The sequence below is a fragment of the Vitis riparia genome, chromosome 9 (assembly GCF_004353265.1).
Source record: "Vitis riparia cultivar Riparia Gloire de Montpellier isolate 1030 chromosome 9, EGFV_Vit.rip_1.0, whole genome shotgun sequence".
Taxonomy (NCBI): domain Eukaryota; kingdom Viridiplantae; phylum Streptophyta; class Magnoliopsida; order Vitales; family Vitaceae; genus Vitis; species Vitis riparia.
The window spans coordinates 4,933,515-5,221,872 of NC_048439.1; the positions used below are offsets into that span (position 1 = coordinate 4,933,515).

Here is a 288,358-nt window from a genome sequence, read left to right on the forward strand (position 1 = left end):
TGGCTAAATGAAGTCATCTTCTATTCAGACACACCCAAAGAACCCTCTAAAATGGTCAAGGTTCCTACTACTCTATAACTCCCTAGAATAACCTAAACACATCCTATGTACAAAGTATATACAAAATATCTTTAGAACTCTCTAGATTTCTCCACACATTTCGCTTATCTTCCATCCCTTGTGTTTAAAATTATATTACCCTTTTAATTTATATTATTCTTTTATTTTTCTCATTAATCCCATTTTAAAAATTACTATCACTTCACTTTAATTTTTTTTTTAGATTTATCTTTTTAATTTTATTTAATTTTAAATATTTTTATTTTAAAATATTAAATATGTAAATTTATTCAAAATTGATAAAATATAAAAAAAATTAATGAAGTTCTAATATTTTATAAATTAAAATTAATTTGATAAATAAATTTAATTATTTAAATAAATGAATGTTAATAGAAAAAAGTTGTCATCACAAGTTATTAATAAAATTTTAGAAATTAAATCTCAAATAAAATATTTTATATAAATCCATTAATTTTAAAATTTTAAAATAAATGAATATAAATATATTAAAAGAATTTAAGCTAATTTTTATCTAAAAATTTTTTATAAACATTATTTTTAATCATACCTATGTCAATTACACTTACAAAATAACTTTAATATGTGTATTCTTGCTTATTCTATCTTTTTATTTATTTATTATTTTTATAAGTATTTCCATAAATTTTGAACAATTTTCATTCTATCGATATTTTTTTCAAATTATCTACTGATATTTTACCAATATATATCATATATCCATAAAATTCGAGTATCAATATATCCACTAATATTTTCATCCTTGCTTGTAACAAACTATGGTAGTACATGTAATTTTTATGTATTAATTTGAGGTTCCATAGAAAATTTTGTTTTAAAAGTATTAGAGAAACATGTAACATTACTCCCCTTAAATGTAGTAGACAATAATGGGCCCGAGAATTGATGTATATTTGAATCATATCGGAATTAGTAATTGTTCAGACATTCATAGAGGTGACATTATTGTTGTTGTGATCAAAGAAACAATACCAAATATTCCTCTAGAAACATCAGGAGTAATTGAAAATGTAATTGTACATACCTATAAAGACGTCAAACGTACGTAACAACAATATGTTAATACGATATATTGGTAATATTGTAATTATCATTAATGAAGAAGGAAACCCTAAGAGGACTAGAATTTTTTATACGATTTCCTGGGAATTGAGGTAGTTAAATTTGATTAAGATAGTTTTATTAGTCCTAAGGTATTATAAGATAAGACTGATAAAGTTATAACAAGTGAATCAAATAGATTAATTAGTAGAATGTGTTTCATAAAAAGAAGCCCAACAACTACGATTTGATAAAATTAAATTTAAAAAAAAAAATTCCTCCACACACCAATTTTAATAGATATTTACAATCATGGAGTCTAATCCATTTGGATTTTGTAATAGATAAGTTTTTAGGGCATGACAATAGTATCGAATTGATACATTCCAAAAAGAAGAATCAATTACAATACATCACGGGTATAATTAGGTTTCAATGTTTTGTACTCAAGCCTGTCCCATTATTTTGTAGTTTGGTCTCATTGTTTTTACCCGATCTTATCTTTTTGGTACCTTGATTCTATTATTTGTATCCTTATCCAATAGCTTAGAGTTTACCTTATATTTTTTACAATTCAAATGATAAGTTTGATGATAGGTACCCATTAGGGAGCCTAGCATTTTCCAATCCTTTAAGCTCTGGTATTGTTTGGGGATGGAATGATTGTTATATTAAAAGTTACATAGTTTGATTCAATTGCAATATGATGTTTGCAGTAAAAATTTGTAGGGCCGGGCCGAGTGGATAAGAACTGAAATGACGTTGGGCCCATAACTTACATCAGATCAAAACGTGTCGTTTAATGGGCCTCTCATGTAATATCTAAATCAATGAACCCTCTTGAAACACATCATTGGGCTCTTGTCCACAACCAAATGTATCTTCTCCCTTCGCTCTTGTGGGCCTTGCATTGAATCTCATTGCTTTGCCCACCTCTAAGGGAACATGAGCTGGGGACAGACTTCTCCTGGGTCCTAATGGGCCCAGGCCCATCATATGCTGGCCCATCATCTTGTCCCTCTTAATCTCCCCCATCAATATCATTCTCAACAAAAAAATTAGCATGGCTAAACTAAATTTGCAATAAAATAAATAAATAAAAACACTATTTGGATGGGCAAAAGGCATTGAAAATGACTACAAGACCTTGTTTAAACCTAGAAATAATCGAGGTAAAAATAGAACAATTCTATACAGATAGAAAATTCATATAAATCAACCTCATCGTTTCATAATTCAATACAAAATTATTAATTTTCACATCTCGCAAATTTTGATGGTTTAAAGTTATAACCCACGATAATTAGTTTAACTGTCTCGATAGAAAACGATAAGAGAGTTTTGATATTGGACAAATTCAGCGAACAAACATAAACAATAATTGGGCTAATGGTCACCTTCGACTCGTTTTGATGCCTTTAAAAATGGGTACAATTGTAGGATTAGGGTTTACTAGTAATGTTTGTGGAGAAAGCAACATAAGTATACAAAAGGCCAACACACTCCAACCTGTTGCCACCCCTAATGTTGCAATAAGTACTAATAATAATGTGATATGAAGCCCACAGGATTATGATCGTCAAATTTATGGGAAGATTGCCACTTGGATGTTGAATATGAGTATGAACCCTAGAGCCTCTAGGAAATGGCCATCTGACACGTCAAGTTGTGCCCTACATGGACTTGACTCCAAAGTCTAACCTAATTAAAAGGTGTTTATTGTTTTCATTAGGCAAAGAAAACTCAAATCATGATACATTTTCTAGGCATTTCTTTTTCTTTTTCCCATACGATCAATATTAAGTCCATGTACAAGTTTAGAAATTATGGTCTTTTTTTACTATATTCATTCTAAGGAGAAACATCTTCATTACCAAAATTTTCTATTTAAAAATTAGTTTAAAAATCAATATACTTGACATATTATTCAAAAAAAATTATAGAAAATTTCATAATATCGAGCATTTACTATCTCAAAACTTTGTATTCAACTCGGTGATATTGAATCAACCCTAATTACAAAGGCGGAGTTAGAAATAGGAGGCAAAAATAAAACAAAAAGTAAGATTTCGCTCATTAGTAATATTTTATTTTTATTTTTTAGGGTTCTCTCAAATCCTCACTTGAATCCGCCGGTGACCCTGATGATGTTGTTTAAATCAGATTCTTTTTTTTCTTATTTAAAAATATTTGAAATATTAAAAATTGAAATGTTGTGAACCAGTCGAGGGTGTGGTGACCTGGCTGGAAGAAAAGAAGAGGGAGGTGCAACCCCATGAACATTTTCCTATCAGACAAGTGACTATGTTTTTCCATGTCTAATGTTTGTTTCATGGTTGTACTCTGAAAAAACCTGGAACTTTCCTGCATGTCACTTCTCCCACAATGTTCCACTGTTTGGAAAATTCTCAAACCAAGTAAAGAAAGAAAGGTTTGTATTTTCTTTGCAGTTTCCTTCTTCATTTCTAGGAAAATGATTCATGTGATTGGCTTGGCCTGGTATAGGGAATAGCTTCATGGAGATGATTTCTCTAAATTTGTGGAGTTGCTTTTTTTTTCTTTTTTTTTTTCATCCCTTCAAGTCCCTCTCTCATCAATTTTACCACCAATTTTCCAAGAAATTAAAAATAAATAAATAAATAAATAAAATATTTTGTCTCATATTTCCCTTTATTTTATTCTCATCATATGAAGTGAAGTGAAGTGAAGTGAATGGGACAAAAAGTAAAAGTGATAAAGATATATATCCAAATTTTGTTGATTGATATGTTGGGGAACATGTTACCTTTTTCTTTCCTATTTAAAATTTAAAGAAAAAAACAAAAATAATAAACCTATTTATTTTTTAATAATTTTTTATGGTTATCAAAATGATTGTATTTTATAAAAAAAAGAAAAAAAAAAGAAAAAAAGAAAAAAAAAAAAAGAGAGAGAGATATTTAGTTTAAAAAAAAAACCCAAAATACTCTTAAAATTAACTTGAAATTAACCTTAGCAAAAAAATAAATTGAAAAAATAAATATATTAATTGAAAAAAAAAGTGGTATAATGATATTTTTAAAGACAAATAAAATAAAAAGGGTAAAAAAAGTACAAATAAAGTCAGTTTCTCAACAAAATTAAAGGGAGAGGCCATCTTTATAATTTCATAACTATTTCGGGTGGTCTGCATCCAAATAACCCAAAATCTAATAATAATAATAATAATATTTTGAACCTTTTCAAAATGATCTACATTCTAAGCAATGCTTCAAAATGATGTCTTATCAATAAATTCTCATCTATGATCAATCCAAGTTACCAACCACAAATTTCACTTGGACCGACCATGAATACACACACCTCCCTCTCAACCACTAAAATTTTTCCAAGTATTTCTGAGCATTTCTTCCATTCCAAAAAGCCCCAAGAAAAGACCTCCCCTGCAAAGTTTGCAACCGAGCTTACAAGCACCCCATGAAAAGACTCCTCCCTCAATCCAGATTGTGAATTCATGGCAATACTGCACTTCCATGATCCACCCACGTGACATTCACATGCCCATAGGGTCACCAAAATCCCCACGTGTCACAACACCACCCACCCACTTCATATCTCAACTGACCCCTCAAGGTAAGCCACATGGAGATCCACATTACATGAAACCCTACTGCAGATTAACCCTTCTTCCCCAACACATTTCCATGGTGGAATTCATTTTAAAACTATGTAGTACACATGATACAATGTAACTTAGTAATTTAGTAACATGTCATGGGACAAGTCCATCACGTGTGGCTTAATGTTGGACCTTTGGTTTATGTCTCGTCGCCTTGTCCAACCCAAAGGAAACATATGCTCGGTTGGGAAGAAACATCGCCTTTAATTAACAACCATTGAATAGGTCTCCACCCTGCAGGCGCCCTGTGTATAAACATTATACATTTCATTGATGTCCATCTTTGAAATACTTAATATGGTTGTGGCCCATTTGAAGTTGTTTCTTTGACTATTATCCCCCATGGACCTACCAATATATTGAGCTTGATCGCGCAATACTTGCTCACTAATTGAGTGCCATTTGTAGGGGTCATCTCCTCATTGGCAGTCCGGTAGGGATCATCGATTGTTTGTTTGATTAGTCGCATTGGTTGAAAACCGAGCATTCTTGAATCAAAGTAATTATGTTATTTGGGGTTGATCTTCTTGAAGGATCACTATCATGGAGGAAGATTAAATTTCTTTTGAAAAACGTAACCAAATATATAAAGATAAATGATGGTTCAAGGAATAATTAGTACAAAAACCTTGAAATTTAGCTTCTTTAGACTTAAATGTTTGTTAACTCAATTTTGATTAAAGTTCAACTAAATCGAATCATTTGAAGTTTGAACTTTATTTAAATAGATTTGATTGAAATAGACATTTTTACTCGTCCTTAATTACATCTCAATTATTTAAATTTTACCATGACGTAGATATCATATTTGCCTATATATTCAAAATATTAATTGCATTTGAAATTTTAGAAGAGTCTAATTTGACTTGATCGTATTCATATTTTGAAATTTAGCTTCTTTAGACTTAAATGTTTGTTAACCCAATTTTGATTAAAGTTCAACTAAATCGAATCATTTGAAGTTTGAACTTTATTTAAATAGATTTGATTAAAATAGACTTTTTTATTAGTCCTTAATTACATCTCAATTATTTAAATTTTACAGTGACGTAGATGTCATATTCGTCTATATATTCAAAAAATTAATTGCATTTGAAATTTTAGAGGAGTCTAATTTGACTTGATCGCATTCATACTTTGAAATTTAGCTTCTTAAGACTTAAATGTTTGTTAATCCAATTTTAATTCAAGTTCAATTAGATCAAATTATTTGAAGTTTGAATTTTATTCAAATAGATTTGATTGAAATGAACATTTTTACTAGTCCTTAATTACATCTCGATTATTTAAATTTTACGAGGACGTAGATATCATATTTGTCTACTCAAAATATTAATTGCATTTAAAATTTTAGAGGAATCTAATTTGACTTGATCTCATTCGGACATTATATGTCAAAGAACACCTAAAAGAAACCATTGGGTCATACCCAACAGTAGAATGTGGGCATACAAACAATAGATGGCCCCCATGTCTTGGTACCAACTCCTTGGACACACCCCTAAGCTTGGTGTGAGGTTGTGAACCAACTCAAATTGGATCTTAAGCTTATCTTGGTGGTCATTTGTCATAAAGTTCTTCTATGATTGACCTAGTAACAATCGGGGAAAGAAAAAAAAAAGATTTGTAGTGTTTACCCATTAAAAATCTAGGGTTTATGATGAGGGCAGAACCCAATTAGGAAGCCCAATGAAATTGATGGAGCATGTGCTCAAATCCCGTGCCCTCAAATGGCATGTTCTCTTGTAGTAGACTTAGCCCCAAGACATCATTAATTTACTAATTTTTAGGTTTTTATGTCTTTGATGATTCGATTTGTACTAACTCAAAACAAACAATTCATGTTGAAGATGCACAAGCACATGCACATGAACCGAAATAAGCATCATGTGTTGCGTACTAGAATTGTTTGTGTTTTACTTTTTTAATTTTTGACCTAATCAATTGACAAATATGCATGCATCCACTACTCCTTTTAGTTAGCAATGAGCTAGCAACCTTATTCTTTACAATGACAAATATAGAAAGTTTTTATCTCTTTCTTGAATCATTGATGTGCATAAATTAGGTCGAGCTACGCTAATCATTCATCCAATTTCCGGTTAAGTTGATTAGTTGATTAAGAAATTTTTGTCGAACTTATTAATCTAACTCGTTGTAATAAGTCGGAAAAATTTACTCTTTTCATCCTATTACATTTTTAACAACTATGGTACCCTCTTACTCTCTTATGCAATCTAGCTTTAATTATACTTATCATTTTACCAATGTAGGTGCAGTCTCAAACTAGCTACAATCTTTCTCCAAGGAAGATAAAAATGGTGGAAATTGAAATGGTCCTTGATTTCAAGGGTGTGGTGGTCCTTAATGAATTGGGGCATTTGAACATGAAATTGATAGCTGAAACGCGGCTTCAACTATAGTTTGACTCTACCAAAACTACGAGTCCCGACACAAAGGTTCACCTGCAGGTCCAGTTCTCTGATTTTGGTTAGCCATGGATGTTTATATAACCATATATATGGTTATATTTCATGTTGTATTTCCAGCAACTCCATGAAAATGATGCATTATTATAAGTGGTTTAGCCTTCTCTTATATAAATTTCAACATGGTTAATAAGCTTTGCCTCTTTACATTTAAAATCCAATAATTTAGTAATAGTTTCCAAAGTGCTCTCAATTCATTTTGGTTATGTTTGGTTACCAAAGGCTACGATTGGTTTTCAAAAAATATGAGAAAAAAATACTAGGGAAAGAAAATAAAGAAGAAAAGTTGAAGGAAAGAAAAAGTAAAAAATAAAAAATAAAAAATTGGATATAAAATCAATAAATTATTTTATATACCATTTCAAATTTATTTTACTTGTTTTTCTTCTTTTATATAAAGATTAAATAATTTTAAAATATATAAATTTCTAACCGATTTTAATTATATTTTATTTTCTTTCGTATTTTCATGTTAAAACCAAACGTGATAAAATCGTTTTCTTTTTTTTAAAAAAAAAAATTCTTGATACTTTTTAGAAACCAAAAATAGCCAAAAAGTACTAAAAAAAATAGAGAATAAAAGTAGAATGAAAGAAAATAAATTTAAAATCAATAAATTATTTTATATACTACTTCAAATTCATTTAACTTATTTTTTCTCTTCTATATAAAGATTAAATAATTTTAAAATGTATAAATTTCTATCTAATTTTAATTATATTTAATTTTCTTTCTTATTTTCCATGTTGAAATCAAATATAAGAATATCATTTTCATTAACATTTTTTTTTCTTTTCTTTATATTTTTCAGAAACCAAACATAACCTTAGAAAAATGATTCTCGCCTATTTGGTTATACTTTGACAAATATAAAAGAAAATCAAATATAATTAAAATTAGTTAAAAATTTATATTTTTCAAATAATTTAATCTTTTCATTAAAGAGTTAAAATAAATTAAATGAATTTGAAGTAATACGTAAAAAATAATATATTTACCTTAAATTTAATTTCTGTTTTCCTTTCCCTTTTTCCTTTTTTTCATATTTCTTCTTGCTTTCTTTTCTTTGGATTTTTCTTCAAATTTTTTGAGAGTCAACATAACCTAAGGATTACTCTTGATGGTAAAGGAAGAAAAAAAAAAGTGTGGGAAAAACATGCATGGATGGATGAAGCATGGATGACATGAAACATGATGCCAAACACATGTACTTTCCATTCATCATAGTGCTCCATGTCCTCCATCTATAATTTAGTGTAGACACACCCCTTCAATAAGGCAAATCACATGCCGTGTTCCCATTCCCCTCATCAAACGGCCATCATTGAAACCCACCAAATCATCATATATCAACAACCCTACGATCTGTCCTTTAACCAACTTATGATGCCGCCCTTTATTACTCTTTCTATGCCCACTCATGCCCCACCTCTGCCTCTCATGTGACCGACCATTTCCTCCTATTTGACCTGTCATTGTTCCCACCATTTCCCCCTCCATCTTCCCCTTCTATATATACTTTACCCCAATAATAAAAATTCCTCCAACTCCATACCATCACATTCAAATTTCACAGTCAACCACAGAACCCTAGCTCTACCTCCCACAACCTACCTCAACCCTCCTCCAAGAAATGGCCCTAGGACTCGAGATCACTGAGCTGAGGCTGGGTCTGCCCGGTCATGCCGACTCAAACCACTCTGCTGGTGTTAATGCAGTGGAAAGAAACGAGAAGAAGAGGGTGTTTTCTGAGATGTCCGGGGATAGCAGCGCCACCACGTGTGAACGGAAAGCCCAGAACAAGAACCAGGTTGTGGGGTGGCCGCCGGTCTGCTCATATCGGAGGAAGAACAGTTTTAACGACAAGGATCGAACAGAAGCTACCAAAATGTACGTGAAAGTGAGCATGGACGGCGCACCTTTTCTTCGTAAGATCGATTTGAGTTCCCACCAAGGCTACTCCAATCTTGTCACCGCTTTTGAGGAGCTTTTCGGGTGTTTCGGCATCGGTGAGTTGCTCTATGCCTTCATTTCTATTCTTCTGCTTCATCCTTCTAGCTAGGGTTTATGTTACGTAACCTACTAATTACTATATAAATAGTTATTTATTTAATTTTCAGTTTATCTAATCTAGCCATGCAAAATATTGGATTATAACTTTAAAGTACCAAAAAGAATTCCTTTTTCCATATAGTTTCCGGTTCAAAACCCGATAAATATGTAGTAAAATGATTTAAAAAACGTTTTTAACCTTGAAAACAATTATCTTAATCAAAAATTTTAAATCTTAAAAAAAATTAGAAACGTTTCTTAAAATCATTATTAAACCGATTATGTAATTCAATACACCCATCAAATATCAACGAGAGTAGCATATGATGAGCGTATTTTTCAGGGTTTATGATAATCAAAATCTATGGCTCCACCACAAAACCCTTGAAGAAGAACTAATTCTTTTGTTAAATATGTGTTGACAGGTGAAGCATTGAAAGATGCAGATAGTTCAGAGTATATTCCCATATATGAGGACAAAGATGGGGACTGGATGCTTGTAGGAGATGTTCCTTGGGAGTAAGTCACCAAACCCCCCATCCCTTCTTTTAAATTTCTATATTTATATCATTCATTCTGTCTATAACATGCACACCAAACTTTGGTATATATTACCACTCACTGGGCTCCTCTCAACCCTTGGATCAGACTTCTTTCCAAATAACCTCATCAAAACAAACATATCTACCTACCTGAATGGTTATAAGTTTGCGGTAACTCATTTATTTCCAATGGAAAGTGGGTCATATGAGAATTGAGTTATTCTTCCAACCAAACATGCCTCTGTATTAAATTTTATGTACATATTTTAATCTTGGGGAACATGTTGTCATTTTGGGTAAAGACAATGGCAAATTAGTCATTTCAAAAGTCTCCCCCCACATGGGGTTCCATGACTGGGACCCACCACATTGCCGACATACGCCAATTCCTCATCATAGTGTCTGCTAAATGACGAAATTGTCCTCGAGTGCAATACTTGGGTCAAGTCAAGAATCATTGCAATATATATATCACATTTAATAAAAGGACATATTTTCTAATTTAATATTATTATTTGACAATAAATTCTCTATCTCGAGTCGTGAAAGAAACCATAAATTTCATAACATAAATATCATGATGAAATTGGAGAAAACTTTCTTATTTAGTATATTTTTTTATTTTTTGTCAACTTCTAGAAACTATTTCTCTTTTTAACTCTCCATTTATTGGATCGGGTTGGATCAACTTTACTTGGGCACCCATACCCGACTCCAACAAGCCCATTAATCTTATTTCACACATTCAACTTCACACTTAGTATAAATTATCTCTATATTTTTAATTAAATAAAATCTCTAATAAATTTTTAATTTTTACTTTCAGGATGTTCATTGAATCTTGCAAGAGGCTGAGGATCAAGAAAAAATCCGAAACCAAGAATTTCGGCCTGCAGTTAAATTCTCTGAAGGAACTCCAGAAGATAAATGATTAGAAGTTTGTGATTGTAATGCAGAAATTAATCTTATTGTCTTTTTCCTTGAACAAATTTTATGTTTACCCTAGTTATGATGTTCTTTTTTAATTTAGAAGACAATTTTTATTTAAATTATGCATGTAAGACTTAATTAATGTTAAGTTGGATCTAGGATCCTAGACAGACAACATAATCTAGTTGTGTTTCTTTATATTTTAATTAAAAATTTTGTAGTTGTTTAATTAAGATAATACTTTATCCAATTTTAATTTTTGTTAAATATTTAATTTTTTGTTTTTTATTTTATGAAATTGTACTACATTTAGACAATTCAAGACTCATTTACCTTCTTTTTTGGGAAAAATGTATTTTCATATACTCACGTGAGAGAAATAATTCAAGTTTATAAAATATAATTTCCGAGCAGCTATCTAAAAATAATTAACATTTCATACATTTTTCGATTAAAGATATTACCATTACCCATTCAGGTACTACTTTTTAATGATATATGTACGATATTTGATCATCCTAGGTATTACCTTTAACTGCTAAGTGTATGAAATTTGAATTATTTTTAGAAGGTTTTTATTTTGTAACCTGAAAACTCACTTTTTTCTTTTTTAATGTTATAGAATTGTGCAATATTTAGACAATTCAAAACTCGTTTACATGTAACATGATAATAATGAAATCATGTTATTCAAACAAAATTGAAATTAAAAAAAATGATAAGGAGAAATAAAATATGTTACTAGTACAATGTTTGGATTATTTAAAGGAAAATTAATAAAATATAAAATTTAATACTTTACAAGTTGTCTCCAAAATTGTCAACAGGCAAAACTCCATTAACCTCATCCCTATGCCCATGTTCAGTCTTGTGCAACTCCACTTTTCCTCATTAGGTAATATTGTTCTTAGATATTATAAAAATATAACTATAGAATTATTATCATGCCATGACAAGCATATTTCTCCTATCATCACTCAAGTAATAAATTAATCCTTGTACCTAAACTTGTCGCAAAAGACTTTGTTATTTGGGATTGGTTCCTAATTGCATTGGAATCTACAAAATTGTCAACTTAATCTAAGACAGGATCGAACTCGAGGTCTAAACTATGATCTAATAAACTATAAAATAATGTTACTTTAAAAAAATTAGAGAATCTTTAGAATAAAGCCCATGTTCTAGCTCCATGTTCCCATATTCTCAATGTTTACATTAATGATATTTTTAGTATAAGAGATTCATATGATTAACACTTCGATGATGAACCCTAACTTAATTTTAGGTACCGAATCTAATCTGTATTCTCACATAACTAGATATTCCAATCCCAACTAACTAACCTAACATCTATAATTAATTTCAAATCATAGTTTAGTTATATATTTACTAATATGGTTTCCAATTTCAACCCTGCTTGAAGCATCTAATTAACTATATTTTTCTCCATTTTCAAGTAAAACCCTAATTTGTAGCCATGGATGTTGTTAGTCATCCTTTGACCGTTTGTCTCCAATGAACTTAAAACTTGGGTAATTAAAAAATGACAACATTTTTGGAAGCTCGAAAATTTGTTACATGCATGATTAAGTTGTATTCCTATATCATATAAAAATCAATTAGTATATGATTTTATTGACTAACTGATAAAAATTTATCACTACCCATCTCAATTTGCGTTTATACTTCTATATACATATATAAATATAACTGATAAGACAAATTAACCAGCATGATTTTATATTGTTCATATTATATAAATTAGATAAATCGTCTCTCATATAGGTTAAAACCCGTCTTTCAAACAACATAGAATTCTTTTAAAAGCAATGTGGGAGACAATACATTGAACTTTAGTGTTTATCATTTTTTTCTATAATTGATGATTGTGAGTTACTTCTAACCTAATGGAAATTTTTAACAAGGGTAATATGGTCAAATCTCATATACGAAGAAGTCTCTAGACTTACTTGCACCAAAATGAACAAAACTACCACCCAAATCATACCCTAGAGCTCACCCAAGGAAAAAGCAAAGGAAGGGAAGAGATCCATTCATCTAGTTGCAATCTAGAAACAAAAAAGAAAGACCCTCATTCATAGGAAAGTGATATATGCCATGCCAAAATGAGAAAAAAGACAGTAAATATGAGTCGACATATGGAATCGTGGGAGGCTAAGTACCATTGTCCCATCCAAAATGTCTTCTAGGAGTTATTTGGCAATGAAAAAAAAGCTTATATTATTGGACTTTAATATCATGTTTACATATTTTAGGCTAATGAGATAGTGACCTTCTAAGGAGTTGGGAAGTGACCCATGTGTTTTGGCATGTTCTCCTTAGCCAATTTGGGCAGTGCAACACACTACTCCCTTAAAGTTTCTTTCAACAAAACAAGGATAAAGACTTATTACCCATTTCATGCTTTCCCCATGCATGCACCTAGGGAAAGAGAGTCAAATGCAAATTCAAATGCAAATGAAATGTATATTTCAAGGAGATGCAAATAAACAAATCACACTTAGGTGGTGTTTGTTTTTTTTATTTAATTCTAAATAGAACATTAATGCTTAATAGTGTTAAATATTAGGTTGTTTGTTTTTGTAGTATTTTATTTTTATTAAGTATTAAAAAGTAAAAAAAATCAATGTGTTATTTTTTCTATTTAGAAAAAGCTACATATTTTGACTTTTTCTATTTAGTAAAAAGTTTATAATAAGTCATGAAAAAATAGGAAAACAAACAACCTAAATTCTAAAACTAAATTGCTTTCAGTAAAAAGCCAAAAAAACAAATACCACCTTAGTTACTTTCTCTTGCTATGTTTGGTTATTGGAAAATTTCAAGCAAAATGCGAAAGAAAGAAGATGAGAAAGAGAATAAATTAAAAATGAATAAATTGTTTACATAAATTATTCAAACTCATTTAACTTATTTTAACTTTTTTATATAAATATTAAATAATTTAAAAATAAATAAGTTTTTAATTAATTTTAATTATGTATCATTTTCTTTTGTATTTTTCTTATATTAGGGAAAAGTGTAATTTTGCATCATGATTTGAAGCAAATTGGGAAATAGAAACTCATTTATTTAAAATCAAATTTATCTTTATAAATTCTGAAATATTTAGAAGTTTATTTATTCTTACGCTACTATTTCAAAATAAAAAATTAAATTTAAAAAATGAAGCCATTATTTACTTTACTTGATTTGAATGTTTTGTTTTCATTTGTGTTCATACTAAAAAAAAAATCATGTGAAATAAAAATAAAGTGGTAATTACTTTAACTTGAATCAACAAATATGAATTTGACTGCATAAAAATGTCTATTTAAATAAACTTTAAAATGAAAAAAGAAAAAGTAAAAGTAAAATGCTTTTTTTTTTCTTTGAATATTTTACATTAATTTTATTAAATAAACTCCAAAATAAAAAATATGTATTTATTCTTTATCTTAAAATAAAAAATAATATTTATTTTTATCAATTTGAAAAAAAAAATCTTTATAAAAAATAAAAAATTAATTTTCAAGATAAAATTTATATTTAAGAGAAATATAATATCTTTAATGTTTACTCGATTCATATAAAATAATATTTATTATCATACTAAAATTCAAGTTATTATTCATATTATAAATAGAAAAAGATAATATGATTTTCTAAAAAATAAAAATAAAAATAATAATAATTTGTCACATTTCATGATCTTAAAAGAAAAATATGATCAATTCTTCTCTACAAGTGAGGATCTCAACTACATTCACTTTCTCCATCGATTTATAACTCTTAAATGGGTTCGATTTAGACATATTGGTTGATATCAACAAGTTACTTTTAGCTTAATAGAAAACGTCAAATATTTTGATTTTTTTTATATTCAATCAAAAAACAAATACCACCTCTAAAAACTAACATTTATTAGACCCGATTTTCTTAATTTGAGATTACTTTTTTTTTTCCCCTTTTTAGCCTCACCGTCCACATTTAGAAAAGGGATAAAACTTAATCATTAAAAGAATAAATCAAACCACTTGAGGGCCACCAAATAAACATACAATGAAGAGAGGCCAACCTAATTGCAATGGAGCAATAGAAACAGCAGAAAAACAGAGTGTGAGGCAGTTCATGATGTGTACATGACAATGTGTACATCAAAATGTTCATGGTTGTGGCTCATTTTTTTCCAAAAATTTGAAATTGAGTCACAATTTGTTTTGATTCTGTGTTCAATCTGATTTGGAAAACATGCAACAACTTATGTCTTTATAAAATGTTGCTAAACAAACATGGCATGCATGTGTTTTCTCAAATTTGGGGATGCAGAGTACCATTCACTCATCCACTTGTAAGATGGTGGATGGCATTGCATGTGCCTTTGTTTCTTTCCTATCTTGGCCTTCAACTCTGTTCTTATGGAACCACCATAAATAGCTAATTAACTAATTATTTATATCAAAACTAAATATTTTTTTTAGTTTAAAAAAAATAATATGAAAAATGCAAAATTGGACTTTTTGGGTATTCATAAAATTAAATAAAAGTAGTAAAATACTTTGCTGCTTTTCTATATTTAATAAGCATTTGTCAATACAAGAAAATGAGTTAGTTGTAAGGTTTTGTTTGTTTGATAATGTTTTCGAAAATAGTTTTTCCAAAGTAGTTCTCATGAATGGTTCTGGATTATTTTCAAAAATAAAATTTTATTTCAAAAAACATTGTGTAGAAATTATTAAAAACATCTCAATTTTTTTAAAACAAATTTTAAAAAAAGTAATTTTCATTCAAACATATACTATTAATTAAAAAATTATTTTCTATTTTGAAAGATAAATACTTTTTTTCAAGAATGATTTTCAAATTATCTTAAATAACTCTTTTTCGATGTTCGTTTTACATATTTTCTCTCTCATTCAAAATGCTTAAAATAAAAGAATTATTTAATAAAAATTCAAATCAATAAGAATGATATGTATTGAGCTAAAAACCCAAGACTCATAAATGAAATTAACTCTTGTGTATAAAAATATCATTTTAAAAAGTGTAATAGGTAAAGAACCTTTTATTAAAATTATTTTCTCTCAAGGAGAGAGATATCAAATAACTAAATGGGGAGAGGAGAGAGATACCAAATAACTAAACGGGGAGAGGAAAGAATCGCGATGTTCCACCAAACCAAGTTAATACCATATTAAACTTTTCCTAAAAGTTTAAACCCCCACTTGAACGACACGCTTGGGGTTCGAATCCATGACCTTGACTTTAATGATCTTAACTTTAATATTACTTGTAAGATCTAAGGTATTACCAATCTTCCCAAAAATAATTATTATCAGGAAATGTGCATACCTTAATCTTATACTACATTCATCAAAGCATCCGGGGTATTCAAATACAAGACTATATTCATCAAAGCGTTCGGAGTATTCAAATACAAGAAGAGATGATGTACGTGTTCAACCCTTAAATTTATCAATAATTATAAATTAAAATTTTCAATAAACCATTTTAAAAAAAAAATATTTTTACGCATTTAAGCCCAAAAAAAGGTTGAAAAGGATGGAGCTTTCAATTGTGTTAAATTTGTAATAAAGGACGAGTACGATTTCAGGTGACACACTGACACGAACCCAAAGTCTAAAAAGACATTATGACCGGAAACTCCGGTAGAAATATGCCACGTGTCATGAAAGTGGGTTTAATTTCATGAAAGAGAGTGACTGGGGACAAAGAAACATGTTCACATGGGTGGGGGTGGGGGTGGCGAACTGGGACCCACACCGGACTCATGAAAAGTTGACTTGTTTCTTAAGAACCCAAACACCTGGGCCCCACTCTTGCTTTTCCCTCACCTTCCTCACACGAGCGCCCTCTCTTTTCGGTTTTCCCTTTTCTCTCACCCCTCTCCCATTATTTTATCCCGCTTCTTTCACTTGTACCTTCTCCTTAATTTTCTCTTTATTTTTTAATTTTGCCTTTGTATTTAAAATTTTGGATTTGTCATTACTCATTAACCAAAAAAAATTAATAATAAAAATGAAAATTTAAAATTAGCTCATTTAGGTTATGTTTGTTCAGGAAAATACTAAGAAAATAATATATATATATATATATATATATATATATATATATATATATATATATATAATTATTTTTTATGTTTGATTTCATTATAAAAAAAAATCAAATATAATTAAAATTAATTAAAAATTTATGTATTTTAAATTTATTTAATTTTTATATAATCAAAGAAAATAAATGAAATGGAAGAAATATATAATTTAATTTTTTACTTTTTTTTCTTCTATTTTTTTCCTTACATTATCCCTTAAAAAACTTCGAATTATCTTTTTGAAGTACCTAAAATAATATAAAAAAACATTAAAAAAAAATTATTATTATTTTACCATTCAATTCTTCATACCAAGTCATGAATGGAACCACACTAAAATCGAGAACCATTTCATTTGGTAACACCCAAAAAAAAGTAAAAGTAAGAGAAATTTCACTATACAAGTCTTTCATTTTTACTTTCAAATAACTTTTTTTCTCGAGTTCTCTCGAGCTTTCTTTTTCAACAAAAAAATAAAAATAAGAGAGATCTTTTTCTTTCTTTTTTTCAAATAAGGTGGTTTCTGGTCTGTTTCTAGTTGTTCCAACTTGTAGACTACTCTCGTTGATCTCTTATTTAATTAGGTCGGTATGACTTGGGCATCCACCCAACTCCAATAAAAGGTGTTTCTAATTATTAAAATTTTGAAAATGAATTTTTCGTATGTTTTTCCACATATGGTAATTGTTGGCTTGAAAATATAAAATAGTTTTTCTTTTTATCACAAGTGGAAAGGAAGTTTCTAAGTTTAGAAGCTTCTCTTTGAAGATGGGGTGAAAGTTGTCCAGAATTTCAAAGATAAAATGTTGTAGAAACTTTGAACAGCCATAATTACCTTTTTTTACTTTTTCTTGTGTCGAAATGCTTTAAAAAGCATAAACAAACTCCACGAGAAAGTGTCTTGGTTGATTTTTAGGTTTATAAAAATTCCTTTCCCATTGGATCATGAAATGCCTCCAACTTTGTAAAATTTGACACGGAAAATTCCAAAAAAAGGAAAATGGAAAAAAAAGAGTAAAATATAAGAAAAAGAAAAGAAAAAGGAACAAATGGTTCATAATAATTTTTTTTTAAAAAAAATGAATATATAAATATAAAAAATAAAATTTTAGATGTATTGTTTATTTTTCTATTTTTAAAATAAAAAATAATAAATTTTACATAAGACCATAAGAGTTTCCTTTCCCTTTATCCTACTAAGACATAATTCACCATATTTCAAATCCAGAGACATGCTCTCGTTCGAACCCTTCTCATAAGATTAAAGTCGATTTTTTATGCATTCAGCAAAAGAAATCTTATTGATCAACTTCTTTGTATCTTACATATTTATTATCTCATTAATTAACACACATATCAGATTTTTTTTGTTAATATTTCAAAACAAACCGAATAGGGGATCATGGACTGAGGCCAATTATTTTTATATATTACTTTAAAACTTATTTAATTTATTTTAACTCTTTTATATAATATTTTAATAATTTTAAAATACATAAATTTTAACAATTATATTTATTTTTTATTTTTTATAATAAAACCAAATTAGAAAAATTATTTTTATTAACATTTTTTATTGGTATTTTCTTATAACTTTTCTTTTCCTTATTATGCAAATTCATCTAATAATTGTTTGAAAAAATTGTAAGTGTGTAATAAATATTTTTTATAAAATTAAATATTATTATTAAACAGTTATGATTATGAATCTAGAAGGTATCACATCTAATAAAACCCACAATTAAATATTTGGACCAAAATGAATGAAAGGGAGTGGGTGCGAACCGACATGGTGGCCCAAACATTCAAGCACTTGAAATCACACACACGCTTTCTCATAATCAACCTTCTATTCCACCTGGACCAATCCCACCCGCTCTTTTCTCTACACGTGTCCTTCTGTCACTGGCTCCCACTACTCCCTTCGCCATATATAAATACAAACCCTGCCAAACGCTTCCCCTCACTTTCCAACAACTTTCACACAATTTTTACGAGAAGAATATGTCACCGCAGCTCCCCAAACCCTCGCCGGAATCTTCCTCCGCCGGCCTCTATTTCAATGATACCGAGCTCACCTTAGGCCTCCCCGGCGCTACCAAGTCCGGCACCAAGCGCGGGTTCTCCGACATCGTCGACTTGAACCTCCGTGGCCCCTGCAATACGGATCACGCTAGCAATCCATCTGAAAAAGATGTTTCCGGCGACTCCAAGCCTCCGCCGGCAAAGTAAGAGTTCAGTTATATTAATTTGGCCGATAAACTAACGATTTTGGCCGCTAGAGTTTTGACATCTTACATTTGTGTTACAGGACACAAATTGTGGGGTGGCCGCCGGTGAAGGCGAGTCGGAAGAATGTTGCGAAGATCAGCAAATATGTGAAGGTGGCGGTCGACGGAGCTCCGTATTTAAGAAAAGTTGATCTGGAGATGTACGGCAGCTATCAGCAGCTGTTGGGATCTCTCGAGGACATGTTCTCCTGCTTCCCTATTCGTACGTATTTCATCCGTATTTCTCTGATTTATACAAATTCTTTTCGTATTTCAGGGGTAATTTAGTCCTTTTTGGTAATTGTTATGCAGGTAATTATCTTAATGAGAGGAAGCTTATGGATCCTGTGAAGGGATCCGACTACATGCCTACCTATGAGGACAGGGATGGAGATTGGATGCTGGTCGGCGACGTACCATGGAAGTAAGTTTCCCGGACTGCCCCTGAATAACCCTAATTAACCTAATTAATTTTTATTTAGTCAATTAATCATTCCAAATTTTATTTTTCAGAATGTTTGTGGAATCATGCAAGCGACTACGGCTGATGAAAAGCATTGAAGCAATTGGACTAGGTAAAGAGGTTTTTTTTTTTTTTTTTCCTCTTTTTTTCTTTCATATTAAATTATATTTTACTGATTTTTTTTTTCTTTTGAAATTTGTGGTGCAGCTCCAAGGGAATCTCAAAAATGCACAAGCACAAGTGGATCAAAAAGCCTTTAGTTTGATAGCATCCTTGGATGATAATTTGATGTAAAAAGGCTTCTTCTTCTATTTTTTTTTCCCCTAATTTTGATTGGTTTTAGGTGACAAAAAAAAAGAGAAAATATATGTAAAAGAGACTTTTAGAGTAGAGAAATAGACGTTAGTTACATGATGTTGTACTAATGCTACTTCGAAATTAACATTCACGCCTATATTTGTCAAGCTTTATAAGATCTGGTAATATGTTTCATCAATTGTTTTCTACTTATTAATCAAAATTTACATATATTGTAAGGATGCGGGAAGTTAGGCTATGTTTGGTTTTTGGAAATCTGAAGGAAAGAACATAAGGAAAAAAAAATAGAAGAAAAGAAAAAACAAAAAAAAATAAAAAACAAATTTAAAGTTAGTAAATTATTTTTATATATTTCTTCAAACTTATTTAACTTATTTCCTTATCAAAATTAAATAATTTTAAAATGTATAAATTTTTTTTTAATTTAATCATATTAGATTTTTTTTATCTTCTATAATAAAATCAAACATGAATAAATAAATTTTCTTAATATTTTTTAGAACATACAAAAGATTTTAAGGATTTTTAAATTTAGACAAGCAATGATAAAGGAGAAAATTCTATTGATTTTTTTTTCTTTTCCTTTTGAAAAATCAATACTTGTAATAATTTGTTTTTTTTCCATCACATAGTTGAGTGTGAACAAGTTGGTAAAGATTAATTAAAGACAAGTCAATAGGACTAGTGCCAATGGGTACATAAATAAGACATATCACATGGTTTTAAAAGTATAAATAAGGCATATCACATGGTTTTGTATAGCTCAACTTTGGGCCATGGAGTGACACTTGCCCTTTCTCTTAGAGAGTGTTTGAAATACTCAATGCCCGTATTATTATTACAAAGAAAATATCTTTTGATAAAATTAACATTTCACTTATGCATTATATTATTCCTCCTATTCCTAAATGAGTTATACTAAGAAATAGTATTTGGATTGACAAAGATAAGTGGCTTGAGAAGGGAAGAATGACAAATCGTCATTGACGAATTCTTTGTTGGTAAAATGTAAGGCTAAATAATATCATTGATTATCTAATCCGATGTAAATTTCCAACGTCTTAGAAAGTCGATTAAGATACATAACAACGTTTTTTCTTCTTTTCCTTATATAAGGATAATATTTTCTTATGATATTCACTTTCAACCCAACTTAAGCAGAAGGGGACTTATTTGGTAAAATCAACCTTTGTAATGAATTTCTTATAAAATTATATGACAACCATATTTTAAAGAAATAATTCATAAAATTTATTAAGATAAATGTCTATCTTGGATTTTGACCTAGACTCATATTTATTAAGAGTATCATTTAAATTAATTCCCTAATAATTACCCATATAGGGTAGTTTGTGATTATTTCTTCCATTTCTACTTCTAAGGTTATGTACAAATTGTCTTTTTCTAACACCGTGTTCAATACGATAACATTTATGTTTATCACCTTCAAAGAACTAGAATAAGAGACACCATTTTTGGTTATTTGTTTTTTCCTTTCCCTCTTTCTTAGGAAACAAACAAGCTAGTAAAAAAGGACATACATAAAATGACAACAAAGTCTTTCCTTTTCTTTTTTAGAAAACAAACAAAATAAGAAAACAAAAACGATCATACAAGAACAACAATAAGGTATGGGTGTGGCAAAATAAAATATTGCTTTCAAACATTCATTTCAGCATACATTTAATCTCATTTTACCTCAAATTTTAATGTCCATTAAACTAAATTTTTAAGAGTTAATTTCTACCTCATAATTTTGTTTTTTTGTTTTTTGGAATATATGCACACATAAAAGTTTATTCATGGGTCGGTATGAACAATCTATTTTCTTCAAGTTTATAAATATCTCCTCAAATACCATTTGGTCAGAATTGGGTTTATCATTAGGCCCAAGCCCATACAAAAGAGATCCAAACTAGTCTTAAGGCCCATGAGTTTTTTTTTTTTCTTTTTTTTGGGCTATGACTCGATGAGTCTCAATTTGGAAAAGAAAAGAAAAGAAAAGAAAAGAAAGAGAAAGAAAATAGCGAGAGGTTTCCAAGATCCGGGGCATTTGCTGGTGTAGATGGAAGCTAAATCTCAGGAGAAGACGTCGACAACTGTTTGGTAATCTTCATTTTACATCAAGGTAGTGGTGCTTTTCTCTCATTCTCCTCTATCAGGCTTTTTATTTATTTCCTTACTTATTATTTGTGTTTATTATTTATTTTTTCAATTGCTTTCTCTAGATTCAGGTACATTTTCTGCGAACCCTAGATCTCTCAATCTTTTTAACCATTTGGGGTTTTTATTTATTTTTATTTTTATTTTTATTTTTATTTTTATTTTTATTTTTTTAGCTGTTGTTGTTGCTATTTAATTTTGGGCGATTCCTTGTTGAATGATCGGGACTTTGGATTTTTATTCTGGATTTTGGGAATGTGGTTTTGACATAATTCAACCCCCGCTTGGTTGCCTGGAAAATGGGGGAAAGAAAAGGAAAATACTGAGAAATTATCGGATTGGCAGTAAGAAACGAAAGTGTTTCAATGCTTGCTTGCCGGGAAACGGGCAATTTTAAAAAAATTGTTTTAAGCATTCTCCATCTTTTCCCCTCTTCTTTTTGTGATTCATGGAATGTATAATCTGAACCAATTTTTGTGTCTTTCTATCACTAATTTAGCTCAAACAAATGCTTCTGAATTGTCTTCAGCGTTTTCAGCTGCCAATCTGAATTTCAAAGATACAAATCTGAAGATTGAATTCCAGAACCTCCAATGGAATCACCCACTGGAATGAATTTGACTAATGGCAAGATTCATTCATTCAATGATAAAACTTCCAAGCCCTTTAAGATCTTTGTGGGTTACGATCCTCGGGAAGATATTGCTTATGAGGTTTGTCGCTATTCAATTCTAAAACGAGCTTCAATTCCTGTTGAGGTCATACCGATAAAACAGTCCGAGTTGAGAAAAAAGGGATTGTATTGGCGTGAAAGAGGGAAGCTGGAGAGCACCGAGTTTTCATTTTCTCGGTTCTTGACTCCATACTTGGCTAATTATGATGGTTGGGCAATGTTTGTGGATTGTGATTTTCTTTATTTGGCAGACATTAAGGAATTGAGAGATTTGGTTGATGATAATTACGCAATAATGTGTGTGCAACATGATTATGCGCCCAAGGAGACTACAAAAATGGATGGGGCAGTGCAAACGGTGTATCCGAGGAAGAATTGGTCTTCAATGGTTTTGTATAATTGTGGGCATCCCAAGAACAGGGTGTTGACGCCTGACGTGGTGAATTCTCAAACAGGTGCTTATCTTCATAGATTTATGTGGTTAGATGATCATGAGATTGGGTCAGTTCCATTTGTTTGGAATTTTCTTGTGGGTCATAACAAGGTTATTGAGGATGATCCAAGTACGCTCCCCAAGGCCATACACTATACTCTAGGAGGACCATGGTTCGAGAGTTGGAAAAACTGTGAGTTTGCAGACTTGTGGGTGAATGAAATGGAAGAATGTCAGAAGGAAATGAAGACCAAAACAGAATAGGTGGCATCAATCAACAGCACAATTTCTGCTGCTGTAATTAGTCATGGTAATGGCTTTTCATCAGTTTTTTTGAATTCTGTGTTTGTATGTTAGATCTGCTCCTTTGATAAAGTTGGTGGTGTTGGAAGCTAAATATATGTTGCAAGCATTTGCTTTAAGTGTGTTCTTTTGTACCATTCATTTGTAACACCATTTGTGTCAAGATCCAAGCATAATATCAAATATGTTAAATCAGAATTCATCAGTATGAGAACTGTTTTTGCCCAATGCCTTGTTTACTATTGAGATGATTTTGACATATAAGTATATAATTAATAAATCTCCATGTAAATGCTTTTTCTGCATGCCATTTGGGTTGTTTGGCAAGATTGTTCTCTAAATCTCCTCATAGGTGAGTTACAAGATTGTTTTCATTCTTTTGATTTTTTACATTTATGGTGCTACATATTACTTTATCAGCTAATCCTATTAAGCTTCTCTTCTTAATCATCAAAAACCAACTTACATGATTTTGACAATTTGATCATGTTAATTATAATCTGGGGCACCACTCAGTCCTTTTTTACCACTGCAAATATCTGTGTATTTGAAAAGTTTCGATGATTAAAGTGATAGTTGAATTCCCACATACATGCATATGCCAAATATACCCGATATTCGAAGCAACACAATTGTTTGCCAGTCTCTTGCTGTGTGTGGATTTTACATGTCAGTGATCTTAAATATGTCACATCCGTGGAGCCTCAGAAAGCTTTACTTATTTTCAAAGGAATGTCATCCATACTTTTGGAGTGTTATTCTACCTAGATATATGTTACAGCACCTATTATGTAAATACATTTTACCTTCAATTTTTGTTTTTAATTTAATTGAAAAATAAATATTCTTTCTTAAACTTGAAATTTTCGACTGAGTCATCATGAAAAATTAACTGGGACATTTCTCTAGTCTTTTCCTTCTTTTCTGGCGTTTCTTAATTCATGCCTTTGTCTATCAAAAAAATTTATTGAAAAAAAAAAATAACTGGGACATAAACTTCCAGAATATGAGATTAGGGATTGAAACTACAATTTAGTTGGTTTGTGGACCAACTTGCAAATAATAACAAAGCCCTAAACATGCCTATGAGAGAGTTTCTGACAGCTATGTGAAGTCAGAAAACTGATGGAGAGGGTGGGAGGAGAAAGAGGAAGTGGACAAGAATGGAGTTTGGATGCTTGAAATAAATCCACCAACTTTACAAAGTCTTCATCATGCTCTGGTTGATCTCAGCAGTGAAATCATCTTCATAATTGTCATCATAAGCAGCTTTCCATTAATCATTTCACTAGAATTACTTTCCTCACTTCCTACTCAATTGATTTATCTGAATTTCTTAGTTGAGATCCCAAGCTTAGTTCTTAAATATGTAGGTTGTTATACATACCCATTTTCATTGAAATAGTACTTGGTAAAATTTCTCTCTCTTGTTTAGTTGAGGTTCTTATTGAAATATTGAGAATTTCTGTAAGATGCATTTTATCTGTACTGGACTGCTAGGTTTGATCAATGCATCTGGAAAATTAAGTGGCAGTTAAGGAGAAAGGGTAGCTTTTGGAAAGGGCTGTCAAGGATGGGGATGGTACTGTTAGCATGGACAAGTTGGCTATTCTTTGAATTGAAAAAGAAAAGGAACCTCTTATTAATTGTTGCACTGTTTATTGTTACATTGAGGTGGATTTTTTAACTAGGTGAAAGGACCCATTTTTTCATCCTATGAAATTGTTGGCGCTGTGAGTTTTAAGTGCTTGAGATATTCTATTTTCTTTTAAATATTCGAAGGCACAAGTTTTTGGAAGAATTAATAATAGGAGACCTATAAAATGTGAAATGATATTTACAAATCAAGGAGTCATTGGACCTAGGTAGAGCGGATCATTTGTAAATGGGTGTTGATGTTATTTTGAGGATGCCGTTGATGTGAGTATGCATATGTTGTATTTTCTATGCTTTGTTAACATGGCACACATGCATTATTATTTTTCTTAAATTCATGATATTTTAAAATAAAAGTAAGCATGTAATTCATTTAAAATTAATGAAGTAAATACTATTAATAAATGCAAATCTCTCCTTGATATTTGATTTTGTGTTACAAAAAAATATTTTTGAAAGTATGTTTTGGAGATGAAATTAGTACTCAATTTACAATTTCTGTGCAACTGCGGATTGGAATTATGGTTATTAATGTTAAATTGTTAGCAGTCAAGGTCTTCGTGGGAGTCAATGCACCCTTACACACCATGAGTTGTGTGATCCTGATTAGTAAGGGGTAAGGTGTTAGTTTTCATGCCTTTGGCCTCAACCAGGAGGAAGTTATTTGCATTTCATGCCTATGCACCATTAAGTCCTCTACTACCCATGAGTTGGAAGGACCATTTATTAAGGCTAGCCACCATATTTGATGAGGTGGTTTTGCTGCATGATGGATATCTCCAAAATCGTCTGTATATTTATGAGGCATGAAGATGATTATTGATATGATATTTTACATTCATTAACTTCTTGACAAATTTTATGAGCACTTTATTTCGTGAAAAACTGTGTTTCAGATGCATAAACACACATATATACTTGTTGTAGATTTTACTTATTGAGTTATAGAGCTGACTCATTATTAATATTTTCAGATGAGCCAACTGATGAGGAGTAAGTGGGGCATTCTTGGGTAAGAGAGCTAGCTGAGGAGCTCAACTCTTAGGGAGGATATTAGGATGGATTTTCCTTGCTTGACTAGTATTTTATTAAATACCTTGTGGATTTTGGGAATAGTATTGATCATTTATTTGTAGGTCTACTACTGTTCTTGATGTCAAATTCATTAAGGCAACAGATTGCTTTGATTTATGATTCAAAGAAAAAAGATGATGATGACTGGACAGTTGTTTTTTTGTACTGAGCTAGGGTTGGTATGGAACACGTGAGTCAGACCATCGGTACTTCTGAATCTCAAAGTTGTGCATTTAAGAGTGTAGTATGTTATTGACTGGAAAGGCATGTAAGGTTTACACCAAGGCAATTCACTAGAAAAACTACCTGAGGCAGTCTTGCTTCATCATGATGTTGCTTACTCGATCTAAATATCTCATAGCTTGTGGTTTCCATTATGTTTGGAGTTCACATCTTCTTTTGAAGTAAATGGTCCTCACTAAAGTGGAGTATTTTGGGAATCTGTGGTCCTATGTAGAGCTGGCATTGGTTGGATGCTGTTGTCCTCTTCTCCCATCAGATTAGATGCTGACACAGCACTACATCCTGGGTCCTCAAGTTCTTATCTTGATTTTTTATGCTCATGTTGACACTTTGATGTGCTTTGTTGTTAGGTTTTTCCTTATGATCCATATTCTTATATACTCTTTTCAACCTCATATACTGGGATGAAGCATTTGTCAACTTTAGGCACATATTTCATCTCAGCTTCCCTCCTTCCCCATTCTCATCATTGTAACCATGTCAGATGCTAGGTGGATGGTTCCTACAAACAACATACGATTCTCTAGATGTTGCATGGGTTTGGGTATGAGTGTTGAGCATCGGATATGAGTATGTGTCTAGGTGTTTGATCCTACACAACTTAGATATTGGGACTCAGCTAATAATGATCCAGAAAAGGGGACATAGGTACTAGGAAAAAGAAAAGTGAATTGGAAATAAATTGTAAGTGAAGATATCTTTTTAAAAAACTCTATTTTTTTTACTAGATCCTTGTTTTCCTTGTATTCCTAGATCTTCTTACAAAAATTCATTTTTCTGTCTACTCTTCCTTTTTCCTAATGTCATGAGTATCCGAGGAGGATCCAAGCTTACCCATGTCATGAGTTGTCTACTTACGTAGGTTGGTGAAATTGAAGCATCCCAAACTTACCCATGTCATGAGTTGTCCACATAGGTAGGTTGGTGAAATTAAAGGATTCAGATATCACAACTCTTAGGTTCATTTTTCACATGGTACCACAAAACAACTTTCTCAAAGCACAATCCTGTCCATATTCTTTATCAGATCTGCTTATTTGTAATGCTTGACCTCGGATTATATACTGTTCTTGTGCTTGCTTTATTGATAGGCACCCTTTTATGTAGTTCAACTGAGATCACCCATTGTTTGGTTGCCTTATTTTCTTGCTAAACATGCATTGGGTAGAACTAGATTTTCTGTCTGCGAACATAGCTGTTTAATGTGAGGGGGATAGGGTTGAAGCAACATGATACAACTCACTTCATAGGTCATGTCCATTTCTGCAACAAACTTCAAATTCACTGTTTTACTGCAAATGTGAAAGCCAAAAAAGTAGTTGACAATGTGGAAGAAATGGATATCGAAAGTTTGGTGTAGCATTGGATTCTGAGTTGTAGCATGTGGGTGTGTGACCCAAGCTCCCCCACACGTTATTTTCAGGTCATGTTAATAATTAGCATAACCCCATATGTCTGTTGGTACATGACATTAATCTAGGCTACGTGTCAGCTTATGGTTCACAAGCTTATGGGCCTTTGTCTTCCCTAATCACCTCGATCACATGTGTAAAATCATAGTTGGAAAGATTGAAGGAGAGGCTCTTATCTGTACTAGTAAATATGATATTGATGGGTCAGAGGTGGGTGGGTGTCTTGGGGGGAAGGTGTTTACTGGGAGGTAATCATTTCAAAGCCTCTTTCCAGCCTGCCCCAGCTTTATAAATTCTACATGAGGTATGACTTATAGAGGATAAGATAAGGAGGGATTCTTCTAGTTTTCATAAATATTTTCACTTGCTTTCTGTAGACTAGTTTGAGAAACAAGAAAAATGGATAGCGCTCCAGATGCTCAAGAGATGTCCTATTTTGATCATGTCCAAAAACGCAAGGACGAGAAGGGATGCCTCTATGCTTGGTCTGTATTCCTTTTCCTTCCTCTTTCTTTTTGAATTTGTTTTCCAAAGCTCCAACAGAAAGCAAAAACCCTATGCTTGTTTTCAGTTTTGTATATAAAAGAGAGATGAAGTCATTCTAATCATTACCCCATACCTCAAGCCAAGAGTAAAGGGATTAACTGGTTTTTTTTTTTTTTTTTTTTTAAGTTTTTCTGTTCTTGTTTGCTGTTTGGATATTAGGAAAGGCAAAATTTTCCCAAGTCTCTAAATTTTCATATGGCAGAGAGATTCTTACCTTCGAATCTTTTATAAATAGTCCGAACATGGAATCAAAAAAGTTACCACCCTATGATGAATTATGATGTTAGTAATATTTAATTTATATTTATTAAAATTATTATATCATTAAATTATATGTTCCTTTTTTATGGGTTCTACTATAAATAAATTAAAAGAAAATATTGAAGTATCGGAGTCCAAATCCCGATTATTAAATATGTATGATGAGATTATTTGTTACAAACAAATAACAAAATAGAATTAGGGTTCAAAACATTGCTTAAATTTGAAATTTATTGGGAAAAAAAGAAAAAAAAAAGATTTAAAAGGTGATGTGTTGAGTAATGATGAGAGTGAACTGTGAACACAGCGTGTTTGGGGCGTTGTGCTGCTGTTGCTGCTATGAAACGTGCGAGTGCTGCTTGGACTGTCTCTGCTGCTGTCTCTAATCTTCTGTCCATGTCTTTATTTCTTTTGTAAAAATTTGTAATAATCATGTTGGAATTTCTTGTATTTTTGGCATTCTCCTCCTTTGCCTGATGTATGCGTGCCTTTTAATTCAGAAGTGATTTAAGCTTTCTCTTGGATGAGAAAGCTATGAAAATGACTCCACTCCATTGTTGATTCCTGTGCTTGGACCGAATTTTCTTTTCTTAGTTCTAATTTTTTTTCCCGAGAAAAAGAAAAGAAAAAAATGGAAGCAATTAAACAATATTCTGAAACATGGTCTTCGAGTTTCTTCTCATCCAGAGACAAGTTTGTATAGATTATGTTGGTGTACAACCTTTCCGAATACGAGGATCCGATGACTATTCGGAGTACTAGACCGCTTCTAAGTACGACCTTCTCTTCTGATATGTGCCTTCGTTGCACAATATGGGGAGCCAGGGGGTGTTGACAGCATATCATCAAGAAGGCGTGTGGTGGTTCCAAGCGGTGCTTTCTCGATGGCATCGCACGGAAGAACCATTTGCTCAGTCCATGGTCAATTGGTGTCTTCCGGTCGATACCTTTTGGTCCGGCCCTGGGCGGGGCTGGTTGCTTCGCTCAGGACGTTCTCTTCCCAGGGTTTGGTGGTCGCATATCCCCTCTTGGGGATTTGTGGTCCTGGGTGGATCGGCCCATTTGGCAGACCCGAGAGGTTCTTTTTCGAAGGGCTGGCCAAGGCCTCATCATCTGTCGACGGTCCTTGGGTAGCTACGGTGAGTTGGGCTACCGGTATCTCATTCTGTTTCCTCAATCAATCAGCAGTTCTTAGCTCATCCAGCGGCATCTGATACTCCACTGGCTGGGGCTCGGGTGTCGGTTGTTGCTCCTCGGCTGGCGGGGCGGCACACGTATCGTCGACGTGGCTAGCTGCCCTGACAGTGCCAATTATTGGTGGACAACATTTTGGAATACGAGAATCCAGTGACTATTCAGAGCACTGACCACTTGGAAGTACAACCTTCTAAAGCAAAGACACATATCAGAAGAGAAGGTGGTACTTAGAAGTGATCTAGTGCTCCAAATAGTCACCGATTACATGAGAGAATTCTTGCACAACCAACCTCCTCAAGCCTTGAAGAATGAATTTCATGTTTGGAACACATTTAGGGTCTCTTGGTTTTATCATTAATATATATATGATTAAAATTAGACAAAAATTTACATAATTTTAAAATTATTTAATTTTTATTAAAAAAAAAGTTATATATATATATATAAAAGTTTTAAAGTAGTATATAAAAATAATTTATTAATTTTAAATATATTTTTTAAAACTATATTGGATTCTGAAAAATTAAAAGAAATGTGATGGAAAAAATAATAAGAAAAGTAAGAAGGTAGAAAATGTGAAAAATAAGAAGATATTTATGTTATATTTGGTTCAAAGTAATTAAAAAAGAAAAAAGTATTAAGAAAATAATTGTTTTATGTTTAGTTTTACTATCCAAAATATGCAATATATATATATAATTAAAATTAATTTAAAACTAATGTAATTTCAAATTATTTAATGTTTATGTAGAAAGTTTTTTTTTAAAAAAAATAAATGAACTTAAAGTGACATAAAAATAATTTATTAATTTTTAGTTACATAGAGTTTGAAGATAAATATAAGGAAAAAAAACGAAAAAAAAAAATCATAAATAATTTTTATGTGGCATTTCAAACTCATTTAATTTATTTTAACTCTATTATATAAATATTAAGTAATTTAAAATTTTATAAATTTTTAATTAATTTTAATTACATATTATACTGTTTAGCGAATTTTATAGTGGAACCCAACATAAAGAAAACAATTTTTCTAAATATTTTTCTCTTTCCTCATCATTATTTTTCCTTTCCTAATGTCTTTTTCCTCTCTATTTTTTTCCGCCCGTATCTTCCAAGAACCAACCAAACACAGCCTTAGGATCTTCATCTTTTTATTCATCATTTGGGTTGAGAAAACTAAATCACACAATCATATACACGAGTGAAATATAATTAACTTATAAATTGTAGTAAAAGAATTGAATCTACTTCCCTATACAAACAGAGAGGAAAATTGGACTTCCTACCAATTATTAGCATTCCTCTACTATCACATTATTCATGATTTATCCATAACAGAAGCCAGTGCAGATTACATCTACAAGAGACCAAAACTGGGCTTCATACTAATTCTTCAAAAGAAAATGTGGTTGCCAACTTAACTAAAAAGGATTCCTCCCCTCATCGATTTCGATGACAAGGAGTCGCTTCGGGTCCGACCCGTTTGGTCCTTCAGAGTAGAGTGTGGGAAGGTAAGCATTGTATGCTGGTAGATAGCGCGAAACGAAGTCTTGTACCTGCAAGAAACCCCAAAAACCAGAACCTGAGTTTTGACAGTTCTTCCAACAATCAAAAATGGTTGATGGTAGGAAACATGAAGGATGTTCTTGAATCACATGGATACGGTATGGTATACACACCTCCTCATCAGACATTCCGGGTTTGCCTTCTGCCCTCATAGCAATCTCTGCCTGCAAATTTTTTGCATGGATGGTTAATGAAGTAGGTGATATGGAATAAGAGTTCTTAGAGAGGAATAGAACATATAGCTGTTGTGAGAGTATGCCAATGCGGTAGCTAACCTGCAATCGCCATTCATAGACACAGCTCGGGTCCTTGATCTTGATAACAATCCACACCTTTATGAACTTGTCCCATGCATCATAATAAGCTTCCAGATTTTTATTTACTGTCTCCAGCTGAAAAATTAAGAATTAACTTGAACTTGAGCCCCAAAAACTCCTACTACAAGGATGCCATAAGGGTAGAATGATTCTGCTAAAGTGGAAAATGTTGGAACTCTGTTCTCTTGGTTCTAACCTGGGGATCAACGCTTTTGACAAATTCTGCTGGAAGGGGTTTGAAACCAAGCATCCAACCTTCAAAGAGAACCGCCTAAACAACCACCCGAATATAAATTGTTGGCAGCAACAAAATTTTCAAAATTTTCCAACATAGGGAATTGAAGTAGAGCAGGAAACCAAACACCCAATCTTCACATACAAACCAATTATTTTTTAAAATAGTAAATTGAATATCCTCTCACCGTTAATGGCCCTTCAACCTCTGGCCATGTTGAAGGATCGGCCCTGTCACCCTTCCCTTTGTAGGCAGACTATATAAGAGAACAAATTTGCATAAGCAACCTTGATATCTCAAAGGAATTGAGAAACAAGTGGAATTGATAATTTTGTGGCACACATACCTTGTCATACCGAGGAAGCTTCATCTTCATTCCTGGATTGTTTTAACACAATTCATGTTATACCTCAGATGAAAATGGACTAAAAAGAATGGGGAATTGTAAAATGCTTCAGAAATGAGTGAGGGGGAATCTCACCTTCTTTAGTCAATTTACTTATAGCTGTCAGTGTTTCAATAGAGAGGGAAAGATCATGGCTACCAGCATTTCCACGTAGCTAAAACAAGGAAAAGAGAAAAGGAAAAGATGATTTAAATTATCTGGTTAAGTTACAAATGGCCCACCATCTCTATTGAATTGATAAATATCTCAAGACTATGTGCATTGCTACCTCCAGAAGTGCATTCCCAGGATTCTCTTCTCTTAGTTTAGCCTACACTTAACAAAAATTTGTATCAAGAAATGGCAACACAAACAAGAAAAATGAATCAAGAAATGGCAACACAAACAAGAAAAACAGGCAAGTGCCAAAACTCCCTACAACATACCTGACCCTCTGCTGTCAAATAGAAATCATCTATGGAAATTGTTGCAGTCTTCCTGAGATTTGAATGTGTCAGAAGTTCCAAATTTTCTTTCTTTTTTCTTGGATTGTCACAAAAAACTTAAAAATCAATTGCTTGCATTCATAAATTTCATTGGTCTGCAACATACCTGCCCGTCACGTTGAAAAGATGATTTAGAGCAAAGACAAGGGTAGTCTTCCCACAACCTTGTGGTGCACTAAAACCAATCTGCATCACAAAAAATATGTCAGCACAATAATGCAGAAACTGCAGGTTGATAGATAGCTATGCTTGTCAAGAAATTTTCTGAACATCAAAAAAAGGAGTGAAAGGGGATTTAAAATTTAAACATTATGGGTGTACCACTAAAGGAGGGATTTCGTCCCCATCTTTGTACATGGATCTGTGTTGAGAAATCTGATCTTCACACCAAAAGAAGACTGGTATGTAGTAGTGATAGAACCTAGCCTTCTGAGGAATTGTGAGGTACAATTCATTGAGCTGAAACAATCTAGAGAGGTACGAGCCATATGCCAACCACTTGTCTATGGATTCAGCTACCATTTCTTTGGACAGACCTAATTTGTCCATAAGGGGACCTGAGCATATAAATTCAAAAAGGTCCTGCACAGAGGAAACTTCTGCAGGCGTTTTGGGTAAAGCTGAATACAATGGACCCTGCTTCCTCCCATTGTTTGCATTGGTGTCACAACACATTGACTTTTCTTGCATCCACGAGGAGCCATGGCACATAGGAAAAATCCCTGAGCATAGAAAAAGAAAAGAGCAAATGCATTAGCTCAGTGTTGAACAGAACCACAAAGTGCAACTGCAATCAATAACTCCCCAAAATGTGGATATTGATCAAATGTAAATCAATCTGATTTCATACCATTACAAATATTGTTATCATTCTAGGTGATGCACCAACAAATCTGTACCATGGCCAATTTTTTAGCATAACAGTAAGAGCTTGTTCGATAGTGCTTTTAGAAAACACTTCTAGCATAAAAAGCGTTTTTGAAAAATAATCAAATGTATGATAAAATTCAGAAAGCACTTTTAAAAAGTTAAAAAATCATTTATACAGCTTTCCCCAAAACACTTCTACAGAAAACACTTCAACTAAAAATATTTCAAATAGAAACACTCCCAAATGCACTCTAAATAGCCCCAAGAATTCCACACATTACATATTCAAACTCAATCACCTTATGCAAGCTTTTCGACTTCTATATGCTATTCCTATTTTTGTAATCTAAGAAAAAGACGGCCTTAAAAATCTGATAAAATAGAAAAATAATTACGAGTGTCAATTACATAAGATACAGAGCACAATGTTAAACATCAAAGACGACAAAATAAAGAAAGTGATAAAACCCATGTTGATTCTTTGGCAAATCAAGCCATTATCTAAGTCTATGTGGGTCTTAGAAAAAGCTGCATCAGGAAAAAGGGATTGAATTGGCGGACCCAATTAGAAGGAGATAAGGTTTTGTTGAGTTGAATATTTTAGCAGTATGACTGAATGAGCAACCCCCTTTAAACTGCCTCAAATTCCACAAAATGAAAGCAATTTACAAATCTTTTATGCCGACAAAATATTAAAAAAGGGCCCAGTAATCGAAGCATTGAAAAATATAAAAGAAACGTGAATACTCGAATACCCATCAATCTTCCATTGCAATCCCAAAACAGAAATACATTAACCCTCCGTTTGCAGAGGAAATGAAAAAAAAAAATTCTAATCCCCTATTCATGTTGCTTTGGATTTCATGAAAAAGCCAATTCAACCAGCTCAAGTTTACTCTCATTAATCTCAGTCAGTTGGAGCCTTCGGTGTTCCTAGGTCCCAAACAATGAAAAAACCAAGTCTCGAAGTGAAAATTTCTATCCCTGTCCCTACACTTTCCCAGCAACCAAACAAAACGTGAAGGCCTAACACCTAAGGAAAATCAAATTACAGACAAATATCATAATTTTACAAAAAAAAAAAAAAAACCCCATAACCCACGAAACCAAAACAAGCATTTGCATAAACCCACCACTTGGTTCTCAAAAAATTACAGAAAAAAAAAAAATCAACACTTAGTAATTATCGACTTTCCTCCATTTTCCCACAAACCAAACAGAGGATAAGGCAAAGAAAAACCAAAAAAAAAAAAGAGGGAGAGAGAGAGATGTACCTGGGTTAGAGGAGTAGGTAGGCATGTGCGAGAGCTTGGAAGAAGCATTAGATTTGGAGAGTGAAGAGAGAGAGGAGAAGACGGAAACATCATATTTAGAAATAAATTTATATTTGCAAAGTGTATTGTTGTTATAGAAAGTGTTTAAAGGAGTCATCCATGGAGGTGTCGTCGTGGGGTTTGATAATATATTCAATATCTCCATTCTCATCTCTTTGCTTTCTCTCTCTAGTTTCTCTCTCTAAAAAACTTTTTGTCTCTCGTGTCTCTCTTCCACAAAATGGGGCTAGACCTTGTTCACAGTTGAGCCACCCGAACAGTCCCTTCGGCATCTTTGGCTCCCCTCTACAAAATCTTATACGCTATTATATTTATATTTTATATATATATATATATATATATATATATATATATATATATATGTATAATTGATTATGTAACCACAAAAATAATAAATATGTTCCAAAACAAAAAAATTGAACAAGAAAGATACATAAGGCATATTTGATAACGTTTTGAAAAATAAGGTTTTATTTGATAATTATTTTCAAAAACAATTTTTGAGAATAATTTTGATATTTGTAGAATAAAAATTTGCTTTGAAAATTGAAATGATTTTAACATATCTTTAATATTTTTAAATATGTTTTAAAATGTAAATTTCATATCATTTTATTTTTAATTATTTTATATGTTTATATAATTATTTTTTAAAATAACATTCAAAAAAACAATTGAAAATAATTAAAGGATATGATTTAAAAACATCATTTTTTTCTATTCAAAAACATAAAATAATTTTTTTGTTGTGTTTTCCTGTTTTTTTATTTTGAAAAATAGAAAACATTTTTCAAAAATAATTGCAAACAAACCCTAATTCTTATAAATAAAATGGTTTTTGAAAATAATTTTAAACAATAATTATCTAATAGTCTCTATAATAAAAAATTTGTTCATGAACTTAATAGTATTTTTTTGAGTAAATATTTTTTTTAAATAACTTTTATCTCTAATGTTTTTTTTTTTTTTTTGTCTTTTGTCATTATCTATTTTTGTATAATTATTTTTTAAAAATAATTAAAATATGTTTTCATAAGTCAAAAATTTATTAAACAAAAAATAATTACCAAACATATTCGTAATTTCAATTAAAACAAATAAAATAAAAAATAGGTTATAAACCCTAAAAATTAAGGAAAAGCAAATGAAATGAAAAGTAAAGAAATTACAATTTGGGTGCTTTTAATTATTTTTAAGGAATAAAATAATTTTAAATTAAAATCCCTCTTTAATTACAAATTTACAACTACCTTTAATACTTTTTAGTGTAAATACAATTAAAAAGACATTTTTTTAATTTTTAATCTCCATTATTTAAATTCATTTTCCTTATATTAACCCTTATATAAAGATTAAATAATTTAAAAATATTTTTAATTAATTTTAATTGTATTGGACATTTTTTTCGTATTTCATAAAGTAAAATTCTCCCAAAGCTGGCTCCACGCCTAAGTAATACAATTGGTTACAAGGGCAACGCCATGACCACCACCCACCACCCACCTTTGCATTCGGAAGTGACAACTGACGAGTGACAGATCCTTTAACTTTTTAACGACCACCCATCTTTCCATTTGGAAGTGACAACCGACGAGTTGTTTTAGCAAAGACAATTTTGATCCAGGATGGATGATGCCCGTCATCAAGCCTATCGAAGATGTAAAATTCAGTGGGAAGGTTAGAGTTAATTAGATTTCTTTCCCTCCCTCAGGTCATTGTCAACTTGAAAACTCTAACCTTTGAAACAATGGGGAGAATGTGTGGTAGCGGATAATCTTGATCAATGGGCCCCCCCACTGCCTGACATGGCAAGGGAGCGCGATGAATGCAAAGGAGTATTCCACCGTGGTAAGTTTCATGTCATCGGCAGGTAGGTTCGAGAGGAGCGCGGAAGCCTTCGATTTTGCCAACTGGGAGTGGGACAAGGCAGAGGAGGATTTCCTGGAAGACGGCACGTGCCCGAGGACCTGCGTGGACCGTGGTGACATGGGGATGTACATGTGTCATGCGGGTGAGGCGGTGGCACTGCAGGACTCCAGATGGCAGACAGTAGACAAATTGCTAGCTGAGATTCGCCACACGGCTTACATGACGACATGGGAGGGGAAGCTGTTAGTGATTGGGTGCAGAAGCTTTGGTGAAGCCCATGTGGCGTACATGTTGGATTTGAAGAGTCGTAGGTGGAGGAAATTGGTGGCGCCGGAGGAGTTTTGTGGTCATGTTCAGTCAGGTTGCTGTTTGGAGATCTAAATGCTCCGGAAAGAAAAATGAGAAATTCTTGTCTATGTTCCTGTTGTTTGAGTCCTCAGAACTCTGCTTATACTTCCACCTTGTTCATCAACTTTCTTTTCAATCACAATCATAATAAGAAAAATCACCATTAACAACCTCAAATGTTAAAATCAACCAGTTTTTCTAACAAAACATTTCAATCCACATACACACACACACCATAACATTATGGACAATACACTTGACAGTGGGATATCAAACTCAAGGAAGTAAGCGGTGCTCTGGTATATGAACCAAAGCATGTGGCTATGTTCATAGGATTATATCACATACACACACCATCACTATTACAACAATCCATCCCATCTCCATATAGGATCTGGTGATAAAACATTTGTAAGCAGAGGAAACATAATCAACCTGCTGAAGCCCAAAGATCCAAAAGCATTCCCATATCACATCCCCATTGACCCAGCAGCAGCTTCAGACCCACCACACTGCACCGGCCTCAACAAATTAACAAAACAAAACCCACCCAACATCAAAAGCCAAAGGCTGCCCACAGAATCCAATTCCTGAGATCCAGAAACAAAGAGGGTGCTGCAACCATCATAAGTACACCAACCTTTGCAGCAGTCTCAGCACCATGAAATATCAATGCTCTGAGAATCAGCATTTGCGCCTCCCTGATGAAACATACCAGAGACCTCAGACCAAACCCAGATTCCAAGTAGAAGGAAAAAGAGCAGGACATCTCCAATCAGCAAAAACAAAAACGGCAGCAACACAGTCTATATAAAGAAGATGAAAACCCGGCTGTTGCCAGAACTGCTAGAACCAGCCCCAACCCTGAATGCAACAAAAAGAGAAATGAAAAAAAGAAAATAGAAAAGCAAAAAGTGATCAGAGCCAACCAGATAGAGGTAACTTAACAATAGAAGAGATATTACCCTTAACAAGGCAATAATTCTTTAATTGAATATCTATAGCTATAGTAGTTGTGAAACCTTGTTGTTCAGCTTGAAATATATGGAACTAAGATGAAAAGAAGTTGATCTGTTTCTGTTTATAGATTGAAATTGATCAAAAAAATTAAGACAAATAAATAATATAGTTTAAAACTCTGCATTATTTTCAAGTTCTTAAGTAACCAACAGACCACCTTCAAAGTGCCATCTGGGCGAACCTTTTATAACAATTATTTCACAAGGGACAACTAGAATTGAATTTCCCATCCAAGATCTTGGAAGGGGAGGACCATGATATAGAAAGGGGTGTAGATTTGGCTTTGTTTGGATCTCGAAAGATTCAAAGCAACATAGAAGAGAAAGAAATTAAAAGGGAAAAAAATAGATTGAAAGTTATTAGGACTAGGCTGAAAATTATGGAAGTAATATATACAGATCAAACATTGAAAGTTATTATGATGTTTGAAACTTTGATGCACTTAATTTTGACATAGGTAAAGTAAAAATTTCCACAAAAGAATGAGTAAGGAAAGAAAAGTATTTTTCAAATATAACATAAAAGCTAATTAATACCTGAAAGATGGATAGAAATTAATTTGATACCAACTGTTCCTGCATATCATCATCTATGCTGCTAGTTTCGGACTCCTCTGCAAAATATGCTTCAGCTTTGTCAACTTGGAAATATGGAGTAAAAGAGTCCTTGATAGTTTCATCTTTCCACTTCAACCGATTCCACCAATTTGTCTCTCCTTTAATTTTCTTAAGATTGTGGTTCAAAGTGTTGGAATCGAATGGGAGGCTCCTTAAGCTTTTGCAATCATACACCTTGATGATTTCAAGCGAGGGAAAGAGCAGAGGATGCTGGTAGATGCTCTTCAATCTTGGCAGTCTATTGAGCTTGAGGTATTTGAGCCTTGAAAATATGTCCAATTTTTCCACAATTTCATAAGCTCCATGATCATCATGTAGTACTAGTTCTATTGATTCACAATCTTCAACATAAAGTGCTTCTAGACATGAAGCATAAACAACCCATGTTAAGTCTAACAATTTTGAACAATTTCCTATTACTATGAAATGAAGGCTATAAAAGTATTGCTCCCTTGCAACGTTGTAGTTCGAGAGACCAATAACATCATTTTGTGTCATTTCTCTTTCCATACTTATTTTCACATCATCACAATCGTGTACTTGAAGCGCTCCTAAATGCTCCATTCTTTTTAAAAATGAAGATGATAGTTCAAGTGTGATTACATCCCCCCAATTATGTAACCCTAGATCGCTTATACACCTCTGTAATTTGTGGCTTCTCTTTAATTTGTTCAATGAAAGAGCACTAGATATGCTGATTCGTATCTGATTGATGTCATTCAAGGACTCCAACTCCTCAAGCAAGGTTTCAACTCCACTTAAAATATTGGTATTCCACAGGCTGAACAACTTTAAAGATATGAGATTTGATATCAAGTCTTTTGGGATAGTTACAGGGGATTGCATAGAATTCAGATGCAAAATCATCAAATTTTTCAAATTTTTTAGCTCAATGGGCAACTCTCTTATTCTTGTGGATGACAAATTAAGATATCTCAAGCCATTCAATTCACCAATCCCAGTAGGTAACTCACTTAAATTATCATTACATGCCAAATTCAAAACTCTAATTAGAGGCATAAATTGAAAGAATCCACTCGAAAATTTCGTCAACTGATGACATCTCCTCACAAATAAAGTCTTGAGATTGGGACACATCAATGTTTCAGGGAACTTCTCAAGATCCTGATCCCACAATGACATCTTCTCCGTCTCTTTAAGTTTTGAAATTTCTGCAGCTTCCTTCAGCCTAAAAACATCATTGTATACTAAAATTTTGTTCTTTTCCTTCCCACATTCACCATATAACCATAAAGCCATGTCGTGGATCACATCATGCATCACAACCCATTTTTCTCTTAAACCGTAACTCTCCACTAAACATGCATGCTTTAGCTTTTTAACAACTTTATGCCCTTGATTGCGTGCTTCATATATGTCATGAACTTCACCCAAAAGTCCCTCTCCAATCCACTGCTCTATTAGGGTTTCAATACGAATCACCACATCTTCAGAGAATAAGGAACAATGTATAAAACAAGATTTGATGGCATTGTCAGACAATCTATCATAACTGACTTTTAATCTATTAAACAATTCATCTTCCATACCTGAAATTTCAGCTGGAAATTTGCTCAAATCTTGTATTACCTTGTCCCAATTTGAGGGATCTTTCTCACCCACCATGGCTCGCCCAACAGTAACCAAAGCGAGAGGTAGACCTTTGCACTCTTCAGCAACAATCTTTGCAAGCCTCGGTATATGTGGATGAGACTTTAATGTTTCTTCTCCTACCTTCTTCTGAAACAAAGTCCAAGCCGCTTCTGATGACAAACACTCCACTTTTATACTCTCCTGAGCTTGCATTTGACGGCACACATCCTGTGAGCGGGTTGTGAAAACTATCTTGGACTTATTTTGAGCATCGGGATGGGGGACCCCCATTTCTAGGAGATCGAGTCGCTCCCAGATGTCATCCAACAGCAACACGAACTTCTTTGTTTTCAAAACTCTCAATATTTCGGCAGCCTTCTCCTCCTTAGTGCTTCTACTTTCCCATCCATCACGTGAGAGTTGTAATTTATTCCAAAGAACTTTCTGAATTTTTTCAACGTTGGACGGTTTTGACACCACATCCCAAATCACAACATCAAAATCGCTGGATGTAGGGAGGAAGTTATTGTGGATTTTCTTCAAGAGGGTGGTTTTGCCCACACCGCCCATTCCATATAATCCCATAATTCCCACTTGTGGATCTTTGAGAAACCCACAGATTCTGCCATACGCCAATTCTGAGCCCACAGTCTCCTCCATGGGCAGTTCATCTACTAGAGGACGAGGCAGCATCTCGGCTACAACATCGAAATGTCCTTTGCCGATTTGACGAGATACAGCAACCAGCTTTTCGCTTACTGCCTTCCCAATCTTGTAGCTAGACCAACAATTCCTGGGACAGCATCCGAGACATCTCTTCTGGATTTCTTGATCACCCTTTTGCAGAATTTCTTGAACTTCTGTCACCATGACTTCTACTTCACAGATCCAGCCACCCACTTCCTTTGTGCGCATCATCTGTCGTTGCTCTGCACGTTCAACCCTTGTCTTCACATCTTCAGACAAGTTGTTGAGCTCCGCCATTTCCTTGCTCAAGGCTTGGAGATTTTTTTTCAGATCACGAATGTAGACCGTATGCTTGGAGGTGTGATCATAGAAGCAGGGGATCAGACCGACGATTGAGCTCAGGAACTCCATGGCTTTCCGGAAGTAACAGAAAAAAGGATTAGAATTCAGCCAAAGATGGAACAAAGAAGAAAGATGAATCACTGCACTGCACTTTGTAAATTTGAAAAGTCCAGAGTTGAAACTTGAATAAGATGGGAGACAGGCCATCACCAACAAAATAAAATAATTTTCCTAAATTAACATCAAGTGGATTTTTAATATTGTATAGATTAATCGATTGACAGATGGAGACCACCTGCAAAAATATTTTTCTAAGCATCAAGTGGGCTCTAATTATAACCCATCAAGCGATGAGACACGCACATGATAATGCCATTGTTAATTTTATTTTACCAACTTCCCACTCTCTTCCCTCTTCATTCCACAATTGCTATTGTATATGATGTTTAGTTTTTAAGTATTATTTGTCCCTTTCTACATGTGAACATGAGATAAAGTCGCATTGATAGGTTTCATTTGTCTTTAAAATGTTGTTTAAATGTCCCTACCGACGGTTTGCTTTTGTATTATATTGGGGGTGGGTATTCCAAGGATGCCCCGGCCCAATAGGATGGATTCAAAACGTGTAGTCTAGTCAGAAGTAGGTTTGGGATTTTATTTTAAGACTTAAATCGTCTTCTTATGTATGTTTGGGATTGATTCACATTGATGTCACTCCTTATTTTTTTCTTTTATTTTTTTAATACACATAAAATAAAATTAAAAATAAATTACCTTAAAACAGAATAGTAAATTATTGGATTTCGGATAAAGATGAGAAATAAAAATGAGAATACATTTAAGCTAAGGTTACATTTTATTGACAGGATAGAATTTAATAAGATATATGTATCTTGAGATATCATATTTCATTGGATATCAAAACCTAAAATATAGATCCTTGTTCTAATAGTATGTTTGAAATTTTATTTATGGTTATAGAGACTTATAAGTTAATAAATGGTGATCAAATTAAGTTTGTGAGCATAGAAGAGTATTAACACCTTGGAGAATGTGGCACCAAGGTCTCATGAGGTTGCACGTTGTACCCATAAGTGCCTATTGACCACGGTAATGTGATAATCAAGGATTACAAGGGCATCATGTGGAGACTTGGTGGTGGCTTGAGGTGGTACTCAGTGGCGAAGCCAACACTTTACATTAGGCAGTGCAACTTTAGTACACATACAAATTTTACCGATTAAAAGCAATTGTTGCCCTCAGCCCAATGGTTCAACCTTGTAATTGTTCATGGGGTATAGAAATAGACTTGGGTTTGAGTCTCTTGTGGTAAAAAAAAAATGATATCTTAAAACATGATTTCTAACATGATATGATATCTTTAAATATATATATCCTATGAATATGATATTCTAATGTGACATATTTAATGAGATATATTATATTATATTTATAAAATGAATAAAAATAATATGATATATATTATTTTCAATGTTTAAAATAAAAACTATATTATATTCCAATATTTTTTATTTAAAAAAATGAAATTTCTTTTATGTTTAAAAATAGTCATGATGAAAATATTTAAATTTTACAAATAAAAACTGTTTATGTTATGTTATTTAATATATAAAATTAATCTATATATCATATATTAATATTATTTATAAATATTTTTTTAGTTTTTCTTTTTTAACTATAAATTTAATTTTATAATAAAAAATTATTTTACAAAATAAATATATAAAAAATAGATAAAAAATAAATTTATAATATATGAAATATTCATTTCTCGTATCTTAACATGAGATTAACATATTTTATGTATAAGAGATAAAAATAAAAAATAAATAAATATATAAAAAAAAAGGGTAATATATCTCATCATTTATCATATCACATATTTGATTAAACATAAGATATAATAAGCAATGGAATAATTTATCATATCTCATCATCAACTAAAGATGGGACATGATATAATATATTTTCTCTTATTCTATTATATATTATATTCGGTCAACCAAACATAACCTAAAAGAATAAGTTTAGTAAAGAGTGATCGATTATAACCTCGAATCATTAGCATTCTCAATTAATAAACATCATGTTTGAAAACAATATAAAAATCGAACTTACAATAAAAACTAATGCAACTAGCTAGTATTCAAAGACAGCTACTAAGAATTTGAATTCAACAACAAATCAAACTAAAAACTTCCAATATAAACAAGTACATTGTCAATAAATACTTCTTCATTTACCCAAGAATTGTGGTTCAACTTAGATAAAATTATAATTAATAACTTTAGGATAACATATGAATGCTAGCGACTTAAAGTTTATAAAAAAATGTTGGGCAATTAAAAGTTTTTGTCATTAGTCAAATAGAATTAATGTTTTGTAACCTTTTCTAACATCTAAATCAATGTACAAGAGCACTTGATTATATATTTTTATCCTACAAAATATATTAAATAAGATAAAATAACATGTCAACAACAAATTATGTTACCAAAATTGAAAATGGAGCCAACTATTCCCTTATTCCATTTCCCAACATAATAATTAATTTAAAGTTAAAAAATATAAAATATATATACATAGGTAGTTCAATCAATTAACCGCAAAGTTAAATTATTTTATTCTGATTCAATTATGATTAATATGTTATCAATCTCATGCACGATATTTCTAATTATACAATTAGATATAGAATTTAATGTGGAACCCACCTAGAAATCCTTAGGCATAAAAAACCACAATTGGTCTCTTGACCATTGAATAATTCACTAACTATGAAAAAAAGTTAACACAATTTTACTTGATCAAATGCTTCCACTTCCTAAAGTTTTATATAAATAGTATTTATACTCTTCTTTCGCTTCCTCAATGCAACACTCACATGCTCCTTAGTTAGGGGTGACAATACGTGATATCGGATGTGTTGGATTTGTATAATGTTGAGATAAAAAATAATGAAAATTTACTCAATAGGAATACAATTTATTTAAGAATTGTGTTAAAATGACCTAATTCAAACAAAACTAATTTAATAGACAGGTTAAATTAACCTTTGTATAAATTGATGTAAATAACCTGTTATTACAATTCTAATATATGAAACCTATTAATAGTCGTTGAACCCATTAATATGATTCTAATCCGTTTAATATGTTAACACGAATAGAACTTGTGTAACATACTAATACAATTCTAACTCGTTTAACATGTTTAACCTATTTAAAATTTTAATTTTATAAATGTGTTATTCGAAATACATTTTAAGTTTTTCAAATTTTAACTAATTTAATTATAAAATTTAAATTAGAAAATGTTTATAATATAAAAATATATTAGAATTTTAATTTTACACTTGTTTATAATTCTATCTAATGTTCTAATGATAAAATAATTTTAATCTTTAAAATGAAATGTATAAAATTTTACTTAGTTACTTCATTTTTTAACTATATCATATTTATAACTAATAAGCATTTTCTTATTTTTTATAATTTTGAAATATATAATATTAATAATTTTATATGAGTTAGACATCATTTTGATACAATTAAATAAATTAGTTTGTTTGGCATGAATAAGTAAACAGACTATATGGGGTTGGATAATCGTACATTTTTATTAAACGGGTCATATGAGTTGATATGATTACAACATGAATATGTTACACATAATCTGAATCGATTAAAACTTATATCATTTTCAAGTCATGTTATTGTATCATATCAAAATTGTCACCTATATCTTTAGTGAGTCCCTCAAAGCCCTTATTAAAGCATATACAATGTGAGTCTCAAATATTCGTTTTAACCAAGAGAGACTTTCAAGAAGGATTTTGAAAGTTCTGAGAGATAGAGGTTTAAGCTTATTGAAAGGTTATGTTCCCTATGAGCTTTTTTAAATTCAACAAAATAGGACTTTTTATACTCAAAAAAATCCAGGGCCAAGTTTGAAAATTAAATAGTACCATAGGACCAGGGTAGGGGAGAACGGGAAGCTCATGCTAGAAATCAAGCCCATGAAAGAATGTGAGAGATCAGAACTGGGAAAGGCAGTCCACCAACTCAAGTTTTAGAGGTGTATGACCCCATGACGTCTAAGATAAATCACTCAATTGGGTAAGAAGTAGGATAGAAGGTATCGCACCTGAAGTACCCAACAGCCAAGTTGGCTTGACCACACGGATCAAAAGTATACAAATGGACAAGGGATGAACCCACCTACACAGAGAACGAGCCATGACCTCACACTCAGGCAGTGACAGGACCTGGACATCTAGAATGAAGGCCGGAGCAATAATATTAGGTCCATTGACATGTACAATCAATTATTAGGCCTGAGCAATAATAAACCACCATATACTTTCATTTATTTTGATTTTTTTTTTTTTTTGGGCTTCAAAATCCTTTTTATATTCTCTACACCTGTATGCTTCCATCCATTTCTATTAACATTTGTAGTTATTTTGCTTGTGTTCAGTATGATGCCTTTTTGAATAATTGTATTTGTGAATAAATTTAAATTGTTCCTAAGATTAAATAATTTAAAAATATTTTTAATTAGTTTTAATTGAATTGGACATTTTTTTTTTTCGTATTTCATATAGTAAAATTCTCCCAAAGCTGGCTCCACGCCTAGGTAATACAATTGGTTACAACTTACAAGGGTGACGCCATGACCACCACCCACCTTTGCACTCGGAAGTGACAACTGACGAGTGTTTCATAGGACAGAAGTTGTTTTAACAAAGACAATTATGATTCAGGATAGATGATGCCTGTCATAAAGCCTATCAAAGATGTAAAATTCAGTGGAAAGGTTAATAAACATTACAAATCAAAATCAGTAACACCATGATACTACCTACTACTGCAACAATTCAGATTCCCCTGTGTTAATTAGATTTTTTTCCCTCTCTCAGGTCATTGTCAGAACTTGAAAACTCTAACCTTTGATACAATGGGGAGAATGTGTGGTAGCGGATAATCTTGATCAGGACAAAAGTATTAGCAGCCAAGAACAATATGCTAGCAATCCAAAGCTCCAAGAACACATTCTTGCCCTTGAATTCAAGCAGGTAACCCCACATCAACCAATGGGTTTGAGCTCCCATCCAGAACAAGATGCAACTCAACCCTGTCCATTTAAGTTTCATGTTGCTCCATGGTAGTATCAAAGGCAACAGGCAGAAGAACCATACGAAGTACTGTGCTGTGATCACCTGTAAATGGAGTTCGCCAATGACCCATAAGAAAAGAAAATCAACGATATGGTATGTGATATATATATAGATAATGTATGGTAGGATGGAATTATTTTTAGCTGTGTTCAGAGGATTTAGAGTGCCATTTTATCTTCAAATGGAATCCAAAAGAAAAGGTAAATATGTAGTGCCCACTGTGGCTCATTTTGATTCCGATGTGCCATGAAATAGAAAAAATCAGAAGAAAGCAGTTATCAACTGACAAACCTTATTGAATGCCACAAATGCCACTGTCTGGGCAAAGAAACAGAATGGGAGATCCTGTGCAAAGCAGACAATGAGAACTAGCTGAACGAGAAATTGAGGTAAAAATGAGATGAGCCTTTCGACCACCGAAAACTCATGTTCATAGTGGAGATAGATGTGATAGAAATATATGGAAAAATTATGTCTGGGGTCAGTGCGAGTAAGATGGTAGAGCAGCGCTTCATGCAAGAATTCCCATCTATACAGATAGAAGAAAAGGCCAGTAAAAGCGAAGAAGACAGCCCCAGAGATCAGCCCAAACATAATTCTTGCTCTTGTAAACATGCTAGTCAAAGCAATCCATATACCACAAGAATCAGGCACTGCTGTACTAGGTATACTTTGGGTTGAGTTCCCTTGGCCAACCCAACTTGAAAGGGCAGGTTTCAATCCATACTGGAAGCAATGTGGATCAAGGACTAGGATTATAGGAATTGAATATATAATAGGATAGATTCTAAAGTGGACAACAAGCCCATACCAAAATGCAGCTTGTAACACCTTGCCTGCAAGACCACAAACAGCACAACAAAGAGAGTTAAAATAGGCAGAAAAAAGAAGATATTGTAATCATGTAAATACAAGTGTTGGCCATCATTTGGTGGATGAACCAAAAGATGAATCCTAAAATCTATTTTTCATGTCCCAGTAACAGAATAAGTCAAGGAAAGCACCCCACCCCCCCCCCCCCCCCCCCCCCCCCCCCCCCCCCCAGCATGGGGGAGGCAGGAGAACAGCCAAGTTCATTTTTTTGGCTCTGTTGCACAGGTTGTAAAGCACAGAAGGTTTAGAGGAGGAAAAGATTGCTGCTTTCCCAACAGAAAGGGAGGCCTTCACCCTTCCTGCATCTCAAAAATTCGAAAGCCTATTCCCCCTGAACATTTAGAGGTTTCCACACCCTAGGTAGGGAATAAAGGAAGTCCTTTAAAGGGAAGTTACAAGTTTCCATATTATGCTACACTCCACCACAACATAATTTACATGTTATAACTAAAAATCGAGATAAAGGAATTGAGATTCCTCTCCCTGAAAAATAGTTTGCCATTTAAACAAACTATTGGGTTTAAATACAAAACTTTCCTTCAGGAAATTTTAAGTGGATTCCTCTCGTAGGACTGATCATTTTCCCTTTTCTTTCACAAATGTTTTGGTCACAAACAGGTTAGTAGACAAAGATGGCCTGCAAGCCCAATTATAAAATATCAATACAAACAATTGAGCAAGTTAACAAGACAGCATTTTAAGATATTCATCATTACACTAATTAGCCTTAAAAGCTAGGCAGAAAGAAATTATACCATTCATTAGACAGATAATGATCCACAAAATCATGGCACAAACAATGGGCTCACAGTTCCCACGAGTTCCAATGCTGAAGGTAAATGGATTGAAGAGCCATACCATTAAAGCACAAGTGCACAGGTTCTCAGGCACCTTACGTAGCTCCAAAATGGTGTGGATGAATAAACCCACAAGTAAATCTGCAAGATGAATATAATATCAGGTTTATAAGGTTTGAAACAAATAATTCATAGGGTACTCTACCACATCATTAATGCTTTAGTTTTCAAACCTAGACCAGTGGAACTATACAAAAATCATGAAGAAAACAGAACGATCGACAAATTTGAACAGACAGCACAAAAATAACAAAGTCTATGAAATTTAGGGAATAAGAAAAACCATCCATCTGTACTACATCATAAAATAGGGGACACAAAAAGCCCAACAACTTATGCATATCAAGCAATGAAGTAAACATAGAATTAACAATCCAAACCTAGATTTCCACTTAATCTATCATTCATCTTAACAAAGCCTTTATCCAATTAGAGTTAGCTGCATGTCCATTGTATGTACCACCACATAATTCGTTAATAAACTGTCAATACATAAACCCCTCAAAACCCCACAAATCTATGTCTTAACGGTACAAATCAATGAAGTGAAACACTGAGACAACATAATCTAGTTCCCACAGAAACCAATCCTCCAATAAATCAACCAATCAAAGAAAACCCCATAAATTAAAGTCTTCGGTCCTCTACCTGAAGCAGAGAATAGAAATTTTCCCCATGAAGGATGAATAATTGAGTTGGGCACCAGCAAAAATGCAAGCAAAGGTGAGTAGCGATAGGTAGACCTTTGGTAAGGGGACTTTCCGTATGCCACTAAAGAAGCAGCATCAGAAAAGACAAGGTAATCGACATCTGTATATCTAACCTCCATATGGGCATCTTGCCATTCTCCGTATATAATTAAAAGGACTCGAAGAAGTGCAGAGAATAGAAGCAGTGATCGAACATCCATTGATCTCCTTGCCTTCTTCGTTCATTCACTACGTCGACTGAATACAAAAATTAACCAAAATAGATAAATGCAATCAAGTCCGCAGATTCAAAACACAAAATTCCAAAACCCTAGATCTAGGTTCAGGTTTAGCTATAAGTTTGGTGTAGCCTTGGAGGCGCCAGGTTGGGGTTCGACATTGGAGAGGAAATAGGGGCAGGAGGACGTGAGACGGTCCTTGGCGGCGATGATTTTTTGGGAGGACAATGATGATTGGACAGAGATGGGGATTCGTTTTCTTCGTCGTTCGTCGTCGGAGAAGCTGAGGAAATTCCGAGGCTTCTTTGGCTTGGTGGCGGAGGTGGTAGAGGGTTTCGAGGGAGGTGGCGTCGTCGTGTGGGCGGTAGCGGGAGTATCCGGCTCTGCTGCCCATGGTGGGTAGCGGATTGTGATTACAGCGGCTTCCCAGACTGGGCCTGTATTGCTATTTTTAGTTGGGCTTTTCTCCTAAGCTAGTGATTGGGCTTCAGCTCATGTGTTGGTCATCCATTTTAGTTCCATGTAGATATTTCAAATAATTAATAATAATTGTTCGTTCAATTTTTTAACTAAATGAGATTCTTAACTATTTTCTCGTAATGAATTTATTTATTTTTGTAATTAAATTTATTTATTAGTTTGATTTAACCTTGTATGATTAATGTTAAAATTCTTTGTATTCACAATTGAAATATAGTTAAAATAGTAAAACAAATTATTTATTTTGCATCTTTTAATGGAAATAAGGTTTCAGATTACCAATTGAAATGCCAAAAATCTCGATTGGTTGTTTCACCGATGAATTCTTATATAGTTAAAATAGTGAAACAAATTATTCATTTTGCATCTTTTAATGGAAATAAGGTTTGGATTACCTACTGAAACGCCCAAAATCTAGATTGGTTGTTTCACTGATGAATTCTTTGCCCCAAGTCGTAAATGAAATTACAAAAATTCAAGAACTACTTTATTTATGAATATCTTAACTTTTTTTTTCTCATGAAGAAAAAATGGATAGTATTTAAGAGAAAAAAACCTTTCTTGTAGATGCATGTTTCTAGGCACTTTTAACTCCCAAAAACTGTTCCCCATTTCTCTTTTTGTTGGATCAAGTCAAAGTCAGCCTACTTGAATACCCAAACCCGACTCCAACACCTTTGTTATAATACTAAATAAGAAAAAGAACAATTATTTTTATTTCAATTCCCTCTCATAAATATGATAGAAATAAAAGTGAATCATAGTATCATGTACAAGATAGGAATGAAACCCTAGTAAAATTGAGATTTAATTTTCATAATAATAAGTTTTTCTTATTTCTACCCTTAAGTCATAATGTAATAGACCTGATAAAGAATTGATAAAAATTTAAAAATCTATATGATAGTGATTCATAGAAACGTATCTAACTTTTCGAACACTGGAAAAATTTTTAAAATAATTATTTTTAAGTATTAAAAAAGTTACAAACATCTCCTAGAATCACGGTCAAACAAGTTTTAAATTATCCCAACTTTTTCTCCCCAAACTTTGGAGGGGAATAATAAAGAGGCGGCTATGACTCAATCACAACCATGACACAAACTGCATGATTTCAAAAAATGAAAAAAGGAAATTACAACATTGTAAAGAAAATTTTGGCACAAATGGAATAAGCACTTACAATACAGAAACCGTTCATTTGATTGAAGATTTGGCTAGTGAAGTTACATTACATTCTCTTACAGAAACTTACAACTGGACAAGTTAATTCTCAGCTCTCAAATAACTTGTTGATTCAGATTGAAAATTTAAAAAGAAAAAACCCCCTTAAAACACTTAAATTCAACCATCAGTGTAGTATTTCAAGTTCTTGATACAATGTTACAAAGGCACAGGATTGGCAGGAACCAAGACCTTTTTTAGAACTTGAACAGAACTTATAAACAGAGATTGGAAAAGTAAAGAGAAAGAGAGAAAATGGGTTAAGATTAGACATCAGTATTACTCCATGCACACAATGCCGCTGGGTAGAAACTTCCCATCTGTTTAGTGTATGTATCTGTTAGCAGTCCCTTGAGAAAATGATGAATAAGCCATCTTATCTTTAGAAGAGAGTTTGGAGCAGTTTTGGGGAAGACAAACTGGCTACAGATTTGAACTGCTACCACAACAAACACATTATTAGATTAACTAGTAGAAAATGCTCAAACTATGGCCATGCAAATTGCAAGTGACATGATTTTATATAGCTGTAACACAATAATCCTTCATTTTTAAGGTGAGAAAGGAAATGTAAGTAAATGAAAGTGATAACGTCCATGGCATTCTATACTAATTTTTACCTTATTCTGCCTGTATTTGCCACGTATGGCATTCAGAGGGCAGCCACTAGTGTTCAGTTGCAAATCTTGTAATGCAAAAACTGCAGTCTTGAGATCTGATGCCTTGTACCTGGTGTAGTGTTCTAGAGTGGGATTCTGCCACATGCATGGATGAAGTCATAACCCCAATCCCATTTACATGGAATAAAATCAAGTGGAAAGGAAATATGTAGGGAGATGATGCAAACCCAAGGGTGGCCTGATTGATCTAGTGTCCATCTTGCAAGAAATACAGCTGATGCAGCAATGATGGAAGGAAGGTATTTCAGACAGCCATAGTCAATCAGTGTCAGCTCTGCTAGATAATTACCCAAATACTCCAATTCAAGACTAGGATTCTGCGAGTTTGAAGAAGTTAAAAATGGGAAGTTTTAGTCTCAGAGCAAAAATTAAATTAAAGAAAGCATCTCCTGAGCAAACCAGGTTATGTTTTACCTTGTAAGATGCTTGTGCCGCTCGTAGGAATCTCCTGGAAACCAAGAAATTTGCTAGAGTTAATAGGAATTTCAGTAGGGTATACAGAAGCCTTTAGTCATGAAAATACTAGATGTTGGATAATAAGCTGAAGTACCTGAGAAAAGTTTTTGCAGTTGGTGCAAAAATCTTAAAGCCAAAATAGTTCAGTACTTGACTCTCCATTTTCACCACCTGCCAGTTCAACGACAAGCTTTTATAAATCCAAATAACCAAGCAGAAGAATTCTGAAGAAAAAGTAAAATAAAACTAGAACATAAATATATAAAATAAGAAAAGGGCTCTAACTCGGTGTTCAATATGTTGAAATTTTCTACATTAAAGATATGTTGTTGAGTTGGTTATTAACTTATTAACTGTTTGTTTAAGGTACTCTGCAAGAGTCTTTCCTTAACTTCCATAACTTCATATATTCCGTACTCTGAATGACCATTACCATGCTAATTGTTGTTCCAAAATGGGTCCAGCAAGACATGACACAAATCCACTCTAATTTCACAGGTCAGATACCATTTAAACCAAATTTATGTATATTTTATTGCCTTCTGTGAAGAAATACAATTAACTCAACTAATAACAATTTTGTTGCAAGTTGAGTTACATAACTTACATTTACATATCAAATTTATGCATCTGAGTTTTTTGATGCAAAATTGAGGGCACTAATAAAAGCTGATGCCAAACTAAGGGCACTAATAAATGTTTAGATAGATACAACTAAATAAATGATGAAAATGTGGTTCAAAATATTTTGTTTACATCTACAGTTTCTTATCATTATATTTTCAAGTTTATGAAACCCCAAGCATCCTAATTGGTCAAAACAAGAAAGTAGCAGAGACTAACCTCTCCTCTTGAGTAAGTGTTGTCTGTGATGCAGCAAAATTCTTCCACTCGTGGGGCACAAATTTCTTCATACTTCCTTAAATCCATAAAGAATAAAACTACATTAAACATCATGTCAAATAAAGCAGATTCAATGTCTAAGTTTTTATTGCCCCAACTACCATGTATGTTCATGAATGTTGGAAATATGAGAGAGTTATGTGAGCAATAATATATGACCACTAACATCCAATGTAATTTTTTTCATTGAATATCACATCACAGGAGAGCAGGAAAACTTTTCAACATCAGTAACCATAATAATTTGTCCTCTCATCCTCACTAGTGATGCATAAAACTTTTGGGTCTCATTCTATTTGAGCAATACATGCAGAACCACAAAGGTTGCTGAAATTCTCAACCCCGTAGTTTTAAAAGGCACAAGGTGCACCTAAGGCACAAAAGTCTCAAATAGCTTAGGCACAACACAAGGCAAGCACTTGAGTAAAGTGGAATGTGACCTGGGATGCATATCAATTTTATAATATATGACTTGAAATCTAATCCAATTAATAAAAAAAATTAAAATTCTAGACATTTAAAAGAAACATTCAATAAAAAAATTAATGAAATTATATAAATTTCAATATACAATTAAAATTTCAAGAATAAAAGTGTTTAAAAAGGAAGAGTAAAGTCAACAAGGCATGCCTCTTTGATGAGGCACATGTCTTGGTAAGTAAGGTGCTATAACTAGCGAGTGGTTGTGCCTTGAGCCTAGGTGCAATTTAAGCACACCTTTTAAAACTATGTTCAACCCCTATATGTACGGAAGAGGGTTAAACAGATGTTCTAACAGAACATCATATGTTATTTGTGTTCTCTTATTTCCTATGGTGATTGTTTCTTCTTTGGGGTTAGGCTCTCAATAGACTATCTACTTAAACAAAACTATCTTGTTTTTCTCCTCTATTAGATCTTTCACTTCTGTAGGTTTTTGGCAGTGAAAACTTCTGTCTATCTAATAGAAATGACATCACCACACCCAAACATGGGAATAAGTTTCAATTCCCTATTGAGTTTTTCCACAAAACTCGACAAAAACAACTATCTCTAAAAAAAACTCACATGGTTTCTTTTATGCACAACTATGACTTCTGCAAGCCGGTTGATGATCCCTTTCCTCCTTTATGGATCTCGATAGAAAGGAGCAGATAAATCCAGAACCTGACCTAACGTCAACTCGTATAATTATCATGTTAACCAAGTTGGAATGGAAAAATCTTCATCTCAGGATGCACATTGCCCTTGAAAAAAGTGAACAACAGATTCAAAACCTCAAGACACATTTCCTGTCTATGGTATTATATAAATAGATAATGAATGTTGTGGGTGCACTTGCTGCCTCCAAACAGCCAGTGTCAGACAATGATTTGGTGTGGTGCACTCTTGAAGGCTCTAAAGTGATTCTGAAAGTTCTGATATATTTAGCAACAACAAGGTCAGTTGAACTGTTTTAGTCAAAACCAATGGAAGATATTGCAGCATTATTTTAGATTTGATGCTGTTCATCGTCATAACATCAGCCTTATATGCAATAATGACTATTACGAAAATGCCCTAGATAACACTCCCTCCCAAAACTCAGAATGAACAGAAATCATGTAATGAAATATATCATAGATAAGGCAGCTTCTTACGAGGCAATTAGCATGCAGGTGATGCCAAGAAGTTGAAGTTTTTGTCTTTCAATGTAGTTTTGAGAGAGAAACCAATCAATGAGATGTACAGTGAGGTAAAGTGTATCTGGCACCAACTTGTATTCCTCAGATACCTGAAACAAAGATCAAAATCATAAGTGATATTTCCTTAGGCATAATCATGAGATAATACATCTTCAGACCACCATTTTAAAAATGCCATAAAGTCAATTATCCTCAATTTAGTTTCTTGGCTTGACAAGGATATTGAATTCTGGAGATAAACCTATTTCCAGAGCCTCATGTGTTTTTCTTTTAATTGGATGATGGACCATGTTGTAGTAGCACTAACAACAGAAGCATTTGTTAAAAACAGAAAGGTCCAAAGCAAGGGTGCAATATAAATATTTAAGTTTGGAGCCAAAGAAAACAGAAAAGGCATATTCTTTAATAGACACTATTATACCCCTGACAAAGCACTGTTCTAGCAGAAAAAGAACTAATAAATTCAAATTTTTAATGTTTTTTTTTTTTTTTTTTTTTTTGGAGAAACCTCAACAACCTTCTTGGAGAAACAAACTGAGGCATCCTAGAAGCATTGTCCTAGAAATTCATGCATGGATATCTGCAAAAGGCAATTATGTACTAAAATGGAACAACATTTTTAAGAAAGAAGGTAAAATTGTAAAGCCACCTACAAAACACACCTAGGAAAGAGAAAAAAGTACAAAGAAGGAAAGAAAAATTATAAGGTTTCAAAAAACAAAATATAGAACAGTTTCCACAAACTTTGACATGCAGCTTGGTCCTGCCGTATAGGGCGGAAATTATAGTATAGAATGTTTCTAAGGAGAGAGGATACATTACAAGTAAAAACTAGAAGTTTTCAAGTTTTAGGCATATAATCTTTATCATTAGCTTAGTACTCTAAAATATATCACTATTAGAACATTCAAATCAGTGGCATTGAGGAAAACTACAGAAACCTCTACAAGCCAGTCAACCAGAATCCCCCGCATACTCTGAGTGATATCTCGCTGCACTGTTTCCATAAAATTAGAACACGGCCTTCGGTTGAGCTGAAGAAATGAAAGATTAAATTATAAGTAAGCACAACTGTCTTGCGAGAAATGAGGTAAAAAGAGAGTGAAAGTTATCCATCTCTAGTCCTGGTAAAAACATAAATCCAGCTATAAAGCTACTGTAAACACACACTCACACATCGATATACACATGCAAGCACATAAGCTTTTAAAGAGTTTTGAAATACACTACAAGTTGCACAAGGATCTTATAGGATCAAGACATGCATGATAACTTGCTCATACGATCATAAGTTACAACCAGATATGAAAATCTGGTGACCAAATCAGAACAGGAGACCAGATCATAAAAAGAGAATGGTAGATCATATTCGTCAAACCAAACCATGGAAGTTCTCAGTTTTCTCTTTGGTATTCCCTCTTTTTAAGGTGTCCTATTTTCTGCATAAATAAATATATGGATCCTACAAATATTCAGTTCATGGTATTTTTGGCAGTCCTTGAAGCATTTTTAAAGTTGAACAGTCGTGAAGAAGGCAACAAACTTTGAGGAAAGGCGAACATTTTATTTCTTTCTTTTTTACCTTCCCTTATTGTTTTATTTGGTTATGTACAATTCTTGAAGGCTGTAGTACTAATGCTAATGGAGCAGCAATAAAGGAATTAACAAAGCTGAATTATGAAATTAGTAGGAAAATCTATTTATGTTGTGCACCCTAAATTGAATTGTTTATATTGATTTGAGGTAGTTAGTCTTTCTACGCTAAGTGTCTGCTTGTTTATTTGAAAGCACATTGTTCCTCTCCTTTTTTCTCCATTTTTTTTGGAGGGCCAACCCCTCCAAGTTCATTCCAAAATAAAAAGAAAAGAGGAACAAACCTAGAAAAACCAAAAAGGAAAATGGTGGATGAGGAAAAGGAAAAATGAGAGTTCATACAAGTCAAAGACCAGAATCTACAGCACAAACCTCTGCAACATGCAAATTGTTATAGATTTCAGGGGCATAGAGGCTACACAATTGAGGATCCTTGTCATCAGAATCAATATCCTTAACATCTGGATTGCTTGATGTTGTCAGCTTTCCATCAAAGCTACCCTTTTCTGCTGTACCAATTGAAACAATGTCACTGTTGTTTACACATGATCTTATACAGTACAATGAAAACGGCCAAAAAGAACCCCCTGCCACGCACACACAAAAACCACACCCATGCTACCAATTTGATCTAACAAAAAGCATCAATCAGATACACAAACTTCACTAACATTATAAATAAAACTAAAAAAACAAAACCAATTGACCCAACCTTATTTTCATGACCTTTATATAACTTGACAAATACATATTGGCTGAAGAATGACATAATAAACATGAGTATGCTGCATCAAGAAAGCTCCATGCAAATAATACCTTGTTAATCATAATGTGTTCTATGCATGTGGCAGGACAATGTGAAACAAAATATTAGGAGACTAAAGAACTGAAAAAAGCTTATTGGGAAATTGGATTCACAGCCCGATTGAGGTTCATGTCATTTGCCCAAATCATTTCATCTATTTGTCAAACTCTAGTCCAAAAGGCACCTCTTACTTGGAACCCCGCCACCTAAGTCAACCAGCCATCACGCTGGTGAGATTAGCGCAATACAACTGCAAAGTGTTAAGTTTTGCATATTTAAGTTTCCATATTTTGGATTTTGAGCGAGGAATTTGTTTTTAAATTATTATACCACTTTCACATTGTAAGAAATTTTAATATATTCATTTAAAACTTGACTTACCATTTATCAATTCATCATTTAAAAGTGACTAATTACCACTAGCCACTAGCCCTTGTTGGATTTCCCATATAATTTCTTGTAGGCCTTAAATTAGGATTTTTTTTTTTTTTTTGCTAATTTTTTCCACACTTAATTGCTAATGTTGAATATCCAGCAATGCATAAACATAATATCTAGAATTATGCCCATAGAGATCTCCATGGAACTCTCAAATTTGACGGATGCTAGAAAAGCAAGAAACTGCCACAAAGATGACACATTTTTCTTCTAAACTACCAAGTTCATAACCTAGTCAAGCAATCATTCATATCATTAATACATAAAAGTTAACAAGTTTGTAGGTGAATTGAAAGACAATGCAAACCTTCATTTGAAGAGCTGTGGAGTTGTGAAGCAATTTCAGAACAGTGTTTTTCAACCTGATTATCAGCTATGCCACATTTCCTTAAGGTAGTTCCTGAAGTTAACTGGGAAGGTAAATTCCCATCTATAGTCAGACATATAACTTCAGGTTCAATTTCCTGTTTTTCTACTTCTTGAGCCACTGTTGCCTTCGGATCAGCTGAATGAAGTGATATTTCTACAGTAACAGAAGGAGCCACCTTGGGTAACATCACCCAACCTTTCCTAGCCTGCTTGCTGTTCCTTTTCTGGCAATCAAAAAATTGTGATTCTTGAGTAAAGAAAAATGGAAGCCTGTTTGTCTGAGACAAATTAAACAATAAATCTTTGCACTAACAAGAAATTGTTTTTAGAAAATAAATCATATGATTAAAAATGAACTTTCCATTCAGTTCTATTTTTACATGATCAATAACAAAAAGAATTTATTTAAGATCAATATATTCTAAACGCTGCTCAAAATCCAATCAAATAATTGAATCTAATCTTTAACTTTTTGTGGTGTCTTTTTATCTGCTCATGCAATGTAAGTGTCTACCAAAATTTGAACTCTATGAAAACAACCAACTTGACAGTATTAGTGAATCAAATATGCCTATTGACATTGAGAATTGCACACTAAAACAAAGACAACAGACATATTAGAAGAATAGCAACCTGAATTTTAGTAGCATCAATGCAGTTCATGTACAAATTTTCACAGCAAATATTTGCGACATCCTTAAGCACTGCCCTCTTCTTACACTGAGGAGCTGTGGTAGCAGAAGCTGCATTGTTCTTCTCCTCCAAGGCTGGCCTTTTTAAATTTGATTGTGAAGTCCGCTTCTGTTCTTGTGGCATGGAAGCATTTTTAGGAAGCATCTGCTTAGATGCACGGTATGTAGCAGCTCGAGATCGTGTTACTCGAGTGGTCAGTTCTTCAGCATTAGCAGTAGCCCAATTTTCTTTCTCCATATTTACAGGCCTTAGAGAAGAACAGTAGAATTTACACAGAAAGATGGATCATCAAAACTGCAACCAAGAGACCAGTGCAGGACCAAGTAAATAGAAGAGCCAATACAGGAAAAGGAGGGTATAGCAATCCAAAGTGCAGAAGCAATAAGATGCTTATACAATGGACCAGGATAAAAAATAAGCATGAAAAACAGAAGAACGGAACAAAAACTCTTTTCTCATAAGGCAATTTTTTCAGAAGCTACAAAAGAAGGATCAATCCATAAAGCCATGATGATTGAAGCAGATAACTATCATATCCTGCTCACAAAACTACATAGGTTGGCATTAGCCCTTTGATTTCAAAAAGATAAGGTGATCTACCAGTCTACATTGCTACAATGCAAGGAAATCTAATGCTATTTCAATGCTTCGCTAGTTCATATTTTTTTAAAGACAGATTTCCATCTAAAATATTTCATTACTTTTTCTTCTTTTTTTTGTCAGAATTGCACCCAGTTCGAAATTTACCCCAAGATTCCAAATTAATCAGATTAACAATGCTAGGCTAATTTACCAATTCGACAAGAAAACCAAAACAACTCAATAGACATGTCACCATACACTTCCCTGGTTTAGTTGATTAGATATTGCCCAACTCCCATCAAGCATGTTGCCACATTACATGAAACCTTAAGCAAAGAAGAGAAGGAAATGGATATGCAAATTAAACCAAGCAATTTCTAGGTGTAAGAACTATTTAAGAGGACAACTAAACTCAAAAGAGCCTTAAATCCTGACAACTTGGCATTGGATACTTTACAACCTTCTTAACTCACATTCTTTTTCACCATCCTCTGGTGCTCACAGCATCTTCAGAATGAATCAAGTCACTCTTTACTGGCGCAGATGTTCACTTATACCAAAACAATCTAGAAACTCCCTCATCTTATGGCAATGCCCTTGTACCATAAGACTTAGCTAGCCTTATAGCCATCTTTTCTTGCATATTCGTTCACTTTCCTAACATTACTAAGTAATGAAACATTAAAAATTGACCAAGGAAAACTTACATTTGACCATATAAATCTTTGACTAAGCAAGGTATATGGGTATTTTACCATTCTCATCTCCCTTATTTACAACACGTTGATGAGGCAGGTTTTAGTTTCTTGACACTATAAGTTGCATCTACGAGTTACTGGGTACTTGTTTTATCCAACAGAGAAGACAAAACTTTGGTGTAGCTAGATCAAGGGACCTAGCATCAGAGCCTAATCTGATTAGCATGATATATCATAAACAAACATGACATGTTGAACTATATAACCATTTCAGAAAAGAGGAATGTGATCATACTCTCCCTCTTGATTTTATTTTCATTTAACATTTAACATTCTCATCAGCTCTAAGTCTAACTTACAAACATTGTATATAATTAGGTGTGGCAGTTTTTTAAATTGTCTTTGTATTTTTTCCATTCCATACCCAAATTTACCCTCTTATCTTTTGTCTCTTAATTGGTGATGCCGACTTCTCCACAGCTGACAAACTTTTGGTTCAATAACAGAGACAATTTAGTGTGCCCTTGTGTACAAAACAATAGAACAAAGCAAACAAATATAAGACGAAGAAAATTATGGGTCCTCCCAGTTGAATTATAGATTTTAAGCATTTTCGAAACAGGCTTGTTAGCATGAAAATCAAATTTGAAACAAAAGATTTCAAAACTGAAACGTGAGCTGTGTACACCGAAAAATATTTGGGTAATGATAGTTTGAATTAAAACTTGCGCCGACGAGGTTCCAGGTTTCCAAAATTACAGCAAGTCTCAAAAAGAAGGTATGAAAATGACAAATTATACATATAGATCAATACATCGTCAAACTAAAACTGTAACCATCCATGGTATTGTAGATCAACTGGGAAATCCGGTCAAATGGGAATAAGTTCAGGGAATAATTCTCCAGAAAAGAACTTTTTCAGGCTGCATTCATCTTGACCGACATCTATCATGTTTCCCTGATTTGCATTGAGAAAAAACAATCACATTGCCACGAAAAAATTCTTTTTCTCCAGAAAAGCTTTCCATCAAAAGAACAAAACCCAGGAGAAGACCAAGAAGACAAAAGATCAAGAATGTACGACAAAGAAAGGAGAAGATAAGATCAAATACAAACATAAACCAAACTCATCGCTCCCCTTGGATAAGACATCAGAACACAGAGTAAATTAAGCTCGTAAAATGCGAGAAAATCTCAGACACAATCAAGAAAACAGAGAGTTCAAAAATATATATGAATTATAAATTTAAAAAAATTTACACATCCCCCACTTGGTTGCCGAGAAAACGAAGGAAACAAAAAGAAAATTTCGAGTCATATCCTTTCTGTTATTCCTGTTTCCAAAAAGAAGAAAAAAGTCAACTCAAATATGCTCAACGGTACCACCACACTCACTACAGTGGAGCTCTTTTTTTCTTGGGTCCCAACCGATCTCCCATTCCCAGATTTCAAAAAACTCCAGATTCTTTTCCCTTTCCCCCACACTTTCTCGTCAACCAAACAAAGAAACAAACAAACAACAAACCCTAATCGATCTACAAATCCACCACCTCAAAAGGTTGAAATTTGAGATTACAAAAGCATAAAAGCGTTTATTACTTTGACCAATGTTGACCTGAGCCTATCTTCTGAGCTCCAAGACCTCTCTCCAACGGTGACAAGAAGAGAGAGTAGAGAAACAGAGAGAGTGTGAGTGCGATTGTCCGAAGAGAAGCGCCAGAAAAAGAGATGTTTCTGGAGAGAGAACGTGTGAGAGATGCGTGAGCGGGACGGTGGTGAAGTTTGAAACTCAGAGAAACGTAGAAATAAAATAATAATAATAAATGATATTTACCATTTTCTTTTATTAATTTATTATTCTAATCATTAACGTAGTGCTGCTCTATTTTATTTTTTTCAAATTATTTTTGGGTAGTTGAATTGACTTTTTGCCTGCAATCAAACCGTTATTAATATTCTTTAATAAAAAAGATTATATATGTTTTAAATTTATTAAAATTTTCTCAATAAATGTTTCTTAAAATTATTTTTTTCAAAATATTTGAAATATTGTTAATGATTTCGTTCGGAATTTAACGTTATAAGATTTTTTACATATAAAATTGAAAAAATAAAATTATCAATTTTGATATATACTGAATTAGTCAATAGTTAGAATATTAATAGTCTATTTGAATAAAGTTAATTTCTAATTTTTAGCAATAAAAATTAGGGAAATAAATAATTTAAAATATAATGTTTAAAAAAAAACTTTTCTTACAATACAGATAAATCGATTTCAAAATGTAGAACTTTTGGTTCCTAAAAATTTTAAGAGAAAATACGAGGGAATTAAAATAAAGAGGTAAAATAAAAGAAAATAAAAAATAATTTTAAATTTAATAAATTATTTTTAAATTTATTTTAGCTATTGTCCTCTATTATAAATATTAAATAATTTAAAAATATATAAATTATTAATAATTTAATTATATTTGTTTTTTTTATGTATTTTTCATTACGAAATCAAATATGAAAAAAAACCATTATTAAATGATCAAATACAAACTTAGAAAAAGTCTAAATCCGTAATATTGTGATATTATGGTTGCTTCTTATATATATATATATATATATATATATATATATATATATATATATATAATAATTTTTCAAAATATTTTAAATTTTTTTAAAAATGAAATACAATAAATTTTCATAATTGCCCTTAAATGTAAATGCAATCCAATAGTTATTAATATTATTCAATAAAAAGATTATATATGTTTTAAATTTACTAAGATTTTCAAATGGTTATTAAAATGATTTTTTTTTTTAATATTGAAATAATGTTAATGATTACGTTTGGAATTGAACGTTATAAGATCATTTTATAAATAAATTTGAAAAGCTAAAATTAGGAATTAGTCAATAGTACAAGATAATTGTGTTATACTCAAGATATTAATAGTCTATTTGGATAATTTTTAATTTTTAATTTTTAGCAATAAAAAATTAGGGAAATAAATAAATTCAAGTTGAAAATATAGAATATAAAGATTATGTTTGGTTCCAAAAAATATGAGAGAAAAAAAATAAAAAATAGATTCAAAGTCAATAAAATATTTTTATATACTTTTTCAAATTCATTTTACTTATTTTATAAAAAGATTAAAGTTATTTTTGGTTCTCGTAAAATTTAAAGGAAAATGCATGGGAAATAAAATAAAAAGGTAAAGTAAAAAATGAAATAAAATAAAAAATAAATTTAAAGTTCATAAATTATTTTTGCTTGCTATTTCAAATTCATTTCATTTATCTTAACTCGTTGATATAAAAATTAAATAAATTTAAAATGTATAAATTTTTAATTAATTTTAATTATATTTAATTTTTTTTTAACATTTTTCATAAGACAAGCAAATACGAGAAAACCATTCCTCTTAATATCTTTTTTCTTTCTTTAATACTTTCAAGAACCAAACATTGCTTAAATAATTTTAACGTACATAAACTTTAAAATAGTTTTTAATTATATTTAATTTTATTTTATATTTTTTATTATAAAACCAAATATGAAAAAATCATTTTCTTTTAACATTTTATTAAATAATCATATTTAATAAGTTAAGAGCAGGGTTAGGTTGCAAGTGCCGCTCGCAGACAATATGATTGTTTGTTAAAAAAAATCAAATTATAATTTTCCTAAATGTTTTTAATTTTTTTTTTCAAAAAGTGAAATGTGATGAATTTACAGAATTAGCCCTCTTGTGTAAATTTATTTATGTGTGACTGAGACAGGTCATGGAGTGGGCTTTGATTATTGTTTAAATTTAGGATGATGAGGGCTTTTTTAACTTTTGCGGCAATTTTAAAAAATTATAATTAAAAAATGGTAGTTTTGAAAATATTGACAGATTTACGGCAGTTTTGGCCACGTGGAAGGTGTCTTTTGAAGAGACACCTTCCACAATTTTCAAAATCATGAAAGAATTGAATTTAAGCTAAAGGTGTCTCTTGAAGAGACACCTTCTACAATTCCAGAAAATTTGATTTATACTAAAGGTGTCTCTTGAAAAAACATTTTCGACGTGACAAAAAATCCAATATGCATTAAAGAGGTGTCTCTTGAAAAGACACTTTCCACGTGGCAAAAAATTCAATATTCATTAAAGGTGTCTCTTGAAGAGACACTTTCCACAATTTGAAAATTTTGAATGTCTTATAAATTTGATTTTAAAGCTAAAGATGTCTCTTGAAGAGACACCTTCTACAATTCCTAAAAATTTTAATTTATACCAAAGGTGTCTCTTGAAGAGACACCTTCTAGAATTCCAAAAAATTATATTTATACTAAATATGTCTCTTGGAAAGACACTTTACACAATTCCACAAAATCCAATATGTATTTTATTTGTGAAAATGATTTTAAAGCTAAAGATGTCTCTCTTTAATGTATGAAAATTGTGGAAAGTGTCTCTTGACACTTTCAGTATAAACCCAATTTTTTTAAAATAATAGAAGGTGTCTCTTGAAGAGACACCTTCAATATAATTCCATTTTTTGGGAATTGTGAAATGTGTCTCTTGATACCTTCCGCAATTTTAAAAATATTGAGTTTATACTGAAAGTGCTTGTTCAAAAGACACTTTCCACAATTTCCATTCAAACAGTGGAAATTTTTGAATTTATGCTGAAGAGACACCTTCCATAATCACAAAAAACTGAAATTATATTCAGAAGCCTTTCATCATTTTTAAAAAATTGGGTTTATACTGAAAGTGTCTCTTCAAGAGACACTTTCAACAATTTTTCAGTGAAAAAAAAGATAGTATTTTTTATTTTTTATTTTAACAAATAAAAAGTGAAGAATCTCCTTGAATTTAAATTTGAATTTGAATTTCAATTTTAATTATTGCAGGTACTAATCTAATCAGGTTATTAATTTTTTATTTTGTTGCAACCCCCATTTCATTCCCAAGTTTTTGCAATCCCCGTTTGATTCCTAAGAAAATCCATCCCCCATTTGCTTTCTGGGAAAGTCCATGCAAAACCCCCTAAAAAAACAAACAAAAAAATGTTTTTTTTTTGCTCCATGCTTTTTGGATCTGTCCAGGGGTCTCTTTGTTTTTGTGCCATTGGATTTAAATTTCACAAACCCTCCACGATTTTTGAGCCACGCTGAAAAACACAACATTTCCCCTCAAATCATGATCACAAAGCTTTTCCCTCAAATCATGATCAGATTACGCTGAAAAAATTGGACAGATACCCTGTGCGCGGGCTGGACTGGTAGGAAATATTGGACAGATACCCTGTGCGCAGGCTGGACTGGTAGGAAATATTGGGAAAATTTTTTTTTTCAACTTTCCCACACTTTCTTGGCAACCAAACAGAATCACAACAAGCCGAACCACAAAAAAATTAAAACTTTCTCCATTATTTTTAGTCTACTCGGTTTCATTGTAAAAAAAATCAAAAACTTTATTTTTTTTACAACTTTCCCACACTTTCTCGGTGACCAAACACAACCACACCACCAAATATAACCACAAAACTTACAGAAAACACCGGGGGCAATGGTTTCTCAGATCTGCACTTCACTTCCCTCCTATTGGTGTTGAGGCAAGGATCTCCACCTTATGATCAACGTGCGGGATAGTGGGTTTTCGGGCAGAAGAGGTTTGATGCAGAGAAGAAAAATGGGAAGGGAAGAGAAGAAAAACGGGAAGGGAAATGAAAAGGGGGGAATGGGTTTTTATATCTCATCCGACGTGTTATCCTACGTGTTCAAAAGTGCCGTAGAATTGGAATTATTTTCCAAACTATGGTATTTTAAATATTATTTTTTTTAAAAGCAGTATATTTATCAAGAATCCGGATGATGATAACATCACCCAGAAGTGGGGAAGGACAACACAGTTTTTGGTTTTGTAACGGAGGGATTGGACTTTGACGGAACTTTTAAAAGTTGGGATAAAAATATATTAAAACACTCGCTATGAAAATATATGTAAAAAAATCTCTAATTTTTTAAATAAGTATTATTTTCATTTATTTAAAAATAATTTAAAATACATATATTTTTTTAATGTGTCATCAAATTATTCCCTAAAATGTCCATTTTTTTACTTATCATGTCATCAACATGAATCGATAAATAAAGTCTTTTATGTAAATGTTCATTTCTTTTTACATTTATTATTATTATTATTATATTTATTTTTTATTTTTTTCTCCTTTTAAAAAAAATATAAATTATTTTTTTCTCCATGAACATCTCATAGCAAATTAAGATATTTTGAAGAGTGTGTGCATTAAAAATAATAAAAAAATCACAAATAATATAATAATAAATCTAAAAGAAAACGAAACACTTGCAGTTTAGTTATCAATTGATGTTGATGACATAACAAATAAATTAGTATTTTACAGAATAATTAGATGACTGATTAAAATATATATATATTTCAAATTATCTTTATATAGATGAAGATGATGCTATTTTAAAATTTTTGAGGTTCCTTTTTCCATGTATTTCTATTTATATTCACTATGTCCATCACAAAATCAATGATATAATTTGTGGTTGTTAATGACAATCAAATGGAAAACTAAATCAACAAAAATCTCAAAATATTATGAGTCAGATTTCTGAACCTATTTAGGAAAGTCTAGCATTATTCCTAAAATTAATGAAAGATTATGGGCTAGATTTTTGACCTGTTTAGAAAAATCTAACATTCTCCCCGACTCGCACCCAACCATGTAGATATTGTCCGCTTTGGGCCCAAGGGGGCTCTCACGGTTTTAAAACGCGTCTACTTGGTTAAGAGAAGCTTCTACGTATATAGCGCCAGGAACATTCTCCCTTATCCGATGTGGGACATCACAAACACTCCTCCATGCAAACACAACGTCCTCGCTGTGTTCCATGGGATTGCGGGGCCAAACAGACAAAGCCAAACAAACCCCCACACGAGGGTCGAGGATCGGCTCTGATACCATTTGTAACGACCCGCATCCAACCATGTAGATATTGTCTGCTTTGGGCCCAAGGGGGTCCTCACGGCTTTAAAACGCGTCTATTTGGTTAAGAGGAGCCTCTACATATATAGCGCCAGAAACATTTTCCCTTATCCGATGTGGGACATCACACGAATAATGGTGATATATTCTCTAAAACGAGTATTATCTTCCATATATCACAATGCATTAGGTCTCTAAACACTTGCCTCCATTAATGAATAAAACCTATATCTATTCTAGGTCGAAATATTAGCAATATTTTTCAAATGAATGAATGTGTACACAAATTAGAAACAAATACGAGAAAACATTATCACATTAATAGAGTTTCATCACAAATAACATTCGTCATTACTACAAAAATCATACAAAGGAACCAAGTCCCATTCTATCAACATGATCTTGAATTTTGATAGTGACATGTCTTTTATCTAGGATCAACTATCACCAATTTAGTGTTGATGTATTCAATAGCCACTATTTTTTCCTTAACATGTTCGCTTATAGTTAAATACTTGATGTCAATGTGTTTACTTCAACTATCACTTTTGTTGTTTTCAACCATAAAAAATGTCGTTAAATTGTCAGAATATATTTTCAATAGCCTAACATATCATATGTAATGTTTTTAATGAGAAGTCAAGAAAATTGTTTATAAAAATTGTTTTAGTTATTAAATTTTTAAACAAAATTTTGTTGTTGAAAACAAATTAAAACTATTTTTAAGAATTATTCTTAAAAACTATTTTTTGTTATTATTATTATTATTTCGAAATTTTTGTTATACATGTGTCATAGGTTAATTCACAGTGTAAAATAATTTTTTCTCAATAGCCTAACATATCATATGTAATGTTTTTAATGAGAAGTCAAGAAAATTGTTTATAAAAATTGTTTTAGTTATTAAATTTTTAAACAAAATTTTGTTGTTGAAAACAAATTAAAACTATTTTTAAGAATTTTTCTTAAAAACTATTTTTCATTATTATTATTATTATTTCGAAATTTTTGTTATACATGTATCATAGGTTAATTCACAGTGTAAAATAATTTTTCGTTGCTTGATTTTAATCATAAAATTAAGATTACATTTAAATTACTTTTAAGAAGAAAAAAATAGAAAAACATATTTGACAACAAGAAAGTAAAATACAATTTTTTTTTCTTCTTAAAAACAAAAAAATAAAGTGTTTGAAAACATATTTTAAATGTTTTCACTTGTCTTCTAATACTTGTTTTAGAAAATAATAAGATAAATATGAAAAATAATTGAAAATAAAACATTGCATAAAAATATATTTTTAAAAAAATTAGAAATATAAAAAATAAGTTTTCAAGCATACTTTTATTCTTAAAAAAAAGTCATAAAATTATTTTTAAAAACTATTATATGTCATACTTACATGTCATGTGAGAGAGTTTCTTAACCACTAAAAAAAAGGTGAAGATTAAATATAATTTTCAAAATATTATGAATCTTAGACTTTAAATTAGCTATTTCCGAAATTATGTAACTTTCTTAAAAATAATTTATAACAAATGTTAGTAGGTGTTTGGTAATCCAACCTGATAACTCAAAGTAACTTAACAACTTCATTTAAGTTATTATATAAATTAAGTATGTTTGGTAAAATAACTTAATAATATGACTCAAAGTAAAAAAAATAACTTCTAAGTAATAAATAAAAATAATTAACTTACTCTTTTAGTTCATGTCTTTATTTTATTTTTTTTACTCTTATTTGTTTTAATTATCTCAACGATCTTTTTTATTACTCTACCTTTACTCAATCTTCTTTGCTCTAATTATAATTTATAATAATAAATATTTCAATTTGATGATTGAGAATAAGTTTTAAATTAATTTTTTCAAACAATGATAATATTTAAAGTAAAAAATTAAGTAAGAAGTTTTAAGTTAGTAACTAAGTATAATTTAATTTAAAATCAACTTAAATCATTAAATAATAAGTATTAAGTTTTTTCAAACACCTTCTTAAGCTCTTACTATATATATATATATATATATATATATATATATATATATATATATATATATATATATATATATAATAAATTGCATTTGCAACTCAAATTCAAATAATAGAGAAATAATTGGATCATTGCATACACACAAATGATGGAAAACAAATAGAGAGATTGAAAAAGGTGATAGTAGAATACAACATTAGTGAGATTGAGTGGGTCACATTTTTGTTCAATAATGAGGTGATTGCTCCAAAAAAATATAATTTTAAAGCGATAATACCATTAGAGACAAGAAAGGAATTTTCTCTACCTTATTGGGTGGGCAAATTTTGTTTCAATGAAATAGTTTAAAATTTAGTATCCTATTCCTAATTGACTAAGCCCATCTCTTAGACCATTGACCACAAATTTGGAACCAACCCTATTCAAATTTAGATTCTTTCATTTTCTCTAAGAATATGATACATCCAATTATTTGCTTCTATAAATTTTGGACTTGGTCCATGGAAATGACAAGGACAATAAATCATAATTCCATTTAAAAATCAAGGAAGTAAAGTATTGATTAAAGGGTTTTTTTTTTAAATACTTATTTTTAATTAAAAATTCAAAATATGGTTCAAAAAAGTAAAAAAAGAGAGTAGAGTTTTGGAGTCATTATAATCAATTTTAATTAAAAACATCCACAAATAAACCTTTTAAATCATAGTGATCGATATAGGTTTAAAGTTAAGATTAAATCATAATTATTAACTATAGATTTGAATTTTTTTTTAAATGATGAACCATAGTGACACAATGATTTTAAGTTTGAACCCAAAATTTCATTAAAAAAAAAATCAAAATCATAGTTATCAACTATAATTTTATTATATTATTAATTATAATAATAAAAATCTTCGATCCTATTCCCAGATTCACAACCTGAAAAAGTAAAAGATATTCATTTTTCCATAATTGAGAAAACGAATTCCATTGTACACCATATTGCATGCATTCAAATTTGGATTATGGCATGTGATCATAAATTCTAGTTTGTCACAATACCAAAATAATTTAAAATAATGGGTTACTTGGAATGTATGCCCTAAAAAAAAACTTAGGATTGAACACTATTTTGGACATTGGTTGAACTATTCTTTGTCCTATTGCATAATTTTAGCTTAATTTAAGGTTTATTAACATTTGCAGTCTCTAACTATATTGAAGAGACAAGAAAAATGTAGAGATTTTTAGAGAGTAACAAATAACTTTTGTATATGTTTTGTACATAAAATTTGTATAATTTATTTTATAAAATTTCTAAGATGCAAGTAATTTCAAGCACACATTGCAAGTTAACAGCAGGGTTGGGTTGCGAGTGCCGCTCGCAAGATCAAAAATCTGCGACATTATGATTGTTGTTAAAAAAATCATATTATAATTCTCATAAATGTTTTTGATTTTTTTTTTTTCAAAAAGTGAAATGTGATGAATTTACAGAATTAGCCCTCTTGTGTAAATTTATTTACGTGTGACTAAGACAGGTCATGGAGTGGGCTTTGATTATTGTTTAAATTTAGGATGATGATAACATCACCCAGAAGTGGGGAAGGACAACACAGTTTTTGGGTTTGTAATAGAGGGATTGGACTTTGACGGAACTTTTAAAAGTTGGGATAAAAAGCGGTGAAAATATATGAAAAAAAATCTCAAAATTTTTAAATAAAAGTATTACCTTCGTTTAAAAAAAAAAAAATTTAAAAATATATATTTTTTTTAATGTCTCATTAAAATATTTTCTAAAATATCCATTTTTTTACTTATGATGTCATAACATCAATCTAACAACCAAAGTCTTTTATGTAAATATTTTATTTATTTTTAGATTTATTATTATTATTTTTTTATTTCTTTCCTTTTAGAAATAAACACGAGTTATTTTTTCTTCATGAGCAAGCATCTCATAGCAAATTAAGATATTTTGAAGAGTCTGGATATTAAAAGTAAGAAAAAAAGTCACAAATAATAATAATAATAAATCTAGAAGAAAACAAAATATTTACGTGAAGGAGTTTAATTGTCAATTGATGTTGATGACATAACAAATAAATTAGTATTTTAGGAAATAATTATAACTGATTAAAAAATACATATATTTCAAATTATCTTTATATAGATGAAGATAATACTGATGTAAAATTTTTTGGGTTCATTTTTCCATGTATTTTCATCTTAGTGAATCAAAACCCATTTTTTTCAGTAAAATAAGCAAACTAATTACGTTGTAGACTAATTACGTTAAAGTAATATCTCAATTAATGTTCTTTTATTTATAAATTTTAAAAATCCTGTGATAGCTTATATAATTTCAATTTTAAAAAATTATTAAAGTAACAAAAATAGTCTAATATTTTCATAATGAAAAAGGAAAAATAATAATAATATTCTTTTAAAATCTATAAATTTAAATTTTTTTATCTTTTATCTAGAAAAAGTAACAAGATTGTAAAAGGAAAAAAAAAAATCATTGTTTACTCCCGGTTTTTCTATTTTCTTTTTGTTAAATTTGATTTCATTATAATAATGTTTTAAAATGGATAATTTTTTTTTTATGGAGATTAAGTCAAAGAGAACTGTTTTTTATGATTAATTCTATATAAAAATAAGTGAAGAAAATTATTTTTGGTTTAAATTTAAACAAAATTTTGTGGTTGAAAACAAATGAAAATTTTTAAAAACTATTCTCAAAACTTATTTATAAAAACTATATAAATACTAAAAAGATGGAGAATATTTTAAAATTTCTGCATCATTTTAGTGCTAAAACCAATTTAAACATATTGAAACCTTAATAGCATATATCAAATGTGGAAATAAATGAAGAATCAAAACATACATTTGGCAATTGATGGTTTGAGAATCCAGAAATCAAATTTGATGTTCAAATGGGTTGAGGTGCTTCTAAACCCTTAATCAATCTTAAATTGATGGTGTATATGTGTTTAAATGGAAATTGAAGCTTCAAGGACTTAACCATGAAGGTCATATTTATATTCACTATGTCCATCACAAAGTCAATGCTATAATTTGTGGTTGTTAATAACAATCCAAAGGAAAACTAAATCAACAAAAATCTTAGAATATTATGAGTCATATTTTTGAACCCATTTAGGAAAGTCTAGCATTATTCCTAAAATTGATGAAAGATTATGGACTAGATTTTTGACTTGTTTAGAAAAATCTAATATTCTCCCACTTAGTCCATGTATTCCATCATTTACCATACGAAGAAACAAAATACATGAATCATGGTGATATATTCTCTAAAACGAGTATTATCTTCCATATATCACAATGCATTATGTCTCTTAAACACTTGCCTTCGTTACTTAATGAATAGGACCTATATTTATTCTAGGTTGAAATATTAGCAATATTTCTCAAATGAATGAATGTGTACACAAATTAGAAATAAATACGAGAAAACATTATCACATCAATAGAGTTTCATCACAAATAACATTCATCCTTACAACAAAAATCATACAAAGGAACCAAGTCTCATTTTATCCACATGATCTTGAATTTCGTTAGTGATGCGTCTTTTATCACAAGATCAACTATCACCAATTTGGTGTTGATGTATTCAATAACCACTTTTTTCTCCTTAATATGTTCCCTTATGGTTAAATACTCAATGTTGATGTGTTTGCTTCAACTATCACTTTTGTTGTTTTCAACAATAAAAAATGAAGTTAAATTGTCATAATATATCCTCAACAGCCTAACATATCATTGTTGAGATATTAGGAATGTTTAGATATTAGGAAAATTGAGATATTAGGATATTAGATGTTCTTTCCTTATATCATTATTTCCTTGTATCATTCTTTCCCATTCTTAGAATGGTGATTACCCTCTATATATACTCTGTACATGAACGAATGAAAGAATGAATGATAAAACTACCATTTATCAATTTGAAGATGGTATCAGAGCCATGGAACTGAAATCCTGGATATTTTGTCGCTATGGTAGTCCAACAACGATTAACCATCCTAAGACAAGCCCTAATATTGATAAGTCAACCTTCAAATGCACTTACTGCAATAAGACTGATCCCATCTGTCTGGATATCCCACAATTTCAAAGCAACGACTCTTGGTATGACCAGGAAAACAATGAGGAACCGAGGTTTTGAACCATGGACCTTTAGATCATGTTTAGGCTATGATTACTACTCAAAAAGTGCTATTTTATAGCTTGTAATTAACTCTTTTAAACACTTTTGAGTAGTAGTTATTACCTTTTAACTCAATTGACATGTTAAGAACCCTTGCAATCATTTCTAATCAAATTGTGTTAAGTTTTGGTGTTTTTGATAGCTTTTTTATCACCAAGGCAATCCAAGAATGAGGGAGATCTCTCTAAATCCATGGCAAAGCAAATGGAAGCTCATTTACATGAAGAATCCAAGCTTTGGAGCTTTGTAGTCCTTTTCCAAAAGCAAATCAAGAATGCAAGGAGGAAAAACAGAGAGAGGAATCTAACATGAAGAAATTTAAGAGGAAAGCAGCTGCAGGACATTTTTCGAGCACTTCCTGGAGTCCATTTTATACATACTATATATTGTTTTGAAGCTCGGGAAGTCAGGAGTCCAACGCTTCAAATGGTGTGTAAATCGGAGCTGAAACAAAGAAGTTATGGTCATTTGAAGACAACTGCACCAAGTTAAGCGAAAATTTCACAGCTGCGAAATCAGCTTACGAAAATTTCGCAAGTTGTTTCGCAGCTACGAAACCACCTGCAGGCACACGTGTGCCACTTCGCAAGTTCAAATTCCATTTTCGCAGCTGCGAATCAAGTTGTGAAATCATCTCCAAGTTGCGAAATCACCTCCAAGTTGCGAAATCACAAATTCAACTTGCGAAATTTTCACAAGTTGCATTTGAACTTGCGAAATCCACCTGTGTAATCTCAGATATTTGCGACCAACTCAGTTAGATTTTTTCTCAAGATATTTTGTGTAAATTTCTATTTTCTCCTTGTAATCAGCTAACGATATTATTGGGACATTTAGGATATCTAAAGGGAGGTTAAAAATATCTCTCTGGATATTTCTTAGAAAATATCTTCTAATATATCTCTGAACCAATGTATATATGTAATGCACGAGAGGAGGATCATAGTAAGAAATATATTTACAGAGCACTTGCTTTACTTTTCCTTCACATTTTTGTTTTCTCGTTATTTTTATTTCTAGCAAATCAAACTCTGAGGATGTTTCCTTAGAGGATGAGTGGCTAGGCTTTTTGTTTCTTGGAGTGAAGGAAGCTGGGTAAGGTTCCGAATGCAAAAATTGGAAGTTTTGTTGTTTCAACTTTTAATGAAGAGAAAGTGTGACCCGTTAATGGTTTTTATCTTTTTAGTTAACTTAAAACGCCTTAAAATCACCTGGGCCAACACTTGGTAAAGCAAGTGATCTCCGTCCATTGAGATGCACTAGTTTATCTCTTGCGAGCCTTTGGGAGGTGGTTTAAAGGTAAGATTTTCTAGAATAGCCAACACTTTGTAAGCTTTTGGACTCTAAGAAGACATTCATTAGTTATCTCTTACGAGTTTTTGACGGGTAATCCAAGGTTAAGGATTACCTTGAATGGCCAATACTAGGTGAGAGGTATGAACCATTGCAAGATGCATCAATGAGAGAGATTTAGTGTTTGAACCCATTAAAGGGAAGCATCTATACCACACTGGTTCGGGAAATAACTATATGTTAAATCTCCAATGTGAGAAAAAGATTCAAGTGACCGGAACTCTCTTTTTGTAATAGGAACCTGAGCCCAGTGATCCAAAAACTCCAAGAAACACTTTTCTTTGTAATTAAAATCAGTTACTATTTTTTGTTAGCTTAAAACCAACCCCTTTTCAACCAAAGATTATGTTTTTTTTTTTTTAAAGCTAACCCTGAAAAGAAAAAGCACCAATTCAGCTCTTTAACTAATATCAATTGTGAAGTGAAAACCCATCCCAGTGAACGATCCTAGAGTCACTATGTTATGCTAGCTAAGGTTATCCTAGTATATGGTGAAATAGGTTATAAATTTTGTTGATTACTCCCGTTTGAGGACTGAAATCAAGGTACACTAGTTGATTGAGCACCAATCAACAGGACATACACTAGTTGGGCACAAAATCAGGTTATCACCACTTTGTTATTAATGATAATAATCGTGATCAACGGGAGAAGGATTCCAAGAAAACCTTGACTGCAACTGTTGTCGAAATAAAAATAGAGGCTAATGTTGCTGAGAAAGCCTCTGCATTGGTAACCACTACAGATTATGGTGGTAAGTTTTTAAATACTTCTACACCTGTTATTAATAGTGCATGAATAATTGATTCTGGTACTACAGATCATATGACTTTTGATTCTAGACAAGTTTCACCCCTTAGATATTCCTAAAAAAAAAATTGTTTCCACAACCAATGGTAACACAACCCCAGTCATTGGGGAAGGATCCTTAACTCTTACTGATATTTTGAATTTGGATTCTGTTTTAGTTGTTCCATTTTTAGATTACAATCTTTTGTTAGTTTCTCAAATTACTGCAGCCTTATCTTGTATTGTTATTTTTTGGCCTGAAATTTGTGTTATTAAGGACATTCAAACAAGACAGATGATTGGTTGTGGTATTAAGCGGGGAAGACTCTATTACTTGGACTTGCAGTCAAAGGATTCAAATAATTTGCAACAAGCCTTGATGGTAGATGGATTTGAAGGGGAGAAGAAAAAGTCTGAAATTTGGTTGTGGCATCGACGTTTGGGACATGCTTCCTTTGGTTATTGAAAAAAAATTGTTTCCTAGTTTGTTTTCAAAGAGTGATATTTCTGGTTTTCATTGTGATATTTGTGAATTGACTAAAAGTCATTGTGTTTCGTTTCAGTTAATTTTGAATAAAAGTCCGCTTCCTTTTATGGTTATACATTCTAATGTTTGGGGTCCATCCAAAGTCCCAACTTTGAGTGGCTCACGTTGGTTTGTTACTTTTATTGATGATTGTACCAGAATGACCTGGTTATACTTGATGAAGACCAAAGATGAAGTGAACTTGTTGTTTCAAAAATTTCATAAAATGATTAAAACTCAGTACAATGCAAAGGTTTGGGTTCTGCGTAGCGATAATGGTGGAGAATATCAGAGTTCTGATCTTCAAAAGTATTTGGAAGGACATGACATCATTCATCAGACTACTTGTTCCAATACACCCCAACAAAATGGAGTCGTTGATCGGAAAAATCGGCACTTGTTAGAGATTGTTCGTGATTCCTTGATAGTAGCAAAAAAACCGATATCTTATTAGGGAGAAGCAATCACATATGTCGCATACTTGATCAATCGGGTACCTTCCAGCTTAATTGACTTCCAAACACCTCTCCAAGCTCTTACTAATGTCGTAGTTGCCCCAACCGTCACAAATCTACCTCCTCGTGTTTTTGGTTACGTGGCATTTGTGCATCAATACAAACACCAACGCACCAAGTTAACTTCCCGTGCATTTCAATGTGTGCTTGCTGTATATGCATTGCACAAAAAGGGATATCGATATTACCATTCTCTAACTCGACGAATGTTTATTACAATGGATGTGGTGTTTCATGAAATTCAATGTATTTTTCATCTGAGTTTGAACTTCAGGGGGAGTACCATAAGGAAATTCAGACTCTCGATTATGATTATCATATCTCCAAGGAGGATGAATCTGGACAATCTGAACTAGTGAACCAGGAAGCGGATGAATTGGATATGAGTGGTACAACTCTAGAACCAAGTAGTACTGACCACCCAAAAGCTGAAGAAATGATAGAAGAAGGGAGAGACAGTATAATTGAACCATCTGAACAATTTGGGTCCGAAGATGCCTTCATTGAAATACCAAACCAATCGTCGTCTGCTGAGGGTGTTCTTAATTTGGAACCTGATCCATTCATGAAACGGTTACCACACCGTCATAATAGAGGTATTCCTAAACCCACATATGAACCTGAATTGTCTACCAAAGTCAAATATCCCATGAACAACTATGTGTCTAACCATCGTTTGTCTAAATCAAATAAGTCATTTGTAAATCAATTATCTACCGTAGCTATTTCTAATAGTGTGCAGGAAGCCTTAACTGATCCAAGGTGGAAAACAGCCATGAATGAAGAGATGAAATCATTGCAGAAGAATGAAACATGGGAATTCGTAGAATGTCCACCATGAAAAAAGCCAGTTGGGTATCGTTGGATCTATACTGTGAAGTACAAGGCAGATGGCAATATTGAACGATTTAAAGCAAGACTGGTAGCAAAAGGGTACACTTAAACTTATGGAATTGACTACACAGAGACATTTGCACATGTAGTTAAGATCAACACAGTTTGAGTATTACTATCTTTAGTTGCAAACCTGAATTGGTCATTACAACAATTCGATGTGAAAAATGTCTTTCTGCATGGTGAGTTATCTGAAGAAGTATATATGGATCTTCCACCAGAATGCATGGTGTTAGAAAAGCAATGTCAGAAGGTGTGCAAATTGAAGAAGTCATTGTATGAGTTGAAGCAATCCCCGAGAGCATGGTTTGGAAGGTTCACAAAGTCAATGAGAGCTTTTGGCTATCGTCAAAGTAACTCATATCACACTTTGTTCTTGAAAAAACAACATGGTAAGATTACGACACTCATCGTATATGTGGATGACATGGCAGTTACAGGAAATGATCCTGAAGAAAGAAAAGCTCTGCAGAATTATCTATCTAAAGAATTCGAAATGAAAGATCTAGTTCCTCTGAAATACTTTCTTGGGATTGAAGTTTCTCAATCAAGTGAAGGATTTTTTTTGTCTCAAAGAAAGTATGCCTTAGATCTTTTATAGGAGACTAGAATGTCGGAATGTCAACCTGTTAATATACCAATAGAAGAAGGTCTGAAATTGTGTGCTGAGCCTAATCAAGTATCAACCGATAAGGGAAGATACCAAAGACTTGTGGGGAGATTAATGTACTTAGCTCATACAAGACCAAATCTTGCTTATGCATTGAGTGTAGTGAGTCAATACATACATAATCCTGGAGAGCAACATATGAATGCAGTCATGCGTATTTTGAGGTATTTGAAGAATGCTCCTGGGAAGGGAATTTTGTTCGCTAAAAATGTTGATCATCAGAGTATAGAAGTATATACTGATGCTGATTGGGCCGGTACAGTGGATGATAGGCGATCTACATCTGGTTACTTTACATTTGTAGGTGGTAATCTTGTGACATGAAAAAGTAAGAAGCAGAATGTCGTCGCTCGTTCAAGTACAGAAGCGGAATTTAAATGTATGACTTTAGGACTTTGTGAGGCATTATGGCTAAGACTCCTCTTACAGGATTTAGGTTACCTATCTAGACAACCAATCCGATTGTTTTGTGACAATAAAGCCGCATGTGACATTGCTCATAATCCAGTACAACATGATCGTACAAAACATGTCGAGGTGGATAGATTCTTCATTAAGGAAAAGTTGGATGATAAGATTGTGGAATTGCATAAGATTCGATCAGAATATCAATTGGCCGATATCCTCACCAAAGTTGTCTCAAGTCAAGTGTTCTCAAAATTTTTAGACAAGTTGGGCATGTGTGACATCTATGTACCAACTTGAGGGGGAGTGTTGAGATATTAAGAATGCTTTCCTTATATCATTCAATGTTGAGATATTAGGAATGTTGAAATATTAGGAAAGTTGAGATATTAGGATATTAGTTGTTCTTTTCTTGTATCATTCTTTCCCATTCTTAGAATGATGATTACCCTCTATATATACTCTGTACATGAACGAATGAAAGAATAAATGAAAAAACTACTATCACTTCAAATTGTTAAGATGGTTCAATTGTACTGTCTCTTCCCTCTTCATATGTAATGTTTTTAAGGAGAGGTCGAGAAAATTGTTTATAAAAATTGTTTTAGTTATTAAATTTTTAAACAAAATTTTGTTGTTGAAAACAAATTAAAACTATTTTTAAGAATTATTCTTAAAAACTATTTGTTATTATTATTATTATTATTTTGAAAATTTTGTTATACATATATCATTAGTTAATTCACAGTGTAAAATAATTTTCCATTGCTTGATTTTAATCATAAAATTAAGATTACATTTAAATTACTTTTAAAAAGAAAAAAAAAACAGAAAAACATATTTGACAACAAGAAAGTAAAAAAACAATTTTTTTTTTTCTTAAAAGCAAAAAATAAAGTGTTTTTTTATAACATATTTTAAATGTTTTCACTTGTCTTCTAATGATTGTTTTAGAAAATTATAAGATAAATATAAAAAATAATTGAAAATAAAAATTGCATAAAATTATATATATTTTTTTAAATTAGAAATATAAAAATAAATTTTCAAGCATACTTTTATTCTTAAAAACGTCATAAAATTATTTTTAAAAACTATTATCTATTGTACCTACATGTTATGTGAGAGTTTCTTAACCGCTAAAAAAAGTGGAGATTAAATATAATTTTCAAAATATTATGAATCTTAGACTTTAAATTAGCTATTTCCAAAACTATATAACTTTCTTAAAAATAATTTATAACAAATGTTAGTAGGTGTTTGGTAATCCAACTTGATAACTTAAAGTAACTTAACAATTTAATTTAAGTTATTATGTAAATTAAGTATGTTTGGTAAAATAATTTAATAATATGACTCAAAGTAAAAAAATAATTTTAAATAATCAATAAAAATAATTAACTTACTTTTTAAGTCCACGTCTTTATTTTATTTTTTTACTCTTATTTGTTTTAATTACCTCAACGATCTTTTTTATTACTCTACCTTTACTCAATCTTCTTTTCCCTAATTATAATTTATAATGATAAATATTTCAATTTGATGATTGAGAATAAGTTTTAAATTAATTTTTTCAAACAATGATAATATTTAAAGTAAAAATTAAGTAAGAAGTTTTAAGTTAGTAATTAAGTATAATTTAACTTAAAGTCAATTGAAGTCATTAAATAATAAGTATTAAGTTTTTTCCAAACACCTCTTTAAGCTCTTACTATATATATATATATATATAGTAAATTGCATTTGCAACTCAAATTCAAATAATAGAGAAATAATTGGATCATTGGATACAAACAAATGCTGGAAAACAAATAGAGAGATTGAAGAAGGTGATAGTAGAATACAACATTAGTGAGATCGAGTGGGTCACATTTTTGTTCAATAATGAGGTGATTGCTCCAAAAAAATATAATTTTAAAGCAATAATGCCATTAGAGACAAAAAAAAAAAAAGGAATTTTCTCTACCTTATTAGGTGGCCAAATTTTGTTTCTATGGAATAGTTTAAAATTTAGTATCCTATTCCTAATTGAGTTAGCCCATCTCTTAGACAATTGACCACAAATTTGGAACCAACCCTATTCAAATTTAGATTCTTTCATTTTCTCTAAGAATAGGATACATCCAATTATTTGCTTCTATAAATTTTGGACTTGGTTCATGGAAATGACAAGGACAATAAATCATAATTCCATTTAAAAATCAAGGAAGTAAAGTATTGATTGAAGGGTTTAAAAAAAAAATCCTTATTTTTAATTAAAAATTCAAAATATGGTTCAAAAAAGTTAAAAAAAGGTAGAATTTTGGAGTCACTATAATCATTTTTAATAAAAAAAAAATCCACAAATAAACCTTTTAAATCATATAGATTTGATTTTTTTTTTAAATGATGAACGAAAGTGAGATAATGATTTTAAGTTTGAATCCAAAATTTTATTAAAAAAAAAATCAAAATCATAGTTATCAACTACAATTTTATCATATCAATAATTATAATAATAAAAATCTTCGATCGTATTCCCGTGCTTGGATTCATAACTCTAAAAGGTAAAAGAGGTCCATTTTTCCATAATTGAGAAAACGAATTCCATTGTACACCATATTGCATGCATTCAAATTTGGATTATGACATGTGATCATAAATTCTAGTTTGTCACAATGCCAGAATAATTTAAAATAAAGGGCTGCTTGGAATGTATGCCATAAAAAAAAGATACTTAGGATTGAACACTATTTTGGACATAGGTTGAACTATTCTTTGTCCTATGGCAACCATCAAGTTCATGACACAATTTCCATTATTGAGGTATGAGTGTCGTGCACGTAGTTGAAACTTCATAGATGCTTTAAGAGGAAACTACTCAATCAATCATCATTTGCAGAGAAAATGATGTGAAGGAAAATCATATCTAATCTACTTTTTTCATAAAGTTTTTACTTTTATTTTTAAATCATAAGTTTTTTTTTTTTTTTTTTTTTTTTATGGAAATTATTCAAGTAAAAGTGTGTTTATTTTTATTTTTTAAAATTTTAACTTTTTTATTTAATTGAAAGTGATCTTTTGATATTAATTATATAAGTTGATCTCAACAAATTAATTTTGACTAAATAAAAAAAATCAAATATTTTGATTTTTTTATTCAGTAAAAAAATAAACACCATTTTATAAGCTTGTTACTAATAAATTTAGTTTTATTATATTGATTGACATTAATAAAGTTATTTTTAATTAAATAAGTTTTTTTAAATATTTTAATTTTTTCATTCAACTAAAAAACAAACTATGCATGAAAAATTAAGTGACAAAATCTGAACAATTTGGATATATATATAAAAAAAATTCCTATGTAAATTTTTATGGTAATGTCCACCTTAACTTATAAAAAAAATTAAAAATGTTATTTTTTTCAAGACTAGTGATGTAAATAATAATTTCAATAATTAAATGTTATGTAGTTGTGAGAAAAGTCATTCAAAGAACTTCAAATCTGAAGTGATTTTGTTGGTTCAAAAGTAATTGGAAAACTTTCACCAAATTCAATGCTCAATGACTGCGGCTCTACTTCTTTCTTTCCCTTTGAATTACTATTGAGTTTCCACTGGAATTTTGGGTCAAAATGACTAGTTTGACCATAAAAATGTATGTTTGACCATAAAAATGTATTTTTTTAGGATATTTTAAAATTCTTATTCAATGTGGTATTTTTTTTCACTTGAGTGCCACAACATCCCTCCTTTATAATTTGTTGAATCAAATCTTTCATTCCCTTTGAATTAGTATTGAGTTTCCACTTGGAATTTTGGGTCAAAATAGCCCATTTGACCACAAAATATACTTTTAGGCCTATTTTAAAACTTATATTTAATATAGTCTTTTCATTCTCTTTGAATTATTGATCAGTTTGAACTTGGAATTTGGGGTCAAAAATGACTAATTTGACCACAAATATATATATATTTGTCATTATTTAAATTTATATTCAATGATCTTTTTCACATCACATAAGTGCCACAACATCCTTTCACAAAATTAAACTTCAATTGAGAATTGAAATTTTGATTAAAAAATGAAATCGCAGTTGCCTTCGATTAAAAAAGGAAATCTTCATTTTTTAGTTGAAGTCTCGATTTACAAATGAGGTTTTAGTTTAAAAGATAAACTAAACCCCTCAGTTGAGGATCGAGGTTCAACTTAAATTTTTTTAAAATAATAATAATTTTTTAATGATATAATTGTGAGTAACAATAAAAGAGCAAATTTGAATATAAGTTTAGCAAAGTGGTTAAATTTATTTATTTATTCCATAAAAGGGTTATTTTGACTAAAAATCTTGAACTTGTATTCAAACCTTTAAAACAAGAAAATACTATACCTTCGATAAGCTAATCCTAAAAAATAAATCCTTAAAAACTTATTATAAAAATAAATTATTTATAAAAATAAAATTTAAGGTTTTATTTTTTGATGTATTTTGAAAAACAATTTTAAAAATAGTTTTTAAGAGTTGTTAACTGTTTTATAATATTTTGTAAAATAAAGATTTGTTTGGAAACTTAAATTTTTTTTACTAAAATTTCTATGTATTTAAATATTTTTTAAAATTAATTTTTTATCTATAATGCTTTATTTTAAATTATTTTTTATATTTATATAATTATTTTTTAAAATAATCATTTACAAAATAAGTGAAAATAATTAAAAAATATTCTTAATTTTTTTTAACATAAAATTATTTTTTATTTTATAATTATCGAACATATTTTTTCTTGATGAGAAATAAATCAAGAGTTTTTTTTTTTACAAAGAATTTTGTTATTGGAAACGACGTCGTTTCACGAGCTGCCCTTTTTTTCACTCACCTGTCCCTTTCCTTGAACAGTCTCTCTTGGTTTGAGTTTGAGCTGCAGCAATTTGTTCAACAAAAGCCAAAAGCCCAATTTTCCTGAGGTGGTGATTTCATGGGAATCCAATTCTCACCGTCTATTCAAATCGCCAGTCCGCATGTGATGTGTAAAAGCACCTCCTCTTCACCCCCATTTTCTCTTTCTCTATTTCCCCAAACACGCTGTAACATTTTCTCTCCGCATCTTCATTTTCCAATCCTTTCTCGTGATTTCGAATTCCAGAAAATATGTTTAATTGTTGTCCCTGACGCAGTTGTTTTTCCTCATATGATTAAAGCGTAATTCTCGGAGATTCCAAACCAGCCAGATTGCCAGTGATGGATGGAATCTTCTTTTTTTAAAAAATAATGCATGAAAATCTGGAGAGAAAGTGACTGGACAGAGAAAAATAGCTTTTTTATTTGTTTTTAACCCCTTTTCTTCACAAATCTAAATCTGGGGTTTTCTGGGTCTTCACTTGAGAATGGGAGTGGTTTCTATAAGTATCAATCTGGCTTTTTTTTTTTTTTTTCTTGAGTATTGTATTGCTTGAAGAGAGAGAGAGAGAATGGGGCGGGATCATATATAATAATGAAGTCATATACAGTAAAGGATTAAAATGAATAATATATGGGCGCCTGATTTGGTCGTTTCTGGACTCAGAAAGATTCTCATCTATCCCTACGTTTACTGGATGTAAAACCCATTTTGTCAACGTCAATAAATGCAAAAGGAAGCCACCAAAAGGGCTTTGTCTTTTCCGTTTTATTTTCCTTTTTTCCTTTTTTCCTTATTTTACCTTCAGGGGCGAGTCCTTTATAAGAAATGAAAATCTCATGCCAATCTATTACTGTGGGGTTGTTGAGCATGCTTTGTCTCTGATTGGTGTGCTGCCGCCATACCTTTTATCTTTAGTGTGCTTTATCAATTTTTGCTAAGGTTCAAAGATTTTGGGAGTTTGGGGCATTTGTGGTAGGCGGGTGAGGCATTTGGGCGTGCGTTCTGTGGCCTGTTTGGTGAAGGGCAAGATGGCTTCCTATGGGATGCTTGCTAGGAGGGTTGTGGAGACAGAGACACCAGTGATGGTTCAGGTATTGAAATTTGAGTCTCCTTGCAGTTATCCACAGCTGGGTTTCGTTTGTTCTTTTTCTTTTAGTTTCTTCACGGTTTTCATGGTGGCTTTTCTCTAGATTGTATTGGGGAAATGGTTCGATTTTGTTTAACTGAAAAAAAAGGTGTATGAAAGGTTTTGTAATTTGTTTGCTGTTTCTTTGGGTGGAGCGTCTTGATGATAAAAGTGGGATTGTGGGGCTGTGTTTGCAGATACAGGAATTGATCAGAGGTGCTGGGGATGCTATGTCACTGGCTCAGGTTTGTTTCCATTCTCAATTGTCGTTTCAATTGTCTCAATTGTGAGGGTTGGAAATGAGAGTGGGTTTCATCCATCCTTTGGTATTCAACCATAACTAGGGTTTTTATTTTGCCCATTGGCAGAGAATTTTATATTCTCTGCATGAATATTATTGTCTGATGTTGGACAACTTGGATATAATTGGTTCTGTACTTTTGTCTGCATAAGGGAAAAAGGAAATGTATAAGTTAAAAACGATGAGGAAGATACATTTGGGATTTCGTTTCCATAAACTGTATTGCAAAGCTTCCTTACTTATTTTTTTAAGAAGTTTGTAAACTAGTCATTGGTGTTATCATTTCTATTAATTGGTTAGGGGAAATGAAAGATCAGAAAACAACATATCCTTAAAATTATTTTACTGATATTTTCATTTTAAAAGTTAAAAGCCCCTAGCTGAGGAGTTGGGGTTGGTATTGAACTAAATACACCCTTAAGGCGGAGCCAGGAAATGGCTTGAGGGGGGCAACATCTAACTATTTATATCAAGGGGCAAAAGTGAATAAAAAGCATCTGTAGTCCAGTGGTGACAAAGGAACTTTTTACCTATTCATGAGAAAGGGTTCAAATCCCCTCCTGGGCATGCATTGGTTCCTCCCCTGATTAGGTCACATTACACCCATTTTCTGAATTGTTTGTTTGCCTTTTCAGCCAAAAAGAAAAGAAAAGAAAAAAATAAATAACTAAACAGCCAAATATCTGAGCTTACAACACTCAACTTGTTCCCTGGATGCCCATCTGAGTATTAGCCCAAGTTTTAAAAAATCATGATAGAAACCCGATTCAGCCAAATATCTGAGCTTACAACACCTTGTTCCTAATTCCCTAGATGCCCATCCGAGTATTAGCCCAAGTTTAGAACAATCATGATGATGAGCAAGAACAAGTATCATTGTTGAACAAAACAAATAGATGTGTGATGGGTCAGGGAAGAGAAGTGATTGAGACACTCATGGACCTAAAAGCCCATAATTAGCTACAGGATCTTGTATATTGTCTAATTCATATTGGACTGACTGCTTCAAATCTTTTAGTTGATTATTGATATGAGGTTAATTTCTTCAAGTTTATTATTCATTCTACAATGAGATTATTATTATTTTTACATTTAAAATACATAAAATATGCCCTTTTTTTGCCTCTAGTTTTTAGCGAGTGTTCTGGCTCAACAGCCACATGGTTATATGTGGTTCTGCAGTTCAAAATCTGGAACCTCACTTTGTGGGACCTTTTCAATCCATTCCACCTCACAGTACCCCCTTGAAATTTAAAATATCAAGGTTCTTAAGTCTTAAAATTTAATACCATAATTTATGTGGTATGTTGAATATTGACTTTATGTCGAATGGATGATTAATACCTATATTTATAAACTCTGCCGTAGGAGTGTCCACCAAAACGCATGTTCAGTTCAGGACTTGAACGCATTCATCAATCCGAGTGTGTTTGTTTCATTATTATTGCTTTTACATTACTTCGACTGTAATTTGATGTTCTTTTCTATCCCTTGGTTGCATTTAGCATGGGACTTGTAGCATTCCTTGAAGATTTATTTTCTAACTATCTGATTCATTTCTAGGGGGTAGTTTATTGGCAACCACCCAAGCAAGCATTGGAGAAAGTAAAGGACCTTGTATGGGAACCTTCAGTCAGTCGTTATGGTGCTGATGATGGTCTTCCTGAGCTCAGGGAGGCATTGGTAGAAAAGGTACATACTTAAGAGCTAACAAATTTTCCAGTCAAAGGGTTATGGCCTGACTTGTTGAGTTTCATTCTTAATATGTTAAATGGTGCATTTACATATGTGGTGATGTTGTATCCAGTGTCTTAGACACCTGTGAGGTACTATTCTAATCCAGCTTGGTTGCTTATATTAGGGTTGGACATGGGATGGGTTGGGTCACGTTAAATGCCCATCTGGGTACAGTCCTTAGGTTGAATAGGCAGCACACAGCCTGAATAGGTTGAATAGGTTGCTTATATATTGCATATTCATTATTTTAATGCTTTCATTGAGATGCTCATTAACCAGGCAAATTCCGATTAAAATAGGGTACAGTTGAAACAAATTAGTTGAAACTTTATTATTGCCATTTGTATTGAAATTGTAGAGCTATTTGGATGAGGTAAGGCTAATGAAACTGCATAACAAATTTCTAATTTTTGTGTAATTATTTTTTGATACGTTGATGAATCATTTTGGGCTTGATTGGTTGCTTAAGGCCTGAGGATTAGGATATTAGAATGCAAATCCAACCTCAGGTTCAAAACCAAATCCATCCTTTTTCCTCTTGGGCTTTTGTTGTTTGGGGGCTCTACATTTTAACCTGCTGAAGTAGTCTTATCTTGTAATACATCCATTGGGGCCATGAATATATATACCTATATATATAATTCTGTACTCAACCTGACAAAGCCTTGAATCAACAATTTGTGGTCAGCTGCACGAGTTCTGTTTATTTTTCTACTTTATGAGTGGTTGTATCTTAAGTCATGGGTCATCTTTTTCTTGCTATCTGGACTACATCCTTACGGCTGTTTCCTTGGCATTGTAGCGCCTCCAGGTTGAACCTTATTTGTTTTTACTACCATGGTGATTGGCCTTTGTGGTAGGTGATTTACCATTACAGTTGCTCTCTCATCTATTCCCTGATGGGTACTACCAGACATCAAACATGGATTCATGTCTCATGGATTCATCTTGTTCCTTATGTACATGTCCGACCATTTTAGCTGACACTTGTCTCCTATTGGTGTGACTTTGGACTTCTCACAAGTTCATTTACACACACACAAATACATGCTAATTTATGTTTAATAAGCCCTTCTATTATTTAACAAGCTTGAATAATATGAAGTTGGGTTCTTCATCTGCATTTGGTGCTCTTGAGTCTTGACCATATGACTATACTACTTCAATCTTCTTTTGTAAACATGTTGTAAACTAATTTCTTTTTTGGGTTTGCAGCTGCGTCAGGAAAATAAGTTATATAAATCTTCTGTGATGGTTACTGCAGGAGCAAATCAGGTGATTGGGACTGGATATTACTATGTTGTTTTTTTTTTTTTTTTTGAAGCATTCGAGAAGATATTAGGTTTAAGGAAGAGGATAAATTCAGATGAGAAGGTGAATTTTCTCTAAAACATTTAGTTTTGTACTGTTGAGCTGCAAACCTAAGGAGCAAAAAGCCTTACATGAAGGAATCTGATGCCTGATTGTGCATACATACAAGTTTTTTGTCTTCTCTTGGTTCCTTCTAGCTACTCTCTTCTTGTGTATTGTCATGTAGATTATGCACTCTTCTTGCTAACTTGTTATGAGTCGTATTTGTCAATGGCATGATAGGCCCATTGCTTCTCTAGGCAGTGAAAGAAAGTACCTGAACATGAGAAAATAAATGCACCCAAGTTTGTCCTTAGTTTTGTAATATTTATAATTGTTTATCCAATTGAACTTGTCCAGCTTTAAGATCTGATGCTTTTGATAAATTATTAGGAAAACTGCTGTATATTTGGGGGGCTACAACATAGAATAAATAAAATCACAATTCCAAGGAGGAAATATGCACATGCTTTTATGTGTACACATGTGTTTCGCCGTTGAAATACATATATATGTTAGATTATGTGTCTATTTAAGCAACTTTCTGGACCAAATACCGAGTTTAATATTTCAATTGCAATGATCTTACTTGCCATTATTTTAATTACTATCCAAAATAAATTGGTCATGCTGATCTTACATGCTTTCATCTAAAAAACATTTGATTGTTAGTTACTCAGGCTCTTAACAATGATGAATGATATTGAGTTTCTAATACCTTTTTTATTGAATTGGAATATAGAACAGTTTCTGTTCTTGCTATTAGCCAAAAGTGTTAGCTTCCATCCATTTTTCTAGACTTCTAAAGCATTGTCTACTTATTTTACTTGATGGCAGGCATTTGTGAATCTCGTTCTTACATTATGTGATGCTGGAGATTTGGTTGTTATGTTTGCACCATACTACTTCAATGCATACATGTCCTTCCAGATGACAGGTGTTACTAACATATTGGTGGGTCCTTCTAATCCGAAGACTCTTCATCCAGATGCAGGTAAGGAGTTTCTTTAACTGTTCATTGTATATAAAACATATTCTGATGATATTTTCTGAACTTCAACTTTGATGATCCTGCCTTTTTCTTAAATTGGATGTTGGTCAATCAAAAAAGTTTTCCAAAAGGACTACAGTTTGGGTATATTTAGACATTTTGTCACTTGTTGAATATGACCACATCTGCTCTTGTTAGTGTATGTTTTGGATTCTCATGTTTTAAGTTGTTTGGTGCTTTATAATATTTGGTTACTGAGGTAAATCGCACATTGAGCTTTATTGAATAAGAAGTTGGTTGGATTTTGGTTTTAGTATGAGAAATTTTAATGCTATTATAAATTTTATAATCTGCTTTGGAATATGTTTAATTTCCGCTTGATTTGTGTTTTTTTAATCTCATAAGTTGCCTAAATTTGCAAGGTTCACTTTTTGGATGGCATTTAAGTGTCTTTTTGTTTGTATTTTCTTGTATGTGTTTAATAAGTTTACATCAGAACTGCAGGTGTTATGAAAATCATGAATTTAACTAATGTTTAGAAAAGAATTTTTTCTACAATTGGCGTCCCAGCCTCAATGCTTTATGGTAGTTCTAATTGAAAGGTCATACAATCTGACACTTGGTTGGAATAACGGGCACCAGAAACATATGCTTATTTTCTGCAGTTATGATGTAAAAACCTTTGGCACATGTTTTTCTAGTTCTTGCACTGGATTGCTATACTTCTGTCCCTTCACTGCAATTCATCAATGTTAAATCAGAACTGTATTAAAATCCAAGAGTGGAAACAAATGCATTTCTCCAGTAACTTGTGACTAGTATTTCCTCAACAAGTTCAGGGAAATCCTCTGATGGGAGCTTGGATTTCCAGTCAGCAAAATGGACCTTAGGATGTCACTGATGAACCATCTTTTGCATCCCTGAGTGTTGCATTATGGAAAGATCACAGTGTGTTGGGTACAGCATGTTGGCATGGCTGCATGGAAACTCCTCACAATTTAGAGGAAGGGGAGTGGGGGTGTTGGGGTGGAGAAGGACAGAGGTACACTTGTTATACAAAGAAAATGTAAAATGGGAATTTTATGGAATTTCTCCTATAATAGGTGTTGTTCGAACCTGGAACCATGATTAAGCTGTTGGAACATCTAGTTTAAGATTCAAGCAATTTATTTTATTTTTAAAATTTTTTGGTTTTTGAGATGCCCTTTGTTCTAGCAGTGATAATCTGGCTTAGAGGTGGCTGATAACTATACAATTCTTGTGGAAGTGTTTCCTTGATTACTGGTTTGATGTATATGCATGTGTGTGAACGGATATAGGTTATGTGTGCTTACGTATATTAGTTCTAAGAAAACTGATGTATATTCAACATGAGTAAGGAGTGGCTACCTGTACAATATGGAGGTAAATCATTAATTAATGTTATCTTGATCTGCAGATTGGTTGGAAAAAATATTGTTGGAAACTAAACCAGCACCAAAGGTTGTAACTGTTGTGAATCCTGGTAACCCATCTGGGACCTACATTCCAGAGCCTCTGCTTAAGGTCTCTCTCTCCCCTCTGTGTCGTTGTGTGTGTGTGTGCATGTGTGCCTGCTTACACTGTTAGAATAAATTTTAGAAAATAGTTAAACTTTCGTTTTCCTTTTTTCAGTTTGTTTCAAACCTAACTGGTCCTTTGTTTTCTTTAAGTAGAGGTTTGCAGATCTTTGCAGAAATGCTGGATCTTGGCTTGTTGTAGATAATACATATGAGTAAGTATATTGTCTTATTTTGACTTTCTCCTTTATGCATTTGATATGACAATAATTCTCATATTAATCTCTTTACTGTAAAGAAATTCCTCATGATCATTTTGGGATACACTGAAATTTCTAATGTGCTTCTAGAGAGCTATATAACATGGATTTTTTTTTTTCCCAAGGGGTCCTTGTTAATCCCCATGCTCCAATCCCTCATCAGTTATAAGTAACTCAATATAAATCCCTCAATACACACAATCAGCCACCGTGCATGTTCAAAATCTTGAACCTAAAATGTGGCAAGAGCATTGTGATCAATGTTTAAAGCAATCAAGTTAACCTGGCTTTGTCAATTTAACAAGTTTCCAGAAAGTGACTCTCCTTTAGACTATGTTCTGGATGGGGGTTGGGGTTTGAAATTGTAAACTATGCCTGCATTCTGTAGCAAATTGGAGATCTTTCTGCAGTAATAGGTGATTCTGTTCACTTAAAGGTTGAAGAATAAATTCCAAAGTCTCTGTTTGGATCTAGGAAAGTGACAGAGATAGCAAAAGAGAAAGGAAAAAGGAAAAGAAAGAAGGATGTGACATAAAAATAAGTATTAACCACCCCCCTTCCTCTCCTCCAATATTGTTCTCCTTTTCAAGTTGAGGATCAGAAATTTCAAAGGGCATAATTTTTCAAATAACACCAGTGCATTTCATTTTCTGTGTCTTCCTTCACAATCCAAACAAGAGAAATTGAGATTCTAGGACAACACAGTGTGAGTGTTCTGCCCAGTGTTTGCCCATGAAGCAACAGTACTCTATTGGATTATAGAATTAACAATTGGTTTTGCAGGTACTTCATGTATGATGGTCTTAAGCACACGTGTGTAGAGGATGATCACATAGTGAACATTTTTTCCTTCTCAAAAGCCTATGGGATGATGGGATGGCGAGTTGGTTATGTAAGTAATGGTTTCTGATTCCTATTTCTATATTCAGTGTGAAAAGGCCTTGTTTCTTTAAACAATACGGTATGAAAATCTGTGCTTCATTTTGAATGGAAAACCAAGTTCTTTATTGTCTGATTATTCTAAAACCACTTATTAACTTCTAATGTTCCTTTTTAACCACACACACAAACACACAAACAATTACGCTTTCAAAGATTGAAATCTAGAATGAGAAAGAGACTCAAAAAGAGTGGTTGTGTTGATGTTTTGTTTAAATGATTTTCCGAGCCAAATAGATACTATTTGGAACCTCCTAACTGCTAACTTTGAATCAAAGAAGTCATTATACGTTATCTTTGATACGTTGCTTTATGGTAACAACACTATGATGCTTGTTCTTCTAAGTACACTGTGAGCGTGTTAAGGGTTTGTTTTGTGCAGTTATAACCCCATTTAATAGGTTTTTTTGTCAAGATTTGTGTAAAGGAGGTTTCCATTTAATATGTAAAAAATTGTAAATTCTCTAACACCTTATTGTATGCTCTTTTGCAAAAGTTATTCACCCCAAAGTTTATTAAAACCGGATTTTAGGCCTCAAATCTCTCCAAACTGAAGTGTTCAATATGTAACAAAATGCACTGTAAAGCTCTGTAATAGGCAGAAGGAGCTTTTAGGTGGTCAGGAGCTGTGCAAAACCGGGACTAACTGTAGTATTGAATGAGTTGAGAATATGGAGTACTTAAAGCATCATGCTGTTGCAAACTGATTTGACAATCTCCTTTCCCTATTAAATGAGTTTGTAACATGGAGCTGACCCCTTTTCTGGTTTGTGCTATTAACCAGACCATGTGCTTTCCCTACGTGTTTATCATATACAAAATTTATACTGGGACTCTGAAATATTTTTGTGCATGCCTGCAGATAGCATACCCCTCAAATGTGGAGGGCCTTGGCGCACAACTCCTCAAAGTCCAAGACAACATACCCATCTGTGCTTCAATATTCTCACAGCACCTGGCCCTATATTCACTAGAAATGGGACCTGAGTGGGTGACTAAACAAGTGAAAAGCCTTGTCATTAACAGATCTCTCATAATGGATGCACTCTCCCCACTGGGAAAAGATTCTGTGAAAGGTGGAGAAGGTGCTATTTACCTGTTTGCAAAACTTCCAGACCAATATCATGATGACTTTGAGGTGGTTCGCTGGCTTGCACGGAAGCATAGGGTGGTTGTGATCCCAGGAAGCGCTTGCGGAACTCCAGGGAGTCTGAGGGTCTCTTTTGGGGGGTTGAGGGAGGATGAGACCCAAATCGCTGCAGGAAGGCTGAAGAAAGGAATTGAAGAACTGGTGAGGGATGGGATGTTGCAGTAACCTCTAACATTCTATTCAATATTGAAACTGGAAGTCCTTTGGCCGGTTTTTGCAAGTTCAAAACTGGTGCAAGTTCTGTCCCAAAATAATTGGAGGATTCATGCCTGTTAAGTCCTCCGAAATCACAACATTTATTTCAGTTACATATATCAGGAATACCCTCTTAACATCTGCATGTATTACCACTATACTACAGTGATTTTTATGCATAACCACTTTTCATGGTTCATATCTTCCATTGTGAGTTATATGATCTGAGAAATACAATGATAAGTGATAAGTGAAAGGTGTGAATGTGTTAGATGTTTTGATTGTTGAAATAAGAACAAGGAAGAAAGAAGAAATTAATGCTTATTAGAGCTGGTTCGATATGGATCACCTCATCTCACTCATGTTCTGTTTATTTATATTTATTTTTATCTTCGCTTAAAAAAAAATTTAAATGAGGCAAGGTGGGATGATTGAGTATAAGAAATTTGCATATCTGTCTCATTTAAAAATTTTCAACATTTTTCAATTTATTTTTTTCATTTTTAAATTTTATTAAAAATAAATATAATTTATAAATAAAAATATTATAAATATTTATAATATATTTTTATGAAAATTAATATTTTATTTATGTTTAAAAAGTTGAAAAATGAAAAAAAAAAAGCAATTAAAATAATTTTTTATTTAAAATTATATATAATTGGGACAAGACATAATTATACTTAAACTGGCTTTGAACTTGTCCCAACTTTTTAAAAACTTTTCAAATTCATATTGAATTCATTTATCTTTATTCCAAAGTTTTCCCATTAGGAGTGGGCAAGGCAAGTACTTCGAAAAGTTTTATGTGACTCATATATCTTAGATAGACATTACTCGTTATATCTCCATTACCTCTCCTATTTTCTCTTACAACACCTCAATTAACTTAAGCTAAGAGAGGCTCATACCCTTTTGGTTACTCCATGATTTACTATCCATTTAGGATATTTTCAAACAATAGGGGGGTTATGGTATTAACCACGAGGATATCGGGTCATTCCCACCTAGTTTGTTTGATTAAAATAAAGAGATTTTAAGATTATGATTGACAATGATAGAAGACTCTTTTCTTATCCCTTTTGACTTGTATTATTTGGTTACTTATATACTTGCTTTATCAATAGAAATTAAAATTGAAATGATTGAATTTTCATAACCATTATTAAAAACATGTTTTGACAACAATTGATCATGTTTTCATGTTTTCTAGAAAAAAAAAAAAAGTTGTTTTTGGAACCGTTTTCAAATTCTAAGGGTATTTTAGTCATTTAAAATTGGAGGTTGGGCGGGTCGGTTGAGGGCCCAAACTTCCTATGGGCTTTGGGCCAGCTTCGGTAGGTAGGGTGCAAGTGGGCTCCACACGTGCACACAACCGATAATATCGTCCTCTAAGGCCCAGATCCAATTGGACCCAACCCCTCTTAGATCCCTTGTCCTACAATCTAAAATAATTGAAACTTATTGCTTGTTGGACTCCAATTAGGACCGTTGCAACTTCTATTTAATAATTTTGATATATTAAAAGGTTATTATTTAAGGAAATTAATTATTAATTATTTTAGAAAACATATGGTATTAAATTAAAGGACAGTGAAGAGTAGGCAACATTCGGTGCACGCCAGAGTAGACGAACCAAGCTCCCGAACATTCCCCATTTCAAACTACTAAAGTAACATAGCCGAAGGGCATTTCAGTAAAATCACATCCTTCCCTCCTCCCTCTTCCCATCTCTTGGACGTTTAAACGTCGTCGTCTCACCTCCGCTGCTACATCGGCCGATTTCAAGCCTGAAACTTAGCTTCGTTTCGGGGAGGAAAAAAAAGACCTAGCTTTTTAAAATCGAAACCCTAGCTACTGCATCTTTCAAAGCCCTAGCTCTTGAATTTTTGAAACGTTATCTGCTGAATCTTTGAAACCCTACCTGAAATTGATATTGATAATGGTGGGACCGTCGACGCTGGTGGGGTTACAAGATCACCTGAAATTGGCGAGGGAGTACGCTATTGAAGGCCTCTACGACACCTCCATTATCTTCTTTGATGGTGCCATTGCTCAGATCAACAAGTATGTTTTCGCTCTCTTAGTTTCTCTCTCTGAGGTTTGCTATTTTCTTAGGTGGAAAATTATATGCTTTTGATTTGGGAATGGAAATTGTATTTTGTGGTGGATTGAAATGGAAGGCTATCTTTTTTCTTTTTGGTCGTGCGATCTTTGGTTTGTTTGGCTATATTGCAAATTAAATCTGCATCCAGTTGATTCCATTTGGTTGCGGAGAAAATGGAGAAAAAGAGAGAAAAATTTTGAGCCTTTTTCTCATTTTCATTTTTGGTTTCTGGAAGGTGGAATAACTGAGCTGGACAATACCAAATAGTTGAATCAGTTTCCTGTTATGAAATAATAAAAATTGGAATTCGGGGTTCTAATCTTTTCTCTGCATTTTTTAGTAACCAAACCTAGCTCAAGAAGATAATATCTGGTGATTTTTATTTTCAAATTGAATTCAAGGCATCCGCTCCATATTGATTTCAAATTACACTAGGCCAAGATAGCTGGGATAAATTCAAATGTTAATACCTCCTGAAATTAAGTGGAGAAGCATGGCATCTAAGCTTTATGATAGGGCATACTACAAGATACATGGGGCTTTCAGAGATAAGCTTTTTATCATGTAAAATTTTTCCGGGAACTATTTTCACCCATTTGCTTTTTCTTTCTTGTGCCCATGTCTGTCATGTAAAGTTTTTCACAATTAGTCTGTTTTCAGGCACTTAAACACACTTGATGACCCTTTGATTCGCACAAAATGGATGAATGTCAAGAAAGCTCTTTCAGAGGAAACAGAGGTTGTGAAGCAGTTGGATGCAGAAAGAAGGGCCTTCAAGGAAATTCCTGGGGGACGGCGCCCTTCATCACCTCCAATCTCAACTAAATCATCTTTTGTTTTTCAACCACTGGATGAGTACCCAACTTCATCTGGTGCTCCCATGGATGATCCTGATGTATGGAGGCCACCTAGTCGGGACACTACGAGTAGAAGATCTGCAAGATCTGGTCAGGTGGGCATGAGAAAGACTTCACAAGATGGAACATGGCCTCGTGGTTCTACAAGGGGAGGAGCAGCTCCGCGTGGAGGAAAGTCTGGTGCTTCAAGTAGAACTCACTCAGGTGTCCGAGCATCAACAACTGGAAGGAAGGGCTCTAGCAAATCTAACACTGACAAGGCTGATTCGGTGGTAAATTCAAAATTACAGTAGTTTCTTCAGTTAGCATTGCCTGTTATTATAGTTGGAGTTTCAGGTTCCTGCATAAAGCTTAAGAACTTCACCTTTCTTCTTTTGAAAACTCACTGCTAACTATATATGGTGGGTAGAATTATTCGAATTACTGAGGAAGCCTAGCTTTCATTACCTTAGAAGTGTGTTTGGTTCATTAACATCTAAACTTGGGAATGAAAAATATCCTTTAGACATGGACCTGGAACATAGTGGATATGGGATTCCCATTCTACTTTTTTGGTTAAGGTTATAAATTTTAGATTTCTATTAAGTTTTATTCCCCTTCTAGCTTTTGTTTGTCTTGGGAATACCTTGGAATTAATGCAAATTTATATAACAACCCTTCACATAACATTTATGAAAATAGATTTTATTTATAAATAGTGAAGGGAATAAATATTGATTAAATGGATTGCCCATTTTATGTTTGTTAAAAAAAAATATTAAGTCTTATATTGATGGGATTCCTCCAATTTTGAAAGGATTTCATATCCAAGGAAATTCTAATTTCCAAAATTGCGTGCACCCTTAACAGTTTAATTTTATACTTAAAATTGAAATACCTATTTCCCAATAAAAATACCCACAAAACAACTATTCTGTTACAATTAGATGAATTTTTGGTGGGGTGACACGACTCACATCATATCAATAGCATGTAGCTTTTTTAATCTATAAGTAATCTTTTTATTTTTATTTATTTATTTATCTTTTGGGTAAGTAACAGTATTGAACTGTGAAATTTATTTATTTATTTTTTAATGTGCTCATCATGTGGCTTATATTTCTTTTGTGGCTGTCAATATGTAGTTCAAATATTTTTGGTTTCTTCTTCATCCTGATTGAAACAATAGTGCAATTCCAATATTGATAAATACCTTGATAAATTCTTAATCATCTATGTGCGAATAATTAGCTTAATTATGAAGTTATAACTTCCACAACTAATTGACTAGCCCTCTTCTCTTGTGCTGGTTTAGCAGCAGTGTGTATAAAGATGCTTGAAACACCATCTGTAAAGTATGATGTGCTGAGGAGTAACTTTCATGAGAGGATGTACTTGTAGTTTTTAAGTTCACATTAATCTCTATTGATTATGATTTTCAGATGGAATAACGAGAAGGCGTTGGTCATTTTAACTTAAAAATTTTCAAATATTGTGTATATGATGTCTTTGTTTTGTACGTTTTTCTCCTGCTCTTTTATATTGCATTTTGTGAACTGTTTCAGGAGTTAAATGTCTGAAAATTAAACCAGAGGGATAAAGCAAGCTTTATTTGTTTCCATTTCCATCTAATTTTTATTCAGTATTCACACTTGGGAACTGTGGCTGCACTTAATTTTATTGGCCTTTGAAGTACCTTCACTTTGTAAAAAATATTAGTGATGTAACTTGTGTGTTCATTTGACCTTCAGTTACTCAATATTCTGCTTCCTAATTTGTTTGTGTAATTGCTAGAATGGTGATGCTGAAGATGGAAAATCAAAGAGGGCACAGTATGAGGGACCTGATCCAGACTTGGCTGCAATGCTTGAAAGGGATGTTTTGGAGACTAGCCCTGGAGTGAGATGGGATGATGTTGCAGGATTGAGTGAAGCCAAAAGACTCCTAGAGGAAGCTGTTGTCCTTCCTTTATGGATGCCTGAATATTTCCAGGTATGTCTGCCTATTTTTCCCCGAATTATCATCAGGAAAAAGTTGGAATTCATCTTTTGGTGTTAGAGACAAGGATATCGGGATATCTTCTATTGGGAAGACCACTAGGGCAGGATCTAGTTTGTTGATCTTATCTCACTATTAGTAAATTAAGAATTTAAGGGATGTTTAAGTCTCACTTTTGTGTTGGAAGTTTGTATTTTTTATTCAGGTCAAGTTTTATTGTTTCTTTACTTAACAGGGAATTAGGAGACCATGGAAAGGTGTTCTTATGTTTGGTCCTCCTGGTACTGGCAAGACACTTTTGGCTAAAGCTGTTGCTACTGAGTGTGGTACAACATTCTTCAATGTTTCTTCTGCTACCTTAGCCTCAAAATGGCGTGGGGAGAGTGAGCGCATGGTCCGTTGCTTATTTGATCTTGCAAGAGCTTATGCTCCAAGTACTATTTTTATTGACGAGATTGATTCTCTTTGCAATGCTCGGGGGTAAGTAATTTGCCTTCTCTTTTGTCAGGTTTTGAAGTTGTATATGCTCACTCGGCGTCCACTTAGTTCAAAGTCTAATAATTGTTTAGTTTTCTATCCCAACATTAAATAACATGGTTGCCCAATTATGAAATAGAAATGTCGGACTGTTTTATTTATACATGTGGGCATAGGATTCACTTATAATTGGTTTATTTTAACATATTGATGTTTACATAGTAATTCCCCCCTCTGTGTGGCATTGACAGGCCTCCATATTAAAAAAAAATCTAGAAAAATGTTGTGGTTGAGAAAATGTGAACTTATTGTAAGATACTTTTGGTAGTTTCTCTTATATTGGTGTTAAACTCAAATATGAATAACATCGTCCAGGGCTTCAGGGGAGCACGAATCTTCCAGACGGGTGAAGTCTGAACTTTTGGTTCAGGTTGATGGTGTAAACAACAGTTCTACAGGTGAAGATGGTAGTCGAAAAATAGTGATGGTTCTGGCAGCTACAAATTTTCCATGGGATATAGATGAAGCACTCAGGTTGGATATCATTATTATTATTTTTTTAATTAAATTTATTTTTTTGAATTTTTATCATTCTTTGAATTGTTAAGTAGATTTAATCTAGGATTTTTCTGTTCTAAGCAGTCCATTTGAAAGATTTTTATGTAATGCAGGAGGAGGCTGGAAAAGCGTATATACATCCCTCTCCCAAATTTTGAGAGTCGCAAGGAGCTTATACGGATCAATTTGAAAACTGTGGAGGTAAATTGACTTCATTAAGCATGCAATAATTTTATCTAGGATTAGACAAGTAGGACTAGGAAGCTATAACAGCCCTGGTTGAATGTTACCTATCATTTGAAACTCCACTCTGGTCTGAATCCAGAAACGGTTCTTGTGAAATTTGTCTTTTCTACAAAAAAATTGGGCATTTATTTTCCCTAACTCGTTATAGAATTTGTTTGTAGTTATAGAATTTCTAGGACTGTCCAATCATATCCTGTTACCATCTGCATTCCCGCTTCTATTATTTTCTGGGCAGAGCATCTCTATAATTGTCAGCAATCATATGTTTGCTCATTGATTTTAACCTACTTGACTTAACAATCATGTACTGTATACTCCTTATTAAGCTAGATATGTCTTTATTGGGTTGTTGTATTCATCTATCAGGTGGCTCCTGATGTAAATATCGACGAAGTGGCTCGCCGCACTAAGGGGTACAGTGGAGACGATCTGACAAATGTTTGCCGGGATGCTTCCTTAAATGGCATGAGACGGAAAATAGCAGGTAAGACACGAGATGAGATTAAGAACATGCCCAAGGACGAGATTTCAAATGATCCTGTCGCCATGTGTGACTTTGAAGAAGCAATAACCAAGGTTCAACGGAGTGTTTCTCAGGCTGATATCGAGCGCCATGAGAAGTGGTTTTCTGAATTCGGATCTGCATAGAAAAGAAGAAGCAATCTGAAAGATGTTGATTCTTTGCTTGCTGCTCTCATGACCTGTGTCTGTCGAGTGTCCAGTTTGTTGGGTGATTGTTTCTGTGACCCTGTTTGCTGTTCTGTTTATGGGTTTTGAGAGTGTTGAATGGTCTCACATTGTTGTGTTGGTTTTGTATCTGTAACCTCCAATATAATGTAATTTGATCATGTTTTGGAAGACTCCTTCGATCTATACTAGTAGATTAACATTTCATTCAAATTACTTATCCTCATGATTTGGAGAGTATTCAGAAAAATTTAGCATTACTATTAAGACATGGCTAATGTTAGGCTTTTAGGTTGGGCATGGTATATGTTAAAACAATCTAGAATAGTTGGCTGGTCTTGCTGGTAGTTGCAAATAATAATGGAGTCGTGGAGTGGAGTGGAGTCGTAAAAGAGATTGTGAAAGTAATTAGGGTAAATGGGTAAAAATGTAAAAATAAAAATATGGACTTAAAATAAATTAATTGTTTTTGTTTATTACTTAAAATTGTTTTTGACTTTATGTCGTAAAATTAAATTATTTTATCAAACATACTTAATTTATTTATTTATTTAAATTAAGTTATTAAATTAATTTATCAAATTCTCACGTAGTTAATCTCTTCCGTCTACTCCAATATCTAACTTGAGGTATTTAATAATATTAAACCTAATCTTATTTTCGAAGTTTGAGTTGTTTGAATTAAACTTGAGTTGTATGTTTTAAAATTCATTCCTGAACTTTTTATTTACGTATCTTAGAAAGATAAAAGGTTTATGTTAATAGTTTGATATTTTTCTTTAAAAATATAAAAGGAGAAGAAATAAAACCAAGGGTATTATATAAAATAATATAAATTACAAATATTAGAAAAATATTAAATCGAATTGAGTTTAGACTCGGGATGTTCAAGCTTTAGCACAAGCCCAACCCAAATTAAATCTGGGCTAAAAAAAATTAATCAAAACTTAACCTGAGTATCATATTAGGATTTGCATCTTGGAATATAGTTAATAGTTCACCCCAGAAGCTTCTCTTTCTCTGAACTTATTTTAAAAACATATGGCTTTCAACCTGCGATATTAAAATAGAAGGAATATTTTGCTTAGTTGGGGTGTCCGTGGCTTAGGGAGTCACGAAATCAGGTGTGAGAACAAATTATTAAAACCAGCTCTGAAGTGGACCTCCTCTTATGGCAGAAACTACCGGGCTTTCCCCCTCTGGACGGCCTACACCATTCTTTCCTCCCTTTCTTTCCTTCTTTATTATTTACTAATCATAACGTTACCATCATTAGAGATGAGTAGAGTGGTGTATTAATTTTTTTATTTACTAAATAAAAAAAATTAATCCATTTCCTTTCCGACAAGATGGTAGGATTGCAATTGCATGGTAGAAGAATATTTGGAAGAACAGAAGGGATCATTCCCAAGCAGAAAAGCTCTACCCCATTCCTAGAATCCCTGTCTTCTTGCCTCCAAAACCATGGAAAAATGCAGTTCGAATTTGAGTTTTGTTTCCATGTATCATCATCATCTTCTTCTTCTTCTTATCGTCTCTTTCTTAATCTCTTCTGTCAAAGCCAGTTCTGCAGTGCAGTTGATGGACAACTCAACCCAAGGTAAAAATACAGTAATCTATTTGGAAAAGCAGATCATGGGAAATGGGTTCTGGTTGATTAACGTTGGTGGGTTGGTGTTGGAATATGTGTGCAGATCCTATGTGTGAATTTGTGGACTGTGGGGAGGGCAGATGCATAGCTTCCAATGGTGTTTTGGGTTTTGACTGTGAGTGTAATCCCGGTTGGAAGAAGATTCGGATCGGGCCCTTGACCTTTCCCTCATGTGTTGTTCCCAACTGTGAGTCTCTCTCAGGTCCCTCATCCATTCATTTTCTCTCTTTTCCGGGGGGCCATCCTGGTCTCTCAAAATATTCTTGGCACCTTCTGAATATTTTTTAGATGGCATCATGGCACCGAATTGTGAATTTGTTTTTGGGGATTGTGCCAAATGATCTTATTTGTGACTACCAGACATGTTTAATGTTGATTGTTTGTCAGTTGTCAGTTGTCACAGTGCATGTGCCTTGAAGTTTCCTTCTAGGGAGGGTAATTCCCTTCCATGGGAGTTTTTAGTCATTTTTGATCTCGTACATCCATGACTTGACCTGCATGTCGTTTTCAATCATCGTGTGGTGGTGTGCGTACCCATCCAATTATACTAACCTCTCGCATTCATTACGCCCATTTGTACTAGATTTGGAACCATTCATAATTTTTCTACTATTCCATTATTCAAATATACATGATTGTATAGGTACACTTGATTTACAATGTGGCAAAGGGGTGTCGTCACCGCCACCAAGTCCAACACCGGCTTCTCTCCTCCCACCATCCTTCAATTTACTAGACCGTAAGTATTACAAATCATTAAATTTTTATTCACATTTACAAATTAATTAAGAGCTCTTTTGACAATAATTTTAAAAACCCGTTTTTAATATTTATAACACTTAAATATTTTTTATTATTCAAGTGTTAAAAAATTTAAAAGCATTTTCTAAAATGAATACCAAACGCTCTTAAAAATTTCTTCATAGCTTGTACATATGTATGGTGCGGTGAGGGAAGGTGCGTGGCAAATGGGTCGAGTGGACATACATGCCAATGCAATGAAGGGTATGCAAATTTGTTGAACAAAACTAGCCTTGCTTGTTTGAAGCAATGTAAGTTTTTTCTCACCTTTTTTTTCTTTCTAAGTCATTAGTTGAATAACTTGAATGTGTTAGCATATAATTTTGATACAAATTCTAATATTAAATTTTCAAACTTTGAGTATGATTTGGGTGGTGTAGGTTTTATAGTTAGGTATAAGGTCAGTCAACTTGTTGATAATAATATATGTATTTTTATATCAAATTTAATAAATATCATGATATTTTAAGATAATAATAAAAAAATAAATTCAAATAATACATGAAATAGATAAACTTGCTATTTTTAAAAAATTATTCAAAAATTATATAAAATAAATTTGAACCCTTGTGATTGGTGGTGAGGACAAAAAGAATGACAAGAAAGAATAATATAGTGGATATTTGATAAAATAATTTAATAACTTAAAATGACTTAATAGTTTAATTTAGGTCATTAAGTAAATTTAATATGTTTGATAAAATAAATTAATGGTATGATTTAAAATAAAAAATAATTTTAAGTAACAAATAAAAATAATTAATTTATTCGTAAATTTATATCTTTATTTTATTTTTTATCCTTATTTGTTTTAATTATTTCCATGATATCTTTTGTTACTCTACTATTTTCATTATTATTTGATTTCCTTTATTTTAATTATAATTTATAAAAATAAATATATCAATTTGATAATTTAAAATAAATTTTAAAATAATTTTATCAAACAATTTTAATTCTTATTTTAAAAATTAAAATTATTATTTAAGAATTAAATAATAAATTTTAAATCAATAATTAAAATATATTTTAACTAAGTCAAGTTAAATAATTAAATAATAAATATTAAATTTTAACAGACACTCTTTATAAATAATCCAAACATTAGATTTGATTTGTATTTTGTCAAAGCCAACACAAGGAAGTTAGTGCTAACCATAACCACTTGGAAATGGTATTTTTTTTTAAAAATCATATAGGATGTATTGTTAAATATATTAAAAAATTTATAACTTAAAATCCTCTTTTATATCCATTTTATAATATTTGCTATATTTATTTGTGAAAAAATTGAGCAAAAATAAGGAAAAAAAAAAGAAAACAAAGAAGAAAAGTGAAAAAAAAGAAGTTATTTTTATATATTATTTTAAATTTATTTCATTTAAATAATTTAAAATATATAAAATTTGAAAAAATTGTTTTCCTTGATTATTTTATTTATTTTTGTTTTTCAGGCAACTTTAGAGCAGGCTGCACGGGCCTTGGCTTTGGACAGCATTCCCCACCATCACCCAGTCTTTCAGGTTCGTCTCCCACAAGTCACGAGTAATAACTAATAAGTTTTCCCTTAGATGCATGTATGTTTGCTGCCGCTGTACTTTACACATATCATTAGGGTCCCTGAAGCTTCACGTGGTTGGTCAACATGATTCCAACTCAATCATCCTTTCCAATTTTAAATCCAGTATAATTATGTTTAAATTAAATACATATTCATCTACTTTTGATAAATAAATCCATTAATTTAACAATTATATTTGATTTATTTAAAATTTAAATTTTGAATAAATAAATTATAATTAAGAGGTTAGTCGTGTACATTCATGTAAAATTTATCTCGGGTTATACGTGTAACCTGTTTAATAATTATACGGTTTTAATTTTCTTTTTTGTTGGTTGTCGTACAAAAATTTCATTTTCATTTTGTATTTTCCAAGAATTTGAATTTCTTTCCTTGAGAGAATATGAATTTTGTACTCTCTAACTCAAGCTTGGTATGTTAGGATCAATTCGAGTCTCAAATTGCTGGAGTTGTCTTCAGGCACTCACCATGGTGGCATTAGCAGCGGTCTTCCTAGTTTGGGTGTAGAGTGGAATCAGTGGGGGGTGACCCTCTACAGCTTATTTTTGTTAGAAAATATAATATCATACTATTATAATAAAACTTTATCATATAAAATTAATTATTAAATATGTCACAATATGTGATGTGATGGTGCTTTGGGTTTTACCTAAGTTTCAATTTTCATATGGGTGGATTATAGGTCAGAGAAATTGGTGGATTTTTAGAAAATGTGTAGCAATTTGAATGTCGACATACCTAGGCTTGTCACATCAATTTGAAACAAGTGGGGGGACTTGTGGAATCTCCAAAGATAATATTCTATATGTTGAATATTTGAATGGAATTTTTACCATTTTGGCTACGTGCCCATTTCCAAATTTTCAAATGCATCAATTTCTTAGGTTATGAAAGTTTTACTTTATGTTTATGTTTGATTATCGAAAAATTTGAGTGAAAATACAAGGAAAAAAAAAATAGAAAGAATGAAAAAAAAAAGGAAAAGAGATATTAAATTTGAAGTAAATAAATTATTTTCATATAATTCTTGAAGCTCAATTCACTTATTTTTCCTCATCATGGAAAAATTAATGATTTGTTTTTATAATAAAATTAAACACGAGAAAACTATTTTTATTAACATTTCTTTTCTTTAATATTTTTTTAATCCAAACATAATATTAGATTTTTATTGTTTTTGGTCACATTTTTTTTTATATATATTCGAGTCTTTTTTTAAATTATTATTTTTTTCTTTAACGAGATTATCTCCTAGTGGCTTGGAGACTCATGTATCCCATCAAAAAATATTTTTTAGTAAAATGTTTTAAGATTTAAAGTTAATTTGTGTAAAATAAAAAACCCTTTTTTCTCACATGTTACTTCAATTTTTCTTTTTTTACTAAAGCTCGGAAATATATTTAAAATGAGTTAAAATCTTGATTTATTTTGAATAAAAGAAATATCTTCAAATCGTATTACCCACACATAATTTATGGAGAACTTATCAACTGAAAACCATTTACATACATAAATCTATAATGAGTTGATACAACCATGTAAAGAAATTGAAAATTACATGTCATAGAATTATTGCTCTACATCAAAGCCTATAAAGCAAGAAAAAATAAGAATGATAAATTTTTAAAAAATTCATGAGCAAGAAGTCTATAAATACCTTCTTTCATCTAAGCGAAGGAAATATCGTCTTTTTTTTTTATTTATTAAATCCTCTTTCGAACTAACATTATTTGAGTTGTCTAGTATATTTCTCTTGACATATTTTTTAAATAAAGATATTTCTTTGGATAACGATATGTCCCTTGTTCTTACTCTCCTCTTCCTACTATATGAATTATTTGAAGAAATTTATAGGTTTTTATATTAATTTTGTAAATAAATATTAAGAAAAATATTATAGGTTTTAGAGACAAGCAAATCTTCTATGGGATCTCATTGGCTTTTAGGTAGCCAAAACTTGTGTCCTATGAGGTCCTTCTCCTCCACATTATGCCCCATTATATGATGGATAGATATGGAGGAAAGCTTTTGGTGTACACAGTGGCTGCAACTTGCAACTTAAAGTGGAGCACTGCCCATGCGAACCCTCTTTCTATTCTGCCCTACTTTGAAATATTTTTCATCCTTGACAATCCCTTCTAACTAACATGTACAAAGGACGTTTGCTTCACAAACATGGATAATATTTACGATATTATAAGGTCATTGTGGGTTTAAATTTAATCTAACTTAAGTTATAAGATCTAGGTGATTGATATTGAAAAATAGGTATAAATTTGAGATGGGTAGGAAAGAGTCTGAATTTTTGTCCAGCAAGTCCACCCCCACATGATTTAATGGAACCAGCTTTTTATGGACAATCACATCATCAAGAACAGTGATGGTGAGACAGTGATGTGATTTAGACAATTTAGAAAAAAAAATAAAACAAAAAGAGAGAGAGAGAGAGAGAGAGAGAGATGAGAAATCCAAAGACTAGCCAACCAGATCCTTCAAAGATGATTTTGAGTTGCCAGGCTAGCTCAACAAAAATGAAAAACCCTTAAATCCACTTTTCAAAGAGACCATAATTAATCAAATGATCTGGAGCTTCAGTTAGATCAAAGATGAGTGAGGAAAGAGATAGAAAAGCTAAGTGGGATTAGCATATTTAATAAGAAGGTAAAACATGGAAGAAAGTGGTAGAGGAGGGTATAAGGGGCAGTAACCAGTTGAGTCATATCATGTGCTGTTTTCTCTTTACCTGAGGACAAGGGCATGTGCCCAAGGATTTTCCTCTTTTCATGGAACCTGTTTTTTGAAGTTCCCTCCTGTCTGTCTGCATTTTCTTTTTGTTCTCTCTATTGTCTTGTCCTTCAATAATGTTCCAGCAGTTAATCAATCTTCATGAGTGGGATGCCTGCATTAATTTTTCTTTGAACCTGCTGTTCCTTGACAATCTAGTCCAGGCATCAATGGACTACTTCTTCCCTTGCATTCACTTTAAAGTTTGTAAAGATGATAAGAATCCCATTAGTTACATGATTTCTTCTTATAGATATAGGTTTCATAGGTAGTTATTTAAAAGTATGTTTTGGGTGAAAACTCTTCTTATTTGATATCCATGATCTTGAAACAAACAATCTTATTTGGGATCATAAATACCAAAATTGTCTATGAAAAACGGATCTAATTTCATTAGTATCTATAAATCATTTCTTCTCTATAATATTAATTGATAGGACCTCATTGGTATGCCATATAAGATCTCGGAACCCATGATTAGACCCAAATACCAAATTTGTCTATGAAGAACGGATCTAATTACATTAGTGTTTATAATTGATTTTTTCGATCCATGTAATACTAATTAATAGGACCTCATTGGTATGCGATACAAGATCTCATGTATTGGAACCTATGATTAGACTCCAATGCATTAGTACAAAACATTTTCTTTTGTAAGTGAAATCCCTTAATATATAATTGAGGCTAGTTTTTCCTACTTATAATATTAGCAACCTCAAAATGAAAAAACAAAAAATAATTTTTGTTTTGTAAAAAGAGAAAATAAGAAGTTTTTTAAGAATATATTTTAATTATTTTTATCGTTTTTTACTTGTTTTATGAGAGTTGTTTAAAAGAATAATCAAAATAATGTGAAGAATAATTTAAAAAGCTTTGAAAATTATTCTAAAAAACCATGTTTTTTTTTAAAAAAATTTGAAAACGCTCCTAAAGTAAATTTTTTGGGCCTTTCAAGGATGAATTTATTTGTAAATATATTTTAGGTAACATGCAATTAAATAATGTAGTACGATGCCATGATAAGATGTGATGTGTGTAACAACTATCAAATGACATTATGTACACGTAAACATATACATATAAACTATGAAATGATATAATGTACTATGAAATGATATAATGTACTATGAAATAATATCATGTAGACATAAACATATGCATATAAACTATGAAATGATATGTACTCGAAAACATGTACATATAAATTGATTGATACCAAATGACATTACGTACACGTAAACATATGCATATAAACTATGAAATGATATAATGTACTATGAAATAATATCATGTAGACATAAACATATGCATATAAATTATGAAATGATATGTACTCGAAAATATGTACATATAAATTGATTGATTAATTATTGGATAGTCATAAACTAATTAATAAGTACTTATTTATGTTCACACCTCTCATCGGTTGATCGAAGAACATACAATTTTTTGTTTTTAATATTTAAAATTTCACTATAATAAAAAAAAAAATAACATTTTGTACATTTTAAAAATCACTTTTAAATTTTTTAATAATTTTTTTAATAACTCAAAATTTTAAATAATTTTCAAAATCGTTACTTCTCAATATAAGGCTCCAACAATTCTTATATCTTATATAAAAGTTATATTATTTTTAATTAAAAGAAAAGAGTAAGACATATTTTGATTACAGGTCTTTAGCTCTAACTCCTGAACCTTGTTTTCGATTTATTAAGGTTATGGGTTTTATGCTAGTAAGTACATTCTAGGACCCACCATGCCAGTAAGAAGACATATTACGAATGAAACCTACTTTAGCTATGATGCAAAATAATTAAATACTTCTTCAATTCCATTCAGGGGGGTGAATATCAGACTTACCTCAACGTCCGTAACATATTGAATATCTATCCACTTGTATATTTTATATTGTCATTTTATTCTAGTATGATGAACACTAGGGGCCAGGACTTCAAAGTGAAGGTACATAGTGATGAAGTAGTAAAAGAAAACAGCCTTTAAAGGCACGACAAAAGTGTCCTAAACTTTACATTGGTGGTGCCCTCGTACGTACTCTCATGGCTCCAAATGAATGCAAAATTCAAAAAGCATGTGGATAGACCACGAAATGGATAAGGATAAGAGTGTCTACATGATCTCAAATGGAAATCAGATGATGAATCTAGTTAAAATAAGTCAATTTAAATTATAAAAGATATTTAAATTAAAGAAAGATTTGATGAAAATAGAAACTTGTCTTTTTTTTTTTTTAAGCCAAGTGTCAAATTAGAAAGTGTGTATTTTTTAGTTTATAATGGAACTTAAGATGAACACTTTAGCAATGGTTAAGTTGGTTTAAGATGCAACTTATGACTTTTCATTAGAGGGAGGAAAGGAAAAATGAAGAGTAATGTAGAAGAGAGAAATTTTATGTTAGATCGGCCTTTTAAACTAGCAACTTTCTAAATTTTCTTATTTATAAAATTATTTTGAAACTGCAAACTATGGCTTCTAAATTTGTATTGAAACCATAGTTTGAAATTGTTGTTTCAAAAAATTATTTTAAAAGTATGAGAGAAAAAAAAAGTCATTTTGAAAAAAAGTTTTAAAATAAGCCTAAACGAATCTTTTGTTTGAGTGAAAGACCATTTAAACCCAAACTCTAAAGAGAATATGGGAAAATAATGGGAGAGAAAATGATGGTTGGCTTTAGAAGTTAATAAACTCTTTTGCTTACAATTAATCAATTTAAATATTGAGAATTGAGAACAATATATGATTATGAAAAAGATCAATTTATTAGATTTGTTTTTGTTGTTTGAAATTTTCCTGTGAATTTATGTGTTTTCTATATTTTATTAAAGGTTTCCAACTTTTCTACCTTTAATTTTAACATATGTGTTGAACACTTTACATATCTGTTGTAAACTAAGTTTATAACCTGTCTACATCTCCCTAGGAGTTAAAGGCACTGACTTGGAAGGTACTAGATGCTGGGAACCCTACATTTCTCCATTTCTTTACCTTAGATTGTATAGGTGCATGTAAAACTAGCCTAGGCCTTTAGTTCCTATGCAACAAAAGCAAAAATCATTTTTTTTTTAACATTCTAGGATAAAAAGGAAAGTCATTAAAGAACTTTTCCTTTGGTTTAGATGTTCCTAAATGAATTCCGCTTAGTGAATATGAAGAATAATGAATATGGAAGTCTTGTACACTTAGATCTTTGCTCGATGACTCGAACCATGATCTTGATACTTAAAAATGTAGATTTTGGAAGAAAGGATCTCTTGGCTCTCACTTTTTTTTTTTTTTGGAGGTGGAAGAAAAAGTTATAGAAACTCCAACCCCAAAAAGGGTATTTATAGGGTTCCCTAATGGACTTAAGTGACTTGAGCCCACTAAGGGTTTGAACCACTTAATTTAGCAAAAAATGGTCCTAGTTGATTAATTAACCTAACATGACATATTAATTAATTAATTAGTCTAATTCAGAGACTTTATTTACTTACCCTTGTGCAACCTTATGTAATAATCAAAATGTCTTTATGCACAAAAGTAAACCTAGACCCAATCCGACACTCATAAATCGTGCCAACAAGGTACATGAGCTCAAATGGTTGGGGACCATTGGGACCCATAAGAGTCTTGGCTATGTTAGAATCTAATTTGGAAGTTGATTCAATATCTTGTTATAAAAAATCAATTGAACTCCAATATCTTATGTAAATAACAATGAGACCCATGTGCTCAAGTTTGTGACCTACTTTTCATTATGTTTAGTTTCCTTATGAACTAGTGTCTGTAGACTAATAAGGTGAAAGCAATAAGCTTTTCAAGACTACCTCCATTATCTTTGAATTACAGATCCTCTTATTGTATGTCTAATTGACATGTTTTAGCTTTCTAAGAGCTAATGTTAAGTTTTACTTAAGGAACTACTATGATTATATTTTTTTATGAACATACCTCTTTAGGATCACCCAAGGGGATACTTTGTTTCAATCCCATAAGATATCATGGTGCCACTATTGAAAATACCTATTACTACCGATTTCCATCAATAATGACCTAATCCATAGGGATGATATGATTACGATCTCACTTGTAGGTCAAAGCCACTACTAAGTTGTCTCTCAACAACATAATGAAGTAGTTTGGTAAGGTCATGACGACTTGATAACCTTAAGTCATGATTCACAATAGGTCTTGTTCAATGCGTAACTATACACACTAGTACACTTACCATGGGAAACTTATCTTGATAGATAGGACCAATCATCCCTCCAATTATGAGATGGTGCATTACAAACTCTAATGGGCTGCCTAGACTCACAAAGCAATTGTGAACAAGTCATCCATTTGCAAGGAACTCGTGACTTGGATCTTTCGTTCAACTCCTAATGCATTTAAATCACGTACAATACAAAAAATGCTAGGAGAGAATGCTCGTAAAATGTAATGCATAGAACAAGGATTGATAAAATTGAAACTAGAATATGATTATATAATAAATTCTAAATTTGTTATTTCGTGTCATACTTTAAGAACTTTATCCTAAAACTAACATATTTAACTGGGTTATAACCTCATGCTCTTTAAGGAAAAAATCAATCTCACTAGACATAGACCCACCACCTCGATCAAATCGAAGTGCCTTGATATATTTTCCTTATTGGTTCTTCAATTCTATGTATTAAGTAAATATATCCAAACCTAGAGTAATCATTAGTAAAGGTGATGAAATACTCATACCTTCCTTGAATATGAATACAAAAAGGTTCACACATGGTAGTATGCACTAATTTCAAACCTTTTTTGACTTTGTATCCTTTAGTAGTAAAAGACCTCTTGGTTTCTTTACCTTCTATACAAAATTCACAAACTAGAAGTTCTTTTGGAATGAAGGTGTCCAATTTCCCAGACATCCAACCTTTGAATCCTATTTAGATTAATACTACCTAGGCTTACATGCTAAATGTTTAATTAGTGCTATGCTATTTCCTTTTTAATGAGATTTAACTATTCTTATTACTTGGCATAAATGATAATGGAGTGATATATAAAAAAAGTAATACCTTCCATTAGTCTACATAAGTAACCTTGTAACTAACGTTTAGGTAAGTACATTCACATTATGTAATCTTCCATTTTGTCGAAAACCTTGTAAAAAATTACCAATAATGAGATTGAAATTTATCTACCACAATATATTCAACAATAAGAACATGATGCGAACTTTTCTTTTCCTTAGGTAATCTAACTGTTCATTTTCTAGTGTGCAAAAAGCCACAAAGGAATCGCGCCCCTAAAGCTTTCTCTTTCTATTTTTTCTAGCTTTCCTTATTTGGTGTTTTTTTTTCTTCTTGGTAGATAAACCTGAAGAAACCTTGACTCCCATAGGAATACCTTTTTTTTTTATTTTTTATTTTTTATCTTTGAGAATCTTTGTAGTCATCTCAAAGGAATTCAATAAGATTTTTAAGATCATATAAACCTTGGTGTTCATAACATTCCTAAGGTAACATGCCTAGCTAACTTGCCTTTATCACTAAATATTAATTCCTTGTAGACTAAAAAGAATATCATAGATAGTGCCAATAGACATGTATTGCTATTTCAACACATTATCTAAATACCTAAGTATGAGACACTTGGTCTTTTGTTCCGCCCTATGCCACCTTTGATATACTTCACTTTTTTTCTACAAGATTTGTTCATAAAGAATAGTTAACTCTAAGAGTTTCTTATTTTAGCTTCTATGCAATTAGTTATGATGTCTAGATAACTTTCCTATCAATATAGTTTGACTTGGTCCATTGATTAGTTATGAGAATTAGAATGATAATATTATATGGCATGACATCCATAACAAAAATAAAACCATGCATTAAACACTAAGGATCCAAGGTAAATAAAATAGCAAATGTAGAGCTTTTATGACTATATATCCGTTGCTAGGTATCCTAGTATCATATGTATTAAGCCTAGTTAGACAGGTCATGATCTTATTACTAGGTAAAAACCCTATCAAATTGATTTTTGTACCTTAAACTTGGAAGGTTTCTAATTAAGCAAAGATCAACATACCTTTTAGTTTAGCCTCTAGTCCATGAAAGCTTTTATGTTGAGCAAACTACTTTCATAATCTAAGTGTATAACTAAGATCATCGACATCAATGTTATTAAGTTAAGAATACCATCATTAGGGTGATTACTCCCATTACTAACCTATCTAGTGTTGTTCATAAGAAAATTCACATTCCATGATACCTTGACCCATTTAATGTTGGGGTGGTGATGTCCAAAAATCAAAATGAGACTTAAAATGATGCTAAAAGTCCATATCCCTTGATTGCTTTGGATCAACCCACTTTTGGGGCGTTGATAACCCAAATTAAGATGAACTCGATCTTGGAGGCTATGGGGTTGTCTATGACTCTCTCTCACTTAATATTTTGATTTAATTAAGAGTTTTAAAACTTTAGTAATTACCTTGATGAATAAATGATTTTTTACAAGAATTTTAAAAAATATTTATTTCCTAATTGGAAGTCTAGTGTAATATGAGAATGTGTTCTTGAAAAATTTATAATTTTTATTAGAGTATTTTCTCCAAAAATTACTTTTGATAAATGTCTTCTTCTTTACACAATTCTAATTTAATAAATATCTTATCTTGGAAATATTTTCAAAGAAATTTATTTCTATTAAATTACTAAGTTTCCTTATCTACTATGAAAATTTTCAAAATATTTATTTTCCAAATTAAAAACTTTAATGTAATAAGAAAACTTCCAATTTCTGAAAATTCTGAAAATTTGAGAGCACCTTATCTAGCATGGAAATATTTAGGATATGTTTGGGAAGTGTTTTTGAAAACCGTTATGGAAAACAATTTTTAAGAACAATTTTTGCTGTTTTCAAAAATGAAATTGTGTTTAGGAATTGAATTCTAAAAAACAATTTTTGTTCTAAAAAAAAAACATGTTTGATGAGTTAATAAAAACAATTTTTTAGAACAAGTAAAAAAAAAAAAACTTGTTTAGAAGTAATTTTTTTTTTAAATTGATTATTTTCTTTAATTAATTTGATATAGTAAATATATAAATAATTTTTAGATTCACACTTTGTTATAATTAAAAAAATTGTATCCATTTTGAAAATTATTTGCATCAATTTTAATTTTTTTAAACAAAATATTATTTTGTAAACAACCTAACTATATTCGATTTTTCAATATTTTTATTTGTGCATATGATAAACCCCTTAATCATTTTGAAAACTTTTTTTTTTTTAAATCATAAATGCATCATATTAATACATGTTTTCATTAAAAAAAAAAACATCATCTAAGTATTACATGTATACTAACACAATCAATATTAAAACAAATAAATACTCTAAGTATTATGACACCAACATCATATTTTAATATAATGTATACAATATTAGAAAAATTAGGTTAATCCAACCTATGGTAATCACCTTAGAGGGAGGGTGAAAATGGTGATGGTCTATTTTTATAAATTTAAATTATGTGAATGTAAGAGGCAAATATATGCAAGTATATAATAAAACAATATAAAGACAGTTGCATATAAAGTAAAAGAGTAGGGAAGGGAGAATGCAAACACAAGATTTTATAGTGGTTTGACACAACTCGACCTACATCCACTCTCCTCTAGCTTCAATTATAAGCTTGAAGTTCTACTAATTCAAGGCTTCCAAACCAAGTCTTCAAGCAATAAAATTGGATTATGGTTCTAATTCACCCTCTTGGACTTTTGGCTTCAATCACTTTTTATAATCCTCAAGAGATACACCACTCTTGAACAACCTCTCAAGTGATACCCCACACTTGAGAATCTTACTCTCAAAGATATACAAATAATCGGTCTCACAAAATCCTAGTACAAAAACTTTAAGCTCAAATGATACAAGAAATCTAAGATTGAATAATGGTGCACTAAAAAACACTATTCCAAGACTCAAATATATTCAAGAAAGGTTTGAGAAAGTTAAGCTCATAAACAATGAAGATTTGGAGTCTTTTTATAGAGGAAAAAAACCAAACTAGCCGTTGGAGGTTCGATCGGTTGAGTTGGGGGTCGACATGTTGACTAGCCGTTAGCATTTAATGCTTGACAGGTGACCGTCGGACCTCGATCGGATCTCAATCGAACCTCGACTGGACCTCGACTGGACCTCGACCGGTTGAGGTGTGGGTCGACCGATTCCTCATCTGGTTGAATAACCATTCTAGAAGAGAGAGAATGTTTTTTTTTTTCACACTTCGACCAGTTGAGCTGACGGTCGACTGGTTACTGTTCACACCCTTGACCGGTTGAATTGGGGGTCAACCTACTCCTAGACCAGTTGAGTTGGCGATCAACCAGTTTCTCATCTGATTCAACCGGTTGAGCTGTTTTTGGCTCAACAACCAACTTTTTCAACTTAAAACCTTTTAAACAAGTTTGAAAAACATTTGACACAAGATTTTAGTTGAAAACATGAAATCATCCAATTTTAAAATATTTAAAACAAAATAACTCTTAGATGATTTTGGTGTATAAGTGAATAATGTAATGCATGAAAATCTTAATGCACCAACAACCTTACAAAAAGATCTTATGAAGCTTGGGTCTTGAAAAATACTTCTCTTTGAGGTGGTCTTCTTCTTCGTGATTTCTCATTGACTTGATTTGTCTTTGTGATTGCCACTTTAGAAATCGTCTTGTCTAATCACATTTGAAATATAATCATTAGTTTTAAACATTGTTTTGTTATCATCAAAATTGATATTAACTAAACCTTGGTTTCACATATAAGTTCTAGAGTTTATAGATGATAATTTTTGAGATAATATATACATTCACTTAACAATAATCAAAATAATAAAAAACAATATGATAAATAATAAATGACAAATGACGATGTTGCACTTATAACAACCAATAAGTAAAAGATGACTTTAAGGATTTGTTACAAGCATTGGGTGTTGTAAGTTAGCAATTAATTGTTAAAGTTGTTGTGGGTTATATTCGTCAACCCATATAAAGTAGTGCAAATGTTTCTACAATACAAAAATTGTCAAAAAGAATGAAATATGTTGTGTGTATTTCATTAATATCAATTTATTTTCATGAGTTAGTTAAATGTACTTGCATGATATAACGGATAACAATAAAACCAACAACCATTGTTCTTCTGTGTTTTCGACATTAAAAGGTGTGTACGTCTACATTCACAATAACACATGGGTCTTTTGTCCATCATATTCTAATTTATAAGTAATATTTAATCATTATCAATTACAATATACATCATATAACACTAATGACAACTAGTTAATAAATATATATAAATTTTAATGTATAATTAAAGAATTAGCAAATATTTAGAATTAAAAACAATACAAGTCATGGATTGACATTGAAATAATTTGAATTATGTGTCACACTGTTTTCAACCAACCTCCACTGTATGTACTTTTTGATATGGCCACTAAAGAATTGCTTATACACTAAACAACTGCTTATATAAGATACACTTACTAAAAGACCGACTTTCATTCATTAGGCCAGCATGAAACTAAGAAAGAGACATGTGCCTAAGGCGACATGCAAACAAACTATGCACACTAAGGTGGTGTTTGGTACATGGGAATAGGGAGTGGGAATAAACATCTCATTCATTTTCTCCCTTATTCCTATGTTTGGACAAATGTTAAAAAGGCAGAAATGGAATAAAAAATTATTCAGACAGAAATCAAATCCAACTTATAAGTCGGATTTGAATTCATCAAAAGTAGGGGGTATTCTGATTCATTAAACCTATTTGATAATATAAAACAACCTAAATTTACTATTTTACCCTCTTATCTCATTCTTCAAGCCTGATGCTTATCTTCTTTGCAAAGCTAGACCCATTCATCATCCACTTCTATGCAACAAGTGATTCTCCCAAATTGAATCAATCAAGCCTTCCACGACATTTAGAAAAAAAAATTTCAATTTCTAATTTCTAGGGTTTTGAATGAAATTTGAATTCTTTTATATCCTCTTTTGGAAATAGAAAAAACATTTGCTAACTTTGAGAATTTAAATATTAATATATATATATATATATATATATATATATATATATATATATATATATATATATATATATATATATATATATTTTGATAAAATATAATTTTATAACTACTTAAGCATGACAAATTATTCAAATTTTTAATAAAAATGATAATTGAATATTTGTACATTAGGGTTATATGATTTTTTATGGTAAATTTTTTATTTATTGAGTATATATATATATATATATATATATATATATTTTAGTCTTATTATTTAATAACAAAAATAAAAAAACTCTCAAAATTTATTTATTTATTTAAATAAAAAAATATATTTTAAATTATATGGAAAGATATTATTGTAAATTTATTTAGTTTTCATTTACATTCCTATTATTATCAAACATTGGAATGGAAACAAATAATCATTCCAACCTTGCATTCCTAAGTTCATCCAAATGCTAGAAATGGAATCATCAAATTCATTTCTATCCATTAAGAAATAGGAATGGAAACAAAATGTTCATTTCCATTCCCTATTCCAACGTACCAAACACCCTCTAAGAGAATAGAGATGTCTATGTAACTCATAATGCACCTAAATCATATACAATGTAAGTGATAGGAGTGTGAGTGCCAAGATAAATGATTAGTGCAAATAGGATCATAAAGGAAATGAGAATCATAATAAATAAATTTATTAATGAAACTAAAATTTGTTATATCATGTCATGCCTTTTAGGGTTTTATCTATACAATGGATTGAAGAGAAAAAACATGAAAAATAAAGTTAGGATTACATTTTATAGAAAAGGTTCAAATGCTGTAAATAATATTGTTTAAATGTTAAAACACTTCCTATGGATGTTGAAACACTGCTTGTTAATTTTGATCAATTTCATTTCAACTTTATATTTTTTAGGGCAATTTTATATAATTAAAAGATTAATTATTTTCCAAAATTAGCATAAGGTTTTATAGAGTATAAAAAAGAATATTTTTTGTGAAAAATTACCTAAAAAGGATAGTCTAATTATAAGTTTTGTACCTCCATCTCTAGAACTTTCAAGATCCTTTTGCTATAAAAAATATCAAAGACTCACATCACGAAACTTTAAAAAGGGATTTGAAGAATCTACTATGGAACATGACAAAGTGTTGTGTTAGAGATACGAAAAATGAGTGTAGGTGTTGATAGTATAAACCTTAGGAGAAAGTAATTCGATTAAGTAAAATTGCATACTATTTTCTTATATTTTGTGGATTATTTAATAGTAGATAAACAACCTATGACTTTTTACATCTAGGGATTATTAAATAGTTTTTCCATGTTATATCCTATATTTATTTGTGTGATTGAATTTACTTTTACATGATATTCATTAAATTTACTTAATATTAATATAAATAATAAAAAAAATTAAATTTAGGGCTAATTTCTTGCACTATCTATTCATTTCCTTTCTACTTAATTTCATATATCAAGATAAAATTAATTTCATATTATAACTAAAATATATAATAATTACAAATTGAAAAACCATTTGGTCAATAGGGTAACACTCATGAGGGGTGAATGAGTGTTTTTAAATATTACAATATAAGTGATGAAAAATTAACCCAAATTAAAACTTGGAGATATTAGGGATAATCAAAGTAATCAAAGATCAAATAAGAGACACAAGAATTTTTAAATGGAATCCTCCCACACTAATTGTGGAAATAAAAAACTATGTGGTCTAAGACCTTTAATCTACAATCCATCATTTGAGATTAAAATACAAAAATTTACTTGATTGTTTTACCTCAGAAACTTATTCTCCATCACCTATACTTTGATCCATGTTTGCGATGCAACATCTTCAATGCTCTAATGGATTCTTCTTAGCCTTTGATGAGATGTAAGTCATTCCAATAACCCAAAATTCAATCGTATGAATTCTTTCTTGAGAGATTGAGAATGATAGGACAAATTGAATGATTCTCTCAAAGTGTCCAACCCGAAAACATATTTAGGTAGGGTGTATATAGGCCTAAGAGCCTAGCAGCTTATTTGGTAATTGTTTTCGAAAGCAGTTTTGAAAAACAGTTTTTGAGAACCGTTCTTTGATGTTTTGTAAGATAAAAGTCTATTTGAAAATCTAAAATATTTTAAACATTTTTAAGTGTGTTTTAAAAATAATTTTTATATCTAGTGTTTTATTTTTAATCATTCTAAATGTTTGTGTAATTATTTTTTTAAATAATCCTTAGAAAATAAATGAAAACAATAGAAAATCGCTAAAAGATGTTATATGAAAATACCTCATTTTCTATTCTTAAGAATAAAAAATAGAAACGGTTTTTGATTGTCAAACATATTTTCCTAGGTTATTTGTTCCGGAGAATAGAAAACTATTTTCGAAAACAGTTGTCAAACATGCATTAGAGTGTTGGAAATAGAATTTTCTCAAAAAATAAAATATCAAATTTCCAAAAAATTAATTAAGAAAATATTTTTCTTAAAAAATAAAATATCAACTTTCCAATTATTAGTTAAAAAAATAATTTTCTAAAAAAATAAAATATTAAATTTCTAATAATTAATTAAGAAAAGAATTTTCTTAAAAAAATAAAATATCAACATTTTAAAAATTAATTAAGAAAAAAATTTTCTTAAAAAATAAAATCTTAAAGTTGCCAAAAATGAATGAGGACATTTTAGCTATATTTTAAAACTTTCAATTCAATCCTACTTTATTAAAAAAAAAAAAAACTAATTTGTGTTTAACAAATCTTTTCAGACTTACTAGTGACAATCCAATTAAATAAACGGTAACCTTGAAGCTTCAATGGAGAGTAAGTCACTATTTAAAAAGGTTCCTATGCTAGAATGAAAAGGAACAAAATTGCCAACAAACAAAGTAATCTCCCTCTTTGGCAATTTTGTGACAAGACACTATTACATTAACCCCCTAATACTCTCAAATGGAGTTTAAATAACTCTCAATCATTCTCGTCTAAACTTAATCATCAAATCACAAGCTAGGAATCGAAAAATGCATCAAGATTTAACAAATTATCCCAATACTTGTATTTTTCACACACTAAAACACAAATACTTAGGGTAAAGCAGTATGTGGGAGAAACAAATATAACCATTTAATCAAGAAATGATAATATGGAAAAGAAATAGAAATGATCATGATTCAAGATGCACTCCTTGCATGCGAGTTATGTATCAAGTATATTAATCAATTCATGTATCAATCTAATTCAACAATCAATCAACCAAGTCTCTTCATGCCCATGTCTCCATTTTTTTTGTTGCAAAATAGACAAAGAGAATAAAAAAAGCAAGAAAGTGCAAATAAAGTGAGAAACATGATATCCATATATAGATGAAAGATTCTAGATACAAACTAATGCAAAATATCCAAAACTAATAAAGTGAGAAACATGATATCCATATATAGATGAAAAATTCTAGATAAAAATTAATGCAAAATATCCAAAACTAGAAGTAGGTAGTGTATAACAAAATAAAAAATAAAAAATGAATTCCTTTGAAATAGAAATGAGACAAAAAAATTCAACTCAGGGCATGATTCAATCAAAATAACTTGTAAAATTAGAAAGAATAGTAATGAATCAAGTAGAATGCTCAGAGAATACAGTTCAATCAAACAAGATTGATATTTCGAAACCAAAGAACAAAGTTAATCACAATCTTAGTTCAAAAAGAGATGCATAATAATCAGAGTATATTAGGGTTAAGAAATGATTCAATGACATTGATTTTCAAGGGAGAACAACTTTTTATCTAATTCTATATAGAAAATTTGAATTCTTAAAAGTTACCAAACCATGCCTTAAACCAATGAATTCACATCCAATTAGTTGGATCTAAGTTCATTGGAATTCTATTTAACACAACATTAGTTGATTTACATACAACACAATTTTTACTCCCCTCAATTATATCATGATTTTTCTTTTATTTTTGGAGAAATGGAGGCATTGTACATCATTTATGGAAATCATATTTTCACTATGGTTGCCTTATTCCACTTAGAGGGAATTTTCAAATATTGCAAGTGCTGACATATAGATCTTGGGAAGAATCTTAGATTTTATTTTAGCTAAGATGCCATAATTCATTTCGAGAAACAAAATATTAAACATAGACAAACAAGATATGTATATTAAAATTGGCTAGGCATGGTGTTTGATATTTCCAAAGAAAAACAAAAACTACTTTATTAAGCAAACTTAAGAAAATTCCCTATTAGTTATTTACCAAGGATCATTCTAGATTTCCCATTATACAATAATTTTTATTTACTTTGATTCTTTACCTTAATTGTGATTAAAGAAATCCTAGAGAAATAACCACAAAACGTGTAGGTGTAGTACATTTATCTTAGGCCTAAAACTTGAGATATTGAAGTCATTCCTAATAAAACCAGTAAATAAGGTATTTGAAATTACCTTAAGGAAGATTAGGTTAGGTCAAATGAGTTAGAAAAAAAAAAAAAAAAAAGAGCAATACAATCACAAATCCTTAGGCCTACACTAAATGACTTTTAAAAAAAAAGACAGGAAAACTCCCCTACAAGAAACACTCCCCCTAAAACAAAGACCCGAAGTCCTAAACTCATGAACACAAATATACTCCCCCTAACTATGAAACTTTTCCCCTAAATTTATAACAAAGATTCAAGCACACTAATAAAATATTCTTAAAAAGAAAACATAAAATAAAAAAGGAAACTAAAGACTCCTAAAATTGACATAACAATAGGGATAAGGATGAAACATTAATGCAAGACCCTAGGCTATAAAACAAAAAGTGTTACTGAGAAGGGGAAGCTCTTAAAGATTTCTTAAGAAGTAAAATATTAGGAGAATCTAAAGAAGTAGAACAAGAGCAAACCAGACCTTTACTTTGAAGTTCAATAAGAACATCTTCCTAATCCAAATGTGTCTAGTCTTAGGGACTCTAAAAGATGAATCACAAAGATAAAATCAAATCAAAGAGAAATCAATAAGAAGAAGAAAACCTCGAAGAAAATGTTTTTTTTTTAACTTAAGCTTTGAAGGATCTCTTTGTAAGGTTGTTGTTGCACTAGGTTTTTTATGCATTACATTTTTAATTTATGCACTAAAATCATCTAAAAGTAATTTTGTTTTAAATCCTTTAAAATTAGATGATTTCATGTTTTTAACCAAAATCTTGTGTCAAATGTTTTTTAAACTTATTTAAAAAGTTTTAAGTTGAAAATGATGGTTGTTGAGCCAAAAACGGTTCAACCTGTTGATTTGGATGAGGAACCGGTTGGCTTGTCTAGATCAACCTATCGAATGGTGCAAAAACCTTATCTTTATTCCATAACGCTTTTTCAACCGATCAAGGTTGAACCTCAACTGGTCGAGGTCCGATCAAGGGACGGTTGAGGTCCAACAGTCACCTACCAAACATTAAATGCTAATGGTTAGTCAACCGGTTGACCCCAAGCTCAATCAGTCAAATCCCCAACGGCTAGTTTGGTCGTTTTCCTTTATAAAAATGCTTCGATCTTCATTGTTTCAAGAGTTTAACATTCCTAAACATTTCTTGAATATATTGAGCCTTGGGAGAGTATTTTTTGAGTGCACAATTGTTCTAAAACTTGCATATATTTAGTGTACCATTCAATCCCAGTTTTCTTGTATCATTTGAGCCTAAAGTTTTGTATTATGATTTTATGATAATATTTCTTATTATCATTTGTAAATATTTGAGAAGAAAAGTCTAAGTGTGAGGTATTACTTGCTGATTCTCAAGTGTGGGGTATCACTTGAGGGGTTGTTCAAGAGTGGGGTATCTCTTGAGAATTATAAAGGGTGCTTGGAGCCAAAAATCCAAGAGAGTGGATTGGAACCATAATCCTATTGTATTACTTGAAGACTTATGTTGGGAGCCTTAAATTAGTGAAACCTCAAGCTTGTGATTGAAGTTAGAAGAGAGTGTACGTAGGTCGGGTTGCATCGAACCACTATAAAAATATTGTGTTTGCATTCTTTATTCCATACTCTCTTACTTTATGTGCAATTGTTTTTATATTGTTTTATTATATTTTTGCATATAATTATTTTTTGTATTCACATAATTTAAATTTACAAAAAAAAACTACCACCCTATTCACCCCCCTCCATTTAGGGTGATTATCTTTGGTTGAGTTAACCTAATTTTTCTAACAATATATTACTTATTTTAAAAAATTTCACTTATTTTTTAAGAATTATTTTTAAAAATAATTGACAAATATAAAGAATGATTGAAAATAAAACATTATGGATAAATTTTAATTTTAAAAAATATTTAAAACCATAAAAAATAGGTTAAGAATATTTTAAATTTCAAAACAAAATTTTATTTTATAAAATATTAAAAAATAGTTTTTCAAAAATAGTTCTCAAAAACTCGTTTTAAAAATTTAAACACTCTCTGAACAAAATCATAATTTTTTTATTTTAAGAATCATGGATCTCATCAGGGCTTGACAGATTCGTACAAATTACTGATTAGACCTCAAAAGCGACTCCTACAACGAAGCAAATCAAAGACAACACATGTAAAAGGTTTAGCCAAATTGATTGATACATTCAATTGAATTTCAGAAAACATTGAACATAATGGGAATAAGATCTTGATTAATAAAAAATTTAAAAATATTAAATTTATTCTTCTATATTTTTATAAAATCAATTATATAGTAATGATAACCAATTCTATTTTCTATTTTGCTTATAATTGATCTATAAGTTAAAATCTATAAAATACAAATAAAAATAAAAATAAAAAAATAAAAAAATAAAAAAATAAAAAGAATATGAGCTCAATCCAATAGGCTCCATCCGTTGACACCCTCATAAAGTTAATTGCTGTCAATTAGTGTTAGTAGTACCATACCAAGTTGATAAATATCACTGGCCGACTATGGACAGAGGTGAAAAACATGAAACATAATAACAAAGCATATCCGACTATGAAGTGATAAGATTGATGCATATCTATATATATTAAAATATTGTTGCATGTCTAATAATGGAATAACTTAATAGGATAAGAATGATTGTCACCCTATCAAGCTAGTTTGTCTGGTGAGGTGATGTCCACTGGAGTCTATTATTAGTGTTTTTAAAATACCAACATTGCAGTTGCTTTTATCATGCCAGCATTTTTGGCTACTAGGGTTTTCTTTTTTTGTAATAAAACCAACTGTGGATAGTGCTGAAAACCGAAGAAGTTGATGAGGGTGATGTGAGAAAATATTGAGACATAATGTGCAAGCACACAGACCAGGGGTCTACCACCCTTTCTCCCAACTGGGTTCTTCATTATTTTAATGAAATAATATTATCATCTTCTTCAGTCTCACCATTATCTAGCTAGCTTTCTGGTTGGTATCATAAAGAAACACAAAAAAAAATGCCCACTAAAGGACAACAGTGTTGGGATACTGTAACAACAGTGCTGCCGCCGCAATGGTGATGAAAACAGTGCCAATGGTTTTTTTTTTTATATCTGCATTAGAATGAAGGTGTGAACAAGGTCAAAGGAAAACCCTTGAAGGAAGGAAAGGACATGATCAGATGGGTGGCAGCTGAGCTGAGTTTGGTTTTATTTTACACGTTCAAGTCATCTTCCATTTCTTCTTTCTAGAAATATTTTGTTTGAAGTCTTCTAGGGTTTTCTTTAACTATTCTAAAGGTTCATAGAGAATGAGACCACTAAAAACCCTAGAAGGTAAAAGAGAAGATGATCACCATCAAATTTGTTGGGGAGGCTTGATTTATTTGGGTGCCGACAACCTACTTAACTCAATTGTCATCCAAGTGGTTGAAAGGATTGTTCAAATTGCAGTGCCCACATGACTTTGAGGGTTGAGAGGTCTTGTCGATTGGATAAGTTGATATGTTTAATGATGATGCAATCCCTAATAGTGTATGTCGTTACAAATATGAATATATAAATATATAAATATATAATATTAAAATCATAAAAATATATATACTTGGAAATGATTGAAAATATAGGCATATGATTATACCTTAAGACTTTTATTAATTTTTACAAAAGAAAAGGAAAAATACGATATTCCACTAGACTTGGGTTGCTCTATATCATTACAGCATGGCAGAAAGGAGTGCAAAGTTCTATCAGAAAAGGCATATTACTTGCTTTTATATATTTGTGTATATGTTGTCATACATTCCAAGCTACTTGTCCTACTCAAATGATATAAAGTCACCATTTATTAATTAGTTGTACATCACTACCTACTTGCTCCAATATTGACAATAGGATACATTGCTGAAGTCCACTTTCTCATTAGGTTGGTACACATTTTTATCTCTTATTATTTATATTATATTTTTGTTTAATAGATTATACCTCATCGCATATATTCAATTGTTCAAATTGGTTGTTTAATTCATTTGTTCGAAAGATATTATTATAATACCTTAACATTTTTTTGATAATAAGTATATTACCTTCTTAATAAAGAAGAATTGTTTTTTTGTTTTATTTTTTAATTTTAATTTATTTTAAATAAATCTTTACAGTAATCAAAAGAGTCTTCAAATTTATATTTATTTTCAACTTCATAAAATATTTCATCACTAATTACATTTCTTCATTTATGAGTATTTAAGTATCCACTACAAGACTTTTTTAATTACCATCGCTTTTCCACGACTGATTCTACTATAAAGACTAATAGTAGACAATAGCTTTTCTTTAAATGCGATTTACAATTTAACTCACAATCTTCTTCGCTTAGAAAACAACTCTCAAAATCCCAAAAATTGCTTTATGATTATTTTGTTTTTTTCTTTTCGTTTATGACTAGCACCAAAAAGAAAAAGAATAAAGAGTGGAGACCATTTGAAAAGCCACGAAAGAAGGTCGAGTGAAAAATATGCACATCCCTATACGCCAATATTTTTATAGTGTCAAGTAATTAGTGGTGAGGATTATTGAAAGTGACATTGATGTACCATAAAATATTAATATACTCCAAAGTAGGTAATAATAAAATATATCTTAATTGACTAATAGGACTGTCGGCCAACCAAGCCAGTGTACTTTGCCCTTCCATCCTCCTCCATCTTTCAGGGTTTGCTACATCATGAGACCCATAAAAATAACAATAAAATGGAGATAGATCAAACTCCAATAAACTATAAATCATTATGGGATAATCATGAGTGCAAAAGGTTTTCATCTTTGATTAGTCCACAGCTTGGTGGGTATATCCAAAAAAAAAAAAAAAAAAAAAAAGAAAAGAAAAAGAAAAGAAAAAGAAAAGTGGCCTTTGCCTCATTTAAATATTCCATCGAGGAACCATGAAATGATATATAATACGCATTGATGGATGGGTTCCATTATAATTTTAGCCTTAATAAGTTGCACAAAGTGTGTAATGCTTGTGCTCATTTCAATCTAATCATAGAATTTAATGTCACAATTATTATGGTTGCTAGAGCAAATATTTGATTAAATATTAGCATTAGTGTTTCCAAGCATGCAATTTTCAACATTTAATTAATTTAAATGGTAAACAACCCCTTTAATATGAGATGGGACTTGATGGGTGATATTAGCTAGCACTAGTGTTTCCAAGCATGCAATTTTCAACATTTAATTAATTTAGATGGTAAACCCTCTAATATGAGATGGGACTTGATGGGTAATATTGGGTAGCATTAGTGTTTCCAAGCATGCAATTTTTAATATTTAATTAAATGATAAACCCCTTTAATGTGAGATGGGACTTGATAGGCAAGTTCATGATTCCCTCTTGACCAAATCAATCAATTATATTGACTTGAATATTTTCTTTTCCATAATGTTTAAATAGTTTTTACCTTTTATTATTTGATTGGCCTAATAAGGAAAAAAAAAGCCCATTTTGTTAATATAGTACATGAGCCAAGAAATTAGATAATAAATCTTATTTTTTATATTAATTTAAAGTATATTTTACAGTGATTTTAGAAAATATTATTTTTTTTAATACTTAAAACATAAAAATTTTCAAATCTTAAAAAATTTAAAAATACTATAAAAAAATCATTACTAAATAAACTTTTAATCTTCTAATGAATTAAAATATCACACACCCTTGTATTAAGTATGATGTAATGAACCTAGTGAATTCCTAGCCCCCCAAATGAATGGTGCCAAAGTTTCTATTCACACGCTCATCTTTTCGATGGAAGTATTTTGAAGATTTTTTGTGGATGAAGGAGGGAAATAATAATAATAATAATAAAATATGTGAATTTTCTAGTCCCAACAAATGGAACAAAGTTTCTATTCACACTCTACTTTCGATGACAATATTTTAAAGATTTTTTGGGGTAGAGGAAAGGGATATAAAAAAGAAGACAAAAATGAATATGTGCCATTTTCTAGCTCCCGAGTGAACATCAAAGTTCCTATTCACACACTCATCTTTGTATGGAAATATTTTAAAGATTTTGTGGAAAGGAGATAAAGAAATAAAAAATTTAGAAAAAAAGAAAAAAAAAATGAAAAAGAAAAGAAAGAAAGAAAGAGTCTACATCGAGGCTCCAGAGTTGCATGATGAGGATGATGGTATCAGATGGAGGTGGTAGCCGAAGACAACTCACTTTTCTGGAGCATTCTCAATTGGAATTATTTCTCTAAGTGGAAAGTTTAAATAAAGCGAAAACTTCCAAGTTTAGATATCAGACTGCCACATTCAATGGCCTCACTAGGTGGAAGTTCTTGTCTGAAATTCTCTATCCAACAAACATCGGGAAAGGATGAACCTTGTGTAGCTTTCATGGGTGGTGGGTTGGTGGTCGCTCTTACCACGAACCAGACTGCCATACCTCCATATTTCCAATAATGCAATGTAAACAAAACCCTCACAATTCTCCTTATAGCAAAACCCACCACCCTTAATAAATGTTCAATAAATTAAGAATCTCATTTAAAATAATAACATCTTCCGGTTCCAACTCGAAAGTTCTAAGTGTAGGGACCCCTCTTCCTGATGACACATGACACACATTTCCCGATGACACGTGGCACGCAATCTTATCCGGATTAAACCCATCCGGATCTTCCCAAGAGTACACGTGGCGCGCTTCTTCTATCCGGACTTCCTTTAGGAGAGGCACACGACACTCACAAACATAACATCCGAACAACCGCCACAATGCATCTGGACGATCAACATATACTATCCGGATATGTTTGTTCGGATCATTGACTGAAGTAAGCAAGTCTTGCACGTCATCACAACAGCCTGCCATGACCCACGTTCCACCACCTGCAGAGTGAAAGGACAAGAATGAAGTGACGGCAAGTCACTTCCCACAATCTCTGACAGTCACGACGCCTCCCACGATCTCTGTCAGTCGCCCGTAGGGTGATGATGGTCCTACCACCACTTAGTGGCATCATGACAAGCCAAAATATCTCCCTACCATTAAAGAGGGGAACAGAGCTTTTGGAACTATATATATGAACCTTCGCACAAAGAGGAAGGTAAGCTTGTTATACCTAGTAAAAGTCCAATTGATTTATCTCTCTTACCATGACTGACAAAACTATCGGAGGGTGCGTCCGGACACCCTGTCCGAACGCCTTTTGCAGGAACGATTGAATCAAGAATCTATATTGGTTGAGATCGTGTATCCATCCATTTGGCAACTACGTGGATCGCCAGGGACGCGAGGCCTCAACACTAAGGACTTAGGCAAATATGAATTAATAATTAATAATGTCTACAAGAAAATAGCAAACAAGGATTTTTAATCCAACATTGAATATTCCTTTACAAATTTTATTTTTCTTAATTCAACTCTTTTTGAGAACCATCACATATTTGAAAATTATGAGTGAAATATAAAAAGAATGACTAAAAACTTCATCCAATACTATTTTGATAACGTGGAATCTTGTTGAACATATATACTTGATTGAAAGATACCACAATAAGAGGTATAAGATATTCTAATAGGTATCATGAAATAATTTTGAATTTGAGACGAGACGAGGGATGGGCCGACCTAGTCATGTTTGAGCCACGTGAAGTGCATATGGAAGAAGAGAAAATAATGTGTATGCGTATGTGTGGGTGCACGAGCTCATGTCTCATGTATGATGATGATGAAAATAACCACATGAGTGGGATTGGATAAGGTGGGTATGATAGAGCATAATGACATGATAGTCAATGTTGTGAGGGGGTGAGGGGGTTACAGCCACAAAAAAAAGGAAGGGGAGAAACAAAAAGATGAAAATGGAGGATTCCAACTTCCGTGTCTATGAAAGAAGAGTGAAAAGGATTCCTAATCAAAGAACAAGATCCATTAGGACGTGCTTAGGGACAACCCCCCCCTAAAATGTTGGTGGAATTAGGGGGGGCTCAAAACTAGGGAGCCCACTTGGAGGGGTGGTGTGGGCCAAAAGGACACAAATCTAACCGCAAAATACCAAAAGAAGCTTTACTTCTTTTCATGGAATTGACCAAAAATACAAGAGAAAAAGCATAATAGCACTCCTCCTAGCTTTACATTACAAAGATGCCCCTTTCATGTATGCCCAAAATGTGTCGTCTTCTCCCAACCCACTTGAGGCCTGATAAAGGGCAGCCATTCCATTCATCATAGATTGAAGAGAAGTTTCACCATTTTCAAAAATGTCAAAAGGGAGGGAGAGTGGGAGAGAGGGGCAGTTGGGTCATTCAAAGTTGAAGGGTGGTGTCTTGTAGTAGAGAGGGATCAGGACCCCAAGAAAGAAGGGAGAGGCTGGTGTTGATATGGATGTTTTTCTACTTGAGGACAAGACAAGGGCACATGGAGAGAGGGAGGCCCCTCTTCTTTCATGGAATCCCCGCTCTAGGGTTTTTGAGAGGTTGAGAGAGGGTTTGGGATATTGATGCCTTTTCCATCATTCATTTAATATTTGTTTTGTAGAGGACTAGATGGTCCTTTCCCTTTTTGTTCTTTCTCCTGTCCAATACAAAATACCCTCCTTTCTTTTCTTTGTCCCCTTCATCAACACTCCCCCCAACACCACTCAAGAAACACCTCTCGCCTCCAACACTACTCAATCTCACCCAACTTGTCACCATCTCCTCCATCATCTCTATATATACTCACTCCCACCACCATCATTTTTCTCATCTTTTTAGACAAAATACTATCCTATGTTTTCTCCATAACACAAGTACTACCACGGTTCCTACTACTGCTGCCACCACCAACACCCCCCACTTCTCCCAAGCCTATTTGCAACATACCCCTTCCGCTCCCAACCATTTTTCTAGGCCTTTACTCTAGAGTTCAATCCCGTCCTTTTGCTCTCTAGGCCTTTTGTCTAGAGGTCCAACCATCCTTTTGCTCCAAGCCTCTCCTCAATATCGTCTTTTCACTATGCCTTCGAGAATCTCTGATGCCTTCAAAGCCCACCCTCTCCACCTCAATCACAGACACTTGGACTTGAACTCAGTACAAGAATTACCCGACTTATATGCATGGGCAGGGGTGGACGAGAACCCTTCTGGAGACTCGTTAATCACTGAGTCCGTGCCGGTTATTGATCTCACCGACCCTAATGCCTCAGAACTCGTGGGTCATGCATGCAAGAGCTGGGGCGTCTTCCAAGTCACCAACCATGGCATCCCCGGCAGCCTCCTCGACGACATTGAGTCTGCTGGCAGGAGCCTTTTCTCTCTACCTGCCCAGCAAAAGCTGAAGGCCGCTCGCTCCCCTGATGGGGTTGCTGGCTATGGCCTCGCCAGGATTTCCTCTTTCTTCAACAAGCTCATGTGGTATGAAGGCTTCACCATCTTCGGATCTCCACTTGAACACGCTCGCCAACTTTGGCCTCAAGACTACACCAAATTCTGGTATTAACGCATGCTCATGCACACGTTCAATAACTCAATATTTTCCTTCATTTTCAGTCAGTTCATTTTTCTTCTGTTTGGTGTTTTGAAGTATATATCATGGCCGAAGACGAAGGCCATTCCCCTCAATGCTACTAGCAAAGACTATAATGAAAGCCATGGTCCCCACCAAGAAGATATGGGATTTATAGCATACCAAGATGAAATCCCACTTGTTACTGTCTACTTTGTTTTATGCACACACGATAATATCATCTTTGCTATCTTATACAGTGCCTTACCTTTTTGACAATTTTGTTTTTTCTCTTGCAGTGATGTCACGGAGGAGTTTGAGAAAGAGATGAACCAACTTGCAGAGAGGCTCATGTGGCTCATGCTTGGATCACTGGGGATCACTAAAGAAGATGTCAACTGGGCTGGCTCAAAAGGCGACTTCAAAGCTGCGCTGCAGTTGAACTCCTACCCAGCTTGTCCAGAGCCGGACAGGGCGATGGGTCTCGCCGCCCACACTGACTCTAGCCTCTTCACAATCCTCTACCAGAACACCGTCAGTGGTCTGCAGGTCCAACGAGAGGGAGCCGGATGGATCACAGTTCCTCCACTCCCGGGTGCACTTGTTATCAACGTTGGAGACCTCCTCCACATACTATCCAATGGGGTGTTCCCTAGCGTCGTACACAGGGCCTTGGTTAACCGGACAAAGCATCGACTCTCTGTGGCCTACCTCTACGGACCACCAGCCGGCGTTCCAATCTCGCCCGTGCCGAAGCTGGTTGACTCGACTCACCCTCCTCTCTACCGCCCAGTCACATGGAGCGAGTACCTCTGCACCAAGGCAAAGCACTTTGACAAGGCTCTTTCATTAGTTCGGCTGTGTATACCCAGGAACGGATTCATCGATGTAAACGATCACAATGGGGTGAAAGTAGGTTAGGGATGGTTTTTTGGCTTTGTAGTTACTCTTCATTCCTTGGAGGATTGTGGGAGTAATAAGAGTGAAGAGTTGGGTTAGTTTCCATGGAAAAATGCACAAGAGGATAAGTAATATCAAATCAGATGAAGCGATGCAAACAAGCAATCTCCGTTGTCTTTTGTCGGTGTGTAGGAAGAGGGTAGAGGGAAATGGTCATTTTGAATATTCATATAAAGGACACATGAACCGGCATCTTTTTGCCCCGGATATGAAGGAAGATATCCCTCCAAAGAATAAGACAATGATCAAGATAAAACTGGTTTAATCATAGATCAATCTTTGGAAGGATGATGAAGAAGAAAAATAAAAAACACTACCAACAATTCCTCACAGGTTGAACAAGAAAAAAGGGGGGGCTGCAACTGTCGCTTTCTATCCCCAATGTCTCCCTTCTCTCTGCTTTTCAATGGGGACTTTGGCATTATTGTAAAGATTCATGTCCCTGTCATTCCAATGCCTAGCCATGGCTGAGTTGAGGATGGTATAGCCTCTGCAACCACGTGGTCCTCGACATTGGCAAGCCAGAAAACCCTGCCCCTCTGATGGGGATGAGGCAGTTTTTACCGTTTTTTGATTTGTTTGTTTCTCCCCTTCTCATCTTTGCTAGGCAAGTCACATTTGAGTAACCTTAAAAGACATACTTCCTGGGACAAAAAAATGGTCTAGTTGTGAATTAAACTTGTACATGCACCTACTTGACAACATACCACGGATCAACATTCAAAGAGGACGAACACAGAATTAACTACATGGGATTATTGAAGCTGCATAATAAGTGAGATGGACATACCTTTTCACAAGATGCTTGATTGGCCCCACTCGATACATGATTAAAGTACTTACAAATGAAGTAACAGTCAACAGTCCTAAGAAATTTTTACAAGAAAAATTCAGAATTTATAATTGGTTCCCAGTCTTCCAATTTATTGGGCTCATTCTCACTAGTATGGATAAATGACTACAGAGCTGGAAGCCAGCTGCTCATGACAAAGACCAGTACTAAGTTCCAAATCTATCAAAGTATGCAGTTCTCACTTACTGAAATGAACTTATCCTTATTCCAAGCTTGTGAACACAATACTTTGTCACTCACATTCAGTATTGCCCACAACCAATTAGCAAGAGTATCAGAGTCCATCTCTTTTTATTGATGGATTATATCAAAATCAATCTTAATCATAGTAGACTGTAGTGGAGTTGTTAATTAGCTAGTAATACAATACTTTATTGCTCACATTTAGTGTATTTTCACAACCAAGTAGCAAGATTTCGTCTTAAGCATGATTAGGATAAGAGCAATCTGTATTTATAGATGGATTATATCAAAATCAGTCTTAATCATGGTAGATGTTAGCTGATTTGTTTTGTAGTCTTGTGAATGGAATTTAACTAAGTCTTATTCCAATAGTATTGCCATAGACCATGATTATTTTTAGCTAATGTCCAACTTTCACATTTCACATCACTACGACAGCAAGTCTAAAATGAATTAAAAGTAAAAGTGTTTTTAGATAATCCTTTTGTCTGATCCCACTTTTGGTAAGTTATTTAAAACATCCTGTTTGGCCCATTGCACCGAACACAGGATCAAATATCCCTAACAGTGTATTAAGTACTATGACCAACATATCCTTGATTTTTTATTCATATGCTTTGCCTCACATTCACTGGTGAGCTTGAAAAGCCATGTAAATGTATTCCCTTTGTTTTACAACCAGATTTGCCAACAGTGGATATAAAATTAAAATAATTGGAAGGAAGAAACAAAAAGTTCCACTTCTGTAATGATTAAAGAGGCTTACTAATGGGTATACACTTACCATAATTGGGAGGCAGAAACCACATGTTCATGATGTTTTTTGACTAAAATTGGAAAATTCTATACTGGAATAACCCACTTTGAATTAATTAAAATATAAGTAGGTTGGCCACCGCTTCCCCCTTTTTACATAGTGGTACTACATCACCATCACCAGGAAGACAATGGGATCAATACAGCATCAAACACATTGGGTGAATTTTTTATGCTTGAAGAAAGAAACTGGGGTCAACAAGTCCACAGGTTTTCTTTTTTCCTTTTTGTGTTTGAATTGAACTCCAAGTGTGAGTTATTCTTGAAATACTAAAACCTAAAGACCCTTTAGAAACTTTCCTCAAAAAAATGATGAATAAGCAATTGGCATCTTTTCATTAAAAGGAAATGAGCAGAACTTGAAAATGCTTGTAGGAGATTGACCAGTGGCCAATCTCTACAAACATTAAAGGAAAAGCGAATACTGTGGAACCCCATTCCCACCAAAAGGAAAAGGCAAAAATGAAAGGAAAAGAAAGTGTTGGTATGTGAGAAAGAATTGGAAATAATTGATAATAGGATGCTGAGATAGATGAGTGGCAAGGCAAGAATGGACTGAATTATAAATCTATACATATGAAGATATAGGTAGCACCATTTTATGGGTAAGATGCCATCATGGTGGAGATGGTTTGAAGGTCCTACAATGACAGTCAGAAGGACAAAAGGAATGTAGATTGAGACTGCAAAAAAGGCAAACATGACTATGATTTAACAAAAGATAAAGGCCTTTGGTAGAGTAGAATGGCTAAAAAGGATCAATAGATACCAAATAGGTGAGACAGGGTTTCATTAGCCCAAAAAAAAGGGGCATGAATAATGAAACCCACTACTGTGGAGTTATGTTCACAAATTTTGCATTCATAGTTCTTTGTGTTTTTACCTGATGGCTTACATCGAATGCACAAGTCTTGGGTTTCGAGGAAATGACTCATCTGTCACGAGATAAAAGAACGTCAATAGCAGCAATAAGTATCTTATTTCGTATTAAAAATGCAACTGATTGTCTTAATCTTTGTCCCACTAAGCATGGCAAAGGCGGAAAAAGAGCAAACAAAAAAGGAAAAAATTGTTCCCTCCGACAAGGTTGAAGGAGAGTGACCAAGACCAAATAACAAAATTTCATTTGACTGATAGTAAATGGAGCAGATAATTGCCAAAAAAGATCCATGAATACTTATATCATAAACAAAGATGTAAAAAAAATATCATATCATACTTTGGAAGACACATTCACATTCAGATGGAACTCCATTGATTTGCAATAGCAAAACACATAAATGTACAAAGTTCAAAAGTAAACAAAACATCCTGCAACAGTGGAGCTTACATTAGAAAGGTGAGGTATTTGGCTCAAGTTGTAAGTGCTTCTGCTCAGGTACAAAGATCTAAAGAGGCATCAATTGCTGTTCCTCGATAATAGGTCATTCATCTTATTTTTCTACTCAACATAGCCAATATTTTTGTTCTTCACATATGAATTTTAATGTACAAAGTAGAGACTATATCAAATTTTATTTTGAAATTTCATACACTCATTAGTAAAAACAGAAAATATTTGTATATTTGCAATCTCATTACCCGGTATGAGCATTACAAGAGGCATACTTACAATGTTATTTAATCTTCAAAGAACAAAATTTTTCTGCAGATACCATCCTCCTGTCCCATGAAACATGAGTGACCTTTCTTTTTTTCGTTATTTCATTTGTTTTTTTTTAACACTTTTGTTCTCAATATAGTTCATATAAAGAACAGAATTTCTGATAAAAAAAATAAAAAATAAAAACATTTGAAGGAGCAAACAAAAGCATGGACTGATACTTTCACATCCTTCCATGAGCTTCCACAAATGAATTCCAATACTGAAACAATTAACTTGAAAGCAAATGTTAAAACCTCGAATGCTTAAACTTAATGTTTTAGTTTACAATGCTCAAAATTAACTTGCTTCCTCATTGCCAAAGTGAATCAGAGGTTACATTCTAGAAAAAATGAGTAAGATTTAAAGTATGTCAATTAACAGGGGTAATGTAATCTACATGGATGAGCAGTCTAAAGGTGTCGTTTTCAATAAGAACTTACAAGGCACACAGCCAGTGAAAGGATTTAGCATATTAAAATCACAATGCACAAAAGAACAAAATATTTTGGGTAACCTCTAATTTGTCATACGCACGAAAGCTATATAGTTGTGTGTTTGCTTGTGTTACAGCTGTGTATATTTGTTTGTGTTATAGCTGTGTATATTTGTTTGTGTTATAGCTGTGTACGCATGTTTCCTTGTGAGTGTACCATTTGCACATGTGCATCTACATGTGAAGTTGGGGAAAAATATAAAAGGTAGAACAATGAAGTAATTGAACCCATAAAAAAGGAATGATTTTTATTCGTTCTTTTTCGCATTGTTTTGAATAACTATCGTTCAAAAATGAATCAGCTGGAAACAAGGAGATGTGTCCTATGTATGATTGGTTGGAAGGAAACTTCTGAGCAGTTGCTCCTTCCTTTATACTCAAAGAGAAGTTTCTGTTTCCTTTTCCTATCCAGCTGTTTGTCCATGAGATTTGAACTTTAGCATTTTGTACCCTAAGCTTCAGTTTACCTATCCACTTAAGCCTGAACACCTCCTGCATATGCTTGCCGATAAAAAAAGGTGCTTTCTGTAGAAGGATTTAGCAGAGGAGGGCCATGAAAGATGAGAAAACACCAAAAAGAAAGGGCTTTAACCAAGCCTCAGAACATGTAAGAAATCAGTAGCTACACCAAAGTCCTTAGCACTAACATAGACTTGAAGGCTATATACTTAAAATTTAACTGAAAAGTTTCTGAGCCTGCAAAGATTCTCCTATTCCTTTCCTCCAGCTATACCTAAACACGACATTTAACCATGGTGACAACTTAGTTCCTGATATAGCCAGCACTAGCCCAGTGAGTCAGGAACCAGTAAAAAGCTTAATGGTAGATCAAAGGGAAAGCAAACTCCCAAATAATCCACATGTTGGATCGATTTGCTACCATCAAATTCCTACTCTCCAAATAATTCACCATAAAAGTTTTTCATCCACAGCTATTCAGATGAATCAAACCACTTCAGGTGGAGTTTTAGAAACCATACCTGCTTGGCCAGGAAAAGTTCATCCCATGTTCCACCAGACCAAAAAAAAATTTCATCATGACAAAAACTGCCTTGCAGTTTTCTCCATACCATGGAATTCTACATTTCCAATTAATGCAAACTGTACTAACTCATTAGATAAGGCAAAAAGTCTCTTCGATTTGTAACCATGAAAGTTGGCCTAGCAAAATTTATATTCCAATGCATGAATTCTTTGGCTAAGGCATGTAAATCTCCACTTAAGCAGCCCAATTAATTGCAATGGTGAAGAAATCAGGAGATACCATATGAGGAAAATTCCCAAAACAAAGACCTTTTGAAATTTGACCCATTACCATCACTTGCTCTAAACATCGCTACTTCAATAGTCATTTGAGGTGGTTATGGGTTGTAGCAAATCCATAGAGCCCCTTTCCAATTAGTAATTTTAACCCCTATTGCATCATCCTTCAAGCAAAGAGTCTACCAGTCCACAAGACAGTACTTAAAACTCCTCTATATTGCCAACACAAAGCTTCTCTTTGAAAATGTTACAACGTAATGCATTTGAAGCTAAAATCCTGGAAAGAGATGAAAACATGCAGCAGTGTAGCAGGAGCATTACAAATTTATCCATCGAATAACCATAACTACTTCTGCCCTTTTTTTTTATCATGGAATACCAAACAACCCTTGTCTTTGCCTTAAAAGAGGGCCCTATTGGCAAAGCAAATAAGACACTAGAAGTTTACCAATTTGACAATTTAAAAGCTGCTTTCCTACATCACCAACTGGAATCAATTCACCTCCTCAAGGTTTATTTGTACTCACAGAATCAACTTCAAAACAGGCAAGAACTCCTCAGAGGACTCAAGATCATCTCTTTGTGCCACGGAAAATAATAGTATGATCAGCATACAACAATGGAGAGATGACAACTTCATCCCACGTCCTTGCTAACGACAACAACAACAACAACATAAAATATATATATATATATATAAGAGGAAATGGAAACTGCCCAAAAGATTGCTAGAAACTGCTCCTCCAATCCAGCAGATGGTATTTCATTATCCATACAGGGAAAGTGGACTTCAATGTATATCTGATTATGAAACTGACCAAAGACAACTTTTGTTTTTCAAATTTTGTTAATAAAATGGGAATTTGTTTATCCCAGCAAAATCTACTTTCTACCTCAAGTCCAATAATGATGACATGATTTTAAAAACTATCTTAAAGACTTAAAGTCTATATATACAATATAACACCAAAAACAGGGGAATTCAAGCCTTCTCTATTCTTTAAAAGTTAGGTTGCAAGCTTCCAAAAATTGGGATAGACCCTTCTAGTTTGCAATTCTAGCAAAGAATCCAAACACTTTGAAATCTTCCCTTTAGCGTTCAAAGTTTATTTTGCATTGGCTTACCATCGTTCTAACCATCCCAACCTTTCGATGTTAATATATAAATTTTAAGTTTTTGTGATTGCACTTCTAACTTGATATTTGATACAAAACAAATTTCCCAACCTTTCGATGTTAATATATAAATTTTAATTTTTTGTGATTGCACTTCTAACTTGATATTTGATACAAAACAAATTTCCATCAGCAGCTTAAATTGATTGGTTCAGTACTTATTTAAGCCAACTAACATGTCTTCAGTTTCAGTGGCAGTGCCAAATGAAAGCAACTCGCTTAAGATAATTAGCAATAGAATAAACGCGAATAAATACGGATAATTAGTAATATCCGAAACTAAAAAAATAAAAAATGAAGCAATATTTCAAGGAAAAGAACTTCTAACACACATATGCACTTCAGTGTTAGCATTGTTGTTCCTATAAAGGGCAAGGATTTGAAACAAAGGAAATTACCCTTTTAGTTGCAGAAACTATCACAGAGCTCAATATGACTGCAACAATCATCAAGAGAGAGCTGAAAGCAGAGACAGAAACCGGCATATTTTCTGCATCACCAACATTGTATGCAAAGCTTGACGAAGTATGCCCTGAGTGTGAAAAAGAAACAAGCAAATTATTTCAATAAATTGATCACACAAGAAGCGCTATACCATGGTAGCATGCTGCATTCTAGAAAGCTTAAAATTAAAAAAAGCATATGCTCTAAAACGGATTTGTCCACATTTAGATCCATTTAAAAAGACATGGAATTCAATGTTTATACACTTCACAAAATGCATAATTATGACTAAATTCTCCAAACTTATCAATAGAAAACAAGAAATTTGCTTATGGTCGGAAAAGTGACATTTGGATAGCTTCAACTCCAACAGTTACAAAATCATCAGAACTTGATTTTAGTTGGCTTTGAAATGCTAAAGATAGGGAGATGCTCAAGTCGGTGTTAAAGGCGGTCTTGGCCTTTAAAGTCTCTTGAATAATTTCAAAGAATTTGTTAACTGTTAATACCATAAAAGACAAATCCTTTTCCAATTTGTGTGTGGCTGTGCTAGTGTTGAGACACAGTGCAAACATCAAGCCCTTTTCAAGAATTGTTCAAGAACACTCCATAATGCCCTCAAAATATGTTAGTATGAGAATGTGTATATGAATATGAAAGAATTGCCCTCAAAAGATCATTGAGCTATAAAGAGATGGAGTCCTTATTTGCCCAAACCATCCCCTCAAATTACCCACTATTCTTAGTTTCCGGAACCATGGTTGGTTTAGCCATTTAAGGGGTATAGCTACATTACACTCTCTAGATCTCTTTGGAGTTGCCGGAGCAGTTAACGTGCATGACCAACAAATTGCTCATTCAATTCAAATTTTGCATATTCACTTCACAGTTGGGAGCCACTTTACCAACTTTACCAACCTTACCAACATGCATCTTGAAACCTTTTCCTGGTTTGTTCAAATCTAACACCATGAAAATTACCTACAAATGAAAAGAAAAAAGAGAAAGAAAATTTTTGAAGAACAACATCACTCTGAGATATTTGACCTAATAACTATCCATTTCAATCTAGTATTGAAGCAAGGTAAAATTAAATAATATGCTAATAATAATTAAAAAAAGAAATAAAGAGAATTACTGATTTAAATGGGTTATACTGCTTGGAGATGACTTTAAACCGGACTTTGTCACCGTACAAGCTCTTTCCTATTTTATGATACTGTGGGTGTTCGTCTTGCTGGGCAGTTACTGGAAAAGCCTTTAGCCTGCATGAGGACAAACATAAGTTTTTTTTTTCACTTTTGAAGTGTTGAAGCTATTGACTTCCCCACTACCCACTTAAGATGAGTCAACAACAAAGTCTTTACACTAGAAATTGAATTGATTTTTTTTTTCTTTTTACAAAAAGGGGAAAAAAATCCTATCTCTTAAATAAAAGATCTTTAGACCGTCCCATGATTCTGATTATACCCTGTTTGTTTGTTCCTCTTATTGTTATTTAATTTTATTTTTCTAACCTCATTTTACTTTATTTACTTTTGTAAAGTAATCATTAATATTGTTACTAATATTTTTTTAAAAAAAAACTTATCAATTTTCTTTATTATTATCCATTTTTTAGCTCACGATTAATTTTTTTTTTTTTAGGAAACTTATTAATAAGAGAATATCTATTTTTAATTTTCTTTTAATTGAAAGATCTAATTTTATAATCTTTCGAATTGTTCAATGTGTTACCTTTCAAGTTGTAACCCATTTGCAAACATGAAATTACAATTTAGAAGACCAAATTTATTAATAATTTAATTCATTAGATTTTTTTTTGATTTCTACAAGTACTAAAAGTATAAATATGCATTGAGACATGATTTAATTTTGGTTTTTAGTAATTATTAATATTGATTTTTATCACTTGTTTTAAGTAAATCAATTCAAAAATTGTAGTGTCAATGTAATAACAAATATAATGATTTAGTTGTTTAATTATAGAACAAACCGATAGTTTATAAATTTATTATTATTATTATATATAAGTTTTTCTATTTTTAAAAATAAATAATAATAAAAATAATTTAATTAATTATAATTATAATAAAAATAAAAGGACAAAATAAGAATATACTTAGACTAAAAATAGAAAACTATTTTCCTAAACTTGGAAATATATTTGACAATTTTTTGATATAAACTAGTTTTTTGAGAACTTGTTCTCAAAATATGATTTTTTTTTTCACAACATATTTTTATTATTTTCATTATTTTATTTGTTTTCTAAGGGCTATTTAAAAAAAAATATAAATTAAAAATAAAATATTATATATAAAAGTTATTTTTAACAAATATTTGAAAACACAAAAACCAGGCTAAATATTTTATAAGTTCTCAAATAAAATTTTATCCTAATTAAAATTATTTTAAAAAGCATTCCAATAAATGACATTTAAATAATTAAATAGGAATTTTTAATATTTTTTATGGGTGATTTTAAAATTATTAATAATTAGACTAGTAAAGGAAGAAAAATTAGAATAAATTGCATTAAAGCTTAAATATTTCAAAAATTTTAACTTTTTGTAGTATATGTTTGGTTACATCCACAACGAAGTCGTTGTAGTATAGTGGTGAGTATTCCCGCCTGTCACGCGGGTGACCCGGGTTCGATCCCCGGCAACGGCGAATTTTTATTTTCCTTTTCCACTGCACCATCCAACGGCGTCGTTTTGCTGTATTGGCCGGGCCCCAACTCTGCCTTTTTTTTTTTTTTTTCTAAATTATAATTGTTTTAAATTTTATTCTTGATATTTCCTTTTTCCTTTTTCCTTTTTCTTTTTCTTTTTTTATAAATATTTTTATGCCATTTTGCTTGTTGACATTTTTTTTCCCTATATCCGCTACCATTTTATTTTCTTTTGACAACTTTTTCGAGGTGTTTTATCTTTTCTTTTAACAATTTAATTATGATAAAAATAAGATAAAAATGTATAAATATTTATAGTTTATTAGATATAACGAGCGTATTATTTAGGGATGAATTACATTTTATTTTATTTATATTTCAACAATATTTGCATATTATATCACTTTATTATCTTACAAATTGCTATGTTCTTTTTAGTTATATTATTTTTATTATCATGATTCTATACATATCAATGTCAATAAATATTTATATTTAGTTTAAAGTTTTTAAATAGTCTATTTAAGGTGGTGTTTGTTTTTATTTATTTATTTATTATTTAATTCTAAATAAAACTTAATTTAATTTGAAACTAAATTCTACTTAATAATATTAAGTATTAAGTTTGATTTTTTAATATTTTATTTTTATTAAGTGCTAAGTTGCTTTTTTTTTTTAGGCTAAAAATCAATATCTTAATGTATTAAAAAAAATAATTTTTAAACTAATTCTTATTTGACCAAAAAATAACTTAATATATTTCTAAAAATTTTAAAATAATAGAAACTATTTTAAAAGTTGTTAAAGTTGAGGTTGCGGAAAAAAGGAAGAAGGTGGTGGCCATGGCGAAGTGATAAAAGAGGCAGGCAACATGGACATAAAGATTCATTATAATAAGAAAACTTATTTGATTATAAGAGGCGGTGAAAATCTAATTTCTTTTCATCATTTTGACAAAAATTTCCTTACTATTTTTTTGTAAAAACAACATTGTCTTTAAATTACATGTAAATACTTGAAATAGTAAATGATATTTATGTCAAAAATGGATTACTTTTCAAGTAAAACCATGAGAAATGCTATATTTAAAATTTGAAGATGATTTAATCCCTTTTAACTAAATATTTCTAATAAGAAAGGTTGGAGGTTGATATTTTTTGATGGGTTTAAAAATATTATTTTTTTATTTCGAAAAAGTTGAATATTTTATCTTTTTTATTTAGTGAAATGATTTTCGCATTTCCCAAAATTTAATTGGATGGGCTTGGGTCACATGCAATTGGGCCTCCACTATCTCTGTAAGCCCATGATACTCACAAAGTGAGATTCAATACAATCCTTCTTCTAGTTTTCATCTTCTTTTGTGGGATGAAGTAAACTCACATAAATCATATAATCTGTAACATTTGATGTGAATTTCAAATTTCATCCATACATTAAAATTTGGTTTCTTCTTTGGTAGACAAACCTGCAGATAGAAGTTCTAAGTGATAGGCAAACTTCTAGTTAGAAAGCTGACTCATACTATATGATTGTAGCACTCAATCTGAAATTAGAATCTATAAGGAGGGTCCTATTGGCTAATGCAGAAATCAATTTGCCGGCCGCCACATTATTGTCACAACCTTTTGTTGTTAATCTTACTATTTATAATACTTAATGTCACTTATCATAGTGACGTGGATTAAGATGATCATAATGTAATTATAATATAATTATTGTTATGGATACCAAATAATGTAATATTTTTATATTGTTCACCTTATCAATGGTGATGTAGGCATTAATTTAACATTAAATGTGATGTGGCCATTTAACATTAGGCATTAGGACACTCATACAAGCTTTTCCTTTTAACCTTATTATATGAAGACTTATAAAAGTACGACAAAAATATTACGATGAAGTTATGATAATTTGATAGTGAAACTTCTTAATACTTCTTAATGTTTGTTTTTGTTTTTGTTTTTTGTTTTTTGATGAAAAGAAACTATGAAGTAGAATACCTATAAATTCGATTGAACGACGAGTTACAATAATATTCTAAACCAAACTTTGTAATATTTTAAGGAAAATTTGACCTCCAAATGATCAACTCAATATTATAAATACTTTTCTTAATTAAACAATTTGTTGTTTCATTGGTTGTCTTTTCCTGGTCGAACACCGATCAAGAGACCAGATGACTTTCTCTTTCTTCTACTTGACTTGCTTTCTTAATCGAGACATTGCCTTTCTTGATTGAGTGTTGATTGAGGTTCAACTGAAAATTAGAAAAGACTAATGGTCACCTGTAATGCACTTAATGCTCAATGACTACTCAACTAGTCAAACTGAAGCTAGCTCAACAGTTGAGGCTTACTTTTATAATTTGAGGTGTTCGAGCTTGTTTTCCAATAAATTGAAAGCTCTTATGCATTTATTGATAAGAGAATACCTGGATTGAATAATCTTAACTATTGTTTTCTCTATTTCAAAGCTCTCAAACTTTAGTGCATTGATTATTATACTTGCAAATCTATTATAATGCACTTATTTGAGATCAACCTAACTTTTATTGTATTGAGCCTTTATTAAGCTAGGTTGAGTATTGTTAAACTTAAAATGTATTTGGTAGTGATTTTATAAAGTGTTTTTAACCTTTTTAATACTTAAAAGATAAAAATTTTTAAGTGTTAAAAATGTTAAAAACACTTCCTAGAATCATTGTCAAACACACTCTTATTATATTTGTGAAAGATTGAGTGTTTGGAGTTTTAAGCTAGCATTGAGCTTGAAGAGACTTAGAGTTGGAAGTCTTAATTCAGTGGACCCTCCACTTAGAAAGGAGTTTGAGAAGAAAGGATGTAGGCGAGATTTGCCAAGCCACTATAAAAACGAGTTTGCATCTATCTAATTCCCTTCTTTATTTACATTTATTGCTTTATTAGTTGATTAATTGAAGTGGTTTTCGAAAAAGTTTTAATAACCTAATTCACTCTCCTCTTAGGTGTTTTCCCTTAATCTAATTAGTCTTACATCACAACATATATGTTGGATTCTCCACTACAATGATATATTTCTAGTGCCTCTCATACTAATGGCGTACCTAACAAAATCATCACAAGCATGCTTCTAGGATAGTTTATTCATATTCTTAAGTACCCTTTGAAATTCTCATAACTATACCTCCAATTTTATGTGTACCCATTAAAGTCAAGCATACCCAAAGAAATTAAAATTTTCTCCAATCATGGAAAATGCTTTATGTTATTTAATGTTCCTACAATGTCATTAGACATCTTAATTTGAGTTGTACCTATCCTAATGACATTCTAAGCTACAATTTTCTATAAGAACCTTCTCATCATCTATAAGAATAGTAAGAATAAAAAAAAAAAACCAAAAAATATAGGAAGTATACAATAATTTATGTGATTTAGCCTAAAGTTTACATTCATAGCTTAAGACGAAGAGCAACTTCCATTATTGTTTTATGAGATTACAATGTATACTTCTCAATTCTCAAAGTCCCAATTATGCTAACAAAAAAAGATCTTTCTCTTTTAGTCAATACCTCTTCCTATATTTTTCTTGATTACATAGAAATATTCCTTACAAGAAACTAATTATCTCATCATTTTTACAAAAATATATTCCTGGAAGAAAATCTATACTTCCTTTATAATAATAGAATAGCTTCCTCTAGTACCCCATGTAAGAGCTTATGGAAAAGATCCTTTATTAAAAATAAACATGCTTCCACTAGCCATTATGCTTCAGGCCTTGATGAAATGGCTTCCATACACACTCTAGAGTGATGTTTTTTTATCCAGATTTTGTGCAATGATACATGTAGCAAACAAGCAGTATTTTTTTCTTACAGAATAGAGCTTAGAAGAGAAGCAAAGAGCATATATAGACACACAAAACAAGCCCTCATATATCTATCCTAGACTCTTACACACCACAGTAGGTTTTTAAAGCAGATTCAGCTCTCTGACCAGCTTCAGTGTAGTAGAACTGGAGGAATTCTAGATGATCAAACGGTTTGAAGAGCAAAGGGTGTTCTTCATCCACAAGCTCTTCTGGGGCTTTTATCACATACCCTGCTTTTGGGATTGAGAACAATCCAGTAGAGTACCTGGACTCATTTCCAGTCATCATCACCCTATGATATGGAGAGTGCAGTCGACCATTTGTCCATGCCTGCAGAGGTTACACACAGGTCTCATTAGAGAGGCTGAATACTACTCAATTGAGTTTGAAGAAACCCAAAGAAAACTTACGAGGAAAGAGTCTCCGATCATGATGATAAAAGAGTCTGGTGAGCATTTGATGTTGATCCATTGGCCATCTTTTGTCTGCACCCCTAGTCCATCAACTTGATTTTGATACAATATGGTAACTATGTTCTTGTCTGTGTGAGCATTTAGCCCAAGCTTGGTTTCGGTAGTTTGAGGCCCTTTATATTTCATGACACGAAGAAGGTAGTTTGTAGAATCCATATGCTCATCCAAGTACTTCTCCATGCCCAAGCTCTCTAACACCATCCTCCTGATTGTATGATCCAGTTCTGACAGTTGTTCTGAGAAGGATTGTATAGTTTTGCTGCCAAAGAAAAAGTTTGTTGAAGTTAATAGATTAATTTAAGTATAATATCATTCCAAAAGTAGAAATTGAAAGAAAGGATTATATACCAAAAATTAGCATTGCCTTCAGGCCACAAGAGCTTAGTGAAATGTTCAGCTTTTTCTTGGACTAGTGCATCATCAATGCCCATGCTCTCATAGAGTGGCACCGTTGGATACTGCCCAACATAACCATGATAAGGCTTTTTGGAAGAGTTTCTCAACTTGGTTTGTAGAGGGAGATCAAAAAGTTCTTCCAGAGCACCAAATATCGCCTTACGAAGATCTAGAGGAACCTTATTGAAAAAAGCCTCAAAGCAACCATACTCTTCAAGTGCTTTCTGCACTTGGGCTTTCACCAAGTTCCACTGGAGAGTTCCTGGCTTCAGCTCTGGATCTGAGAAGTCTATGACAGGAAGCTTGAGAGAGGTTTCAGATCCCATTACTTGCTCTTTGGTGAATGAGGTAGAAGAAGCTGCTTTCCTATGCTTTGGTTGTGAATAAGCCTTTGAGTTTCTTGGGCTAGTTGTATAATTTCTTGGATGCTATATGCTCTAAAGAGATGATTGAAATAATGGTGGTTGTGAAAATGAGGTTTTGGACTAATTTGTCTGTGACGATCACTAAAAATTATTATAATGGCACGATCTTAATCTTGGAAGCTTCTATCCACCTAATATGTATCAAAGCTACAGAATAGGCTTTCATAAAATAAACATTAGCCCTCTAAATAATGACTTCTTTAATGGAAAAGGCCAACAAATGTGATTTACAAAGTAGGAAGGGCAAATTACTAGCTCTTTCCACATTTGATTCACATCCTCAATATATGAATCCTATAGCCTTCATATTTGAAGAGAATGACAAGAAGGTTCCCAAATGGCTGCTGAAAAAGATTTAACAGGAATGGTGGAATTCAGAGCAATTTGATGGACATGGTTCAGGATGCCTAGTGAGGTTGAAACCAATTTCTGTTAATATTTCTTTTTGTTCTTCATGGGGGAGGTTGAATTCAGAATTAGATCCCTTCCATATCAGGTGAGACCATGACAAACCTAATGTGGAGTTGTTTTATCTTGCAAGAAGACTCCATGTCACAATTATTGTGCAATGGTCATGATGTAGATTTAAAAGGAACAGACACAACCTGCAGGTTTTAATAGTGTCTTATAAGTAGAGCCTTCTCTTTCTCTTTATAGTTTTTTGCTGTTATATTGTGCTTGTCCTGTTCTTACAAGTAATATTCAAATGGTATGTCCCTCAAGGTGGTCCTGCCTGCAGCATTTTGCCTTTGTCCTCTGTTTATTGGAACCAAATGATAGAAGAATCTTAGCCCTCATGCAGTGGGATGCCACAGCCACTAGTGTCTGTTCACAACCCTAAAGAACCAAAGTCCCAACGTATCTAAACTAAAGTCTCCCTTGTTCTGAGCTTCTGATTCTTTTGTTGACAAAGTCCAATAATTTGTGGTGAAGATTTTTGAGAAACAACCAATTCTTTATGTTGAGGCTGTTTTCATATGGAATATAAGAGAAGCCAGTGCATATGATCATCAAAACTTACACAAGACAAGTTACTCACCATCTAAGGCTATCTTACACATAGCAGTAAACCTTCAGGGAACATGAAAGAATCTTTTTCACATAACCTGTTTTGGAGATAGAGATTTATGGGAGTAAACAAAATTCACATTTACACCTACCATGACAGCTATGCAATAAAACTACTAATGAAGAAGTTGCAGCTTCTATAGCCCAAAATACCCTGCTGTTTTGATTTGGGGATATCGCCTCATTGTGAAGATGGGGTTCTGTTTTTATTAATTTAAATGCTTGGAAGGACCTACATTTTATAATATATGTATGTAGTTATTGATACAGAGTATTTCTGACTTAAGAGGAACAAAAAATATTTTGCAGGAGTCATCAAGAATCTTTTTGAAGGGCCCCCAAATCATGTTTCTTGATGTTGCTTTCGAATGTATCGTTAGATGCCTACACTAGTAAACACAGAAGAGTGTGACATTTGCAGACATAAGAAAATAAGTCAATACAGCATACAACAGTTACATTCATGTGATTGCAGAGAACATGGTGGTTTCTATTCCCAGAGAAGAAGAAACCAACTCCTTGATATTATTAGACAATGTACCAGAAAAAAAAGGCAGTAAGAAATCTGCATATTTGTGATACTACGAGTACCAGAAACCTGGCCATGACACTAAAAAGATCAAACACCACAGTAGGCTTTGGCAGTGGATTCAGCTTGCCCAGCCTTATTTGTGAAGTAGAAATGAAGTAATCCATAATGATTAAATGGCTTGAACTGTAATGGGTGTTCTTCATCGGCTAGCTCTTCTGGTATTTCTATAATCCCACTATGGTATGCAAATAGACCGATTGAGTACCTCGCTTTATTCCCATTCATGATGACCCGATGCTCGGGAGAATGTATTCTGCCATTGCTCCATGCCTAAGTTCATCAAGAAAAAAAAATGCATATCTTAGGATCTTCATAGTTACAATTCAAGCATGTATAATCACCAATTTCTACTCCTTAAAAGATACAAAATAAGGTTTTACTAATAATTCAGAACATTTAGCTAAATTTGAACAACTCTCAGCAATAATGATTCTTTTCCCCAAATTTGATGTCATAAAGTCAAAGTACTGGCATAGTATGAAACTTGAAAAGAGAGTAGAACAATCAAGATAATGCTCTTATCCCAAGCAGGTCTTGAAAGATATAACTTTAGGTTGAAGGATTACTTCTCAGAGTTGATTAAAAAAACTGGTAGTTTTTAGTTGCCAGAAGTTCCTTCATTTTCACAAATTTACTTGGTTTGTCAAATAGGTGATAGTAACCAACCAATAGTGCATCCCCTGCCATGACAACATAGGATGAGGGAGAAGGTTTGAAAGAAATCCACTCGCCATCCTTCGTTCGTATCTCTAAACCGCAGACTTCGTTTTGGTGAAGTACGGTTATGAAGCTCTTGTCAGTGTGACATGAAGTACCAATGCAAGTCTCATTCTTCTGGGGTCCTCTGTATTTGATGAGTCGGAGAAGGTAAGTGGTTGATTGAATGTGAGAGTCATAGTACTTCTCTGCATCATAGCTTTCAAAGACCATTTTCTTCATCATTTGTTCTAATTCTGACACTAGCTTTGAGTATGAAAGCACAGTTTCACTAACCAAGAACCAAGAAAGAACAAAAGAAGAAAAACAAATAAGCATAATTCAAGAATTAAAAAGCATTATGACAAGAATATAGATCAAGCAAGATATACCAGAAATGATCATTTCCTGCAGGCCACATGATGTTTGTGAAACTTTCAACTCCTTTGAGCGTTGTTGCATCTCCAATCCCCATGCTTTCATGAAGAGGAATAAGGGGATGCTGGCCGATATAGCCAAAATATGGCTTATCAGAAGTGTTTTTGACTTTGGTTTCTGTGGGGAGATCGAACAATTCTTCTAATTGACAGAACGTTGTGTTGTCAAGCTCTGAAGAAACTTTATCATACACTGCTACGAAACAACCATATTCCTCAAGTGCATGCAGGACATCTTTGCATGCCAAAAGCCATGATTTTGTACCAGGCTTCAAGGTTCCAGTGGAAAAATTGAGAACAGGAAGCCTGGGTGCTTCAGAGCCCATGGTTTTAGTTCTTTTTCTTCTTTCCCCCCCTGATGGGCCACTTGGATTTATTGCCTTAGATCATGTATCTTATAGGGGTTCAATTGATGTATCCATGTCATAAAAAGACAAATGAGATGATAAGGTGACAGGCACTGAGGCAAAGAAGAATATGGATGAACCCAAAGTGCTTTGTGCTACTTTGTGTAGCCGACATAGAGATTTGTGAAATGGAATATACTTAGTGAGACGGATTTGTTAGCTAGTACAAAATCAAATAGTTTCAAACCTTGCAATACTGTAGAGTTGGAGGGTAAGCTATGTTGATGGTTCTATGGAAGAGGCTAATTGGGTGATTTTCATGAGACCCAATTGAGGGTAAGAACAGGAGTTTATGATATAGAGCACAAATTATAAGGTTTTTAGACTTTGAAGAGCACACACCATCACAAGATACTAGTAGATAACCTCTCATAAGTCATAAGTGTCACTTTCCACCACTCTAATCATGAGCTGGCCCTATCCCACCCCTGTCATTCAATCTTTGTATTATGTTTTTTGAATCGGTTTAATAATTCAGAGTACTTCTACAATCTAGGTATTTCATAGAACTATGCAGTCTTGTTTGCTTGGAATAATACTGAAAATGACCATTTTTGGAGATTAAGTGATGAAAACAAGACAAGTAGAGGAAAAAAAAGACAAATGTAGCAAGAGAATTACTGTGAAGAACAATCAAAAAAGACAAAAAATGGAATATCTGCTTTGGTAATGGAACAATGGACAAAGACAGGTTAAAATTTCAGTTACCAGCCAACCAGGACAGAAGATCAAAGAGGCTTTCATTATAGAAATACCAGAGTCTTGGTACCACAGGCTGCTCCCTCAATTCCTATTGAGAAAGGAAAACCAAGAAAAAAGTAACAATATAATAATATAAGGCATATTATAGCAGTTGGGAGTCAGAAAAATTTGTTTTCATTAAGAAAGCTGTAGGATTAGCATCTGCAGAATTAAAATTAAAGCTAGAACTCAGCAGCAGTTGTTGATGCTGCATGTTAGGCAGCAGATCGGTAGCCACTAAGATTGGAATTTGGGGTGCTTTACAGGGAAGTGGGGGAGTGGCAATGTGACTTGCCACACCATATTGCAGCAAAAGGTGCTTTATATTTTGCAAGTACTTAAAGATCCATGGCTTTGAACTAATGGTATGTGGTAGAGTACTTCCAAATGCATGCTTAGTCGGAAATACTTACATTGGAAAAAACAGAGTACTAAAAATATTGCAGAAACACTTGAAAATAAATTATCTTGTACAATTACAAACAGGAATACAAAAAAGGCTATGGCTTATATTCAGAAAGCAGCAGTGGTAAGTCCATATGGCCTTGACATATTATCATTGCACTGAGAAAATTCATACAAATCTGTGGGAAACTGCATCCTTGATGCGATAAGACTGAGCTTAGGAACAAATCCATAAGATCAGCATACATACAAACACTAAACAGGCCTAGAGACCAACCAGAACTCAAACACCACAATAGGACTTGAGAAGGCAGTCAGCCTTCTTACCCTCAGCTGTTCTAGTAAAGCGAACAAATTCAAGATGATTAAATGGCTTAAAACGTAAAGGGTGTTCGTTATCCACTAGCTCTTCTGGTATCTGTATCACTCCTCTCTTATATGAAAACAGCCCGAGTGAGTATCTCACCTCTTTCCCCTTCATCATGACTTCAAAACTCCTTAAATGGTTAAATTACTAAAACAGTATGGAGCCTAGATCTTCAAATCCTTGGCTCAATCAACATAACTCTTCTAAAAACTTCAGCAAATTTTCCAAGATACCAAACAGAGGATACGTACCCACCATGAGTGCATCGCCTGCCATGACTAGAAAGGATGACCGTGAGGATGGCTAAAAACCGATCCACTCTCCATCCTTTGTTTCTATTTCCAATCCATCAACTTGATTTTGTTGAAGTGTGGTCATGAAGGACTTGTCCTTATGAGAGTTCAGCCCCAAGTTAGTCTCCATCATCTTGGGTGCTCTATACTTCAGAGGTCGTAGAAGAGAAGTCGTCGATCCAATTTGAGAGTCACTATACTTCTCTACACCATAGCTTTCAAACAGCATCTTGATCACCGTTTGATCTAATTCTGCTACCAGCTTGGAGAACAAATGAGCACTTTCACTAACAGACAGATATTTAGCAGGTCAAAAGGATAAGAATAAGCCAAGAATTTTCCAGAGAAAATATAGGAAATTGGACAAAATTATACCAGAAACGATAGTTCCCAGCTGGCCACATGAGATTAGTGAAACTTCGAATTTCTTCTATATTTGTTGCATCATTGATACACAAAGCTTCATGCAGAGGAATACTGCTTATCTGCCCCAGATAGCTGTGGAAAGGCACATGATTGGTGTTCTTGACTTTGATTTCTGTGGGGAGGTCAAACAACTCTTCTCATGTGCTGAAGTTGGTATTATGCAGTTCCAAAGGAATTTTATCATGGGCTGCTATGAAACAGCCATACTCTTCTAGTCCGAGCCGAACCTACTGGAATCTCATGCAGTTTTCCAGATTCCATGTTGGTTCCCTCAAGAGTTGTCTGCTACATGTCAATTTTTCATGGTACTCATATATATGTGTGCTCTGATACTTGAGTGATAGCAAGACAGATGAAAAGACATTGGTCACATCCAATGTTTAGACTTTCTGTAAGGATTATCAAGTAAAAGAGCTGCATTTATGTTTTCCAGACTGCTGTGCCACATATAATGCTTGTAGCATCTTATATATAGGGCCCCCTCAAGAAATTAACCACCCAAAATTTAGTGTAATTGAATGACAAACAATCATACTGTAGATCAGACCGATTTCTATAGAAAAGAATTAACCAATATGCATAATCTACAATTTAATCGAAAATAACATGAATATGAGAATGACATGCAAAAGAAGCATTTTCTGCAGGCCTGGCAGATAAAATGAGGATTTGGAAACTTGTAGCTGAGGGAGCCAACCACCTAGGTCTTCCGGACAGCTATGAGGGACCCGAGCTGGCCATCTAGCTAGGTCTTTAAAACAATTTCCGGAATTCAAACCATATGCCTTGGTCCGACAGCATGATCGAGCATGACCAGTGGAAGCCGAGTCGACCATCGTTGCCTATTGCACACTTGTACATATATAACTTATAAATAATAGAAAAAAGTGGACGTGATTAAAAGTTAATACATACAAGTATAAGGGATTCTATAAAGAGTAGAGAGGGTTATTAATGGTAGAAGATAGGAAAACTCAAAACTTATTGCCTTAGAACTAAAAAAATTTCAAATATGCGATGATTCTGAAAAAGAGTTCTGATGAAGAAAAAAATTACTCCATACTTTATTATGAAATTTGCCCCATCATGAAACTCTAGGTAAGATCAATTAAACATGGCGCATGGCCGACAAATGCCCAAAGAACTTGTGTTACCATCATATGTACTTTCCTATGAGCTCTATGCATACGAAATATATATTCTAAAACGGAAGTTAGCTTTTGTTTTTCGATAACAATGTGAATGAGAAAGAAAGAAAATAATCTGCTTTCAGTTGGGCATTGAAGCATCCATTGGCACAACACGGTACTTAATTACTTCAGTACCATACTAGCTAGTTCCTATTATGACTTTGTCATATTTAAAATTCACTTGATGGTGGTTTTAAGAAACATTTTATTTTTTTTAATATTTAAATTTTTTATTATAAAAAAATAATTTTTAAGTACTAAAAAAAGATTAAAAATGTTTTTTAAAATAATTATTAAATAAACTCTTAATTATCCACTACTAACCAGCGTTGCATTTGCGTGTGCTCATCAATAGTCTTAGTGAAGACACATAACACCCATCATATGACCAAGGATCGGGTCAACGAAAGCGTTATAACATGGCATGACATTTGTCAATCAGGAATCCTTTCCCTAATAAAATAGTTAGTGTAGAGCTATAAAAAAAAAGTCATGAATAAACATCCTTATATTGGCATATGTTAAAAAAACAAGGGTTATTGACAGCCTTGTCCACAGCCATTGGATGGAGGCGGCACAGATTAATTGGTTTGAATGTCGTTGTCGAGATGCATATTTGTCAACCTTTTGAATACGACAAAGTCACCAATCTTGTCTTCCACGTTTTTGAAATTTAATTTTGGGTGGCGGCACGCCTAGAGGTCAAAAATATGTCGACGGACATGACTGAGAAGTCAAAATTTTCGGCATGTATGCCGGAAAATTTGACTCCTGGTGGTTTCATCCTTGCAAGTCATGAGCATACTTCATAAGAGATGGTGCGTGGTTAGGATTTTAGGGCAGGAGGTAGTTTGCAAAACTTGCCTGTCATTTCTAATAATCAAAGGCATGCAGTTCTAGAAAGCAAGACTTAAAGAAATCGCCCGACATGAAGACGAGAACCTTCAAGAAAGTTGAGTTTTTGAAGTTCATACACATTCTCTTTTAATTAGTATATTCTATCATCATCTCACTTGACACTAGAAATATACATTAATTGAAAATAAGCCCAAAAATAAGGCCCAAGTTCAAACAGCCCAATTCCCAAACAGTACTTAATGCTAAATAGCAAATGTGCCTTTAATAGTAATGGAACTCTTAACATCCAAAAAAGATAATGTTTGGGTCTAAAAAATTTAAGGAAAAATGTAAGAGATAGAAAATTGGAAGGAAAGAAAAAAATGGAGAGAAACAGAAATTAAGTTTAAATATAATAAATTATTTGTATATGTTACTTTAAATTTATTTAACTTGTATTCCCTCTTCTATATAAAAACTAATAATTGAAAAATACATTAGTTTTTAATTATTTTTTTATTTTCTTTCATATTTTTCGTAGTAAAATTAATTATGAGAAAATTAATCATTTTCCTTTAACAATTTTTTTTTTCTTTTCTTATTACTTGTCGAGAACCAAACATAGCTTAATCCATAAGCACTACCTCCTCTACTTTCTCTTGAACCCTACAATTAGACATTACTCACCATCTCATTATTCCTACAAGCATATGAGATAATGGAGAAAGAGATTAAATCCTCATTTTAAAGCTATTAGAAGATTGTGTTGAAAAACGATTGTTGGTGATGAAGGATGGTGGAGGTGGTAGTTGGCGATGATAGTGAAAAGTTGGGTGATAACAATTATTACGAAGAGGGATGACAATGGTGTGTTGATTGATGATTGGTCATGAAAGGCAACTTTGTTAGTGGTCGTATATCTTCGATGATTGAAAACTAAAGTTAGTGTTGATTCCTTAATTCTCCTCTTAACATTGAATCCTTATAATTTGACTTTGTTATTTACCCACTTAATCTTTTATTAAGATTCTAGAAGTTTTAGATGACCGAGTCTTTGTGTTTTTCTTCTAATGATAGCTTTTCACTACTTTATTTTCTAAAATATTTCTGAGCTTTATTAATGCATTTAAAATTTTTCCTACTTATGTAATATTTGTATACCCCGAATTGGGCTTGGATTTCTAGGCTAAAAGCCAAAAGTTCAGACTTAATCTTTCTCATAAAAAAAACCCACATCATTCTAGTGTAGTTGTTGATGAAAATAATGAATTACTTATTTTGTTCAAGTAATAAGTATGCATCCTAAACACGTGTGGACCAACTCGCTAGTGGCTTCTTGTCTCTTCTTGGTAGATATAGGAGGAATTATTCTCCATATATTTCTCCTTAGAGAAATTTGCTTGGTGATTTTTCTTTCTCCAACAAGTCTTCTCAACGTGGCCAATCTTTTTACAATTTTGGCATCTTGGGTCTTCTTTAAACCAATAGTGTTTGATAGTGTTTCTCCAAAGTAGCTTTTCCTCTTCCATAACATGGAGGATACTTGCCATTGTTTTTTATGTCGTTTCTTTGACTTTCTTTGCTGTTAGAATTTTCATTTGATTTTATCTCACATATTTACTTTGGATTGAAAGGCATTCTTAGCGAGCCTTTTCTATGTCTTTAGACTCTTTGGTGGTAGTAATAAGTGGATCATATTTTCCTTTACTAATAATCAGTGGTATTTTTGTACAACTATGTTCTCAATTCATTTAATATCTCATCTACTCCTATATAATAATCCTAACGGTCTTAGAATATTTCATTTTTAAAATTTTGAAACTTCTCGATGTCTAGTTTGAAGACGCATAGGCCTCGTCATTATGTTGAAACTCTTGCAATTTATCCCTTGCATGCTTGCTTGTAGGGGTGGAGCTACCATAGGCATAGGCCTCCACTCAGATTTTAAAAATTAAAATTTTATTTTATTTATTTAAAAATTTTAGAAAGTTTAAAAAAACTAAAAATGCAAGTTTCCCCCCTAATAAACTAATTTTGTGTGTGAAAAAAAAGATAGAATAAAAAATTAGATGAGTATGGTATATGGATATTAAATAGACATAAAATATTTATTTGTTTTCATTTTAAATTTCATTTAATATTTATAAAATTAAATTTATTCAATTCCTGACAAATATAAAATCAATTCTATAATTTTTTTTATTTGGTATTTTATTAAATATTTCTTTTAATGGTGGGTTATCATTTGTTTGATTTTGAAAATTTTTAAATGCTTGGACATAAAGGTTTAATAAAGTAGCTTCTAATTTACAAATAACTAGGCAATTATTTAAATTATATATTATTTCAATGGTTAATGAAATTTAATTTAATTTAAATGTTTGATATTTTATCATATATATTTTTATTGGTGGATTATTTTTGGGTTGATATTAAGATTCTTGTAAATGCTTTGATTTTTAGGTTTAATAAAGTATTTATTAATTTATTACTAACTATATAGGTTTTAATGATAACATTATATTTATATCATATATAACTTTTAAAGAAAAAATTATCACTATTAAGTAATTTATATTTAGTCATTTTAAAAATTATTAGTAAAATTATTGAATTTTTCTAAAAGATTTTGCTGTAAAAATATTTTTAAAAATGATTAAAAATGTTTTTGTGAGATTTCTTGCTGCCTTTTATTTATTTATTTTTTAAATTATTTGAAAATTTTATATAAATTTTATAAAAGGCCATCTTTCATGGGAACAAAACCATTTCTTCGTCACTCTCTTATTACCACCACAAATCATCCAAACAATGAGAGTCCTACACGACATGGCCAAACAAAACGAAACTAGGTGGTTTACTCCGATGAATCCGTTTCCGGCACTGGCATCCTAACTAATGAAAGAGCCTTGTTGAAATGCTTTGCCTTGGTAGCAAGGAACTCGCTCCATGTAACTGAGCGGTAGACAGGAGGGTGACTGGAGTCAACTAATTTTGGGATGGGCGCCACTGGAATGGTCGCCGGTGGTCCATAGAAATAGGCGACGGAGATACGCTGCTTGGAGTTGTTAACCATGGCACGGTGGAGGACACTGGGAAATGCAGCGTTGGATAGTATATGGAGGAGGTCGCCGATATTGACGACAAGCGCACCAGGGAGAGGAGGAACTGTGATCCATCCACTGCCTTCTAGGACGACTTGGAGACCACTGTTGCTGCCCTGGTAAAGGATGGTGAGGAGGGAGGAGTCAGTGTGCTCGGCAAGACCCATGGCCTTGTCCGGCTGTGGACAAGCTGGGTAAGAGTTCAACTGCAAGGCAGCATGTGCCCCTTCTAACTGACCTTCTGGACCAGCCCATTCTACATCTTCTTTGTTGATTCCCAGTGAGCCAAGCAGGAGCCAGAGGAGCTTATTTGCTAGCTGCTTCATCTGTTTGTCATATTCTTCAGTAACTTCACTGCAAAATGGAGGCAAATGTGTCAAGAAAAAGGGCAATAAATCTGATAATGGAATGACCTCCATCTCCATCCATGTCTTCTTCAGGCTAGAGGAAAAAAGAAAAGGTAAAAACAGCAAATCCTTCATAGTACTTTTGTTTGGATACTTTGAAAATAATGAAATGTGTTGTATTTTCAAACTCTTGATTTAGGTTTTAAAGGAAAATAAAATTGGAGGAAAAATGAAAGCATGTTTATGTTCAAAACTTATTATCTATTCTGCTTATTTTCTCTCTCTCCACACGTGCCATAGCACTTGAAGGAATATGAAAAAAGTCCACCCAAAAAAATGAGTATGTAAACAGTTAAAATTCATTTTCAAACAATACATATAAACTATTCAAATATAATTCCAATTACGTTCCAAGAAATATCTAATCAATATCAGAGTTGCATAGCATTAATCCAAGTTTTATTATATATATAATACAAATCAGAACAAAAATAAATAAAAATGAACGAATTTGAGTAAGAAATTTGTGAATTAAAATGAAATAAGACTTGCCATTGAAATGGGATCAACACAAGGAAAAACACTTGCCATTCATTAGTTATTAGGGATATCCCAAATGCATCATCCAGGTTAAAATATGACTTTCAAATTAAGTTTTAAATTAGTAGATGCCGTCAAAGGGAGTGGTGATGCATATGTAAAAAGGAAGAGATTCATAGAATGACAAAGGCAAATAGAGAAACATAGATCCATGGATCCAATCCATACATCTGGATGAGAAAAGAATCAATAGAAAAAGAAAGAATTGGAATTGATAATGTAAAGGAAATGGAAGACGAAACATAAATCATGGATTCACAAAGTCCTCTCGAGGACTTGCTTAAGAATAAAAAAGAGGAATGTTATATTAATACCAAGAAAGATCCTATGGCGATTCATAAATATTCCATTCCAAATATAGACACAATTGGAAGAGTTGAAATGAGTTAGAATAGGGAATAGAGAATGATTTAATAAGGGAGAAAAATTTTTAAGCCTTAAAAAGATAAAAAGGTGGAACAGTCACAAGAAATTTGAAAAGTTTTGAAACTTTTAATAATAAATTTTTTATAACATTAACTAATATTAATAGAGTTTTAAAAAGAATAGAATTTATAATGTTAATGGATGGGAAATTCAAACCTAAAAAAGATAAAAAATGGAATGAGAATTTTGAAAAGTTTTTAACTTTAAATATAAATTTTATAACATTAATTAATTTTAATAGGTGATTTAAAAGAGAATGAAATTTATAACCTTAATGGATATTAGTAGGGTGGTAATAGAATAAATTTCGTAATGTTAAATATTAAAAGGTTATAATGAATAAATTGATAGGGTATTTTTGAAATTTAAAAGTAAATTAATGGAAACTTAATAAACACTTTGTAATTTTATAGATAGTATAGACGTAATGACATTTTTATTAAAAATATATTAATATTTTTATCAAAATTTTGAAGTTTTCACAGCATAAAAGGTATAAAATGTAATACATTAATAGCACAGTACAATTAATTTCATGGCACATAATTTATCTTCTTTCTTTGGACACAACTCTTTTGTGAGAAAAGTAATAGACAAATCATTGATCTCAAAAATAAGATTGAAATTTTATTTTCTATGCCTAATAATTCCATGGCCCACAATCTCATTCTTTGTACGCAATTATCTCCCAAGACAAGAAACACAAAAAAGAAATATGTAACAAGTTGTGAAGGTGGAAAAAGTTTTGTTTGTTTTTTTTTTTAATTGACATTATGTCCTATTTATAATTTTTATTTAAGATTATGTTTGATTCCCCGAAAATATTAGGAAAAGAAAAAAATAGTTTTATCATATTTAGTTTTATTATAAAAATATATAAGAAAATCAAATATAATTAAAATTAATTTAAAATTTATATATTTTTAAATTATTTAATCTTGCTATAATGGAGAGAAATAAGTAAAATAAATTTGAAGAAATATATAAAAATAATATATTAAATTTAAATTTATTTTTTATTTTTCTTTTACTTTTTCTTTTTAATTTGTTTATTTCGCATTTTTCCTCAAATTTCGTGGCACCGAAAAAGACTAAGGGGAAAACGCCTTTTCTTTTCCCATATTCCTTTCCAAATACATTATTTCCAACAAGTCCCAACTGCATTCCAAACAAAGTCCATGGAGACAAGCCTCTATACGTACCAACTATAATAGGGTTCTTAAGCTTGCATGAGGGTGAACTAGTATATACGTACCAGAACTTGGTGCAGTATTCTTCAGGCCAAAGTTTGGAAACAAGCTCGAGAGGCGATCCGAGGACGGTGAAGCCTTCATACCACATTTGCTTGGCAAAGAACGGAGCAATCCGGGGTTGGCCGAAGCCGGAGAAGCCATCAGGCGGGCGAGTAGCCTTGAGTTTTTGCTCCGGAGGCAATGCGAAAAGGTCCCTGCTAGCATCCTCAATGGCTTCAAGAAGGCTGATGGGGATGCCATGGTTGACGACTTGAAACACACCCCAACTCTTACACGCATCGCCCACAAGTGTTAATGCATTGGGGTCACTCAGATCAATAACCGGCACTGATTCTGCAATTAAAGAGTCCACGCAAGGGTGCTCGCCAAGAGACGCCCATGCGTGCGAATCGGGCAATTCTTGGATTGAGTTCAGGTCTAATTGTTTCTCGTAGAGATTGGCAGGCATGGATTTGAAGGCATCAGAGAGTTCTGAAGGCATGGTGATCAGAAGCTATGTTGTCAGGCAAAGGGCATATGGCCTGGAAGAGTATTTAAATGTGAGGGAGTAATTGCTTAATTAATATTAGAAATATGGAGTCCCAACTTTCTCATGTTTAGATTTCATGTAATAAATATAGAAAAAATTGGATATTAACATCATCATACAAATATAGAAAAAATAAAGTGTGCACTCAACGAAGGATAGAAATTCATTGGAAAATGGGTATTTGATCCAATTAATGCAAATATAGAAAAATAATAGTAACTTAGGAAAGTGATTCATGTGCTTAAATGTGTCAACATGGATATTGAGAATAACACATTGTCACAAGTAATAGTGAAGATATGGAAATTAATTAATAATATGAATGATAAAAAGTGAAAAAAAAAACAATATTATACATAGAAAAAAAATGTATAAGAAAGAAAATGGGTTATTGACTTAGTTAATAATTATGCACCCAAAACACAATGGGGGAAGACTTAGGAAGTAATCATGAATGTATAGAAAATTCAATCACTGACCTAATTTATAATTATGCAAATATTAAAATGCGTAGGAAGACGTCAGGAAAGAGGGGTCGAGAGAAAAGAAAGTTGTAATTATTTAGGAAAATCCCTTTGGAGATCTCTTCATTATTCACCAAGAATAATACCTAAAAATAGAGTTAATTTTATTGAGGCCCCTGAGATTTTGTGTAAATACACTAAGCCATTAATGATTTCAAATTTCATCGGTTAACACCATTATAAATATATTTTTGTTAAACACTCCTATTTAAAATATTTTGACTTAAAGTCTCTGAAAAAACTAAATTTGATAAACCAAATAAATTTATAGGAATCCTAATTGACGAAATTTGAAACTAATGGTGATCGAATATATTTACACCACACTTCAAGGGATGTCAATGAAATTTACTTTCTAAAAATAAATTTACAATCCTTAAATAGGAAAAGGTGTAAATCTTCCGAAAATCAATATCAACCATGAATTAAAATAGTAATTATTTTTGGGAAGTCATATAATTCTGCCATATTGTTCCATCCCAATCTTGATTTAGCCTTAAACATTTTTTAAATAAATAGTAACTTATGATTAATTATTTAATAGACCTTGGTATTAAAATTTGTCCCAAAATGGAAGAAAAAACCTCTATGAGATGCATAAGAACATTGATACAAACTTTTATACTTTCAATTTATTTATTTATCAATTATGTAATTTTTCATTCATTTTTAGAAAAATTGAGTTAATTTTATTCATCTTTCCTGATATTTAAATTAAAGAAACTTGTTAATAATTTGAAATTTTATTAAATACCTGTTCTACTATTTTTATTCGTTATTTTCTCTCATTCTCGTTTGATTTAAAATCAAAAATCTATTTGATAAAGAAGAAAATTCATTTAAAAGCATTTGGGTCCAAATAATGAAGACATTGTACCCTTTTGTACAATAGGATGGCCAAAATAAGGAAAGATGGAGGAATTATCAAGCTTCAAACTCAGAAAGGACATCCTAACCTGGAGATGTGATATGAAGCCCCAAAGAACAAAAGTCCCAGACGATGACGGCTGGTCAAATACCCTGTATACATGAACGAGTATAATTGTGAATGATTTCAAGGAGAGAATCCTGTCTACCATGATGGTCCTCGTTTTCGGCAAAGCTCCGGCTCGTTGTGTTTTGCATGGCTGTCGGTGAAGCCCGCTGGTAAAGTCAATAAAGTAAGATCAACAACACAATGGGTATTGTCCATATATGCAATTGATGGACGGGAAGAATTGAAATCTTGGCAAGAGACACGACAATGTATTACATTACTTGACAATTTAAATATTTAAAAAATGTGGTAGAACAAAGGAAGAAAAGAGAACAAGAGAAGAAAGAGAAGGAGATGATTGAAGAAGAAGAATGTGGTGGAGAAAGTATATATTCTCTCGTGATTGAATTTCCATACGTTGACATATGCTATTTATAGATTTGAGGAAATTAATTATCGCACTTTACTGGCTATGGATAAATTAAAATTTATGGTCGGTCATTATAGATTCGAGAATATGTAGGAAAATCCAATTGAACAAAAAATGAGTACAATCTTTTTATAAACTTACAATGTTCTTGAATTATTAGGATTGCTTCATTAAAACCTTTTTAAAACTTGGTGGGATAAAACTTGAATGATGGACAAAATAGTACATATTTTTATTGCGCTACTTAGTTTTGATTTGTTAATAATTCTTATCTCGATGATGATGTAATTATCCTTTCTTGAAGTAGTAATTCAACGTGAAGATTTTTTAGGCAATGCATTCTAATGTTGTATATGAACTTATTGGATATTGTAGATAGTAAGCTTTTGTTAGCTTTGTTAGATTATCACTTAATTATATCTACTAACATCTAACTTATGACCACTATTTTGAAGCTCATACATAGACAATGAATATTGGAGATAGTAATACTTTTATTAACTTTGTAAGACTATCACTTAATTATATATACTTACTAAAATCTTTCCCACCACTATTTTGAAGCTCATACATGGACAAAAAAACCTTTGGAGAAATAGTGCTTATCATTTTTGATGCAGTTTTTGAACATGTTGGACCATGGATCTTCATCTTATACATTTGGAATTGTGTTATTAATGATGTATCTCAAAATGATTTAAAGAAATGACAGCTTTTATTTGTTTTTCTAATTTTCATTATATTATATTATTACCAAATGTAATTAAATATGTAACCTATTTGAAGTAGGGGTTTGAAAGATAGGTAGCATTTGCTTAACTAAGCAAATCATGATTCTAATCTTCTTAGCTAAATAAACTCATATCAATTGTTCCATGTATATTTGACAATACAAGTTTGAACCTATTCAAATGCCTTCAAGTTAGTAGAAAATTGTATCTTGTTAAAAGATAAATACAAAATGATATCTTTGGGTTGTGATTCTAATCTTCTTAGATAAAATAATCTCATAGCAATTCATTATACATTATAATATTTTAACTTATAAAATAAATGCTTATGAATAATTAACTTATTTGAATATACATTATGAACATTTCATATAAAGTTATTTGTCTCTTCTCTATAAGCTAAAGTTAAGAGCATATGGCATGTGACCTTTGTGAGATCTTGACATCTCTAATAAGTCTATTCCAAATAAACTTGTCAATTACAATTATATTTAAACAAATTGTAATTTCACCCAAAGAATAAGAGATGTATAAATGAGTTCCCAATTTGCATATTAATCATTCCATTAACTAATATTCTTTACAAGTTTATTGGGCCAATTAAGATGACTATCATTACCTAAATTTGCAAGGGTGTTTCTTTTTATATATATAGGTGATGCAATCTTGAATGTTCTCTCCTACTATTGGAGTATTGGATCCTTTAATAGATATCCACTAGTTTTCATATATCATTTATAAAGTCCAAATATGCCGATATATAGTGTGTTATTAGACATCAATAGTTGACAACATCAAAACCATATGCAAAAGTCAAATATAAAATTTAGTGACATCATTAAGTCAAAGAATCATTAAGTCAAATAACTTTATGTAAACTTGGACGAATTGAGTTGGAAACTTGATATTTGAGTGGACTAATTAAGACAATTATTTTTAATACTTGAATTGGGCTTGAGTTAAAGTTTTTCAACCTAAGCTCAATTGGTTAGGCTTAGGTCAAGGTTCAAACAATTCAAGCCTAATTTGAATTCAATTTAATATTTTTATAATATTTAGAATATATATTATTCTATATAATAATATTCATTTTCTTTTTGGATTTTAAGGAAAAAAAATATCAAATTATAATTATCATATACTTTTCCCTTTTTTTAAAAAGATATATAAATTCATTTTCTATTTTTTTGTTATTATTTTAAATTTTTATCTCATTTACTACTTAAAATTTTGGTATAAATGTATCAAGAAAAGTTTTTAAAAAGTACTGTGAATGAATTTTAAATCATGTAACTCAATCAATTTGATCAACCCGAGTTTAGAAAAAAGAGGTTGGGTTGAGTCCTTGGGTTAAAGGTTAGGTTGGATTGAGCTTGGGTTAATTGTTTCTTAATTTAGGTTAAGCTCAGGTTGTCAATCAACTCGACCAACTTGCTTAACTTATAGCTCTAACTTTATGTAATATTAAATCGCACAAGTTCTAACATGACAATAAGAAGTTTGAAAGTTCCCATATAATGGTCCAATTAAATGATTATCACCTAATAGTGATTAATAGATCTATTGCTCTATGACATATAGTAGTACAACTCGTGACAACTTTTAATAAGCATGCTCGTCCATGACAACCTTATAAGTTATGAACGTATTTAAGATTATAAGGAAATTAGAAATTATATCTCATTATTAATAATATGCATTATCAAGATGATTTCTTTACAATATAAAATCTAAGGATAAATATCATTAATTGTAACATATATAATTTGTACCCATGAAATACATAATGCAAATTTTTTTTATCTATTCACTTTATAGGGTATACAATGCTTTCAATCTCCTGCTTACCCTCAAAGCCAATTAGATATAATTTTAAAACCCAATTTTATTAAATGTTTTTCAAACATTTTTGGACTCAAAGGTTTTGTTGATGGATCAACAATATTGTCAACACAAATTATCTTTGTAATGGCTATATCTCATCTCTTAGCAATTTCTCTTACCAAGTGAAATTTCCTTTCAATGTGCTTTGTTCTTTGGTGAGTCATAGGCTCTTTAACTTGTATAATAGCATCATTATTATTACAAAATAATGTGATAAAAGATTCAACTATAGGTAAAACACTAAGTTCTTGTAATAACTTTTTGATCTAAGCTACTTTTTTTTGCTAGTTCTTGTATAAACGTTTCAATATGCTTTACTTACTTTTCTATATATGAATGATTATATTCTATTGTTGACATTAAATATTTGGTGGATCATCAAAATAGGGACTTAGCCTAAAAAATTTGGGCTTAACATGTAATGGGTCATACATATTGAACGCATGACATGAAATTCAAAAGGTGATATGTGAAATTTGGAAAATTATAAAATTATGTCTTGCAAAATAAAATAGAGTAATCAGAGTTAAAAGGGAATTTAAAATAAATATTATCTTGTTAATAAATTTCCCAAATACAAGAGACAAGTAATCGCTAAAATCAAATAATCAAATTCCTTGAATTTAAGAATCAAAATTTGAGGATTCTAAGTTTAATTCTCTATCATCATCTATAAATAAAGGTAACCCTTTTCAATGATAGGAGGATGGATAAAAAGGCTTCAAAAGGAAAAAGAGGCTTCACAAAAAGAAAAAAAATTCACAAGGCATCCTTGTAAGTTTGGGAAAACACATGATAGACTATGCAAAGTCTTCACCATCCTGATCAAAATTCAACAAAATCATTTAGAAACAAGTCACATTAGGCTCTTGATTAAACTCGAACTTCAAAAGAAAAAAAGTCACATTGTCATCTATTGGGTTGTGTTCAAAATGATTGAATAAGAGGAAAATATTCTTTTATAAAGAATATTACCACAAAGAATTATACCTCATAAATTTTCTAATACAAACAAATTTGTCCGCATATTTTTCTTGTTTTATGTTAGCTGTATATATCTATACATACCATAATTTGGTTGTTTCCTTAGGGATAATACCTTCTTAATTTAGGACTCTCAATTGTATATATATATATCAGTATTATTCCTCTAATAAAACATTAGGAATTGAGAAATACCTTGGTTGTATTACATGGTATCAGAGCCATTGGCTCAAATTCTGGGTTTGTTATTGGGTCACATAATAAAAGTGACCTGGTAGTGTCACTGGCTTTGGAGGGGGAAGCGAGGTGTCAAGATCGGCCGGTACCCGAAGTCCGGCGACCTGAAGCTGAACGCATGAAGCTCACGCGCCGGCGCATGGAGGAGCGTAGCAGCTTTGTTTGACCTCCGATCAGTTCCGTTGGCGTCGCGATCCTGTTTTCTGGCCAAGGAGATCTCGTTCTGGGACTGTGAGATTTTGCCAGTGGGACGCATCGATGGAGTTCCTATTTTCCTTTGCCTGATCAGATTTGTCACCATCGCTAGTCCGACGAACCTTGTCCCTCGATCCACCCTGCCCCTCGATCCACCTTCCAAAGGCGCCTTCTTCTCAGATCCCGCCAACCTCTCACGCCTTCTCTCCGCCGTCGAAGCGATGCCGTCTTCCGAAATCATTGAAAGCCCCAACCTTCACTGCCCAGAGGAGCGCCTTTTATTGCTGCTTTTAGGGCCCGACACACGATCCACGTTTGTCAGCAGCCCTGACGCACAACCCCAGTTCCGAGAAGAACTTCATTGAAAGGGCTGCTGTTTCTCGCTGCTGTAACTTCGCCAGAGTAAATCTTGACTCACCTCCGCTTTGACGCTGATCCAGTCGCACCTTCGCCCACCTTGGCAGCCACGACAACAATCCATTTTGTCAAGGGTTTTAAAGTTGCTTTTGACGCACGCTTTTGACGCTTTGACGCTTTTGGACGCCTTCTTGTAAGAGAGGTACTTGTCTCTTTCTTCTTGATGTGGTGAATTGTAATTTCTGGTCTGGGCTGATTACTTTGGAGATTGAATTTTATTGTCATGGAAGAGAATAAGAATTCTGTTGCTGATATAGTGCCTATTGTGTAAAAAATAACTAAACACAAATTAAATGGGTCTAATTATATTGAATGGAGCAAGACTATCAAAATTTATCTGAGAAGTGTTGCTAAAGATGACCACTTGACTGAGGAACCTCTTACTGATATCACTAGAAAACTTTGGATGCAAGATGATGCACGGTTATTTTTGCAGATGAAAAACTCTATTAATAGTGATATCGTTGGTCTGCTGAGTCATTGTGAATTTGTTAAAGAACTAATGGATTATCTTGATTTTTTGTACTTTGGAAAAGGAAATGTCTCTCGGATGTATGATGTATGGAATGCCTTCCATTGTCCTGAGAAGGGAGCTAAATCCCTCACTGCATATTTTATGGACTTCAAGAAGGTATATGAGGAATTGAATGCACTTATGCCTTTCAGTCCGGATATTAGAGTACAACAGGCTCAACGGGAACATATGGCTGTTATGAGTTTCTTATCTGGTCTCCCATCTGAGTTTGAGACTGCAAAATCTCAGATTCTTTTTGGTTTTGACATTGGTTCCCTTCAGGAAGTTTTCAGTAGAGTTCTACGAACTGAGAATGTCTTGTCTTCTCAGCACACCAATGTTCTTGTTGCAAAAGGAGGAAATGCAGAAAATGCAAGAAGGGTGAATAACAGGGGCAAAAATAGGGCATTTGAAAATCGTGGCAATGATCCAAGTACTCTTGTGTGTTTTTACTGCCATGAGGCTGGCCATACCAAGAAGAACTGTAGGAAATTGCAGAATCGAAATCGAAGAATTCAAACTGCCAATGTTGCTACATTTGATACTGCTACATTTTCAGACTCCTCAGACAAGATCGTCACAATGACAGCAGAAGAGTTTGCTAAATATTCATAGTATCAAGACGCACTGAAAGCATCTACTCCTATTAGTGCTTTGGAAGAGTCAGGTAAAACATGTCTTGTCTCCTCCTCAAACAAATGGATAATTGATTCAGGTGCCACAGATCATATGACAAGTAATCATAACACTTTCTCTACCTTCAGAACACATTCTGCTCCTCCTGTTACTGTTGCTGATGGTTCTACCTATGAGATTAAAGGGTCTGGGACTGTGAAACCAACATCTTCTATTATGTTATCTTCTGTGTTAAACTTACCAAATTTGGCCTTTAACCTAATCTCTGTCAGTAAACTTACCAAAAATATGAATTGTAGTGTCTCATTTTTCCTTGATCATTGTGTGTTTCAGGATCTTATGACGAAACGGACATTTGGTAAAGGACATGTATCTAATGGGCTCTATATCCTTGACGAGTGGGTACCTCGACCAGTTGCGTGTGTCAGTACTGCCTCTCCTGTTGAAGCTCATTGTCGGTTAGGACATCCTTCTTTACCGGTGTTGAAGAAATTATGTCCTCAGTTTGATACTTTACCTTCATTAGATTGTGAGTCGTGTCATTTTGTGAAGCATCATCGTAGTTCTTTAGGCCCAAGGATTAATAAACGGGTTGAGTCTTTGTTTGAGTTAGTACATTCTGATGTTTGGGGTCCGTGTCCTGTTACTTCTAAAACTGGGTTTCGATATTTTGTTACCTTTGTGGATGATTTTTCTCGAATGACTTGGATTTATTTTATGAAAAATCGTTCAGAAGTATTTTCCCATTTTTGTGCATTCTTTGCTGAGATTAAAACCCAATATGATGTGTCTGTGAAAATATTAAGAAGCGATAATGGAAAAGAATATGTGTCTAACTCATTTTAGAATTACATGAGTCACAATGAGATTCTTCATCAAACATCTTGTGTTGATACTCCTTCTCAAAATGGGGTTGTTGAAAGAAAAAATAGGCATCTACTTGAGACGGCTCGTGCACTCATGTTCCAGATGAAGGTTCCGAAACAGTTTTGGGCTGATGCAGTTTCCACAGCTTGCTTTCTGATCAACCATATGCCCACTGTAGTGCTTAAAGGTGATATTCCGTACAAAGTAATACATCCACAGAAATCACTTTTTTCACTTGAACCAAGAATTTTTGGATGTACATGCTATGTTAGAGATACAAGGCCTTTTGTTACTAAACTTGATCCTAAGGCGTTAAAGTGTGTTTTCTTGGGGTACTCAAGACTGCAAAAGGGCTATAGATGTTTCTCGCCTGATCTCAATAAGTATCTAGTATCAATGGATGTTGTGTTTTCAGAAGACACATCCCTTTTCTCTTCACCCACAAGTTCTGCAAGTGAGGAGGATGAAGAATGGCTTGTGTATCAAGTGCTTAATTCAAGACCAACTATTGGGCAATCAAGTGTGGTTGATTCTGATGTGTCTCTTGCTCATTTGGGTCCTGCTGTTAATATTCCTCCTGCTCCAGACAAACCACCAATTGTCCAAGTGTACTCTCGGCGCCCAGTGACAACAGATACATGTCCTGCACCAGCTCCTTCGTCATCTGATCCTTCCAGTGATCTCGACCTTCCTATTACCCTTCGGAAAGGTAAACGACACTGCAAATCTATCTATTCCATTGCTAACTTTGTGTCTTATGATCACCTGTCATTTTCCTCAAGTGTCCTTGTAGCCTCTATAGATTCTATTTCAGTACCTAAAATTGTTACAGAGGCCCTGAATCATCCTGGTTGGAAGAATGCAATGCTTGAAGAAATTTGTGCATTGGAGGATAATCATACATGGAAACTTGTTGATTTGCCTCCAGGAAAGAAAGTTGTTGGCTGCAAGTGGGTCTTTGCGGTAAAAGTTAATCCTAATGGCTTTGTGGCACGACTGAAAGCCCGACTTATAGCTAGAGGATATGCTCAGACATATGGAATAGACTATTTTGATACTTTCTCTCCAGTGGCCAAACTAAATTCAGTTCGACTATTTATTTCTATTGCTGCTTCCCAACAGTGGATGATACATCAGTTAGACATCAAGAATGTTTTTCTTCATGGTGATCTAGAGGAAGAGGTCTATCTAGATCAACCTGGGTTTGTTGCTCAGGGGAGAGTATGGGAAGGTTTGTTGTCTGAAAAAAGCTCTCTATGGATTGAAGCAGAGTCCCCGTTCTTGGTTTGGAAAATTCAGTAAGGAGATTCAAGCATTTGGCATGAACAAGAGCGAGAAAGATCACTCCGTTTTCTACAAGAAATCAGCTGCTGGTATCATACTTCTTGTGGTCTATGTCGATGATATAGTTATTATAGGAAATGATCATGCAGGAATCTCTGATCTTAAGGCATTCATGCATTCCAAGTTTCATACAAAGGACTTGGGTGAACTGAAGTATTTCCTGGGAATTGAAGTATTTCCTGGGAATAGAAGTATCAAGGAGCAAGAAAGGGATGTTCTTATCACAGAGGAAGTATGTGCTTGATCTGCTTAAAGAGACCGGTAAGATAGAAGCAAAGCCATGTACTACCCTGATGGTTCCTAATGTACAACTTATGCCAGATGATGGAGATCCCTTCTACAACCCTGAAAGGTATCGGAGAGTGGTTGGGAAGCTGAATTATCTCACTGTGACGCGACCAGATATTGCATATGCAGTAAGTGTTGTTAGTCAGTTCACATCTACACCTACAATAAAGCATTGGGCGGCTTTAGAGCAGATTTTGTGCTATCTAAAGAAGGCTTCTGGTCTAGGCATACTATATAGTAGTCAGGGACACACTCGCATTGAGTGTTTTTTTGATGCGGATTGGGCAGGTTCTAAGTTTGATAGAAGATCCACTACAGGTTATTGTGTGTTCTTTGGTGGGAATCTAGTGGCTTGGAAAAGTAAGAAGCAGAGTGTTGTATCCCGTTCGAGTGCAGAATCTGAGTATAGGGCCATGACACAGGCTACTTGTGAAATCATATGGATACATCAATTCTTATGTGAAGTGGGAATGAAGTGCACAATGCCAGCAAAGCTTTGGTGTGACAATCAAGCTGCTCTTCATATTGTTGCGAACCCAGTCTATCATGAAAGAACCAAACACATTGAGGTCGATTGTCACTTCATTCGTGAAAAGATTGAGGAAAATCTAGTCTCTACTGGCTATGTGAAGACTGGAGAGCAACTTGGGGATATTTTTACAAAAGCTCTAAATGGAACTCGAGTTGAGTACTTTTGTAACAAGCTGGGCATGATCAACATCTATGCTCCAGCTTGAGGGGGAGTGTTAGCTGTATATATCTGTACATACCATAATTTGGTTGTTTCCTTAGGGATAATACCTTCCTAATTTAGGACTCTCAATTGTATATATATATATATATATATATAAGTATTATTCCTCTAATAAAATATAAGGAATTGAGAAATACCTTGGTTGTATTACATTTTACAAGACTTACAAAATTTGCATGAACAAATTTTTGGTAGCATGTACAACATGTATGTTTGTATATATAATTAGATTTATGATAATTAAAAAACTATTTTCAAATTATGGCAATTTGTGAAGTAATAATAAGAATTTTATGGACTGTTTTTTGTTCTTAGTATTCTTCATGTTTTTAAGAGGCCTTGTTTTTAGAGAACAAAAGAAATGTGTTATTCGTGTTTTTGCTGTCGGTCTAAGAATAAAAAAAAAAAAAAAATGGAGACGCAGTCCGTGTTTTCAACCTAGAGTGTTCTCTGTATTCTCATCTTTTCTTTGCATTGTGAGTATCTCCGTTAGCTCCATGGTCGAATCTATCTTCAGCAACACATTTCACCTCTTCTTTGATATGTATTTCCATTATTTCAATATTTTGAAGTTTTTTTCAATGATATGTATGACCTTGTTCCTTCAAGTGGAACTCATTAAAATTGTGAGAGCCAATCATTATGTTGCACAACTCCTTTGATAGATATAGGTAACAATATTTTATATTAATGCTCTTTGCAAATTTTTATAATATAAAACATTTAAGCAAATTTAAATATTTATATTCATGTTTTTTTTAATAATAATTATTAACAATAAATATGAAAATAATATAAATTAATTAATATAATATTTTTAAAATTTTAAAATAATAAAATGCATAGATATGTAGATAAAATTAAATGTTATAATTTTCTTTTCATATATAAATATTATACATATTTTATTTAATAAAATTTGATATATTAATACATTTATATTTATGTTTATCATTTAATAGACATATCAAATACAAAAAAAAAAAAATAAAATGAAATGCTATAATTTTAATATTATATAACTTTCTTAAAATTATTTTTAATTTTAATAAAATATAAATTATATATTTATAACATCACCGGTTCGACCGTGATTCGATCATTGGTCCGACCAGTGAACCGTGAACCGATAACTTTTCCGGTTCAATGATCGGTTCAGTTATGAAAACATTAGTTTTTTAGCTAGATGTGGTAAAATGAGAATGTTTTGTAAAATCAAATGGATAGTTTTTATAAATACCATGGTGGTGCCCTATTTTCCCCTCATTCATTCCTATTGTTCTTTGTAGCTTTATAATAATCTTTTGTTTGATGTATTTTTTCAGGTTAAGTACTCCTGAGAGCCAAACAATGAAGAACATAAACTATTTTTGAAAGGTTGAATTTGCATAGCCACCTTGCTATTGTTTTCTTTTCTTATATATATGGTTACAACGTTGAAAAAAAAAATAAAAATAAAACAATACATACTTTCTTTACATAGAAGATGAAATATTATAGAACAAGTGAAGAATTTCCTTTCAGCCTTGATTTTCCACATTACAAATATGGGGAGTAGTTTTCCTTCCTTGGCAGATTGCATGTTGGTGGATTTCCATTATCAAAATTGTATGCTGACATATTGCATTATCAACTTTTCATGTAGAGATTTTGCTTTGGCGCGGATTGTATGCTTGTTGAGTTGGAGTTTTCTTTATTAGTCCCCCACAAGCTAGTGGCTTGTAACTTGTGCACTCCTAGATTGGATCAAAACACTTGGAATGAAGTCTTAGGGAGTGCCTTTGTGAATATATCAGCTACTTGTAAGGACGATGGAAGAAAACGAGTAATCAAAACTCAACTTGCAATTTTTTCTTGAAAAAAATGGTAGTCCAACTCAATATGCTTGGAACGTACATGGAAGACGAGATTTACTGTCATGTAATAGGAACTGAGGTGATCACATAGTAATTGAGGAGGTTCACATAGTTGAATGCCAATATCATGGAGAAGGAAAATGAGCCAAGTTATTTATCGATATTCGGCCTCTGCGCTTAATCTAGGAACTATAGGTTGTTGCTTTGAAGACCATGAGATACAATTGGCTCCCAAAAAAAAAATTATATCTAGATGTGCTTCTTCTTATGATTGTGCATCCTACCTAGTCAACATCACAAAAACCAATGAGACGAAGTGAACTTTGCTTGAGAAACCTGATTCCATGCTTCATTGGTCCCTTAAAATATCTAAGGATGCGTTTGACAACTCACAAGTTAGTTTCAGTGGGTGCTTAGAAACATTGGTAGGCTTTGTTTACCACATGCACAATATCAGGCCTTATGAAGGTTAAATATTAGAGTGATCCAACGAGTTGCCTATATCATATAGGATCAATAGGTTGTTCATCAGAAGGTGCGACTGTGGACTTAAGAGCCATAGGTGTGTTGATATGAGTACACTCCATTTTTGTGTGCTCTAGGAGATCTCTAGAGTGCTTTGTTTGAGAAACAAACAATCCGTTACAAAGATACTTAACCTCCAAACCCAAAAAATAATGCAAACATCCTAAGTCCTTGAGAGAAAATTCACTACTTAAGGTGTTGATGAGGTCACTAATGATGTTGTTATCGTTGTTTGTGACAATAAATCATCAACATAGATAAGTAGCAAAACAATAGACTAACTTTTGTGAAGAATAAATAGAGATGAGTCTGCTTTGCCATAGTAAATCCCCAGATGAAGAAGACATTGGGATAGTCTATCAAACTAGGCCATTAGAGCTTGCTTAAGGCTATAAAGAGAGTGATTTAATTTGCATACATGATTCAAAAGGTCCTCGTTTATAAATCTTAGAGGTTGTTCCATGAATACTTCTTCCTTTAGAAACCCATATAAGAAGATATTCTTAACATCCAACTGCCTCATTGTCCACCCCAAGGTTACTGCTAGTGAAAGGATTAATCTGATTGTAGTCTGCTTTATAAATGGGCTAGAGGTCTCTCCAAAGTCCAAACTTGGTATTTAAGAAAAACTTTGAGCAACTAATCGTGCTTTGTAACTATCTATGGTTCCATTTTCCTTCAGCTTTGTTTTAAACACCCATTTGGAACCCACAATATTTGCATCTAAAGGCTTGGGAACCAAATCCCATGTTTGATTTTGGATTAAAGCCTTGATCTTCTCTTGCATTACTTTGAACCAATGGAGAATTTTCAATGCTGTACGATATGTTTTTGACTCGCTAATATTACTTCTTGTGGCAGCAAAAGTGTCAATTTGAGACTTTAAATTGAGATAATTCTTGAGCTTACTTTTGGAGATCATATGAGTTCCTTTGTCATCTTCAATGACAATTGCTTTTCTTATGCTAACTCTCTTGTTAAGAAAAATATAGTGTTGTTTTCTATGCATCTTATGGCTGTTGTTTTGGTGCCATTGCTTGCAAGGCCGAGGGCTCAAATCTCAGAGTTCATTTCAAGGTATTATAATCTCTTCAGGTTTTTTTGTTCCTTCTATCTCTCTTGATGTAGAGTTTTTCATGTAATTTTTTTTATTTGAATTATTAAGGACGATGAGAATGCTTAAATGCATGGTTCATTACATGCCAAGATCTATAGGATCAACGTTTTTGAGTAATTGGATTTTTTGACTTGTTTGTTTGACTATGAGTTGTTGTGGTTCTTGTGAAACCTAATGAAAAAAGTAGGGGCCTGTTGCCTTTTGTGAATGGGTCTTTTGTAAACTTCAACAAAATTAGTTGTTGGTTGAATCTCTTAGAGTTTTGTCTATTGTTAAAGGTATAGTAAGCTATGATCCATTGTAGCCTCAACAACTAATTACCAACTTACGACATCCAATGCTTGTAACAAATCGTTAAAGTTGTCTTTTACTTATTGGTTTTGAACAAAAATTATTTTTTAGAATTTAGTTCCCCAACGTAATTTTGTTTCTAAAAACAATTTTCTTAAAAACTATTTTAAACAATGTTTCCCACACAGACCCTTATTTTCTTGAAGAGTCCATGTTTGTTTAAATATTCATTGAAGTCACTTTTTAAGGAAATAATTTCAATATAAATTTCAAAATTTTAAGTTTATTTATTGCAATAATGACTTGTGTGACAACTGAAATTGTGCCTTTGAAAACATCTTATTTGACTTCTCATAAACCACATTAAATTTAAAAATTCTACGCCACTAACATGGGCCAGAGAATGAAGGATGGGACACTCTGTCATGCAGACGATAAGTCATTTTCTTAGATGCTTTTGTTTCCCTTGGATGATCTTGACATTTTAGAAACCAAATGAGGTTGTTTGAAAGAGTCTTGCCGCCCCAATCATTTTCAAGATCCTCCGCCCCACCTTTTTTTTGTTTGCCGCATTAAACTTTATAAAGGGCTATCAGAAATGGGTGTTTTCCAAGATTAATCTGACCGGGTTTCTTCAAACACATGGCTCAAGGAGTGGCAATTTGTTGCCTAAACACAGAAGGTTTATATTAGAAGGAGATGCTTTATTAATTACTAGCAGAATAGCATGAAAAATATCTAAGATGTTAATAGAAAAGATTCATGGTCTCACATGTTCACGAAGAAAGAAATCAATTTGACAGTGTGCTACACAGCATTCACAGACAAAGCCAGAATATAGATTGATTATATTTCCTTTCCATGACTTAATTTTCTTTGTTTTGTTTTATTTTTTTGTTCCTTTTTAAAAATTCTTTGTCCACTCTATTCGTTAGAATGTCATTGTTGGTCTTGTTTGTATGCTGGATTTATTTATTTTTGTTCTTTCGCAAGCCTGCAAGGGTGGCAAATTGAGAGCACACAAGTTGCCTTACAGAAAATAATATAACTAGACTAGAAAATGAAAAACCAACATTGATGCTTCTTTTCAACAAGTAGCAATTTGAAAACACATACCTTGTATAGACAGCATCTAGAAATCAACACAAAGAGTACACATACAAAGTTAAACATGCAGAGTTTCATTAATTAGAGCAGAGAGTTGTCAAACACCGCAATAGGCTTTGGCATGCAACACACTTGGATTTTCGGCTCTCCACTCTGTGATAGAAACGAATAAGTCCAAAATGATCAAATGCCTTAAAACTTCAATGGGTGTTCTTCATCCACGAGCTCATCTGGTATTTTTATTATCCATTTGTTGAAAGAAAGCAGCCCCCAGTGAGTATCTCTCTTCATTCCCTCTCGCGACCACTTGATGATTAGGAGAATGTATTCTGCCATTGCTCCATGCCTAACCCAAAGTAGAACACATCTCTTCCGTTACTACTTGCAGCTTAATCATAAAAAAATTCCGTAAGTGAATTATAACAAGTTTTGTCTTAAGGCCTTTTTTTGTTTTGCTTTGCGGTGGTGGATTTATTGTGAATAATTTTTGGGGTTGAGTAGAGAAAAAACCAGTCAAAATAATGATTTATGGCAAGAAGACGATGGAAAAGTAAGACTGAGAACTTTGTGTCTTGAGTTATTATGATGGGTTTTTTCAGTAGATGTAACATAGAAGATAATAGAGGGAATTACCATGAATGCATCGCCTGCTATGACACAAGGAAGAGGTGAGGGCGGCTCAAAAGCAATCCAGTTGCCATCCTTTGTTTCTATCTCCAAACCACCAACTTGTTTTTGCGGAAGTATGGTCGTGAAACTCTTGTCCGTGTGACATGGAAAAGTTACATTATTGACTGGCATCTCGGGTACTTGATTTTTCACTACTAGAAGTGGATGAGTTGTTGATCCAATGTGTGAGTCATATCCATCCTTGATGCCATAACTTTCCAAAACCATTCTCATCACTATTTCTTGTAATTCAGCAAGTAGCATGGAGTAGGAATCCACACTTTCACTGATTAACAAGGAAGAGAAACATGTACAGAATCAGCATAATAATCAATATGTTCTGAACGAAAAAGGGGGAAAAGGAAGGAACTATACTAGAAATGTTGATTTCCAGCAGGCCACATGATTTTTGTGAAACTTTGAACTCCTTGGGTTGTTGAATTATTGATTCCCAGGCTTTCATGGAGAGGAATGAAGGGGAGTTGCCCAACATAACCATGGTAAGGCTTGTGACTAGTGTTTTGAATTTTAGTTTCAGTGGGAAGATCAAACAACTCTTTTAGTGTCCTAAAGATTGCGTTGTGAATTTCTAAGGTAACTTCATCGAACACTGCTATGAAACGGCCATATTCTTCAAGGGCATGCTGGACCTCGATGCATGTGGAGAACCAAGAATTTGTACCAGGACTCAGATTTTGCTCAGAGAAATTTATGGTAGGAAGCTTTGGTAGTGTCTCCGAGCCCATGATTTTTGGTTTTCTTTGTTTTCACAAGTTGGATGTTATATTTGGTTCTTAGAAAGTATTAAGGCAAAAAAGATAATAAGAAAAATTATTTTCTCATGTTTAATTGTCATATGAAAAATATTATAAAAATAAAATATAATTAAAACTAGTTGCAAATTTATACAATTTCAAATTGTTTAATCTTTATATCGATGAGTTAAAATAAATGAAATAAGTTTGAAGTAGAAAATAAAAATAATTTATTGATTTTGAATCTATTTTTTATGTTATTATACTTTTCCTTTCTATTTTATTTCCCTTACATTTTCTCTCAAATTTTCTACATATCAAACATAGCCGGGAGGATTTTGGGATACATTAACCTTCATTGGTTATGCTACTTATAAAGTTGGCTTGTCCATGGAGTAAGATGTGAGATAGACATGACTGCTACAGTTGAATAAACAATATTCATCATGAATAACAAGTTTAATCAATGAGTGAATAAACAATATTCATGGTGAATGACATGTTCAAGCAAGCCCTTCCTTTGTCTAACTCCCTCTCTCCCTCCCTCCCTCCCCCTCTCTCTCTGTTTTTCTCTCTCGTGCCCTTCCTTTCTCTCTCTCTCCCTCTCTCTCTCTCTCACACACACAATCCTTCTAATACTTGTGGGAGGGACCCTCCTCCCCTCTCTCTCTCTCTCACACACAATTCCTCTAATACTTACACTCCTCCTCCTCCTCCTCCTCCCTCCCTCTCTCTCTCTCTCTCACACACACACACACATACACACACAATCCATCTAATACTTGTGGGAGGGTCTATGGATTAAGCAACAATCCCTCTTTAATACTTATGGGAGGGTCTATGCATTAAGCAATTCATCACAGAACGTGCAGGTTTTTATGCATGAAAAATCTGATTCAAAGCATTGGAATTGTGTCTTTTTTTGGATTACAATGTATATGTTTGTTTTAAATATAGAGTTTGAGCTTAAAGCTTCAAGAAACACGGTAAAGGAACTTTCAAATAACTCAAAAAAGGAGACGTGCAACATCTTGATGAAAAAGAAAATTCATTGCAAAAGAGAAATGGTATATATATTTGGCTAGAGATAGACTAAAGAAGTAGACCTCAAAGTATGTTATGATTTTATTATTTATGCACTTAGTTTGGTGGAGAAGTATTAAGGAGGAGGAACCTAATACTTATCATGAAGTCATCAATAGTAAAAAACCACTATAATGAAGAATCCAACATGTATATTCCTAAATTTATTCATATATAAATTTTCCAAAATATATATTGCTAAATTTATTCATATATTAATTCTTGAATTTAATTGGTGTTTGAGGTATTGGAGGATCCTTTCATGGCTATGAGGGAAGCCCTATAGAAGGCTTCCAAGTTTGTAAAACTTGGAAATTTCAGTTATAAAGATTGTTGAGAAGTGTCTCAAATCACTTAGATCAATTCCTTCGAAGTCCTAGATTATTTTTCTGTTAGAAGATCTTTAGTAAGGGAGTTTTCCTATAACTATTTTTGTTTCATAAAGAATTCCCATTGTAATATTTTTCATAGAAATAGGTTTGTCTTCTTGATGGAGTATGATTATCTAATAAGGAAAAAAAAAAGCAAAAAACTGATCAACGAGAGCTCGAGGTTCTATCTTAATTCACAACCTCTTATCTGCCCTATATATCTATCATAGTTACACTAAGACAAATATTTTGACTATGATTTCTAGAAAATTTGAAGAAAAATGTAAGGGAAAGAAAAATGAGAAAAGTACAAGAAAAAAAAGTTAGGCAAAATAAAAAATCGATTTAAAATTAATAAATTATTTTTGTATGTTATTTCAAACTCATTTCACTTATTTTTCCCACTATTATGTAAATATTAAATAGTTTAAAAATTACATAATTTTTAATTAATTTTAATTATATTTGAATTTGTATCATATATATATATAGTGAAACCAAATATGAAAATTATTTTCTTTGACATTTTTTTTTCCTTTTCTAGTATTTTCGGAAAATCAAACATATCTACATGTAGGTAATTATCCAAAAACAGCAAAAATCCTAGGAAAACACATACACACATACAAATCTATAGAAAACCAACAAACATACACATCCTTGATTACATAAGACAGCACCAACGGTTGGCACACAGTGTATCTGCATAACAGTCTCTTTAGAGCAGAGAGGACTCAAATACCACAATAGGCTTTGATAGCAGAGTTTGATTTCCGACCCTCTTCTGTGTGAAAGAAACGAATAAACCCAACATGATCAAATGGCTTAAACTGCAATGGGTGTTTGTCATCAACCAATTCCTCTGGAACTTTTATCATCCCATTCTTAAATGCAAACAGCGCCAGTGAGTATCTCTCTTCATTTGCTCTCATTATGACTCGATGTTTAGGAGGATGTATTCTGCCATTGCTCCATGCCTAAGCAAAAGGAAACCATCCATCGTTTCTATTAAAGCCTTAGAATTAAACCTTACTGGTTCTGGTTAAAGGGTACACTAGAGATTAGGTAAGATGCCAAAAGAAGCACCGAATTAAAAGAAGGTCGTGGAAGGTGTAACCTTGGGGGAAAGAACCAAGTTGCAAGAAACAACTACAAACAGAGATTTAAATTACTGGAAATTCTTGAGTCAATATCTTTTCTAAAAATTTTCACAAGATATATATAAATCGAAGATTAGTGACCTTACCATGAATGCATCACCTGCAATGACTATAAAGACAGATGGTGATGGGGGCTCAAAACCAATCGACTTGCCATCCTTAGTATCTACCTCCAAACCACTAACGTGATTTTGTTGAAGTATGGTCATGAAACTCTTGTCTGAATGAGTGGGGAAAGCTATATCATTCTCGTTCATCTTGGGTATTCGATTTTTCAAGCATCGAAGTAGGTATCTGGTTGATGCAATGTGAGAGTCAAAGTACTTCTCTATGCCATAGCTTTGCAGTACCATTCTCATCACTAGTTGTTCCAATTCAGCTAGTAGACTTGTATAGGAATGCACAACTTCACTAATCAAGAAGAAGAAGAAAAAAGAGTGAAACAATTAGGCAAAATGCTAAAAATTTTAAGAAACTAATATGAAAAAATAAATTAAATAATATACCAGAAATGCTCATTTCCAGCTGGCCACATGAGTTTGGCGAAACTTTGAATTTCTTCCAGATTGGTTGCGTGATCGATGCCCATGCTTTCATGGAGAGGATAAGCAGGTATTTGCCCAATATAACCATGGCTAGGTTTATCACTAGTGTTTTTTACTTTAATCTCTGTGGGGAGATCAAACAACTCTCCTAATGCATTAAAGATTTTGTTGTGAAGTTCTAAAGGAACTTGATTGTAGTATGCCATGAAACAGCCGTACTCTTCAAGGGCATGCCTGACATCATGGCACACAGAGAACCAAGAATCTGACCCAGGCTTCAAATTTTCCTCAGAGAAATCTATAATAGGAAGCTTGGGATGTGTTTCAGAACCCATGATCTTCGTTTTTAATTCTTGGCGAGCAATTTGATGGCTGTTTGAGACAATTGAAGGATAAATTAGTGTTAATTGTTCATGTTACTTATAGAGTTCCATTGGTGCACTGGCGCATGCCATGACCTATGATAAGATCATTAGTTGTCCAAATCACCAAAAAAAAAAAAAAAAAAATTGAATTTTCCCTTATCATTGTTTTAATTAACTCTTTGATCAACCCAAAAAGGTTGCCTAGGCCAGGGAGCTTATTATTTTGAATAAATTAATTAATCACTAAAATATTGGGGAAAGCCCAAAATAAAAAATTTCATGGGTGATTACTTTTTGTTCAATCTGAAATTTTAATATTTTCTTCCACCACAAAATCAAACTAGCTTTGTCCTTTCCATAATCTATGATATCTGGAATGATGCAACAATACTCTATGATATCTATCCAAATATAAAATTAAGAGTCCTAAAGATTTTACTGAGCTGGGAGAGCATCTTGCATGATGGACCTTTCATACATGGAGACTATGAGATACAGCCATGAACAGATAGTAACATCTTTCTAATTTATATGATGGCCGTCATGGTCCCCCCATTTGAAGACAGTAACTAATGAGGAAACATATCAGAGCATCAGCTAAAAGCACTGCCTAAACCATTTTCATTTGTCAAGACTGCATCAATAATACCTTTGTAGAAATCGCCTTTATGAGTGAAGATGGCATACATTTAAATTAGTATATATCATTATCAATGTGACAATAATTGATTCATTGCAGTGGTCCTCGCAATGGTTGGGTATGAAGGGAGTATAATACCACATGGAATAAGATATTAGACAATAATTGATTCATTGCAGTGGTCCTCGCAAGTCATTTAAACCAGAAAGTGAAATTCTGCAAAAATATCGAATTAAAGAAACACTCGTGTGACATCAGCATATATAGCAGGTGACATTCAAATTTAGTTAGCTAACTCAATCCTAAACTCATTGACAATTTGTTTCATTTCAGTGCTGGTCAGTGATGAAGAAAATCTAAATAATATAACTGGATTCCAAAACCATCCCCATCAAATAACAGCTCATTGTTCTTCAATAAGTATGGGTTTTTCTGCATAATTTAATGGGACAATGTTGTCAAAAGGCCGATGAGAGCCTATATTTTATATATGTAGTCAGTTTTATGCATAAGAATTGACAATGATTCAAGTGGTCCTGAGGAGTGATTTTTCATTGATGCTGCTTCCAATGCATCCATACAAATACAACTATTAATAGGAAGAAGCCAAGCATACTGAAAAACAGTTGATATTGAAACTATTCTCATTGAATAATGATTCATAATATGCTGAATCAATGGAAACGATTGATGCACTCTTTCCTATCAAATAATTAGTATTATTTCTCAATGATTTACAGAAATAACAATAAATTAAAAAAATAATGATTCAAAATCAAGAGATAGATGGAGTCCATAATTTAAAAAAAGACTGAACAGTCATCCCCATCACTCCAACCACTCATTAGCCTATTTACAGGGTGAGATGACAATCAATTAATATTTCATGAAGCTAAAGTCTCTTCCTTCTGAAATTTCTCAATTAAATCCAAATTCTAAGATTAATGATGGTAAAGAGTGGAAAGATTCACTATTCCTGATTTAAAAGCATAATGCATTTATTCTTAGAACCCGGCAATCTGTTAACTAATCAAGAAAGTTTAGCCAATGGTTGGGGTTATCTGAAAATAAATGGAAGCAATTGTTAACAAAAAAAGAAACAATTCAAGATGACAAAATGCTATGAGAGCAAGACAGGGAAACTGTGGATATGAAATAGAAACCTACAATGAGTAATTTTTTTAAAATATGTTTACCATACCTTCATGCATGTTCAAATGCATAGCAAAGGAAAAAAAAAGAGATGTTCTGATCCTACAATTGGTCTCTGTTATCCATCAAGGAATGTTGTATATATTTGATGGAGCCTCATAATAGTGGATAGTGCAATAGGTAGTCTTGCCAGATGCTAAAGCAATGTAAGATTAGAGGAGAAACTGTAGGTAGTGTTGTCAGGAAGAAGGTAAATAAAAAAATTAGTTCACGAAGGACCACAAGTAAACTTGCAAGTCCATGGCAGATTGGTGTACATCGTAAAACCCTAATGGCAGTACAACCAAGTCAATAAAAAGAAATTGAACTTCAACCCAAAAGGTCATGAACTAAGCAAAGGAAGTCCCATCCAAGATATGAAAATATATATTGCCTGACTTGAACCTTACATCATAAAAAGAACAGGTGAAACCCCAAAGTCAAGTTAACAGGAGAGTTGGTGCTGAGAGGGAGAATTTAGAACTTGGAGCAGAACACACTTGTTGAAATATCCAGAAGCAATATTTGTTGTGACAGTGGAAGCTTTCATGCAAACAAGGTTAATTCAAGAATATAAAGATAAAACAATCACACGTATAGTACATGAGGTTTTAACATGATTTGACCAATCATGCTTATGTCTATAGATGAGAGAGAATCATTCCACTATACAATAGAGAATATTATAGAGAATAGAACTAATATAACTATTTAATTGGTTCTCAAAACATCCCATGTTTCCCCACTCTTTGTATCCATACCGTATCATGAGCCCTTTCGCTCCACCTGGTACCTCTCGTTCTTCCTCATATCTCTATCCACCTCATATAGTCTCTATAGACCCATCTCCATCTCATAACTTTTTCCTCTCATGACCTAAAATATTTATATGGATATTTCCAACAACTTTCCTTATTCTATAAGGAAATCTAATATTACAATAATATATTAACTTAGGAAATATACTATACAATATTGTTTACAAAAAAGAATCTTTGCTAATTAGGAATTTGGGACAATTCCCAACAATCTCCACCTTGGACCAAAGTCCATGAAGTCAATCTTCAATCTCTCCAAGACATAAGCTTTGTGTATCATATCACCATGAGAGAGCAATCGACTCCACCTTCAACTAAAATTCCTTTCATTTTCATCTTGTGTGCTTTGTAATGATTTGCTCTTCTAGAAATCTTCAACCTAAACTTTGATACCAGTTTGTTGTGATAGTGATAGCTTTCATGCAAACAAGGTTAATTCAATAACACAAAGACACTACAAGAAAATTGACTTTTAGCGACAAAATATTTTGTCACTGAAAGTCTAAATTTCGTCTACAAAAACATTCCCCAACGAAAATTCTTTCGTGCCTTGTTCGTCGCCCTAGACCCATCACTAAAAGTTTCGTGACAAAAATCTTATTTCGTCGCCCAAAGTTTTCCTTGATGAAATAAAATTTTGTCACTGAAGGTGTTTTCCAATGAAATATTTCATCGACAAAAGTAAGAATTTTTGTCACGAAAAAAATAAAATTTGTCCCAAAAGTTGTCAATATTTAATGACGACGAATTTTATTTTTATTGCCAAATATTTTTGGTAACAAATTAATTTCGTCGGTGATAGTCTACCGTCTTCGTTAGTTGTCTTGGCCACGCCCCAGGCCTTCGCCATTCACCCACAGTGCTAGCTCACCCGTCAAACATGTGACCAAGCTCTGATACCACTTGTAGATCGAGGTGCTCCATACTTCCCAGTGGGTCACTCATCCTAAGATTTCTTTGACTGCAGCACGGTTAACCACAGAGTATTTTATGACAAGGCCCCCATTTGTTCTGGAAACCAATTGGTGATCAGAATTGGGACCTTATATTATTTAAGGTCACTCTCCATAGTCGACATGAATTTGACTTGAACTCAATTATACTCAACCCAAAATCATGAAAGGGTGTTAGATTCAAGTCATATTGACAAGTCATATCAAATTTTGTTACCTCTAAACAAACCTAATGTTGAATGAGAACAAATTAGAGGACTATAGTTTATTAATAACTAGAATAAATTCAATTCCAGACTTATGGATTAAAGTGATAAAATTGAAATATAAAATAAAAGTATAATTGAAAGACAATGTTAGGAGAATGCCAAAGTGTAATACTCATATTGACATTAATAAAATAATGATCAAAATGAAATTAGGATTCTACATCATTTTTTTTTCTTTCCCTTTCTCATCTATTCCAAACAAAAATATCAAACATAATGAAACACTATAAATATAAATCATATAATAATTTATGATATATTTCAATTATTTTTATAACTACATTTGTTTTAAATATTTGATTAAAAATGCATACAAGTATAAAAACTCCTTTACAAGTTAGTAGCCATAGAAGTTACTATTTTGCGGTATAATTTAAGATTTTATTCTTAATAAATAATCAATTTTGATAAATTAGTAATTAATAATTAAAAATAATAAATATATAATTGATCAATAAAAAATAAAATAACCAATTATTAATAAAGATGTGGTTGAAAACTTTTTAAAAAACTTTATATTTATATAGAATTTCATATGTGCTATATATATCAGACATCTTTTATTTTGTAAATATGAAAATAGAGCTAGGCATATAGTACTTACAATATATTATATCATATAATATTTAACTTATACTTATTTATTTATTAATAATATATGATATCTTCGTACACATAAATAATATTTGGAATTTTATGTAGGTAGAATGTTTTTATAGATACTAGACAATTTATTTGAGAAAGTTAATTCTGACCAATTATTTAAAAACCAAGTAATAATTAAAAAAAATCTATTAATTTAAACTAGGAAACTAAATGTTAGTATAAATTTACTTCTTGAGTGGATAAGGTATGATTTTGAATAAATTTACTTATTCATAGCTAACATAAATTTAATACTACATTGGACTTGTATGGATAACTTTTACCTAATATAATAAAAATCATTTAGTAGTATTTATGTATGTGTAGCACCATATAATAATATTGAAATTTAAATAAATTTATATCATAGGATGTAATCTTACATATCTTGGATTATCTATTGTTATTATTTATATATATATAAATATAAATAACATATTACACTATAAATATTAATTGCTTAAATAATTTACATTTTTGTTATTTCATAACAATACTATTATTACATAATAGAACATTTAAATTTAAATAAATCTACATTCTAGTATTTAATTTTGTGGATCCTTAATTTTTATTATTATTTATATAAATAAAATATTATAGTATAAATATTAAGTGTCAACAAATATATATTGTATTATTCATAGTATAAATAATCTACTTATTTATTAATATTCTTTATTAATATCACAATTTAATAACATTATTTGGTGACAAAATTACTCAATTTGTCAGGAAATAATATAATTACCGACGAAACCATTTTGTAAGCAAAAATAGATAAAAGGTTGTAACTTTTAGTGAGGAAATTATTTTCATCACGAAAAATTATAATTAGTGATAAATATTTTCGTAGGGAAATAGTTTATTTTTGTCACAAAAGTGTTTGCGCAAAAAAAAAAAAGCGCCAAATTTTCCCGCCACATCTTTTAGCGACAAAAATTTCAAATTCGTTAGGAAAAGTTTGTAGAAAATTGGCATTATTGACAACATCTAAAATTTCATCGGTAAAAGTTACATTTAGCGACAAAATTAGAATTCGCCCCTAAATTTTTGTCACGAAAAGTACATTTTCTTGTAGTGAGATAAAACAATCACACATATGGTACTCAAGGTTTTAACGTGGTTCAACCAACTATATCTACATCCATGGATGAGAAATAATCTCTCCACTATACAATAAAAAATATTACAAAGAAGAGAATTAGATACAACTATGAAGTTCTTAAAACATCCCATATTTCCCCATTTCTTGTATTCATACCCTACCACGAGCCCTCTCGCTCCACTGAGTACCTCCCGTTCTTCCTCATATCTTTATCCACCTCGTATAGTCTTTACAGGCCCATCTCCATCTCATAACTTTTTCCCCTCATGACCTAAATATTTATAGGGATATTTTCAACAACTTTCCTTATTTTATAAAGAAATCTAATATTATAATAATATATTAACCTAGGAAATATTCTATACAATATTCTTTACAAAAAAAAAAAAAAAAAATCTTTACTAATTAGGAATTTGGGACAATTCCCAACAATATTTAAGCAAAAACATAGTTTTGCTACTATCAAAGATTTTCATCATCTCTTCTCCCAATTTCTCTATTTTCACTATCGGCATATCATTCCATCGCATGCTTTTTTGGTTTCACCATTTCTTCTTCTACTTCCTGCATTGATTAAAACTTTGGCATTTTATTTTTGTGTTTCAGTTGGCTTTGGTGCTCTTTAAAAGAGCGCGTTATCATTTCTCCTTTTTCTGCCCTTTTTTTTGCTTGTCATTCCTTGGTTCCCTGCATTTTCAACAACCTAATTATAGTTTCAAATGTCCTCATCATCCATATTTTTCCTTTTAGTTTTTTTAATTTTTTGTTAGTTTATCATCATGTTGTTCATTTAGTGTGTTTTCTAAAAATGTAGTGTTAAGGTGCCAAATTTGTTGCACAGAGCACAGAGAAGATGCATGGTATGAAATTAAAGAGAACTGTTTCAACTTCTACAGTTTGAATCATAAAACCTTCATTATGCAAGTTCTGATAATCAAAATAATTAGCTACAAGTTTTAATGTGTGGAATTCACAGAATGTATGGATAGGATAGCTTGATTAAGATTAGTTTCAGCCAGCTGCTTGTACACCATGTATTTTTGGTAGTGTATATATAGATTGTCATCAACATCGTATGGAATTCAATACAAAAACACAAAATTGTAGAAAATGTTTATCAGGGTTCTGAGAAGTCCCTTCTTGATGATATCCTTGTTCATACATTCGAAGAACCAAAAGAGAATGAAGCATACACATTGGCAGAGCTGTAGAAGTAGTAGAAATCCCTGAGATGGCACCTAGAAACCAAACCATGAAATCGCACAGAGTCTATCTACATAACATACAGTTTGTTTAGATCAAAGAAATCTTAAAGGCCACAGTAGGCTTTGAGAGGAGACAGAATTTCGAGCTTCTTTTGTGCCAAGAAAATAAATAAGTCCAATATGATCAAATGACTTGAACTGTAATGGGTGGTGGTCATCGACTAGCTCTTCTGGTATCTTTATCATCCCATTGGTGAATGAGAACAGCCCGATCGTGTATCTTACTTCATTCTCCTTTACAATGACTCGATGTTTAGGAGGATGTATTGTGCCATTGCTCCATGCCTAAGTTATGCAAAACATATATACATCTCTTTGGATAAATCTTGGTACTTATAATTACAAAACTGTGATATATTTATTATGATATCAAATTCATGAAATTTTGTCCCTTGTCTTTTTATTGGATGTGTTCTTGGGATTACTATTATGTAATTTTGGGTTTTGGGGAAAGGAAATTAAAACAATACAAATAATTAATGATCTATCCCTAGATATCAAATAGTGAAGATTAGTGACACACCATGAATGCTTCGCCTGCCATGACTAAAAAGACTGGGAGCGAGGGGGGCTCATACCTAATCCACTCGCCATCCTTTGTTTCTATCTCCAAACCGTTGACTTGATTTTGATGAAGTATGCTTATGAAACTTTTGTCAGTATGAGGGGGAAAAGATATGCTAGTCTCATTCATCTTGGGAACTCGATATTTCAAGAATCGAATCAGGAAAGTGGATGATCCAAAATGAAAGTCATTCTCTATACCATAGCTTTCTAACACCATTCTCATCACCGTCTGTTCTAATTCAGAGAGTAGCTTTGAATAGCAATGCACACTTTCACTGATCAAGAACAAAGAAAAATATATCAAAGTGAAAGGAGTAAGTGTAAAGACTTGAAGTGGGGAAACAAATTCCACGTTACCAGAAATGCTCATTTCCTGCAGGCCACATGACCTTTGCATTATCGATGCCCATGCCTTGATGAAGAGGGTCAACAGGGCTTTCCGAAGTGTAACCTTGGTAAGGCTTATCAATAATATTTTGTTTCTTAATTTCTATTGGGAGATCGAACAGTTCTCTCATGGCACCAAAGACTGTGTTGTACACTCCTAAGGGAACTTGATCATAGACTGCCATGAAACAGCCATACTCTTCAAGTGCATGCCGGACATTATTGCATGCTGGGAACCAAGAATCTGTACTAGGCTTCAAATTTTCCTTGGAGAAATCTACGATTGGAATCTTTCGAAGTGTCTCCAAACCCACGATCCTAGACATTTTAGCCTCACCAAGCAAGTTCGAGGGCTTTTGAGATAAAAATGATAAATTTATTTTAGTTGTTCATATTATTTGTAGAGTTCAATCAATGCTGCTGTGCCATGACATGACAAATGAGATCACATTTGTTAATTGCTTATGTTACTTATACAGCTCCTTACCATGTCCCCTTGAGTTGAAATCTACAAAATCATTACAGATCCAAGAACTTGTTGCTTTGAATTAATTAATTACTAAAATATAGGGGAAAGCCCAAAACTATAAGACCCCGAAATAAAAAAATTCATGGGTGATTGTTTCTTGTTCAATCTGAAATTCTAATGTCGTTTTTTTCCTCCTAACAATAAATCATACTACCTTTGTACCTTCCATAACCTATGGTACATGGAATGATGTCATTGCCTACGATATCTATCCAAATCTAAACTTCAGTGTCTTAAAAAATTTACTGAGCTGGGAGAGCATCTTGCATGATGGACTTCATATAAATGCAGACTATGAAATACAGCCATGACGGAAAGAATCAATATACGTAAGACCTCCCAAGTTCATGATTGGTATCATCAACCTAGTTGCCTATCCTATACATTATTATAATGAATGGTGTTACAACCTTTGATGTCCCATTTTTTTCTAATTTATATGTTGGTCCCCCCATTTTGGAGACAGTAATTAATGAAAGAAAGATATCAAACATCGACTGAAAGCACAACTCCATCAAGACTGCATCAGCAATACCTTTGTAGAAATCGCTGTTACGGGTGTAGATTTCTTACATTTAAATGATATCTATATCATTATCAATGTAACATGGGGTTGTGTATGAAGGGAGTATAGTTTGAAGTGGTACTCATAAGTCATTTCTCCTTGAGGTTACGCCCAAATGCATCCATTGATAGGAAAAAAGCAGACAATGAGAAAATTTGGCAAAAATACCGGATTAAAGAAACACTTGTGCGATACCAGCATAACAAGTAATATTCAAATTTAGTTAGTTAATTCAATCATAAACTGATTGGCAATTTGTTTCATCTCAGTGCCGATCAGTGATGAAGAAAATCTAACAACTATAACTAGATTCCAAAACCATCCCCATCATATAACAGCTCATTATTCTTCAATGAAATATGAGGTTTTCTGCATAATTTAATGGACTAGGCTATCAAAACGCCATTGAGAGACTATATTTTATATATATAGTCAATTTTATGACTACGAGTTTGAAAATCATTCAAGTGGTCCTCACAAGTAATTTTTTCATTGATGCTGCTTCCAATGCATCCATACAAATACTAATATTAATTGGAAGAAGCCAAACATACTGAACAATACTGAATAAATAGTTAGTGCTAATCATGCTATCCCAAGTAAAAGGGAAGGATCGATGCACTCTTTCTTATCAAATTAGTATTTCAACTTGAGTAGGCTTCACTACTTTTCACGAATTCTAAGTTCCTCTTAATCCTCAAGATATTTTTATATACCAATAGTTATCAAGACACTTTCAAGGGGAAAATTCTCAATTATATGCAAAAAAAAAAAAAAAAAAAAAAAAAATATGAAATAGGGATCCCAAGGGAATTTAATTCTTAATGATTTATAATAACAAGAAATAGACATTCATCCATGCAGGCCATGGGATGAAAAAGAAATCTCGCAAAACCAAGTGAGCACACCTTAAAAAGGTTCTAATTAATGTGCCTTTCCCTATCTAAGGCTTTGATACCAATTGTTGAAATATCTAGATTAATCCATTCTAAGCCCTGAATTGTAGAGTGTATGCTACTAACATCCTAGGGATACTGGATCTATGCAACAAAAACGGTTTTTAACAAAAAACAATAGATCTAGGTGGTGCTCAGAAAACAATACTTGCGATCTAGACGTTCCTAGATCAATTCTAATTAATGAAGATGATGATGCCAATCTCAAAACCTAGTGATCTTCCATCCGATCACTCCTTTGATCCATGACACTTGTTTAGAGTGACTACACACCTTGAGAGGAGAGAGAGGAGGAGACTAGGTATCTAGATGATTAAATGGTCTCAAAAGTTAAACCTAAAACCTTTGGGATTTATATAGACTCTCCTGTGGGCTTAAGTGACTTTGACCCAACTTAGACTTGAGTCACTTAATCTAATCTACTTAGTTCTAATTAATTAATTAGGTATAATGGACTCCAATTAATTAATTAACTTAATCCAAATGAATAAAAATAATTAATCATCAAGTCTTGTTCGCCCTTTTACCAAAACGCCTTATGCACATAAATGATTTGTTCTCCAGTAAGGATCATTTGGACCCATAGGTAAATACCAGCTCCCTTAGAACTTAGTTATAAAGTTGACTTAACATTTCATTAAAGAGAGTCAATTGCACTTTAGTAACCTATGTCATTACATTGACACAAGAATTAATTAAATCTAATTTAATCAATTCCTCTAGTTTGTGATCAACTATCCATTATATGTAGATTTCCTATGAATTGGTGTTTGTAATCTAACGAGATAAATATTATCAACTTCTCAATATTATCTTTACAAACCTTAAGTCTTAGATTATTCAATTATATGATTAATTGATATATTCTAGCATACTAAAATCATATGACAAATTCCATTAAAGGAATTACTATGACACTATAGATTTTATGATCACAAGTTCTTATGATTACTCAATGGGACATATCGTCCCAAACTCATGAGATGTCATATTTCTTATCTTGAGAAACCCATTGTCACCTATCTTAGTCAACAGTGATCCAATTCATATGGAATATATGACTCCCTTAGGGTCTCACCCATTGGTCAAAGCCACCAAAGATCTCAACACCAACTCAATATTCTCTAAAACTTAAGAGTTTATACGACATAATAGCTTGGTGAATCATGAATCCTTGATAGTCAATGTTATGATTCACCATAAGTTCTATCCCATGTGTAACCATAAACATTAGTGCACTTACTATGAAAAACACATCTCGATGACCAACATAAGTCATCCTTTCAATTAAGAGGTAGTGTATTACAACATTAGATGGATTACTAAAGTCCATGAACTAGTTGTGAATAACTCATCAACGTGCATGGAACCATTGACTTGGATTATCCATGCAACTCCTTATTCACCAGAGTCATTACAATGCAAGTGATCTAAGCCTAAATGCTTGAATATATCTTAATGCAATTATTAGATAGAATAGTGGAAAGTCAAGTCTAACTGTGGTACACTATGTCTTACTTTTAAGGGTCCTATCATAACAAACTCCTATTAGCCCATAAAGTAGACTAGGCACCAAACAAAGAATTTGCTCCACAATCACTTCACCTCTTTGAACTATCTCAAAATATAGGTAGTACTTCCTCTCTATGTGTTTTATTTTCTAGTGGTTTTTTAGTTCTTTAGATTGTGCCATTACCCCACTATTATCATAAAATAGAATCATGGATGATATAGCTAAAGGAACTATCCTTAGTCACATGATGAACATCCTAAGCCAAATGACTTACTTTCTTGCTTCAAAAGCAACAACAAAGACAACCTAGAGTGTACACATACATAGTGACATACACTGCTTTACCTTGGTATAATATGGTTGGTGTATGCAAGTTATAGGTATGTTTAGATTGTTCACACATGGATATGTTTTTATTGTCATATGCATGCTAGATTATGATTTAGCTTAGATGATTGCTATTGAGAGATTTGTAAACTATATTTGAGAGTATTAAGGATTTTGTGTAATCCGTATTTTGTCACAAAATTGCCAAAAAAAGGGAGATTGTTGGTATATTAGACTATGTTTTTTTAAAGTTAGCAATTTTGCTCCAAACATCTTGGTTTAGGGCCTTTCTAGATTATTTTTTACTCTTTATTAGAGACTCAAGGTTGTTGCCTAAGCAATTGGGATGACACAAGTAAGTATTGAAAGGTTCGAAAAAGGCAAATTTGATTTAATTAAGGCATGGTGTGAACCATATGGTTTTAAACTAAGGTAAAATGTTTTCTAAAATATTTTTAAAATTGTTTTAAGACTCCCTGAGTGCTCTAGTGTTGAGGAGAGTGCTCAAGCACCGCTTAAATCACTCAAATTCTTCTTAAAGCTCTTAAACTCTCTTGGAGAGAATACAATCTTCACTAATATTTCTATTTCTATATCTTAATTAGATTTATTTTGGAAATCTGAATACGAGTCCACTAGGTATTTGTATCCTATAAATACTATGCTAAAAATAGTTTTGGATTTGTTTATTTGAATATTAGAAAAAATCTAATTTGCCTTCCAGTTTCTAAAACTTTCATAAAACTTTCATAGACATTTATCTTTGCATTTGTTGGGTTGAGAAGGAGATTTGGATTTCTTAAGGGTGTTTGTAACTATACTTTTGGATATACTTTCAATGTTCAGTCTTACAACTTTCGACACCACAAAATCACTTTCCTTTTCTTTTTCGTTTCTCTTCCACTTTGTCAAAAATTTTCATTTCTACTACACTTCTAAATTATTCTCTGCTATTTTTTAATCATTTATATATATATATATATATATATTTATTTATTTATTTATTTATCAAAATTTATATAAATTAGTCATAAGCCATAAAGATATAATCATTTGGTACAAACATAATATTAGAGTGTGGATTAAAAAATGTATAAAAATGGTTAGAATTATCTTTGAACTTATCTCAAAGGATTTTTTGTTAGCAAACAATCTATGGAAAAAAATAAAATTGCCTTAGGCTTTGTTGTTGAGAAAAAAAAAAAAAAAATTGAGAGAAGGAAGAAGGTAGGTGTAGAAGAGAATGGGGAGGGTATTTTAGGTATATTAAAAGTTTTAGGCGGATGTGTTAATAAGATGGATGTGTAGAGTAATTAGGTGGATGCAAATATAAACACTTATAAAAAGATTTATACAAAATGCTATCTTTAGGTTGTGATTCTAATCTTCTTTAGATAAAATAAACTCCAAACAATTCATTATTCATTATAATATTTTAACTTCTAAAGTAAATGCCTATACTTAATTAACTTATTTAGATATTATGAACTCTTCATACAAAGTTAATTGTCTCTTTTGAAAAAGGTAAGGACATGTGGTATGCAACAAAGGATGAGTCCTTTTTGGTGAGCTCTAGGCTCTTTAGCTTGTATAATAGCATCATTATTATTACAAAATAATTATGTGATAGGAGACTCAATTGTAGGAGCAACAATAAGTTCTTGTGTGAAATTTTTTATTCAAGTTGCTTTTTGTTGCTACTTTTTGTATAAGCTTTTCAATGTGCTTTACTTACTTTTCCATATATGACTATATGTATGTATATATATGATATTCTATTGTTGACATAAAAAACTTGGTGGATCATCAAAATTGACTTAGCCTAATAAATTTGGGCTTCACAAGTAATAATTCACACATATTGAACACATGACGCATGCAATTCAAAAAGAGACATGTGGTGAGATTTGAAAGGTTACAAAATCAATTCTTATAAAATAAAATAAAGTAATTAGAGTCAAAAGGAAATCAAATAGAAATCCTCTCTTGTTGAAAAAATTTCCCCAATGAAGGAAACAAATTGCTACAATCAAGGAGCCAAATTCCTTGAATTGGAGAATCAAATCTTCGGAATTTCAAATTTAATTCTCTATCTTCACCTATAAATAGAGGTAGCATCCTTCAACTTTAGGAGGATGGATAAAAAAGGCTCCACAAGAGAAAAAAGACTTCATAAAAAGAGAAAAGTTTCACAATATATCCCTATAAATTTATCAAAGCACATAGTAGCTCTTCATCATCTTGAAAGTTCAACAAAGTCATTTAAGAATAAGTCAATTTAGGCTTTCAATTGATTTCCGACTTTAGGAGGAAAAAGATAGCATCATCCTTTGGGCTATGATCAAAATGATCGAATTAAAGGAAAATATTCTTATGTCTGGAATATTACCATAGTGATCAATTGTACCCCATAAGTTTTCTAATATAAACAATTTTATTCACATATTTTTCTTGTCATTTTACCTACTTTCGCCAGACTTACGAAATTTGCACGTTCAAATTTCTGGCAACACATACATCTGTCACTATTTTAAGTTTGTTGAATATATATATATATATATATATATATATATATATAAGAGTCGTTGTTTAAATATTCAATGAAGTTGTTTTTTGAAAAAATAATTTCAATACAAATTTTAAAATCCTTAGTTTATTTATTGCAAGAATGACTTCTTTGCTTGAACTGAAATTGTGACTTTAAAAATCTTTTCTTATTTGACTTCTTATTCAAAGTTAAATTTGAAAATCCTATGCCACTTACATGGGTTAGATGCAACTAACATGAGTTAGAGAGTTAAGGATGGGACTCTCAGTCATGGAGACGACAAGTCATTTTCTTAGAAATTGAATGAGGTTGTTTGGAAGAGTCTGTCTCCATTTGCTAGGAACATGCCGCCCCAATAGTTTTCAAGATCCTCCGCCATTTTTTTTTTTTTTTTTGCCGTATTAGACTTTAATTATAAAGAGCTATCAGAAATGGGTGCTTTTGCAATAGATGAATTTGACTGGTTTTCTGCAGACATGGCTCCAAAAGGTTTATATAGATGTCATTGTTGGTTTTGTTTGTTTGTTTATATATGTCCGTTCTTTGGCAAGTCTGAAAGGTCGACAAGCTCTAAAATAAATGCATTTCAAGAATACTTAAAATAAAAAAACTCTAAATAAAAATTGCAAAAGTTGTTTTCTTGTAAAAAATAAAATTGTATTGAAATAATTTTTATTTATTCTTTTTCTAATAAAAGCAAATAAGTAACTAATCATTCTTTTGTAAATAAAATATGTTGAAATAATTTTTTAACAAAAGTAAATCTAAATCATTTATTTTAAAAAAGTTGAAACATTTATAATGAATAAATAAACAGAAGTAATTGAATAACAAAAAAGAAAAAAATCATTTAGTTTAATAAATCAACTTATGCCACTCTCTTGTCCATTGTTTTGTATTTTTTTTAATCCGCTTTTATTATGTCATTGTTTATATTTTTTGTGGTATCTTATTCTTTGATTTTATATCTATTGATTAATTAATTGTTTATATTTATTTGCATTTAGAAGACTATACAGTTAACCACTGTACCTTACCAATCGATAATTTAGTGCCTGAATCCATCCCGATTTGTGGACTTGTCTTTCTTCATTCAAAAAGTCACTATTAGGGTTTTTTTTTAATTAATTTTCTTTTGTAAAAAATAATAAAAATAATTAGAGACCAGTTTTCAAAAATAATTTTTTCATCAAGCCTGAATCTCATCATCAAATAGGGTCGCGGTGAAAAACTTAGTTGAAGTTTCAAATGTCCTCATCATCCAATTTTTTTTTCTTTTTTTATTTTTAATTTTTAATTTTTTTGGTTTATAGCCATCTTCATTATTTAGAGTGTTTTCTAAAAATGCAGAGAGTTAAAAGAAAACTATTTCAACTTCTTAAGTTTGATTCACAAAGCATTCCTTATGCAAGTTCTGATAATCAGAACTCTGCCCTGTTGAGAAACCAAAATAAGCTGCATGTTTGAATCTTGTGGAATTCACAGAATGTATGGATGGACGTACCTCAATTAAGATTAGTTTTAGCCAGCTGCTTATACCATTCATCAATATGGTATGGAATTCAATACAAAAGCACAAAAGTGTAGGAAATGTATAAGCCAATAAAAGTCATTATTAGGGTTCTGAGAAGTCCCCTCTTGATGACATCCTTATTCATACCTTCGAAGAAACAAAAGAGAGTGAAACATACCCATTGTCAGAGAGCAGAAGTAGTAGAAAGCCCTGAGATGGCACCTAGAAACCAAACCATGAAATCACACACAGTATATCTACATAACATAGAGCTTCTTTAGATCAACGAAATCTTAAAGGCCACAGTAGGCTTTGAGAGCAGTCTCAGGATTTCGGCCTTCTTTTGTGCCAAGAAAATGAAGAAGTCCAGTATGATCAAATGGCTTGAACTGTAATGGGTGGTGGTCATCGACTAGCTCTTCTGGTACCTTTATCATCCCATTGATGGTTGAGAACAGCCCGAGTGCGTATCTTGCTTCATTTCCCTTCACAACCACTCGATGTCTAGCAGGATGTATTCTGCCATTGCTCCATGCCTAAGTTATGAAAACCATACATCTCTTCAGATAAATTTTGCTACTTATAATTACAAAACTGTGACATATTTATTATAATATCAAATTCATCAAATTTTGTCCCTTGTCTTTTAATAGATGTGTTCTTGGGATTACTATTACATAATTTTGGGTTTTGGGGAGAGGAAATTAAAACAATACAAATAATTAATAATCTATCACTAGGTATCAAATAGTGAAGATTAGTGACTCACCGTTAATACTTCGCCTGCCATGACTAAAAAGACTTGGAGTGAGGGGGGCTCATGGCTAATCCACTTGCCGTCCTTTGTTTGTATCTCCAAACCATTGACTTTATTTTGATGAAGTATGCTTATGAAACTTTTATCGGAATGAGAGGGAAAAGCCTTGTTAGTCTCATTCATCTTTGGGACTCGAGATTTCAAGAGCCGAACAAGGAAAGAGGCTGATTCAATATGAGAGCCATTCTCTATACCATAGCTTTCTAACACCATTCTCACCACCATCCGATCTAATTCAGCGACTAGCTTTGAATAGCAATGCACACTTTGACAGAAATGATCAAGAAGGAAGAGAATATATCAGAGATAAACGAATAACTGCAAAGACCTAAAGTGGGGAAACAGATTCAACCATACCAGAAATTCTCATTTCCTGCAGGCCACATGATCTTTGCGAACCGTCGGATTTCTTCCAGATTAGTTGTTACATTATCGATGCCCAAGCCTTGATGAAGAGGAGAAGCAGGGGATTCTGACGTGTAACCTTGGTAAGGCTTCTCACTAATATTTTGTTTCTTAGTTTCTATTGGGAGATCGAACAATTCTCTCATCGCACCAAAGATTGTGTTGTGCACTCCTAAGGGAACTTGATCATAGACTGCCATGAAACAGCCATACTCTTCAAGTGCATGTCGGACAGCATTGCAAGCTGGGAGCCAAGAATCTGTACCAGGCTTCAAATTTTCCTTGGAGAAATCTACCATTGGAATCTTTGGAAGTGTCTCCAAACCCATGATCCTAGACATTTTAGCCTCACCAAGCAAGTTTGAGGGCTTTTGAGATAAAGAGAGATAAATTTATTTTAGTTGGTCATGTTATTTATAGAGTTCAATTGATGCTTCTGTGCATCGTTGAACACCAAAAATAAATAATTCTCTTTATTAGTGGGTTAAGCAATCCAGAAGATTGACCTGGTAAAATGTTAGAATCGGGAAAAGTATGTTTCTATACATTCATCTGAAAAAAAAAAAAATCATAAAATAAAAACCCAAGTTTATAAAATACAAATTTCAAATAATTATATAAAAATAATTAATATTTTATGTACTTTTTAATCAAATGTATTACTTTTGACCATTCAGGTACCACTTTTAATGATTTAGGTACTACCTTTGACCGGTATATGAAATTTTAATTATTTTTAGAGGATTCCTATTTTATGATTATTTTTATATAAGTGTATAGAAACTCACTTCTTACATGTTTTTCTGAAATTTATTTATTTATATATTTTCAATTTCTTGGTTGATTGCTCCTTGTTCAGTTCGAAGTTTGTTATATTTTCTCCATCATACATATTTTGTCCCCACCGTGACCAACTTGTAAGTTGAAAACAATGCCATAATAATGTCTATTCAAATCTATAAATCTTGCATGAGGACATTAGCTACATGACGTTATCTACATGTGCATTATGATAAAGAATTGTGTATTTTCATTATTTCTTCTAATAGTGGTTGAAACATTTTCCTTAGGTAGTGATAAAGGAGAATCAATTACATATTCAACTTTATCTTGATGAAGAATGTACCTAATTGTCCTTTTCCAAATTGAAAAATTTATATCACTAAGTTTTTTAGTTGTGCTAAATTCATGACTAATAGCTTTGAAGGCCATATTTAATTAATTAATATTTAATCTAGTAATTAGAAAGATCTGATCCAGTTGTGCCAATCCAAGACTACTAGCTGATGTTGAATGTATATGATAATATCAACCATACTCTTCAAGGGCATGCCTGACATCATTGCATGCAGAGAACCAAAAAAGTGAACCAAGCTTCAAATTTTCCTTAGAGAAGTCTAATAGGAAGCTTGGCCTGTGTTTCAGAACTCATGATCTTCTTTTTTAATTCTTAACGAGCAATTTGATGGGTTGTTCGAGACAATTGAAGGATACATTAGTATTAATTGTTCATGTTACATAGAGTCCCATCGGTGCACTTGTGCTTGCAATGACCTAATGATAAGATGATTAGCTGGTCCTAATCACCAAAAAATAATTGTCTTTATACATCATCATCGTTTTAAATAACTCTTTGATTGACCCCAAAGTTTGCCAAGGCTTAGGACCTGGCTACTCTGCCTCCTTACAATGGCCCCCTTGAGTTGAAATCTACAAAATCATTACAGATCCAAGAACTTATTGTTCTGAATAAATTAATTACTAAAGTATAGGGGAAAGTCCAAAACTATAAGACCCCGAAATAAAAAAATTCATGGGTGATTGCTTCTTGTTCAATATGAAATTTTAATATTATTTTTTCCTCTAAACAATAAATCATACTAGCTTTGTCCCTTCCATAACCTATGACATCTGGAATGATGTCATTATCTATAATATCCATCTAAATCTAAACTTTGGTGTCCCAAAGATTTTACTAAGCTGGGAGGGGATCTTGCGCATGCATGATGGACCTTGTATAAACGCAGACTATTAAATTTCATTATTATCATCAAAGTTTACCATCCTATACATTATTATAATGAATGGTGTTACAACCCTTGGTGTCCCATTTTTTTTTTTTTTTTTTCTAATTTTTATGATGGTCCCCCCATTTTGGAGACAGTAACTAACGAAATAACATACCAAACATCGACTAAAAGCACCACTCCACGCTTTTATATATATAAATCATTATCAATGTGACATTGGATTGTGTATGACGGGAGTATAACACCATATGGAATAAGATAATCATTGATTTATTTTATATATATATATCAATATCAATGTGACATGGGGTTGTGTATGGAGTGTTGAAATCCACAAAATGATTTAAAAAGAAAAAAAGAGGAAATAAACAAAAATTTAGGATTTCTTATTATGAATTCTTTTTAAAAAAAGGTACAACATCATTACAATTTAAATAGACATAATAAAAGAAAATAAAGACTAATTGACCCTTACGTCTAAAAAGAAAGAAAATAATTTCAATATAATAACTAAATAAATAAATATATAGTGACTAAATATATTAATAACTTCTAATATCCCCCCACAAATTCACAATATGCCTGTAAGAAGCATTGAGAGTTTGTCAACCAAAAATTGAAAACACGAAAACAAGTATGACTTAGTAAACAACTTTGCAATCATACTATTGAGAAATCCCTTAGCATCTAATTAATCTTCATACTATTTAATCGAAGTTCCAAATACCAAGTATCAGTCTTATGCAAAGCAAAAGTTCTTCAATCATAGTTCCTGCCAAAGAGAATCAAAATTAACAACTTTTAGGAGTAGCTGTAAGAGGAGAGGAAGGAGCATAAAAATAAAAAATAGAATAAAGACAGACGAAAACATAAAACCATAGAAGAAGAAGAAGAGGAAGAGACAAACAAAATTTGGATTCATATATAACAAATAAGAGCCAAGAGCACCTTCATACCTATTTAACTATATAATAAAATTTGAATATAAAAAAATGGTGGGTGTAAAAATCCACAATTGATCATGTCCTTCAAGGGGAATTTAGATTCATATCCAACAAACAAAAACAAACATAATTTTGGATTTATATCCAACAAATAGAGATAGATAAAATTTAGATTTATATCCAACATAGAAGAAGGAAAGACATACAGAATTTTGGATTCATATCCAACAAATGAATATGAAATCAAATACAAAAATCAAATAGGAAAAGAACGATACAATCACTCATTACAATATCCTACAATCAAACATATACAAAAATAGTGTATGAAATTAAACTCTCTTTCATGAAGTTACAAATAAAAAATCCCATTAAAGATGAAGAGGTGGTTTGAACCCATTGTCTCCCGCTAAACTAAGCTCTAATACCATGTTGAAATCCATAAAAATATTCAAAGAGAAAAAAAAGAGAAAAAAAGAGAGGAAAATTTAGGATTTCTCATTGTGAAATCTTTTTAAAATAGGTAAAATACCACTACAATTTAAATAGGCCTAATAAAATAAAAGAAAGACTAATTTATTCCTTACTTATAAAAAAAAAGAAAATAATTTTAATATAATAAATAAATAAATAAATATATAATAACTAAATATGTTAATAACTTCTAACAAGAAGTACAACACCATATGGAATATATATATATATATATATATCATTATCAATGTGACATGGGGTTGTGCATGAAAGGAGTATAACACCATATGGAATAAGATAATGATTGATTCATTAAAGTTGTACTCAGAAGTCATTTCTCCTTGAGGTTACCTCCAAATGCATCCATTACATAGGAAGAAACTAGACAATGAGAAAATTTTGCAAAAATACCAAATTAAAGTACTTGTGTGACACCAACATAACAAGTAATATTCAAATTTAGTTAATTAATTCAATCCTGATGTGATTGGCAATTTGTTTCATCTTAGTGCTGGTCAGTGATAAAAAATCTAACAACTATAACTAGATTCCAAAACGATCCCCATCAAATAACAACTCATTATTCCTCAATGAAATATGGAGTTTTTTTGCATAATTTAATGCACAAGGCTATCAAAATGCCAATGAGAGCCCATATTTTATATAGGTAGTCAATTTTATGAATAAGAGTTAGACAATCATTCAAGTGATCCTCAGAAGTCATTTTTCGTTGATGTTACTTCCAATGCATCCATACAAATACAAATATTAATTGGAAGAAGCCAAACATACTGAACACTACTGAATAAATAGTTGGTGCCACAACTATTCTCATCGAATAAAGATTCATGATATCCCAAGTAGAAGGCAAGGATCGATGCACTCTTTCTTATCGAATTAGTATTTCAACTTGAGTAGTCTTCACTACTTTTCACTAATTTGAAGTTCCTCGTAATCTTCAAGATATTTTTATATACCAAATAGGTATCAAGACACCTTTCAACGGGAAAATTCTCTATTATATACCAAAAAAATTATGAAATAAGGATCAATGCAATTTTCTAATGGCACTTAATTCGTAAATGATTTATAATAACAAGAAATAAACATTTAGTCAACGTTTTCAGAATCGAATAAGTCCTTAAACAAAAAAAGTTATCGATTCATGGTTCACTGGTAAGACCGGTGATGTCATAAATAATAACTTCTATATTATATAAAATTTTAAATAATTATAAGAAATTAAAATTATATATAATTAAAAATTTTAATAATATTTTATTTTTATATTTGACATATCAAATTAAATGATGAAGAGAAATATAAATATATTAATATTTTAATTTTTATTAAATAGAAAATTTATAATATTTAAATATAAAGATATATTTAAAATGAAAAAAATGTAATATTTAATTTTATTTGCATGTATTTTGTATTTTATTATTTTAAAATTATTATATTTATTTTTTTAATTACATTATATAATTATTATAAAAATAAATGTGAAAGTGTTTTATACTTTTATACAATAAAAATTTGAAAAAAAAATAATAATTTTGTTCTATATTTTTATTTGCAAATATAATACAATGAAAAAGCTTTATAGTTTAATGGTTAAGCTTCAATTTTTACACCTGAAGGTCCCAGCTCAAGCTCTCAAACTTGCAATTTTTTTTTCTTCTCACTAACTAATCCCACATGAAAATGGATAAAAAATATGTAGGGGTTATGAGGTATAAAAGGCACACAAGAATCATTAACTTGTAAGACTAAAAGTTTATTAGGCTTAATGACAAATGAGCCGGATGAGCTCCTCATAGAGTGATTCAGTTCCCTTAGAAAATGTTGTCATTTTAGTACAAAATGCAGCAAAATGTTTTTTTTACTTAAAAAAAGGTTTTTTTTGGCTTAAAAAAAAAGAAAAAAAAGTTGAACCATCTGGTTTGCCGATCCGATTGTCGGTTCAACCCTTAACCGACTCAATTAGTTGGATCAAACTAGAACCATGATCGACCGGTGGTTGGACTGGTCAGATTGGTCAATCTGGTCAAGTTTTTAAAACCATGCATTTAACCATTCATCTCTTGGGGCCATGAGATTAAAAAAAAAAAAAAAAAAAAAAAAATCCTACAAAACCAAGGGAGCACACCTTAGAAAGGTTTTATCATGCCTTTTCATACCTAGGGCTTTGATTCCAGTTGTTGGAATATCCGAATTAATTCATTCCAAGCCATGGATCATAGGGTGCATGCTACTAACATCTTAGGTATACTAGATTTAAGCAACAAAAAACAATTATTAATAAAAAAGACATATCTAGGCAGTGCTCAGAAAACAATACCTACGATCTAGATAATCCTGGATCGATTCTAGTCAATGAAAGTAATGATGTAGATCTCAAAACCTAATGATCTTTCGCCTGATCACTCATTTGATCCTTGACAATTGTGTAGAGTGGCTACACACCTTGACATGAAAGAAAGGAGAAGGCTAGGCATTTGGATGATTGAATAGTCTTAAAAGTTAGAGTTTATGTAAGGAATCCCAAGTTTCTCTATTCCCTATCCCACAATCAGGTTAGACGCCGTGATTTCTTCTTAGTGCTTTAAATCATAGTAATGGAAGCAAAAAAAAAAAAAAAAAAAAAAAAAAACATATTTTAAACATACAGGATCTAGATTAATGGTTTAGAAACTTTTAGCTTTGATTTGGATGTTCCCAAATCAAATTCCTTTTGGTGAAGATCAAGCCTAAAGTCTTCAAAAGTCTCATACAACCACAATCTTCCATTCAATGACTCTACCTCGATCCTTGACATACAAATGGTGAGGTGTTTGGGAGGGTGAAGGCTAAAACTCTATCTTTTTGGATGGTAAAAGACTGAAAAGTTAGCAACCTTAACCCCTACGGGAGTATTTATAAGGTTCCCTACTAGGCTTAAGTGGCTTGAGCCTATCAAGGGCTTAGTCATTTAATTTAGCCCAAAAGGGTCATAATTGATTAATGTACCCAACAAGGTTGTCTAGTTAATCGATTAGCCTAATTCAAATATATTGTTCTGAACTCCTATGCAATCTTATGAAATTTCCAAAATGCTCTTATGCACATAAGTGAACCAAGAGATGGTCCAATCCTCAAATTATGCCATCAAGGTATATGAACTCAGACGGGGACCACTGGAATGCATAGGATAGCATTGGCTCCTTCATAATCCAATTGTGAAGTTGATTTAACATCCTATTATAGAAAATCAATTTCACTCAAGTGCCTTATGTAAATTACAATGAGATACTCAATGCTCAGGTTTGTGACTTGCTATCCATTGCATATAGTCTTCCTATGAACTAATGTTTGTACTCTAACTACCTCTACTGTCCTTGAGTTACATATCCTCATATTATATGATTAACTAACATATTTTAGCTATTCAAGAGCTTATGTCGAGTTCCAGTTAAGGAACTACTATGATATAGTTTACATGAATACACCTCTTTAGAATCATCTAAGCGAACATACTGTCTCAATCCCATGATATATTATGGTACTTCTATTAAGAATACCTGTTGTTATTAGCTTCCATCAATAGTGACCCAATTCATGGGGAATATATGATCACCATAAGACCTTATCCATAGGTCAAAACCATTGCTAACTTCGACACAAACTCAATATTCTCTCAAAGTTGAGAGATAACACAATGTAGTAGCTTGGTGAGGTCATGATTATCTATAACCTTATGTCATGACTCATATAGGTCATGCCCAATGTGTAATCATACACACTAGTACACTCACCATGGGAAACTAATCTTGATGGCTAAGACCAGTCATCTCTCCAATTAGGAGGTAACACTACAACCTCTAATGGGTTGTCTAAGCTTAGGAACTAGGTGTAAACAAATCATTTTCTTACAAGGAACACTTGACTTGGATCTTCCATGCAATTCCTAAGGCACCTAAGTCACATAGAATGCAAGAGATGTAGGTCATTATGCTTATAAGGTACAATGCATGAATATATTTTTATAAATTTTTTCACTAGACAAAAAAACTCCAAACTAAGTAATACTAAATGCGTTTGATTTATTAACGAGTTTAGTAATTTGTAAACATAACTTAAAACTTATGAAAATTATTATAAGTTTCATATATTTACATAAAAGGCTTTCAATAATTTTGATGACCTTTTAAAAATAAATTATCTATCATGAGAACTTACAAAAACTTTATTTATTCACTAAATTGGAATAGTTGTACTTATAAGGAATATCAAAGTTTATAAAGACTTTAAAATAAGAGAATCTTCCCTTAATATAGAAACTCAAGTCCTTAAAGATCTCAAAAATAGAAGCTTTGAAAAAAAAAGATCTTCTAAGGATTCTATAGAAAAAGAAACTAGATTCTCTGACAATTTTAAAAAAAAACTTTCCATATATAAAAAAAAATCCTTAATAGTAACACCATTCCAATTTTAAATAAAACTTTAATTTGAAAATAACCTTTTCATGAAAATTTATTTTCCATAAGAAAATCCAAAATTAGCAACTTTAAAAGTACTTCTCATCACATGAAATATAACAATGTGCATAATATATATATATATATATTCAAAAAGAGATCTCATGGTCAAGGGATATTTTTCACAACTTTCCAATTGTGAATAAGAGCCATTGGTTTTCAACTTGCCATAACTTGACACCAATATTTGAACAACAAAAATATAGTTACTAGCAAGTAAATTATAAGAAAGACGAATAAGTAAAACATAGATATCTGCATTAACACCCTTCCTCAGGTGTAGCCTCCTATTTTTGGGCTTACATGTAGGTTTAATAAATTGGGTAAATAGACATGCAATGGTGAGGTTCAAAAACCTGACCTCTCACATGGCCCTAATACCATGTTGGATTACCAATTGTCCTAAAACCCTAAGTTTGTAGGATTTAAGCTCACAATGTATATCATACACTCTAATACACCTTTTTATCAAACCTTCTGATATTCCTCTATAATCCTAACCATAATATTTATATAATTTCCTTGTCCAAATATCAATATTGTATCTCCCTTTCAGGGAATTGACTTTGCATAGTCTTCTTAAATATGTTGGCATTTTATTTGAGTTTTACTTGGCTTTGGTCCTCCTTCAAACAATGCTTTTTCATTTCTCCTTTTTCTTCCCATTCTTTTGCTTGTCATCCTTTGGTTCCATGCATTTTCAACGAGCTAGTTGAAGTTTCAAATGACTTAATCCATATTTTTTTTTTCTTTTTCTTCTCGTTTTTTTTTTCTATAATTTTTTTTAGTTTATGGTCATCTTGTTTATTTAGTGTGTGTATGTGTGTTTTCTAAAAATGTGCACGGTTAAGGAGCCAAAATTTGTGGCATATGCATAGAGCACATAGAAGATGCAATGAAATTAAAGAAAACTATTTCAACTTCCACAGTTTGGATCCTAAAATCTTCCTTGTGCAAGTTTTGACAATCAGAACTCTGCCCTTTTGAGAAACCAAAATAAGCTACAAGTTTTCTAGTTGTGGAGTTTACAGAATGTATAGACGGGGCACCTCAATTAAGATTAGTTTTAGCCAGCTGCTTATACCCCATGTACTTTTGGTAGTGCATATATAGATTGTCATCAATATGGTATGGAATTCAATACAAAAGCACAAAATTGTAAAAAATGTGTAAGCCAATAAAAGCCATTATTAGGGTTCTGAGAAGTCCCCTCAAGAAACTAAAGAGGGTGAACCATGAACGTTGACAGAACTGCAGTACTAGAATACCCTGGAATCACACACAGTATATGTATATATATAACATAGAGTTTCTTTAGATCAAAGAAATCTTCAACAACGCCTCAGTAGGCTTTAAGAGCACCCTCAGGATTTCGACCTTCTTCTGTGCAAAGGAAATGAGTAAGTCAATATGATCAAATGACTTGAACTGTAATGGGTGGTGGTCATCAACTAGCTCTTCTGGTATCTTTATCAACCCTTTGGTGAATGAGAACAGCCTGAGTGAGTATCTTGCTTCATTCCCCTTCATAATGACTTGATGTTTGGGAGGATGTATCTTGCTCAGTTACGCAAAACATACTTCTCTTCAGCTAAATTATAATTCCAAAACTGTGACATACTTTAGTATCAAATTCATCAAAATTGTGTTCCTTGTCTTTTGGTTGATGTGTTCTTGAGATTTTTATTACCTAATTTTGGGTTTCGGGAAGAGGAAATTGAAAACATATAAATAATGATCTATCGCTGGATACCATATAGCGAAGATTAGACTCACCATGAATAGTTCACCTGCCCTGACTAAAAAGACTGGGAGTGAGGGGGCTCTTATCCAATCCACTTGCTATCCTTTGTTTCTATCTCCAACCCATTGACTTGATTTTGATGAAGTATACTCATGACTTTTAGTCGGAATGAGGGGGGGAAAGCTATGTTAGTCTCACTCATCTTGGGGACTCTATATTTCAAGGATCTAATTAGGCAAGTATCTGATCCAATGTGAGTCATTCTCTATACCATAGCTTTCTATACCATTCTCATCACTGCCTGTTCTTAATCAGCAAGTAGCTTTGAATAGGAATGCACATTTTGACTGATCAAGAAGGAAGGAAAATATATGAAAGTGAAATGAATAAGTGTAAAGACTTAGAGCTAGGTAACATATTAAACCATTCCAGATATGCTCATTTCCTGCTGGCCACATGACCTTTGCAAAACTTTGAATTAATTTCTTACAGTTATCGATGCCCTGGCCTTGATGAAGAGAAGCAACAGGGCGTTCTAGAGTATATACATGGTAAGGCCAATCAATAATGTTTTGGTTCTTAGTTGATTTGTATCAGGAGATCAAACAACTCTCCCATTGCAGCAAATAGGAATGGCAACGAGGCGGGTTCGGGATGGGTCACCCCCATCCCAACCCCGCCCCGTTTATTAAAAACAATTCCCATTCCCGTCCCATTTAAAAAATTAAACGGGACGGGGTGGGGCGGGTATGGGAATTTCTTATACCCGCCTCGCCCCATTTAGGTTTTTTTTTTAAATTACTTTTAAAATTTTTAATTACATTAAAATAAATATATTTTATAAATAATAAAATTATTTTATTTTTTACAATTTATTTTATTAAAATTTTATTATTATTATCTATATATTAAAAATAATAAAATAAAATTTTAAATTAAATTAATTTTAAAATTTAAATTAAATTTAATTTTAAAATTAATTTTATATGTAATCGGGGCGGGGCGGGATGGGGCAATACTCGAATCCGCCTCGGGTTTTAAAAAAAAATTCCATACCCGTCCAAAACCCGTTTATTAAATTTAAACCCCGTCCCATTAGGAGTGGGGCGGGGTGAGTACCCGAAAAAACCCGCCCCGTTGCCATCCTTAGCAGTAAGGACTGTATCGTGAACTCCTAACCAATCTTTATCATAGACTGCCATGAAATAGCCAAGGATCTGTACCAGGCTTCAAATTTTCCTTGGAGAAGTCTAGGATAGGAATCTTTGGAAGTGTCTCCAAACCGATGATCCTAGATTTTTAGTCTCACCAAGTAAGTTTGAGGGCTCTTGAGATAAAATGGATAAATTGATTTTAATTGTTCATGTTATTTACAGAATCAAATCCATGCTGATGTGCCATGACATGGCAAATGAGATCACATTTCTTAATTGTTTATGTTATACAGTTCAATTGATGCTCCTGTGCCATGACATAACAAATGAGATCACATATAGTTACAAGCAAGTAAACTATAAGTTAGATGAATCCATCAATATCATTGAACACCAAAAATGAATAATTGTCTTTATCAGTATGTTATCAACCCAGAAGAGTGACTTGGTGAAAAAGTTAGAATATGGATCCGCTGCCTCCTTATATTTCCCCCTTAGCTGAAGTTTTTCAAAGTTATTACATGCTCTGAAATTATTTATTTATTTATTTTCAATTTCATGGGTGATTGCTCTTTGTTCAGTCTGAAGTTTATTTTATCTTTTTGGTCATAAATCTTTTGCCCCCACCATAACTAACTTGTAATTTGAAAACAAGATCATAATCTATAGCATCAATCCAAATCTATAAACCTCCAAATCCGGAATATTTTACTCTTGTCAGGAGCTCCATAGATGTTTGTGTGTTGGAAGAGCATCTTGCCTGTGGGACCTTAGCTACATGTCTATTATGATCAGATGCAGCCATATTGAGATGGACCAAGACTTTGTTAGGACTTCTCGATGTCATGACAACCAGAATTTTATCCTCTCCAACCCTATTGTTTGATTGAATCTTTTAACATGACATTCTGCATAAATGTCATCAATGTTATGCTATTGTGACCTGTAGGATAACCCAACCAGAAAAATGGAAAGAAAGAGTCGCTAGCATTTTCTATTTTGATGTGGGAGCTAGCTCCCATTGTGGCAACAGGAACCTTGGTTGCAAGCTTGCAATTACTTTTAGGGTTTGGGGGTCATACATTTTTGTTAGTACATATCCATGTCAATGTGAATGGGTATAGTATATGCATTTGAAATAAGGCATTAGAAAATAACTCCAGTGGTCCTCAGAAATCATGTTTTTTCCTTGATGTCAGCCTCCAAATCCGTCCACAGGCTTGCATGCTAGCCCACAGAAACAAAAAAAGATTGAAAAATCTGGGAAAAAAAAAATACTGGACTAAACAAGCAGTAGAGCCAAACCCCACTAATCATACTCATCAAATTAGTTATTTAAATCAAATTTTAAGTTATTGAACTCAAATCTTTATGATTAGATATATATGATATTTTATGCAATTATTGAGCATAGTCTATTTGTTTTAATGTGGTCCCAAAATATAATTTAGACTCTAATAATTCTACAGCCCATGAAAATGACTTTCTTTTCAAGGTCTTAGCGTTAAAGAAGCATCCAACTCTTGCTTGGCTGTGGCTCAATTCTAAGAACAATGAGAAAATGAAAAAAGAGTTTGAAGGAGTATCAATATGTGATGCATTGTTTTGATGGAAATTGTGGGAAAACTTATATATGCATTTTGAGATGACTCCTGTTAAAAAATGGTTGAAATTAAAGACTGGAGAAAAAAAAATTATTTGCTTTCTTGTTTTCTTTCCTTGAGTTTTTGAGGACCAAGCAGGCCTCAATGATCAGATGGAAAAGGATAATTTTTTTTTAATATTTTTTCTCTTTTATTAATACTGATCTCAACCAATCATAACCTAAATGAAGGAACCTTCTATCTTGCATGGTACCTCACCCATTGAGGTGATTGAAGGGGCACACAAGATCAAGATGAAGTAATCATTGTATTGAATATATGCCTCATGTAATCATGAAAACATGATGTCTCAACGGACACTACAGATTTTTATTTAGTTTTTTTTTTTATGCAGGTGATTGTCATCACTGATCATCACATATTTTTCTCTCAATAACTTAACATTCTTGCAGATCCGATTTCCCCTCATTGTCAAGACTCTGCTTCACGAAGCTCCACACTGATGCCTTCAATGAGTTCAACTACCCTTCTAAAGTTCCATTGCTTTATTTTTTTCTAAATCGTCATCCATATAGTAAAACATCTCAAGCAGTCTACCCACAAGGTCAATTCATTGGTACCAAATGATAGGATCAAGTTTCAGAATCATTGTGAAAATAAAATAAAAACCAAAAATGAGCGAGAAATTAAGAGCCCAATTTAACCTAAAAATAAATGAAACACAATTGAAATTCATTATGCCTCTGTCAAAGTCCACACAATATTCAAATACCATAAATTGAAATAAAATCAAAAGTAATTCCTCTTGATACTACAAAGGGAGGAGAGTATCCTCCTTTATCTGGTGGAAGGTCTTTCAAGCCAATTTGTCTTCATTCCCTTTATTTATCTCGCGTTACATGGGCATTTAGGGTTCAAGAAAATGTCAAAATACAGATTAAAATTAGCATTTGATTTCTGAGTGTAGTCAACATTGGCAAGCATCATTATGTTGTAGCTAGAGTTCATCCATATTCAATGATAATAGTGCTTTGATGTTGTATTAGGTTGCTAAGAAAGATACGGCAAAACTATACAAAAAAATAATGTAGAGAAGTTGGAATAATAGCATGTTAGAAATGTTTTTGAAAAATGAAAATATATCAAAGTTGAAAAGATGTCTTTCAAAAGGTATTACATAAATGGGTAAGAATTGAAGTGATGCAACCTAAATTGAATGGATGCAACCCTATATCAAAGGGCACTTTGAAATCTATATATAGGGTTAAGGAATAGTAGTTTTATTTATTCATTTAACCACAAAATTATTCTAGTCTTTCCATTCTTACACATTTTTCAGCCTTCTATGTTCGTCTTGCATCAAACTTCATACATACTATTATTCTACAGAAACAATATATAGATTCTTGACAAGCTTGCTATATTTTGAGAGTATTTGAGGATTGCTTTCATTGGGACTGTACAATTAAAGCAAACAAACATAACTTCATTGTATTATTTTCTTTGTACGTGCACTTTGTACTATTTCAACTTCAATATTTTTGGATTAACAATTTTAATCCAATAAATTAAGATGTGGAAATGATACCACTATTGTCTCTTTGTGACTATGCTATTCTTTTTGTTAAGTTAAAGAAATTTGATGGTGGTAACTTCAAGTGTTGGTAGAAATGTTTTATTTTCTACCACAAGTAATATGGTTTATGTGCTTACTACACTAAATCCACAAGAATGAGAAGTTGAAACTTGGACAAAAACTCATGCATGCGAAAAATGCATGTTGGCAAGTTATAGGGAATTATATAGTATTCACTTGCATAGGTTATAACTTCTTAACAATAATAACAACCTCTTAATAATAATAACATTCTAACGAGAATAATAATAACCTAAGAACATCCAACCAAAATGACACCAAATATGATGTGAAAAAACTCGTCAAAGGGAGGTAAAAAATTAACCATGGATTCTTCAATTTCAGTAAAAATGGGGATACAAATAAATTCTCATTCATTTCTTCACCTTGATAACAAGTGGAAACGATTATTAATACTTGAAGTGGGAATCTATCACCTCATAAAACAATGAACAAGAAAAGAAATCGTACCGTAGGAATTTCTCCAAAAGGTTGATGAAAAAACTTGTACCTTCACCCTTAAGCCCTAGAATAGTGCCTAGAAAATAACTTTATTTACTTCTTCCCTTTTTTCTCTACCACTTTTCACCACATTCCAAAGCCTTAATGCTATTTATATTTAGGCTTAGAGAATACGTAAATAAAATTAACCCAGTATATACATGGGCCTAGGAAACTTTTCATGGGCTTAGATAAAGTTAGCTCAACAATCCCCCCCTATATCATATGAGGGATGGATGTCGATCTATAACTCCATCACATGGAGTTCAAACATGCTATGCCAATGTGTAATCAAAGATTTAATTCCACTTGGGAACCACCTTTGTGTTTTAGGCATTCTTATTTGTGTGAATCTTCTTCAACTTATAAATCAATTTAGCATTTTGCCCAACAATAAGAATGTCATCAACATATAATAATATCTTAAAACCATCAAGAAAATATTTCTTAAGTAGACTCAAGAATATGCTTTGGTTCTTAGAAAGTCCTGCCTCATCATTAACGATTCAAACTTCTTGTACTGTCTTGAAGCTTGCTTCAACCCATAAAGACTTTTCTTCAATTTGTAAACCAAGTGTTCTTTCCCTTTTACTACAAAACCCTCTGGTTACTCTATCTAATTTCTTCATCCAAATTACCATGAAAAAAAAGTTGTTTTCACATCCATCTGCTTAAGCTCAAGATTCAAACTAGCCACTAACCTAAAAGCAACTTTAATGGAATTCATCTTCACTATTATGGATAAAATTTCATCAAAATCCACACCCTTTTTCTACCCAAAGCCCTTAACAACCAACCAAGCCTTATATTTGCTTTCCACTGTTGTCTATTTTCAACTTGAACACTCATTTGTTTTTCAATGTTTTTCTTCCATTTAGGAAGTTATACCAACTCATAGGTTTCATTTTTCTACACGAAATCCATCATCTTAACCAATTGCTACTATCCTTATGAGACTTAACTTCCTAAAAATTATGCAACTCCTTTTCATCAGTAACTAACATGTACTTAGAGGAAAGATATCTAGTAAAAGGACTATGCTCTCTAGTAGACCTCCTAGCTTGGGATACCAAATCCTCTTGATGAGGTGATTGTTCTCCTGCTACACATGCTTAACTAACTCATGTGTAGGTAAGTCACTTGCACCATCATCTCAATGGCATGAGGATGTATCAATCCATTGCCTAATGTAGGCAATGACCTTTTTGTTTATTTTTTTCCATTCCAAGTCAGAAATATCCTTCAACCTCGCCTCTTTGCTCTCAAAAGTATATGACAAATCTTTTGATATAGGACATTTTATACTTTTTTTTTTTTGTGGGTTACACTCCTTTGAAGATTTAAGGTTGTTGTAAAATTAACCTAAAATTAAACAGGTAAATATGGGTAAGTAAAGTGAGAATAATGACATAAAAGACAAAAGTAGACTTATGGAAATTAGGAATAAAATTAATTTGGAAAGGAATTTTAAAAAGAAAAATCTTTCAAATAATAAAATTAATTTAGAAAATTATTTTCAATTGAGAATATAAAAAAAATCGTTTCAAATGTTTTAAGAAGTTTTGAAAGGAATTTAAATTAAGAATTTCAGAAGAAAAATATTTTGAAACTTAAAATATAAAATCTTTCCAAATATTTCTATAATTCTTAAGTTTCTAAATTGTTTTTTTGGTAAAATATGATTTCTAAATTGATTCCAAGTCCATTTTGTTTTCTCTAATGTATATCTATTAGAAAAGTTCTCTTAAGAACTCATGCACCTAAACTTTTCGGTCATTATTCTTTGTGCTTAACCCGAAACTTTAAAAGAGTTCATGATTCTTTTTCTTATGTTCATGAGAAGGATTCACATCCTCTCAAGGCATTGATGAGTCCATTAAGGAGCATGATGGTGTTATGTCATGAACGTGAAATCAGGTGGAGGTTTTAGAGTGTAAACCTGAGGGTGTAGCAATCATTAGGTAAATTTGTATACTTCTTTTTCATATTTAATAGTTGTTAGTTCTATGGTTTCTAACCTCATGGTTTGTGTATCTGTATAGTCTCTAGAAGACTTTATTAGTAGTTTTCCACATAAATTGTTGTCTCTTGGTGTGACTAAATTTCTGTACTTCATATCTAATTCTTAAAATAAATTTTAAATTAAAATTTTGGGCTAAAAAGAAATAACTACCTATTCAACCCCTCTCTTGGTATTCAATAAGTAAGATCTAAACTTTTAGGTTTGTTACTCCATCTTTAGTAGAGTGAGAGAGATGTGTTGGGCGACTTCCTCAATTTGTTAGTAGATTGAAGTAGGAAACTTCCTTTGGTGGGTAAGTTTGAATTTATTTAGGTAATGTTTGTTTTTTTAAAACTTAATGTTGAATGCAATTTGTTTTCAAACCTTAGATTGTTTGCTTTTATCTTTTTTTTTTTTTTTTTTCAACTTATTATATATTTTAATTTTTTTTATTAAATAAAAAAAATCAAAATATTTGGCTTTTTGCTTAATGTTAAAAATAACATTTTAAAACAACCAAAATAATTACAATCTCGGTACAACCTTCACCTTAATAATACTTAATACTTAATAAAAATATAAACGACTTAATACTTGATATCATATAAATTGTATTTAGCATTAAGTTAAATTAAGCTCTATTAAGATTTAAGTAAAAAAAAACTCAAACACCACCTTAATTTATTATTATGCCCCTAATTTGGATAAACTTCCACTGTTTGACCTAAGAGAAACTCCTAAAAATGATCAGTGGAGGATGATCTTCCCTTTTGCAAATAGTATAGTTATACTCCCAGTATACCTTATGGTTGTGTTCACATTTAAAACTGCATTACATTACCGCTATGCAACAAAGCACAATTTAAAACATAGAAAATACATCCCAAACACATATTACATGTACGCTAGAAAACAAGAGGCATTCCTAGAGCAGAACTATCTGAAACATTTTGTTGAACTGGCCTCCTGCCAAGGTCTAATTTTATTGCTGGATACTGAACCAGACCTAAACTTTCTCGGGTTGAATACCACAGTAGGATTTTATAAGGCTCTTGGATTTCTGACCCTCTTCAGTGTGAAAAAAACGAAGTAATCCAAGATGATCGAAGGACTTGAACTGTAAGGGGTGTTCGTCATCACCTAGCTCTTTGGGTATTTGTATCATCCCGCTGCTGAATTGAAACAGCCCAAGTGAGTACCTCTCTTCATTGCCACTCATCATGACCTTATGATAGGGAGAATGCAGCCTGCCATTGCTCCATGCCTAAGAAATCACCAAATATTCATCTCTTCAAGTCTCAATACTTACATCTTAATGATCATAATACAAAACAAAGTACAGACTACTGCCTTCTAGATTTTAAGTACACACAACGCTTTTCCAGAGTTCAGCATACAAAAAGTTTCATAATCTGGATATGAAGAAATTAAAATGGAGCTTTAGGCAGAAGTTCGTAAGATGGAGCTTTAGCTGCCATAAGTTTATAAACCTTTCATATTTGGCAAATTTATTTGCTACATCAAATGATTAGACAGAAGATCGAAACTTACCACTAAAGCATCGCCTGCTATGACAGCAAAGGATGAAGGTGAAAGCTCAAGACTAATCCAGTCACCATCCTTAGTTTCTACCTCCAAACCTTTAACTTGATTCTGATAAAGTACAGTTATGAAGCTCTTGTCTGTATGACGAGCAAAGCCCAAATTAGGCTCCTTCACCTTGGGTGCTTTATGTTTCAAGACTCGGAGAAGATAAGACATTGGTTCCAAATGAGAGTCATAGTACTTCCCAACACCATAGCTTTCAAAAATCATTTTGGTGACCAAATGATCCAGCTCCAGTGCTATCTTTGAGAACTCACGCGTAATTTCACTAAGGAACAAATAGCCAAAGAAAAAAAAATGGATAAATTAAGTGGTGAAAAAATGCGCATATTGAAACAATATTGATTCGTTATAATGAAAAAATAGATCAAATTATACCAGAAATGATCATTTCCAGCAGGCCACATGAGATTCGCAAAACTTTGAATTCCTTCAAGAGTGGTAGCATTATCAATGCCTATACTTTCATGAAGCGGCAGTCGGGAATGTTGCCCCACATAGCCATGGTAAGGCTTATTATGAGCATTTTGCATTTTGGTTTCTGTAGGGAGATTAAACAGCTCTTCTAATGCAGAGAAGAGTTTGTTCTGAAGCTCTGAAGGAACTTTGTCATAAACTGCAATGAAGCAGCCAAACTCTTCAAGCGCTAGAAGAACATCCTTGCAAGTAGCAGACCAAGAACTTGAGCCAGGATTCAAATTTTCCTTGGAAAAATCCACAACAGGAATCTTGGCTGATGAATGAGAACCCATATTTTGCTTCTCTTTTTGCTCTCAACTAGAAGCTTTAGGATCTCCCTGAGAAGGATACACTATTCTATTTCATGTTACTTATAGAGTTCAGATCAGTATGCACTTGAGTTATATAACAGGACGATTAAAGGAAAGGTATGGCAAGTAATGATAAATAGACATGTATATAATTCTCAACACTTTTGTCTTATTGCCTATGGAAGTTTATGGAATGGAATATGAATTTGATTCGAATGCCATTTCTAGCAAGCATAATGGCCTAAAAAATGAAAAATTAAAGTCACGAGTCCCCACAGGCCAGCTATGGAAAATATAATCATAGAGAGGAGTATTGCTGAGGCCCCCATATAAAGATTGTAGCCGTCACTTCTCAATTTGGTTGATGTATTTTTTATTTTGAATCATATTTCGATTTTAAAAATGTTGTTTCTATTTTGTGGCATTTGTAGTCTTTTCCATTGAAAATTTCCCTTTCCTTTGATCTTAGCAGGATGTTATAAAACACTATAACTTTTTACTCAATTGGTCCCCATGCCCCTCGTCATTCAACTCTCACACGCTCATCTAACCTTCTTTTTTATTTAAATGATCTTTCAAGCCGATGTCATCATACTTTTTCTTTCTCTAATTCAATGTTTCTTTATCTTAAATTAATATAGGTCATATTTGGTAATTATTTTTTACAATAGTTATCCATATTTCAAAATAAATAAATAAAACAAGAAAGCACATTTGATAATTAGAAAGCAAAAAATAGTTTTCATTCTTAAAATCATAAAATATAGTGTTTTCAAATAACATAAAAATAGTTACTTTCATTATTTTCATTTGTTTTTTTAAGAATATTTTATAAAATAATTATACAAATATGGAAAATGATTAAAAATAAAACATCATATATAAAAACTATTTTTAAAACATATTTAAAAACATAAAAAAAACAAGTTAAGAATATGTAACATAGAAAACTATTTTTAAAAATAGTTTTCTATTATTTAGAACAAAAAATAAAAAACATACTTGATAACCAGAAACTAGAAAATAGTTTTTTTATTTAAAAAAAATAAAGTGTTTTAAGATAATATATTTTAGTTGTTTTAAAAAAAATATTTTTTTAAAATAATTATACAAATATGGAGAATGATTAAAAATAAAACACTGCATATAAAAGTTATCTTTAAAACATATTTAAAAACATAGAAAATAGGTTAAAAATATTTTAGGTTCTTAATCATATTTTTGTTCTATAAAACGTTAGAGAACAATTTTCAAAAACCATTTTTTAAAAGTAGTTCCCAAAACTGTTTTTGAAAACACTTCTTAAACAAAACCATATTTCTCTCCACCAAATACCATATCAATATCTCTTTAAAAAGAAAATTGAATTTTTTTTTAATTTTGTGGCAGGTACTAACTCATTTGAAGCATAGGATACTGGTTTTTCCAGTTCTAGACTAATGCCATTTTGGCCTTCTTTGTATGAAGAGACTTGGCTACATTCATGGGGCATTGGTTCTGGGATGATACACTGAATGTTTGACTTCTTCTATGTTCTACAAGATAAATGCACATACAAACAAGTGTAATATAATTTTGTACTAATTTAATAAGTTGGTGACCCTTTTCATTAGTCCAAATAATAAAAATAGCACAATTTCTGAACAAACTTAATATCATTTAATTAAATCCCCATGTCTGCAAATCTTGGAGGCAGTGATTCATTTGGAAATAATTAACAACACCCCACTGTGTAAGGTATCCCCACTTGGTCAGCATAAGGTCCTTGTTTTCCTTACTCTCCTCGTATGCCATGGTCTTGTCATGCACTATGATTTTCTTGTTTCTTACATCACATTCTGATGAGAGAACACTTGACTTACTTCAAAAAAGAAAAAAGAAAAAAGAAAAAATCTTTTTTGCAACTGTCTTTTGTGCTATGTTCTTTATTCTTCTTAAAGTCTTTAAGCAATGCTTTTCCAAACATCCTTGACTAAGGCTCTTCTAGACATTTTGAACCAAGGCTCTTTTAGACATCTTCAACCAAGGTTTTGATATCACCTATTGTATATGCAGAAGCTTCAATCCAAACATAATAATGGAAAAATACAAAAATAAAGCATAACATGATTCTACTAACCATACCTACCTTCATGGATGAGAGAGAATGTTCCACTATGTGGTAGAGAATATTATAAAGGAAAGAAATAAATACAATTATTAGGTTTCAAAATATCTCGCTTTCCCCACTCTTTGTATCTCCACTTTGAACCATAAACCCTTTTACTCCACTAGGTGTTTCTTACTCTTCCTCGCATCTACATGCTGGTCTTACTCTACTAGGTGTTTCTTGTTCTTTCTCATATTTCTATCCACATTGAATTTCTGCATGGGCACCAAACTTTATTGAATAATAAGTTGAATAGTAGGAAAATTTTCCTTCTTTTCTCAATGGGTCAAGCATATAAGTACAAATGGATTAGTATATACCAATGTTTTAAAAATTGGATCAAGATTGATTGAGACTAGTGAAACCATCAATTGGACCAATCAGTGCAATTGATAGCACCATTGACCCACCCTTCTATTTATTATAATTATTTTCAATATTAATAATATATTAATGATGTATTTATGATATCATCGATTCAACACAAGGTTCAATCATTGGTTCGACCATTGAATCCGGTAATTTTTCCCATTCAATGATCAACCCCATTTTGAAAAGATTGTTAAATACAAGCACGAAACTAATGGAAATAAAATTTTCTAAAGAAGGCCTAAACTTCCCTCCATGCTTGCTCAAATCTAAATTTTAATAGCGTCTTTATGTCTTTGGTAAGATTGAAAGTGGAGCCTATACTGTTAGGTTGGTAATCAAGGATGAAAGAATTGCTCAAGGTTTTATTACTGTCTAAAATTTCAAATTACATAAAATTGGAAGGACAAAAAAAATTAAAGAATTTAACATCCTAACATCCTACGTACACATAGAACAAAACCTTTTTTTTCATCTTACAATCAAATGTTGAACTGAAGAGGTTACACACATAAAATAACCAACCATCCTTGAAGAACTTGTGCTCCCATTTGACTTCTTATCGCCTTTGGAAGTTAAATGCCTTAATGGCATAGGCAAAGATGAATAAGAACAGCACCACAAACCCAACAACCACAGGTGCAACCACTCCCAGGAAATCATGTTTGAATCCAAAATAATCATCCAAGAATTGTTTCACCGTTTGATTATTCTCAAGTAGTGTGTCCTGTATATCTCCAAACTGTGATGTAACCAATCCATACAAAGTCCATGCAACTGGGCATATCCAATAGTACCATCTCCACCACACCGGAATTCTCTGTATTCATCAAGGAAGAAATGCAACAATATGAGTCATTTCTATATCCATGTGGTAAGGAAAGTTGCAATTTAAAGAATCACGGGTTGAGAGCACTTACGTTTCGTGGAACTATGAAACCTGAAAAGAGGTTCCATATTCCATAAAATGCTGCGGCAACGATGGACGCAATATGTTGATTTGGCGTGGCAGCCACAGCCATCATGCCATAGAAGGTGAAGTACAACAAAGTGAAGAACATGAAGAACAGATACCAGAAGAATTTAGCGGCTGTCCATTCAAATCCAATCATTACATAAACTATAACACCATACACCACAGCCTGTGCAAAGACATATGGAATCTCAACTAGAGCCTGCAACAAGAGAGGAAATTTGATTATTAAGAGGCAAAACGTATTAGATATATGCAAAGTCTGTAGCATCAGAAAACTAGTTACCTGTCCAAAGGCATATGGCAGGGCTGAATACATTCCAGCAGCTCTTTCTCTGTAAAAGACTGTTCGTTCAACTACAACAACTGGCTGGACCGATTGGGCATTCTGAATCCCAAGGAAGAGAACAGCAGCATACATAGAACCCATTGCATTAAACAGATCTTGTTGCCTTGTCCTGCAATTTACCACATGAAGTATAAATTAAAGTTGATATAGAGAAACATACTGAGTTCTCAAATTTTTGAACCAACATCAAATTACCTTTTGGTGCCCAGATCCCAGAACATTGTCCCAAACATCAAGGCTATGAAAGTTGTGAAGAGAAATCTCACTGCCGTGTATGGTGGGTTCCGCCAGTATGACCAACGTTGTTTCCATAAGCATGCCAAAAATTGGGTGAAGAAGGGTTGGGAGTATTGAGTAGCGAAATAGAGGTCTTTTGTACCAGGGGCAGGTTGGCTCAGTTCTTTAATTAAATCTTTGTTTCTCCTGAAACAAATGCCACTTGTCAGAAAAGGTTTCAACAACAAATTTAAGCTTCTCATGAGAGGGCTGTATATTACTTTGCAATCTTATAATGCAATTAGATAACCTATGTTTGAATCACCTGTACAGGTCTGAATTCTTGTATATTTCAGTGAAATCAACCCTTAAAATTACTTCTTGTGCCGAGGTGGTAACTTCCAGCATCCAGGTTGCAGGGTTATAACCATCTTTGATTTTACTGACTCCTTCAATTCCCTTTATGAAAGCAAGTGATATGTATTAGTAAGCGCTTAATATGAATTAACTCAAACTGAAGTATTTACTTCTTATAGCTTTTACTTTATCATGGCTGCTTACCTCAAAATAATTTATTAGATGGGAAGAATCTCTACCCAGTGGTCCCACATATATCTCTTGCCCTCCACGCTTCATCAGGAGCAACTGCAAATCCATTTTAAATATTTCAGTACTTGTATGCGAAGAGAAACTATAAATTCTTTCTATCCCTTAACATTTCCTACCTCATCAAAGGCTTCAAATATGTCAATACTTGGCTGATGGATGGTGCACACAACTGTCCTTCCTGTGTCCACAGTGTTCCTGACTGTTCTCATAACAATTGCAGCAGCTCTTGCATCTAGCCCTGAAGTTGGCTCATCCATGAATATAATCGAGGGATTTGCCACAAGCTCAACTGCAATTGTCAGCCTCTTGCGCTGCTCGGTTGAGAGGCCGTTTACACCTGGCAACCCAACCAGTGCATCCCTCAATGGGGTCAGTTCCACAAGCTCCATGACTTCCTCAATGAACATCTGTAACCATTAGCAATGATTATAAATTGTTTAAAAACCGTTGCAAACCATAGTAGAGATGGTAAAAAATTTGACACTACTTGTGACTCTTCTGTTAGCAGGTTGTGAAGAGGTTTCTCTAGTCTTATTAAAGAGATCAGTTAATTGATGCAAATCCTCAATAACACTCATTAGCTTGCATGAACCTCACCAAATTTGGATTGCAGGTCAATGAAATTTGAACCAGCACTTTTTCCCATGTGAAGGTCAATCCAAACTTGATCCTGGCCTTAGCTCAACCAAGTATGAAAATTCAATTCTAGGGCTTTTCTTGTTTAGAGCACTAAATTGAACAAGAAAAATATGGAAACAATTCAGCAAACTCCCACCTTTCTGGTTTCAGAATTCACATCAGAAGGCAACCGCAGCCAAGCTGAGTAGAGCAAGGACTCATGGACAGTAACATGAGGAGAGTGGATATCATTCTGCTCACAGTATCCAGAAATTCGAGCAAAAGTCTCTTGCTTCTTTGGGTAGCCAGAAATGGTGATCTTACCCTCAATATATCCACCAGTTTTCCGACCAGCCAGTACATCCATGAGAGTGGTTTTACCAGCACCGCTAACACCCATCAGAGCTGTAAGAACACCAGGCCTGAAAGCACCACTCACCCCCTTCAGAAGCTCCAGTCTGTCTTCAAGGGCACCCTGACTTTTCATTTCCTGCAAGTTCATTTCAAACTACTCAGTTCTCATTTGTGGTTTTATAGTACATTATGAAGAAACATGTGTCGTAATTTAAATAAATATGACGTTACCTCTGGCATGTCAACGGAGTATCTAATATCATCAAAGGTGATAGAATGTGGTTGGAATGGAAGAACCATTCCTTTCTTCTTATTATGTTTAGGCTCAGCAATGGCTTCTACCATTTCCTCTCCCCTCTCTGCATGTCAAGTTTAAATTCAATGAGCCATATAAAACATGTAGTTAAATGACAAGAACTGAGTCGCACAATGGCATGCATGCATGCACCATGCTTGAGTTTCATCACCTGTGGTTGCAGTTTTGGCATTGTCAGACTCTTCTGTTATAACAGCTTGATGCTTCTCAAATGCTGCGCAATTTGCACAATGTTAGTACACTAAGCTCATATTTTTAGGAGTTTCAATGCAGAGAAGGTAGAGACACCCACGATTTAGGTAATTGAGGCACAGAGTGTAAAAGAAGTTGAACACAAATATGAATCCAAGCAGTGCCCCAGCTCCTATCCAGTACCAGTGTGCGTCTGTGGAGAACCCACGAGACTTCAATACTGTAACTCCAAGGGATTCTGTTGAATCGGTAACATTCTGAAAAAGGGAAATACATAAAATCATCAGTTACTGACACACATAAATAAACACAGATATTCACATGGAACATTCAAGAACTTACTTTGCTCCAACTCTTCCCAAGGAATTCATTTACCACTATTGCATTCTGTGCATACATCAGAGGGGAAGACCAGTAACCCCAAATCCACCATTTCTTGACATTATCTGCAGCATTGACCAAATAAAAAAGGAAACAAAAATTCATTATTAGGGGTTATGCACAAGAAGGTTCTATGCTTCCTAAAAGAATATTTCCTCATCATACCATGTGACAGGATAAAACCACCCGATGCCAAGAGCATAAGTAAAGCAAAAGCCCCAAATGTGTTTGCAACAATCATGTTTCTACCAGCTGCTGCTATAAATCGAAATAATCCAGATGCCATCTGATTAACAAGCAAGAGGAGAAGATACTGTCTAAACAACCTGCAATAAGGAGATTTGTTTATTCAGCATTAATCATTTTGGAACAGAGAAAACACGTAAAAGAAATCTGGATAAGTTTCTGCAACTTCATAACTTTTTAACTTTTACCTTTCCACATTTGGATCAAATCCAATGACATAATAAGTGATGAACACCCAAACACCAACTTCAACAAATGTGATGGGGATCTTGAGCACCCATGATGGAAGAGCATATGCCCATGCAGGATAGAAGAGTAGGTCTCTTTGCTTGTAAAAGACAGGAAGTTTTGCAATTGCCATGGCAAGTTCTGCCATTCCATTAAACATGATCATGACAACAGTGAAGAACAAAGCACCGGTGTAAATGCTTCCGTCATCTGTTGAATTTTTGTGCATCTCAGTTCTTAGGAAGAGTGTCATTGCAATCACTGCCATAACTGCAAGCTAAAAACAGAAATAGAAATAATAAAATTACGATCACATATAGAAAATTAAAAGCCATTGTTACAAGTAACAATAATAATACTCACTTGGGTAAGCTTGAAAATATAGACAAATGAGTTCCTCTTCATCAGCAAGTACTCTCTTGACATGTTGGCATCCAACAGTACCTTCTTTCTAACACCATACTTCTTTGTTGTCAAAGCAGCTGGGTGGCTTTTGGCCTTGTCAAATGGTGATGCCAGCTCATCTGCTACTTTCCGTCCAATGTGAAATGACTGGAATGCCTCAGCAAATTCCTTGACCGTGACAAAACAGTAAGGCTCTTCTTTACGTGCCCAATACTGGGCCTGATCTTTCCTAGATGTTACCTGCAATGAATTTTAAAGTTATGTTCTAGCTCAATTTTTTTCTAAAAAAAAAAGAGAGAGATGAAGACAGAAGATGCCAAAAGCTACAAAGCTAGATTTGCACTCACTTCTTGCAGAAAGTCTGCCACACCCTTCCTTGCAGGACATTTGAAGCCCATGGATTCAAAAAATTCAAGCACATCTTCACGAGGACCCTGATAAACAATCTGACTATCAGAGAGGAGAATGATGTCATCAAAAAGATTGTAAGTCTCAGGTGCTGGCTGGAGGAGAGAGATGACAGCAGTCCCATTGAGAATGTGGATGGTTTGCTTGAGAGAATTGACAATTTGATAAGTTGTTGAGCTGTCCAAGCCAGTAGAGATCTCATCCATGAACAGTGCCTTTGATGGTCCTACCAGCATCTCACCTATCATTCATACATTTCACATAATTGAATTAAATTAAATTAATGAACAAAAAAAAAAAATCTAATTTGATTTGTTTTTTCATTTAGTTGGAAACCAAATTATCCTACCTGTTGTGACACGCTTCCTTTGTCCTCCAGAGATACCCCTTATCATCTCATCTCCTACCATGGTATCTGCACAGATGTCTAGTCCCAGAATCTGTAGATTTAAATGTAAAAAAAAAATAAAAAATTATGAATTAGAATTGGGTTTTCTCACAAATCTATAAGCTATCATTGAAAGTTTCATGGTTATAATACCTTCAATGTATAATCAGTGACAACATTTTCCTTCTGACCTTCTGTTGCTGCTGCCTGAAATATTGGAATCCAATGATGAAAATGTTAACCACCATGGAAGCAACTTCAGTACATTAAGAAATTTCATAGATAAAAGATTCTGACATAGCATAAAATTCACAAATTAGATTGATTCAAGCCATTCATTTGAGTAAAAAAAGAAAGAAACAAACTCCAGAACAGACAGAACACCGACAATACAAAGCCATTTTGCCTATCTATGTCAGAATTCAAAATTTAATTTATGGAAAAGAGTAGTATCCATGTTCACTGAAAGCAAATAGCTCAATTTCTGCAGAACTGATTAAAATTTCACTAAAAGTAGATTCTGTCTTACCTTCATGAAGACATCAAGATCAGGATCAGGCTTAATATTTGCTGCTTTCTCTCTTCTTGACAGCTCTGCTAACATGTCTGAGGATGGCAAAAGTAAGAGTCAATCTCCTAGGCTATGCAAATGTCATATAACCACATTCACAACCTGCAAAAAGCAGAGAAATAAAAAGCAAAGGCAATGGTTTAGACTAACCATATCGATCTCCAACACCCTGGCATCTTGCAGAGAATGCCAAGGTTTCCCTTACAGTCATTTCTCCTATATGGGTATCATGTTGGCTGATATAAGCTGCAGTTCTCTGGGGTACAAACTCATTCATGCTGTGACCGTTGTATGTCACCCTTCCCGTAACCTAAAGAAGGAATTTCAGTTTTTAAGTTGGATATGAGATTAAAGAAATAAAAAATCAAACATTCGATAGAGAATCGGGGAGTGATAATCATTTTCTTTCAACCTTTAGATTGGGATCAAGCTTTCCAGCCAATGCCAATAAGAGGGTGGTCTTTCCAGAACTTGGAGGACCTAAAAGCAACGTCATTCTGCAGAAGAAAAATATGCACAAAAATCATGATCATGGATCTTCAGCACATTCTAAATTTGGAGAACGAAAAATTCGTTTGAGTTATCAATCCATTTTTAATTACTAGAAACAAATTCATGCTCACCTGCGAGGTTTGATGATTCCACTAACATCATTGAGAATAGTGCATTTCTTCTTTTTACTTGGAAGAATGTGGACAGCGTTCAGGATGCCCTTTGGAAAAGAAGGGAAAATTAGAATCTAAAAACAAACTTACCTAAAAGAATACTAAGTACATAGCTAATGATCAGCATTTGCATGTAGTTACCTCAAGTTTATTAAAAATGAAATTATGGAATGAAGGCAAAGCTCTGCTTCCGACAAAAGCTTCTGCATCGATGGTAAGATGCTCAAATCTAACTTCAATTTCGGGAACATCAACTCCAACTCTGAAAAATGGAAGAGACATGAAAACCCATTATCAAAAATTCAAAGGAAGATGTTGGATGCTTGGCTGTGGAGAAATGTGGGAAACGCCTATGAGGCATATTTCAGGTAAAATTTTCAATTTTTTCCTCTTTATTTTCTTCTGTTTTCAATGTTCAAAACAAATGGCAAGGAATCCAAGAGAGGAGGAGAAATCTCACCTATCGATACGATTCTTAAGCTTCAACAAGAATTTCTCATTGTCCTCTTCGGCAATTTTTACCAACCGCTCCACTAAATTCTTCTTTTCCTGAAACCCAAGGTTATGTACATCAATTTCACTGGCCTCACCCTCTGATCCCATCAGCAAACCTTTCCTCAACCGATTGTAGGTGGGAAGTTTCTCGAGTGCGGCCCATTTCAAAGCTTCCTCATCATCCTCATCCCTCGAAGATTGTGAGAAAACATCCGCACCCGAGTTCCTCCATATCGAAGAACCGTTCCTCCGAAAACTACCACTGGCTCTATAAATGTCAGCAGTGGCCATTGCAACCTGAAACGAAAAACCCTCCTGGAAGACCAACCAAAACCCACAAAAACCCAGAGCCTTCCCCCAAAGTTTGGGAGAGAAGCTCAAAAATCAGAGATGCGTCTCCTCCCTCTCTCTTCTCTGCATAAAAGTACCTTTGTATTGCTATATTTGATTTCCCGTGACTCTATTAAAAAATAAGCGGACAATTTGAATGTATAAGTGGCTGCGCAATGACCCCATGATATGACGAACAAGGAGATGCCACCATTTTTTACCTGTCAAATTCTTAAATAAAACACTTCCAGCGTCTCTCAATAGGGAACGTGATTTATTACAAGCTGTCCAACCCGCTACATCAACTAACTCTGTCTTTTCAACCGTTGGTCCGGGTTGGTTCCAGGTGGACCCAAATCCGCCAAAACTACAAATGTAAGTTATGTTTTGTTTTGTATATATATATTTTTTTAACTGTTGAGTACATTTCCCCTCCAACTCTCCCCCACTGCCACATATCTTGTCTTTTGATGATTCGAGGATTGTCATCCTCTAAACATTCTATAACAATAATAGTAAGTTCCAACGGTCAAGTCAATCATGGGAAATAGAAGGTGAATTTTTTTGTGTATGTGTGTACTTCCTTTAGAGAGGGTTGTTTCGATTTCTCGTTTGTTGTTGGATGGAATTTTGTCATAGAAATTGAGTTTTTTACGATTGAAATCCTTGCACTTGGGGATTTGGCATACTTTCAAATATCGTGTTTGAAATCCTTGCACCATTTTTGACCATTTTCTTTTGAGTTTACCTTATCTGGTGTCAGTAGACCATTGGCTATATCAATTTTCAAGTTTCTTTACTTTTGTGCATTTTCGTTTTAGTTTCTTTTTGAATATGTATGACAAAGTGGTTTAGAAATGTAGAAGATAGATTAACTCGTGTTTCTAACATGCAATCCCTTCCACCTAACCACTTTACCACACCACCAGTAACACAACCAATGGAAGAGACACATGCTGAGGATAGCCTTACTCTAGGCCAAGACCAAAGGTTAGGCCATGGAAGTGCTAAGAATGAAGATTTTGCATACACAATTTCAGACTTTGAGAGACTATTTTCAACCCACAAGGATCAATCTACCCTTTTGTATTATTTTACCATATAATGTAGTTGGAATACAAGTCAGACCCCAGATGGTGCCATTCTTACCCCAATATTACGAGATGGAGGGAGCCTAATTGTAACACTGACCACTTAAAGCTAGAACTATTCTCTTTCTCATTGAAAGAAAAAGCTAAGCATTAGGGAGACCTAGGAGTATTAGTTCCTTGGTATGAGTTGCAAATAGCTTTTCTAAACAGATCCTTTTCTGCTCAAAAGATCACAGTGCTAAAGAGGCAGATTCTGAACTTTTGTTGTAAAGGAAAAGAAAGTTTGTATGAATGTTGGGATAGATTCAAAGAGTTGTTGATGAGATGTCCTCACCACATATTTGAATCTTAGATATTAGTTTCTTCTTTTTATGAGGGAACTTCTCTCCAGATGTTGTTCACCAACTCATATGCAACCTTGTGAAATTACCAAAATATCCTTATGCACATAAATGAATCAAAAACTAATTCAATCCTCGTAAATCATGTCATTAAGGTATATGAGTTCGAGTGGGGACCACTAGGACTTAAAAAAAAGTAGTGGCTCTTTGAGAATCCAATTCTAAATTTTATTCAATATCTCATTACAAAAAATCAACTATACTCTAGTATTGTATGTAAATAACAATGAGACACTAAGTGCTCAGGTTCGTGTCCTACCATCCGTTGCATACAGTGTCCTCATGAATTGGTATTTATAGTCTAACAAAGTGAAAACTATCAACCTCTCAAGACTACCTATATCATTCAATTACAAATATTTCTATTGTGTGATCAATTAACATATCCTACCTCATAAAAAGTTTATGCTAAGTTCTACTTAAGGAACTACTATGGTCATATATAATTACCTAAACACATCCTTATGATCACCTAAAACGACACATTGTCTCAAAGTACATAAGATATCATGGCGTCTATTGAGAAAACCTATTGCTACTGACTTCCATCAATAGTGACCCAATCTATAGGAAACAGATGATCACTTTAAGATATTTCCTATAGGTCAAAGCCACTGCTAATTTTGGTACAAGCTTAGTATTCTCTCGAGGTTAAAAGATAACATAATGAAGTAGCTTGGTGAAGTCATGACAACTTGATAGCATTATGCCATGACTCATTATAGGTCCTATTCAATGTGTAACCATACACACTAGTGTAGGCACCATGGGAACCTTATCCTGATGACTAAGACTAACTATCCCTTCAATTAGGAGATAATACAATACAACCTCTAATAGGCTGCCTAAGCCTATGAACGGATTGTAAACAAGTAATCCACTTGTAAGGATTGTGACTTGGATATTTCATGTAACTCCTAATGTACCCAAGTCACGTATAATGCAAGAGGTGTCAACTAGAATGTTTACAAAGTATAATGCATGGAATGAAGATAGATAAAAGCAAAACATGAATTCTATTAATAAATAATAAAATCCAAAATTTATTATATCATGTCATGTATTTAAGGGCTTTATCTTAACACCATATCTTAGTTCAAATCCCCATTGGTTTATCTGTGCATGGCTTAAAAGAATCTAATTTCTATTAGTGATTGCAATGACCATAAGGAGTAACCATCGGGAGAAAGTGCATAGACATTAGTTGTGAGGGTTGCAAGTCATGAAATCATAGGCCTATGCCTAAGTATTGTTTTGATGATTATTTAATCTAAGCATGGGCTTGTTGACATGAAAAGAAACTTAATTTTAACCATATGGCTGTAAAGTTCATAAAAAGAGCAATAAGAGGGAATTTAACTTTATTTAGGTGGTTCCAACTCATTTCAAGTAGGAACCTTTTTAGGTATGAACCCTTGGTTTGATCCTAAAGCTGAAAGCACAAGTTTAGAGTCATATTAATGAAATATACCTAAGATTGGTGACCCTAGTGAATCTTTACTCCTATAGTTTGTTTTCCTTTAATTTTCTAATTTGTAAATTCTCTCTCTCTCTCTCTCTCTCTCTCTCTTTTCCATTTAGAAAATCATTTTTTATGAGCTTCCAACCAACACTTAATACACTAAAATCTTGTACTTTTGTTGTCGCCAATCTAAAATTCCCTATGGAGACGACCTAACCAATGTACAGTTGTTAGTTCATTTTTTATTTTTTATTTTTTGGTTCAAGGACTGAGGGTTTCAATGACTAATTTAGTTTTATTATGTCATATAAAAATTTCATTGTAAAATAATTTAATTTTAAAACCAAAGAGTGTCGAACTAGGGACATGTTTTTTGTTGGAAACCTCAGATTGCTCTTTTCCTATGCCCTAGATCGCGTATGGTGCATGCAAATCTATCCTAGGCTCTCTAAATCTATCGCAGTAGATAAATAGGTATTCAAAAACAATAAGAATACCATAGAAAGCATAGACCTAGATAATAGAGCCACATGCCTTTGATATGAATGTTCTTGGATCAATTCCAATCGATGTAGATAACTCCAAAGTCATAGTAAATCTCATAAACACCATGATCTTCCGCCTAGTGACTCTTTTTTGTGTCTAAGCACTGAGATAGTGGAAATCTCAAGGGTGGAGGCTAGGGTTCTCTCTCTAGATTGAAGAGAAGAATGACAAGACTTGAAAATCCTAACCCCTAAAGGGGTATTTATAGGCTTCATACTAGGCTTAAGTGACTCAAGCCCATAATGGGCTTGGGTCACTTAATCTAGCCCAAAAGGTTGTTAATTGATTAATTAACCATATAAGACCTAATTAATCAATTACCCTAATCCAAATATGTCACTCACTTATCCCTATGCAACCTTGTGTAATTATCAAAATGACCTTATGCATATAAGTGAACTAAAAATCCATCAAACCCTCATAAGTCGTGCTAACAAGGAATATGAGCTCAAAGTGGGGACTACTGAGACCTATAGGAGTACTAGCTCTCTCATAATCAAATTCTAAAATTGACTCAACATCCCACTATAGAAAGTCAATTACACTTCAATACCCTATGTATATTACAACAAGACACCAAGTGCTTAGGTCTATGACCTTCTATCCACTACATGCAGACTCCCCATGAACTAGTGTTTGTAATCTAACAAGGTAGTGTTATCACCTATCAAGATTACCTCTAAAATCCTTGAATTACAAATCCAACTTATTATGTGATCAACTAACATACTCTACCTTCAAGGAGCACATGTCAAGTTCCACTAAATCAATTACTATGGCCACAAATTTAATGATCGCATATCTTTTGAATCACTCAAGATGACACATTGTCTCAATCCCATGAAATATCATGGTGTCTCTATTGAGAATACCTATTGCCACCAATCTCCATCATTAATGACCCAATCCATATATATGACTACTTTAGGGTCTTACCCAAAGGTTAAAGTCTTTTGTTGATTTTGGCACAAACTCAATATCCTCTCAAGGTTAAGAGTCCATGCAGTATAGTAATTTGGTGAATCATGAAAATTGATAAACTTGTGTCATAATTCATCGTAGGTCCTGTTTAGTGTGCATCACATACACTAGTGCACTCAACATGGGAAACCCATCCCAACGATTAAGACAAGTCATCCCTTCAATTAATAGGTAGTACACTATAGTCTCTATTGGATTGCCGAAGTCTATGAACCGACTGTGGACAACTTATCTACTTATCAAGAACCCATGACTTGTATCTTCTGTATAACTCCTAATGCACCCAAATTATGTACAATGTAAGAGACATGTGTTGAATGCTCAAATCAATGTCAATACACCAAAAGTATAGCAAATGGATAATTAAGTCTAACTTTGTTACATCATGTCTTGCTTTTAAAGGTTCAATCCCAACAGTTTTGACTTCTTATTTAAAGTATTTGGTTTCTACAAAAGAATTAGGAAATTTTCAAATCCAAAATATTTATGATTGTAGTGGTTACAAACTAGCAAAATTTTTTCTTTTACCTTTCAATAGAAGTGTTTACTCTTCTTTTATACCATTTGATTTAGTTCATTTTGATGTGGGAGGACTTTTTCCAATTTCTACAAAAGGAAAGTATTGATATTATGTTTCCTTCATTGATAATTATACTAGTTATTATTGTTTTTATTTTATGAGACATTGTTCTTATTTTTTTTAGTATTGATAATGCCTTTTAAGACTTTGTAAAAACTCAACATTTTATTGCTATCAAGTGCTTTGGGTGTGATTTCAATGGAGAGTACACTTCCAATGTATTTTGTGAATTGCTTGCTTCACATGGAACTATTCACCACACTTCTTATACTAGCACTATAGAGTAGAATGGTGTTGCTAAAATGAAACATACACACATTGTTGAAACTACTAATTTGCTCTTATTATCTACATGTGTTCTTACTAAACCTTTAGTTACTCATGATTTGAAAAGTTGTAAAATTTTGTTCTTGATTACTTTTCCTTAAGAGTCTTTAGTTGTACTTATTTTCTCTGAAATTTTGCCTCATGTGGAGCATACTAAGTTATCTTCTCATTATGTCATTTGTATTCTTATAGGGTATAGAGCATACTAAGTTATCTTCTCATTCTATCATTTGTACTCTTAAGTCATATAATTGCTTTAGCTTTTATTCATAATATTTCTAAGCATCTACCCTATAAAGAAGTTGTCCTTAATCTACTTTGGCAATTGGGTATGACTTAGAAAATTTCTATTTTACATAAGACTATCACTTAAGATTTGGTACCTTTACCACTTGATTAGGGTACAATTTGTTTGTGTTATGTCTATAAAATCAAAACTAAGTTTGTTGGTTTGATTAAGTGGTACAAAGCCCAATTGGTTGCTAAGGGGTTCTTTAAATACTCATATTTTACTTTCTCTATATGTTGATGACATGATTAGTACAAATGATGATGTTTATAGGATTATAATTTTAAAATCATATTTGGCTTCTGATTGGAGCCAAAATATGTGCTCTAATGGCACATATTCAATATGATTTATGCACCAAAGGACACTCAAATCACCCAACTTGACCTAAATCAATGCTAAGGCCCTAGCCATGAATTTAACTTATATTTTGAAGATTTATGTCAGGTTCAAGGGAAGAAAATGGTGCAAGTTGAATTACTTTAAATTTTGAAAGATCAAGAAAGTGTTAAATAAGAAAATAAGCAAGTTAAGACTCATGGACCATGAGAAAAGGCAAGACGAGGATATCATGAGTTTGAAAGATGAGAAATGACCATTATGGAGTAAGAAAGAAGGCAAGAAAACATGGGAAATGAGGCATGAAGCAAGATTCAATTGCATGAAAATTTAGAACTCAAAATCTATGGCAACATATACTTTGATTTTAAGGACAAATTTGGAGTACTTACCAAAGTCTATTTTAGATATACTATATATTTTTCGAAGCTCGGGAAGTTAAGAGTCTAACGCTTCAAATGGTGTGCAAATTAAAGTTGAAATAAAGAAGTTATGGCTTTTTGAAGACAATTGCACCAAGTTGAAGGACCATTTTGAAATTCAACTTATGAATTCGAAATCCAATTCGAAATGACCCCAATCAAATTCACCCACTATCACTTTGATGTTTCACCTCCTCTACCTTAGGAATTACATCTAAGTCACTCCATCAGCCCTAAGTGGATCCCACACAACTAGAAATTACCATTTTATTATTATTTTTTAATCATTTTTAGGTAATTATTTTGTAATAAGTGGCCAATGAGAGTGTGTCACATTACTATGACAAAAATAATTTATGGTGTCACTATTTATGATGACACTTTTAAAATAATGACACCATATGGCTTAAAATCCACAAAGGTGACACATCATATAAAAATTTTCAATTAGGATCAATGATATTAATTTAGGTTTATAGTGTTAGTTTTCGAAAAGTCACACCATATAAAATAATTTTTTTTTTCTAAATATTATAACTTAATGGGCCCACTTTGAGAATAATGATAGTATATAAAAAAAAAGTCATTGTTTCCACATACCCATAATCCAAAAAAATCTCATTCCATAATCCTAACCAATCACACCCATAGTTAACACACAACTGTTCTTCTCTACTTCGTGGACTCTCAGGTAACCCAAAATCTCTTAGATCTTTCATTTTCATTTTTTTTTATTAATGTCAAAATCTTTATTAATACAATTGATTTATGTTTATTGATTTAATATATTTGTAATATGGATTGTGTAAATAGTGTTTTTTTTTATTGAGTTGTGGGAAAGTAAAAACTAGGTTTAACATTCTACCATATCTTCTAGTTTATTGTTAAACCCATAAACCCCAAAATGAATGAAAATAAGAAAACTGAATGATTTTTTAATATCTTTTATACTCAGAATGAGAGATAAACATTTTACAACATGAAATTTTCTTTTGATCTTGTAGGAAATTTCCTTTGAAGAGACTTTCTGTTTGTTTTCAAGGAATATTGTAGTATATTGTGATGAAGATATTGATTGGTGATATTTGAAAAATAATTTTTTAGAAAATTATTTTCAATATTATCATCTCCCACAAAAGGAAAAATGAAATAGTTTTCATATCATGTTGGAGTCGGTTTGGAATGTTGGAATTAGCAATGAGAAATTAATTTTATTTTTTATTTATTAATGTAAATGAATTGTTTTTTAAAATTTAAATTGGAATGAAAATTTTTATAATTATAAAAATGATCAAATCTTATATTTTGATTTTCTTTTTTTTTTCTTTTCTTTTACATGGTATTATGGTTAATATCTCATCTTGTTCTATTCATATTTTTTATATTCTTAAAATATGTTTTTTGTTTTTTGTTTTTACCTTCTTTTCTTATTGTTTTTATATGTGTTGACCAAAATTTAGAGTAATTTGAAATTGATGATGAAATTTTCCTTTCAAGGTTAGAAAATTTCTATAAAATCATTTTATTACATAATTTTTTCAATTCCTTCCATAAAACTCTTCCTTTTTCCTTTTTATTTTTTTTTAATTTTTTTTTTAAGAAGATGTTTGATAATTTTCTTTTGATTTCTCTTAAATTTCCTTTTATTGGACTGTTTGTTTATTTTCTAAGAATATTATAATATGTTATGATGAGGATATTGGTTTGTGATATTTGAAAAATAATTTTTGAGAAAATTATTCTCAATATTGTCATCTCTCACAAAAGGATTCTAAAAATATATTTTATTTTTGCCTTCTTTTCTTATTGTTTTTATATGCATTGACCAAACTTTGAAGTAATTTGAGATTGATGATGAAATTTTCCTTTCAAGGCTAGGAAATTTCTATAAAATCCTTTTATTACAATTTTTTTCCAATTCCTTCCATAAAACTCTTCATTTTCTTCATTTTTCTTTTTTGATGTTTGATAATTTATTGATCTAAAGAATATTAAAAGTAAAAAAATTTAAAATATTGAATATTTTTTCCTTTGATGTTTTTATTTTATTATTATTATTATTTGAACATGTTTTTCATATCCAAATTTTCTATTAATTATTTTACTTAGAAAAAAAAAATCAATTGGAGTTATGACTAAAAAATCAATAATTTTTATAAAAGGTTCTTTAATTCTTTCTCATACTAATTTTTCTCTTAATATTTCTTAAGAGTGAATTAGGTTTTTTTTCTTATATACACAATTTTCATGCTTGTTATAATATCATGTCCTATCATATTAGTAATTGAAAACATTTTTATATTTTGTTACTTAAATTTTATTTTATATAATTGAGATGAATTTTAATGGACATTGTTATTTCACAAAATGAACATTAAAAAAATATTGAAATTAAGAAAATCCTTCCAAGAAATAAAAAAAATATAAAAAAAATTGGATGTTAAAAATGATTTTTAAAACATAATGAATTATAAAAAAATAAATTTAAAAAGTGTAGATTTTAAGTGGAAGATTAGTATTTTCTAAAATATTAGATTTATATTTTGATTTTGTAGTTTTGATTTATTTTATATTTTCTTGAATAGTTTTTATTTGAGTTTAAATGTGACTACTTTGTTATGAGATTCATTAAAGAGATAATTGTTGATTCCATAGTTATTGCATTAAATGTTTTACTCATTTAATGAATTGTACATAGTTTCATACTTCTAATTATTGTGATATTAATGTTATTTTCATTTGATTTTAGTTTGATGACAAAAAAAAAAAAAAAAAAAACATATTCTCAAGTAGAATTTGATGAAATCAGAGGAGAATTGATTACTTTTGTGTTATAACTAATGATGAATCATGTTGATGTATTGTGATCATGCATGGTGAGTCCCTTAATTGTTATATAAATTTTCCATTGGTATTATATAACATTACTTATTCTTTACGAACTATTTTTATATCAAAATAGGAAAAAGAAAAAAGAAAACATTAGTACTTAGATTTGTTTATTTTTTATAACATCACATTTTTATTTTCAATAAGAACTCTAAAACTCATTAAACTATAAAATGCAAGTATACACTATTGGGAGGACAGTATGAAGAATAAAAAGAAAGGAGAAAGAGGCAACAAGATTTGGATTTTTAGATGTGATTGTTATGTCATACATCATACGACATAAATGTTATTTTATTTGGAATTGAGAATTGTGGGTTTTTGGATGCAACTCTTATGTCATTTTATGGTTAACCAGTTTTATGCATATGAAATGTAGGTATACATGAATGTTGGGATGCTTAACATTTTTAAATCATGTTTTAATTTGTATTCACTTTTCTTTTTTAGTTTTGGTGGGTTTGATATACTATGTTTTGTGAACATTTGATATACAAATATTAGTAGATGATGTAATGTATTATAGGTTAATCCATAAGTATTATGAAAATATAAGTTAAATGTAATATGATTATTATATTTATGGACAAAATTTACACATGTTGATCTTATTTATTAATAAGCATTACAAAAATCTATAGGCTAATCAACAAAAAACAACCATATCTTCTATAATCATTTACAATGCAGTGACACTATAATTCAAAGGTGATATATTTAATGTGACATCATAACTCAAAGGTGATGCATTTAATATGGCACCTTATATCTCACACAACTCTATATCAAACTAAGCATCACTAAAATTATATGGTGTTGCTTCTAAATGCATCACAATTTATCTGCTTTGGTGTCGCTTCCAAATACATCACCAATTGGTACCCTCTATAGTGTCAGTGGATAAGGTGACATTATGTTGAACGACACCCTATGTTTAAGGTGACTCATTATAAATATCACCATATATGTTTTTCCTTGTAGTGCATGTTAGTTTATTGATTATATTATATAAAGTCTCTTAGTTCTAGGTTTAGAGATCTTGGATTTTTTTTCCGGAGAGTTTGACATTGGAGGAGGAAGAAAACAAGAACTTTGGTTTGTTTTCTTTTCTTCTTTATTAAATATATTGTTTTTAGTTTCTTTGATTCTATGGATTTTTATCCTATTATTGATTGTGAATGTGACATCACCCCCATAAGAGGCTAAAAAGACAACTTGGGGCTTAAAGCATGACGACCTAAGGACTAGGAAACCTAAGCATAACAATGAGATTAATTATTGGTTGGGCAACAATTTATCAATTTTTTTATCCTATCCTTGTGAATTAGTTTAGCGAATGATACGGTAGACTATGACCCAATACTAATGATTCTTGGTAACTCTTGATCATTAGTTATCCTCGTCTTCTTTATCGTTATTTGCCCCAAAACAAAGTTTTAAGGAGTAATAAGTATTAAAAAGTCAAATCTTAAACTGGTAATCAATCTCATTCATTTGATGGTTTTAGGAATTTGTTTTAAAAATGAAAAATTAGGTTTCGAATGCAATTTTGAGTTATAGAATTCAAGTTGGTCACGAACGACCAAAGATCCTAAAACCCTAAGATCATATTTACTTAAAAGACCCTTGTTTTCTCTAACTTTTATACCCTAAGTTGGATTATGGAAAACCCCAAACTTGAATCAATTGAATTTAAAATCAATATTCATTTTGTTATTAATTTAATTTCTTTTACTTAGTTTCACACTATTCATATATTGTTTTCCACTTTAGGATTCAAATAAAAACAAATTCATTTACCCTAGTATTAACAAATCTCATAAGCCAGTCTTTGAGGACGATGCCCGAAATACTACAAAAGCCATAACAACTTTTTCTTTGATCTTTCTTGGCCAAAGCTATGACATATTAGGCTTAAGTATTTTGGTATAACAGAGAAGTTCAGTCAGCTTCCTATTTTGAAAAGAAGAATTTGGGTTCTTTACCAAACTTTTAGATATTGGCGTAGTTTTTTCTCCAAAAGGTTATCTTCATTCACTGTCTAAGTACATAGTTGATATTCTCACTCATCTTATGAAATACTAAGACTGTTGATACTCCTCTTGAGGTTAATGTTCAATATTCTTCTTCCAATGATAACCCTTTGTCAAACCTTACTTATAGTGTACTATTATTGGTAGTTTAGTCTATCTCACAATCATATGTTTAGACATTGGTTATGTTGTTCACATTATTAGTTATTTTGTTATTTATCCTATTATAGTTCATTGGGTTGTTGTTCTTTGTATTTTGTGGTATCTCCAGAGCACTCTTTTTCAAAGTCTTTTACTTATGTCTACTTCCTTTATAAAGTTGTGTGCATATTCTGATGCTGATTGGGTTAGTGATCTCAAAGATTAAAAGTTTATCACTAGATTTGTTATATATTTTTTGGGATTTTATTATTTCTTAGAAGAGTAAAAATCAAACTATTAATATTTCTCGATTTTCCCTAGAAACTGAGTATCACGCTATGGCATCTACCACCAACAAGATAGTTTAGTTAAGCTGAGTATCATTTCTCTTTCTTGTCCCACTCTTATATATTGTGACAATAAGAATGTCGCTCAGATCACACACCACTCTGTCTTTCATGAAAGGACCAAGCACATTGAGATAGATTGTCACCTCACTCGTGAGTACTTTCAACACGACACTTTTACTTTGTCTTTTGTTCATTTTTCCCTATAGAGTGCAAACTTGTTTACCAAGTCACACCTATTTCCATGTTTTTGGTTAGAAAATTTTTTATGCTTAGTTGTGTCATGAGTTTGTAAGGGAATGTTAGAATTATTTTTGTTAAATTTATTTGTTTCCTATATTAGATTTATTGTTTTTGTTTTTAGGAGTAAGAATAAATTAGTCATTTTTTATTTCTTTTGATTGCAAACCTATTTAAAATCTCTTTGTGTTGTACCTATTTTTCAAGTGATTATAATAAGAAACCATAGAATTTACTTTCTCCATTTGTCTATGATTCTTTTGAATCTCACAATTTTCTTGCAAGCATAATGGCCTAAACGAATGAAAAGTTAAAGTTAGATCCCCATGGCATGGAAAATGTGATAGAAATGAGTGATTGTTGAGGCCACAATATAAAGGTTGTAGTGATCACTTCTCAATTTAGTTGATGTATTTTTCATTATAAATCATATTTTCAATTTTAAAAATGTTATTTATATTTTGTAGCATTTTTACTATTTTCCATTGAAATTTTACCTTTTCTTATTGATTTTAGCAGGATATCATGAAAATCTAGTACCTTTTACTCTATCCCCCATGTTTGCTATAATACAAGTGGCACACACTCATCTAACCTTCTTTTGAATTTAAATTATCTCTCATGCCAATGTCATACCCTTTCTTTTTCTATAATTAAATGTTTCTTTATCTTAAATTAACATAATTCTTTCTCCACCAAATACCATATCGATGTCTCTTTAAAAGTAACAAAAAAAATTTAATTTTGCAGCAATAGGTACTAATTAACTCATTTGAACTATAGGATATAAGCTTTTTTCAGTTCTTGACTAATGTTATTTTGGCCCTTTTGTATGAAAAGACTTGGCTTTGTTCATGGGGGATTACTTGAGTTCAAGATGACTTTTACATAACCAAATGATCCCTTGCATTTTGCAGTTCTAAACTAATGTTATTTTGGACCTTTTGTATGAAAAAACTTGGCTTTGTTCATGGGGGATTACTTGAGTTCAACGTGACTTCTACATAACCAAATGATCCCTTGCATATATTTTACCCTAGTTTGGATGGCAACAAAATTATTAGCAAAGAAGCTTTTAGGAACTCACCACTAAGTAGGAATGGATGTTGCATTTGTAATAGGATGATGTACAGAATGCATACCTTCTTACTTCTCTATTCTTTAAGATAAGTGCAATGCAAACAAGTGTAGCATAATTTTGTACTAATTAATAAGATGGTGACCCTTTTCACTAATCCAAATTATGAAAATCTTCTTCTTTCCACAATTTCCAAAAAATCAAGGCATGCATTAATAATGAAAAACATTCATAATATGACAGATTTTCAATTTAATATCATCTACCTGTTGGTTAGTATCTCAAATTCCTAATTGTAATATATTCCTTATTGTAGGCGGAATTTTATATAGAATATTTCCTAAGTTAATATATGATTGCAGTTAGATTCCTTACAAAATAAGGGAATCTAGTAGAAATATCTCTATAAGTATTTTAGGTCGTATGGGGAAAATGTTATGAGAGAGTTAGTTGATCTTGTGAGACTATACAATGTGGATAGAAATATGAGAAAGAACGAGAAACACCTAGTAGAGTAAGACCAGGATGTAGATGCGAGGAAGAGTAAGAAACACCTAGTGGAGTAAAAGGGTTTATGGTTCAAAGTGGAGATACAAAGAGTGGGGAAAGTGAGATATTTTGAAACCTAATAATTGTATTTATTTCTTTCCTTTATAATATTCTCTATCACACAGTGGAACATTCTCTCTCATCCATGAAGGTAGGTATGGTTAGTAGAATCATGTTGTGCTTTATTTTTGTATTTTTCCATTAATATGTTTGAATTGAAGCTTTTGCATATACAATAGGTGATATCAAAACCTTGGTTGAAGATGTCTAAAAGACCCTTGGTTCAAAATGTCTAGAAGAGCCTTGGTTTGGAAGAGCATTGCTTAAAGACTTTAAGAAGAATAAAGAACGTAGCACAATAGATAGTTGCAAAAAATATTTTTTCTTTTTTCTTTTTTGAAGTAAGTCAAGTGTTCTCTCATCATAATGTGATATAAGAAACAAGAAAATCACAGTGCATGATAAGACCATGGTGCACAAAGGAAAACATGGCAAACAAGGAAAATATATATCATGCAGAAATGGAAATTTGATTTAGGTGAAGATTGTTGGTTAGTACCCCGAATTTTTAATTATAATATATTCTTTTTTGTAAAATGAATATTATATAGAATATTTCCTAAGTTACTATATGATTGTAATTAGATTCCTTATAGAATAAGGAAAACTAGTAAGAATATTTGTATAAATATTCTAAATAATGAGGGAAAAAAGTTATGAGAGAGAGAGAGAGAGAGAGAGAGAGATGAGCTTGTGAGGACATACGAGGTGGCTAAAATATGAGGAAGACACTCGATAGAGTAAGAAGACTTATTAAAGTGTATATGCAAGGAAAAGTGAGAGATACCTAATAAAGCAAAACAACTCTTGGTTCAAGATGGAGATACAAAGAGTGGGTAAAAGTGAGATGTTTCAAAACCTAATAATTATATATGTTTCTATCCTCTATAATATTTTTTATCATATAATAAAATGTTCTCTCTTATCCATGGAGATAGACATGGTTAACCAAACCACTTTAAAACCTCATATATTGTTATGTGTGGTTTGCTTTATTTTTCGTTTCTTTCATTAATATACATGTTTGCATTGAAGCTTCAGGGTACACAACACTACCTTCACCTATTCAACCAATTTGATTAGTTTTTTTAGCTTAGGAGAGTCAAGACAAATCTACATAAAGTAGTGATCCATTTGGAAATGATTAATAACACCTCATAGTATAACACACCTCTACTTGACAAGAGCAAGCTAATTTTGAATTTTCCACATGAGCACCAAACTTTCTTAGATCATATGCATGGTTTTAAAAACCAAATTGGACTAGACCAAAGCGACAATGCTTCCTAAGGGAACCAGATCACTCTATGAGGAGCCCATCCGACCCATTTGTCATTAAGCCCAATAAGCTTTTAGTCTTTCAAGTTAATGATTCTTACATGCATTTTATACCCCCACAATCTTTACATATTTTTTTTTTTATCCATTTTCAATGTGGGATTAGTTAGTGAGTAGAAAATTTTTTTGCAAGCTGGAGAGTTTGAGCTAAGACCTTCACGTTTTAAAATTGAAGTTTAACCATTAAGTTATGAAGCTTTTTCACTCTATTATATTTGCAAATAAAAATATATAATAAAATTAATTTTTTTTTTCAAATTTTTATTGTATAAAGTATAAAACACTTTCACATTTATTTTTATAATAATTATATAATGTAATTAAAAAATAAATAAATTATTTAATATAATAATTTCAAAATAATAAAATACAATAGACATGCATATAAAATTAAATAGTATAATTTTATTCATTTTATATATATCTTTATATTTAAATATTATAAATGTTCTATTTAATAAAATTTAAATATTAATATATTTATATTTCTCTTTATAATTTAATTTGATATGTCAAATATAAAAATGAAATACTATTAAAATATTTAATTATATATAATTATTTAAAATTTTATATAATATATAAATTATTATTTATAATGTCACCGGGTTGACCGAGGTCTGACCACTGATCCGACCAGTGAACCATGAATCGATAACTTTTCCGGTTCAATCGTCGGTCCAATTCTAAAAACATTGATCATATGACTTGAGTAGTACAAAAATGCATGGCTCCACAATTGATTTATTTATTTATTATTATTTTAACCATGAAATGTGGGCCCCCATGTTGTTCTTAAATCTTAAATATCAAATAAAATGATGAAATATTTTAAAATTTTTAATTATATATATATATATATATATATATATATATATATTTTCACTTATTATAATAATTTTTAATTTTCAACCACGATTCAACAACTAGTTCAAGCCTTGAATCATGAATCAATAGTTCCATTAATAACCAATCCAATTTTGAAAGCATTGGTAAATATAGGCATAAAACTATTGGAAATAACTCCCGACTTTCCAAGGAAGGCCTAAACTTCCCTTTTTGCTTGCTGAATTCTAAATTTAATAGCATTGCAAACGCTGCAGATTAAAAACACAGGTTTAGTTTTTTATAGTTTCTAAATTTTCATCCTATTATCATGCCTTTATGTCTTTGGTACTTAGAGCAGAGATTGAAAGTGGAGGCCCATACTGTTAAGTTGGCAACCAAGGATGAAAGAATAGCTCAAGGTTCTATTACTGTCTGGAATTTCAAATTACATAAAATTGGGACGACAAAGAAATTAAAGAATTTAATATCCTAACATCCTACGTACACAAAGAACAAAACCTTTTTTTTCATCTTACAATCAAATGTTGAACTGAAAGGTTACATACATAAAATAACCAACCATCCTTGAAGAACTTGTGCTCCGAATGACTTCTCATCGCCTTTGGAAGTTAAATGCCTTAATGGCGTAGGCAAAGATGAATAAGAACAGCACCACAAACCCAACAACCACAGCTGCAACCACTCCCAGGCAATCATGTTTGAATCCAAAATAATCATCCAAGAATTGTTCCACCGTTTGATTTTTGTCAAGTAGTGTGTCCTGTATATCTCCAAACTGTGATGTAACCAATCCATACAAAGTCCATGCAACTGGACATATCCAATAGTACCATCTCCACCACACCGGAATTCTCTGTATTCATCAAGGAAGAAATGCAACAATATGAGTCATTTCTATATCCATGTGGTAAGGAAAGTTGCAATTTAAAGAATCACAGGTTGAGAGCACTTACGTTTCGTGGGACTATGAAACCTGAAAAGAGGTTCCATAATCCATAAAATGCCGCAGCAACGATGGAAGCAATATGTAGATTTGGCGTGGCAGCCACAGCCATCATGCCATAGAAGGTGAAGTACAACAAAATGAAGAACATGAAGAACAGATACCAGAAGAATTTAGCGGCTGTCCATTCAAATCCAATCATTGCATAAACTATAACACCATACGCCACAGCTTGTGCAAAGACACATGGAATCTCAACTAGAGCCTGCAACAAGAGAAGAAATTTGATTATTAAAAGGCAAAACGTATTAGATATATGCAAAGTCTGTAGCATCAGAAAACTAGTTACCTGTCCAAAGGCATATGGCAGGGCTGAATACAATGACTGGCTGGACCGATTTGGCGTTCTGAACCCCAAGGAAGAGAACAGCAGCATACATAGAATCCATTGCATTAAACAGATCTTGTGGCCTTGTCCTGCAATTTACCACATCAAATATAAATTAAAGTTGATATAGAGAAACATACTGAGTTCTCAAATTTTTGAACCAACATCAAATTACCTTTTGGTGCCCAGATCCCAGAACATTGCCCCAAACATCAAGGCTATGAAAGTCGTGAAGAGAAATCTCACTGCCGTGTATGGTGGGTTGCGCCAGTATGACCAACGTTGTTTCCATAAACATGCCAAAAATTGGGTGAAGAAGGGTTGGGAGTATTGAGTAGCGAAATAGAGGTCTTTTGTACCAGGGGAAGGTTGGCTCATTTCTTTAATTAAATCTTCGTTTCTCCTGAAACATATCCCACTTGTTAGAAAAGGTTTCAACAACAAATTTAAGCTTTTCATGAGAAACATTAGGATGGATGTATATGACTTTTCAATCTTATAATGCAATTAGATAACATATGGTTGACTCACCTGTATAGGTCCGAATTCTTGTATATTTCATTGAAATCGACACCCAAAGTTCCTTCTTGTGCTCCGGTGGTAACTTCCAGCATCCAGGTTGCAGGGTTATAACCATCTTTGATTTTACTGACTCTTTTAATTCCCTTTATGAAAGCAAGTGATATGTATTAGTAAGTGCTTAATATGAATTAACTCAAACTGAAGTATTCACTTCTTATAGCTTCTACTTTATCATGGCAGGTTACCTCAAAATAGTTTATCAGATGGGAAGAATGTCTACCCAGTGGTCCCACGTATATCTCTTGCCCTCCACGCTTCATCAGGAGCAACTGCAAATCCATTTTAAATATTTCAGTGTCTATAAGCAAAGAGCACAGAAGAGAAACTATAATTCTATCCCTTAATATTTCCTACCTCATCAAAGGCCTCAAATATGTCAATACTTGGCTAATGGATGGTGCACACAACTCTTCTTCCTGTGTCCACAGTGTTTCTGACTGTTCTCATAACAATTGCAGCAGCTCTTGCATCTAGCCCTGAAGTTGGCTCATCCATGAATATTATTGAGGGATTTGCCACAAGCTCAACTGCAATAGTCAGCCTCTTGCACTGCTCGGTTGAGAGGCCATTTACACCTGGCAACCCAACCAGTGCATCCCTCAATGGGGTCAGTTCCACAAGCTCCATGACTTCCTCAATGAACATCTGTAACCATTAGCAGTTTGTGACTCTTCTGTTAGCAGTTTGTGAAGAGGTTTCCCTAGTCTTACTAAATGGATCGGTTAATAGATGCAAATGCTCAATAACACTCATTAGCTCGCATGAACTTCACCCAATTGGATTAAAAGTCAATGAAACTTGAACCAGCACTTTTTCCCAGGTGAAGGTCAATCCAAACTTGAACCTGACCTTACCTCAACCAAGTCTGCAAAGTCAATTCTAGGGCTTTGCTTGTTTAGAGCACTAAATTGAACAATAAAAATATGGAAACAATTAAGAAGACTCCTACCTTTCTGGTTTCAGAATTCACATCAGAAGGCAACCGCAGCCAAGCTGAGTAGAGCAAGGACTCATGGACAGTAACATGAGGAGAGTGGATGTCATTCTGCTCACAGTATCCAGAAATTCGAGCAAAAGTCTCTTGCTTCTTTGGGTAGCCAGAAATAGTGATGTTACCCTCAATATATCCATCAGTTTTCCGACCAGCCAGTACATCCATGAGAGTGGTTTTACCGGCACCGCTAACACCTATCAGAGCTGTAAGAACACCAGGCCTGAAAGCACCACTCACCCCCTTCAGAAGCTCCAGTCTGTCTTCAAGGGCACCCTGACTTTCATTTCCTGCAAGTTCATTTCAAACAACTCAGTTCTCATTTCTGGTTTATAGTACATTATGAAAAAACTTCAGTGCTGCTAAAACATATGTCATCATTTGAATAAATATGACGTTACCTCTGGCATGTCAACTGAGTATCTAATATCATCAAAAGTGATAGAATGTGGTTGGAATGGAAGAACCATTCCTTTCTTCTTATTATGGTTAGCCTTAGCAATGGCTTCTACCATTTGCTCTCCCCTCTCTGCATTTCAAGTTTAAATTCAGTGACCCATATAAAACATGTAGTTAAATGACAAGAATTGAGTTACACAAAGGCATGCATGCATGCACCATGTATGAGTTTCATCACCTGTGGTTGCAGTTTTCGCATTGTCAACAGAACCATTTATCTTTCCTCCAGTTTTGGCATTGTCAGACTCTTCTGTTATAACAGCTTGAGGCTTCTCAAATGCTGCGCAATTTGCACAATGTTAGTACACTAATCTCATATTTTTAGGAGTTTCAATGCAGAGAAGGTACAGATACCCACGATTTAGGTAATTAAGGCAGAGAGTGTAAAAGATGTTGAAAACAAATATGAATCCAAGCAGTGCCCCAGCTCCTATCCAGTACCAGTGTGCGTCTGTGAAGAACCCACGAGACTTCAATACTGTGACTCCAAGGGATTCTGTTGAGTCGGTGACATTCTGAAAAATGGAAATAAGTACAATCATCAGTTACTGACACACATAAATAAACACAAATATTCACATGGAACATTCAAGAACTTAATTTGCTCCAACTCTTCCCAAGGAATTCATTTACCACTATTGCATTCTGTGCATACATCAGAGGGGAAGACCAGTAACCCCAAATCCACCATTTCTTGACATTATCTGCAGCATTGTCCAAATAAAAAAGGAAACAAAAATTCATTGTTAGGGGTTATGCACAAGAAGGTTCCATGCTTCCTAAAAGAATATTTCCTCATCATACCATGTGACAGGATAAAACCACCCAATGCCATGAGCATAAGTACAGCAAATGCCCCAAATGTGCTTGCAACAATCATGTTTCTACCGGCTGATGCTATAAATCGAAATAATCCAGATGCCATCTGATTAACAAGCAAGAGGAGAAGATACTGTCTAAACAACCTGCAATAAGGAGATTTGTTTATTCAGCATTAATCATTTTGGAACAGAGAAAACATGTAAAAGAAATCTGGATAAGTTTCTACAGCTGCATAACTTTTTAACTTTAACCTTTCCACATTTGGATCGAATCCAATGACATAGTAAGTGATGAACACCCAAACACCTGTTTGGCTTTGTGGAGCCTAGTTTTGTTTGATCCAGTTTGACGACCCGACCCGAATAATATTGCATGGCTTTTTTAATGGGAGATTTATTGAGGTCTGTTGGGCCCGTTTAGCCCATTGTGGAACCACCTTTTGTAATTAGGGTTTTTTAGTGTGGTGGGGTTGCCGTGTTATATATATAGAGAGAATATTGTAACCGCCAGGTTGTACTCTGTATTCTTCCCTGATAATAATGATATCCTGCAACTCCGTGGATGTAGGCAAATTGCCGAACCACGTAAATACTATCTTGTGTGTGTGATTTTTTTCTTTGGCGTGTGTTTTCTCTAATTTTTGTTTCTCACGAGTTGGGAATTCGGTTTAATTCCCTACAACTAGTATCAGAGCCTAAGGTTAGGTTTGAGTGGGAGCAATGGCAGAGGAAGTAGGAAAAGGTGTCTGGAATAGAAAAGTTTGATGGCACAGACTTTGCGTATTGGAGAATGCAAATTGAAGATTATCTCTATGGGAGGAAATTGCATCTGCCTCTTTTGGGGACAAAACCTAAGAGTATGAAGGCTGAGGAATGGGCGCTTCTTGACAGACAGGTTCTAGGAGTTATTAGGTTAACTCTATCTAGGTCTATTGCACATAATATTGTAAAGGAGAAGACCACAACAAATTTGATGAAGGCTTTGCCCGGTATGTATGAAAAGTCGTCTGTAAACAATAAGGTGCATCTGATGAAGAAATTGTTCAATTTGAAGATGGCAGAGAATGCATCAGTAGCACAACATCTGAATGAATTTACTACAATCACAAATCAATTGTCATCTGTAGAAATTGATTTTGATGATGAGATTCGTGCTCTGATCGTCTTGGCTTCTTTGCCAAACAGTTGGGAGGCAATGAGGATGGCAGTAAGCAATTCTACGGGAAAGGAAAAGCTCAAGTACAATGATATACGAGATTTAATTCTGGCTGAGGAGATTCGCCGAAGAGATGTAAGTGAAACTTCAGGATCTGGTTCTGCCCTAAACCTTGAGACAAGAGGCAAAGGTAATGATAGAAATTCAAATCGGGGTAGATCAAATTCTAGAAATTCTAATTGAAACAGAAGCAAATCTAGATCAGGTCAACAAGTACAATGCTGGAATTGTGGGAAAACAGGTCACTTTAAAAGGCAATGCAAAAGCCCTAAGAAGAAGAATGAAGATGATTCTGCTAATGCTGTAACAGAAGAGGTACAGGATGCATTACTTCTTGCAGTAGACAGTCCACTTGATGATTGGGTTTTGGATTCAAGAGCTTTGTTTCATACCACTCCACACCGAGAAATCATACAGAATTATGTTGCAGGTGATTTTGGTAAGGTGTATTTGGCTGATGGTTCAGCGTTGGATGTTGTGGGTCTGGGAGACGTCTGGATATCGTTGCCTAATGGGTCTGTTTGGTTACTGGAGAAGGTTCGACATATTCCTGACCTGAGGAGGAATCTAATTTCTGTTGGACAACTTGATGATGAAGGACATGCAATACTATTTGTTGGTGGTACTTGGAAGGTTACAAAGGGAGCTAGGGTATTGGCTCGTGGAAAGAAGAACAGTACTCTGTATATGACCTCATGTCCAAGAGACACAATTGCAGTTGCTTATGCAAGTACTAATACAAGCCTATGGCACCGCAGACTTGGTCACATGAGTGAGAAAGGGATGAAGATGTTGCTGTCAAAAGGAAAACTACCAGAATTGAAGTCCATTGATTTTGACATGTGTGAAAGTTGCATCTTAGGAAAGCAAAAAAAGGTGAGCTTCTTGAAAATTGGCAGGATACCGAAGGCTGAAAAATTGGAACTAGTACACACTGATTTGTGGGGGCCTTCTCCGGTTGCATCCCTAGGAGGTTCAAGGTACTACATCACTTTTATTGATGACTCAAGTAGAAAGGTATGGGTTTATTTTCTGAAAAATAAATCTGATGTATTTGAAACTTTTAAGAAGTGGAAGGTCATGGTTGAGACAGAAATAGGTTTGAAAGTAAAATGTTCGAGGTCAGATAATGGAAGAGAGTACATAGATGGAGGGTTCAGTGAGTATTGTGCTGCACAGGGAATTAGGATGGAGAAGACCATTCCTAGGACACCACAACAGAATGGTATGGCTGAGGGCATGAACAAAACTCTCAATGAGCGTGCTAGAAGTATGAGGTTGCATGCTGGACTACCAAAAACTTTTTGGGCTGATGCTGTTAGCACTACAGCTTACCTGATAAACCGAGGACCATCAATTCCCATGGAGTTCAGACTTCCTGAGGAGGTTTGGAGCGGTAAAGAGGTGAAGTTTTCACATTTAAAAGTTTTTGGTTGTGTTTCTTATGTTCATATTGATTCTGATGCTCGTAGTAAATTTGATGCAAAGTCAAAAATATGTTTTTTCATTGGCTATGGTGATGAGAAATTTGGCTATAGGTTTTGGGATGAACAAAACAAGAAAATCATCAGAAGTAGAAATGTGATATTTAATGAACAGGTTATGTACAAGGACAGGTCAACTGTAGTGTTAGATGTTATAGAGATAGATAAAAAAAAAATATGAGTTTGTCAACTTAGATGAATTGACTGAAAGTACTGTCCAAAAAGGGGGTGAAGAAGATAAGGAGAATGTAAATTCACAGGTAGATTTGAGTACACCTGTAGCTGAAGTTCGCAGATCTTACAGGAACATTAGACCTCCACAGCATTATTCACCTATTTTAAATTATCTCCTGTTGACTGATGGTGGTTAGCCAGAGTGTTATGATGAAGCCTTGCAAGATGAGAATTCAAGCAAGTGGGAGTTAGCCATGAAGGATGAGATGGATTCCCTGTTGGGGAATCAGACATGGGAACTGACTGAATTGCCAGTAGGAAAAAAGGCTTTGCACAACAAGTAGGTATACAGAATAAAGAATGAGCATGATGGTAGCAAACGTTACAAGGCCAGATTAGTTGTTAAAGGGTTCCAACAGAAGGAGGGCATTGACTACACAGAGATATTTTCTCCAGTTGTGAAGATGTCAACAATTAGACTTGTACTTGGAATGGTGGCTGCAGAAAACTTACATCTTGAGCAGTTAGATGTGAAGACAGCATTCCTTCATGGTGACTTGGAGGAAGACCTTTACATGATTCAGTCAGAAGGGTTCATTGTTCAGGGACAAGAGAATCTAGTTTGCAAACTGAGAAAGAGCTTGTATGGCCTTAAACAAGCTCCTAAACAGCGGTACAAGAAGTTTGACAATTTTATGCATAAAATTGGGTTCAAGAGATGTGAAGCTAATCACTGTTGCTATGTTAAGTCCTTTGACAATTCTTATATCATATTACTGTTGTATGTGGATGATATGCTTATTGCAGGGTCTAACATTGAGAAGATTAATAATCTGAAGAAGCAATTGTCCAAACAATTTGCAATGAAGGATTTGGGAGCTGCAAAGCAAATCCTTGGTATGAGAATCATTAGAGACAAGGCTAATGGTACATTGAAGCTTTCACAGTCAGAGTATGTGAAGAAAGTTCTCAGCAAGTTCAACATGAATGAAGCTAAACCAGTGAGCACACCCTTGGGTAGTCATTTCAAACTAAGCAAAGAACAGTCACCGAAGACAAAAGAAGAAAGAGACCATATGAGCAAGGTGCCCTATGCCTCAACTATTGGCAGCTTGATGTATGTTGTGGTGTGTACAAGGCCAGAAATTGCACATGCAGTGGGAGTTGTGAGCAGATTCATGAGTAGGCCTAGAAAGCAGCATTGGGAGGCAGTTAAGTGGATTTTAAGATATCTGAAGGGTTCATTAGATACATGTCTTTGCTTCACAAGTGCAAGTTTGAAACTGCAGGGTTATGTAGATGCTGATTTTGCTAGTGATATTGATAGTAAAAAGAGTACTACTGGGTTTGTTTTTACTCTAGGTGGTACAACTATATCATGGGCTTCAAATCTACAGAAGATTGTTACTTTGTCTACTACAGAAGCTGAGTATGTTGCAGCAACTGAAGCTGGAAAGGAGATGATTTGGCTACATGGTTTCTTAGATGAATTGGGTAAGAAGCAGAAGATGGACATTTTACACAGTGACAGTCAGAGTGCAATTTTTCTTGCCAAAAATTCGGCTTTTCATTCAAAGTCGAAACATATACAAATAAAATACCACTTTATCCGTTATCTTGTTGAGGATAAACTGGTAATACTTGAGAAGATTTGTGGATCTAAGAACCCTGCAGAAATGTTGACTAAGGGTGTCACTATTGAGAAGTTGAAACTGTGCGCAGCTTCAATTGGTCTTCTAGCTTGAGGACAGGAGAATGAGTTGTAGGGATGAGGGATTGTTTTTTGGAGGATAGCGGTTTGATGTTGGTGATTGGACTAGTCTCCAAGTGGGAGATTTGTTAGGCTTTGTGGAGCCTAGTTTTGTTTGATCCGGTTTGACGACCCGACCCGAATAATATTGCATGACTTTTTTAATGGGAGATTTATTGAGGCATGTTGGGCCCGTTTAGCCCATTATGGAACCACCTTTTGTAATTAGGGTTTTTTAGTGTGGTGGGGTTGTCGTGTTATATATATAGAGAGAATATTGTAGCCGCCAGGTTGTACTCTGTATTCTTCCATGATAATAGTGATATCCCTGCAACTCCGTGGATGTAGGCAAATTGTTGAACCACGTAAATACTGTCTTGTGTGTGTGATTTTTTTTCTTTGGCGTGTGTTTTCTCTAATTTTTGTTTCTCATGGGTTGGGAATTCAGTTTAATTCCCTACAACACCAACTTCAACAAATGTGATGGGGATCTTAAGCACCCATGTGGAAAGAGCATATGCCCATGCAGGATAGAAGAGAAAGTCTCTTTGCTTGTAAAAGACAGGAAGTTTTGCAATTGCCATGACAAGTTCTACCATTCCATTAAACATGATCATGACAATAGTGAAGAACAAGGCACCCGTGTAAATGCTTCCATCTTCTGTCGAATTTTTGTGCATCTCAGTTCTTAGGAAGAGTGTCATTGCAATCACTGCCACTACTGCAAGCTAAAAATAGAAATAAAAATAATAAATTACGATCAGATATACAAAATTAAAAGCCATAGTTATAATTAGCAATAATAATAGTAATACTCACTTGGGTGAGTTTGAAAATATAAACAAATGAGTTCCTCTTCATCAGTAAGTACTCTCTTGACATGTTGGCATCTAATAGTTCCTTCTTTCTAACACCATACTTTTTGGTTGTCAAAGCAGCTGGGTGGCTTTTGGCCCTGACAAATGGTGATGCAAGCTCATCTGCTACTTTCCGTCCAAAGTGAAATGACTGGAATGCCTCAGCAAATTCCTTGACTGTGACAAAGCTGTAAGGCACATCTTTACGTGCCCAATACTGGGCCTGATCTTTTCTAGATGTTACTTGCAATGAATTTTAAAGTTCATGTTCTAGCTCTATTTTTTTCTCAAAAAAAGAAAAAAAAGAAAAGAAAAAGACAGAAGATAACAAAGCTAGATTTGCACTCACTTCTTGCAGGAAGTCTGCCACACCCTTCCTTGTAGGACATTTGAAGCCTATGGATTCAAAAAATTCAAGCACATCTTCACGAGGACCTTGATAAACAATCTGACTATCAAAAAGGAGAATGATGTCATAAAAAAGATTATAAGTCTCAGGTGCTGGCTGGAGGAGGGAGATGACAGCAGTCCCATTGAGAATGTGGATGGTTTGCTTGAGAGAATTGATGATGTGATAAGTTGTTGAGCTGTCCAAGCCAGTAGAGATCTCATCCATAAATAGTGCCTTTGATGGTCCGACCAGTATCTCACCTATCATTCATACATTTCACATGATGAATGGATTGGTTACGTCATAAATAATAACTTATATATTATATAAAATTTTAAATAATTATAAGAAATTAAAATTATATATGATTAAAATTTTTAATAATATTTCATTTTTATATTTGATATATCAAATTAAATGATGACGAGAAATATAAATATATTAATATTTTAAAATTTATTAAATAGAAAATTTATAATATTTAAATATAAAGATATATTTTAAATGAAAAAAATATAATATTTAATTTAATTTGCATGTCTTTTGTATTTTATTGTTTTAAAATTATTATATTAATTAATTTATATTAATTTTTTAATTACATTATATAATTATTATAAAATATAAATGTCAAAGCGTTTTATTTTTTTATATAGTAAAAATTTGAAAAAATAATAATTTTGTTCTATATTTTTATTTACAAATATAATACAATGAAAAAGCTTCATAGCTTAATGGTTAAACTTCAATTTTTACACTAGAAGGTCCAGTTCAAGCTCTCAAACTTGCAATTTTTTTTTTCTTTTCACTAACTAATCCCACATGAAAATGGATAAAAAATATGTAAGGATTATGGGGTATAAAAGGCATGCAAGAATCATTAACTTGTAAGACTAAAAGTTTATTAGGCTTGATGACAAATGAGTTGAATGGGCTCCTCATAGAGTGATTCGGTTTCCTTAGGAAATGTTGTCATTTTAGTACAAAATGCATTAAAATGTTTTTTTGACTTAAAAATAAACAAATAAGTTGAACAATCTGGTTTGCCAATCTGACTGTCGGTTCAATTTCGGTTCAACACTTAACCGATTCAATTAGTTGGACCGAATTGGAACCATGATCGACAAGTGGTTGGACCGGTCAGACCGATTGATCTGGTTAGGTTTTTAAAACATGTGTTTAACCATTCATCTCTTAAGGCCATGAGATAAATAAAAAATAAAAAAATAAAAAATCCTGCAAAAACAAGGGAACACACCTTAGAAAGGTTTTAATGTGCCTTTTCATACCTATGGCTTTGATACTAGTTGTTGGAATATCTGGATTAATTCATTCTAAGCCATGGATCGTAGGGTGCATGCTACTAACATCTTAGGTATACTAGATTTAAGCAACAAAAAACAATTATTAATTAAAAAAGACGGATCTAGGTGGTGCTCAGAAAACAATACCTACAATCTAGATATTCCCGGATCGATTCTAGTCAATGAAAGTAATGATGCAGATCTCAAACCTTGGTGATCTTCTACCTTATCATTCATTTGATCCTTGACAATTGTGTAGAGTGGCTACACACCTTGATAGGAAAGAAAGAAGAAGGCTAGGCATTTGGATGATTGAATGGTCTTAAAAGTTAGAGTTTATGTAGGGAATCCTAGATCTCTTTATTCCCTGTCCCACAATCAAGTTAGGCGCATTGATTTCTTCATAGTGCTCTAAATCATAGTAATGGAAGCAAAAAAAAAAAAAAAAAACATATTTTTAAACATACAAGATCTAGATTAATGGTTTAGAAACTTTTACCTTTGATTTGGATGTTCCCAAATCAAATTCCTTTTGGTGAAGATCAAGCCTAAAGTCTTCAAAAGTCTCATACAACCACAATCTTCCACTCGGTGACTCTACCTCGATCCTTGACATACAAATGGTGAGGTGTTTGGGAGGGTGGAGGCTAAAACTTTCTATTTTTGGATGGTAAAAGACTGAAAAGTTAGCAACCTTAACCCCTAAGGGAGTATTTATAGGGTTCCCTATTAGGTTTAAGTGACTTGAGCCTATCAAGGGCTTAGTCATTTAATCTAGCTCAAAAGGGTCATAATTGATTAATGTACCCAACAAGGTTGTCTAATTAATCGATTAGCCTAATTCAGAGTTATTGTTATGAACCCTTATGCAATCTTATGAAATTGTCAAAATGCTCTTATGCACATAAGTGAACCATGAGCTAGTCCAATCCTCAAATTGTGCCATCAAGGTATATGAGCTCAGACGGCAACCATTGGGATGCATAGAACAATATTGGCTCCTTTATAATCCAATTGTGAAGTTGATTTAACATCCTATCATATAAAATCAATTGCACTTAAGTGCCTTATGTAAATTACAATGAGATACTTAGTGCTCAGGTTCTTGACTTGCTACCCATTGCATATAGTCTCCCCATGAATTGATGTTTGTACTCTAACAAGGTGAAAGCTATTAAACTTTCAAGACTACCTCTACTGTTCTTGAGTTACATATCCTCCTATTATATGATCAACTAACATATTTTAGCTATTCAAGAGCTTATGTCGAGTTCCAATTAAGGAACTACTATGACTATAGTTTACATGAATACACCTCTTTAGAATCATCTAAGAGGACATAACGTCTCAATCCCATGAGATATTATGGTGCTTCTATTAAGAATACCTGTTGCTTTTAGCTTCCATCGATAGTGACCCAATCCATGGGGAATATACGATCACCTTAGGATTTTATCCATAGGTCAAAGTCACTGCTAACTTCGACACAAACTCAATATTCTCTCAAAGTTGAGAGATAATATAATGTAGCAGCTTGGTGAGGTCATGATTATCTATAACCTTATGTCATGACTCACATAGGTTTTGTCCAATGTGTAATCATACACACACTAGTACACTCACCATGGGAAACTAATCTTGATGGCTAAGACCAGCCATCCCTCCAATTAGGCGGTAACACTACAACCTCTAATGGGTTGTCTAAGCTTAGGAACTGGGTGTAAACAAATCATTTTCTTACAAGGAACACTTGACTTGGATCTTTCGTGCAATTCTTAAGGCACCTAAATCACATACAATGCAAAAGATGTAGGTCATAATACTTATAAGGTGCAATACATGTATACATTTTTACAAATTTTTTCACTAAACAAATAAACTCCAAATTAAGTAATACTAAATACATTTGATTTATTAACGAGTCTAGTAATTTGTAAACATAACTTAAAACTTATGAAAATTACTATAAGTTTCATATTATTTATATAAAAGGCTTTCAATAATTTTGATGACATTTTTGAAATAAATTATCTATCATGAGAACTTCCAAAAACTTAATTTATTCAGTAAATTGGAATAGTTGTACTTATAAGGAATATCAAATTTTATAAAGACTTTAAAATAAGAGAATTTTCCCTTAATATAGAAACTCAAGTCCTTAAAGATCTCAAAAATAGAAGCTTTGAAAAAAAAAAAGAAAAGGATCTTCTAAGGATTCTATAGAAAAAGAAACTAGATTCTCTAACAAATTTAAAAAATCTTTCCATATATAAAAAAAAAAAAAATCCTTAATGGTAACACCACTCTAATTTTAAATAAAACTTTAATTTGAAAATAACCTTCTCATGAAAATTTATTTTCCATAAGAAAATCCCAAATTAGCAACTTTGAAAGCACTTCTCATCACATGCAATATAACAATGTGCATAATATATATGTATATATATATATATATATATTCAAAAAGAGATCCCATGGTCAAATGATATTTTTCACAACTTTTCAATTGTGAATAAGAGCCATTGGTTTTCAACTTGCCATAACTTGACACCAATATTTGAACAACAAAAATATAGTTACTGGCAAGTAAATTATAAGTAAGATGAATAAGTAAACCATAGGGATCTGTGTTAACACCCTTCCTCAGGTGTCGCCTCCTATTTTTTGGCTTACATGTAGGTTTAATAAATTGGGTAAATAGACATGCAATGGTGAGGTTCGAAAACTTGACCTCTCACATGGCCCTAATACCATGTTGGATTACCAATTGTCCTAAAACCCTAAGTTTGTAGGATTTAAGCTTACAATGTATATCATACACTCTAATACACCTTTTATCAAACCCTCTAATATTCCTCTATAATCCTAACCATAATATTTATATAATTTCCTTGTCTAATATATCAATATTGTATCTCCCTTTTAGGGAATTGACTTTGCATTGTCTTCTTAAATATGTTGGCATTTTATTTGAGTTTTACTTGGCTTTGGTCCTCCTTCAAACAATGGTTTTTCATTTTTCCTTTTTCTTCCCATTCTTTTGCTTGTCATTCCTTGGTTCCATGCATTTTCAACGAGCTAGTTGAAGTTAATTTCAAATGACCTACTCCATATTTTTTTCTTTCTTTTCTTCTTGTTCTTTTTTTTTTTTTTGTAATTTTTTTTTTTTTTTTAGTTTATGGTCATCTTGTTTATTTAGTGTGTGTATGTGTGTTTTCTAAAAATGTGCACAGTTAAGAGCCAAATTTTGTGGCATATGCATAGGGCACATAGAAGATGCAATGAAATTAAAGAAAACTACTTCAACTTTCACAGTTTGGATCCTAAAATCTTCCTTGTGCAAGTTTTGACAATCAGAACTCTGCCCTTTTGAGAAACCAAAATAAGCTACAAGTTTTCAACTTGTGAATTTAGAGAATGTATAGACGGGGCACCTCAATTAAGATTAATTTTAGCCAGCTGCTTATACCCCATGTACTTTTGGTAGTGCATATATAGATTGTCATCAATATCGTATGGAATTCAATACAAAAGCACAAAATTGTAAAAAATTTATAAGCCAATAAAAGCCATTATTAGGGTTCTGAGAAGTCCCCTCAAGAAACTAAAGAGTGAACCATGTACATTGACAGAACTGCAGTACTAAAAAACCCTGAAATCACACACAGTATATGTACATATATAACATAGGGTTTCTTTAGATCAAAGAAATCTTCAACAACGCCTCTGTAGGCTTTAAGAGCACCCTCAGGATTTCGACCTTCTTCTGTGCAAAGGAAATGAGTAAGTCAATCTGATCGAATGACTTGAACTGTAATGGGTGATGGTCATCAACTAGCTCTTCTGGTATCTTTGTCAACCCTTTGGTGAATGAGAACAGCCTGAGTGAGTATCTTGCTTCATTCCACTTCATAATGACTTGATGTTTGAGAGGATGTATCTTGCTAAGTTATGCAAAACTTACTTCTCTTCAGCTAAATTATAATTCCAAAACTGTGACATACTTTAGTATCAAATTCATCAAAATTGTGTTCCTTAGTCTTTTGGTGGATGTGTTCTTTAGATTTTTATTACAAAATTTTGGGTTTTGGGAAGAGGAAATTGAAAACATATAAATAATGATCTATCACTGGATATCATATAGCAAAGATTAGACTCACCATTAATACTTCACCTGCCCTGACTAAAAAGACTGGGAGTGAGGGGGCTCATACCCATTCCACTTGCTATCCTTTGTTTCATGAAACTTTTAGTGGGGGGGAAGCTATGTTAGTCTCACTCATCTTGGGGACTTAACATTTCAAGGATCTAATTAGGCAAGTATCTGATCCAATGTGAGTCATTCTCTATACCATAGCTTTCTATACCATTCTCATCACTGCCTGTTCTTAATCAGCGAGTAGCTTTGAATAGGAATGCACATTTTGACTGATCAAGAAGGAAGAAAAATATATGAAAGTGAAATGAATAAGTGTAAAGACTTAGAGCGGGGTAACATATTAAACCATTCCAGATATGCTCATTTCCTGCTGGCCACATGACCTTTGCAAAACTTTGAATTAATTTCTTACAGTTATCGATGCCCAGGCCTTGATGAAGAGAAGCAACAGGGCATTCTAGAGTATATACATGGTAAGGCTTGTCAATAATGTTTTGGTTCTTAGTTGATTTTTGATTTGTATCAGGAGATTGAACAACTCTCCCATTGCACCAAAGACTGTATTGTGAACTCCTAACCAATCTTTATCATAGACTGCCATGAAACAGCCAAGAATCTGTACCAGACTTCAAATTTTACTTGGAGAAGTCTAGGATAGGAATCTTTGAAAGTGTCTCCAAACTGATGATCCTAGATTTTTTAGTCTCACCAAGTAAGTTTGAGGGCTCTTGAGATAAAATGGATAAATTGATTTTAATTGTTCATGTTATTTACAGACTCAAATCCATGCTGATGTGCCATGACATGACAAATAAGATCACATCTCTTGATTGTTTATGTTATACAGTTCAATTGATGCTCCTGTGCCATGACATAACCAATGAGATCACATATAGTTACAGGCAAGTAAACTATAAGTTAGATGAATCCATCAATATCATTGAACACCAAAAATGAATAATTGTCTTTATCAGTATGTTATCAACCCAGAAGAGTGACTTGGTGAAAAAGTTAGAATATAGATCCGCTGCCTCCTTATATTTCCCCCTTAGCTGAAGTTTTTCAAAGTTATTACATGCTCTGAAATTATTTATTTATTTATTTTCAATTTCATGGGTGATTGCTCTTTGTTCAGTCTGAAGTTTATTTTATCTTTTTGGTCATAAATCTTTTGCCCCCACCATAACTAGTAATTTGAAAACAAGATCATAGTCTATAGCATCAATCCAAATCTATAAACCTACAAATCCGGAATATTTTACTCTTGTCAGGAGCTCCATAGATGTTTGTGTGTTGGAAGAGCATCTTGCCTGTGGGACCTTAGCTACATGTCTATTATGATCAGATGCAGCCATATTGAGATGGACCAAGACTTTGTTAGGACTTCTCGATGTCATGACAACCAGAATTTTATTCTCTCCAACCCTATTGTTTGATTGAATCTTTTAACATGACATACTGTATAAATGCCATCAATGTTATGCTATTGTGACCTGTAGGATAACCCAACCATTGTGGTAACAGGAACCTTGGTTGCAAGCTTGCAATTACTTTTAGGGTTTGGAGGTCATACATTTTTGTTAGTACATATCCATGTCAATGTGAATCGGTATAGTAAATGCATTTGAAATAAGCCATTAGAAAATAACTCCAGTGGTCCTCAGAAATCATGTTTTTTCCTTTATGTCAGCCTCCAAATCCGTCCACAGGCTTGCATGCTAGCCCACAGAAACAAAAAAGATTGAAAAATCAGGGAAAAAAAAATACTGGACTAAACAAGCAGTAGAGCCAAACCCCACTAATCATACTCATCAAATTAGTTATTTAAATCAAATTTTAAGTTATTTAACTCAAATCTTTATGATTAGATATATATAATATTTTATGCAATTATTGAGCATAGTCTATTTGTTTTAATGTGGTCCCAAAATAGAATCTAGACTTATAATTCTACAACCCATGAAAATGATTTTCTTTTCAAGGTCTTAGCATTAAAGAAGCATCCAACTCTTGCTTTGCTGTGGCTCAATTCTAAGAACAATGAGAAAATGAAAAAAGAGTTTGAAGGAATATCAATATGTGATGTATTGTTCTGATGGAAAGGAAAAGGAATCTGATGGAAATTGTGGGAAAACTTTTGCATTTTGAGATGACTCTTCTGTTAAAAAATGGTTGAAAAGACTGGAGAAATTTTTTTGATTTGCTTTCTTGTTTTCTTTCCTTGAGTTTTTGAGGACCAAGCAGGCCTCAATGATCAGATGGAAAAGGATAATTTTCCTTAACATTTTTTCTCTTTTATTAATACTGGTCCCAACCAATCATAACCTAATGAAGGAACCTTCTATCTTGCATGGTACCTCACCCATTGAGGTGATTGAATATATGCCTCATGTAATCATGAAAACATGATGTCTCAATGGACACTACAGATTTTTATTTAGTTTTTTTTTACGCTTGTGATTGTCATCACTAATCATCACATATTTTTCTCTCAATAACTTAACATTCTTGCCCATCCGATTTGCCCTCATTGTCAAGACTCTGCTTCACGAAGCTCCACACTGATGCCTTCAATGAGTTCGACTACCCTTCTAAAGTTCCGTTGCTTTATTTTTTTCAAAATCTTCATCCATATAGTAAAGCATCTCAACCAGTCTACCCATGAGGTCAATTCTTTGGTACCAAATGATAGGATCAAGTTTCAGAATCATTGTGAAAATAAAATAAAAACCAAAAATGAGCGAGAAATTAAAGAGCCCAATTTAACTGAAAAATAAATTAAACATAATTGAAATTCATTATGCCTCTGTCAAAGTCCACACAATATTCAAATACCCTAAATTGAAATAAAATCAATAGTAATTCCTCTTGATACTACAAAGGGAGGAGGATATCCTCCTTTATCTGATGGAAGGTCTTTCAAGCCAATTTGTCTTCATTCCCTTCATTTATCTCGCGTTAAATGGGCATTTAGGGTTCAAGAAAATGTCAAAATACAGATTAAAATTAGCATTTGATTTCTGAGTGTAGCTAACATTGGCAAGCATCATTATGTTGTAGCTAGAGATCGTCCATATTCAATGATAATAGTGCTTTGATGTTGAATTAGGTTGCTGAGAAAGATACGGGAAAACTATAGAAAATAATAAAGTAGAGAAGTTGGAATAATAGCATGTTAGAAATGTTTTTGAAAAATGAAAATACATCAAAGTTGAAAAGATGTCTTTCAAAAGGTATTACTTAAATGGGTAAGAATTGAAGTGATGCAACCTAAATTGAATGGATGCAACCCTATATCAAAGGGCACTTTGAAATCTATATATAGGGCTAAGGAATAGTAATTTTATTTATTCATTTAACCACAAAATTATTCTAGTCTTTCCATTCTTACACATTTTTCAGCCTTCTATTTTCGTCTTGCATCAAACTTCATACATACTATTATTCTACAGAAACAATATATAGATTCTTGACAAGCTTGCTATATTTTGAGAGTATTTGAGGGTTGCTTTCATTGGGACTGTACAATTCAAGCAAACAAACATAACTTCATTGTATTATTTTCTTTGTACGTGCACTTTGTACTATTTCAACTTCAATATTTTTGGATTAACAATTTTAATCCAATAAATTAAGATGTCGAAATGATACCCCACTATCGTCTCTTTGTGACTATGCTATTCTTTTTGTTAAGTTAAAGAAATTTGATGGTGGTAACTTCAAGTGTTGCTAGAAATGTTTTATTTTCTACCACAAGTAATATGGTTTATGTGCTTACTACACTAAATCCACGAGACTGAGACAAAAACTCATTCATGCTAAAAATGTTGGCAGGTTATAGGGAATTATAGAGTATTCACTTGCATAGGTTATAACTTAACAATAATAACAACCTCTTAATAATAATAACATTCTAACCATGGATGTGACACCAACCAAAATGACACCAAATATGATGTGAAGAAAACCCGTCAAAGGGAGGTAAAAAATTAGCCATGGATTCTTCAATTTCAGTAAAAATGGGGATACAAATAAATTCTCATTTGTTTCTTCACCTTGATAACAAGTGGAAATGATTATTAATACTTGAAATGGGCATCTATCACCTCATAAAACAATGAACAAGAAAAGAAATCATACCGTAGGAATTTCTCCGAAAGGTTGATGAAAAAACTTGTACCTGTACCCTTAAGCCCTAGAATAGTGCCTAGAAAACAACTTTATTTACTTTTTCCCTTTTTTCTCTACCACTTTTCACCACATTCCAAAGCCTTAATGTTATTTATATTTAGGCTTAGAGAATACGTAAATAAAATTAACCCAATATATACATGGGCCTAGGAAACTTTTCATGGGCTCAGATAAAGTTAGCTTAACAATCCCCCCTATATCATATGAGGGATAGATGTCAATCTATAACTCCATCACATGGAGTTCAAACATGCTATGCCAATGTGTAACTAAAGATTTAATTCCACTTGAGAACCACCTTTGTGTTTTAGGCATTCTTATTTGTGTGAATCTTCTTCAACTTATAAATCAATTTAGTATTTTGCCCAACATCAACATATAATAATATCTTAAAACCATCGAGAAAATATTTCTTGAAGTAGACTCAAGAATATGCTTTGGTTCTTAGAAAGTCATGCCTCATCATAAACAATTTGAATTTCTTGTACTATCTTCAAGTTTGCTTCAACCAATAAAGACTTTTCTTCAATTTGTAGACCAAGTGTTCTTTCCCTTTTACTACAAAACCCTCTAGTTACTCTATCTAATTTCTTCCTCCAAATTACCATGAAGAAAAGTTGTTTTCACATTCATCTACTTAAGCTCAAGATTCAAACTAGCTACTAACCTAAAAGCAACTTTAATGGAATTCATCTTCACTATTAGGGATAAAATTTCATCAAAATCCATACCCTTTTTCTACCCAAAGCCCTTAACAACCAACCAAGCCTTATATTTTGCTAGCTTTCCACTATTGTCTATTTTCAACTTGAACACTCATTTTTTTTTCAATGTTTTTCTTCCATTTAGGAAGTTATACCAACTCATAGGTTTCATTTTTCTACGAGAAATCCATCATCTTAACCAATTTCTACTATCCTTATGAGACTTAACTTCCTAAAAATTATGCAACTCCTTTTCATCAATAACTAACATGTACTTAGAGGAAAGATATATAGTAAAACGATTATGCTTTGTAGTAGACCTCCTAGCTTGGGATAGCAAATCCTCTTGATGAGGTGATTACTCTCCTGCTACACATGCTTAACTAACTCATGTGTAAGTATGTCACTTGCACCATCATCTCAATGGCATGAGGATGTATCAATCCATTGCCTAATGTAGGCAATAACCTTTTTGTTTATTTTTTTTCCATTCCAAATCAGAAATATCCTTCTACCTCGCTTCTTTGCTCTCAAGAGTATATGACAAATCTTTTGATGTAAGACATTGTATACTTTTTTTCTTTTTGTGGTTTACACTCCTTTGAAGATTTAAGATTGTTGCAAAATTAACCTAAAATTAAACAGGTAAATATGGGTAAGTAAAGTGAGAATAATGACATAAAAGACATAAAGTAGATTTATGGAAATTAGGAATAAAATTAATTTGGAAAGGAATTTTAAATTGAGAATTTAAAAAGAAAAATATTTCCAAATAATAAAATTAATTTAGAAAATTATTTTAAATTGAGATTTAAAAAAAAAAAATATTTTCAAATCTTTTAAGAAGTTTTTAAAGGAATTTAAATTAAAAATTTCAGAGGAAAAATATTTTGAAACTTAAAATATAAAATCTTTCCAAATATTTCTACAATTCTTAAATTTCTAAATTGTTTTTTGGTAAAATATGATTTCTAAATTGATTACAAGTCCATTTTGTTTTCTCTAATGTATATCTATTGGAAAAGTTCTCTCAAGAACTCATGCACCTAAACTTTTTGGTCATTATTCTTTGTGCTTAACTTGAAACTTTAAAAAAGTTCATGATTCTTTTTCTTATGTTCATGAGAAGGATTCACATTCCCTCAAGGCATTGATGAGTCCATTAAGGAGCACGATGGTGTTATGTCATGAACGTGAGATCAGGTGGAGGTTTTGGAGTGTAAAGCTAAGGGTGTAGCAATCATTAGGTAAATTTATGTACTTCTTTTTCATATTTAATAGGTTATAGTTCTATGGTTTCTAACTTCATGGTTTGTATATCTGTATGGTCTCTAGAAGACTTTATTGGTATTTTTCCACATAAATTGTTCTCTTGGTGTGACTAAATTTCTCTACTTCATATCTAATTCTTAAAATAAATTTTAAATTAAAATTTTGGGCTAAAAAGAAATAGTTACCTATTCAACCCCTATCTTGGTAATCCATAAGCAAGATCTAAACTTTTAGGTTTGTTACTCCATCTTTAGTAGAGTGAGAGAGATGTGTTCAGCAACTTCCTCAATTTGTTAGTAGATTGAAGTAGGAAAGTACTTCCTTTGGTGGGTAAGTTTGAATTTATTTAGGTGATGTTTATTTTTTTAACTTAATGTTGAATGCAATTTGTTTTCAAACCTTAGATTGTTTGCTTTTATCCTTCTTCTTTTCTTTCAACTTATTATATATTTTATTTTATTTTTATTAAATAAGAAAAGCCAAAATATTTGGCTTTTTACTGAATGTTAAAAACTTGGAGGTAGTGATTCATTTTGGAAATAATTAACAACACCCCACTGTGTATGGTATCCCCACTTGGTCAGCAAAAGCTAATTTTGAATTTCCGCATGGGCACCAAACTTCATTGAATAATAAGTTGAATAGTAGGAAAATTTTGCTTCTTTTCTCAATGGGTCAAGCATATAAGTACCAATGTTTTAAAAATTGGATTAGGATTGATTGAGACTAGTGAAACCATCAATTGGACCAATCAGTGCAACTGATAGCACCATTGACCCACCCTTCTATTTATTATAATTATTTTCAATATTAATGATATATTTATGATATCATCGATTCAACACAAGGTTCAATCATTGGTTCGACCATTGAATCCGGTAATTTTTCCTATTCAATGATCAACCCCATTTTGAAAACATTGTTAAATACAAGCATGAAACTATTGGAAATAAAATTTTCTAAAGAAGGCCTAAACTTCCCTCCATGCTTGCTCAAATATAAATTTTAATAGCATTTTAAACAATACCACGTCTTTATGTCTTTGGTAAGATTGAAAGTGGAGCCCATACTGTTAGGTTGGTAATCAAGGATGAAAGAATTGCTCAAGGTTTTATTACTGTCTAAAATTTCAAATTAAATAAAATTGGAAGGACAAAAAAAATTAAAGAATTTAACATCCTAACATCCTACGTACACATAGGACAAAACCTTTTTTTTCATCTTACAATCAAATGTTGAACTGAAGAGGTTACATAAAATAACCAACCATCCTTGAAGAACTTGTGCTCCCATTTGACTTCTTAGCGCCTTTGGAAGTTAAATGCCTTAATGGCGTAGGCAAAGATGAATAAGAACAGCACCACAAACCCAACAACCACAGCTGCAACCACTCCCAGGAAATCATGTTTGAATCCAAAATAATCATCCAAGAATTGTTCCACCGTTTGATTTTTGTCAAGTAGTGTGTCCTGTATATCTCCAAACTGTGATGTAACCAATCCATACAAAGTCCATGCAACTGGACATATCCAATAGTACCATCTCCACCACACCGGAATTCTCTGTATTCATCAAGGAAGAAATGCAACAATATGAGTCATTTCTATATCCATGTGGTAAGGAAAGTTGCAATTTAAAGAATCACAGGTTGAGACCACTTACGTTTCGTGGGACTATGAAACCTGAAAAGAGGTTCCATATTCCATAAAATGCCGCGGCAACGATGGACGCAATATGTTGATTTGGCGTGGCAGCCACAGCCATCATGCCATAGAAGGTGAAGTACAACAAAGTGAAGAACATGAAGAACAGATACCAGAAGAATTTAGCGGCTGTCCATTCAAATCCAATCATTGCATAAACTATAACACCATACACCACAGCTTGTGCAAAGACATATGGAATCTCAACTAGAGCCTGCAACAAGAGAAGAAATTTGATTATTAAAAGGCAAAACGTATTAGATATATGCAAAGTCTGTAGCATCAGAAAACTAGTTACCTGTCCGAAGGCATATGGCAGGGCTGAATACATTCCAGCAGCTCTTTCTCTGTAAAAGACTGTTCGTTCAACTACAATGACTGGCTGGACCGATTGGGCATTCTGAATCCCAAGGAAGAGAACAGCAGCATACATAGAACCCATTGCATTAAACAGATCTTGTTGCCTTGTCCTGCAATTTACCACATGAAGTATAAATTAAAGTTGATATAGAGAAACATACTGAGTTCTCAAATTTTTGAACCAACATCAAATTACCTTTTGGTGCCCAGATCCCAGAACATTGTCCCAAACATCAAGGCTATGAAAGTTGTGAAGAGAAATCTCACTGCCGTGTATGGTGGGTTGCGCCAGTATGACCAACGTTGTTTCCATAAACATGCCAAAAATTGGGTCAAGAAGGGTTGGGAGTATTGAGTAGCGAAATAGAGGTCTTTTGTACCAGGGGCAGGTTGGCTCAGTTCTTTAATTAAATCTTTGTTTCTCCTGAAACATATGCCACTTGTCAGAAAAGGTTTCAACAACAAATTTAAGCTTCTCAGGAGAAACATTGGATGGCTGTATATTACTTCGCAATCTTATAATGCAATTAGATAACCTATGTTTGAATCACCTGTACAGGTCTGAATTCTTGTATATTTCAGTGAAATCAACCCTTAAAATTACTTCTTGTGCCGAGGTGGTAACTTCCAGCATCCAGGTTGCAGGGTTATAACCATCTTTGATTTTACTGACTCCTTCAATTCCCTTTATGAAAGCAAGTGATATGTATTAGTAAGCGCTTAATATGAATTAACTCAAACTGAAGTATTTACTTCTTATAGCTTTTACTTTATCATGGCTGCTTACCTCAAAATAATTTATTAGATGGGAAGAATCTCTACCCAGTGGTCCCACATATATCTCTTGCCCTCCACGCTTCATCAGGAGCAACTGCAAATCCATTTTAAATATTTCAGTACTTGTATGCGAAGAGAAACTATAAATTCTTTCTATCCCTTAACATTTCCTACCTCATCAAAGGCTTCAAATATGTCAATACTTGGCTGATGGATGGTGCACACAACTGTCCTTCCTGTGTCCACAGTGTTCCTGACTGTTCTCATAACAATTGCAGCAGCTCTTGCATCTAGCCCTGAAGTTGGCTCATCCATGAATATAATCGAGGGATTTGCCACAAGCTCAACTGCAATTGTCAGCCTCTTGCGCTGCTCGGTTGAGAGGCCGTTTACACCTGGCAACCCAACCAGTGCATCCCTCAATGGGGTCAGTTCCACAAGCTCCATGACTTCCTCAATGAACATCTGTAACCATTAGCAATGATTATAAATTGTTTAAAAACCGTTGCAAACCATAGTAGAGATGGTAAAAAATTTGACACTACTTGTGACTCTTCTGTTAGCAGGTTGTGAAGAGGTTTCTCTAGTCTTATTAAAGAGATCGGTTAATTGATGCAAATCCTCAATAACACTCATTAGCTTGCATGAACCTCACCAAATTTGGATTGCAGGTCAATGAAATTTGAACCAGCACTTTTTCCCATGTGAAGGTCAATCCAAACTTGATCCTGGCCTTAGCTCAACCAAGTATGAAAATTCAATTCTAGGGCTTTGCTTGTTTAGAGCACTAAATTGAACAAGAAAAATATGGAAACAATTCAGGAAACTCCCACCTTTCTGGTTTCAGAATTCACATCAGAAGGCAACCGCAGCCAAGCTGAGTAGAGCAAGGACTCATGGACAGTAACATGAGGAGAGTGGATATCATTCTGCTCACAGTATCCAGAAATTCGAGCAAAAGTCTCTTGCTTCTTTGGGTAGCCAGAAATGGTGATCTTACCCTCAATATATCCACCAGTTTTCCGACCAGCCAGTACATCCATGAGAGTGGTTTTACCAGCACCGCTAACACCCATCAGAGCTGTAAGAACACCAGGCCTGAAAGCACCACTCACCCCCTTCAGAAGCTCCAGTCTGTCTTCAAGGGCACCCTGACTTTTCATTTCCTGCAAGTTCATTTCAAACTACTCAGTTCTCATTTTTGGTTTTATAGTACATTATGAAGAAACATATGTCGTCATTTAAATAAATATGACGTTACCTCTGGCATGTCAACGGAGTATCTAATATCATCAAAGGTGATAGAATGTGGTTGGAATGGAAGAACCATTCCTTTCTTCTTATTATGTTTAGCCTCAGCAATGGCTTCTACCATTTCCTCTCCCCTCTCTGCATGTCAAGTTTAAATTCAATGAGCCATATAAAACATGTAGTTAAATGACAAGAACTGAGTCGCACAATGGCATGTCTGCATGCACCATGTTTGAGTTTCATCACCTGTGGTTGCAGTTTTGTCATTATCAGACTCTTCTGTTATAACAGCTTGATGCTTCTCAAATGCTGCGCAATTTGCAACATGTTAGTACACTAAGCTCATATTTTTAGGAGTTTCAATGCAGAGATGGTAGAGACACCCACGATTTAGGTAATTGAGGCACAGAGTGTAAAAGAAGTTGAACACAAATATGAATCCAAGCAGTGCCCCAGCTCCTATCCAGTACCAGTGTGCGTCTGTGGAGAACCCACGAGACTTCAATACTGTAACTCCAAGGGATTCTGTTGAATCGGTAACATTCTGAAAAATGGAAATACATACAATCATCAGTTACTGACACACATAAATAAACACAAATATTCACATGGAACATTCAAGAACTTACTTTGCTCCAACTCTTCCCAAGGAATTCATTTACCACTATTGCATTCTGTGCATACATCAGAGGGGAAGACCAGTAACCCCAAATCCACCATTTCTTGACATTATCTGCAGCATTGACCAAATAAAAAAGGAAACAAAAATTCATTATTAGGGGTTATGCACAAGAAGGTTCTATGCTTCCTAAAAGAATATTTCCTCATCATACCATGTGACAGGATAAAACCACCCAATGCCAAGAGCATAAGTAAAGCAAATGCCCCAAATGTGTTTGCAACAATCATGTTTCTACCAGCTGCTGCTATAAATCGAAATAATCCAGATGCCATCTGATTAACAAGCAAGAGGAGAAGATACTGTCTAAACAATCTGCAATAAGAATATTTGTTTATTCAGCATTAGTCATTTTGGAACAGAGAAAACATGTAGAAATCTGGATGAGTTTCTCCAACTTCATAACTTTTTAACTTTTACCTTTCCACATTTGGATCAAATCCAATGACATAATAAGTGATGAACACCCAAACACCAACTTCAACAAATGTGATGGGAATCTTGAGCACCCATGATGGAAGAGCATATGTCCATGCAGGATAGAAGAGTAGGTCTCTTTGCTTGTAAAATACGGGAAGTTTTGCAATTGCCATGGCAAGTTCTGCCATTCCATTAAACATGATCATGACAACAGTGAAGAACAAAGCACCGGTGTAAATGCTTCCGTCATCTGTTGAATTTTTGTTCATCTCAGTTCTTAGAAAGAGTGTCATTGCAATCACTGCCATTACTGCAAGCTAAAAACAGAAATAGAAATAATAAAATTACGATCACATATAAAAAATTAAAAGCCATTGTTACAAGTAACAATAATAATAATAATAATAATAATAATAATAATAATAATAATACTCACTTGGGTGAGCTTGAAAATATAGACAAATGAGTTCCTCTTCATCAGCAAGTACTCTCTTGACATGTTGGCATCCAACAGTACCTTCTTTCTAACACCATACTTCTTTGTTGTCAAAGCAGCTGGGTGGCTTTTGGCCCTGTCAAATGGTGATGCCAGCTCATCTGCTACTTTCCGTCCAATGTGAAATGACTGGAATGCCTCAGCAAATTCCTTGACCGTGACAAAACTGTAAGGCTCTTCTTTACGTGCCCAATACTGGGCCTGATCTTTCCTAGATGTTACCTGCAATGAATTTTAAAGTTATGTTCTAGCTCAATTTTTTTCTAAAAAAAAAAAATTTTTTTTAAAAAAAAGAGAAAAGAAGATAGAAGATGCCAAAAGCTACAAAGCTAGATTTGCACTCACTTCTTGCAGGAAGTCTGCCACACCCTTCCTTGCAGGACATTTGAAGCCTATGGATTCAAAAAATTCAAGCACATCTTCACGAGGACCCTGATAAACAATCTGACTATCAGAGAGGAGAATGATGTCATCAAAAAGATTGTAAGTCTCAGGTGCTGGCTGGAGGAGAGAGATGACAGCAGTCCCATTGAGAATGTGGATGGTTTGCTTGAGAGAATTGACAATTTGATAAGTTGTTGAGCTGTCCAAGCCAGTAGAGATCTCATCCATGAACAGTGCCTTTGATGGTCCGACCAGCATCTCACCTGTCATTCATACATTTCACATAATTGAATTAAATTAAATTAATGAACAAAAAAATCTAATTTGATTTGTTTTTTCGTTTAGTTGGAAACCAAATTATCCTACCTGTTGTGACACGCTTCCTTTGTCCTCCAGAGATACCCCTTATCATCTCATCTCCTACCATGGTATCTGCACAGATGTCTAGTCCCAGAATCTGTAGATTTAAATGTAAAGAAAAACAAACAAATTATGAATTAGAATTGGGTTTTCTCAGAAATCTATATGCCATCATTGAAGGTTTTATGGTTCTAATACCTTCAATGTATAATCAGTGACAACATTTTCCTTCTGACCTTCTGTTGCTGCTGCCTGAAATATTGAAATCCAATGATGAAAATGTCAACCACCATGCAAGCAACTTCAGTACATTAAGAAATTTCATAGATAAAAGATTCTGACGTAGCATAAAATTCACAAATTAGATTGACTCAAGCCATTCATTTGAGTACAAAAAGAAAGAAACAAACTCCAGAAAAGACAGAACACCGACAATACAAAGCCTTTTTGCCCATCTATGTCAGAATTCAAAATTTAATTTCTGGAAAGAGCAGTATCTATGTTCACTAAAAGCAAATAGCTCAATTTCTGCAGAGCTGATTAAAATTTCACTAAAAGTAGATTCTGTCTCACCTTCATGAAGACATCAAGATCGGGATCAGGCTTAATATTTGCTGCTTTCTCTCTTCTTGACAGCTCTGCTAACATGTCTGCAGATGGCAAAAATGAGACTCAATCTTCTAGGCTACGGAAATGTCATAAAATTGCATTCACAACCTGCAAGAAGCAGAGAAAATAAAAGCAAAGGCAATGGTTTAGACTAACCATATCGATCTCCAACACCCTGGCATCTTGCAGAGAATGCCAAGGTTTCCCTTACAGTCATTTCTCCTATATGGGTATCATGTTGGCTGATATAAGCTGCAGTTCTCTGGGGTACAAACTCATTCATGCCGTGACCGTTGTATGTCACCCTTCCCCTAACCTAAAGAAGGAATTTCAGTTTTTAAATTGGATATGAGATTAAAGAAATAAAGAATCAAACAGTTGATAGAGAATCGGGGAGTGATAATCATTTTCTTTCAACCTTTAGATTGGGATCAAGCTTTCCAGCCAATGCCAATAAGAGGGTGGTCTTTCCAGAACTTGGAGGACCTAAAAGCAATGTCATTCTGCAGAAGAAAAATATGCACAAAAATCATGATCATGGATCTTCAGGACATTCTAAATTTGGAGAACGAAAAATTCCTTTGAGTTATCAATCCATTTTTAATTACTAGAAACAAATTCATGCTCACCTGCGAGGTTTGATGATTCCACTAACATCATTGAGAATAGTGCATTTCTTCTTTTTACTTGGAAGAATGTGGACAGCGTTCAGGATGCCCTTTGGAAAAGAAGGGAAAATTAGAATCTAAAAACAAACTTACCTAAAAGAATACTAAGTACATAGCTAATGATCAGCATTTGCATGTAGTTACCTCAAGTTTATTAAAAATGAAATTATGGAATGAAGGCAAAGCTCTGCTTCCGACAAAAGCTTCTGCATCGATGGTAAGATGCTCAAATCTAACTTCAATTTCGGGAACATCAACTCCAACTCTGAAAAATGGAAGAGACATGAAAACCCATTATCAAAAATTCAAAGGAAGATGTTGGATGCTTGGCTGTGGAGAAATGTGGGAAACGCCTATGAGGCATATTTCAGGTAAAATTTTCAATTTTTTCCTCTTTATTTTCTTCTGTTTTCAATGTTCAAAAACAAATGGCAAGGAATGCAAGAAAGGAGGAGAAATCTCACCTATCGATACGATTCTTAAGCTTCAACAAGAATTTCTCATTGTCCTCTTCGGCAATTTTTACCAACCGCTCCACTAAATTCTTCTTTTCCTGAAACCCAAGGTTATGTACATCAATTTCACTGGCCTCACCCTCTGATCCCATCAGCAAACCTTTCCTCAACCGATTGTAGGTGGGAAGTTTCTCGAGTGCGGCCCATTTCAAAGCTTCCTCATCATCCTCATCCCTCGAGGATCGTGAGAAAACATCCGCACCTGAGTTCCTCCATATCGAAGAACCGTTCCTCCGAAAACTACCACTGGCTCTATAAATGTCAGCAGTGGCCATTGCAACCTGAAACGAAAAAACCTCCGGCAAAACCCACAAAAACCCAGAACCGTTTCCTCCAAAGTTTGGGAGAGAAGCTCAAAAATCAGAGATGCGTCTCCTCCCTCTCTCTTCTCTGCATAAAAGTATCTTTGTATTGCTAATATTTGATGCCTATAGAGTCGAGGGTTTATATAGTGATGGATAGAGCCGAAAATGGGGTGGCTTTCAAGTTTTCAAACTTCTTGATTTCCCGTGACTCCATTAAAAAATAAGCGGAGATATTGAATATATAAGAGGCTGCACCATGACTCCATGATATGAAGAACAACGAGATGCCACCATTTTTGACCTGTCAAATTCTTAAATAAAACACTTCCAGCGTCTCTCAATAGGGAACGTGATTTATTAGAAACATCAACTAACTTGTCTTTTCAACCGTTGGTCCGGGTTGGTTCCAGGTGGACCAACGTAAGTTATGCTTTGTTTTGTATTTAAAAAAAAAAAACAACTATTAAGTACATTTCCCCTCCAACCCCCCACCCCCGCAATAATTTGATCCCAAAGTTACTTAATAATGTCATTTCACTTTTTTTTTTTTAATATTAAAACTTGAGTTCTAAAATTTAAATAAATGACTTTTTATGTTTAGATATCATAAAGAAAAGGTAAGGGAATAAATACCACATATCTTGTCTTTTGATGACTTTGAGGATTGTCCTCTAAACATTCTATAACAATAATAGTAAGTTCCAACGGTTAAGTCGATCATGGGAAATAGAAGGTTTTAACAGATGGATAAAAATGAATTTTTTGTGTGTATGTGTGTACTTCCTTTAGAAAGGGTTGTTTCAATTTCTCTTTTGTTGTTGGATGGAATTTTGTCATATAATTGAAATCCTTGCATTTGGGGATTTGGCATACTTTCAAATATCATGTTTGAAATCCTTGCACCATTTTTGACCATTTTCTTTTGAGTTTACCTTATCTGGTGTCAGTAGACCATTGCCTATATCATTTTTCAAGTTTCTTTACGTTTGTGGATTTTCGTTTTAGTTTCTTTTTTAATATGTATGACAAAGTGGTTTAGAAATGTAGAAGATAGATTAACTCGTGTTTCTAACATGCAATCCCTTCCACCTAACCACTTTAATTACCACACCACCAGTAACACAACCAATGGAAGAGACACATGCTGAGGATAGCCTTGCCCTAGGCCAAGACCAAAGGTTAGGCCATGGAAGTGCTAAGAATGAAGATTCTGCATACACAATTTCAGACTTTGAGAGACTATTTTCAACCCACAAGGATCAATCCACCCTTTTGTATTATTTTACCATATACAGTAAAGCCCCACCTCAAGTGGAGGAATTTTAAAATTCAATACAGAAAATAATTTACAAGCGAAAATGTTTGTGTTAACTAAGACACTTGAGGAGTTGAAAACAAAAAAGGCAAAGGAAACTAGGACTATCAATGAGGTTTCTACCTCATTTGATATGTGTGAAGGACCTCAAAATATAGAAATACAACCTAAACCAGTGCACGTTGTAGGGCAGCTTAGAAGTCAAAATGTTTTTGGTAACACCTACAACTCATCTAATCTAGATGTTTTTCTTGTTAAAAGTATGTCTTTAGCTTCTGTTGCTAGGATCTAGAGGCTTAGGAAGAAAATAATGCACCTAACCTAGTATTGGGATAGGGAAGAGAGAGATCTAGTATTCCTTACGTACGTAAGGGCTCTCTTGTGCACCTTTCAGGTGTGTTTACCAAATTGTGCACCCACTTAGGCAACTTAAATTGTGCACCTCTTAAGTCATGTGTTGGAACAAATTGCACACCCCTTCTCCAAAGCCACTAGAATGCCCAAGCAACATACCTCCTCAAGACTTGAAATGTGTAACTCTTCCACTAATACTAAAGCGCACCCCTAGAGGTCATTGAAACCCATGCAATAGTCCTACGTTTGCAAAGGTTGAACACTTGATAATTCTTCCAATGATTGGTACACTCACCAAAGTAGTGCATTCATTCACACCTCAGAGTCTTCAATTATACTACCAAAACTCACCCCATGTTGATTACAAATAAAAAATAAAAAAATGAGGTACATGTACCAACCCTAAGGTAATACATCAAGGGTGATGATTAGTTAATTGTACTTACACAAACAAGTATAGTGACATTGGAGTAGGTGGAACAAGAGCGCATTTTGCCCATAAAAAGAGAACTATGAATATACAAGTAGATTTCTCTTAAGAGTAGGAGTAACTTAAAAGTGGTTTTAGCTTTTAGTTGGAATTTTTCTTTTTTTCTTTTTTGGTAACCTACATATGGGAGGCCTCAACTTAGACAACCTTTAGCACTCCAAGGGGTAAGAGGAGTTGAAGTCTCCCATATGTAGGGAATCTCGGATCACTTTGTTCCCTATCTTAGGACTAGGTTAGGTGCATGATTTTCTTTCTATTCCACTAGATCCTAACAATGGAAGCAAAATACATACTTTTTAACAAAAAAAATATAAATTAATGCATTTGGGAAACTTTACCTTTGATTTGGACATTCCCAAATTAAATCCTTTTGGTAAAGATGAAGTCTCTGAAGTCTCTAGAGATCTTGTATACCCATAGTAATCTTCTGACCTTGATCCTTGACATACAAATGATGGGTTGTTTAGGAGGGTGGAAGCTAAGACTCTCTCTATTTGGATGGTGGAAGACTAAAAGTTAGAAACCCTAACCCCTAAGGAGGTATTTATAAGGTTCCCCACTAGACTTAAATGACTTAAGCCTATTAAGGGCTTAAGTCATTTAATTTAACATAAAAAGAGTCATAATTAATTAATTAATCCAATAGTATTGTTCAACTAATCAATTAGCTCAATCTAAAGATGTTGTTCACCAACCCATATGCAACCTTGTGAAATTACCAAAATATTCTTATACACATAAATGAATAAAGAGCTAATCCAATCCTCATAAATCATGTCATTTAGGTACATGAGCTCGAGTGGGGACCATTAGGACTTAAAAGATAGTAGTAACTCCTTAAGAATCCAATTCTAAATTTTATTTAATATCTCATTACAAAAAAATCAACTATAATCCAGTACTGTATATAAATAACAATGAAACACTAAGTACTCATGTTCGTGTCCTACCATCCATTGCATACAGTTTCCTCATGAATTGGTATTTATAGCCTAATAAAGTAAAAACTATCAACCTCTTAAGACCACCTCTATCATTCAATTACAAATCTTTATATTGTGTAATCAATTGACATATCCTAGCTCATAAAAAGCTTATGCTAAGTTCCACTTAAGGAACTACCATGGTCATATATAGTTTACCTGAACACACATCCTTATGATCACTTAAAATAACACATTGTCTCAAAGTTCATAAGATATATATCATGGTGTCTATCAAGAAAACCTATTGCTACTGACTTCCATCAATAGTGACCCAATCTATAAGAAATATATGATCACTTTAAGATATCTCCTATAAGTCAAAGCCACTGCTATTTTGGCATAAGTTTAGTATTCTCTCAAGGTTAAAAAAATAACATAATAAAATAGCTTGGTGAAGTTATGACAACTTGATAGCATTATGTCATGAATCACCATAGGTTCTATCCAATATGTAACCATACACACTAGTGTAGAACCTTATCTTGATGACTAAGACCAACAATCCCTTCAATTAGGAAGTAGTACACTACAATCTCTAATACGTTGTCTAAGTTTATTATGTGATCAACTGACATACTCTAGCTCCAAGGAGCACATGTCAAATTCCACTAAAGCAATTACTATGGCCATAAATTTTATGATCACATATCCTTTGAATCACTCAAGATGACACATTGTCTCAATCCCATGAGATATAATGGTATCGCTATTGAGAATACATGTTGCCACCAATCTCCTTCAATAATGACCCAATCCATGTATATAATGACCACTTTAGGGCCTTACCCATAGGTCAAAGCCTCTTGTTGATTTGGCACAAACTCAATATCCTCTCAAGGTTAAAAGTCCATATAGTATAATAGCTTAGTGAATCATGATAATTGATAGCCTTGTGTCATAATTCATTATAGATCTTGTTCAATATGCATCACATACACTAGTGCACTTACCATGAGAAACTCATCCTGACGGCCAAGATAAGTCATCCCTTCAATTAGGAGGTGGTACACTATAGTCTCTATTGGATTGCCCAAATCCATGAACCGATTGTGGACAACTTATCTTCTTATAAGGAACCCATGACTTGTATCTTCTATGCAACTCCTAATGCACCCAAGTTATGTACAATGTAAGAGACATGGGTTGAATGTTCAAATCAATGTTAATACACCAAAGTGATAGCAAATGGATAATTAAGTCTAACTTTGTTACATCATGTCTTGCTTTTATGGGCTTAATCCCAATAGTTTTGACTTCTTATTTACAGTATTTAGTTTCTACAAAAGAAATAGGAAATTTGCAAATACAAAATATTTCTTATTGTAGTGATTATAAACTAGAAAAATTGTTTGTTTTACCTTTCAATAGAAGCGTTTACTCTTCTTTTATACCATTTGATTTAGTTCATTTCCCAATTTCTACAAAAGGAAAGTCTTGATATTACGTTTCCTTCATTGATGATTATACTAGTTATTATTTTTTTTATCTTATGAAACATTATTCTTTTTTTTTTTAGTATTCATAATGCCTTTTAAGACTTTGTAAAAACTCAACATTTTATTGTTATCAAGTGCTTTGGGTGTGATTTAAGTGGAAAGTACACTTCCAATGTATTTCGTGAATTACTTGCTTCACATGGAACTATTCACCACACTTCTTATCCTAGCACTATAGAGTAGAATGGTGTTGCTAAAATGAAACATAGACACATTGTTGAAACTACTCATTTGCTCTTATTATCTACATGTGTTCTTACTAAACCTTTAGTTGCTCATGATTTGAAAAGTTGTAACGTTATGCTCTTGATTACTTTTCCTTAAGAGTCTTTGGTTGTACTTATTTTCTCTTTAATTAGTCCTCATGTGGAGCATACTAAGTTATCTTCTCATTATGTCATTTGTATTCTTATAGGGTATAGAGCATACTAAGTTATCTTCTCATTCTATCATTTGTACTCTTAAGTCATATCATTGCTTTAGCTTTTATTCATAATCTTTCTAAGCATCTACCTTATAAAGAAGTTGTTCTTAATCGTCTTTGGAAATTGGGTATGACTTAGAAACTTTCTATTTTACATGAGATTAACACTTAGGATTTGGTACCTTTACCACTTGGTAAGGGTACAATTTGTTTGTGTTATGTCCATAAAATCAAAACTAAGTTTGTTGGTTCAATTAAGTGGTACAAAGCCCGATTAGTTGCTAAAGGGTTCTTTAAATACTCATATTTTACTTTCCCTATATGTTGATGACATGATTATTACAAGTGATGATGTTTATAGGATTATAATTTTAAAATCATATTTGGATTTTGATTGGAGCCAAAATATGTGCTCTAATAACACATATTCAATATAATTTGTGCACCAAAGGACACTCAAATCACCCAACTTGACCTAAATCAATGGTAAGGTCTTAGCCATGAATTTAACTTATATTTTGGATATTTATGTCAGATTCAAGGAAAGAAAATGGTGCAAGTTGAATTACTTTAGATTTTGAAAGACCAAGAAAGGGTTAAATAAGAAGATAAGCGAGTTAAAACTCATGAACCATGAGGAAAGGCAAGAAGAGGATATCATGAGTTTGAAAGATGAGAAATGACCATTATGGAGTAAGAAAAAAGGCAAGAAAACATGGGAAATGAGGCATGAAGCACAATTCAACTGCATGGAAATTTAGAACTCAAAATCCGGTGGTAACATATACTCTAAATTTAAGGACAAATTTGGAGTAGTTACCAAAGTCCATTTTAGACATACTATATATTTTTTTGAATCTTGGGAATTCAGGAGTCTAACGCTTCAAACGGTATGCAAATCAAAGTTGAAATAAAGAAGTTATGGTCATTTGAAGACAATTGCACAAAGCTGAAGAACCATTTCAAAATTCAACTTATGAATTTGAAATTACCCCAATTTCGAATTCACCCACTGTCACTTTGATGTTTCACCTCCTCAACTTATTATTTTTTTAATCATTTTTAGGTAATTATTTTGTAATAAGTGGCTAATGAGAGTGTTTTACATGTTAGGTTATTGATGATATTATATAAACTCTCTTAGTTCTAGGGTTTAGAGATCTTAGATCTTTTTTCGGAGAGTTTGACATTAGAGGTGGAAAAAAACGAGAACTTTGGTTTATTTTCTTTTCTTCTTTATTAAATATATTGTTTTTAGTTCTTTTGATTCAAATTATGGATTTTTATCTTATTATGGATTGTGAATGTGACATCACCCCCAAGAGAGGCTAAAAAGCCAACTTGGGCCTTGAAGCATGACAACCTAAGGACTAGGAAACCTATAGGGACAATGGGTAAATTATTATAACAATGAGATTAGTTATTGGTTGGGTGACAATTTATTAATTTTTTTATCCTATCCTTGGGAGTTAGTTTAAGGAATGATATAGTAGGTTATTACCCAATACTAGTAATTCTTGGTAACTCTTGATCATTAGTTATCCTGGTCTTCTTTATCTTTATTACCCCAAAACAAAGTTATAAGGACTAGAAAGTATTAAAAAGTCAAATCGGTAATCAATCTCATTCATTTCATAGTTTTAGGAATTTGTTTTAAAAAGAAAAAATTAGGCTTCAGATGCAATTTTGAGTTATAGAATTCAAGTTGATCGCGAGCAACCAAAGATCCCAAAACCCTAAGATCATATTACTTAAAAGACCCAAGATCCCAAAACCCTAAGATCAAATTACTTAAAGGACCCTTGTTTTCTCTAATTTCTATACCCTAAGTTGGATTGTGGAAAGCCCCAAACTTGAATCAATCAAATTTAAATCAATATTTATTTTGTTATTAATTTAATTTCTTTTTACTTAGTTTCACATTATTCACATATCATTTTCCACTTTAGGATTCAAATAAAAGCAATTTATTTACCCTAGTATTGACAAATCCCATAAGCCAATCCTTGAGGATGATACCCGAAATACTACAAAAGTCATAGTAGTTTTTTCTCTGATCTTCTTGGCCAAAGCTACTACATATTAGGCTTATATATTTTGGTACAATAGAGAAGTTCGACCAGCTTCCTATTTTGAAAAGAAGAATTTGGGCTCTCTACCAAACTTTTTAGATATTGGTGTAGTTTTTTTCTCCGAAAGGTTATCTTCTCTCACTCTCTAAGTACATAGTTGATATTCTCAATTACTCACCTCATTAATACTAAGACTGTTGATACTCTTCTTGAGGTTAGTGTTCAATATTCTTCTTTTGATGGTAACCCTTTGTCATACCCTACTTATATTGTACTATTATTAATAGCTTAGTCTATCTCACAATTATATGTTCAAACATTGGTTATGTTGTTCACATTATTAATTACTTTGTTATTTCTCCTATTATAGTTCATTGAGTTGTTGTTAATAAAATACAAAAGACATACAAATAAAGTTAAATGTTATAATTTTTTTTCATTTTATATATATCCTTGTATTTAAATATTATAAATGGTCTATTTAATAAAATTTAAAATATTAATATATTTATATTTCTCTTCTTCATTTAATTTGATGTCAAATATAAAAATGAAATATTACTAAAAAAAATTTAATTATATATAATTTTAATTTCTTATAATTATTTAAAATTTTATATAATATATAAATTATTATTTATGATGTCATCGGGATGACCAAGGTCCGACCATCAATCCGACCGAGGCCCTGACTATCGATCTCACTAGTGAACCATGAACTGGTAACTTTTTTAATTCAATCATCAATCCAATTCTGAAAACATTGATCATATGACTTGAGTAATACAAAAATTCATAGTCCCACTATTGATTTTTTTTAAAAAAAAAAAAAATTAACCATGAAATATGGGTCCCATGTTGTTCTTAAATCTTAAATATCAAATAAAATGATGAAATATTTTAAAAATTATAATTATATATATATATATATATATATATATATATTAACTTATTGTAATAATTTTTAATTTTTAACCGTGATTCAACAACCAATCATTGAATCATGAATCAATAACTATTTTGATTCAATAACCAATCCAATTTTGAAAGCATTAGTAAATATAGGCATACAACTATTGGAAATAACTCCTGACTTTCCAAGGAAGGCCTAAACTTCCCTTTTTGCTTGCTGAATTCTAAATTTAATAGCATTGCAAACGCTGCAGATTAAAAACACAGGTCTAGTTTTTCTATAGTTTCTAAATTTTCATCCTATTATCATGTCTTTGGTACTTAGAGCAGAGACTGAAAGTGGAGGCCCATACTTTGTTAAGTTGGTAATCAAGGATGAAAGAATAGCTCAAGGTTCTATTACTGTCTGGAATTTCAAACTACATAAAATTGGGACGACAAAGAAATTAAAGAATTTACCATCCTAACATCCTACTTACATGAAGAACAAAACCTTTTTTTTTCATCTTACAATTAAATGTTGAACTGGAAAGTTTAGAACTTGTGCTCCGCATATGAGTTCTTATCGCTTTTGGAAGTTAAATGCCTTAATGGCATAGGCAAAGATGAATAAGAAAAGCACCACAAACCCAACAACCACAGCTGCAACCACTCCCAGGAAATCATGTTTGAATCCAAAATAATCATCCAAGAATTGTTTCACCGTTTGATTATTCTCAAGTAGTGTGCTCTGTATATCTCCAAACTGTGATGTAACCAATCCATACAAAGTCCATGCAACTGGACATATCCAATAGTACCATCTCCACCACACCGGAATTCTCTGTATTCATCAAGAAATGCAACAATACGAGTCATTTCTATATCCATGTGGTAAGGAAAGTTGCAATTTAAAGAATCACAGGTTGAGACTACTTACGTTTCGTGGGACTATGAAACCTGAAAAGAGGTTCCATAATGTATAAAATGTTGCCGCAATGATGGAAGCAATATGTTGATTTGGCGTGGCAGCCACAGCCATCATGCCATAGAAGGTGAAGTACAACAAAGTGCAGAACATGAAGAACAGATACCAGAAGAATTTAGCGGCTGTCCATTCAAATCCAATCATTCCATAAACTATAACACCATACACCACAGCTTGTGCAAAGACATATGGAATCTCAACAAGAGCCTGCAACAAGAGAAGACATTTGATTATTAAAAGGCAAAACGTATTACATATATGCAAAGTCCGTAGCATCAGAAAACTAGTTACCTGTCCAAAGGCATATGGCAGGGCTGAATACATTCCAGCAGCTCTTTCTCTGTAAAAGACTGTTCGTTCAACTACAACGACTGGCTGGACCGATTGGGCGTTCTGAACCCCAAGAAAGAGAACAGCAGCATACATAGAACCCATTGCATTTAACAGATCTTGTTGCCTTGTCCTGCAATTTGCCTCATCAAGTAAAAATTAAAGTTGATATAGAGAAACATACTGAGTTCTCAAATTTTTGAACCGACATCAAATTACCTTCTGGTGCCCAGATCCCAGAAAATTAACCCAAACATCAAGGCTATGAAAGTTGTGAAGAGAAATCTCACTGCCGTGTATGGTGGGTTCCGCCAGTATGACCAACGTTGTTTCCATAAGCATGCCAAAAATTGGGTGAAGAAGGGTTGGGAGTATTGAGTAGCGAAATAGAGGTCTTTTGTACCAGGGGCAGGTTGGCTCAGTTCTTTAATTAAATCTTTGTTTCTCCTGAAACATATGCCACTTTTTAGAACAGGTTTCAACAACAAATTTAAGCTTTTCACGAAAAACATTAGGATGGATGTATATGACTTTTCAATCGTATAATGCAATTAGATAACCTATGGTTGAATCACCTGTATAGGTCTGAATTCTTGTATATTTCAGTGAAATCGACCCCCAAAGTTCCTTCTTGTGCTCCGGTGGTAACTTCCAGCATCCAGGTTGCAGGGTTATAACCATCTTTGATTTTACTGACTCCTTCAATTCCCTTTATGAAAGCAAGTGATATGTATTAGTAACTGCTTAATATGAATTAACTCAAACTGAAGTATTCACTTCTTATAGCTTCTACTTTATCATGGCAGCTTACCTCGAAATAATTTATCAGATGGGAAGAATGTCTACCCAGTGGTCCCACATATATCTCTTGCCCTCCACGCTTCATCAGGAGCAACTGCAAATCCATATTAAATATTTCAGTGCCTATATGCAAAGAGAACAGAAGAGAAACTATAATTCTATCCCTTAACATTTCCTACCTCATCGAAGGCCTCAAATATGTCAATACTTGGCTGATGGATGGTGCACACAACTGTTCTTCCTGTGTCCACAGTGTTTCTGACTGTTCTCATAACAATTGCAGCAGCTCTTGCATCTAGCCCTGAAGTTGGCTCATCCATGAATATTATTGAGGGATTTGCCACAAGCTCAACTGCAATAGTCAGCCTCTTGCGCTGCTCCGTTGAGAGGCCATTTACACCTGGCAACCCAACCAGTGCATCCCTCAATGGGGTCAGTTCCACAAGCTCCATGACTTCCTCAATGAACATCTGTAACCATTAGCAATGATTATGAATTGTTTAAAAAACGTTGCAAACCATAGTAGAGATGGTAAAAAACTTGATACTGCTTGTGACTCTTCTGTTAGCAGGCTGTGAAGAGGTTTCCCTAGTCTTACTAAATGGATCGGGTAATAGGTGCAAATGCTCAATAACGCTCATTAGCTTGCATGAACTTCACTAAATTGGATTAAAAGTCAATGAAATTTGAACCAGCACTTTTTCCCAGGTGAAGGTCAATCCAAACTTGAACTGACCTTACCTCAACCAAATATGAAAAGTCAATTCTAGGGCTTTTCTTGTTTAGAGCACTAAATTGAACAAGAAAAATATGGAAACAATTAAGAAGACTCCTACCTTTCTGGTTTCAGAATTCACATCAGAAGGCAACCGCAGCCAAGCTGAGTAGAGCAAGGACTCATGGACAGTAACATGAGGAGAGTGGATGTCATTCTGCTCACAGTATCCAGAAATTCGAGCAAAAGTCTCTTGCTTCTTTGGGTAGCCAGAAATAGAAATGTTACCCTCAATATATCCACCAGTTTTCCGACCAGCCAGTACATCCATGAGAGTGGTTTTACCAGCACCACTAACACCCATGAGAGCTGTAAGAACACCAGGCCTGAAAGCACCACTCACCCCCTTCAGAAGCTCCAGTCTGTCTTCAAGGGCACCCTGACTTTTCATTTCCTGCAAGTTCATTTCAAACAACTCAGTTCTCATTTCTGGTTTATAGTACATTATGAAAAAACTTCAGTGCTGCTAAAACATGTCATCATTTGAATAAATATGACGTTACCTCTGGCATGTCAACTGAGTATCTAATATCATCAAAAGTGATAGAATGTGGTTGGAATGGAAGAACCATTCCTTTCTTCTTATTATGGTTACCCTCAGCAATGGCTTCTACCATTTGCTCTCCCCTCTCTGCATGTCAAGTTTAAATTCAGTGAGCCATATAAAACATGTAGTTAAATGACAAGAATTGAGTCATACAAAGGCATGCATGCATGCACCATGTATGAGTTTCATCACCTGTGGTTGCAGTTTTGGCATTGTCAATAGAACCATTTATCTTTCCTCCAGTTTTGGCATTGTCAGACTCTTCTGTTATAACAGCTTGAGGCTTCTCAAATGCTGCGCAATTTGCACAATGTTAGTACACTAATCTCATATTTTTAGATGTTTCAATGCAGAGAAGGTACAGATACCCACGATTTAAGTAATTGAGGCAGAGAGTGTAAAAGAAGTTGAAAACAAATATGAATCCAAGCAGTGCCCCAGCTCCTATCCAGTACCAGTGTGCGTCTGTGAAGAACCCACGAGACTTCAATACTGTGATTCCAAGGGATTCTGTTGAATTGGTAACATTCTGAAAAATGGAAATAAGTACAATCATCAGTTACTGACACACACAAATAAACACAAATATTCACATGGAACATTCAAGAACTTACTTTGCTCCAACTCTTCCCAAGGAATTCATTTACCACTATTGCATTCTGTGCATACATCAGAGGGGACGACCAGTAACCCCAAATCCACCATTTCTTGACATTATCTGCAGCATTAGCCAAATAAAAAAGGAAACAAAAATTCATTATTAGGGGTTATGCACAAGAAGGTTCCATGCTTCCTAAAAGGATATTTCCTCATCATACCATGTGACAGGATAAAACCACCCAATGCCATGAGCATAAGTACAGCAAATGCCCCAAATGTGCTTGCAACAATCATGTTTCTACCGGCTGCTGCTATAAATCGAAATAATCCAGATGCCATCTGATTAACAAGCAAGAGGAGAAGATACTGTCTAAACAACCTGCAATAAGGAGATTTGTTTATTCAGCATTAATCATTTTGGAACAGAGAAAACATGTAAAAGAAATCTGGATAAGTTTCTGCAACTTCATAACTTTTTAACTTCTACCTTTCAACATTTGGATCAAATCCAATGACATAGTAAGTGATGAACACCCAAACAGCAACTTCAACAAATGTGATGGGGATCTTGAGCACCCATGTGGGAAGAGCATATGCCCATGCAGGATAGAAGAGAAAGTCTCTTTGCTTGTAAAAGACAGGAAGTTTTGCAATTGTCATGGCAAGTTCTGCCATTCCATTAAACATGATCATGACAACAGTGAAGAACAAGGCACCCGTGTAAATGCTTCCATCTTCTGTTGAATTTTTGTTCATCTCAGTTCTTAGGAAGAGTGTCATTGCAATCACTGCCACTACTGCAAGCTAAAAATAGAAATAAAAATAATAAATTACGATCAGATATACAAAATTAAAAGCCATAGTTATAATTAGCAATAATAATAATAATACTCACTTGGGTGAGTTTGAAAATATAAACAAATGAGTTCCTCTTCATCAGTAAGTACTCTCTTGACATGTTGGCATCCAACAGTTCCTTCTTTCTAACACCATACTTTTTGGTTGTCAAAGCAGCTGGGTGGCTTTTGGCCCTGTCAAATGGTGATGCAAGCTCATCTGCTACTTTCCGTCCAAAGTGAAATGACTGGAATGCCTCAGCAAATTCCTTGACTGTGACAAAGCTGTAAGGCACATCTTTACGTGCCCAATACTGGGCCTGATCTTTTCTAGATGTTACCTGCAATGAATTTTAAAGTTCATGTTCTAGCTCTATTTTTTTCTCAAAAAAAGAAAAAAAGAAAAGAAAAAGACAGAAGATAACAAAGCTAGATTTGCACTCACTTCTTGCAGGAAGTCTGCCACACCCTTCCTTGCAGGACATTTGAAGCCTATGGATTCAAAAAATTCAAGCACATCTTCACGAGGACCTTGATAAACAATCTGACTATCAGAAAGGAGAATGATGTCATCAAAAAGATTGTAAGTCTCAGGTGCTGGCTGGAGGAGAGAGATGACAGCAGTCCCATTGAGGATATGGATGGTTTGCTTGAGAGAATTGATGATTTGATAAGTTGTTGAGCTGTCCAAGCCAGTAGAGATCTCATCCATAAACAGTGCCTTTGATGGTCCGACCAGCATCTCACCTATCATTCATACATTTCACATAATTGAATTAAATTAAATTAACGAACAAAAAATCTAATTTGATTTGTTTTTTCATTTAGTTAGAAACCAAATTATCCCACCTGTTGTGACACGCTTCCTTTGTCCTCCAGAGATACCCCTTATCATCTCATCTCCTACCATGGTATCTGCACAGATGTCTAGTCCCAAAATCTGTAGATTTAAATGTTAAAAAAAAAACAAACAAATTATGAATTAGAATTGGGTTTTCTCAGAAATCTATATGCCATCATTGAAAGTTTTATGGTTCTAATACCTTCAATGTATAATCAGTGACTACATTTTCCTTCTGACCTTCTGTTGCTGCTGCCTGAAATATTGGAATCCAATGATGAAAATGTCAACCACCATGCAAGCAACTTCTGTACATTAAGAAATTTCATAGATAAAAGATTCTAACATAGCATAAAATTCACAAATTAAATTGACTCAAGCCATTCATTTGAGTACAAAAAGAAAGAAACAAACTCCAGAACAGACAGAACTCCGACATTAATACAAAGCCATTTTGCCCATCTATGTCAGAATTCAAAATTTAATTTCTGGAAAGCGCAGTATCCATGTTCACTAAAAGCAAATAGCTCAATTTCTGCAGAGCTGATTAAAATTTCACTAAAAGTAGATTCTGTCTCACCTTCATGAAGACATCAAGATCAGGATCAGGTTTAATATTTGCTGCTTTCTCTCTTCTTGACAGCTCTGCTAACATGTCTGCAGATGGCAAAAATAAGAGTCAATCTTCTAGGCTATGGAAATGTCATAAAATTGCATTCACAACCTGCAAAAAGCAGAGAAAATAAAAGCAAAGGCAATGGTTTAGACTAACCATATCGATCTCCAACACCCTGGCATCTTGCAGAGAATGCCAAGGTTTCCCTTACAGTCATTTCTCCTATATGGGTATCATGTTGGCTGATATAGGCTGCAGTTCTCTGGGGTACAAACTCATTCATGCCATGGCCGTTGTATGTCACCCTTCCCATAACCTAAAGAAGGAATTTCAGTTTTGAAATTGGATATGAGATTAAAGAAATAAAAAAATCAAACATTCCATAAAGAATGGAGGAGTAATAATCATTTTCTTTCAACCTTTAGATTGGGATCAAGCTTGCCAGCCAATGCCAATAAGAGGGTGGTCTTTCCAGAACTTGGAGGACCTAAAAGCAAAGTCAATCTGCAGAAGAAAAATATGCACAAAAATCTTGAGTATGGATCTTCGGGACATTCTAACTTTGAAGAACGAAAAAATCATTTGAGTTATCAATCCATTTTTTACTAGAAACAAATTCATTCTCACCTGCGTGGTTTGATGATCCCACTAACATCATTGAGAATAGTGAATTTCCTCTTTTTACTTGGAAGAATACGCACAGCGTTCAGGATACCCTTTGGAAAAGAAGGGAAAATTAGATCTAAAAACAAACTTACTTAAAAGAATACTGAGTACATAGATAATGATCAGCATTTGCATGTAGTTACCTCAAGTTTATTAAAAATGAAATTATGGAATGAAGGCAAAGCTCTGCTTCCTACAAAAGCTTCTGCATCGATGGTAAGATGCTCAAATCTAACTTCA

At 32.8% G+C, this 288,358-nt stretch overlaps 24 protein-coding genes, 1 long non-coding RNA gene, 2 other non-coding genes and 2 pseudogenes across 33 annotated transcripts in view; 11 read left to right on the top strand and 18 right to left on the bottom strand.

Annotated features, from left to right (window-relative positions):
• Positions 1-8,827: 8,827 nt before the first annotated feature.
• On the top strand, positions 8,828-10,989 carry LOC117921623 (auxin-induced protein AUX22-like). The gene is made up of 3 exons (XM_034839571.1): positions 8,828-9,299; positions 9,768-9,861; positions 10,711-10,989. Exons 1-3 carry the CDS (start codon positions 8,924-8,926, stop codon positions 10,817-10,819), a joined length of 579 nt encoding a protein of 192 aa, XP_034695462.1. The 5' UTR covers positions 8,828-8,923; the 3' UTR covers positions 10,820-10,989.
• A 7,917-nt stretch (positions 10,990-18,906) lies between these two features.
• Positions 18,907-20,158, top strand: LOC117922039 (auxin-responsive protein IAA1). The gene is made up of 5 exons (XM_034840015.1): positions 18,907-19,157; positions 19,241-19,422; positions 19,512-19,623; positions 19,713-19,774; positions 19,870-20,158. Exons 1-5 carry the CDS (start codon positions 18,934-18,936, stop codon positions 19,920-19,922), a joined length of 633 nt encoding a protein of 210 aa, XP_034695906.1. The 5' UTR covers positions 18,907-18,933; the 3' UTR covers positions 19,923-20,158.
• A 1,798-nt stretch (positions 20,159-21,956) lies between these two features.
• Positions 21,957-26,610, top strand: LOC117922038 (protein CDI-like). Of its 3 annotated transcripts, XR_004652429.1 has the most exons (4): positions 21,958-22,108; positions 22,673-23,559; positions 25,721-25,824; positions 26,183-26,610. XR_004652429.1 is itself a non-coding variant. In XM_034840014.1 (3 exons), the coding sequence occupies exon 2, from the start codon at positions 22,737-22,739 to the stop codon at positions 23,511-23,513; it is 777 nt and encodes a 258-aa protein (XP_034695905.1). In that variant the 5' UTR covers positions 21,957-22,108; positions 22,682-22,736; the 3' UTR covers positions 23,514-23,559; positions 26,183-26,610. The 3 variants fall into 3 exon arrangements, 2 of the variants coding, with proteins under 2 accessions (XP_034695905.1, XP_034695904.1); XM_034840014.1 differs by lacking the exon at positions 25,721-25,824 and having other exon boundaries at positions 21,957-22,108; positions 22,682-23,559; XM_034840013.1 differs by lacking the exon at positions 25,721-25,824.
• Positions 26,611-31,138: 4,528 nt separating this feature from the next.
• LOC117922783 (D-glycerate 3-kinase, chloroplastic) lies at positions 31,139-35,426 on the bottom strand. The gene is made up of 12 exons (XM_034840997.1): positions 35,098-35,426; positions 33,275-33,675; positions 33,060-33,139; positions 32,894-32,945; positions 32,737-32,778; positions 32,544-32,622; positions 32,409-32,440; positions 32,250-32,318; positions 32,024-32,098; positions 31,786-31,902; positions 31,624-31,674; positions 31,139-31,500 (listed from the first exon to the last, which is right to left on the bottom strand). The coding sequence occupies exons 1-12, from the start codon at positions 35,306-35,308 to the stop codon at positions 31,366-31,368; spliced, it is 1,344 nt and encodes a 447-aa protein (XP_034696888.1). The 5' UTR covers positions 35,309-35,426; the 3' UTR covers positions 31,139-31,365.
• A 1,552-nt stretch (positions 35,427-36,978) lies between these two features.
• LOC117922476 (F-box/kelch-repeat protein At1g80440-like) lies at positions 36,979-37,407 on the top strand. The gene has a single exon (XM_034840608.1). The coding sequence runs from the start codon at positions 36,979-36,981 to the stop codon at positions 37,405-37,407; it is 429 nt and encodes a 142-aa protein (XP_034696499.1).
• Positions 37,408-37,518: 111 nt separating this feature from the next.
• Positions 37,519-41,820, bottom strand: LOC117921420 (probable disease resistance protein At1g61300). Its single transcript, XM_034839258.1, has 2 exons — positions 38,931-41,820; positions 37,519-38,238 (listed from the first exon to the last, which is right to left on the bottom strand). The coding sequence occupies exon 1, from the start codon at positions 41,700-41,702 to the stop codon at positions 38,949-38,951; it is 2,754 nt and encodes a 917-aa protein (XP_034695149.1). The 5' UTR covers positions 41,703-41,820; the 3' UTR covers positions 37,519-38,238; positions 38,931-38,948.
• A 4,531-nt stretch (positions 41,821-46,351) lies between these two features.
• LOC117921412 (GPI mannosyltransferase 1) lies at positions 46,352-49,895 on the bottom strand. Its single transcript, XM_034839246.1, has 4 exons — positions 49,212-49,895; positions 48,462-48,644; positions 47,125-47,669; positions 46,352-46,875 (listed from the first exon to the last, which is right to left on the bottom strand). The coding sequence occupies exons 1-4, from the start codon at positions 49,471-49,473 to the stop codon at positions 46,549-46,551; spliced, it is 1,317 nt and encodes a 438-aa protein (XP_034695137.1). The 5' UTR covers positions 49,474-49,895; the 3' UTR covers positions 46,352-46,548.
• A 1,248-nt stretch (positions 49,896-51,143) lies between these two features.
• Positions 51,144-61,837, bottom strand: LOC117921588 (cyclin-A2-3). 4 transcript variants are annotated; one of them, XM_034839514.1, is made up of 12 exons: positions 61,692-61,837; positions 58,737-59,090; positions 58,042-58,327; positions 56,864-57,000; positions 55,840-55,932; positions 54,854-54,987; positions 53,175-53,250; positions 52,426-52,502; positions 52,290-52,323; positions 52,043-52,192; positions 51,816-51,950; positions 51,144-51,631 (listed from the first exon to the last, which is right to left on the bottom strand). In XM_034839514.1, exons 2-12 carry the CDS (start codon positions 59,031-59,033, stop codon positions 51,578-51,580), a joined length of 1,473 nt encoding a protein of 490 aa, XP_034695405.1. In that variant the 5' UTR covers positions 59,034-59,090; positions 61,692-61,837; the 3' UTR covers positions 51,144-51,577. The 4 variants fall into 4 exon arrangements, with proteins under 4 accessions (XP_034695405.1, XP_034695406.1, XP_034695404.1 ...); XM_034839515.1 differs by having other exon boundaries at positions 56,864-56,997; positions 61,676-61,837; XM_034839513.1 differs by having other exon boundaries at positions 61,676-61,837.
• A 22,200-nt stretch (positions 61,838-84,037) lies between these two features.
• LOC117922184 (aromatic aminotransferase ISS1) lies at positions 84,038-93,124 on the top strand. Its single transcript, XM_034840225.1, has 9 exons — positions 84,038-84,424; positions 84,657-84,704; positions 86,324-86,452; positions 87,713-87,772; positions 88,685-88,841; positions 90,277-90,383; positions 90,533-90,591; positions 91,420-91,528; positions 92,438-93,124. The coding sequence occupies exons 1-9, from the start codon at positions 84,362-84,364 to the stop codon at positions 92,888-92,890; spliced, it is 1,185 nt and encodes a 394-aa protein (XP_034696116.1). The 5' UTR covers positions 84,038-84,361; the 3' UTR covers positions 92,891-93,124.
• Positions 93,125-94,583: 1,459 nt separating this feature from the next.
• On the top strand, positions 94,584-100,042 carry LOC117922511 (katanin p60 ATPase-containing subunit A1). Its single transcript, XM_034840642.1, has 7 exons — positions 94,584-94,987; positions 95,688-96,156; positions 97,658-97,855; positions 98,097-98,341; positions 98,714-98,872; positions 99,010-99,097; positions 99,509-100,042. Exons 1-7 carry the CDS (start codon positions 94,863-94,865, stop codon positions 99,788-99,790), a joined length of 1,566 nt encoding a protein of 521 aa, XP_034696533.1. The 5' UTR covers positions 94,584-94,862; the 3' UTR covers positions 99,791-100,042.
• Positions 100,043-101,293: 1,251 nt separating this feature from the next.
• Positions 101,294-104,344, top strand: LOC117922477. The gene is made up of 6 exons (XM_034840609.1): positions 101,294-101,429; positions 101,524-101,667; positions 102,124-102,219; positions 102,662-102,681; positions 103,736-103,804; positions 104,285-104,344. Exons 1-6 carry the CDS (start codon positions 101,294-101,296, stop codon positions 104,342-104,344), a joined length of 525 nt encoding a protein of 174 aa, XP_034696500.1.
• Positions 104,345-129,712: 25,368 nt separating this feature from the next.
• Positions 129,713-131,710, top strand: LOC117921528 (gibberellin 3-beta-dioxygenase 1-like). Its single transcript, XM_034839429.1, has 2 exons — positions 129,713-130,635; positions 130,948-131,710. Exons 1-2 carry the CDS (start codon positions 130,160-130,162, stop codon positions 131,567-131,569), a joined length of 1,098 nt encoding a protein of 365 aa, XP_034695320.1. The 5' UTR covers positions 129,713-130,159; the 3' UTR covers positions 131,570-131,710.
• Positions 131,711-141,085: 9,375 nt separating this feature from the next.
• On the top strand, positions 141,086-141,157 carry TRNAD-GUC. Its single transcript has one exon. It is a non-coding gene; the product is annotated as a tRNA-Asp (tRNA).
• A 3,698-nt stretch (positions 141,158-144,855) lies between these two features.
• LOC117922329 (probable 2-oxoglutarate-dependent dioxygenase AOP1) lies at positions 144,856-146,312 on the bottom strand. Its single transcript, XM_034840438.1, has 3 exons — positions 145,838-146,312; positions 145,427-145,748; positions 144,856-145,346 (listed from the first exon to the last, which is right to left on the bottom strand). The coding sequence occupies exons 1-3, from the start codon at positions 146,209-146,211 to the stop codon at positions 145,098-145,100; spliced, it is 945 nt and encodes a 314-aa protein (XP_034696329.1). The 5' UTR covers positions 146,212-146,312; the 3' UTR covers positions 144,856-145,097.
• A 1,459-nt stretch (positions 146,313-147,771) lies between these two features.
• On the bottom strand, positions 147,772-149,540 carry LOC117922344 (probable 2-oxoglutarate-dependent dioxygenase AOP1). The gene is made up of 3 exons (XM_034840467.1): positions 149,059-149,540; positions 148,637-148,958; positions 147,772-148,240 (listed from the first exon to the last, which is right to left on the bottom strand). Exons 1-3 carry the CDS (start codon positions 149,427-149,429, stop codon positions 147,998-148,000), a joined length of 936 nt encoding a protein of 311 aa, XP_034696358.1. The 5' UTR covers positions 149,430-149,540; the 3' UTR covers positions 147,772-147,997.
• A 1,296-nt stretch (positions 149,541-150,836) lies between these two features.
• Positions 150,837-152,290, bottom strand: LOC117922541. Its single transcript, XR_004652494.1, has 2 exons — positions 151,692-152,290; positions 150,837-151,603 (listed from the first exon to the last, which is right to left on the bottom strand). It is a non-coding gene; the product is annotated as an uncharacterized LOC117922541 (long non-coding RNA).
• Positions 152,291-156,535: 4,245 nt separating this feature from the next.
• LOC117922708 (gibberellin 3-beta-dioxygenase 1-like) lies at positions 156,536-161,824 on the bottom strand. Of its 2 annotated transcripts, none has more exons than XM_034840903.1 (3): positions 161,509-161,824; positions 159,502-159,970; positions 156,536-157,227 (listed from the first exon to the last, which is right to left on the bottom strand). In XM_034840903.1, exons 2-3 carry the CDS (start codon positions 159,945-159,947, stop codon positions 156,627-156,629), a joined length of 1,047 nt encoding a protein of 348 aa, XP_034696794.1. In that variant the 5' UTR covers positions 159,948-159,970; positions 161,509-161,824; the 3' UTR covers positions 156,536-156,626. The 2 variants fall into 2 exon arrangements, with proteins under 2 accessions (XP_034696794.1, XP_034696793.1); XM_034840902.1 differs by having other exon boundaries at positions 159,502-160,020.
• Positions 161,825-170,060: 8,236 nt separating this feature from the next.
• LOC117922478 (secreted RxLR effector protein 161-like) lies at positions 170,061-170,792 on the top strand. Its single transcript, XM_034840610.1, has one exon. The coding sequence runs from the start codon at positions 170,061-170,063 to the stop codon at positions 170,790-170,792; it is 732 nt and encodes a 243-aa protein (XP_034696501.1).
• Positions 170,793-174,484: 3,692 nt separating this feature from the next.
• LOC117922797 lies at positions 174,485-174,608 on the top strand. The gene has a single exon (XR_004652556.1). It is a non-coding gene; the product is annotated as a small nucleolar RNA snoR74 (small nucleolar RNA).
• Positions 174,609-175,366: 758 nt separating this feature from the next.
• LOC117922479 (probable inactive 2-oxoglutarate-dependent dioxygenase AOP2) lies at positions 175,367-177,120 on the bottom strand. Its single transcript, XM_034840611.1, has 3 exons — positions 176,750-177,120; positions 176,339-176,660; positions 175,367-175,405 (listed from the first exon to the last, which is right to left on the bottom strand). Exons 1-3 carry the CDS (start codon positions 177,118-177,120, stop codon positions 175,367-175,369), a joined length of 732 nt encoding a protein of 243 aa, XP_034696502.1.
• A 1,967-nt stretch (positions 177,121-179,087) lies between these two features.
• LOC117922521 (probable 2-oxoglutarate-dependent dioxygenase AOP1) lies at positions 179,088-180,665 on the bottom strand. Its single transcript, XM_034840653.1, has 3 exons — positions 180,250-180,665; positions 179,830-180,154; positions 179,088-179,560 (listed from the first exon to the last, which is right to left on the bottom strand). The coding sequence occupies exons 1-3, from the start codon at positions 180,621-180,623 to the stop codon at positions 179,318-179,320; spliced, it is 942 nt and encodes a 313-aa protein (XP_034696544.1). The 5' UTR covers positions 180,624-180,665; the 3' UTR covers positions 179,088-179,317.
• A 6,768-nt stretch (positions 180,666-187,433) lies between these two features.
• On the bottom strand, positions 187,434-188,822 carry LOC117922480 (probable 2-oxoglutarate-dependent dioxygenase AOP1.2). The gene is made up of 3 exons (XM_034840612.1): positions 188,467-188,822; positions 188,324-188,384; positions 187,434-187,550 (listed from the first exon to the last, which is right to left on the bottom strand). The coding sequence occupies exons 1-3, from the start codon at positions 188,820-188,822 to the stop codon at positions 187,434-187,436; spliced, it is 534 nt and encodes a 177-aa protein (XP_034696503.1).
• Positions 188,823-196,492: 7,670 nt separating this feature from the next.
• On the bottom strand, positions 196,493-198,046 carry LOC117922345 (probable 2-oxoglutarate-dependent dioxygenase AOP1). Its single transcript, XM_034840468.1, has 3 exons — positions 197,622-198,046; positions 197,217-197,535; positions 196,493-196,983 (listed from the first exon to the last, which is right to left on the bottom strand). The coding sequence occupies exons 1-3, from the start codon at positions 198,008-198,010 to the stop codon at positions 196,741-196,743; spliced, it is 951 nt and encodes a 316-aa protein (XP_034696359.1). The 5' UTR covers positions 198,011-198,046; the 3' UTR covers positions 196,493-196,740.
• Positions 198,047-206,979: 8,933 nt separating this feature from the next.
• Positions 206,980-207,535, bottom strand: LOC117922482 (annotated as a pseudogene).
• A 7,511-nt stretch (positions 207,536-215,046) lies between these two features.
• Positions 215,047-216,731, bottom strand: LOC117922373 (probable 2-oxoglutarate-dependent dioxygenase AOP1). Its single transcript, XM_034840507.1, has 3 exons — positions 216,262-216,731; positions 215,830-216,151; positions 215,047-215,542 (listed from the first exon to the last, which is right to left on the bottom strand). Exons 1-3 carry the CDS (start codon positions 216,633-216,635, stop codon positions 215,285-215,287), a joined length of 954 nt encoding a protein of 317 aa, XP_034696398.1. The 5' UTR covers positions 216,636-216,731; the 3' UTR covers positions 215,047-215,284.
• Positions 216,732-219,522: 2,791 nt separating this feature from the next.
• LOC117921473 (pleiotropic drug resistance protein 1-like) lies at positions 219,523-227,002 on the bottom strand. The gene is made up of 24 exons (XM_034839345.1): positions 226,551-227,002; positions 226,232-226,352; positions 226,049-226,137; positions 225,838-225,922; positions 225,576-225,735; positions 225,384-225,460; positions 225,008-225,061; positions 224,816-224,906; positions 224,406-224,707; positions 224,017-224,298; positions 223,614-223,930; positions 223,345-223,505; positions 223,141-223,244; positions 222,899-223,055; positions 222,758-222,820; positions 222,522-222,649; positions 222,094-222,426; positions 221,435-221,725; positions 221,271-221,354; positions 221,035-221,168; positions 220,689-220,916; positions 220,431-220,602; positions 220,092-220,346; positions 219,523-219,991 (listed from the first exon to the last, which is right to left on the bottom strand). The coding sequence occupies exons 1-24, from the start codon at positions 226,874-226,876 to the stop codon at positions 219,731-219,733; spliced, it is 4,275 nt and encodes a 1,424-aa protein (XP_034695236.1). The 5' UTR covers positions 226,877-227,002; the 3' UTR covers positions 219,523-219,730.
• Positions 227,003-243,281: 16,279 nt separating this feature from the next.
• LOC117922483 lies at positions 243,282-253,200 on the bottom strand (annotated as a pseudogene).
• A 12,454-nt stretch (positions 253,201-265,654) lies between these two features.
• On the bottom strand, positions 265,655-273,210 carry LOC117921472 (pleiotropic drug resistance protein 1-like). Its single transcript, XM_034839344.1, has 24 exons — positions 272,735-273,210; positions 272,415-272,535; positions 272,232-272,320; positions 272,021-272,105; positions 271,759-271,918; positions 271,567-271,643; positions 271,192-271,245; positions 271,000-271,090; positions 270,595-270,896; positions 270,190-270,471; positions 269,754-270,070; positions 269,488-269,648; positions 269,284-269,387; positions 269,042-269,198; positions 268,901-268,963; positions 268,665-268,792; positions 268,237-268,569; positions 267,578-267,868; positions 267,414-267,497; positions 267,178-267,311; positions 266,823-267,050; positions 266,565-266,736; positions 266,226-266,480; positions 265,655-266,125 (listed from the first exon to the last, which is right to left on the bottom strand). Exons 1-24 carry the CDS (start codon positions 273,058-273,060, stop codon positions 265,865-265,867), a joined length of 4,275 nt encoding a protein of 1,424 aa, XP_034695235.1. The 5' UTR covers positions 273,061-273,210; the 3' UTR covers positions 265,655-265,864.
• Positions 273,211-281,515: 8,305 nt separating this feature from the next.
• Positions 281,516-288,358, bottom strand: part of LOC117921471 (pleiotropic drug resistance protein 1-like) — a 7,647-nt gene continuing 804 nt past the window's right edge. The window contains exons 2-24 of the mRNA XM_034839343.1: positions 288,262-288,358; positions 288,080-288,168; positions 287,872-287,956; positions 287,609-287,768; positions 287,417-287,493; positions 287,039-287,092; positions 286,845-286,935; positions 286,441-286,742; positions 286,055-286,336; positions 285,647-285,963; positions 285,378-285,538; positions 285,174-285,277; positions 284,932-285,088; positions 284,752-284,853; positions 284,516-284,643; positions 284,074-284,406; positions 283,417-283,707; positions 283,248-283,331; positions 283,012-283,145; positions 282,656-282,883; positions 282,398-282,569; positions 282,059-282,313; positions 281,516-281,962 (exon numbers count right to left, since the gene is read on the bottom strand). The exon at positions 288,262-288,358 is cut by the window's right edge and continues 24 nt beyond it. Coding sequence (XP_034695234.1) covers positions 281,702-281,962; positions 282,059-282,313; positions 282,398-282,569; positions 282,656-282,883; positions 283,012-283,145; positions 283,248-283,331; positions 283,417-283,707; positions 284,074-284,406; positions 284,516-284,643; positions 284,752-284,853; positions 284,932-285,088; positions 285,174-285,277; positions 285,378-285,538; positions 285,647-285,963; positions 286,055-286,336; positions 286,441-286,742; positions 286,845-286,935; positions 287,039-287,092; positions 287,417-287,493; positions 287,609-287,768; positions 287,872-287,956; positions 288,080-288,168; positions 288,262-288,358 — 3,964 coding nt within the window. The 3' untranslated portion in view covers positions 281,516-281,701. The remainder of the gene's footprint in view (positions 281,963-282,058; positions 282,314-282,397; positions 282,570-282,655; positions 282,884-283,011; positions 283,146-283,247; positions 283,332-283,416; positions 283,708-284,073; positions 284,407-284,515; positions 284,644-284,751; positions 284,854-284,931; positions 285,089-285,173; positions 285,278-285,377; positions 285,539-285,646; positions 285,964-286,054; positions 286,337-286,440; positions 286,743-286,844; positions 286,936-287,038; positions 287,093-287,416; positions 287,494-287,608; positions 287,769-287,871; positions 287,957-288,079; positions 288,169-288,261) is intronic.

Coding starts and splice junctions, on each gene's coding strand:
- LOC117921623 (XM_034839571.1), top strand. CDS start 8,924: ATGGCCCTAGGACTCGAGATCACTGAGCTGAGGCTGGGTCTGCCCGGT. Junction 9,300..9,767: donor TTTCGGGTGTTTCGGCATCG/GTGAGTTGCTCT, acceptor ATGTGTTGACAG/GTGAAGCATTGAAAGATGCA. Junction 9,862..10,710: donor GTAGGAGATGTTCCTTGGGA/GTAAGTCACCAA, acceptor TTTTACTTTCAG/GATGTTCATTGAATCTTGCA.
- LOC117922039 (XM_034840015.1), top strand. CDS start 18,934: ATGTCACCGCAGCTCCCCAAACCCTCGCCGGAATCTTCCTCCGCCGGC. Junction 19,423..19,511: donor GTTCTCCTGCTTCCCTATTC/GTACGTATTTCA, acceptor ATTGTTATGCAG/GTAATTATCTTAATGAGAGG. Junction 19,624..19,712: donor GTCGGCGACGTACCATGGAA/GTAAGTTTCCCG, acceptor TTTATTTTTCAG/AATGTTTGTGGAATCATGCA.
- LOC117922038 (XM_034840014.1), top strand. CDS start 22,737: ATGGAATCACCCACTGGAATGAATTTGACTAATGGCAAGATTCATTCA.
- LOC117922783 (XM_034840997.1), bottom strand. CDS start 35,308: ATGAGAATGGAGATATTGAATATATTATCAAACCCCACGACGACACCT. Junction 32,779..32,893: donor ATTTGACAGCAGAGGGTCAG/GTATGTTGTAGG, acceptor TGTTAAGTGTAG/GCTAAACTAAGAGAAGAGAA. Junction 32,319..32,408: donor AGCTTCCTCGGTATGACAAG/GTATGTGTGCCA, acceptor TCTCTTATATAG/TCTGCCTACAAAGGGAAGGG.
- LOC117922476 (XM_034840608.1), top strand. CDS start 36,979: ATGAATGCAAAGGAGTATTCCACCGTGGTAAGTTTCATGTCATCGGCA.
- LOC117921420 (XM_034839258.1), bottom strand. CDS start 41,702: ATGGAGTTCCTGAGCTCAATCGTCGGTCTGATCCCCTGCTTCTATGAT.
- LOC117921412 (XM_034839246.1), bottom strand. CDS start 49,473: ATGGATGTTCGATCACTGCTTCTATTCTCTGCACTTCTTCGAGTCCTT. Junction 48,645..49,211: donor ATTTCTATTCTCTGCTTCAG/GTAGAGGACCGA, acceptor TTCATCTTGCAG/ATTTACTTGTGGGTTTATTC. Junction 47,670..48,461: donor CATTATCTGTCTAATGAATG/GTATAATTTCTT, acceptor GTGGTCTTGCAG/GCAAGGTGTTACAAGCTGCA.
- LOC117921588 (XM_034839514.1), bottom strand. CDS start 59,033: ATGGAGAAAGAAAATTGGGCTACTGCTAATGCTGAAGAACTGACCACT. Junction 52,193..52,289: donor CGGCACAAGCATCTTACAAG/GTAAAACATAAC, acceptor TCAAACTCGCAG/AATCCTAGTCTTGAATTGGA. Junction 51,951..52,042: donor ATCAATCAGGCCACCCTTGG/GTTTGCATCATC, acceptor TGCATGTGGCAG/AATCCCACTCTAGAACACTA.
- LOC117922184 (XM_034840225.1), top strand. CDS start 84,362: ATGGCTTCCTATGGGATGCTTGCTAGGAGGGTTGTGGAGACAGAGACA. Junction 86,453..87,712: donor GGGAGGCATTGGTAGAAAAG/GTACATACTTAA, acceptor TTGGGTTTGCAG/CTGCGTCAGGAAAATAAGTT. Junction 88,842..90,276: donor GACTCTTCATCCAGATGCAG/GTAAGGAGTTTC, acceptor CTTGATCTGCAG/ATTGGTTGGAAAAAATATTG.
- LOC117922511 (XM_034840642.1), top strand. CDS start 94,863: ATGGTGGGACCGTCGACGCTGGTGGGGTTACAAGATCACCTGAAATTG. Junction 94,988..95,687: donor GCCATTGCTCAGATCAACAA/GTATGTTTTCGC, acceptor GTCTGTTTTCAG/GCACTTAAACACACTTGATG. Junction 96,157..97,657: donor CTGACAAGGCTGATTCGGTG/GTAAATTCAAAA, acceptor TGTAATTGCTAG/AATGGTGATGCTGAAGATGG.
- LOC117922477 (XM_034840609.1), top strand. CDS start 101,294: ATGGAAAAATGCAGTTCGAATTTGAGTTTTGTTTCCATGTATCATCAT. Junction 102,220..102,661: donor ATCCTTCAATTTACTAGACC/GTAAGTATTACA, acceptor TGGGTGGTGTAG/GTTTTATAGTTAGGTATAAG. Junction 102,682..103,735: donor GTTTTATAGTTAGGTATAAG/GTCAGTCAACTT, acceptor TTTGTTTTTCAG/GCAACTTTAGAGCAGGCTGC.
- LOC117921528 (XM_034839429.1), top strand. CDS start 130,160: ATGCCTTCGAGAATCTCTGATGCCTTCAAAGCCCACCCTCTCCACCTC. Junction 130,636..130,947: donor CAAGACTACACCAAATTCTG/GTATTAACGCAT, acceptor TTTCTCTTGCAG/TGATGTCACGGAGGAGTTTG.
- LOC117922329 (XM_034840438.1), bottom strand. CDS start 146,211: ATGGGATCTGAAACCTCTCTCAAGCTTCCTGTCATAGACTTCTCAGAT. Junction 145,749..145,837: donor GAAGGCAATGCTAATTTTTG/GTATATAATCCT, acceptor TTTCTTTGGCAG/CAAAACTATACAATCCTTCT. Junction 145,347..145,426: donor TGATCGGAGACTCTTTCCTC/GTAAGTTTTCTT, acceptor TAACCTCTGCAG/GCATGGACAAATGGTCGACT.
- LOC117922344 (XM_034840467.1), bottom strand. CDS start 149,429: ATGGGCTCTGAAGCACCCAGGCTTCCTGTTCTCAATTTTTCCACTGGA. Junction 148,959..149,058: donor GCAGGAAATGATCATTTCTG/GTATATCTTGCT, acceptor GTTCTTGGTTAG/TGAAACTGTGCTTTCATACT. Junction 148,241..148,636: donor TGGCAGGGGATGCACTATTG/GTTGGTTACTAT, acceptor TGATGAACTTAG/GCATGGAGCAATGGCAGAAT.
- LOC117922708 (XM_034840902.1), bottom strand. CDS start 159,980: ATGCCTTCAGAACTCTCTGATGCCTTCAAATCCATGCCTGCCAATCTC. Junction 157,228..159,501: donor GAATACTGCACCAAGTTCTG/GTACGTATATAC, acceptor TCCATTTTGCAG/TGAAGTTACTGAAGAATATG.
- LOC117922478 (XM_034840610.1), top strand. CDS start 170,061: ATGGTTCCTAATGTACAACTTATGCCAGATGATGGAGATCCCTTCTAC.
- LOC117922479 (XM_034840611.1), bottom strand. CDS start 177,120: ATGGGCTCGGAGACACTACCAAAGCTTCCTACCATAAATTTCTCTGAG. Junction 176,661..176,749: donor GCTGGAAATCAACATTTCTA/GTATAGTTCCTT, acceptor CTTGTTAATCAG/TGAAAGTGTGGATTCCTACT. Junction 175,406..176,338: donor TAGCAGGCGATGCATTCATG/GTAATTCCCTCT, acceptor AATGCTGTGTAG/CACACTGTCAAATTGATTTC.
- LOC117922521 (XM_034840653.1), bottom strand. CDS start 180,623: ATGGGTTCTGAAACACATCCCAAGCTTCCTATTATAGATTTCTCTGAG. Junction 180,155..180,249: donor GCTGGAAATGAGCATTTCTG/GTATATTATTTA, acceptor CTTCTTGATTAG/TGAAGTTGTGCATTCCTATA. Junction 179,561..179,829: donor TTGCAGGTGATGCATTCATG/GTAAGGTCACTA, acceptor CCTTTTGCTTAG/GCATGGAGCAATGGCAGAAT.
- LOC117922480 (XM_034840612.1), bottom strand. CDS start 188,822: ATGTCTAGGATCGTGGGTTTGGAGACACTTCGAAAGATTCCAATCGTA. Junction 188,385..188,466: donor GCAGGAAATGAGCATTTCTG/GTAACGTGGAAT, acceptor GTTCTTGATCAG/TGAAAGTGTGCATTGCTATT. Junction 187,551..188,323: donor AACAGACGGTGATGAGAATG/GTGTTAGAAAGC, acceptor TATGTTATGTAG/ATAGACTCTGTGCGATTTCA.
- LOC117922345 (XM_034840468.1), bottom strand. CDS start 198,010: ATGTCTAGGATCATGGGTTTGGAGACACTTCCAAAGATTCCAATGGTA. Junction 197,536..197,621: donor GCAGGAAATGAGAATTTCTG/GTATGGTTGAAT, acceptor TGATCATTTCTG/TCAAAGTGTGCATTGCTATT. Junction 196,984..197,216: donor TGGCAGGCGAAGTATTAACG/GTGAGTCACTAA, acceptor TTCATAACTTAG/GCATGGAGCAATGGCAGAAT.
- LOC117922373 (XM_034840507.1), bottom strand. CDS start 216,635: ATGGGTTCTCATTCATCAGCCAAGATTCCTGTTGTGGATTTTTCCAAG. Junction 216,152..216,261: donor GCTGGAAATGATCATTTCTG/GTATAATTTGAT, acceptor TTTGTTCCTTAG/TGAAATTACGCGTGAGTTCT. Junction 215,543..215,829: donor TAGCAGGCGATGCTTTAGTG/GTAAGTTTCGAT, acceptor GTGATTTCTTAG/GCATGGAGCAATGGCAGGCT.
- LOC117921473 (XM_034839345.1), bottom strand. CDS start 226,876: ATGGCCACTGCTGACATTTATAGAGCCAGTGGTAGTTTTCGGAGGAAC. Junction 225,923..226,048: donor GGAATCATCAAACCTCGCAG/GTGAGCATGAAT, acceptor TTTCTTCTGCAG/AATGACGTTGCTTTTAGGTC. Junction 221,169..221,270: donor ATCTAATAAATTATTTTGAG/GTAAGCAGCCAT, acceptor GCTTTCATAAAG/GGAATTGAAGGAGTCAGTAA.
- LOC117921472 (XM_034839344.1), bottom strand. CDS start 273,060: ATGGCCACTGCTGACATTTATAGAGCCAGTGGTAGTTTTCGGAGGAAC. Junction 269,388..269,487: donor TGGTTTTATCCTGTCACATG/GTATGATGAGGA, acceptor TCAATGCTGCAG/ATAATGTCAAGAAATGGTGG. Junction 269,199..269,283: donor TTGGGAAGAGTTGGAGCAAA/GTAAGTTCTTGA, acceptor TCCATTTTTCAG/AATGTTACCGATTCAACAGA.